We start from the raw sequence: 214871 nt of genomic DNA, 5'->3' as shown, positions 1-214871 counted from the left end.
TGTCCTTTGGAAAATTTCCCTATGCATCATGACAGGGAGAAAGGGGAAAAAAGTCTCAATTATGGGAAAGTGGTTTCATTAGTTCGGTTTCTCCAGAGAAACAGAAACAGTAGGAAACATATATAAAAAGAGATTTATTATAAGGAATTGGCCCACGTGATTAATGAGGCTGAGGGATCCCAATGTCACAGTTGGCGAGCAGGAGGGCCAGGAGAGCCGATGGCGTGAGATCCAGCGAGAGTCCAAGTCTGAAAGCAGAAGACCAATGTCCCAGCTTCAAGACGGACAGAGAGCAAATTCTCCCTTACTTCTCCTTTTTGTGCTACTTGATGGATTGAAAGAGGCCCGCCCACATTGGGGATAGCAATCCCATTTCCTCAGCCTACAGATTCAAGGTGAGTATCATCCAGAAACACCCTCAGGGATGCTCAGAATAATGTTTAACCAAGTATCTGGGCACCCGGTGTCCCTTCAGCTGACACATAAACTTACCCTTCTCAGTGATGTTTGCAAAGGCGTTAGAGGCTAGAATCCCTGGTGGCTGGACAGCGTTTAGGCCAGCTTCTTTCCTCTTTGTATTGGGCTTCGGTGATCCCCCTCTGACATGTTGGAGCCCCACTCAGTGACAGAACACACACAGGTGCACAAGCGCGTGCATGCACACACACACACAGCCCAGAAGTCATCAGGCAGAGCAAAAGGAGTAACTGGCTCGATCCTGAAAACCCACCCTGCTCCCCACCAGGAGCTGTTGGTTATTCCTCTGCCTGCTAGCAGAGCTGCGGGGACCGTTGCCAGTAGTCTAGGAAAACAAGGCAGACAGCTGGGAACTGCTAAGCAGGCCCACCACCAGCCTCTGCCCAAGGCTGCCAGGTCCCTGCAGTTGTACCTAAATGCCTCTTGGCGGGGGCAGAGCTGGGAGACAGCCACCCTCCATTGGTTGGCGGGGTGGCCTGGGATGCTGATGAATCCGCACAGTGTGTGAAGAGGAGGGGGCGGAGACCATTAAGAACCGCTTTTATTAACCACCTATTAATGAGGCAGACACTGAATCTTAATCCTCACAACTGCACTCCACTCCCATGGTAATTTATTTTTCAGAGCAGAAACTGAAACCCAGAGAAGTTACGGGACTCGCCCATTTCACAGATAAGGAAACTGAGAAAGGGTCTGGATGATGTAAGCCTGATCACAGAGCTGGCAAGTGAGGATACTTGGAAAGATGATGCCAGACTCTCAAAGACAAAGGGAAACAAAACCTCTGATCAGGGAGGACAGGAGCCCTTCATTCCACACTGTGCCTTTTCCTTTACTTTGTTTGTTTGTTTGTTTGTTTGTTTGTTTGTTTGTTTTTCGAAGCAATCAGATCTTGTCTAGCCTTCTTAGCGAGTCATGATTTTATGTCTTCCGCCAGGGTCAGGTATAGTTAACTCAGTTCCTTTGGGGACCAGGTTCTAGGCAGAAGATTCTTCTTTTATGTCTTTCTCTCTTACCTCATTTGCAACAACATGGATGGAGCTGGAGGGTGTTATGCTCAGTGAAACAAGCAAGGTGGAGAAAGACAAGTACCAAATGATTTCACTCATAGTATAGAGAACATACCATGGAAAGCAGAGACAGGTGTTAAGCTACTCCACTGGATTATAAAATTCTTGAATTACATTCTAAGCCGGTCCTGGGAGGCCAGCGCCATCCGGGCGCGCGTTGGGTGGCGGGGAGCGGGGAGTGGGGGGGAGCTTCGCAGCAGGCAGGGCCGGGCGGCGGGGGCGACGGGGGCAACTCTGTCCTAGGTGCGGAGCTGGGGCGGAAGGACGCCGAGGCGGCGACCGCGGCGGCGGGGGCTCGGGGCGCTGCGGGCCGGGAGCGTGGTAGATCCGCAGCTGCCGTGCGGCGCGCGCGCTCTGCCCATCGCCGCCTCCGCGGAAGCGGCTTGGGCCGCCGGGCGGGGGGCGGGGAGCAGGGAGCATCCTTTACTTTTTATCCCTATTCACCACCCCAAACCTTCTCTGAGATGCCTTCCCTGACTCCCTCCCCTCCTCCAACTCCATCCTGCAAACTGACAGCCTCAAATGAATGCCATTTTAATGTGAATTCATTATTAACATTTTAAAAGTTGGGAGACTTCACATTTTAAAAATCCAGAGTTCTAACATCTCTAAAACTCAGGCGTTTTGGTAATTCGGGCCAAACCCCTGCAGCAGTGGGAATGGGGGCAGGGGGGAGAGTGTGCACCATTAAATGAGGCCTGAGCCCCCACTGCCTGGGTCCCTTGCCCCACGACCTACTTGAACCTCTGCTCCCTTTTGAGTTCTGTTCCAGCCACACTATCCTCTTGGCTGCTCCTCAGACACGACCAGCTTCTTCCCTGCAAAGGACATTGGCCCTGTCCTATATTCAAACTGCTCTTCCTTGGGGCCAGCTCGGGATGGAGGCCTCCTTCCCTGGTGTTTGTCAGTTATCCCCCCACAGAGCACCCAACCCAAAGGCGCTGCATGCTTTCCCCTCATTGTGGATTGAATTGTGACCCCCTAGAAGAAGATCTGTACGTTGAAGCCCTAACCCCCAGTACCTGTGATGTGACCTTATTTGGAAACAGGGTCTTTGCAGATATAATGAAAGTAAGATGAGGGCATTAGGGTGGGCCCTAATCCAATAAGAGCATTTGGACAGCCACAGAGGAAGACGGCCTTGTGAAGGCAGAGGCAGACATGAAGTGATGCTTCTAGAAGCCAAGAAATTCCAGCAGTGGCCAGCAACTACTAGAAGCTAGTATAGGCAAGGACGGATTCTTCCCTTGAAGACTGGCACTTTCTAAGCCAAGTGCCCACCCTAATCCAATCATCCTTGGCAAGTAGGTGGAGTAAACCAGTACAGGCATGACTACCTAGGGCCACCACTTCAGAAAGCAGTAGCTTCTGGGAAAGGGGAAGTCCCCCAAAACAAAGAGGAATGCATGAGACGGTAATGGTGTGCCCTCAACCACCCATGGCTAAATCCCTGGACAATATCCAGCAGGCATTTATGAGCACCTACTCTGAGATGCTACCAGAGTGTAAACTCAGTGCCAGTGTTTAGCTATTCTCCTACGTTAACCCACAGAAAGACTATGAGTTAATAATACAAATCCCTTATGGGAATTGACAGCCTGATCATGTGTCCAAAACGGGTTCCATTGTCCCTGGAAGACAGAACCCGACACAGCACCAACAGACCCAAATCAAACTTTATCACCATGACAGAGTGAGACAGAGTAGGGTGAGGGCCTCCGAAAAAAGCAAGGCAAGATATTTACTGTCAAAGCAATGTAACAATGTAAAGTCCCTATTGAAACTCTGTGTTTAGCATTATGCATAGTTAAGGTCACACTAATTCTCTAAGGTAAAGATATCAGACTAGGAATATAGACATCTTCAGTGAGATCAGTTAAAGGTCAAAAGACCAGGAGCAACTTGGTCTGGAATGTTTGAGTGTTCTGCAAGGGTATCTCAGCATAACCCGTGACTTTACTGTAAAGAGCCCTAGCAAACAGACAACAACCCAGCCCACCTGAGGGCAGGGCAGTGGTACAAGTCCACACTCTAAGCCCTCAATTCCCAAAAATCTTCAACTGCCTATAAATCCCCTAGACAATGCACCATCCCGGGCTCTCTTGTCCCCTCCTGGCATAAGCCAGGAGATCTGTCTGTCTTCTCACTGTATCTCTTAATAAAAGCCTCTCTGGCTCTCCTACCTTGACTGTTTGCTAAGTTCATTCTTTGACTCCGCAAACAAGAACCCTGGCATCAAGAGACCTTGTTATACTGCTTCATTCTCAAACGTTCCATGGCAAATTTCCACAGGAACATCTGGATGCAATGGTAACATTAATAATAACTAATATTTACCAAGGGACCAGTCTACATTCCTGGTAGGCATGTTTACATTCATTTTCTCATTAAAAGAGAGGCATTACGATTACTTATTATTATGTCTCTTTGTAGATGAATCTGATAGACAGGGAGATTCAATTACTTGGCCAAGCTCACACAGCTGGTACACAGTGGGGCCGAATTTCTCTGAGTCTAGGACTTTAGACCGCTATTTTTATGCTGTCTTCCTACAACTGGACCATCCATTCATGGCAGGTGAAGCAACAGGATAACGTGAATGTCATGCAGACATAAGGAAAGTGACAGCTGGTGCATTGTGACAAAGCCATTTTTCACTTGAACATCATTTCCCAGATCTACACAGTCTTTAGTGTCACTGCTACATCTAACGCTTCAATGTTGAAAGACTGGGCAAGTGGAGACAAAAACTAAATGCATCTTCAGAAACAATCATTAAATAACAAGGGTGCAAATATTTACCCAGGAAATATCAGAAAATAGGCAAATTCTCATCCTCCATTATTATGTTTAATTAGAAACTGAATTATGGAAACACTAGATTTGTACACAAACAAAAGTTTCAAATAGATTCTGTTTGTCTGGTTTGCTGTTACTGTTTAGTAACAGTGTGAGGATCAGTACCCCCCAGCTGCACAATCTGACAAAGGTAATTTAAACCGCAGAGGAGCAGGACATAATTATAATTTATAAGGGAAAAAGGCTTAAAACGTGTTCCTGACCATTAGGCCAGTGCAATATATCCCTCCCTTACCATGTGGGCAGCAGTGCAGGCAGAACTCCTGCTCTATGGGGCATTAGGTCATGCAGATCGAAATGTTCCAAAAATATATATATTCTTCCATCCAGAATTTGACATCCAGAAATTTAGATTATGGAATTAAGGAAGCCTTTAAGGACTTGGTTATGAGAATGTCCATCAACAAGTTGTTTAAAATAATGACATAAGTCATACCATGATAATTTGGTTTAACCAAATGTAGAACATCCATGCAATGGAGTACTAATAACATAAACATCATAGGGACATAAGAAAAGGGGGAGGGCACTTAGAATTGGGACATAAATGGACATTTTCTCCAAAGAAGATACACAAATGACCAACAAGCACATGAAAAGATGTTCAACACTAGTAATCGTTAGGGAAATGCAAATCAAAACCACAATGAGATACCACTTCACACCTGCCGCTAGGATGGCTATTAGAAAAACAGCAGTAAGTGTTAATGAAGATGTGGAAATATTAAAATCCTTGTGCAGTATTGGTAGGAATGTAAAATGCTGCAGCCACTGTGGAAAAAAGTATGGTGATTCCTCAAAAACTTAAACTTTATGATTCAGCAATTTCACTTCTACATATGCAGGAAAAAAACTAAAAGGTGGGATATGAACAGATATGTGTATACCAATGTTCATGTCAACAGCCAAGTATTCATTAACAATAGCCAAAAGGTAAAAACAATGCAAATGGCCATTGGTGGATGAATAGATAAGAAAAATATGATACAATGGAATATTATTCAGCTTTAAAATGGAAAGACATTCTGACATATGCTACAACATGGATGAACCTTAAGGACATTATGCTAAGTGAAATAAGCTAGCCTCAAAGAGACAAATACTGTATTCTATTTACTTGAAGTACCTAGGGTACTAGGTACTTCAAAATCAAAGAAACGGGAAATAGAATGGTGGCTACCAGGTACAAGGCGGAACAGGAAAAAAAGGAGTTATTGTCTAATGAGTATAGAGCTTCAGTTCGGGGTAATTAAAAGGTTCCGGAGATGGATGGTGGTGCTTGCTGTACAACAATGTGAATGTACTTAATGCCACTGCACTGTATACTTAAAAATAGTTAAAATAGTAAATTTTATGTATATTTTCCTACAAGTTTTTAAAATACAAGACTTTTACTTCTAGTTTTTCTATAATGGACACATACCTGTACAACTTTTAACATTAAAAACTACAGATAAAACTATGAAATTAGCCAGATATAAGACAAAATCTCAAAAGATAGTTTGTAATTGTATTATTAATACAGACTTGAGGAATACCAAGTTCATTCCAAGTGATTAGGGAATATCATCTACCTAAGAATAAAGATACATAATTATTTATTCATCTCATATTTATGGAATGCCTACTGTGTTCTAGGTCAATTCAGACCTTGAGGATACAACATGAAATAATGGAAACAATGCCTACTCTTGGAGATTAGTGGGAGAAATATCCCAGGAAATGAAGAAGTGATCATTTCAGATGGAGAAAATGCCACAAGAAATATAAGAGAGTAATTAGATAGAGAGTATCTTAAGGGAGAAACAGCCCTCTTTAGATAGTGTTCAGAGAAGACGTCTCTGAAGAGGTGATATTTGAGCTGAGGTTCAAATGATAAAAAGCAGCAGAAGCTGCCAAGGCAAGAAGATTCTGGGCCTTGAGCAAGTGTGAAACCAGGTTCATTCAAACAGTGACTCTCAACTCTGACTACACCTCAGAATCATGTTTTAAAGATCAATTCCAGGTCCCACCTAGAGCAAGAGAATCAGAATCCTTGGAGGGTAGGCCTGGAGACCAAGACCTGTGTTTGTTTTTCAAAAGCCTTTTCTATATACTATCAATGAACTTGTGGACACCAAAATTTTAAGTACAACACCATTGTCAATAGCTTATTAAAAAAATGAAATACTTAGGAGCAAATTTAACAAAATATGTGTAGAACTTGCACTGAAAATTGAATAACACTGATAAATCAAAGCAAATGTAAAATAATGATGAGATATACCATGGTCATGGATTGGAAGGCTTAGCATAGTAAATATGCCAATTCTCTCAAATTGATAAACAAACAATGCAATTCCTGTCAAAATCCAAGTAACATTTTTTATAGGTATAGATAAGATCATTTTAAATTCCATATGGACCTAAAATAGTTACTATGATTTTTTAAAAGAATAAAGAGGGAGGAATCAGTCTACCCAATATGTAGACTTTGTACCTACAGGGATCAAGACTGTGTAGTATTGGTGAAAAGACAGAAAGTTCTAGTGAATTATACTGTTTTAGAAATAATGCATTTTCTTGTACATCCTGGGCACCTTACATAAGCCAAGTATGAACTGAAGAAACAGAATTTCCAATGCTCAAGGAAAGATGGACTAAGAGCTTAGATGTGGTATGTGGATCCTCGAAGCAATAGTTCTCAATAGAGAGTCAAAGCCAGTTTTGATTATACTCTGTTTTCTCCTCACTCACATCCTTGGCTGCACTTTAGAACCACATTATAGATCTAGAAGAGTGTTGTTCAGATTGAGAGCTGAAACCCTAGGATAGAGTTTCTCAAAGTGTAGGGGGTAGATCATTGGCAACAGAATGACTTAGGGTGCTTATTTGAAAAGCAGATTCTGGGCTTCACACCAGGTCTTCTGAGACAGAATATCTGGGATGGGAGTCCAGGTATCTGCATCATTCGTCATTCATTCCTTGAGCGATCCTCTTGTAGACTGACATTTGAGAACACTGCTTAGAAACTGGGAAGTTGAAGAAGTTGTAAGTTTCCACACAGCTGTAATTATGAAAACAGGTTATGTGAAACAATTTAAACAACCTATTATATGTCATGTCCCTGGCTCACTTCTCTTTATGCTCTTAATGGCTTCTAATAAGGGAGAGTGCATTTACATGCATGCTGCACCATCTGCCTGGAGTGTCCTGCCCTCCTTGTAGGCTCTGCAGTACTTCTAGTCAATCTTTAAAGCTCATCCTAGAAACCAGCACCTCTTCAAGGAAGCCTTCTCAGCTGCTCATATACTTATTCCCTCCTTTATGCTACTTTACCTTTTACTTTGTTAACTAAAATACCAATAATAATAGTTTTGAGTTATGGAGTACTTATGGTATCCCAGGTTTTGTGCCGAGTACTCTACCTGAATTAACTCATTTCAGCCTTGCAAATAACCCTGTGGCACAAGAACTATTGATTTCTCCATTTTACAGATGGGGAAATTGAGATGCACAGAAGCACAGTAACTTGCACAAGCAGAAAGAAACAGAGCCAGAACCAAACTTAGGCAGGTCTATAATATTGTATTTTATGGTCAATTTTTAAAATTTGTACTACTAGCATCTCTCCACCAAGACTATGAACACTTTGAGAACATGGATTGTCTCATTCATTTGTGGCTGCCTGGTGCCTACCACAGTGACTGGCATATTGTAAGTGATGGGTATTTTTGCTGAATAATTTAATTTCAGTGGAACACAAATAGAGACCCCTTGTATCTCCTTATCCCACCTTTTATTTGAAGGCCCATTCCTAAAATGCCTAAGGGTGAAGAGTACAGGAGAAAAAGAAAGAAGTCACCCCCTTCTTTCACCTCTCCCCAAAGCCACTCTAGTTAATCTCTCTCCTCAACTACCCAAGCTGCCTGGCAGTTCATCATTTTAAGTGTACAGTCCAGTAGTGTTAAATATGTTCACATTGTTGTGCAGCCGATTTCCAGAACTTTATCTTGTGAAACTGAAAGTCTGTGTGCATTAAAGAACACTAAAGGGCTTTTTAGTTACTAATTGTATACATTCCCTGCCACTGAAATCCATGCACAATCCTAACTTGTTCAGTCTCCCTTACTGCTCCTCTTGTTTTCCCAGGTGTTGGAATGTGGAAAAGAAAAAATCCTTACTTTGACAGAGGTGGAACGATTCAAAGCTCTAGCCACTCAGTTTGTTAAACTCCTTCAGTCCCAAAAAGATAACTGCCTTATGATGACAGATCTGCTTGAAGAGTACGCTAAAACTTTTGGTTACACATTTCATCTCCAAGACTATGACATCAGCTCAATTTCAGCTTTAACACAGAAACTCTACCATGTTGTAATGGTAAACAGGTTTTTCATCCGCGGGCTGAAACTTGCAGTGGCATCGTCTTTATGGGGATGTGCACTTGGCCTTAGCATTTCTGTGCTTGTTCCGTGCACTGCTCACTGCTTCACAGTTTGCTGTGTGCATTTTCAGTGCCTGACCAGGTAACGGTGGCAGTTTAGGTTAGGTGGCAGTTTAGTGTGTTTATTGGTGGCCGTTCCAGAGTAGTGTCTTTCTAACTGATGAGGTCACTGTTGTATCCCAGGGTGTTTCTTCTCAGGTGTATCAACCTCAGTGCTCCTGACCTGAAGTTGGATCCTTTTAAATGGATCTTTGTCACTGAAGATTTGGGGCAGCTGCAATCACAGATCTCCCTCCCAGATTGTGACCCACTTACGGAGTAGATTTAGGAGCATTGCCTTTGTTGCTAGTGACCCTGGGTGGGAAAGGGTAACTTCCTCTTCTTCCCTACCCTGGACTGAACTGGCCCTCCCAGTGCTCAGCAGAGCACATGGGCAGATTTCAGGCTGCCTCCACCACTGGGCCAGGAACGCTCACTACAAGAAGAGATGGAAAGAGTGTATGACGTGGGGACAGCCCCTGCTACAGGTCAGGAAGGAATGTGTGTGCGTGCTGTTTGCTTAGAGGAGGAAGATCTTTCACAGGAGACAGGAGCTGCTGCTGGAGAGGAGGAGCAACACTGGGAGTGTGGAACTTGAGAGCCAAGGAGGAGAAACGGTCAGCAGCATCAAAGCCTCTGAGGGGCAAGCGAGACGAGGGTGAGCATAACCTTTGACCTGGCCAAGTGGAGGTACTTGGTGTCACTGGCCAGAGTGGGGCTGACCTTAGAGTGATACAGGGACCAAACCACACCGAGAGGGCTGAGGCTTGAGGATATGGTGGCAAGAAAATGGCACCACGTAACCCAGACGACGTTTTGGTTTACCTGTGAAGGAGGAGCACGAGGGGGCGGCAGCTGGAGACCACAGGACTGAGTGAGCGTGGAGGGTTTTGGTGGGGTTTTTTCCCCCAGTTGGAGAGACTTGAGCATGTTTGAGAGTCACTGAAAAGGATCTACTACTTGAGAGAGAAGAGAAATATACAAACGGGGAAAGGATGGCGGGCGAGGGTCCCAAGCAGGCAGGAGATGTGGGAATTGGCATTCTGTGGAAGACGGATGGCTCTGACACTAAACTTCTGACAAAAAGAAAGGGGGATAGGGTAGATGCATGTCTAGGGACACTCGATGTTTGTCCCCAGGAGGAGAAGGGAGTTGCCTTCCAAGAGCTAGTTTTCTGTCAAAATGGGAGCAGCTGCTTAGGACAGACAGGATCCAAGAGGGAAGTGCATGGACGTGGTCTTCAGTTGTCATTGTGAGTGGGAGAGTGACCTGGTCAGGAGATGAGGTCGGCGTGCTGGGAGGGGGAGCATGCCCTGCACGGTGCCCAGAGAGGCTAGAGCTGGTCCATCAGGATGTGGCTGCTTGGTGCAGGCTCCAGAGAGTGGATGGTGGGTTCAGGGTGGGACTTCACCAGACGGGTGCAAAGAAGAGGCACAGGGACAGAGATGTTTTTAGAGGGTAGACAAGAATGTTAATGAATGAATGGCCCGTAAGTGCCAAGATGGATAAAAGAGGAAAGCAAAGAATGGAGAGGGCTGTGAGGTGGGTGGAAATAGGAGTCATGCTGCAATGCTGAGGAACAGTAGGAGTGGAGTGTGCCCGTCTCCTTCTGGTCGCCCTCCCCAGCGTCTGCTCCTGGCTTCCTTTGGCACGAACTGAGGTTTGAGTTATTTTGGAAGTGGGCAGTGACCAGATCCCAAGTGAGGCCTGGGAATGGGTGTCTGGAGTGGAATTAAATAGAAGCAGGTGCCACTGGAGGTGGGGAAGTGAGGAGCTGGAAGGCCACAGTGTGGGACAGGCCCCTGGATGCTCAGGCATCTGGGACCACAGTGGGGTGGGCTTCAGTGAATAGAAGACTCTAAGCAAAGACCAAAGACTTTGGTGACCACGGGCCAGTGAGTCGGGGGTTGGCATATGAGCAGTAGAGGTGGGGAAGATGGGAGAGGCTCCAGGGTGCTCCCCTCACTGCTACTGGCATCGCCCCAAGAGCTCCTGGGAAATGCCACAGTCTGGGCTTCACCGCTGTCTGGGAGACATAATCAGTCTTGAGTGTGGTCTGAATACTGGCATTTTTTTTCTTTTGGTATCATTAATCTACAATTACATGAGGAACATTATGTTTACTAGACTCCCCCCATTACCAAGTCCACCCCACAAACCCCATTACAGTCACTGTCCATCTGCATAGTAAGATGCTGTAGAATCACTACTTGTCTTCTCTGTGTTGCACAGCCCTCCCCGTGTCCCCCATGTACTATACATGCTAATCGTAATGCTCCCTTTCTTTTTCCCCTCCCTTATCTCTCCCTTCCCACCCATCCTCCCCAGTCCCTTTCCCTTTGGTAACTGTTAGTCCATGGGTTCTGTGAGTCTGCTGCTATTTTGTTCCTTCAGTTTTCCTTTGTTCTTATACTCCACATATGAGTGAAATCATTTGGTACTTGTCTTTCTCCACCTGGCTTATTTCACTGAGCATAATACCCTCTAGCTCCATCCATGTTGTTGCACATTGTAGGATTTCTTTTCTTCTTATGGCTAAATAATATTCCATTGTGTAAATGTACAACATCTTCTTTATCTATTCATCTACTGATGGACACTTAGGTTGCTTCCATATCATGGTTATTGTAAACAGTGCTGTTATAAACATAGAGGTGCATATACCTTCTTAAATCAGAGATCTTGTTTTCTTTGGATAAATTCCTAGTTGCTGGGTCAAATGGTATTTTTATTTTGAACTTTTTGAGGAACCTCCATACTGCTTTCCACAATGGTTGAACTAATTTACATTCCCACCAGCAGTGTAGGAGGGTTCCCCTTTCTCCACAACCTCACCAACACTTATTGTTGTTTGTCTTTAGGATGGTAGTGGTCCTTACTGGTGTGAGGTGATATCTCATTGTGGTTTTAATTTGCATTTCTTTGATGACAAGTGATGTGGAACATCTTTTCATGTGTCTGTTGGCCATCTGAATTTCTTCGTTAGGGAACTCTATTCAGCTCCTCTGCCCATTTTTTAATTGGATTATTTGCTTATTGTTTGTTGAGGTGTGTGAGCTGTTTATATATTTTGGACATCAACCCTTTATTGTATCTGTCATTTATGAGTATATTCTCCCATACTGTAGGATACCTTTTTGTTCTATTGATGGTGTCCTTTGCTGTACAGAAGCTTTTCAGCCTGATATAGTCCCACTTGTTCATTTTTGCTTTTGTTTCCCTTGCCCAGGGAGATATGTTCATGAAGAAGTCGCTCATGTTTATGTCCAAAAAGATTTTTGCCTATGTTTTTTCTAAGAGTTTTATGGTTTCATGACTTACATTTAGGTCTTTGATCCATTTTGAATTTACTTTCGTGTATGGTGTTAGACAATGATCCAGTTTCATTCTCTTACATGTAACTGTCCAGTTTTGTCAACACCAGTTGTTGGAGAGGCTGTCATTTCCCCATTGTATGTCCATGGCACCTTTATCATATATTAATTGACCATATATATTTTGGTTAATATCTGGAGTCTCTATTCTGTTCCACTGGTCTGTGGCTCTGTTCTTGTGCCAGTACCAAATTGTCTTGATTACTGTGGCTTTGTATAGAGCTTGAAGTTGGGGAGTGAGATCTCCCCCACTTTATTTTTCCTTCTCAGGATTGCTTTAGCTATTCAGGGTCTTTGGTGGTTCCATATGAATTTTAGAACTATTTGTTCCCATTCATTGAAGAATGCTGTTGGTATTTTCATAGGGATTACATTGAATTTGTAGATTGCTTTAAGCAGTATGGCCATTTTGACAATATTAATTCTTCCTAGCCAAGAGTATAGGATGAGTTTCCATTTGTTAGTGTCCTTTTCAATTTCTCTTAAGAGTGTCTTGTAGTTTTCAGGGTATAGGTCTTTCACTTCCTTGGTTAGGTTTATTCCTAGGTATTTTATTCTTTTTGATGCAATTGTGAATGGAATGGTTTTCCTGATTTCTCTTTCTGCTAGCTCATTGTTAGTGTATAGGAAAGCAACGGATTTCTGTGTGTTAATTTTGTATCCTGCAACTTTGCTGAATTTCGATATTAGTTCTAGTAGTTTTGGAGTGGAATCTTTAGGGTTTTTTATGTACAATATCATGTCATCTGCAAATAGTGATAATTTGACTTCTTCTTTACCAATCTGGATGCCTTGTATTTCTTTGTTTTGTCTGATTGCCATGGCTAGGACCTCCAGTACTATGTTGAATAAAAGTGGGGAGAGTGGCAATCCCTGTCTTGTTCCCAATCTTAGAGCAAAAGCTTTCACTTCTTGCTGTTCAGTATGATGTTGGCTGTGGATTTATCATATATGGCCTTTATTTTGTTGAGGTACTTGCCCTCCATACCCATTTTGTTGAGAGTTTTTATCATGAATGGATGTTGAATTTTGTTGAATGTTTTTTCATCATCTATGGAGATGATCATGTGGTTTTTGTCCTTCTTTTTCTTGATGTGGTCACTGATGTTGATGGATTTTCGAATGTTGTACCATCCTTGCATCCCTGGGATGAATCCCACTTGGTCATGGTGTATGATCCTTGATGTAGTTTCAGTGTGCTAATATTTTGTTGAGTATTTTTGCATCTATGTTCATCAGGGATATTGGTCTGTAGTTTTCTTTTTTGTGGTGTCTTTGCCTGGTTTTGGTATTAGAGTGATGCTGGCTTCATAGAATGAGTTTGGAAGTATTCCCTCCTCTTCTATTTTTTGGAAAACTTTAAGGAGAATGGGTATAATGTCTTCTCTGTAGGTCTGATAAAATTCTGTGGTAAATCCATCTGGACTGGGAGTTTTTCTCTTGGGTAGTTTTTTGATTACCAATTCAATTTCGTTACTGGTAATTGATCTGTTTAGATTTTCTGTTTCTTCCTTGGTCAGTCTTAGAAGGTTGTATTTTTCTAGGAAGTTGTCCATTTCTTCTAGGTTTTCTAGGTTGTTAGCATATAGATTCTCATAGTATTCTCTAATAATTATTTGTATTTCTGTGGGGTCTGTCATGATTTTTCTTTTCTCGTTTCTGATTCTGTTGATGTGTGCAGATTCTCTTTTTCTCTTAATAAGTCTGGCTAGGGGCTTATCTGTTTTGTTTATTTTCTCAAAGAACCAGCTCTTGGTTTCATTGATTTTTTTTTTCTATTGTTTTATTCTTCTCAATTTTATTTATTTCTTCTCCAATCATTATTATGTCCTTCCTTCTGCTGACTTTGGGCCTCATTTGTTCTTGTTTTTACAATTTCAATAATTGTGACGTTAGACTACTCATTTGGGATTGTTCTTCCTTCTTTAAATAGGCCTGGAGTGCTATATACCTTCCTCTAAGAACTGCCTTTGCTGCGTCCCACAGAAGTTGGGACTTTGTGCTGTTGTTATTTGTTTCCATATAGTGCTTGATCTCTATTTTAACTTGGTCATTGATCCATTGATTATTTAGGAGCATGTTGTTAAGCCTCCATGTGTTTGTGAGCCTTTTTGTTTTATTTGTACAATTTATTTCTAATTTTATACCTTTGTGGTCTGAGAAGTTGGTTGGTAGAATTTCAATCTTTTTGAATTTACTGAGGCTCTTTTTGTGGCCTAGTATGTGGTCTATTCTGGAAAATGTTCCATGTGTACTTGAGAAGAATGTGTATCCTGCTGCTTTTGGGTGTAGAGTTCTGTAGATGTCTATTAGGTCCATATGTTCTAGTGTGTTGTTCAGTGCATCTGTGTCCTTACTTATTTTCTGTCTGGTGAATCTGTCCTTTGGAGTGAGTGGTGTGTTGAAGTCTCCTAGAACGAATGCATTGCATTCTATTTCCTCCTTTAATTCTGTTAGTATTTGTTTCACTTACGTTGGTGCTTCTGTATTGGGTGCATATATATTTATAATGGTTATATCCTCTTGTTGGACTGAGCCCTTTATCATTATGTAATGTCCTTCTTTATCTCTTGTTACTTTCTTTGTTTTGAAGTCTATTTTGTTTGATACTAGTACTGCAACACCTGCTATTTTCTCTCTGTTGTTTGCATGAAATATCTTTTTCCATCCCTTGACTTTTAGGCTGTGCATGTCTTTGGGTTTGAGGTGAGTCTCTTGTAAGCAGCATATAGATGGGTCTTGCTTTTTTATCCATTCTATTACTCTGTGTCTTTTGATTGGTGCATTCAGTCCATTTACATTTAGGGTGATTATTGAAAGATGTGTACTTATTGCCATTGTAGGCTTTAGATTCGTGGTTACCAAAGGTTCAAGGGGTAGCTTCTCTACTATCTAACTGTCTAACTTAACTTGCTTATTAAGCTATTATAAACACAGTCCGATGATTCTTTATTTCTCTCCCTTCTTATTCCTCCTCCTCCATTCTTAATATGTTAGGTGTTTTATTCTGTACTCTTGTGTTTCCTTTGACTGCTTTTGTGAGTAGTTGATTTTATTTTTTGCCTTTAGTTAGTATTTGGTTGGCCTGCTTTCTTTCCTGTGATTTTATTTTCTCTGGTGACATATTTTAGCCTTAGGAGTGCTTCCATCTAGAGTAGTCCCTTTAAAATATCCTGTAGAGGTGGTTTGTGGGAGGCAAATTCCCTCAACTTTTGCTTGTCTGGGAATTGTTTAATCCCTCCTTCATATTTAAATGATAATCATGCTGGATACAGTATTCTTGGTTCAAAGCCCTTCTGTTTGATTGCATTAAATATATTATGCCCTTCTCTTCTGGCCTGTAAGGTTTCTGTTGAGAAGTGTGATGATAGCTTGATGGGTTTTCCTTTGTACGTGACCTTTTTTCTCTCTCTGGCTGCCTTTAATACTCTGTCCTTGTCCTTGATCTTTGCCATTTTAATTATTATGTGTCATGGTGTTGTCTTCCTTGGTCCCTTGTGTAGGGAGTTCTGTAGGTCTCCATGTTCTAAGAGACTATTTCCTACCCCAGTTCAGGGAAGTTTCAGCAATTATGTCTTCAAAGACACTTTCTATCCCTTTTTCTCTGTCTTCTTCTTCTTGTACCCCTATAATGTGAATATTGTTCCATTTGGATTGGTCACACCATTCGCTTAATATTCTTTCATTCCTGGAAATCCTTTTATGCATCTCTCTCAGCCTCAGCTTCTCTGTGTTCCTGTTCCCTGATTTCTATTCCATTAACGGCCTCCTGCACCTCATCCAGTCTGCTCTTAAGTCCTTCCAGAGATTGTTTTATTTCTGTATTCTCCCTCCTAACTTGATCCTTTAGCTCTTGCATATTTCCCTGCAAGTCCATCAGCATGGTTATGACCTTTATTTTGAATTCTTTTTCAGGAAGATTGGTTAAATCTATCTCCCCAGGCTCCCTCCCAGGGGTTGTCTGGGTAATCCTGGACTGGACCAAATTCTTCTGCCTTTTCATGGTGATAGAGGTAGTTGTAGGCAGTTAGCATGTATGTCAGCTGGGAGAACATCCCGCACACAGTGAGCAGCTTCTGATTTTATTTCCTGAGCTGCCATTTGTGGGGCAGCCGTCAGAGCCACAGGGAGAGGCAGGTGCACCTAGGGTGCTCTCCTGTGAGAATGGCAACCTTTCACACCCTGTCCCGGCTTCCTCTGTGCTGGGCTGCTGTGCACCAGTGGGGCCTCTGAGTCTGGCCTTGGCAGCTGCAGAGGAGGCTCTGGGTGGTTGCTGTGGGCATGGACTCTCCAGCAGCCACTCCCCTGCTATGGTGGGGCCATGCCAGAGGGGGAATGGATGGGAGGCTGATTATTGCCATGAGGGGCTTCAGAGCTGCACTGCCACCCACGGGGTTAGGGTGCCTGGAGTTCCCCGGGATTCCCATCTGCTGGGCTGAGTGTGCAGGATGCTTCCATCCAGCTGTGAGGCCCCTGTCCCTTTAAGACTTTCAAAAAGCACTCGCTTTTGTTTTGTCCCAGTGGCGCTGGCTGCAGAGACCTGTTCACAGCTTTTACTTTCTGTTTCCCTAATATCCAGCACACCACACAATGTGTGTCTGCGCTCCCAGTGCATATGACTAGGGCTGGTTATTTAGCAGTCCTGGGCTCCCATTCCCTCCCTGCTCTGACTCCTTTCCTCCCGCTGGGGATCTGGGGTGGGGGGCATGGTCGGGTCCTGCCAGGCTGCGGCTTGTATCTTACCCCCTTCATGAGGCACTGAGTTCTCGCAGATGTAGATGTAGCCTGGCTGTTATACTGTACCCACTGGTGTCACTTTTAGGAATAGTTGTATTTGTTGTATTTTCAAAAATATATATGGTTTTGGGAGGAGATTTCCACTGCCCTACTAATGCTGCCATCTTGGCTCCTCCCCCCACTGGCATTTTTTATAAGCTCCCTAGATGATTCTGTTGCATAGTAAGGGTTGAGAATCAAGAGATGTATCAAAGGAGCAGGTTTTTACTTGTTATCCTTAAAGGCTGGAGTAGAGTGATGGTCTGGGCATCTACGAAGTGACTCACATCCCCCTAGACTTGCATCCCTTGACTGATTAACTGCAGAGGAAAGCTAGTCTGAATCTCAACAAGTCCATCACCATCCTAAGGGCAGCAGGTCTACCCATCAAACTCCTGCCTTGGCTCTGGGTGAGCATCAAAACTAGGGAGAGACTGGTGTTGGGGTGGCTGCATGAGTACTACTACTTCTCCTTGCCTCTGAGGATCCAAAGCCCCAAAGGGTACAAGCTGAGGTTACCCAGCCCTTGCTGTGGGCACTGAATCCTGTGGACTATCTGGAAAGCCAGATAGAGTGAAAAACAGCTGTAATGTAAACATTGGTCTGCCTACCAGTAGCTGAGCAGCAGGCATGCTGAACTTTGCCTCTTTTAATGGGAGTAAAGGCTCAATCCACAGACTTGTCCCCATGCCTGAGGCCTGTGACTCTAGACACCAGAATGGTGGTTTCTTCACCTGCTGCCTGGTCCCCAGATGATAACCTGTGTCTTTCTCAAAAGGTTCTTCTCCCAGTGCACTTAATCACTCAAACCCTTCATCTCCCAGGGAACCTGAAAGAATTAAAGTAGACAGATAGTCAGAAATGAAAATACCAGCTCTTTGTCTAGTACAGTGGACAAGACTGCAGTTTGCTTTCCGTCACTTCCACTGTCTGTCTCCTGGGATACAGGTGGGAGAGTCGGATCTGTGGGACATCACCTGGAGGCTAGCCACCCCCCAACTCCTGAGCACAGAAGCCCCTAATTCATACTTTATTCATACGCTTGGGCCAGTGGATGTCAGCTGGCCAGTCTCACCTCCTTCCAGTAGCAGGGAGTGGGAAGAATGCCTTGAGTGGAGGGGGTGAGGATGGGGGGTGATACTGATGGAAATTTCTGGTTATGGACCAGCAGGGAGGCAGAGATCAGTTTCTGCTCCAGTGTCACATGAAGTGTTGGTCTGGTGTCCCAGAGAAGCTAAAAACAAACCCACTCACTTTACTTCAGTTTAAAAGACAGATTCTTCCTCTATTGGTGTCATTAGCCAAAATGAACTAGCCAAGCTGGGCATAACCCACATTGTCTCTGTTGAATTCAGAAAGGTTTGAATTCTTGTTTTCCCAGGTTGCTGATATAGAATCTGGCAAACAGATTCAGCTGATCAACCGCAAGTCTCTGTGCTCCCTCACTGCCCAGTTGCTGGTCTTGTTGATGTCTTGGGAAGGAACTGCCTGTCTTTCTGTTGATGAGCTCAAGAGACATTATGAAACTATGCACAGTACTCCACTCAACCCCTGTGAATCTGGATTCATGACCTTGACTGAACTTCTGAAGAGTCTGCCTTACTTAGTTGAGGTGCGAGTGCTAATAGTTATTTAGAACCATCATGACAACAGTGCTGAATTGGGTGTTTCTGGATTACCAAATGGTCTAGATCAGAGGGTGCAGAGCTGAAAGGGTGCATTGGTTATTTTATAGTTAGACTGAAGCAGAGGGAAGTACGGGCACTCTGACCAAAGCACCGACAAGCCCTGGCCTACAAATTCTTGAACTAAGGTGCTTTTGTCCTACATCAGGCTGGATTTTCCTCTTTCTGAATTAGATGGATTATGTAGTGGCTTCATGTGACTTACCAGTCAGATATCGGTCAGAAAGATTGACTTGTTGGTCACCAGATAGCCTTTCAAGAATTGTACTTAAAGATTAGAAGAATCATGAGAGAATACTCTGGAAATAGATAAGGTTGTAGAAAAAATTACCATAATTGACTCAAGAAGTTAAAAATTGGACTAGCTGACACAAAAGAACCTATAAAGATCAATGAAAATTTACCACTGAAAAAGGTACCAGATGGGTTAACAGTTGGATTTTAACTAACCCTTAAAGAACAAATAACTCCAACTTCTTAAAACCATTTTAAGGTCACTTAAAAAAAATACAAAGCTCAACACTTTGTTTATGAAGCCAAAATAAATTTAATACCAAAAGCTTAATATAGTCCCTCAAAAGCAAGTGATTCTAAATAAGATGTTAACCAATAAAATCCAGCATTGTACAAAAAGAATGATACACAGTGCTCATCATATAACCATATGATTGGTAATTAGACAATTAAGAGATAACTGACAAAAACTCTCTTCTTGTCGAGACTTTGGTCTTGCTTCTCTGAGCTGCCTTACACACTAGACCTGGACTTTGGATGTCAATAATGGATGTCTTAATAAATTTCCATCCACCAGCCTTTCCCCACAACATCCCTATAAATCCCCATTTTTCTGTGTTACATTGCAAACTGAGCCCAGTTCTATACTGAGGTTCTTTTTTCCCCCTATTGCAATACTTCCTGAATAAAAATAGTTTTATTCTGCTTTAACTACTGTCCAGCTCTGGTTTTCATTCACAATATCAAATCCAACATTTTCTAAATGCTTGTTAATTATCTATTACATGAACATTGGTTGTAGATATTGTAAATGGGTGTTCCAAGACAAAAGGCTTTCCACAGCCAGCTAAGGTGGAGAAACATTCCTTCTCTTGGATAGTCAGTACCCATTAAAGACTGAAAAAGTTTATGGAAAAGAAATTTACTTGAGTTTAATTTACTTGAGGACAGAAGAGCTTTGAGGTTTTTTTCTCTTGCTGGTGCTGTCGTGGTGGTTTTGTTTGTTTTAAAGAACACTAATGCCATCATCCTGCATCACAGTGTCCTTGGAAACCCCTTTTGAAGATAAGGGTCAGTGGCCTCTGTGCCTGCTGTTGAGCAGCCCTCTCCAGCTAGGGCTTTGCCAGGCTTCTCCTTTTCTGACACACTTTCTTCAGACCCCTGCCACCTTAGATTTGCAAATAGATAGAGTTCAAGTTTGCTCGAGGAGGCAGCTTTCTCTTGCAGGAGATCCTTGAATGAATCCCTCCTCCTCCCTGGTTTATTGCCCATTTCAAGTTGACTTGGCCCCATTTCACTCTCAGCTGGGTCACTCTGGAAGTTCCTAATGCTCCTTTTTGTCTTGGACCAGGTTTTTACTAATGATAAGACAGAAGAATGTGTGAAGCTCACAAGTTTGTATCTGTTTGCCAAGAATGTGCAGTCTTTACTTCACACTTACCACTACCAGCAGCTCTTCCTTCATGAGTTTTCCATGGCCTATACCAAGTACGTCAGAGAAACACTGCAGCCCAAGACTTATGGCTACAGCAGCGTGGAGGAGGTCTTGGGAGCAATCCCACAGGTGGGTGTTCTCGGAGCTTCCTGGAGAGCCACAGGCTCACGCTCCTGAATAGAATGACAGAATGCTACAGAATAACGAAACGGCAGCATTTTCAACAGATCTTTTCAAAACATACTGTTGTCATAAAATGAATTATTTTAACGTTTCTCCTTCATCCTGCAAACCCTTGTTAAATTCTTACATGCCAGGTGAATAAGTTGCAGACCCTGCCCTCAGAGAGAGTCCCAGAGAGTCGGCACCTGAGCCGGAGGTGAGTTGGTGAGCAGGACAGCCGCTGGGTGCCAGGAGGGCGAGGGCAGGGCCCGCTCTCCAGCAGGTGGTATTTCAGAGCCCAGTGATCAAGGATATGCACAAGTTAATGTGAGAAGGAGGGGAGAGGCAGCCTGGGCAGAGGGACTGCAGAAGCAGATGCAGAGCAGCGAGAAGTAGCATGGAATGCAGTGGGCATTAATGACCGTGCTGGAGCCTAACAGTGAAAGAAGAGCTCACTTACGAGGGCTCTGCTCCTCCGGGTTAGGAGGACCCAGAGGATGGGGAGAGGGGGCGGGGGGGGGTGTCTCAGGTTTGCCTGGGAAGTGCACTGCACTGCTGCTGTCCAGCGGAGCTGAGAAGAATGGAACCAGGCGCCTGCGAGGGCCCGGCCATGGCCAAGGTCCCGGTGACTGGTGTAAAGGGCTTGAGTCTGAGTGGCAGAGGAGGTAGCTAAGGACCACGGGAGCTGGTGACAGGTGCACGTGGGGGAGTGCGGGGAGCCAGGGGCCGCCTCTCCCCTTTACTTGGCTGAGCGCATGGAGATCAGCATTACTAAGTGGGGGACTGTGTTTTAGGATTAGGATAATGAGTTTAGTTTGAAGGGTCTGGGAGATTGCCATTAATTCTCTTAGGATGTGGTTAGTTTCTGGGAAAAATAGTCAGCTCTCATGTGAGAATTGTTTTCATTTATAGACCAGAAGTGGTGTTTGGCAGACCATCTTTCTAAGAACCATAAGGAATATATTTAAAGTTGAGACTGTTTTTAGACTATACAGCTTTTTATAAGGGGCATGTTTCTGCCAGTTTCTATTGCTTTAAAAGCTACAGAAAGTACAGAAAAATTTATCTTGACATTAATTCAGTTTCTGAATTCTAATATACTCAGGGTTGACACAATAAGTTACATTCTTCCTGAATTTTAGGGCTTATTTCCCCCGCTTGTCCCCTGCCCTACCAGAAATAGGTCTTGTGTACAGGTGGTCTGGATAAAAGGACACGGCCATAAGAGAATTGTAGTGTTAAAAAATGACATGAAAAGTAGGTAAGCAGCATTCCCCTCCCCCTTCAGCAGCCCCGCTTCTCTCACTGACCTGTCCCTGTAACAGGTGCTCTTTGTCATCCAGGTCACCTGAGCTCACTCGGTCTTTCCCCTGCCAATCATGAACACCGGCCCTCAGCTTCTGAGCATATCCTGGCGGTGCCTGAATTTCGCATAGCCCCGGATCTTGAACTTGGAGCAGATAGCGATGATGAGAGAAGAAAAACAAAGCTTGTGAAATTCTGGGAGAAAATGGCTTGGAGTGGGTGGGGCAAGGATGACAGTGGGTCATTTTCATTAAAGTTGAGCATTCATTTATTTTTCAAAGCAGTCTGGTGTTGGTTAATAAGAAACTGCCCTGCATTTGATACATTCTATGGTTGAATGGTTAAGTCTCTTAAAGGATGTTGACACACCGGTAATGGTAATATGTCAACCCCATTCAGATGTTAAAGGAGAAACTATTCTGACACTTGTTAAAACAGCATTTTAAGACTACTGCAATAGAGTCAACTCTACTGCACCGGGAGAAAGAGAATTGGAGCTCAACTCTGAATACAACAAGGGCAAGTGGGGATTTATAGTTAAGGAGCAGAGTGAGGGGCCAGTAGCTAGGAAATGACCAAGACGTCATGGGTAGGGGGATTCTTGCTGAGCTGAGTCTGGTGAAAGGCAGGCCAAGGACTTAGACTCCAGAGGTGGACGATGAGAAACCTGATGGGTTAGCTGGGGTGGGAGATTCCCACTAAACCGCCTTCCCTGAGACTGGACTCAGCAAGGACAGGACAGATGTGGAAGGCCGTGGTCAAGGCCCAGTGAAGTGGTCTCAGAGGAGCCTCAGTGGAACTGAGTGAAGGAGAGAGTCCTTGTCACAGGGCATCTTTGGGAAAGACTTGCTAGTGATACATTTACATCACTCAAAACAGCATTGAGCCTCTTAGGTTTTATGTGGAGCCTTCTCTAGATGGAAGTCAACTCCCTTGAATTCTATAGCAGTTTTAGCTGTTGTAAGACTTGAGTCTGTGGCTATAATGAGAATTTTGTCTTCATATGACTGCAAGGCGTTAATTAGAAGTGGTATTGTATTCTGCTCATAGGGTAACTCAGGCAGTGTTTTACATTTTATAAAGCACCTTAATGAGACCCATCTCCCCCAGCTGGCAGCACAGCATCAGCAGTTATTTCCATTCTGCAGATGAGGAACTGAAACTCCAGGAGGTAAATAACTTCCTCCAGGTCACTCAGCTAGGAAGGGACCAGACTGGGACCCGTGTTATCCAGTTCTCAGCTGTTGCTCCTTTAATTGCTTTGTACCCTTCTAAGGGCTTTACATCCCCTGTTTGGTAGCTGAGCGTGGAACCCTTTTTTCTCTCGACTGGGGACCCTTGGGGAACTAACTGTTCCTCAGAACACAATTCAAGACACCCTGGCTTGTCACATCTCACTTACCAAAGAGTGTCCCAGACCTGTCTTTTCCTTACCTTTTTTCTCTTAACCTTGTATTGGGCTCTTCCTGACCTTTTTCATCTTTAAGGCTTACAAAGAAAGCCTCAAGCACAGACTTGTGGTAGACTGCTGTCCTGAGCAGAGTTACGGCCTGCCTTCTCTGTCCAGGGCCCTGTCAACCAGAGCAAGAGCTTCACTGCCTGACCAATGACTCCCCTGTGGACCTCCTGTGTGCGCCTGTCCCTTCATGCCTGCCGTCCCCTCAGCTGAGACCAGATCCTGTCATCCTCCAGTCTGCCAATCTCATTCAGTTTGAGGAACACCCACAGGAGCCTCCAGGTAGGGCACACTGTGGTGTATTTGCGGGGTTTGCTCTGAGGCTTTAAAAAATAAAGCCATAATACCAACATATTAAGTGGTTGATGGAGGTGGGGAGAAACTATACCTTGTCAGGCACAAAAATACCTGGGCTGATTATTCAGAACCCTTTCCCTGACAGGGTTCCTGCAAAATTGGCTTCATGGTCTGAGATGGCTCGGGAGCACTGTGCAAAGGAATGATGGTGGGTCTTGAAGGGTGAGGCACTGGGCTGTGGAGGAGCCCACAGGGGAGCAGGGGGCTTCCCAGGCTTGCGTTCTCCACCTTTGTAAAGGTACCACATCACTCCTGGTCTAGGCCAGAGGTGGATGACGCCACAGGGCGCTGGGGCTTTCCCAGGCCGTGAGTAGGGGATGGCGGGCATCTGTGTCTGGAGCTCCGGACTTTGAGATGAGCTCTGAGGGGAGAGGAGGCCGACCACGTTGAGCACTGACTTTATGCCATCTCTCAATTGTGCCCAACACCCAGCTCATGGCTGGCAGACAGTCACTTTTAATTCTCACCACAACTCTGCAGGTAGGTGACTGAGGCACAGCACATGCCAGCTAAAGGCGACCGTGACCCCAGGCTGCTGGGAAGTGGCAGAGTCAGGATTTGAACCCAGGCCTCCTGTCTTTCTGCCTTGTCACCTGGCCTCCTGCAAGGACAGCCCCCCATCCCTGCTCTGCCAGGGGCCTTCCTTCTCCCTCTTCATCACCGTAGTTGCTTCTTCCCCGCTCTGCTTTCCAGGAGGTCACCAGGGACAGCCTGCTGACTACTGGCCTCAGTTTCACAGATCTTAGTCATCTTAGGCAGCCTCCGGAGACGTTGCCCAGTGAAAGAACTGAGGCTTTTTACCTGCAGAGTAGGAGATGGGGAAACAGGCTGCTTCTGATACTGGATAATCTGGTCTGAGGAAGGCAGGGGCTCTGCATCCCGCCCCTCCCGCCTTCGGTGCCTCCACATGGGCAGTGGGAGTGCAGTGTGGAACAGCACATCGCTCTCAAGCAACATGACTCTGTATGTGCAGCAGGCTAGTTCCCTGTAGCTCACAGAGAAAGAGCAGTCTCCGCACACTGTAGGAAAATGGCTCTGTCTCACTTCCTGGGTGTTTGAGGGTAATTCTGACCCTGTGCTATTCGCCCCTTCTCTCCACCTGCCTAGGTCTAGCGAGTGCTATCCTCTGTCAGTGGAGTGGCCAGGGCCTCCCTGCTACTGAGGCCCCTGCTAGTCTGCAAGTCCATAGGTCATGTGTGGCTTGTGGGTCCTTGTCTTCCTGACAGACAGAATGAAGGGCCAGACAATCCAAAGTGGAAAAAAAAGGTTTTAAATAATTGCCCATTGATTTGTAGGCAAAAATGAAGATCTCTAAAACTCTGTAATTCAAAGAGCTGAGATGGAGTTTTATAAACATTTGACTAAATAACAAACAATATTGGCCACACAGCTAACATGTAAATTATGGCATAGGTGTGATATTTAGTGGGTTAATTTTAAAATATTTTTTTAGATAATGTGAGAGAGAAACAAAACCAGCATATCTTGTAGGTCCTATGACAGATCTGTCTATTCTTCTATGTTTACAGGAATGATGACTTTAAACCAAGAAGGACAAATTGAACCTCCAGTGCCAGTAAAGAAGGAAGACCCGGCCTTGGGCTCCGGCTCGTCGTGCTCCTCAGCAGCTGTCCCAGCATCTCCCTGCCCCTTGGAAACACCAGAGTCACTGCTCAGCAAGGACCCCAGTGAAAGCCTAGCCAAAAAGCAACCCCAAAATAGAGTAAAATTGGCAGCCAACTTTTCCTTTGCACCTATAACCAAGCTTTGACTCTTGTTTTGAACATAGAATTAGGATGGGAAAGCACTGATTCTGCACACAAAAACGGGTTCAAAAAACACAGCCTTTTCTGTTTAACGAAAACCCTCCAGAAGCCACTTACTTCATCTTTACGTGTATCCATAATGTTTTGTTTGTTTTACATTGAACACAGCTTTGAGCTGAAGCTTTTCTTTCTTTTTCCCCCCCAATTATTGGAAGAGAAAAAAACAAAAACAGAAAAATTCCTGGCATAGGTTCAAGAATCCTTAATGCATTTTACCAGATTTTTCTTAATGTGAAATATAATTGTGTTCCATAAGAAGAAAGTAAGAACTCGGCTAGGAGGAAGTGGTTTTACTTCTATTAAACCACCTCAGTGGTAATATCTTACGTGTAGCATATTATTTGCTTACTGATGTTTTCAGACAGTATTAATCAAATGCATGATGTGTCTTTGAAGCACAGGCTATTCAGTGGCCCTGTGTGATCACTCTGGAGAAGGATGGATGAGGAGATGAGAAGGTATCTTCAGGTTGGATATGAAGGTTCCTGGCTTTCATGTGACTTGTAAGCGTGCCTTGTTTTTTATTTAACTATGTCTGTAGTTGACAAATGCAGCTTCATCACAAAGTTTTTTTAGATGTTTCCACTTTGGGATTCCATTTAGGAGCTTTCTAGAAAGTTGAGGATGTTTTAAGCTTCCCTTTTATGTTCAGTTCCAGTTTGAACATGGATTAGGTTAAGGAAAAGGAAATGGTCTTGGTGTCATGAATTTAAAGTCAGCATTTGAATTCCGACACACGTTGTTGTGTGTCTAGAGGCAGTGTTGGGAAGAGAGCCTGATTTTCTAAAATATGCATCAGATGCATAAATTACAAATCAGAGCTGAGGGGTGAGGTGCTTGAGCAGGAGTGGTATTGATACTCTTTCCACTCAGAAGAGACAGAAATTCTATCTATTATAGATGAGGGCCAAGGTTGATCAACTTAACCTTGTATTTGTAATTTTAAACCTGGTTTTGGGAAGCTTTACATGTGAGTATATGTCTGTGTTACCTCTGTGTCTTTTAATAGTGTCTGCTTTTACTCTGTCACTTCTTGCTGTTGGAAGCCCAATTGGGTTTTCTGTGGTGTCTGATGTTGGCATTTGGGAAAAGCCAGCCTTGGAGGCAGCAACTGCCCTGTGGAATGACCTTCGCCTCGAGGTGGCTGAGGCATCCGGTGACCGGTGGTCTCTTGCCCCTCCTGGAGAAACCTGACATTTACAATGGGTTGTATTTGTTGGGCAAAAAAGGCAGATTCATTCATAGAGCAGAAAGAACCTGTTGGCATAAGGTCTTCGGCTAGTTGGATGGTTTCTTTTGGGGAAATGTTTATATTTTGTAATTTCTAGAAAGCCAGAAAACGGGCTCTGATTTCATAGGCAGCCTTTTGCTAAAATGCCACAAAATAGGGGCTAATGAGAGATTTTTACAAATTAAATTTTTGTTCCCCAAATCTTTTAAATGAAGCCAGTGATACCCAGTTCTCAACACATGGCCCCAGTCAAGATAGAACAACATTGGGAAAGCCTTCTGGGCATTATGGCATTCTGCAAATCCTTCTGAAGGCATGTCCTCTACAGAAATATGACAGGAAGGAAAATGCAAATGTGCAATTGTTTTAAAAGAAGCTTTTAAACAGTGTAATGAAGTTTTGTGTTGAGACCATCAGCTGCCTTATCCTGAGATTTCATAAGGCTGAATTTGCACACTTGGACTTTAGTTTTGCTGAAACGTAAAGAATTGTGGACTTTAAAAACATAACAGGTACCTTTACAAGTCACTAGGAGCAGTATCAGAGCAGCTTCTTTGGGCAACAAAGAGACTGAAGTGTGCTGTCGTGTGTGTGTGTGTGTGTGTGTGTGTGTGGTGGAATTCTCCGAGTTGCCCATCAGCCTGGGATGCGTGTGTGACTCTTAACAGTTGCTGTTTGAAGAGAGGAGAATACAACGGAAGCATGTTGTGTTTGTATGTGTCCCACAATGGCCAGTCCAATGGCTATCTATTTTTTTATCCAGAGGCTTAATTAAATGTGACAAAATGATGTATGAGAATTAAGATAATGAAATTTCTTTATTGCCAGGTGGAAAGATGTGCTGGATTAGATTTATCTGTTTAAAAAAGATACAAAGTTATCACCAAGTCCCCCTTTCCCATGGCACTGTTTGTTTGGATTGGGCTTGGGGGAAGAGATGTTTTTTCTTAACTGTCTACTTTGTTTGAATACTTTTTTTGTGGTTTAAGTGCTGTTTTGTGTGTTGGGATCGAACAGTTATCAATAAACTTTACAAGCAAGCATCTAATTGGAGTTTACAGAGTGAGTGTTTTGTTTGTGTGAGGGGAGGGATTAGAAACCAGTCCAGTTCTGTCATCTTTTCATTTTGGGTTCCCCCCACCTCTCACCCCTGAAAATCTAACTGGGGGATGGAGGGCTGGTCTTGACATTTTGGAAGCCCTTTTAATTTGACATTCAGCCCTGGCAGGTGACAGCCACTGTTGGCCCTTCATGGTAGGACCTCGGAGGTTTGCCACCGAGTTCCAGCATATAATCACATGTGGGGAAAATACAAGGAACACAAAAGCCCTCTGGTCATAAAACTGAGGTAATTCTTAGGTCTGTCTGTGTGAACGACACCCATTTTGCAGGCTGCCTCGGTTCTGCTCACTGCCCGGCACGCTTTTTGAACAGGCCCTTTTGGAAGACTTCCTTCACAGATTCCATCGTGAAGCCCTCTGACCTCACCATTGCCCCCCACCCCGACCCCTTTGCAGGAATCTAAAAGGACCTAGGAGAGACTTGAATGGTTGGGTAAATTGCTTCTTGATGATGTGCAGTTTAAAAAAAAGTTCAACATGAATAAAAGCTCCTAACCTCTGGCAATCCTTTCCGAACATCTTCCACTGTAGCCAATTTATACAGAAAACCTTGACCTGCTACCAGTACCCTTAGAACACAACAGGGAGGTTTGGGAGGTCTAGATAGGGGTTTGAAATGGGGCATGGCATTTATGTCTGCGTTTCCCATCTGGTCTGGAGAGGGTACCTTAGACAGTGGCTGTTGGAGGAAAGCAGACCTGTCCGTGCTGGGGATGGATACGGGCCTGACGCCAGCTGTGCAGTTGGCCCTGAGTGTTCCCCCTACTGTGCGGAACATTGTGCTTTGGGATTTATGTCTCTGATTTCTAGCTGCTTCGTGACAGCAGAGACTGAGTCATGGCACAGAAGCATCCTGGCTGCCTCACACACCACTGTCCTGAGGTAGCCCCTGTTTGCCCTGCGGACTGGGACAGGGTGCATATAGGCTCTGGGGTAGGGGGAGGAGCAGCCACCCTGACTCCCTGCCTCACAGACTAGCGGTCTGCATGGTACCTGTCACTGCCCTACTGCCCTTGTGTTCTCCTGCACTGCTTTACTGTAGGACAGCTGGCCAATCTTCCTGGCTGCTAATATGATTACAGCATCAGCCTCATCTAATGCCACTCTTTGGGGAGAGATACAGAGACGACTGAGTCAATTTGCTTGTTTAAATTAATACTTTGAGGGGCCAGTGTCAAATCTCTTTCCCAGGAGAGCTCTGGTCTCCCTGCTGGGAGGTAGGTAGGCAGACTTGGGGAACAGCCAGGGTTGGAGTATGAGGAGACCTGGCTGCCTTTGGGACAAAGTCAACACATTGTGGAATTGGCAGGAAAGAGAAAATCCCTCACTTTTCAGGCCTGTGGAACAGGAGCTCAGAAGATCTCAAGTCAGACACTGAGGGTCAGAACTTCCCTCAACAAGACAGAAGCATTCACATTTTCTGGTAAGGAAGGATTTGGATATGGGGAACACTGGCATAGAGGAGGAGAAGGGGAAGAAAAACTGCAGGGTGAAGCTCAGCAACTGGCCGCCTCAGTGGACAACCAGCTGGAGTGCTGCAAGCACTGTGGCAGGGTTGCCCATGGCTGGCAGGACCAATCTTGGTGCCATTTCTCCCAACCACTGTAGGCAGCTCATTGTAGGGAAGCCCCCTTGCCCCACACTTTCCCTACTGTTCTATAAGGACAGCTGTCTGCTATTTCACCCTGGATTATGTCTGGCCTTGAGAAACCTTGAAAACACAGTGTGTTATACCCATGAGTAAGGAGCTAGATAAGGGCCTTGAAGGCCAGACACCTGGCCATCAAGACCACACACATGCGCATCTTCAATACTTATGTAACCATGAACTAGCACTATAGCAGTATAAAAAGAACAGCCTTATGCAGAATAAAGTGACTTCTTTTGAGCACCCTCATGACCACTCCCGCCTCCTCCTTTGCTCTTTGCATTGCCCAAAACCTCAGTAGAAACCCCTGGACCCTGACACTCATGTGAAGGCCTCTTCTTCCACCTCTGCCCCAAAGCCTTCCGAAATGCAGGGCCTGGCCTGGGGGACCCCGCCCCCTCCCACCTCGTATCCTTTCTCCCTCACAGACTTTCTGAAATCATGATGAATACAGACAGATCCATCCATGAGCCACAGGGTCCCTGTCCTCAGTGTTAGCAGCTACTGAATCTGCTGTGTTGGTGCCAGACATGGAATCGGGAAAGAAGTTTCAAGATAGAATAGAAATAGATCTAAAATAGAGCCACTCTTTCGCTTCTGTATGTGGGGAGGCCAATGAATGTTCTGCACATGGACTCTGGACCCTGAGCCCTGCTGACCCTCTCCCACCTCCCCCCCTTCTGCTGACTGAGGGCCCCAGGTTTTCTTGGCTGTCAGCTGGAAGCCACCTGCAAACTCCAGAGGCCACCCGCAGTTCTCTGCCACTCGGGCTTCCTCAAAGTGGCAGCTTAGTTCATCAAGCCAGCAAGGAGAATCTCCCCAGTGGCTAAGAGGGAGCCTTATATAGTAAAACCTAATCAAGGGGGTCACCTCCCATCACCTTTGCCAACTTCCATTAGGAACAAGTCACAGTTTCCACCTCCTAGATGAACCACAGTTTTGGTGAATGAATGAGTGATGTAGATGGCCTAGGACATCTGATCCAGCTGCCGGTGAGGGAGGAAAGGGGTCCCAGCTAAACTGAGGGTCAACAACCAAGTTTCATAGCTGCAAGAGCGCTTAAAAGCCAACAAGTCTGACCACCTCTATCCCCAAACTGGGGTTTACAGAGGGGAACGTGAGGCTGGCGAGTGTAGGCCATCACCCATGATGCTCCACGGCATGGCTGGGCTGGAAGTCCTGGTCTATGCAGCAGCCAAGTCCAGTCTTTACGGCGCTCCCACAGGGTGCCAGGCACTGAGTCATATGTGAGCATCCTGATGAGTGAGATGTGGGCCCAGTCAGACCTTCCTGCTCCCCAGTGGCAGCAGGACTTGGGGGCTCAGACAGGAAGAACCCTCCGGAGTGGTGGTTCTCAAGTCAGAGCATCACAGTCACCAGGGAAAACATGTTTAAAATGCAGGCAGTCTGCAAAAATCACCCACAGGGGTTCTCAAAACTATCAGGGTCATGAAAGACAGAAAAGACTGAAGGAGATTAAAGAGACAAGGCCACAAAAGCAACACGTGTTCCTAGACCAGACCCCTTCTTGGGGAGGAGAATTGCCACAGTGGAAAACATTGAGATGACTCATCGAATGTAAATGTATTATGCCACTGGCCTTTGAGAATTGTTCTGTAATATAAAAGGGAACCCGTCCTTTAACACAGGCTGAAGGATTTAAGGGTAAAGTGACAAAATGTCTTCAACTAAAATCATTCTGGGAAAAAAAATTGTACGTAGGAGAAAGAATGATAAGGTAGCCATGAGTGAATTGGTGTAAAAGGACATACAGGGATTCTTTGTACTATATTAGGGGCAATTTTTCTGTAAGTTCAAAATGATTTCAAAATCAAAAATCATTGTTTGAGCAGGCTTCTGGGCCTCTGGATGTTGAGACCTGCACGTGGGGCATTAAGATCCCAGCTGGCCAGGCCCCAGGCCACACTTGCACCAGCACCTCTCAGAGGCTGAGACCACAGAAATGCTTCCATTGGGATCACTTATGCTAAGCCTATATCACCACAGGGGGACTTAACCACAGTCTCAGCTCTCCCAGAGATGGAATCTTAAAACAGTTCATCAGGAAGGGCCTGATCATCCCTGGTTAGGCCGTCTGTCTGATAGACCCCTGCCGTCCCCTGAAGGAAAGTGACCCTGCCATAACCCATCTGATTTTCTGCCTAATAGAACTTCCTCATTCCTGCTCCCTCTGCCTATAAAAGCTTTCATTTTGTACAGCAACTCAGAGCTCCATTCTATCTGTTACATGGGATGCTGCCTGATTAGAATTTTTTTTTTTATTTGAGAGGGCATCTCTCATATTTATTGATCAAATAGTTGTTAACAACAATAAAATTCTGTATAGGGAACTCAATGCACAATCATTAATCAACCCCAAGCCTAATTCTTAACAGTCTCCAATCTTCTGAAGCATAACAAACAAGTTCTTACATGGTGAACAAGTTCTTACATAGTGAATAAGCTCTTACATGGTGAACAGTGCAAGGGCAGTCATCACAGAAACTTTTGGTTTTGATCACGCATCATGAACTATAAACAATCAAGTCAGATATGATTATTCATTTGATTTTTATACTTGATTTATATGTGAATCCCACATTTCTCCCTTATTTTTTTTTTTAATAAAATGCTGAAGTGGTAGGTAGATGCAAGATAAAGGTAGAAAACATATTTAGTGCTGTAAGAGGGCAAATGTAGATGATCAGGTCTGTGCCTATAGACTAAGTATTAATCCAAGCTAGACAAAGGCAACAAAACATCCACGGATGCAGAAGATTTCTCTCAAAACAGTAGAGGTGAAGTTCTAAGCCTCACCTCTGTTGATCCCCAATTTGATTAGAATTGATTTTTGCTCACAGAAAGTTTTACAATTTTTAATGTGTCTCAGTTTATCTTTTCACATGACCCAAACCAGACCTCATGGGGTTTTTGTTGAGCTCTTCGGCTTGTCGCTCTGGGAGGCCCGGGGAGGATGTAAGCCTGGAGCTACTGCTGTGGGCCATGTGAGGAGAATCTGCCTGATGATAAAGCCAGCGCGAGGGAGATGGGGCAGAAAGATGGAAAAACACGGAGCCCAGGCTGATGTCACTTGAATCCCTGGACCCAGCCCAGGAGGCAGGAGATGCCTTTCTAATTTTTTTGCCTGTTCGGCTTCGGTTTTGGTTACTTACAACCCGAGGATCCTAGTGCAGAGCTCCCACTGCAGAGAGCTGCAGGCCCCTGGCCCCATGCCACCCCCAGCCCTGCTTCTCCAGCTCCTCTCCCTGCTGAGTCTCACTGCAGAGATGTGCCCTCCCTCCAGAAAGCCCCTAAACCTGACTCCAGTAGCCATCCCCCCGACCTCCCCATAGCCCCACAGCCTCTGCTTACCACTTTCCAAGTGGGACTGTGGAAGCCCATGACTTCATCAAAACCCAAACCCCATGTAGCTGCTTTTCCTGTGGGAGAAGCAATGAGCTATGTATAATCTTATCCATAGAGAAATAGATCTTCATGCGGGGAGGTGAGCCTGGAGCTGGCTAGCAGCCCAGCTGAGGCCTCTCTGCAAATGGAAAGGGGCCTGGAGTTGAGATTAGCTTCAAAGGCTGGAGGGAGTCAAATAGTTCCAATAAAGCGGGAGGCAAAATACTGGTGAAGAGGCCTGGGGCCGTGGGTGAGCCGCGTGGCTGCTGATGGCAGAGCTGGTAGAAGTGGGGAATGGAATAATCTGTCTTCACCAGTGTGTGACTCTGAGATACACCCCCTCCAGCCTCCCGAAGCCTTCTGGAAGGTTGGCTCTGTGTCCCGACACCGTGGGCAGCTGTTCTGTGGTGAGTGGGGAAGAGTTCCACCTTGAACTTGGTGGGAATAGAGAGAGAGGAAGGTTCTGGGAAGGCGGGAGACAGGTGTGGAGGGCTGGCAAGGTGCAGTCAGGGTCCCGTGTGGCTGTGGGACTAGAAGCCCTGTGAGGGGGCAGACGTCTTGGGGAAGCACGTGCAGTGGGCTTCAGCTGACATCTGTGTTACAGCAGCTTTTGTCGCACCAAAGAGTGTTGATGTGTCTGCCCAATGTCAGCTCTCTGAGGGCAGGACCGGGGTGGGTTGTACCCTTTCCTCCCCTGCCCGAAGGCCCCCAGGAACCACAGTGAGGCTTGAGTGGCCTTTTGATTTCACAGCTTCTTACCTTCAGACATGGTCAGTCACAATGATGTCCACTCACAGCTTCTTACCTTCAGATATGGTCAGTCACAATGACGTCCACAATAAGGATGTCACTACATGCATTATTCACTACATGCATTGTTGTAAACCCTTCCCGCATGTCACCTTGTTTAATGCTCCTGCTACTCTCCCACTTGTACAGGTCTGGACACTGAGGTGCAGAGAGGCAAAGGGGTCGCCCATGCTCACACAGGGAGGGCTTCCGCTGGGGTTTTGACCCAGGCAGGCTGACTCCAAGCCGAAGCCCTTTGCCACTTTCTAGATTGCTTTCCCTTTGGCTAATCCTGCTGGTCCATGGGTTTTGTTCAGATGTACACCGGTGGGGAGGCCTGCTCTGCCCTCCTGTTTGATGTCCTTCTCCCTCACTAGACGGGAAGTTACACGAAGGCAGAACCCTCCCTGCCTGGTTCATCTCTGTGTTCTCTGCTACCTGCCTTGTGCCACATTCACTAGTAGAATTTAACAAACACATTAACGAATGGAAAAATGTCCTGACGTTTGTTCCTCCAGCCTGCTTTCCTGAGCATTTGGCACCAGCCTGTGAGGCCCACCCTGCTGTCCTGTTAGTGGCAGGCATCTGAGTCTTGGCTGGTGGCATTGGGCACCTTGAAATTGCTGCTTCTCAAGGAGAATTTGAGCTGAGCTGGTGAGCTCCCACAATTCAGAGCTGTCCAGAATGGAAATGGAGTGGAAAAAGCTTTATAAGAGGCTCAGCTGCTGCCAGCGTGGCCATGAGTCACCTCTAATCGAGCAGCTCAATAGGGATTGGGACAATGAAGGTGCTGGGACTAGAAATGAGAAATAAACACCCTGGGCCTGCTCTTGGACTCAAGTCCCAGCTCCCCCACTTCATGTTGTGTGACCTGGTGATCACTTCCCCTCTCTGAGCCTTGGTTTCCCACTTGCCAAAGGGTGATGACCCCTCCCTCCCTCTGATGGAACAGCGAGTGAGGGAGCACATCCCTGCCTGATGCCTCTGGCTTCCACCCTGGGGCCTTGCTGAAACAGTTCATGCCAGCTGCATCCTACTGCAAAGTCCTATGTGCCCTTTCCATAAAGTTCTTCAGGTCATAGGACCTCCAGGTCATGAGGGATGCTGGGGAACACGCTCTTCTTGACACTGCCTAGTGTTCCATCTGCTCCCAGCTGCTCCTATTCAGTTTGTGCCTTAAATGTTGGTGTAAGCAAGGGTGCGAAGCTGGAAGAGCACTGAGCAGGGAGGTGGAGATGGGGCACCTAAGGCTTTGAAAACCAGGCGCAAGTCCCAAGCCTTTGCTGTGAGGGTGGTGGGAAGGTACAGGAGAGTTTGAAACTGGGAAGCAATACACCTGGTAAGACTTGCACTTTCAGAAGATCATTTGGCTTCAGAGTGGTGCTCTGATGGACCAGAGAAAGGGTATCTGAGAATCTGACAGGGAATCTGAGAAGTTCTTGTTGCTGTGTGACGGTCAAGGAGAGGCGCCGACAGACAGCATGGCAAGAAGAGCCAAAGAATCCAGAGAAGGCTTCTGTGGCCCCAGCACAAAGAGGGATGCAGGCAAGCAGATGGGATCAGGGGAGGCTGGAGGGATGGGCCAGGTCTGAGAGGGCCTTTGGGACCACAGGAAAGACCTGGGGTTTCATCCTAAAGGCCACAGGAACTGTTTGAAAGAGGTGAATGACAGTTATGTTTGCATTATTCAGAAACTCACTTGGCCACTGTGTGGAGAGTGACTAGGGCTCAGGAGGCCAGTTAAGAAGCTTCTGTAGTTGACCAAGTGAAAGGTGATGGTGACTACACTGGGCATGTGGCAGTGTGGGCAGATTCTAGAGAAATTTGGGAGGTAGAAGCTAAAGACTTGGCAATTGTGTGGATGTGAGGAGTGAAGGGCACCCCCTCACGACAAAAGGAAATTCCATAACTAATTCAGCCTTAATTACTAAACTTCTAGAGGCTTCACAACTCCCACACCGACTAGGCATAGTCCACTGCAAATCACATCAAAAGGATGACTCCCCCATTGCAAGAGGTAACCACAAAGCCGACAGAGTAGCCCAGTCAGTTGCCCTATCAGAAGACACACCAGACAACAATCTGTCTGCCCTGGCGGTTTTAGCCTTATCACAAGACACCCTCTGTTCCCAGGACAAAGAGTCTCTCTTCCGCTTCTTACACGATCTGTTCCATCCCAGCCCCCAATCCTTGATCCATTTTTTACAATCCTTTTTTTCTCTTTCTCCTGAAGACAAAACCCTACTTAACCAAATCACCCCTTGAAACTCCGCATCTCCCGTTCACCCCCTTTACCATCCATACCCGAATCATGACTTTTTCCTCCTTTACTGCTCTCTCGCTTTTTTTCCTCATTCCTATTGTCTTCCCTGCCACCCCAGCCTACTTTGTATAGCAATTCAAAGTCAGACAGACTTACACACAGCATCAAACAAAAGTTACTGCCCTCATTGCCACATCAGACTGCCCTCTGAAAGGCTGCTCTGAGCCTTTATACCTCCACTTTCCTCCCTCCACCGAAGCATTCACTAGCAGCTACCTTTATTCTCCCTACCTCTGCTTTCTCTATGACCAAAAACAAGCCTATTGCAGGCGATAGCCAGACACCTATGGGGGATGTCCCTACTGGTCTTGTGCCATTCACTACATGAGTAACTCCTGGTACCCACAGTATTACTCCTCCAACCATTCCATAAAATATCCCAACAGCTCATTCTCCTTATCAATCCCAGATACCTGGGACTCTTGATGGGCCGCCGGAGTCACAGCCTCAGTTTACTATGGGGGGTCCTCGACCCCCCACGGTACCCTTCATATCTCTCAAAAGTATCTTCCCTCTCATTCCCAGATCTCTCAAGTTGCATCAGATAGCAGACATTCTGAAAAAGTCATTATCCAAACTCTTGACGGCACCTCTTCATCTTCTTATCCCCGCCCCTCTTCCAATTTCTCCTACTTTTGGTTACAGCTCATTCAAGACACCACCATCTTTCTCAACCACACCCTCAACACTGCCAATTGTTTCTTGTGCGCAGCACTACATCACCCACTGCTGACCGCCGTGCCCCTTAATATTTCCAACTACTCCTTCCATGCAGAAGGACAACCCCTCCGCCCCCTGGCAGACACACCCCTATGGGACCCAGAATACGCAGATAATCTCACCATCCACCACTGTGTAGGCCAGACTCCACCCCCCTCCAGCGCACTTCACTGCCTATCTACACTCCTACCTCCAGCTCTAAGACTTTTACGCAACTGGGACACTTCTTTTAGTATAATGGCAGTCTTTTCAACTCACTGCCTCCCAACTCCAGCACACCCTGCATTCTCGTCACTCTAATCCCACAGCTTACACTTTACAGCATGGCAGAATTTCTTGAGCTCCAACCTCCCTTGCCCTCACACACAAAAAGGGCTGCTTTCCTTCCCATCATGGTCAGTATCTCTTTGATCACCTCAGCCATTGGGGCAGGGTTTTCGGGAGGAGCCTTAAGTCACTCTCTATGAGCAATTAGAGATCTCAACGCCAAACTTGAGGGAGCCCTGACATCCACTGCCGATTCCCTAGCCTCTCTCCAAAGACAGGTCACTTCGCTAGCTAAGGTCACCCTTCAAAACCGGCGGGACTTAGATCTGCTTACAGCCAAAAAGGGCGGCACCTGCGTCTTCCTTTGAGAAGAGTGCTGCTATTACATCAACGAATCCCGCATTGTAGAAACTGACATTACCAAACTCACCGACCTTGCCTCCAGCCTCCGCTGTGCTTCCAATTCCAACCTATTCTCTTCAATACTAACAAACCCCCTCCTCACCTGGCTCTGGCCCATTGCAGGCCCCATAATAATCATTCTTCTCGCCTGTTTCTTCTTACCCTGTATAATAAAGTTCATCAAATCCCAAGTCGGAAAAATCTCTAATCAAACTTTCAACCAGCTTTTACTCAGGAACTACCAACTTTTAGCCACAGAAGATCCCTCACCCTCATGTAACCTCCTCACCACACGCTGAGATAGACCCCTCTCTCCGCTGGAAACTGTTCCTGGAAACAATGGCCGCAGACGCCTGGCTTCTGGCACCTGTATCCTCTTGGCACCATTGGAATCAACAAGTCCTCGACCTATAGTTACAGGAACCTTCATTGATTTCCAACCTGAGAAAGTCCACATCTACTCGTCCTTACTGTGGGGAGTCCTATCAACCCTTTCCTCCCAATCCTCAAGCCCTCACTCCCTTCTCCGCCCCCTGTTCAGCAGGAAGCAGTCAGAGAGAAAGCAATGTCCACAACCCCATAGAGGAGAAAGGGGGGAATGAAGGGCCCCCACCCATAAGATGGTGAACTCACCCCTCGCCCCCCCTAATCCCAGCACCTACCAATAGCCACCAGCCCCGTAGAAGTGACACCTCAATCAACTCATGCCCCTTCCTATATAACCCAGCACCTTTCCCTAATAAAGCAGAATTCTCCTGTGAATTGCTGTGTGTGTCGCTCCTTTCCTTTCAAGGAGGAACAGGAGTCCAGGACAAGTCCTAGGAAAACCTTGGACAAGTGGATGGTGTCCTTCCCCACAGGGGAAGCTGAGGCAGTTTAGGATGGGGCTTGACCAATTTTTCTTTAAGGGCCAGAAGGTAAATATTTTAGGATTTGCAGACCATATGGTCTCTGCCATAGTAATCAACTTTGCTGTTGTAGTGCAGAAGAAGCCTTAGAAAATGCATACACAAATGCACTTGGTTGCATTCCAATAAAACTTCATTTACAAAAACAGGTGACAGGTCGGTTTGCTGACCTGTGAGTGACTGCTCACCAACTGGTCAGAGGTCAGACCTTCTAGACCCATGTCTGGAGAGTGGTGGGCTCTTTACAACCTGAGATTTTATTGCAAGAGTGGGAAGCATCTGTGCAGTGTACCCCCCAAAAAATTCACATCTACCTGATATCTCAGAATGTGACCTTATTTGGAAACAGGGTTTCCCAGAAGTGAGGATCAAAATGAAATCACCCTGGATTTAGGGTGAACCCTAAATCCAATGACTGGTGCCCTTACATGAAGAGGAGAGGACCATGTGAAGATGGAGGTAGAGCTTGGAGAGATGACATCAAGGAGTGCCAAGGATGCCAGGAGCCCCCAAGAGCTGGCAGAGGCAAGGAGGGGTTCTTCCCTGGAGCATTCAGAGGGAACCCTACTGACACTTTGATTTCAGCCCTCCGGCCTCCAGAACTGTGAGGAGATAAATTTCTGTTGTTTAAAGCTACCCTGGTTAAGTTACTGTGTTACAGCAGCCGCAGGAAGCTCATACACTTTGGTTCCATGCTTGGTCTAAGCAGTGAAGGAGAACACAATGGCCCCTGAGGCCAGAGTGGTGGCACTGGAAGCGGCCTAAGGGAGCCTCTTCAGTTTCAGGGTGGCAGGAAGTAGAGCATCGGTAAAAGCTTGGACGGAAGCAGAAACAAGTCTGAGATGAGTGGGAGGGGCTGTCAAACCCAAGACTTGGGGGTCCTCAGAGATATTTGTGTCAACTCCAAAGCTGCTGTGACTTGAGAGGCACTCAGATTTACTTCTGACTTACAATATTTTGAAAAATTCAACCCAATAATGGCCCAGGAACGTTACTTCTAGGAGTTTATCATAAGGAAAAATCAGAAATTTAATCAAAGCTCTATCCCCCAGGATGTTAATCATGACATTATTTATAATCCTGAAAAACTAGAAACAGCCTAAATGTCCAATAATGAGGATATGGTTAGATAAATTAAGGTATATCCACAAGATGGGTTCCTAGGCAACCACTGTATATATTTACAAAGAGTGTTTAATGTTACAAAGAACTTTTAATGATGTGCGAGGATGATAGTGATATAATACTATGTGGGGAAAAAATTGGTTATAAAATGGTACAATCCAATGCCAATCATGAGGAGGAAATGTGTTTAAAAAAAAAAGACTGAAAGGAAATATGCCAAAATGTCAGGGTGGTATCTAGTTGGAGGAATTATGAAGTCAAAAAACAAAAAAACTTCCTTACACTCTTTATACTTTTAAAATGATTTACTATGTACGTGGATTACTTCCATCATCCAGAAAAAAGTGAAAACTTTAAAAATGTTGTGTACGTGGTTTTCATTTTTATTTTCTCTGATGGGTGACTGCACATAAGTGAATCTCTAGATATGCTAACTACTTAGGCTGGTCACAACACACATACATACAGAGAGGTCACATGGGCTGTGCCAAGCTGGCTATAGCAAATTTATGTCAAGTTACATACTTGGGATTGTTAGGCTGGTTCAAATACGCCACCGAATCATGGGGACACGGTTGGGTCAGGCTGCCTCTCCCACCATCCAGTGCTGTTAACCAGGTCTGTGTGTTAGGTGGGTGAGCGGCGGCCTGATGGCTCTCCCTCCAGCACCCCCTTTGGGTGGAGTGTACCCAGGTCAACATCTGCTCTGCACCCCCTTGTCGTCTGCCTTATCTCAGTGTTGGAGCCTCTGGCTTTGTGCTACCTCCTCCGAGCATGGGGTGTGCTCCAGTCGCAGCACCCGCCCCAACTCTGCTCCACGCACATGGTGCAAGGAAAGGAAGAGCCGAGAATGAATGGAATCACCCCTGATGTGAACCATGCCCAGACACAGGAAGGGAGAAAGCAGATGTGAGCATGACACCATATACAAGTTCAATCTTTACAGATGGGCCCTCTGTGTCTCCAAGACATGTGGGCTGTGTGGGGCCCTCCAGGGCACAGACCCTGCAAGAGGACAAATGGGGGACATGGCTATGCCCACGGGGGCAGGCCTAACAGCAGAGCTAGGAGAGTGGATGGGGGTGTGCCAACATGATGCTAGAGTGTTGCAAGTCACAAGTATACACACCTCGGTATCATGCCCCTCTCCCAATTCATTCACACCATGGATTAGATACAGATAGATAGAAGTGGAGTTATACTTTTCAAGGGAGCACCTTTCCTGGTAGTTGGATAAACAGTGAGACAGACTCCTGGGTTTGGCATGCTCTGGGGAGGGTCATGCGACAGTGAGGAACTCCCTATTGCTACACTCTGTATAAGGCAGCTGGGCCTGCCCGCTGCACCCATGGCCCCTGGCAGCAGTCACAGACTTGCCTTCAACCCCTTCTGCCTTGGAGAGCTCTTGGGCCCCTGTGAAAAGGGGCTATGAAGACAAGAGGGTGGGAGGGGGCTCCCTGTGGCCCCGGGGACACCACACATGGGGGCTACATGATATTGCACTGGGTGGCCCCACAGCAATCCTTGATGATTGCCAGCCCAGCCTTGGCCACTGTGGGCTTGCTAGGTGGGGGCTCTGCTTTCTTCTCTGCTCAGGAGCCTGCAGCAAAGTAGGAGCATAGAGGGAGTGAGGGGAAAAAAGGAGAGAGGGAAAGGTGAGGTGAGGAGAGCCCTGATCATCTGCAGACCCAGTCCCATCCCAGGGCTTGCTTCAATTCCACAGATCACGTGGAGAGCTGGCATGCATTTCTACAGTTCTAGTGACTGTGGGTTAATAACTTTCCATCCTCAGCTTCCAAACACAGCTTTTAGCCTTTTCCTATTCATTTCTGTTTCCTATTGTATATGCCAAGCCTAGCACAGGACCTGGCACTCAAGAAATATTTCGTGAATGGATATATGGGAAATTTTGTTCAAGTCACTTCAGTCTGAGGACTCATGTCTTTCTGTTCTGGAAAATGCTCATACATTACCTTTTCAGATACTACCACCTATAATTCTGTTTTCCTTCTGGAATGCCTATTAGAAGTAAGTTGGACCTTCTCCATGTTTCATAACTTCTCTCTTTTATTTTCCATCTCTTCATCTCTTTGTGCTGCCTTCTGGGTAATTTCCTCAGCTCTGTCTTCTAATTTATGAATCCTTCCTTCAGCTGTGTCTCTGTGTTTAATCCACTGAATTTTTATTTCAGTGACAATCATTCTTTTAGAAATCTAATTGTTTGCAAATCTACCTTTCCTTTTTTCATGGCATCCTGCTATTTCATTTTGGATTTTATTCCTGCTCTTATCTTTCCTCACTTTAAATATACTTATTGTCTCTTTTAAATAGTCTGTTATTTCTAGTTCTTGGGAGGAAATTCTCTTTGTTGTCTCTACTGACTGTGCTCTTGGTGGTTCAGTTCTTCATGGGTTTTAAATTTTTACTGAGAGCTCATCTCCATGGAGGTTGATTTATCTGTGGACTGCATATTGTGGAACGCTGATGTTTTACATTTGCTTTGCTGGGGTCCCAGAGATTTCATTGGTTTTAGATTAGTTTTAATTTTTCAATTTGGGATTCTAGATGAGTGGCTTAAATTTGGACCCCATACTTGGCCCTTGAATATGGTGCAGGGTTGATGTTTGGATTTCTTGTCAGAATTTTTTTGCTATCTGTAACCCAGAAGGAAAGTTTCCTTGCTCTTTCTCCATGCTGTTAGGTGGAGTTTTTCTAATCTGCCTTTCATGGAAGAGAAAGTCCAATGAGGTTTAGACAAAGACTATGTGCCTTGTGATTTAAGGGCCAGCAGAAGGGATTGTGGCCTTTCTCTTTTTTTATTCTCCCACATTCTACAATGATGTTTTCATGGAATATTCATGGACAGCCAGGGGAAACTGAATTTGCAGCTGTAGTAGGTAGTGGTATCTTTGGGGTTTGGTCTTTCTAGCAAGATTTCCTGTCCCTTCTCTAATAACAGTTCATGTCCCTGTTGCTACAGGAGTGGGCTTGTGACACAGATCTGGCCAATTACAGTGTCCCTGCCTCTTGATGACAATGATGAGCCTAGGAGGTGGGAACATGATCCCAGAAAAGACCAATCAGAATCTTCCCCTGAGATTTACATATTTAGATATCAGGAGAGAGAATCTGGTGTTGTCTTGCTGCTTCAAAGCTTGATGGTTCTCTGGCCCCATGAAGAAGGCCTTGTGCAATAGGAGAAAATGAAGCCAACATACAAAGAGGGGCAGAGATGAGAAATGAAAGGAAAGTAAGGGTGTTCTAACAGTGTCCAGTTCCTGAAGCTCTGGTTCTTGTTGCTCTTCATCCAACAAATCCCCCTTTTTGCTACAGCCAGTTTGAATTGGGTATCCATTTCTTATAACTGAAAGTAGCCTCACTGGGTCAACAAAGAGAAAACAGTTCCTTGACAGCAGATCCTGTTATCACTTTAATATGTGAACAGACCTTCCAAATAGAGTCCCTCCTAATAGAGGGACCCTCCTAAATAGAGGGTCAAATATACAGCATTTTCTAATGGAACCCTTATTTCACCTGGAACCCTTTTTGCTCTGAGTACCTTGTAAGGCTAATATTCTGAAAAGCGTAATTCTGGAGAATTAGAGTCCCCCAGAGACTCCAGCTCCACCAGAGGCCAGAGCTCCCTGACCCTTAGCCCCCACCTTCTTGCCTCAGGGGCCAACCAGCTACTTCTATGAAATACACCAAACCTGTGGTTAGAAAGTGACAGTTGCTGCCAGGATCAGCTACACAGTTTGCAGAATCCAGTGCAAAATGAAAATATGAGGCCCCTTTTTCCAAAATTAGTAAGAATTTCAAGATAGCAAAAGCAGAGCATCAAAGCAAACACAGTGCCCTTCTAGGCAGGGGGCCCCGGGGCAGTTGCACAAGTCATACACCCATAAGGCTGGCCTTGCCAGCTGCCATCGGTGCCCACGTTTAACCTCTAGAAAGCATTTCTTGTGCCCTCTCTTGCTCCCAAACCTCTTTTAAATTTCTTTTTCTCTTGAATTGGAGGAAGAGAAGGAATAATGTATACACTCACTGGCTGGAAATTTGGTTACTTTATCTAGAGGTTTTAACTTGATTCTCAGGAAATCAGCCATTTCCTTGTCTTCTTCTTGCTCCCTGTGAAGACAGATGTATAAAGATAAGAGGTAAGCAAGGAAAGCATCAAGGAACCTATGAAATCAGGCAAGCAGCTAAGTGCCTGGGACCATGCATCAGGCTTTGTGGATGGTGCATGTATGCTGTTGTGTGCTATGTGTGAGTAGCACACATGTGGGTTGTGTGTTAGGTATGGGTGGTGTGCATATATTGTTGCATAGTATGTGCGTCCATTGTGCTGTATGATCCCACTCTAAAGCAGAGACACATATCAATGATGGAGTAAATGTCTTCCTGGGGCTAGGGAGAGACCCCGGGGCAGAAAGCAAGCCATTACATGACTCAGTCTCTGCTGGTTCACTGAGCTGGGAAACATCTGATCCTGTATCTTTAAGTCACCCTAGATACCTGTGCTTCCACAAGGTACATGGCAGGTGTCAGAAAACAAGTCACCTGAGCTCTGCCTAGGGTCAACAGAGGCAAACTTGTGGGGACACACAGCCTACTCACCTTAACCATTCCACCTCTGCATCGTCCACCAGGAAGTCTCTCTTCTGCACCAGTCTGTGGATCTTCTGAATTAGCTCATCCTCTCTCTGCTTCTGTGGCTTCGTTTTTTCTTTTTCTGGGAAGGAAAAAACAACAACAAAGAAACAGTTGAGTGGAACTGTTGAAAGACCTCGAGTCTGAGGGGTCAGGGCTGGAATCCTAGCTCTACCATTTTACTCGCTTGGTGAACTTGGAGAAGCAACTTGACCTCTTCAAGCCTCAGATCCTTCTTCCATAAAATACACACAGTGAGGCTTAAAGGTCGTGATATTAGTAAATGGCTTAGCGTAGAGTTTGGCCTGTGGCGAGCGCTCAGCAAATGGTAATGATGCAGCCTGGGGGTCAGAATGCCAAAGGGAAAACAAGAGAGCCGGGGCTGGAAATAAGGATTGAGAAAATGAGGAGGGCCAAAACAAATGCACTTTGGGCAGACCCCTCTGCTCAGACCACTGATAAAGATAGCAAATGTGGGGCATATTGTACACAGGCACCACCCACCTGCCTCCAGGCTGTACGCACCTGTGTGTACATACCACCACTTGCTTCATGAGGTGACTCCTTTGCTTGCCAATATCACCCATCTACTTGTCAATGAGAGCTGCCAGTTTTCCAGCTTTACCCCTGCTTGCTCCCATCACACATCTGATTCCTAACATCTCCACGTGCTTGCCAGTGTAACCCTCCAACTTGTTTCTCATGTCCTCCAGGACACCTCCATAGCCCAGGCCATCTCTGCTATGGCCTTCTGATGGTCTTTCTGGCCAATGGCCCCCTGTCACACTGTGAGTCCTCACTGTAGAATCAGACAATCGTGCTTTGATGCCCCAGCCCCTCCTCTCCCTAGCAGTGTGGTTCTGGGCACATTCTTCAGCCTCTCTGAGCATGTGATCTCCCAGCACATAATGTGAGGCTGTTGCAAGTTTTCAGCCAAGTAAAATACTAGGCTCATTGCCCGGCACATAGTAATGGCTCATGAATAGTCAGCTGCTCTTATTATAATGACCTCCAAATTAAATATTCACAGAAACATGTACAAAAGAAAGAAATAGTAATGAAGGAAAAGCAAATTTCGTAGCATAAATGTGTAAACAGTAAGTGTTTCATAGATGGCCATTGTTATGGTTATATTTGTATTCCCATGAGCTTTGCATTTTCCTTTATTTGAGGTTTCTCAACCTTGGCACTATTGGTATTTGAGACTGGATGGTTCTTTGTGGTGGGGGCCATCCTGTGCACTGTGGGAGGGTTAGCAGCATCCCTGGCTTCTACCCACTAGATACTAGTAGCTCCCCACCCAAGCTGTGACAACCAAAAATGCCTTGACATTGCCCAATATCCCCTGGAGCGCAAAGTCAACCCTAGTTGAGAACCACTAGGTTAATCCTTTCCCACAACACTAGGAGGAAAGCACTATTTTTATATCCAAGGAGCAGGTACGACGACCTCTGCAGCCAGGTCTCAGCATCCCAGCTCTGAGGTAGGGGTGGTGGCAGTGGAGGTGGCATGTGACATCTAGGCTTGTCCTTGAGAAGCCCTTGGGACAGAGAAGGTCCCACACCTCCTCTCTGATCACACTGACCATCGGGGAGCCTGTGAGTTATTTTCTGACCCTGGCTGGAGAAACAAGATTCTCTTGATTTTCTTCAGTGTTGTCTTTCCTTAATATTTTTATTAATGTGTTGCTGGGAGCATCATTGTTTTACCCTAAACTCAGCTAAACCCATCTAGAAACCTGGTCCAGAGATTACACAAAAAGGCTTCCAACAAGGTGGGGAGAGGCAAGTAGGAACACAGAAGAAAGAAAATTTGAAATACCTGATTTTCGGTACCAAGGTGATTGGGGTGGAGTGGTTTCCAGGAATCAATGTGACTGATGTTAAGGACCCAGGCTTTGCTGCTAACTGGCCCTATGACCTTGTGTGAACCCAGTTTCTCAGCAGGACAGTCAATGGCATTTTGGGCAGGACACCTGCTTCCCTAGAACTGTCCCCGCACTGCAGTTTTAGCATCCCTTGCTTCTGCACATTAAGTATCAGTACTGATCTTGTCTTTATTTAAACTTCGGGTATTTTGTTCATTGCAGATTTTTTTTTGCATACATTTTGATATTTTAAATATTGTACTGAAATATTATTTATCCTGATGACTGGATTTTCTATGTTTCTGCCAAGTGCCTTGTTTTTCTCCTCAATGTCATCCCAGTCCTGGTCAGTCATGCAGCCCAGTGACTGTGCCAACCTAAGACCTCCACTCCCACCCATTTCCACCAGTGCTCTAGAGGCTGCTTAACAACCCAGTGCATATGACAGCCCCCACAACAGAATGATCGAGCCCCAAATGTTCCTGGTGTCCCTGTTCTAAAGCATACTGTGTTGTATTTGCAGCTCCGTAAGAGCTACCACTTACCAGAACCCACTTGTGCCAAGCCATCTCCTTCTACCACCTGTGAGCACCTTAGAATAGGGAATAAATTCCCTTCATCACTGGATGCCCAGCACCTAGCTCAGGCCTTGTAGTAGCACAGCTGCTTGAAACATACTTATTGAAAGGGTAGAATGGCAAAAATGTTCAAGTAAAGGCCAGTGGGGGTGCTTGTCTTGCCTGTGTCGTTCTTTGCTAAGGCCAAGGCAATATTCTTGAGATGGAGTTGTGTGTGTTCATTAATAAACCTTCCCTTAGCACCTACCAGGCCCTCATTCCTGCCCTCAGGGAGCATGGAGTCTACAGAGGAATCCGAATGAGTCAACATTATTTGGTAAGTAATTGATAAGAGTGAGCCCTGCAGAGGGTACCTAACCCAGCCTGAATGGGCAGGGAAGGCTTTCTTAGGAGAAAGCACCAATAAACGACCACCTGAAGAGTGGGTAGAAATTGGTTTGGTTAATGATAACAATAAGAGTACCAATAATCAATGAAGCAGTTCCTATAGGAGGGGAACAGTGCTAAGCACTTACATGTTTTCCCCATCAACCCCGCAACCACCTTGTGAGGCAGATACCACTACTGTCCCAGCTGACAGATGAAGAAATTGAGTTTTAATGAAGTAACTAGCCCAAGGTCATGTCATTAGTAAGCAACGGATCTAGGTTTGACTCCAAAGTCAGAGTCAAAACTCTGTAAGAACCATACTCTGTTTGTTCCCAAGCAGGGTAATAATAGTAATAATTGGTAATATTCACTGGACTCTCACTTTGGACCAGATATCAAGCTAAGTACATAGCTTGCACTGTTACCTTTATCACAATGAGATTTACGCCTAGTAGTACTATTTCTATGACTATTCCACTCTTAGAGGAGGGGAATCGAGACCCAGGGAAAGAAAGTGACTTGCCTGAGGTCAAGGAGGTGGCCAGAATAAGGACTTGAACCTGGGTCTGCCTGACTGGAGTTGTATTTGAACTACGTGATCAGAGAGTGCCATTGCAAGAATGAGGCCACATTAGAAGAGATGGACTCTGCCGTCCAGACCTAAAGGGTACATCCGGGCCAGCTGGAGGCTCTGAGCAGCTGCCTAACTGAGGTGGAGACCCAAATGGTTACCTGGGATGGCCACCAAGTTCTGCAGCTCCTGCTTCAGGTCCATAATGTCATTGCAAAGCTGGATGTCATCCATCCTGGGGAAACAGGACACTGCACAACAGCAGGTTACACTGATGGAACATTCTATACCCCGAATGCCACCCCACTTTAAAACCAAGAGTTTGTAGGACTGGCTGTCTTTGGTGAAGGTCACACATGCTCCTTATAGAAGTTTTCCTTTCAAGGAAGAAAAACCAAAACTCCCCAATTTCCCACGACGTAGAAATGATCCATCAGTATTAATCAGTCCTTGATAGAGTCCCTCCAGGCTTCACATCCTAGCTTCTGTTTGCTCATATGAGCGAGCTCATGTTTCAGGGTCCGTGTTTTATCAGCTATGTTAAAAAATGTTAGACATTACAGAAATTCACAGTGTAGAGAAAATCCCCCTCTATCCTTTAGAGAAAACCATTGTGAATGGTTTGGCATATAATCAGCCAGAATTTTTTTAATGTTTATGCTTATACTAGCATATATGACATCATTGTAATACAAAAACATTTTTGGAATTTGTGTTCTTTTTTTTTTAACTTGATATACTTGGGCATCTTTCCATATTGGTACCTGCAAATCTCATTTTGAATGGCTGCATAGTATTCTGTTATTATGATATACACTGTATATATTGATCACAGATTAACTATTCCTAGATTGTTAAACATCTGGGTTGTTTCCTAATACATTTCTGGGATAAATTCCTAGAAATAAATCCCTAGAAATGCAATCACAGGGTCAAGTGACATGAACACTTGCATTTTAATAGGAACTTCCAAATTGCCCTCTGGAAGGGTTGTGCATGATATTCCCACTAACCATGGGAAAGGCTGTTCCTCACTATAATTTCAGTAATTGGGGTGCATGTACAATTTTGCATTATGTACCATAGTTTCATGTGTATGTGCTTCAATACTAACTCATCTTACTGTGAACAATATTTGCAATTGCTGCCTGGAATTTCACCAAGTCAATTTATCAAGGCTGTTTTAATTATGCCCTTGATTACCTAAGTGGGTTTTTCAGACTGTTTTAGCCTCTACAGGATGAATATGGATTCATAATAAGGCTTTTTCTTTATGTATGATTATCTGGGATGAGGGGCTATAAATTCTCAGAAGTGTAACCACTGAGTGCACAGGGCTTGACGTGTCTACAGCCATTGAAACATAGTTTCAAACTGCTTCCCCATGGGGACAGTGTGTGTGTGTGTGTGTGTGTGTGTGTGTGTGTGTGTGTGTGTGTGTGTGTGTTGCGCGCGTGCGTGCACGCAAGGGCATTGCACGCCTTCATTTTGCATGTGTTTATTGAGCATTTATGTCCACCACTTTCTGCTCCTTGAGCTGAAATTTAGGTTAAGGGTGGGAACACCGGTGAACACAAATACAATAGCATGTCAAGAGGCTCTGAATGCAGGCTGGGGATGGAGCAGCCAGTTTGGACACATCACCCTGTCCCAGGAAGTGACACAGGGAAGCATTTATATTCTCAAAGGATCCTACTGAGTCCACAGAGCAAGTGGGAGCAAGACCAGGACTAGAAACTGACTTAGATCTGAGTCCACTGACCTTTCTGCCTCCTTCCGCAGCATCCTCATCAAAAACCTGATCTGATGCCACCATTCAGAAGTGCCACCCACAGACCAGCTTGGGCCTGCCTGCCATTTGCTGGCCAAGAGCTACCCACATTACCCATTTCAATGCCAGCATCCCAGCTCCAGGACAAGTGGCGTAACTCAAAGCATTTGTCAAGCCCTGCCCTGGAATGTCCTAGCAGGTGGCAGCTGCCTCCAGTGAGTTGGGGGCCTTGCCAGAAGGGCACAAATTGTTCCCATGGGTTCCTATCTGCAATCACTCAACTGGAGAGTCTCTGGAATCCTTTTCCACATCTAGCACAGAAATCAGGCTACACCAGTGGCTCTTAACAAGGGCAGTTTTGTTCCCCGGGTACCTTTGGCAACCCCATAGTTGGTTGTCACCACTGGGTGTTGAGGGGAGTGCTACTGGCATCAACCAGGTAGAGGCCAGGGACACTGCTGAACATCTTGAAATGCACAAGACAGCCCCCCTCCTTAGCGAATTATCTGGTCCACAATGTCAATCATGCTGAAGGGGAGAAATCTTGGGTTATAACCACAGAATTCATCCAAGTACCTGATTGATTAATGTCAATAATTTTTGAAATGTGAAAGAAGGAAAGAAAGCTAAAGGAATAAAAGAGAGGCAGGGAGTGGTTAGAAACAAGAATATTGGCATGGAACTGCTCTAATTCAAAGGGGCCACATGCCAGGGGTTTACTTCTCTGAGTCCCATTTTCCTCATCTTTAAAATGGGAATGATGATGGTACTACTTCCTAGGATTATTGTGGATCCAGTGCTGAGCACATGCCTGGGACATACACAGTAAAATGCTCAGCAAATGGTATTTCCTATGATCACTAGCTGTTAGGAAGAAGCAGGGAGAAAAAGAAAGAGAAAATGCCATTGGGCAAGCAGTTGATCTGACAAGTGGACCTAATGTGTTCAACCTTAAAAAAAACAAACACACAGACACCTTTATTGATTATATGCCTCTCCATAAAAGTGTTAAAATAACATGCTTATCGGATTATAGAACACATCCCAGATCACCGCAGACATTTTGGAAAATACAAACAAGTATGGAGAAGGAACTGAAAATTATGCACGCATGATCTTGCCCGGAGGGCTGTGGTACAGTTCACGCCAGTCCTTTTCATGTAATTCAGATGTGGTGGGCTTGCCCTGGGGGGCCTTGGCCATCACCCTCTGTCAATCTCAAAACTGTGCTCAGCATGATTTTGAGTCCTGGGACTGTCTGGTTTTAGCCCTGAAAGTCTCAGGTCCTAGAAAAACCCTCAGTCCCGGGCAAATAGAAGCCATTGGTCCAGCTAGATTCAAGGCATTATTAATCAGATGTTCTGTTACCTGCCACTGAAGACATCTTTGCAGATACATGTGCATGGGATGTGCATTTTTAATAAACGCAGGAGCAAACATATATACACCCTGCTCATGGCGAGCATTATGTGGTGATGAATCTCCAGTGCCACAAATAATATTGCTCAGAAAACATTTAAATAGTTCATGAAGCACACTTTTGAAGCTCAGCTGGAACTTCGAATAAGTCACATCCATCCAGTTCTCTGCATGTGTAGTGCTGAACCCTGGAAAGCAAACAACCGCTGCCAGCTGGTTCTGGAGAGAGAGAGGTGGCATCTCCAAGAACTGGATTAAATGCAGGAAGGGGAGGAAAGACAGCCTGCGTCATTCTGCATCTCAGCCTTTCACACTGGGACGATGGATAAAATCGGTCATTGTACTGGCTTGGGCGGGGAGAGGTGATCAGGCTGTGTCAGAATAATGGTGGTGCTGCTTTACAACTTTGAAAATGACATGGTCCTGGAGCCTAATGGAAACCCAGCAGAGACCGCAGTGTGGAGGCAGAAGTAGATTGACAGGGGTGACTTGTTAAAATAATATTTATTTGGTTCATTCTATAAGTCGTGGAAGAGGAATGCTGATCTGGGATGTGAAGCCTGGATCTGAATCCTCTGTGACTAAGAAAAACCGTTTTTCTATGTGCTGTACCTGCCATCACCAAATGTGTGGGTTTTTCAAGCAATTCTCCAATTCTTGGTGGACACCAACTGGGTGTCCTACTGAGACAGGGACCATGGGTTTAGACAGAGTAGGGTGAAGGCCTCCAGAAAAGGCAAGGCAAGATAATCACAGTCAGAGCAGGGTAACAATTTGCAAGGAAACTCCCTACCAAAACTCCGGGTTAAGCATTAAGCTCTAGAGTCATTCTTCAGTGATACCAGTTAATACTCCCCAGATAAATGAAAGTATCTCAGCATAGCCCATGTTTTTATTATGCTAATCATTTATAATAATGTGTAAGGTTCACTTTAGCATACTAAAAGGCCCAGGCCTATGTGCTGTTTTTCCTCCTTTAGACCTGATCATGTGATTTGCAACCTGGGCAATTAATAATGGCAAGCAAGCCCAGCCATAAACAACATAGTAAAAGCGAGAGAGAGTCCATCTCAGATTGCCTTTAAATTCTTTAGCAAAGACAGATAATAATTCAGCCCACCTTGAGGGCAGGGCAGGCAGTCTTGATTGATGATTGATATGCTCCCAGACCAAAAAGCTATTATTCCTGGAAAGAAATCTGCAATAAATTTCTTATGTTAATCTTGCAAAATTATTGGGAAGACTGATAAGAAAAAAGACTTAATGTCTCCTCAAGGATGAACATTTTAAGACCACTTAACAGGTCCACACCCCCAGCCCTTAATCACATTATAAAATCCCTAGACAGTACACAACCAAGGACTCTCTTGTCCCCTCCCGACTTAAGCCAGGAGCTCTTTCCTCTTTATCTCTAAATAAAAGCCTCTCACTTGCTCTCCTACTTTGAGTGTTTATGAAGTTCAGTCTTTGACTCTGTGAACAAGAACCCCAGCATCACTACTGTTTAACTCAGTTTGATACTTACTGCCTGGAGTTAGCACAGACATCACGGGTTAAAGTCTTGGTCCCATGCTTCAGACACCAATTGCAAGTTCAGACCACCTGTACTTCTAGCCAACTGTCTATAAATCAGAGATTCCCATGATCCCCTCTTCAGTTCAATAGTTTGCTAGAACTACTCATAAAACTCAGGAAAACATTTGCTGGCTTATCATAAAGGACACAGATGAGCAGCCAGATGAAAAGTTACATGGGGCAAGGTATGGGGAAGGGGTCTGGAGCTTCTGGGCCCTGTCCAGACCTGTCACCTTGCAGCGCCTCCATGCGTCCACCAACCTGGATGTTTCCCAAATATACTTTAGAGCTTTTTATGAGGCTTCATCAAGTAAGCACAATGGATTATTTAGTCAACCTCCAGCTTCTCTCCCCTCCCCATAGAATTGGGGCGGGGGTGGCTAACACTGAAAGTTGCAAGTTTCTAAGTCTTATCACGCTGGAAAGCCAGGTTATTAGAAGCTCTTGTGTCCAGAACCAGGGTCCAGGACCAAAGAGTAGGACAAAGAAGTTTCTAGCACACCTATCAGGAAATTACAAGAGTTTCAGCAGCTCTGTGCCATAAACTGGGAACAAAGACCAAATATATTTATTACACCACAGTGACTTTGGGCAAATAATTCCTTAACCCAGACCGGTTTCCTCAAGTATAAAATGAGGGGTTTCCATGATCCCTGGAGCCCTTTCTGCTAGCACATAGAGGAAACCACATGCTAGTCCAGCCAGATGTGGGTGTGGATCTCAGCTTCTCTCTTTCCTGGCTGTACGATGAGGGCAAGTCCCCCCTCTGAGACTGTTTTAGGTCTCAGTGCCTTCACTTTTGAGAAGAAGGAATAATTCCTTGGTCTTGAGGTGGGGTAGGGATCCCAGTGCTTGGCACATGCACAGCAGATGCGTGGGAAAGGCTACTTCCATCCCCCCTTCCACCTTGGGTAGGAGGTGAACAGCGAGCTGGCAGCTGGCAGAAACTCCTGAAAAATCTTAGCCAACATTCCTGCATCAAAGAATGAGCTTCACTTTTCACATGCTACTTCAAGTTCCTCAAGTTTAATGGCACCAAGAGTGTGTGCATTTGTTTAGCATTCTTGGATTAATGAGCTCAAGTGCTATCCCTGGGAGAGAATAAATATTGAGCCATTTCCAGTGAGCCCCTGAGCTCAGTCATCTCTCAGCATCATGCTGGGGACCAAGGGACCAGAGAAATTCTTGCCAGCAGTTCAGGTGACACATCTATGTGGGACAAGGGATGCCTTTGTGACACATCACTGAGGATCCCACTGCCTGTTCTCTCCCTGTGGTACCATTAATGGCCTGCATGTTACCTGGCTTCTCCCTTGGATAAAACCACACTCTCATTCCTGGATGTGATGCTCTGTGCCCTAAAAAATGTCACCTCCCTCAAGCACAGACTACTCTTCTCTCCCCCAGGGCTTTTCTAGAATATCTCTGTTTCGATTCAAAGATCACTAATACTGAAAAACTCATCAAGCTGAACGCTTGGGGTCTGTGTCCTTTCTGTGTGTATGTGACATGTCAATTAAAAATCTACCTGAAAAATTACTAACAATATTGTTTAGTTTTGTTTCAGACCTAAAGGGGTACCTTTGGTCTTCTTTAAAAAAAAAAAAGAAATATATATATATTTTGAATAAATACAGTCTCCTGGTAAAAAATGTCAAGCAATACAGAAGTATAATTGTAGCTGGCATTATTAATATGTTTGTAAGTATTGATGCCTGGCTCTAGGCTAAGAATTTTCCACAAATCATCTCAATTAACTCTTGCAGCAACTTTGTGAGCTGAGTATTATTATTATCATCTCTCAGAAGGTGTCAGGAACTTGCTCAAGGTCATAGAGTAAAAGATAGGCAGTCTGATCTCACAACTGGGAATATGAAAATCCCACCCCATATGGTGGATCAAGTTCAGAGAAGACAGCGCTCAGAGTAGTTTTGAGGAAAGCTTCCAGCTTGAGATGTCACAAGACAGACACAACTCGGATGGTCCAGGAGAGGGGTACCAGGCACTCAGGCAAAGGGGGCAGCTCAGTCAAATGTTGATGCTAGAAAGGGGTGTGGTGTCCCTGGGTATGTCTCTGTAAGTCTGATAGAATTCAGTAGTGAATCCATCTGGACCAGGAGTTTTGTTCTTGGGTATTTTTTTTATTACAGATTCCATTTCTCTGCTGGTAATTGGTCTGTTTAGATTTTCTGTTTCTTCCTTGGTCAGTCTTGGAAGGTTGTATTTTTCTAGGAAGTTGTCCATTTCTTCTATGTTTTCCAGCTTGTTAGCATATAGACTCTTATAGTATTCTCTAATAATTTTTTGTATTTCTATGGGATCCGTCATGATTTTTCCTTTCTCATTTCTGATTTTGTTTGATGTGTGTAGATTCTCTTTTTCTCTTAATAAGTTTGGCTAGGGGTTTATCTGTTTTGTTTATTTTCTCAAAGAATCAGCTCCTGGTTTCATTGATTTTTCTATTGTTTTATTCTTCTCAATTTTATTTATTTCTTCTCTGATCTTTACTATATCCCTCCTTCTGCTGACTTTAGGCCTCATTTGTTCTTCTTTTTCTAATTTCGATAATTGTATTTTTAGACTATTCATTTGGGATTGTTCTTTCTTCTTTAAATATGCTTGGATTGCTATATACTTTCCTCTTAAAACTGCTTTCGCTGTATCCCACAGAAGTTGGGGCTTTGTGTTGTTGTTGTCATTTGTTTCCGTATATTCCTTGATCTCTATTTTAATTTGGTCATTGATTCACTGATTATTTAGGAGCATGTTATTAAGCCTCCATGTGTTTGCAGGCCTTTTTGCTTTCTTTGTACAATTTAGTTCTACTTTTATACCTTTGTGGTCTAACCAGTTGGTTGGTAGAATTTCAATGTTTTGAATTTACTGAGGCTCTTTTTGTGGCCTAGTACATAGTCTATTTTGGAGAATGTTCCATGTGCACTTGAGAAGAATGTGTATCCTGTTGCTTTTAGGTGTAGAGTTCTATAGATGTCTATTAGGTCCATCTGTTCTAGTGTGTTGTTCAGTGCCTCCGTGTCCTTACTTATTTTCTGTCTGGTGGATCTGTCCTTTGGAGTGAGTGGTGTGTCTCCTAAAATAAATGCATTGCATAATACTTCCTCCTTTAATTCTATTAGTATTTGTTTCACATATGTTGGTGCTCCTGTATTGGGCGCATATATATTTTTAATGGTTATATCCTCTTGTTGGATTGACCCCTTGATCATTATACAATGTCCTTCTTTATCTCTTGTGACTTTCTTTGTTTTGAAGTCTATTTTGTCTGATACTAGTACTGCAACACCTGCTTTTTTCTCCTTGTTGTTTGCCTGAAGTATCTTTTTCCATCCCTTGACTTTTAGTCTGTGCATGTCTTTGGGTTTGAGGTGAGTCTCTTGTAAGCAGCATATAGATGGGTCTTGCTTTTTTATCCATTCTATTACTCTGTGTTTTGATTGGTGCATTCAGTCCATTTATATTTAGGGTTATTACTGAAATATATGTACTTATTGCCATTGCAGACTTTAGGTTTGTGGTTACCAAAGGTTCAAGGTTAGCTTCTTTACTATCTTACTGTCTAACTTAACTCACTTATTGAGCTATTATAAACATAGTCTGATGATTCTTTATTTCTCTCCCTTCTTATTCCTCCTCCTCCATTCTTTGTATGTTAGGTGTTTTGTTTTGTTTTTTTCTCATGCTCTTTTGTGTTTCCTTTGACTGCTTTTGTGGGTAGTTGATTTTGTTTTTGCTTTAGTTAGTATTTGATTGTTCTGCTTTCTTTGCTGTGATTTTATTTTCTCTGGTGACATCTGTTTATCCTTAGGAGTACTTCTATCAAGAGCAGTCCCTCTAAAATACCCTGTAGAGGTGGTTTGTGGGTGACAAATTCCCTCAACTTTTGCTTGTCTGAGAATTGATTAATCCTTCCTTCATATTTAAATGATAATCGTGCTGTATACAGTATCCTTGGTTCAAGGCCCTTCGTTTCATTGCATTAAATATATCATGCCATTCTCTTCTCGCCTGTAAGGTTTCTGTTGAGAAGTCTGATGATAGCCTGATGGGTTTTCCTTTGTAGGTGACGTTTTTCTCTCTCTGACTGCCTTTAATACTCTGTTCTTGTCTTTGATCTTTGCCATTTTAATTATTATGTGTCTTGGTGTTGTCCTCATTGGGTCCCTTGTGTTGGGAGTTCTGCGTGCTTCTGTTGTCTGAGAGGCTATTTCTTTCCCCAGTTTGGGGAAGTTTTCAGCAATTATTTCTTCAAATACACTTTCTATCCTTTTTCTCTCTCTTCTTCTTCTGGTACTCCTATAATGCGGATATTGTTCCATTTCAATTGGTCACACAGTTCTTTTAATATTCTTTCATTCCTGGAGATCCTTTTATCTCTCTCTGCATCAGCTTCTCTGTGTTCCTCTTCTCTGATTTCTATTCCATTAATGCCCTCTTACATCTCGTCCATTCTGCTTTTAAGTCCTTTCAGAGATTGTTTTCTTTCTGTATTCTCCCTCCTTAGCTCTTGCATATTTCTCAGCAAGTCCATCAGCATGGTTATGCCCTTTATTTTGAATTCTTTTTCTGGAAGATTGGTTAAATCTATCTCCCCAGATTCCCTTTCAGGGGAGGTTGTCTTGGTTAGTCTGGTCTGTATCAAATTCTTCTGCCTTTTCATGGTGATAGAGGTAGTCATAGGCAGTTGGTGTGTGTGTCAGCTGGGAGAATCAAGTCCTTTTCCACTTGCTCCTGGCCTTCCTTTCCTGGGAGAATGGCAACCCCTAACAGCTTGTGCTGGGCAGTTGCATGCAGACGCGATCTCTGAGTCTGGCCCAGCCACTGTGGAGTAAGCTCCACACAGTTGCTGTGGGCGTGGCGCTTTCAGACTGCTGCTCTGCTATTGTGGGGCTGTGCTGGAGGGGGAACAGGTAGGAGGCTGTTTATCACCATGAGGGGTCTCAGAGCTGCCCTGTCACCCCAGGGGTTAGTGCACCCGGAGTTCCCCGGGATTCCAAGCTGCTGGGCTGAGTGTGCCGGGACACTTCTGTCCAGCTGTGAGGTCCCTGTCCCTTTAAGACTTTCAAAAAGTACTCGCTTTTCTTTTGTCCCAGGGGCTCTGGCTGTGGGGACCTGCTCACAGGTTTTGCTGTTCCTTTTCCCTAGTATCCAGCCCACCATGCACTGTATGTCTGCACTCCCAGTGCGGATGACTAGGGCTGGGTATTCAGCAGTCCTGGGCTCCCTCTCCCTCCCCGCTCCGGCTCTTCTACCGCTGGGGAGCTGGGATAAGGGTGGTACTCAGGTCCTGCCAGGCCGCGGCTTGTATCTTACCCCGTTCGTGAGGCTCTGGGTTCTTGCGGGTGTAGATGTAGCCTGGCTGTTGCCCTGTATCTTCTGGTCTCCCTTTTAGGAATAGTTGTATTTGTTGTATTTTCAAAAATATATATGTTTCTGGGAGGAGATTTCCACTGTCCTATTCATACCGCCATCTTGGCTCCTCCTTAATAGTACTTTTAGTAGATTAATTTCCACAGATTTTCATTTGCACCTTATACATCTTATATTAAAAAGATATACACTGCTTTAATTTGTCTGATTTCTCTCAGACTGTTCAAGTACAGTTGGACAATATCCATCATATCATAGACAAATTTTCACAAATGCCTAGGGTGCCTAATTGGTTTTCTTGGGTTCACTGGAGATGGATGGTAATTATAGATTTGCTTTGTTTATGTCACCGTATTCCTATTATGTTAATATGTGTGTGCAAATTAGTTAGTAGTTTAAAACCTATACATACTTAAGGTACTCTACAAGAAGATATGTCAAAGAAATAATCAATCCTCCCATGTTTTCTTCCATATGCTACCTCTATAGCTTTTCTTCTTCCTTCCTAATTACAACCCTTAAATAGAATTCATGCCTCATATCGAATTTACCGAGTATCATAATTCCTCCAGGTGGTAAAGATACCTCAAGACAAGTGCTGGGCATAGAAGCCACAGGGCATAAATCTGCAAAGAAGTAAAAAGCTAACCTTTTCAAACAATATGGTTTCTCTCTCACTTACCAACTTTACATTTCCCTGTATGGCCCCGGAAGATGACTGGTTAGCCAGAGACGGGTAAGATTCCTCAAGGGAGGAACAACCTAAGACAGGCACAGTCGCAGGGGGGCCATCAGGTGAGAAATTGGGGATCAACAGAGGTGAGGCTCAGAACCTCACCCCCCCTGCTTTGAGAGAAATTTTCTGCATCCGTGGATGTTTTGCTGCCCTTGTCTAGCTTGGATTAATACTTAGTCCATAGGCACACACCTGATCATCTACATTTTCCCTCTTACAGCACTAAACTATGTTTTCTACCTTTATCTTTCATCTACCTACCACTTCAGCATTTTATTAAAAATAAAAATAATAATAACAATAAAGGGAGAAATGTGGGATTCACATATAAATCAAGTATAAAAATCAAATGAATATTCATATTTGACCTGATTGTTTATAGTTCATAATGCATGATCAAAACCAAAAGTTTCTGTGATGAATGCCCTTGTACTGTTTACCATGTAAGAATTTATTCACTATATAAGAATTCATTCACCATGTAAAAACTTGTTCGTTATGCTTCAGAAGATTGGAGACTGATGAGAATTAGGCTTGAGATGGATTAATGATTGTGCATTGAGCATTGACCCCCCTATACAGAATTTTATTGTTGTTAACAACCATTTGATCAATAAATATGAGAGATGCCCTCTCAAAAAAAAAAAAAAGATATACAGCATTTTGTAGTTGAAGCCTACTGTGAGCGTTGTTTAATTATTTAAATGTTACTTATCCTGATTTCATTACATGTAGGGTTTGCTTGAGGAGTTTTTTGAAATTGAAAATGTCTTTTTCCTGAGTGTTTTCTGGTGAGGCTTCCTTAGTCAAATATAGAATTTTGGATCAAATAAAACTGAATTTTAATTCTAAGTCCACTACTTACTGGCACTGCTTAAATATCTGAAGAATCCCAATAGAAAGATGATGTGAGCCACTTATGTAATTTGGAATTTTCTAGGGGCCATATTATAAAGTAAAAATACTCAATCATATATTATTTCAACCTATAATTAATATGTAGAGAAGGCAAAAACAGGAAAACTAATTGTGATATTTTGAGTTCAATTCTTAGAGAGAAGAGCTAGAAAACATCCTACCCAGACCCTGGGAACATCCACGGGGCTCAAGCCCTGCTAGCCAACAGATGGAAATTCTTTCACCTGCATCCTTCCCAGACCCTTGGGAACATCCACTTAGCTAAAGACTGATTACTATAAAACCCCAAAACCTTTTCCTTTCAGGGCTGTAGTCTCTCCAACCGAGCCCTTCACTACCTCTGTAATCTTTCTGTCATCAGTCTGGACTCCTGCATTTCCTTGGTTTTCATGACCTAACATAACTGACTTAAGGAGGTAGAATTAATATTGATTGGATGTGGGGGCATGAGGATGTGGTCTAGGATGGTTTTCCTGATTTCATGCTTGGGTACCTGGAGGGAAGGGTGTTGTCTGCCATTTAGTGGGCACTCATTAAATTTGTTCAGTATTTGTTGAATACATGTAGGGATAGGAAATAACTTGAAAATAAGGAAAAGGGTCAGATTGTAATGAATCATCAATTTAAGTTTTAAAAAGATGAGTTTGAGTCACTACTAAGATACCTCCTAAGACTCCAAGCTTTTCTTTCACAGCCCTCATGACAGTATGTAAGTATGTATTTATTTGTGAGAATATATATTTAGTGTCTATTTTCTCCACTAAGACTATAAGTTGCAAGATTTCAAGTCTCATGTCTACTTCCTGCATATCTATTATCTGTAGTATCTAGTAGAGAACCTTGCACATAATAGAGACTCTGTTTACAGAATGAGTGGATGACCCCAGATGGAAGATGACCAGCAGTCAGTTCAGTATGAAAAGCTAGCTCTCATGATAGATCTGGACCAAAGGTACAGATTTATGTGCATGTGGTTAGCAGTCAGATCGGAGTTGAAGTTGTTACTTCAAACAAGGAGGGTGTGTGCAGTGGGAAGAGAAGGGCCAAGAAAGAACTCTTAAGGATATTGACTTTAAAAATTGGGTAGAGGAAGAAAAGCCAGCAAAGGACTATGAAAACAAATAGGAATAGAGTAGGAGAGCTAGAGAGAATGGTCTCCAAAGGGCCAAGAGAAGAGAAAGTAAAGAAAGGGTTCTGAAGGATTCTGATACCAATTCTGTTATAGGTTGGGTTTGTTCTTCTCGATTCTTATCCCCACTGCAAAAAAAGAGTTGAAAAGCAGAGACACAGTTATGAAGCAGAATGAGAGTTTTATCTGAACACACTCCAAAGGATAAGCAGGCCAGAGTTAAGGTAGACAAAGGCAGGTTTATTTGATTACGGTCCAAGGGAAGAGCAGGCCAGAGTCAGGTACACAAAAGCAGGCTGCTTACCGTGAGGCTTCTTTTACGGGATTTTTGTCAGGGCAGAGAAGTCCTTGATTGACATTCTTTGTCCTTGGGAGCTTGATGTGATTGGAAGACTGAAGATATGAACTACACTCTGACATTTTTTTATCTGGGGAATTTTTGCCATCTGGGGAGTGCCTATACTCTGAGGTTTTTATCTGGGAAGTGTCTGTGCCCTTCAAGTCACTCTTGGTCCCTGTGGCTTCATTAATCCTCTAAGTTATCTCTGGCTCTCTAGTTTTATCTGATTAATTCCCTGAGTTCTTTGTGGACTCCATCCTCTTTTCATCCTGCTCATACCTGTCTTTCTGTCTAAAAATTCCAGTGTGTGAAGGGTGTTTCCCCATGTAACTCTGGGGGAAAATCCCAGGGCAAAATACCTTTGAAACTAAAATCAGTCAAACAGAGAAATAAAGTAGGAGAAACCCGTTTATTGCTTACAAGCCATTGCCCACTTCTGCTCTCCTGTGTCTCTCACCACCAGCAGCAGAAAAAGGGGCCCCACCCAACCTCTCTGTCCAAATATGCCCTGGCTTGCCCTTGTAATTACCTATTGATATGGAAATGGAACACTCCTCTCCACCTCTTGGGAACACCTACTGATATGGAGATGCACTAAGGCTAGGTGAGAGATTCTGGAAATATTGTAATTTTACCCACACCCCACAATCAAAACCAATCCTTTGGACACCAGCTGGGTGTCCTACAATTCAACTGAATTCTGACACTATTAACTTTGAGATAGCATCAGATTCCACAAATTAAGGTCAGTCGCACAGGATAGCCCCCTACTTCAGAGGCCAATCACAAGCCCAGGTTGTTATTTGTGCTTCTGACCCACTGGCTATAAATCAGAGGATCCCACAACCACTTTGGTTTCATTAATTTGTTAGAGTGTCTCACAGAACTCAGGAAGCCTGTTTACTCACTAGACTGCCAATTTGTTATAAGTGTTAGGCTGGAGAAAGGAAGAACAAGGACATGCAAACAGAACAGAGAGATGCCATAGGGGGAGAATAGACCAGACCCCAAAGTCCATGCCGTATATGGAAAGGGGACAGCTCTCCCTGAATTCCATCCTGATGTGCCAACTGGGACCCGGATGTCAGCCTCCTACCTCTTAGAAGGAAAAAAGTTTCTAGTTGTCTATTATGTCACCTTTAGCCAATCATACCTCTCAACACCCCTTAGGATAGCTTGCCCACTCCTCCCCCTCCTAATCCCTTATAAGCCCCCACCTCCCTAACTGGGCGTGACTTCTCCAGCTTGTAGTACCCAGGCCACGAGAACATCACCCGGGGGGTATTTAAATAAATTACCTGACCCTTTGTTGCCTCTCTTTGCCTGCTTATTCCAGCTAGAATTTATCTTACAATAAGGATATTAAAGGTTATGAATCAACAGCCAGATGAAGAGATACATGGGGCAGGTATGTGGGAAAGGGCATGGAGTTTCTATGTCTTCCAATAGTCTTCCTGAATCTCCACATGTTCGCCAACCTGGAAGCTCTCTCTGAACCTTCTCCTTTTGGATTTTTTATGGAGGTGTGGAGGAATAAACTTCCTCTACCCCTCCTGGTTCTGCTAGCTAATTTAAGAATCAAACTGACATGAGGCATATTAACAGGAGGAAAAACAAAGCTGAATCACGTACACAGAGGGATGCCATAGGCATGGGTTCCAAAGACGGTCAGGGAGAATGAGTCTGTATGTCATCCAGAACCTAGGAGAAGGGGGTTGAGGCCTGAGACTTCAACAGAAAAGGGAAGTAATTCACAGAAATATGAAAAGAGTAAATGTTTGGTAAACAAAATACTTGTGCCACACAGAAACAGTAGGGCACAGAGAGAAATTTCAACAGGCTCAGCCACATGCTCCCTACTGCCCCTAGCTGACTGTGGATAAAATTGTAATATTTCCAAAATACCTCACCTGGCTTTAGTACATCTGCATATCAATAGGCATTCAGAGGTAGAAAGAAATATGGCTTTACTGCATTTGCATCACTCCTCAGGGGTGGAGAGAAGTGCATCTCCATATCAATGGGTAATTACCTGGGCAACAGAGGGCTTATCTGTACCTGAGAGGTGAGGGGTGGTGGGGGAGCTGGTTTTGCTTCTGCCAGAGCAGGAAAGACAAACAGCCCCGGACTGCAATTCGTAAGTAATAAATAGATTTTAAACTTTACTTCTCCCTTTGACTGATTTCAGTTTTAGAGGTATCTTGTCCCAGGATTTCCTCTCCCCGGACTTACACTGACACTGTAATATAGCTCTCTCTAGGGTGATAGCTCTCCTCCTGTAACAGGTCCTCCATCTGAATTCTTTTTATGCAGTTGTGGGTAGTGGGGGAAGTCAAAGTATCTTCCTGAGTTTTTGAGCCTTGATGTTTTCAGTTCAAAATAATCTGCATGCAAAAGTGGCACATCTTGTGCCTGTTTGCCCTTGGACCCCTGTTTGCAATGGGAAAAATTACAGAATTTCTGGAATCTCCTGCCCCAGCCTTGTTTCATTTACATATCAATAGGTGTTTACTGCTACAGCCTTTGGGGGAAGGGGTAGAGAAACAGCCATTCTCTTCTCCCCTCTGTTCCTGGTACATAAATGGTCTGGCATCTGCCAGTCACCAAAGACCTGCCTAAATAGTTCCTCCTGGAAGAGGTGAGCATGGAAGTGAGTGGGCCCTGTGGCTACAGAGACACCGAGCACCAAGCAGGCTTTGCTAGTGGGGACCAGGGAGAGAGGAGAGAGTGCGTGGCAGCCAGAGGGGATGAATGGAGCCGGGCCTCATTGTGAGCAATAAAAAGGGTTTCTCCCATTCTGCTCTTCCCCTTGCCTTACTTTGGTTTCACCAGATTATTTGCTCTAGGAAGGGGACCCCTTTCCCCCACCCCCAGCTACAGTCCCTTCAGTATAGAGGCATAATTATATAACCAGGGGTGATTGAACTCAATATCCAGCCCCTCTCTCCTCCCTGGAAATTCGGGGATAGGAGTGAAAATTCCAACTCTATTTAAGATTTGTTCCCCTGGCAACCAGCCCCCATCCTTAGTTGATTTCCAAAAGTCATCTTATTAACATAAACCCAGTGTGGTAAAAAGGGACTTGTCATAAATAATAAGATACCCAGTTCAGATTTCAGGAACTGAGGACCGAGGGCCAAAAATAACAAAAGATGTTCCCATTGCTCTAATCACTCAGGAAATTCCAGGGGTTTGAGAAGCAGTGTGTTGGGAAGGTAGACAGATGAAGACCAAATATATATGAAAATATTATTTTGGTCATCTGAATGACCAAATACATATTTCTTATAAATCATAATATTACATACTGATATATGCTACATTATGGATGAAATTTGAAGACATGCCAAACAAAAGAAGCCAGTCACAAAGGGCCACATATTATGAGATTCCATTTATGTGACATATCTGTACTAGTGTAATTCTGGGGGGAAAATCCTGGGGCAAATACCTTTGAAACTGAAATCAGTCAAAATGGAGAAATAAAGTGGGAGAAACTCATTTATTTCTTACAAGCAGTCATCCACTTCTGCTCGCCCAAGTCTCTCACAACCTGGCTGCAGAAGAAGAGGCCCCCACTCAACCTCTCCAGTCCAGATATTCCCTGGCTTCCCCTATAATTACCTATGATACGGAGATGACTAAGGCTACATGAGAGATTCTGGAAATATTTCAATTTACCCACAAATAAACAAATCCACAGACTTGGAGAGATTAATAGGGAGTACTAAGGACTATAGGGTTTTTTTCTGGGGTGATAAAAGTGTTCTGAAAATAGATCTGACAAGGAAAATTACAATTTTCAAACATGGCTGATAGGGCTAAAGGGAGAATCTTAGCCCCCCCACACCACCTTGGGGCCCTTCTGGGTTCTTCTTCCACCCTGTTTGCCACGCACACCAAACTGCCACATATATGGAAGTAGAAAAGTATAAATTGCTTCCTTTGCCTGTGCTCAGGTATCAGACCTTTGGAGATCACTCTTCTCTGAGCCCGCTGGTGTGAAGTAAATCTCCCATCCCCCAAGGCCTCCAAGTGCCTCTTGGTTCTTCCATCAGGCGATCCAGACCAGGTTCGGTAACATTTGGTTCCCTGACTGGGGAACCTAACCTCACTGGCCCATTGTTGCCACCAGTTTGGGGCAATGGCAGGGCAGTGACAGAACGGGCAATTGTAATGGAGAAGTTGCACCATGCATAATCTTTTTGCAGCCTCCCACTAAGTCGCCTCAGATCAGCCCCACTCTGCTGTTCCTGCTGGACTCAAGAAGACTTGGCAGGTGAGGAACTGGTTCCGACGTTGTATTACGGAAAGGCCTGGGGCCCCTTACCTGGTCAGACACACCTGAGAGGGTGGAAGGGGAGCCTGATCACCTCCCAAAGGCCACTTAGAGGTCTCACAGGTAGGGATTCCCAGGGAAGGAATGTTTAGAATCTGGCCTGAGTGTGTGAGTGAGTGTGCAGGGCAACTGAAACCATTCAGTTTGTGCTGAATTTGTGATTCCACGGTCTGTGCTACAGAATCTGAGTGGGTCTTTCAATGTATTCGCTGTCAGCCACCACGACATAATGGTGACTCAGCTTCAGCTGACCTGGCCTGGGACTTATACCGGTGCACCTTAGTCAAGGCTGACCAAAGTCTCCACGAGGAGCGCAAACAGATGGGCATCTGACTGGTCTCCTCTCTAGAGGGGGCACCTCTTCCTTGTCTGTTGTTGCAGCACCGTCCACGGACACGTCATGGGGTCAGGACACAGCAAACCCACAGTTCTCAAAACCATGATCAAAAATTTCAGGAAGGGATTTCCAGGTAACTAAGGAGTAAAAATGACCCCTGGCAAGTTTAAAAACCCGAGCTGAATCCAAATAGCCCACCTTTGGTGTAGGATGGCTCCAGAAGGAACTCTAGATGCCCCAATGGCCCACCAAGTCTGGTGGATCATCACTGGAGATCCAGGTCAGTTCCCATATGTTGAATCCTGGTTGGGAGTTGCCCAGACCCTTCCCCCTTGGGGTGCGATTCACTTGCAACAGGCAGGGATAAGGTAGGGTTTTATTCTCCTCCACAAAGCAGCCAACAAAAGACCAACAGAAGCCTGAGCCTCTGCAAATTCTTGCTGGTGATCCAGATTAAGAACTAATATCATCCCTGGCTTATGTGTCCCCAAGGCCATCAACACCCAGCCCCCAGGTCCCAGACACTGTGCCACTGTCGGTATCCCCGCCACCTCCAGGCCTGGTGGACTGACTCTCCCCTGGACCAGCAGCCAGACTGCACCCTCAACCAGGTGCAGGCACCCTTCAGATGCTGGTATGAGAGATGGGAGCCCGAGAGGCGTGATGAAGACAGGACTATCCAGCCGGTCCATGTTTTACTATCAACCCTTCTCCACAACTGACTTCAGTTGAAAGCACAACACCCCATCATACTCAGAGAAGCCACAAGCCCTGGTTGATCTCATGGAATCCCTCTTCCAAACCCATCAGCCAACCTGGAAAGACTGCCAACAGCTTCTCTGCACCCTATTCAACCTGGAAGAAAGAAGGCGGATTATCAAAAGGGCCCTCCAATGCCTAGAAGAACACGTGCCAGCCAGGGTCCTTGATATGGGGTGCATGGGCTGAAATCACCATCCCCAAGGAGCACCCTGGGTGGAACTTCATCACCCCTGAGGGACAGCACCAGATCCACAGATATCAGGACGCCCTCCTCCAAAGGATCAAAGCTGGGTCCAAAAGGCCCATGAACATGACTAAAATATTTTCAGTCTCTCAACAACCAGGAAAGTCTCCTGGGGACTATTATGAGAGGCTGTGTGAAGCTTATCGTATCTGAGCCAACAAATGGTCAACACCTCGTTCGTGGATTACGCTGCCCCTGATATCAGATGGAAGCTCTAGAAATGTGAAGGCTTTGCCAGGTGAACATCACCCAGCTGACTGAAATTGCCAACAAAGTATGAATAGAGAAGTTCAGGCCAACAGGGAGGCTGAAAAATGAATGAAGAGAAAGGCCAGCCCTAAGAAAAGGGGTGACCAAAGGCAGAAAGAAATCTACCACCGAGAGGGGGGAAGCCTAGGACCCCCCTAGCCAGGGACCGGTGCACTTACTATAAAAAGAAGAGGCATTGGAAGAACAAATGCCTCAACCAAAGGAAAGCCCCAAAGCCTAGTCACTCCTGGGAAGAACCTCACAGGGAGAAGCTCATTGGCCTGGCAGGGACAGACTCAGATTGACAAGGACCTGGCCCTCTCTCACTCTCGGCCCCCATGAGCCCACGGTCAAAATGAAGGTGGGGGGGTGCCAAAACATGACTTTTATGGTTGACACAGGGATGGAACACTTGTGATCACTCTCCCTGTAGCCCCCTTCAGCAGAAGGACTGCAACTATTCTCTGGGACAAAAGCAGTTCAGCAGCACTCCTGCCAAGCCCGTCAATGTAAACTTGGGGGCCACAAGTTCTGACATGAATTTCTCTACCTACTTGAGTGCCCCATTCCCCTACTCAGCCAAGATATACTCTCAAAACTCAGAGCCCAAATAACTTTTGAACCAACTGGATGCACCAGCCTCAAACTAAACCCAAGCCAAGAAGAGCCAGGGTCCCTCATACTGACAATAACCACACCCAGGGAAGAGGAATGGAGGCTATTCTTTGCCCAGGCCCCCTCAGATAGCCCACCTGAATTCAGAGTTGCCTTCCCCTCAGTATGGGCTGAAGACAACCCACCTGGACTTGCCCATAACCGAGCCCCTGACATTGCAGATTGACTCCGGGGGCCCAGCCACAGAGACAGCAGCAATAACCCCTCTCACAAGAGGTGAGAGCAGGCATCCAGGAACACCTGACCAGACTCATAGAAGCAGGCATTCTAGTTGAGTGCCAGTCACCTTAGAACACCCATCTCCTACCAGTCAAAAAGCCAGGAGGAGGGTACTGACCATTTCAAAACCTGTGAGCCATCAACAAGGTGACTGTTTTTTTGCACCCAGTAGTCCCAAACCCATACTCCCTCTTCAGCCAGATCCCAGGGTCTGCCAAATGGTTCACTTGCCTGGACTTAAAGGATGCCTTTTTCTGCCTCCAGCTGACCCCCCAAAGCCAGCCCCTGTTTGCCTTCAAATGGACTGAACTGGATACTGGGCAGCAGATGCAGTTAACATGGACGCAGCTTCCACAAGGATTCAAGAACTCATTGGAAAGGCATTGGCTGCAGACCTTGCCAGTTTTCCGAGAGAAGCCACACACTGTGCCCTCCTCCAGTATGTAGATGACCTCCTCCTTGCCAGTGGCACCCAAGAGAACTGTGCAGAGGGCACAAAGGCCCTCCTGCAACTCCTGTCAGGCTAAGGATACTGAGTCTCATGGAAAAAGGCACAAATCTTTCACCAACAAGTCCAGTGCTTAGGCTTCTCCTCACCCAGGAGAAGAGGGCACTGGGGCTGGAGAAGAAAAGAGTCATTACCTCCTTACCCCAGCCCCAGAAAAACAAGAGCCTATGAGAATTCCTGGGGGCTGCAGGATTCTGCTGAATCTAGATTCCCAGATTCTCAGCAATGGCAAGACCCCTCTATAGCCTCCTAGGGGGACCAGATCGAGAGCCCTCTGTCTTTACAGAAGAGGCTAAAGTGACCTTCCTGGAAATAAAGCTGCTTTATGACAGGCACAAGCCCTAGGCCAGCCAGATATAGAAAAGCCCTTCAATCTTTTCGTACATGAAAGGAAAAGATGGCTCTCGGGGTTCTCACACAGACTGTTGGCCCCTGGCAGTGGCTGGTCGCATTCCTGTCAAAGAGACTGGACCTAGTTGCAGCAGGATGGCCACCCTGCCTCAAGGTGCTGGAAGCCACAGTTCCACTCATTAAGGAAGTAGACAAACTTACAGTGGGACAAGAACTAAATGTCAAGGTCCCCCATGAATACACAGGGTACTGCTTACTTTCCAGTTCTTGACTAGTGCAATACCAAAGGCTCCTCTGTGAAAACCCATGGGTCACCCTTGAAACAGTATGGACACTGAATCCAGCAACTTTCCTCCCCACTGAAGAGGAGAAACCAGATCGTAACTGTTCCGAGGTAACTGACAAAGTCTACATGAGTCATCCGGATCTGTGGGATCAAGCAATACAGAACCCAGAACTCGTGCTATTCAGTGATGGCAGCAGTTACTTATAAGAAGGTATCCGGAGAGCAGGTTATGCAGTGACCACTGCCACTGAGGTCTTAGAATCTAAAGCCCTACTGGCTGGATGGTCAGCACAACAGGTCAAATTACATGTCTTAATCCAAGCCCTCACCATCAGCAAGAGCAAGCAAGTCAATATCTACACTGACTCCCAAATATGCCTTTGCCACTGTACACATACATGGGACAATCTATAAGGAAAGAGGACTCCTCACTGCAGCAGGAAAAGCAATCAAGAACAAGGAAGAGATACTGAAACACTTCAAGTCTGTTTGGCTCCCAAAAAAAGTAGCAATTCTACATTGCAAAGGACACCAAAAGGGAAATGACCCTATAACACCTGGCAGATGAAGCAGCTAAAGCAGCAGCCAGTAAGGAGACAAGTAAAGCTCCTTCCCTCACCATGGCCCTAATGCCCCCAGTGGAGGCCCCTCCACCCAATTACACTGAAAAGAAAGAAGATTGGGCCATAGCTGAAGGAGCCACCCTAACCAAGAAAGGGTGGTGGATGCTGCCTGAGGGACGCATCTTTGTCCCAACTACAACCAGAAGGCATCTAGTCAGCAAGTACCATCAGCTCACCCACCTAGAAAAGACTGCACTAGAAGCCCTCCTCGAGAAGCAATACTACATCAGCCAGTTGCCAGCATTTTGCTGCGCAACAAGTGAGCAGTGCATGACTTGCACCAGGAATAATGCTTGATCTGCATGGTGAACCCTGCAGGAGTTGCCCCCTTTAAAGATCTAGAAATAGACTTCATAGATGTCCAGCCAAGCAGAGGATTCAGATACCTCCTAGTGATAGTGTGTACATACTCTGGGTGGGTCGAAGCCTTCCTGACCAGGACAGAATGAAGTTGAGAGGTAGCCAGAGTTCTCCTGAGGGAGATCATACCCTGGTTTGGCCTACCGTCTACAATCCACAGTGATAACAGACCTACATTTGTAGCAGACACAGTGCAGATTTTAACCAAATCTCTCAACATCACCTGGAAACTCCACACCACCTACAGGCCCCAGAGTTCAGGGAAAGTGGAGTGAATGAATTGGCCAAGTTCTGTCAGGAAACCAGCCTCCTGTGGCCAGATCTACTACCCCATTGCACACCTGGAGCACAAGGGTTTTCCCCTTTTGAACTAGTGCATGGATGGCCCCCCCATGTCTGGGGAACCTTCCAGGGAACCTACACCAAATAGGGGATAAGGGAGTAAGAGAACAGCTCCAAGCCTTAGGAGCCACATTAAGTGAGCTACAACAGCACATCATAGAAAGAGCCCCATCTCCTTGGGAACCCCAGTACATTCTTTCCAGGTAGAGGACTCAGTCTGGGTCAAAGATTGGAGAAAAGACCCCTCAAGCCTCAGTGTACTGGGCCCCACATTGTTGTTCTAACCACTCCTACTGCCCTCAAGCTTTCAGGCATCCCTCTGTGGGTCCATCACTCCAGACTGAAGAAGGCCCATCACCTGATGAAGAAACACATCAGTGGAGAGCTTAGCCAGACCACAAGAATCCCCCCACCTCCATGTCCGATAAGAACCCACTGACTGATACACATCTGCCCGCCATGGTTCCTGGCCCTCGTCAGTGTGGGATCCCTCATCCTGGGGACCGGACTCTCCACTGCTGCCCCTTCTGATTGGACTATCCCCCACAGAGTTGCCATTACCATTACTCATTGGGTGGCTGTAGGATGCATTGTTGTGTTTACTTGCTTACATACCTTCTTTCCCTTCCCTTCCTCCCCCTCACTCCCAGGGGACCTCAGTGTGCCTGCATAAAGTCAGACCAATGGGGAACCAGGTTCAGTCCTATATCTACATGCCCACCAAATGTTATAATAAGAACAGAGAATACCCTTTGCCTTTAAGATGGGAAAATGTACGGGACTGGAACAATAAGTAAACAGGACTCAGACTGTTCAATTAGGGGAAGAAAGGGATCCACTGTCTGCTGGACCTACCTCACCCACATTGGAATGTCTAATGAGGGGGGAGTCCAGGATCAGGTATGAAGGGACAAGGATGAAAAAATCGAGCAGTCCCTAAAGGCACTAACTAAAAGAGCCACCTTCCCACAATACTGACCTCTCAGGACTCCTACAAAATTTCAGACCCTGGCCCCTACCCACCAGGTCAAGCAGGTCATTACAGCAGCCTATGAGTTAATTCAAAACGTCAGCAATCAAATACAAGCCTGCTGGCTTTGCTTGTCCTTAACCCACAGGGCCTATATTGGAACCCCAGTGCCCCCATATGGGAGCTCAACTCAGGCAACTGAAAATAATACAGCCCAGAACCAGATGGAACTAACTGGTCTGGTAGCCTACAACATCCAGCTCCAACCCACCGCAGACAACATAACAGGCCTAACCAACTCAAAAGCAGGTAACACTAGCTATGGCTCTGTCCCAACCCAGTTGTGTTCCAAAAACTACATCACCAATCAGTCAGAAACTTATTGTGCCCCCCTGGTAATTTTTCCTATGTACAGAAGTACCGCCTTCTGATACCTCCAGATGAACTGGACAAGTTTATTCATGCCAGTCTTCCTCACCCCGACACGTCTATCTGATTTAACCAAGAGGCGGAGGAAGCTCTTGGCCCCTTTCTAAGGATACAAAAGCAGGCAGCTCTAAGCAGGTTATGTTGGGCATGGGAACACTTGCAGGAATTGGAGCAGGGGCAGCTTGCTTAGGCTCATCGCTCCACTTTATCACAAACTTTCTCAAGAATTAAATGAGGACATGGAAAAGGTCACAGACTCCCTCCTTTCCCTGCAAGGTCAGATTAATTCACTTACAGCAGTCATGCTCCAAAACTGACAAGCCCTAGACCTGCTCACAGCTGAAAAGGGAGGAGCCTGTGTAGCAGGGGAAGAGTGCTGTTATTATGTGAACCAATCATGAATAGTAGCCACAAAAATCAAACAACTATAAGAAAGAATATTAAAAAGAAGAAAGGAATTAGAGACAGGGGAGATGTGGGAACTTAGCCAGTGGTCCTCCTGGTTGCTCCCACTGGCTGTGTTAGGCAGAAAGACAGAAATGAGCAGGATGAAAAGGAGAAAAGGCCCTTCAAAGTTGACTCAGGGAGCTGATCAAATAGAATCAGAAAGCCAGAAATGACTCAGAGAGTTAATCAGATGAAGCCACAGCATCCAACAGTAATTCAGGAAATGTAAAAGGTCCCCCCAGATAAGAAACATCAGAAGCACAGGCATAGCACAGCCTCTGTCCCCATTTCACCAGTCAGAACAAGCCTAGAAAGCTGACAGCTGTCAATCAAGGACGTCTCTGCCCTGACAAAACCACATAAAATAAGCCTTAGAATGAGCATCCGGTCTGTCTTATCTTAGGCAAGCCCACTCTGTTATGCTATACAGGGTGTATTCAAACTTACTTTACTTCCTTGACTTTTGTCTCTGGTCTCACTATATCTGACTTCCCTGCGACACAGAGCTGAGTCCTTTCCTTCCTAACAGCTGGGCCCTTACCTCTATCCTCCTCCTCATTACTTTTGGCCCCTGTGTGCTAATCGCCCTCATAAAGCTCATAGAAAACACTGTTACAAATGGAACCACCACTCGTTTATTGGCTCTGCAAGGCTATCAGTCTATCATAGATCAGGATGATGCCCCCTAAAAACAAAATGTTTAAGATGAGCATCAGAGGGGGGAATGATAAGAAAAATTACATTTCTCAAACATGGCAGACAGGGTCAAGAGGAGAATCTCAGCTCCCTTCCCAATCTGGGGACCCTTTCAGGTTCTTCTTCTGCCCTGCTTGCTGCATGTGCCAAACTGCCACATATACAGAAGTAGAAAAGTATAAATTTCACCCCTTGCCTTTGCTTGGGGCTCAGACCTTTGGAGATCACTCTCCTCTGAGCCCTCTGGTGTGAAATAAACCTCCCACCCTCCAAAACCTCCCAGTGCCACTTGGTTCTTTTGCACCCAGTAGTTCCAAACCCATACAATTTCCATCAGGTGGTTCCAAATTCCATCAGGTGATCCAGACCAGGTTCCATAACAGATCTGTTACTGAGACAGGTTCTTGGTCTTATTGAGATAAAGCATTCAAGAACAGACATGAGCATTAAGAGTTTATTTGGAGAATAAAGTTCAGGTAAAGACAAGGGTACATGCCTGAGAGTTAGGGTGCAGGCAGACCCAGAGTGGGTTGCACAGAGAGCAATGGGGAGCTTTTTTTATATGAAGGGAAATGAAATTTCACTAGGCGATACCAGTTTTCAAAGGGAGCAAAGTCTTTCTGGAGTTGGGCTTGCTTCACCCTCATGTCGGGTTGTTAGGCAGAAAAATAGATATGAGCAGGGTGGAAAAATAATAAGGCCAGGAAAGCCCAGCGTTAATCAGTTAAAGCTCAAAAAGCTAGGAGCAACTTGGCCTGGAATGTTTGAATATTCCCCAGATAAAGAAGGGTACCTCAGCATAGCCCATGTCTTTATTGTATTAATCATGCAGGTCCAGCTTATTTTTTAACTTTACCTATATGCTGTTTTTTTTCTCCTCCAGCCACAATCAAGTAGTTTGCAACCAAGGCAAGTAATTTAGCATGCGGGCCCAACCATGAACAACATAGTAAAAGTCAGGAAGGATTCCATCTTAAAGATTGCATTTGAATACCCACGAAGATGAGAAGTAATATTTTTAACTTACTCTTTAGCAAACAGATAATAGCTCAGCCCACCTTGGGGGCTGGGCAGGCAGTCTTGTTTAATATGCTCCCAGACCAAGACACCGGTATCACAGGGAGAAATCAGAGCAGGAAGTTCCTTGTGTTAAGTTAATTCTAAATATTCAGAGACCACTTGACAAGTCTGCACCCCCAACTCTTAGTCACATTCCTAAATAATCCTTAAAAGGGGGAACCCCCAACCTTCTGGGACACTCCTCTCTCTGAGGTCACCCACACTTTTTAAGTGTGTAACCTTTTAACTTTAAACTCTCTTTTCAACTTTTTAGGGTGCTCCTCTCTCTCTGAGGTCACCTGCACTTTTTCTCTGAGTAACTTTAAATATAACTTTTATTCTGCTTCATTACTGTGTCTCTGCCCTTCAGTTCTTTGTTGTGGTGGGGTTAAGGACTGAAGAAAATACACAATGCTCCCCAAACAGGATGTGAGAGGTTTTTTACTATATTTGGTTCTCTTTGTAACTGCCTTGGTTGGAGAGACATGAATTTTACTATGTTAGTGAGACAGGGACCATGAGTGTAGTCAGAATAGGGTGAGGGCCTCTGGAAAAAAGCAAGGCAAGATAATTACAGTCAGAGCAGTATAACAACATACAAAGAAACCCCTACCAAAACTAAATTAAACATTAAGCTCTAGAGTCATTCTTTAGTGAGATCAGTTGATATTCCCCAGATAAAGGAAAGTAACCCATGTTTTTTATTATGCTAATCATTTGTAATCATGTGTAAGATTCACTTTAGCATGCTAAAAGACCCAGGCCTATGTGCTGTTTTTCCTCCTTCAGACCTGATGGAATGATATGCAATCTGGGCAATTAATAATGGTAAGCAAGCCCTGCCATAAACAACATAGTAAAAGACAGAAAAGATTCTACCTTAAAAATAAGATTGCACGTTAATACCCAGGAAGTTAAGAAGTAAAATTATCAACTTACTCTTTAGCAAACAGACAAATATCTCAGCCCACCTTGGGGGCTGAGCAGGCAGTTTTGTTTGATATGCTCCTTGACCAAGATGCTGGTATCTCAGAGAGAAATTGGAGCAATAAATTTCTGTGTTAAGTTAATTTTAAATATTCAGGGACCAGTTAACAAATTCACACCCCTAAGCCCTTTATCACATTTCATAAAATCCTCAGTTGTCCATAAAATCCCTAGACAATGCATAACTGAGGGCTCTCTTGTCCCCTCCTGGCATGAGCCAGGAGCTCTGTCCTCTCACTTTGTCTTTAAGTAAAAGCCTTTCCCTGGGTCTCCTACCTTGAGTGTTTGCTAAATTCATTCTTCAACTCTGCAAACAAGAACCCTGGCATCATTAGTGAATGTAGAATATACTTGGGGGTGAAGTTCAGGTCAGCTTCTCCTCCATGTTGGAACCAGCCAGTTTGGGCTGGTCTAGTATCTATAGCCTCCCTCCCCATCCCAATGAAACATTAAAATGTGAGTAGAAATGAAAGGTAGCAGCCTTACAGGCAGCTGAAAGCAGAAAAGTGCGGTGGGAAGGAGAAGGAGCTCGCTGACCTTCTCAGCATAGTGAAATCTCACTCCTCAGCTCCTAAAGCCAAGGTCACTTGGCATCTCACCTCTTCTTGGATCTGCATGGCATGGGGACTAGCCTCTACTACTTAAGGATCTGGGGGGTCATGGAGCATTGGATGGAGTGAGATTAAACTCTGAGAACTTCCCAAAGAAGTGAGATTTTTAAGTAGGCTACTGCAGCTGTGGTTCTCTCCTGGTCACTTAGGTGATGGGAACTCATAGGCTTAGATCAGAGCTCTCAGGAGACCCTCCCTTCTTATCAGGACTAAAACAGACACTAAGTAAAGACTTGTAAATAGAATGAAGTAGCTAAGAATTAAAGACACTTACTACTGGAAAAGCACAAAGAGACAAAATAAAATTAAGTTGAGCAGTGAGAAAGCTTTATTTAAGGGTATGCACTTAAAGAAAAAGTATGCAGGGGTGGAGCCAACATGGCGGTGTGAGTAGGACAGTGGGAATCTCCTCCCAAAAACATATGTTTTTGAAAATACAACAAATACAACTAATCCTAAAAGAGAGACCAGAAGACACAGGACAACAGCCAGACTACATCCACATGTGCGAGAGCCCAGCGCCTGGTGAAAGGGGTAAGATACAAGCCCCGGCCTGGCGGGACCCGAGCACACCTCCCCCCAGTTCCCGGCGTGAGGGAGAGGGAGCCCAGGACTTCTAAACACCCAGCCCCAGCCACACGCACCAGAGCACAGACACAGTGCATGCGTGGATGGCTGGAAACTAGGGAAATAGGGCAGCAAGATCTCTGAGCAGTTCCGAAGCTGATGCCCCTGTGACAAAGAAAAGCGAGTGCTTTTTGAAAGTCTTAAAGGAACAGGGACAGAACAGCTGGACAGAAACAACAACTGTGACATTACAGGGAAAACCAGGGGCACTAACCCCCTGGGCAACTGTGGAGTTTCCTCCATATCAGCCGGGCAAGACACAAAGACCCAGTCTACACGCAATTACCCAACACAAGTCACTAGAGATCTCAGTTTTCCCAGTAAAGAAAGGCCAGTAGCAAGTGAAAAGTTTGGCCCTCCCAGCTGACAGTCAATAGCACCTGTCAACATGAAAAGGCAAAAAAATATGATCCAGACAAGACTAACCCAGACAGCTTCAGCATCTGTTACATCTTCCCCTGAGAAGGAACCTGGGGAGATAGATTTAACCAGTCTTCCTGAAAAAGAATTCAAAACAAAAGCCATAAACATGCTGATGGACTTGCAGAGAAATATGCAAGAAAACTAAGGAAGGAGAATACAGAAATAAAACAAGCTCTGGAAGGACTTCAAAACAGAATGGATGAGATGCAAGAGACCATTAATGGACTAGAAAACAGAGAACAGGAATGCAGAGAAGCTGATGCAGAGAGAGATAAAAGGATCTCCAGGAATGAAAGAATTCTAAGAGAATTGAGTGACCAATCGAAAAGGAACAATATTTGCATTAGAGGGGTACCAGAAGAAGAAGAGAGAGAAAAAGGGATAGAAAGTGTCTTTGAAGAAATAATTGCAAAAAACTTCCCCAAACTAGGGGAAGAAATGGCCTCTCAGACCACAGAGGTACACAGAACTCCCATGACAAGGGATCCAAGGAGGGCAACACCAAGACACATAATAATTAAAATGGCAAAGATCAAAGACAAGGACAAAGTATTAAAGGCAGCCAGAGAGAAAACAAAAAGGTTACCTACAAAGGAAAACCCATCAGGCTATCATCAGACTTATCAACAGAAACCCTACAGGCCAGAAGAGAATGGCATGATATACTTAATGCAATGAAACAAAAGGGCCTTGAACCAAGACTACTGTATCCACCACAAATATCATTTAAATATGAGAGAGGGATTAAACAATTCCCAGACAAGTAAAAGTTGAGGGAATTTGCCTCCCACAAACCACCTCTACAAGGCATCCTACAGGGACTGCTCTAGATGGGAGCACTCCTAAAAAGAGCACAGAACAAAACACCCAACATATGAAGAAGGGAGGAGAAGGAATAAGAAGGCAGAGAAATAAAGAATCATCAGACCGTGTCTATAATAGCTCAACAAGTGAGTTAAGTTAGACAGTGAGATAGTAAAGAAGCTAACCCTGAACCTTTGGTAACCGCAAACTTAAAGCCTGCAATGGCAATAAGTTCATATCTCTCAATAATCACCCTAAATGTAAATGAACTGAATGCACCAATCAAAAGATACGGAGTAATAGAATGGATAAAAAAGCAAGATTCATCCATATGCTGCTTACAAGAGACTCACCTCAAACCCAAAGACATGCACAGACTTAAAGTCAAGGGATGGAAAAAGATATTTCATGCAAACAACAGAGAGAAGAAAGCAGGTGTTGCATTTCTGGTATCAGACAAAACAGACTTCAAAATAAAGAAAGTAACAAAAGAAAAAGAAGGACATTACATAATGATAAAGGGCTCAGTTCAACAAGAGGATATAACCATTCTAAATATATATGCACCCAATACAGACATACCTGAAACAAATACTAACAGAACTAAAGGAGGAAATAGAATGCAATGCATTCATGCTAGGAGACTTCAACACACCACTCACTCTAAAGGACAGATCCACCAGACAGAAAATAAGTAAGGACACAGAAGCACTGAACAACACACTAGAACATATGGACCTAATAGACATCTACAGAACTCTACATCCAAAAGCAACAGGATACACATTCTTCTCAAGTGCACATGGAACATTCTCCAGAATAGACAACATACTAGGCCACAAAAAGAGCCTCAGTAAATTCCAAAAGATTGAAATCCTACCAACCATCTTTTCAGACCACAAAGGCATAAAACTAGAAATAAACTGTACAAAGAAAGCAAAAAAGCTCACAAACACATGGAGGCTTAACAACATGCTCCTAAATAATCAATGGATCAATGACCAAATCAAAATGGAGATCCAGCAATATATGGAAACTAACGACAACAACACTAAGCCCAACTACTGTGGGACACAGCAAAAGCAGTCTTAAGAGGAAAGTATATAGCAATCCAGGCATATTTAAAACAGGAAGAACAATCCCAAATAAATGGTCTAATGTCACATTTATCAAAATTGGAAAAAGAAGAACAAATGAGGCCTAAGGTCAGCAGAAGGAGGGACATAATAAAGATCAGAGAAGAAATAAATAAAATTGAGAAGAATAAAACAATAGCAAAAATCAGTGAAACCAAGAGCTGGTTCTTTGAGAAAATAAACAAAATAGATAAGCCTCTAACCAGACTTATTAAGAGGAAAAGAGAGTCAACACAAGTCAACAGTATCCAAAATGAGAAAGGAAAAAATCACAATGGATCCCACAGAAATACAAAGAATTATTAGTGAGTACTATGAAAACCTATATGCTAACAAGCTGGGAAACCTAGGAGAAATGGAAAACTTCCTAGAAAAATACAACCTTCCAAGACTGACCCAGAAAGAAACAGAAAATCTAAACAGACCAATTACCAGCAACGAAATTGAAGCGGTAATCAAAAAACTACCAAAAAACAAAAACCCCGGGCCAGATGGATTCACCTCGGAATTTTATCAGACATACAGGGAATTCATAATACCCGTTCTCCTTAATGTTTTCCAAAAAATAGAAGAGGAGGGGATACTCCCAAACTCATTCTATGAAGCTAACATCACCCTAATAACAAAACCAGGCAAAGACCCCACCAAAAAAGAAAAATACAGATCAATATCCCTGATGAACGTAGATGCAAAAATACTCAACAAAATATTAGCAAACCGAATTCAAAAATACATCAAAAGGATCATACATAATGACCAAGTGGGATTAATCCCAGGGATGCAAGGATGGTACAACATTCGAAAGTCCATCAATATCATCCACCACATCAACAAAAAGAAAGACAAAAACCACATGATCATCTCCATAGATGCTGAAAAAGCATTTGACAAAGTTCAACTTCCATTCATGATAAAAACTCTCAGCAAAATGGGAATAGAGGGAAAGTACCTCAACATAATAAAGGCCATTTATGATAAACCCACAGCCAACATACTGAACAGCGAGAAGCTGAAAGCTTTTCCTCTGAGATCAGGAACTAGACAGGGATGCCCACTCTCCCCACTGTTGTTTAACATAGTACTGGAGGTCCTAGCCATGGCAATTAGACAAAGCAAAGAAATACAATGAATCCAGATTGGTAAAGAAGAAGTTAAACTGTCACTATGCAGATGACATGATACTACACATAAAAACCCTAATGACTCCATCCCAAAACTACTAGAACTAATATTGGAATATAGCAAAGTTTCAGGATACAAAACCAACCCACAGAAATCTGTGGCTTTCCTATACACTAACAATGAACCAACAGAAAGAGAAATCAGGAAAACAACTCCATTCACAATTGCATCAAAAAAAAATAAAATACCTAGGAATAAACCTAACCAAAGAAGTGAAAGACTTATACTCTGAAAACTACAAGTCACTCTTAAGAGAAATTAAAGGGGACACTAACAGATGGAAACTCATCCCATGCTCATGGCTAGGAAGAATTAATATCATCAAAATGGCCATCCTGCCCAAAGCAATATACAGATTTGATGCAATCCCTATGAAACTACCAGCAACATTCTTCAATGAACTGGAACAAATAATTCAAAAATTCACATGGAAACACCAAACACCCCGAATAGCCAAAGCAATCCTGAGAAAGAAGAATAAAGTAGAGGGGATCTCACTCCCCATCTTCAAGCTCTACTAAAAAGCCATAGTAATCAAGACAATTTGGTACTGGCACAAGAACAGAGCCACAGACCAGTGGAACGGATTAGAGACTCCAGACATTAACCCAAACATATATGGTCAATTAATATTTGATAAAGGAGCCATGGACATACAATGGCAAAATGACAGTCTCTTCAACAGATGGTGCTGGCAAAACTGGACAGCTACATGTAGGAGAATGAAACTGGACCATTGCCTAACCCCATATACAAAAGTAAACTCCAAATGAATCAAAGAGCTGAATGTAAGTCATGAAACCATTAAACTCTTGGAAAAAAACATAGGCAAAAACCTCTTAGACATAAACATGAGTGACCTCTTCTTGAACATATCTCCCTGGGCAAGGAAAACAACAGCAAAAATGAACAAGTGGGACTATATTAAGCTGAAAAGCTTCTGTACAGCAACAGACACCATCAATAGAACAAAAAGGAACCCTACAGTATGGGAGAATATATTTGAAAATGACAGATCCGATAAAGGCTTGACGTCCAGAATATATAAAGAGCTCACACTCCTCAACAAACAAAAAACAAATAACCCAAATAAAAAATGGGCAGAGGAACTGAACAGACAGTTCTCTAAAAAAGAAATACAGATGGCCAACAGACACATGAAAAGATGCTCCACATCGCTAATTATCAGAGAAATGCAAATTAAAACTGTAATGAGGTATCACCTCACACCAGTAAGGATGGCTGCCATCCAAAAGACAAACAACAACAAATGTTGGCAAGGCTGTGGAGAAAGGGGAACCCTCCTACACTGCTGGTGGGAATGTAAATTAGTTCAACCATTGTGGAAAGCAGTATGGAGGTACATCAAAATGCTCAAAACAGACTTACCATTTGACCCAGGAATTCCCCTCCTAGGAATTTACCCTAAGAATGCAGCATTCAAGTTTGAGAAAGACAGTGCACCCCTGTGTTTATCGCAGCACTATTTACAATAGCCAAGAATTGGAAGCAACCTAAATGTCCATTGCTAGATGAATGGATAAAGAAGATGTGGTACATATACACAATGGAATACTACTCAGCCATAAGAAAAGGGCAAATCCTACCATTTGCAGCAGCATGGATGGAGCTGGGGGGTATTATGCTCAGCGAAATAAGCCAAGCAGAGAAAGAGAAATACCAAATGATTTCACTCATCTGTGGAATATAAGAACAAAGGAAAAACTGAAGGAACAAAACAGCAGCAGAATCACAGAACTCAAGAATGGACTAACAGGTACCAAAGGGAAAGGGACTGGGGAGGATGGGTGGGTAGGGAGGGATAAGGAGGGGGGAGAAGAAGGGGGGTATTAAGATTAGCATGCATGGGGGGGTGGGAGAAAGGGGTGGGCTGTACAACACAGAGAAGACAAGTAGTGATTCTACAACATTTTGCTATGCTGATGGACAGTGACTGTAAAGGGGTTTATAGGGGCGACCTGGTATAGGGGAGAGCCTAGTAAACATAATATTCATCATGTAAGTGTAGATTAATGATAACAAAAAAAAAAAGCAGTTCCTGTGTAGTGATTGCCAATGCGTTCTACACAATGGTATGAAGGACATCTACAAGTGTAGGCAAAGGGTCTGTTTGTGTTTATACAGAGGATCAAAGCCTAATTTGGCTACCCTGTAAATGAACTAAGATACGATATGAAAAAGAACTTCCAACATCAGCACTCTCTGGAAGACTCATGCCAGAAGATGATCATCGAGAAACCCCAACAAAGATCCACGTGCTGCTACAGGTGTAGATGCACTCATCCCACCGGTTCCTGGACTTGCCATGGGAATGAAGAAGGAGATATCTAAGCTGGCCTGTGCATACAGTAAAACAACAAATTTGACTGGATCTATACTGTTGGAACTCAACCAAGAATTAGGAGAAGTACAAATTGTAGTGCTCCAAAATCTTACAACTACAGACTATTTACTGTTAAAAGAACATATGGGATGTGAACAGTCCCCAGGAATGAGTTGTTTTAATTTGTCTGATTTCTCTCAGACTGTTTAAGTTCATTTGGACAATATCCACCATATCATAGATAAGTTTTCACAAATGCCTAAGGTGCCTAGCTGGTTTTCTTGGTTTCACTGGAGATGGCTGGTAACTATAGGCCTGCTTTGGTTATGTAACTGTACTCCTATTATGTTAATGTGTGTGCACAATTTAATTAGTATTTAAAACCTATACATGCTGAAGTTACTCTACAAGAAGCTATGTCAAAGAAATAATCAATCTTCCCATGTTTTCTTCTGCCTGCTACTTCTATAGCTTTTCTTCTTCCTTCCTAATTACAACCCCTAAATAGAATTCGTGCCTCATATTGAATTTACCATGTATTACAATTCTTCCAAGTGGTAAAGATACCTCAAGACAAATGCTGGGCATAGAAGCCACAGGGCATAAATCTGCAAAGAAGTAAAAAACTAACCTTTTCAAACAACAAGGCTTCTCTCTCACTTACCAACTTTACACTTCCCTGTATGGCCCCGGAAGATGACTGGTTAGCCAGAGACGGGTAAGATTCCTTAAGGGAGGAACAACCTAAGACAGGCACAGTCGCAGGGGGGCCATCAGGTGAGAAATTGGGGATCAACAGAGGTGAGGCTTAGAACCTCTCCCTCCCTGTTCTGAGAGAAATCTGCTGCATCCGTGGATGTTTTATTGCCCTTGTCTAGCTTGGATTAACACAGTCTACAGGCACACACCTGATCATCTACATTTGCTCTCTTAAACACTAAACTGTTTTCTACCTTTATCTTGCATCTACCTACCACTTCAGCATTTTATTAAAAATAATAATAATAAAGAGAGAAATGTGGTATCCACATATAAATCAAGTATAAAAATCAAACGAATATTCATATTTGAACTGATTGTTTATAGTTCATAGTGCGTGATCAAAACTGAAAGTTTCTGTGATGACTGCCCTTGTACTGTTCACCATGTAACTTATTCACTATGTAAGAATTTGTTCTCAATGTAAGAACTTGTTCGTTATGCTTCAGAAGATTGGAGACTGATGAAAATTAGGCTTGGGGTGGATTAATGATTGTGCATTGAGCACTGACTCCCCTATACAGAATTTTATTGTTGTTAACAACCATTTGATCAATGAATAGGAGAGATGCCCTCAGGAAAAAAAAAAAAGTACACCCTTCCAATTGTAAAATAAATAAGTAACCGGGATGTAATGTGTAGCATAAGGAATATAGTCAAAATATTGTAACAACTTGCTATGGTGATAACTGGTACCTAGAATTATCATGTATATAAATGTTGAATCACGGTGTTGTACACCTGAAACTAATGTAATACTGTGTGTCAACTACCCTTCAATAAAAAATAATTATTTTTAAAAAAATCATAGCAATTAGGGAAATGATAATGATGTTGGAGGTATTTCAATCTTACATTGTATTCTATATGTCATTCAAAATATTAGAAATGTTTCACTAACACTTATAATAAATAAGTTAAATGACAAAAAAAAAGAAAAAACGAAAAAATATGGGCATCCTCGGAAAGGAGGCCCACTAAAAGGCTGGGTTTTCTGTCTTCTAAGCATCTTTCAGGAATGTGACAAAGGGCCAGGGGGTGTAGACTTGTCAAATGGTCTCAAGGTGCTTATCTCTGGAGAGAAACACTATGTCTCTTCTCTATTATCAGTCCTCCAGCTAATTCTGCAAAATAAACTTAGCACAAGGAATTTACTGATCTGGTTCCTCCCTGTGAGTAAAATTGTAATATTTCCAGAATATCTCTCTAGGCTTTAGTTCATTTGCATATCCTTAGGGGTGGAGAGAAGTTCATCTCCATATCAATGGGTAATTACCTGGGCAACTGAGGGCTTATCTGAACCTGAGAAGTTAGGGGGAGGTCCTTCCTTACTTGCTTCTGCTGGAGTTGGAAAGAGATGGCCCTAGACTGCAGTAAGCAATAAATGAGTTCTAAACTTTATTTCTCTCTTTGACTGATTTTGGTTTTAGAGATATTTTGCCCTGGGATTTCCTCTCACCAGACTTACACTCCCCAAGATAGTAACTTCTCTCTAAGAATATATATCAGTTAAAATTTTTGTCTTGTTTTAAAGTTAGTTAAGTTACTGTATGTTTACTAAAGAATACATTTAAAATCTTACCTCCTAACTTCATAGTTTTTTAAATAAAATCTTAACCTTAAAACAGAATCCCTCTTGTTCTTACTAAACTGTTTATATCTCAGCTTTTTAGAAAATTAATCATAATGCTTGTCTCTTGTCTCCGCTCTCACTCACTCCTTCCCTCTCTCCCTTCCTCTCTCTCTTTCCTTTCTGTTTTCTTTTTCTCTTTTTATTTTGCCTGTAACATCTGATTCTCCAGCTGAGTAGGGATGTGTAGGTAAAATTGTAATATTTCCAGATTTTAGTGTACTTGCATATCCTCAGGAGTGGAGAGAAGTTTATCTCTATATCAATGGGTAATTACCTGGCCAACCGAGGGCTTATCTGAACCTGAGAGGTTAGGGGGAGGTCCTTGCTTGCTTGCTTCTGCTGAAGCAGGAGAGAGAGTTGCCCTAGACTGCAGTTTGTAAGCAATAAATGGGTTTTAAACTTTATTTCTCCCTTTGACTGATTTTGGTTTTAGAGGTATCTTGCCCCGAGACTTCCCCACCCCGGATTTGCAGGATGTCACTGGTGAGAACTGCCAGCTTGGACAAGGCAGTAGAGCAGCCTGGACTCTATTGCTACAAGGGCAGGTGTTGAGAAAGCAGTGCAGGATGCAGGTAAGGGCAGTGTTGGAGGAGGGGTGCTGCCCACTGGGTATTCCTGGAGTCCTTTCAAGTTTCCAGAACTGGACTTGCCCTGAGCAAATGTGAATGCATGTGTTTTGGGTTGGAAAGAGGATAAGGTCTCTTTGGAGAAAGGTCTTGATTATGATTTTTATTTTCTTGAAAGATTATTCAACTTTGATTTCTGAAAGACATTTTGTCACCATTGTTTTCTCTGCTTTTTTTATCTTCACTTCTTTGGTATTTTGAAAAGTATTGTTTAAAAATTGGGAGTGTCTCTTGCATATCCTTTAGCAGAGACAAGTGCATTTGCATATCCTCAAGGGTGGAGAGGTCTTTTCCTTACCAAAAAGACCTCCTGGGCATGCTCGCTAGGTTGGGATTCTTGAATGTGGGGGGAAATCAGCTCTTTCATGGTTAATGCTGCTAGCTGTGGGGTCAGATTTTGAAACTCTCAGTAAGTAAAATGGGCTTTTTTAATTAAGCCAAGAGAATTGTGGTCCTGAAGCTCTGTAGTCTAAACTGGCTCCTGCCCTAATGCCACCCCCACTTCCCGCTGCCAGAAAGCACTTTGCAGTGGGAGTGATGAAATAGTTTTTCTTTTTTTTTTTTACCCACGTGGCCAGTGCACAAGGGTTTAATAGTCCCTTTATTCCTTCCTACTTGCTGCATTTCTGATCCTGTGGAGAACAGAGGAAGTAAAATTCCAAAGGCAGTTAAATAAGAAGTGTTGAAATCCACAAGAAATCCTCAGGTAACATTTTTTCTTTCTCTTGGTGGAATTTTATGTATTGATATGAAATGAAGTATGGTAATTTTTAAAAATGCCATTACAAGTCATCACATGCTGGAGTATTGCTAATTTTCTCCCATGTGGCAGAGGAATTGAGTCAGCTTTTGAAATGAGGCTGAGATTGGAGAATCTGTTAAGTTTTATTCTTGGACAAATGTAGCATCTTCAGAAAGAGTTTGAGGTAGCCTAAATAAAAGCACCTATACAGCAGGGTTATTAAAATGCAAAAAGAAGTTTAAAAAAAAAGAAAGACAAATCAAGTAATAAAAGACAAAAGAGAAGAAAAAATGCTATCTAAAAGGGCTAATAGGATTACCAAGAGTGTATTAAATTTGGCCCCCAACTTCTAAGATAATGTGAAGAACTAGATAATTTTTTAATAATAAATAGTATACTCTTTACTCAGAAAAGACAAATTGTCGCCCAGGTACTAAATGCAGGACAGGGCTTACCATGTGGTATCTTGCCCAGTGTACAAGTGCAGTGTTCTTAGTAATGATGCCGGGGTTCTTGTTTGTGGAGTCAAAGAATTAACTTAGTAAACACCCAAGATAGGAGAGCCAGAGAGAGGCTTTTATTGAGAGATACAGTAAGAGAACAGAACTTCTGGCTCACTCCAGGAGGGGACAAGAGAGCCTGCGATGGTGTGTTGTCTAGGGGATTTATAGTCCGTTGAGGATTTTCAGGAATGTGGCTAAGGGCTAAGGTTGCAGACTTGTACCACCTGCGCTGCCCCCAAGGTGGGCTGGGTTGTTGTGTGTGTTTGCTAGGGCTGTTTATAGTTGAGATACAGTGAAGCCATGGGTTATGCTGAGATACCCTTTTTTATTTATTTATGGAACACTCAAACATTCCAGGCCAAGTTGCTCCTGGCCTTTTGAGCTTTAACTGATCTCACTGAAGATGTCTATATTTCTAGACATCTTCAGTGAGATCTAGGTATATCTTTACCCTATATAGGGTCTAGGTATATCTTTACCCTAGAGAATTAGTGTGACCTTGACTTTGCATAATGCTTAACAGTTTCAATAGGGACTTCTTTGCACATTGTTACATTGTTCTGTCTATAATTATTTTGCTTTGCTTTATCCAGAGGCCCTCACCCTACTCTGACTACACCCACAATCCCTGTCTCAGTAAAAATTTTATTCCAAATGCAATTTTCCTCAGACTGTTTCTTTCCATTTTCTTCTCTTTCTTTTTTTTAATCAGATGAGTGTTTTTATTTTACTAATTTGAGTCAAAAACACAGATCATAAGTGGACAGTTCAATGAATTTTCACAAAATTAGCACATCTGTTAAAGCCACACAGATCCAGAAACAACATCACCAGCACTATGACAACCCCTAGAATCTCCTTCAGGCATTGACCCCTTCCCATTCCCAAAGGTAAACACTAATCCGACCTGTAGCAACAGAGATTAGTTTTGTAAAACCTTGTATAAATGTAATCATATAGTGTGTGTTCATTTGTTTCACAATATTATGTTTGTGAGATTCATTCCTCTAATTGCATACAGCTGTTAGGAAGGCAGGAACTCGGCTCGGTGTTGCAGGGAAGTCAGAGTGAGACAAGAAACCAAAGTCAAGAAAGCAAAGCAAATTTTAATGCACTGCATAGAGTAACAGAGCGGGCCTGCCTAAGATAAGACAGGCAGGCATGGATGCTCATTCTGAGGTTTCTTTTATGTGGTTTTGGCTGGGCAGAGAGGTCCTTGATTGACAGCTGTCAGCTCTCAAGGCTTGTTCTGGTTGGTGAAAATGGGGACAGGGCTGTGCTGTGCTGTGCTGTGCCTGTGCTTCTGATGTTTCTTATCTGGGAGGACCCTGAACATTTCCTGAATCACTCTTGGACCCTGTGGCTTCATCTGATTAACTCTCTGAGTCATTTCTGGCTTTCTGGTTCTATTTGATCAGCTCCCTGAGTCATCTTTGGGGGGCCCTTTCTCCTTTCCATCACAGTCATTTCTGTCTTTCTGCCTAACATTCCCCCATCAGGCAGTTGGGACCCAAATCATTGGGATGAGGGCAATGACCACTCTGGCTGCTTCCTGCTAGTGAGGGATGGTGTGGTCATTTGGGTCCCTCTACTTGCTGACTCTTGGGATGGTGGAGAGTAGGACAGTAAGGGTGCCCATCTAGGGATTCCAGGAAGACAGCTGATTCATCAGTTGGCAAGGGTTTGAACCCTCATGACAACAGGACTTTGACCTCGATGGACCTTAGTCTGGAAGAAACAAATTTAATTAAGAGATTTAGTAAGCATGGTCCAAACAGTAGGGCTAGGAGAAATATCAGTATGGGTCCTACCAAGGGAAGCAACAAGGATGTCCAGCTCCAAATCTGGGACCAGTTGCCCCAGGATTCTTATAGTTGTTGTTGGATTCTGGAAGCATGTTCAGAAAACTTTTGAACAGTGTCTCTAACTAGGCCAGACTGTTTAGCATAAAAGCAACATTGCTCATCTAGAAAGAGGCATAGGCCTCCCTTTTCAGCAGTCAAGAGGTTCACTCCTCTTTCATTTTGAAGAGTGACTGCTGCTAAGGAGTCTGTTTGATTTTGAACAGTTATAATACTTTGGGCAATTTCTTCTAGGCTGTCAGAAAAATCTTTGGACAGGCTTTGAGAATAGGACAGTGAGATAGTCCAGCTATGCCAGTGCTTCTTTAGTCCTATGGTGATTCTTAAGCCTATTAAGAGAGGAGTGACTGTGTAGCTCATTTAGCTCTTAGTGGTAAGACAGAGGAATGGTCAGTGATTGCTTATTGGAGACTATGTCAATGTTGGGGCCAGGTGGACTAGGGTACAAGTCCCAGTCCAATTAGCTGGGAGGCACAAGTAGGTATTTAATCTGCATAAGAAAAAGACTCCTTGGTTTTTGAGACAGAAATTAGTTTCAATGGAAAATAAGCAGGTGAGATTGTTGTTTTCATTTTCCCAGGCAGATAGGGTCCCTGCTAATACAGCTCCTGTTAAGGGTTGAAAGGGTCCTGAGATGTGTAGCGGATTGCTCCAGAAGTTTTGTTTTCCCATTGTATGAAATTCCTTTTGGTATCTATTAGAACCCACTCGGAAGAATTTTCATAAGTGGGGACTAGTAAGCATTCATGTTAAGTAGGCTAGGAACATATTTCCTGAGGGAAAATATTTATACAAGAGACAGGTCTGCTTTGGCAATATCCTGTTAGGCCTAGGAAAGCCCTGAGTTATTTGTGGGTAGTAGACTGGGGAAGGGAAATAACGGCCTAAACTCAGTCTAGAGAAAGGCCTCTTTTTCCAGGAGTAAGGATTATTCCCAGGTAAGTGACCTATTGTTTTACTAACTAAGCTTTGGCCCTTGAAACTGTATATCCCTGCTCAGCTAAGAAATTAAGGTTTTGAATGGTATAATTGCTGGAGTCTTGTTTTGTGGAGGAACAGATTAAGATCATCTACATACTGTACAAGTGTGCCCCCATTGTTCAGGTGCAGGTGGGCCAAGTCTTGGGACAAAGCTTGTCCAAATAGATGAGGATGGTCTCTAAACCCCTGGGGGAGGACAGTCCAGGTTAGCTGACCAGAGGTGTTTTCTGGAGTGGTCCATTCAAAAGCAAATTGTCACTGTGACTGTTTTTCTAAGAGGATGCAGAAGAAAGCATCTTTGAGATTTAGAGTTATAAACCACGGTGTCAGGTGGAATAGTTCCTAATAGAGTATATGGGTTAGGATCTGACTCACTGCTAATTCTTAGATCATGTACTAGGCAATAAGTCTGGTCTTTCTTTCTGATGGCCAGGCCTGGAGTATTATATGGTGAATTAGTTGGAACTAGCAGCCCATGTTTGAGGTATTTGGAAATCAGAGGCTGGAGGCCTTTACGAGCCCGGGCTTTATAGGATATTGTTTTTGGCTGGGAAACTTAGTTGGATCTTTGAGCTGGTTGACTACTGGGGTGGCATGCTTAACCCTTCCTGGGATTCCCTCATCCCAAATGTCAGGATTAACAGACTATTCCCAGTCCTGAAAAGCTGAACATGGGGTTTTGTTCGGGAACAACCAGAAGTTGGAGAGGAGTTTGACTAGCCGGGGGAAAGCTAAAAATCATCCTGGTGTGTAATTTTTCTAGTATGTCTCATCCCAAGAGGGAAATAGGGCATTCTGTTACAACTAAAAATGGATGTGAAAAATAAAGGCTATGGAGAAGACCCCTAAAGGGTCGAGTAGTAGGGGTCCCTGTCACTCCGAGTGCTATACAAGTTCAAGAGGATAGGGTTCCAAAATAGGAACCGAGGACAGAGTAGGAGGCCTCAGTGTCAATTAAAAAGAATATTGTTCTACCTGCCATGTCCATGGTTACCCTAGACTCTAGTCCAGTGATGTCGGTGTCATGGATTGGGGCTGACCGGCCAGGGCCTCTTCCTTCCTGTGAAAGGAGCTCAAGGACCATGGGCAGCTCCAATGGCCCAGGGACCCTGCAGCCCATGGGGCAAAGGGCAGCCCAGTGACCCATTTCCTTACATTTGTAGCAGGGAGATTGTGGAGGCTTATCTCTATTAGGACAGCTCTTAGTCCAATGCCCAGTCTCACGATAGATGCTACACTTATTATCTTTCTTAGAATTCTGGTCAGGACCTGGTGAGCCTCTGGACATGGACTGAGCCACATGGGTGGCTAATAGCTGAGTATGTTGGGTCTCCTTCCTCTTTTCCTTTTCCTGAGCCCTAGCCTCTTCTTCCTGATCATGGCCATAGAACAGTATTGGCCGTGGTCAGGAGTTCATCTACACTGCTATTAGGGTTTGTCTGGATCTGTTTTTGTAATTTTCTCGTGATGACTGTGAGAGGAATTTATCTCTCAGAATTACTTGTCCCTCATATGTGTCTAAATCTCGTTTCTGTGTTTCTGCCTAACACAGCTGCAGTTCATTCCTTTTTGTTCCCATATAGCATTCCATTGCATGAACATACTGACAAATCAGACTAAGAGATCTCTCAAATAAAAGGGTTAATTGAGCTGGTACCAATGCAACTAAGAAAACAGAGTGAGACATGGGACAAGAAGTTTCTGCTTCGTCAGTAGCAAGGCCAGTTAACAGAAACAACTTGTCTGCTAGACTCAATAAGACAAAGTACATGTATGAGGGGTTTAAAGGACATAAAGTTTGTTAAGTTCACCCTGGCTATAGATAAGGAAGACAGGCTAATGAGAAGTGGTAGTTAGTCCATAGAGAAGGTTCATGGGTTGGCTGTTAATGGTGGTCAGGCACTGTTCATATGCAAGGGGGATGTGGTGGTTCTGGGGACCTTCTGGATGCTTTTAAAATGACTTTCATTTCTTTTCCTGATTGCTATGGTTAGGACTACAAGTGCTATGTTGAATTGGAATAGTGACAGTGGGCATCCTTGTCATGTTCCTGATCTTGGAGGAAAAACTTAAAGTCTTTCTCCTTTGAGTATGATGTTAGCTGTGAGCTTGTCAGGCATTTGTGTTATGTTGAAGTATGCTCCTTCTATACCCACTTTGTTGAGAGTTTTCATAAAGGAATGTTGAATTTTGTCCAAGTCTTTTTCTGTGTCTGTTAAGATGATCATATGATTCTTATCTTTAATTCTGTTAAAATGCTGTATCATATTTATTGATTTGTGTATGTTAAACCATCCTTGCATGTCAGGGGTTTGAAACTAGGAATCATCCTAGAACTCTCCCACCCAATCACTAGGTCCCAGGGCATCTGCCTCCTGTACATTCAAGTGCTTTCCTTCCTCCTCATACCCACTGCATGGTAACTTTTTCATCTCCTGTGTTCCTTTGCTCAGATGCTCTCTCAGCAAGGTCACTCTGGCCACCACATTTAATGCTGAAAAGTCCTCACCCTCCTTGAAAAGTCCTCACCCTCCTTACTCCACAGTATGCATCCTCTTCTAACATATTCATGATGTCTTGTTTATTTTATTTGTTTAAATGCTCAATTGAGATATACTCACATATACAATTTACCCATTTAAAGTATATGTCAGTAGTTTTTAGTATATTCACAGTTATTAATAATACTATAATCAATATTAGAACATTTCCATTACCTCAAACAGAATTCCCTTACCCTTTAGCAGGCACTCCCCATTTTCCCCCAACTCCCCAAACCCAGCCCTAGGCAACCACTTCTCTACAACATAGAGACATTGGAGGAGAGGAGCCCTTAGTGGACCAGGAAGCCCCTGACATGATAGGAAGAATGTTGTGGGCATGAGTTAAGAGTCTCTGGGCCATTGTTTGGAAGTGAGGAGCATGGAGGTTGAGCTGATCTGGATTTTGGTAGGGAGGCAAGGCATGAGCTCATCTATAGAAGGAGAGCCAGCTGAACTTGAGGTTTGGAAATCAGAAGGTTGGAAAAGATTTGGAACAGGAACTGGGAAAACATAAGGGAGGAGACAAATAGAGGCAAACAAAGTTTGCATTGCACTGGTGAAATTCCAGCCAAGACACAGTAACATCAATTTGTTGTACAAATAACTGAGTTTGCTCTCTGGCCTTTCTCTAGCCTTACTTGGCAGCTGGCAGCTAGAGAATGGGGATGGTAAAGGTTTCGGGTACCAGTAAAACATCCCCCAAGTGGCTTGCTGCGAGACCCAGGTTGAACAGGGGGGTACATGAAGCCATGAAAGGACTGAATAAGAAATGGAGGAAATGGGGGGCACAGTGGGAGGAAAGATGGGGGCAGGTGGATGTAGGGAATGGGGCAGGGGAAGGACCAAAGATACTAGAGGGCTGTGGTCTGAGAGGCACTTTCAGCTTTCAAGCTCTGTATGGGAGAGCAGCTTCAAGAAGTGGGGAAGACCAAGGTAAGGGTTAGGCCTCAAGTAAACAGTAGAAGCCTTAACTTACACACTGCCATTTTCATGCAAGGTGTTTTTTAGGTTCCACTTCAAACCTCCTTAAAGAAAATTAACCAGGCAGCACCATGTGGATGAGAAGGAAAGAGACAGACCAACAGTGCAGTGTGAGAAAGTTAAATTCTCCTTACCAGAACAGGGAGTCAGCTGAGAATGCCTAGAACTGATAAATTAAGAAATAGCATGGAAGTATATAAATCCCCTGGGTCAAAGGCAGGAACATAAGTGATTTCACAGCTTTTGCAGATGCATGGTTATAGAAACAAGCACACACCACTTTGAGGCTTGATACTTAAAACAGTCCAGGCATCTTTAGGTATTTGATTCATGTTCAGGTTTGACCCATGTTTTGGAATTCCATCTGTCCTGGCATTATCTCTTCTGCAATCATGGTCCTCTCACTGCCAAGTATGGGATGGTTATATGGTAATATCCAGGGAGGCCGTGGGGCCCCAGCTTCTCCCTAATGGAAGAAATTGATTTCCACCTTTGATTGGCATCAGAAAATTAGCCTTTTAGTCAGTAAACAGGCAGGATGAAGCTGTCTGTTACTACAGTGCACCAGAGAATGTCAATAGGGCTGATTTAAGCAGCTGGCTAGAGAACACAGAGCTCTCAGATTGGAGAGAGGCACCAAGCTTGGGGTGGGAGGGGAGAACAGGGAGGGGGAAAGGGAGGGGGAGGGGAAAAGGGAGAAAAGGGGGAAGGGAGGGAGTAAAAGTCTCTATCGGTTATTTTTTCCCCCTTACTGGCTTCTCCATTTTTACTCCCCTACACACTTAACGGTTCTGGACCAATTACAATATGATGGTGGTGGTGGGTGCCTCCCTACCAACAAGCAATTCTCTGAGCTGGGTGCCCTGCAGGTCAACTCAGTTCAGAAACTGTCTGCCAGGACATAATGTCAGATTCCACAGGTTAAAGGCTCAGTCCTACCAAAACTACCCTTTTCCCCTCACTTCAGATGCCAGTTGCAAGCCAGATTATCACCTCTGCTTCCAACCAACTGGCTACAGATTGGAGGTTCCTGCAACCCCCTCCTCAAGCTTGATTAATTTGCTGGAGTGGCTCACAGAACTCACAGAAACATTTTACTTACCAAATTATTGGATTTATTATGAAAGGATATAACTCAAGAACAGCCAGACAGAAGAGATGCAGAGGGCAACATAGGGGGAAAGGTGCAGAAGTGCCATGCCTTCTCCCTAAATCTCTGACCTGGAACCCTCTGAGTCCCATCCTTTCAGGTTTTTATGGAGGCTTCATTGCATAGGCATGATCAATTTAAATCATTGACCACTGGCGATTGTACTCAATCTCCATCTCCTCTCTCCTCCCAGGGTCAGATGGATGGGACTGAGAGGTCTCTTGGCAACCAGTCCCCATCCTTAGGTGTGTTCTCAACATGACTTCATTACCACACCAAAAGACACCTTCATTACTTCCATCACTTAAGAAATTCCAAGTGTTTTAGGATCTCTGTGCTAGAAATAGACTAAGACCAAATATTTATTTCTTACTATAAATCACAATATGACGACCCTTTATTTCCCTCTAGCTCCTGCCTTCTCTCCTCTCCTTCCCAGACCAGGCTTTGGAAAGAAGAGTACCCACTTGGCTCCACTTCCTGCCCTCCAGTCCATCCGTCAGCCAACTGCAGATGTGTTTCTGTGCCCTTCGTTCCCGTGAAGCCTGCTGAATAAGACCACCAGGGATATGCTAGGACTCAGTGGACTTCCCTGCTGCATGGCTGACCCTCACTAAGCCCCTCTTCTCTTGGCTTCCTTCAGCAGTCTTGCTTCTACTTCTGTGGCCCATTTTCCCTTTTTCTCCCTTTGTTTTTCCCATATTTTTGTTTTGCATTAATTTATCTATCTAACAAAATAGTCCTTGTTATGCACTATTCACTGTACAGGTGCAGATAAATACCTAGCCTGGGCTCTCAATGGCTTTAGAGTCTACAAGTGGGGAGAAGCAGTGGACATTACGAAAAACTCAAGTGCAGGCTCCAGGGGGCACCCAGGAGGGAGTGGCCAATTCTCTTAGCTCCGGGGGTAGGTTAAGAGAGGGGAGGAAGTCACTCTTCCTCTTCTGCCCCATGCTGTACATATCCCTCAGTGTTCATCTGTAAAATAATGTGGCAGCCATGAGGTGTGTTGCTCAGATCTCCCTTCAAGAGAAGCTGCTTCGAGGAGCACCACTGACTCAACAGCGTCCAGGTGCTGCACCTGCAGATCTGCTGTGGTACTTATACTGAGGCTTGCTTCTCCTGGGCAGCCACAGCTTATGACTGAGCATAACCACAGCGCTAGAGCCCAGCCAGTTCTTCCCAGTGTGAGGCCCTGTTGGGCAGTCTTTGTTCAAGGCCTGGCTCAAACTTTCTTAGGGTTGTGCTGCAGTTAAAGGACCTTCCTCTCAAATCCTCCTTCCTTTTCTCTCTCCTTTCTGAAGGGTTTAACCAGCATTACCACCTCTTGCCTCACTCTTTTCCATTATCCCAGTGAATCTCTTACAGGTCCAATCCTATGTTGGCATATGAACTGACACACAGAAATATGATAGGGTCTGCCTTATAAGTGGGAATTGTAAGTTAATATGAAAATGCTTAGAAGAGGGCCTGGTGCACAGCAAGAGCTATGCAAGTGTTAACTATTATTATTATATTATCCTTTAGATTTCAACTTATATTTTAGTCTCTCTAGGAAACTTCTCAGGTCTCTCTAGAGTGCTCCAACAGCATCCTGTCCTTCTATTATATTGAATTGTTTTCTTGTAGGTCTTTGCACTTCAACTGTAAATTCAATGAATAATGGAACCTTGTTTTGCTCACTGCCGTGTAGCAGTGCCTAACATTGTGTCTGACTCATAGTAGATGTTGAATTGATGTTTGTTGAATGAAACTGATGATTCAGTTGAGTCTTAACAGATGAGTGTTATTTGCCAAGTGGATGAAGGCTGGGAAAGGAGGAACTATAGAGAGAATTGGGTGCTGAGGAATGGCAAGCAGAGAGCTGCTTGTTTTAACTAAAGAATAGAGTGCAAGAGAAAGGTGGTAAAGAGAAGGCTAAGGAGAAGCCAGGGGCCAGAGCACTGGGAAGGCCTTATGCCAAGCTGAGAGAGTTTGCACTGCACAGACTCGCCCCATGCAGGTATTGTGATACAGGCCTAATGATGTCCTAGAGGGCCCACACCCATCTCTGACCCTTACCTATATGTCTTTATGAGTCATACGTTAGTTCAACCAACATCTATAGATTGCCAGAGAATGGTGGGCACCTCTCCAGAACTACACAGAGAAGTATAAGCACCCGTGAGCACTCATCTCAGCAATGCATGATGTGTCTGTATTTTCAGGCTGCTTGGGCTACAGTTTCTCACCCAAACCCAGGGTCTTTTAACTGATGTCTTTGTCTTCATCACACCACTGCCAAGTCTGTCCTCCATTCCCATTGTGAGACAGATCTTTCTAAAGCTAATCTGAAGGTCTTACTCTTCAGTTGAACACATTCTAATAGCACACTGTAATACAGGGTAACATCCATGTTCCATAGTGTGGTCTGCCCACAAGACCCTTCATGGCCTGGCCCTTCACTGCCTCATCTCTCATCTCTTCCTCTGAGTTGCTCTGCTCTGTACGTGCTAAACTGCCTGTAGGTACGGGACATTTTGTGCATTCACCACTCCATTCATGTATGCCTGGAATGTCCTTTCATCCTTGTCCACTTTGTGAACTCTAACCTATCCTGTTTTGGAAGTAGTTCCAAAATCACTGCCTTTATGAAGCCATTCCTGACTCTGCAGGCATGGGTCATCCTCCTTTGCAGCCTCCTTTGACTGTGTGCATGCCTGTTACAGCACCCATCACACTGCATTGGGTTACCTCCTTGATATCCCTTTCTAATCTGTGACTCCTTGAGGGCAAGACCAAGTATCAGTTAATTCAGAGTACTGGCACCTAGTGCAATGCCTGGCACATAGTAAATACTCAGTGGATCACTGCTTAAACAAAAAGGAAGGAAGAAACTGAAAGTTATTTTCTTCTTTTGAAGAGCACGGAGGTCTCCTTCACCATGTGGCTGTACTTGGCGGTCCTCGTGGGCCTGTACTACCTCCTGCGCTGGTACCGGGAGAGGCAGGTAGTGAGCCACCTCCAAGACAAGTATGTCTTCATCACGGGCTGTGACTCGGGCTTCGGGAACCTGCTGGCCAGGCAGCTGGACACTAGAGGCTTGAGGGTGCTGGCTGCGTGTCTGACAGAGGAGGGGGCTGAGCAGCTGAGACAGCAGACGTCAGACAGGCTGGAGACAGTGATCCTGGATGTCACCAAGACAGACAACATCGCTGCGGCCACCCAGTGGGTGAAGAAGCGTGTGGGGCACAGAGGTGTGGAGAAGTATTTCCTTTCATTTACTTAGGCATGAAGATGTTAAAGTCCTATATACATCTATCAGATCTCAAGGGCAGGGCCTGAAATGCTGGCTTGTCACTTGAACAGCTGGCTCTTTTGTGGCGATTCCTTAACAATGTTTACATTGAAAAATGAACCTGAGAAATATCAAGGTGTCCTTAAGAAACTGGTTCTTCTTCCTTGGCTGCTGTTTAAAAATATAGGCTTTCCTTGAAATCAGCATTTGATCTTTTTAAAACGTTTTTCATTGCTTTTTATTTTTTTCTAGTTGACTATTTCTTAGAGCAGTTGTAAGTTTACAGAAAAGTTGAACAGAAAGTCAACATTTCCATGTACAATCCCCTTTACACCTTCCCCTCGCAACACATTGCATTGGTGTGGTGAGGTGGATTCATTACACTTCGTGAGCCAGTTATGGATGACACATTATCATGAACTGTCTTTCACATTGTGGTCCACTTTGTGCTGTCTAGTTCTATGGATTTTGCAAAATGTAAAATGTCACGTGTCTACCACTGCATGTGATATAGAATAGTTTCAGTGCCCTAAAAATCCTCTGCTCCTCCTGCTCATCTTCTCCTACTCCCGCTACCCCAAACCCTGGCAACTGCTCATCTTTTTACTGTGTCCATAGTTTTGCCTTTTCCCAAGTGTCGTATCGTTGGAATCATATTGTTTATTGCCTTTTAGTCTGACCTGTGTCATTTAGCAATGTGCATTTAAGTTTCCTCCATGTCTTTCTGTGGCTTGACAGCTTATTTCTTTATATCACTGAATAATACTCCATTCTATGTACCACGGTTTGTTTATTCATTCACCTACTGAAGAGCATCTGGGGTGTTTTAGGAGTTGCAAACTAGCAATAAAATTGTTTTGTTGGGTTGCAGAATGTTTAATTTTTTTTTTTTTAGTTTACTTTAAATTTCAAAATTGACTGTAAAATTTACTTTAAAATATTACTTCCTATCTGAGGATGTACTCCAGGCAGGGTCAGGAGTTATAGGTCACTATAGCCCCTGTGCTGTGTGTGGCTGTCTATTCCTGTTGTGTTACTGCTTTTGTTATGTTCTCCCATTTGTGAGCTGCGAGCTCCTTGGGCCTCTCTTACCCATTTTTGTATCACCATTTTCTGACATATTGCCTGGTACATGTTAAGGGTTCAACAAAGGCTGAATGGATCCCGTCTACTCATAGTTTTATTTATTACCTTTATGCCCTTGATTTCTGAATTATCTCCTGCTCCTTCCTTACACCTGAATTTCCAACTCCTTGCTGGATTTCTTATCAGAAAATTCTGCTGATGTCTCAAACTCACCAAATTTAAAGGAGTCTACCTTGTTATCTCCTCTCACCAGGCTGTTTTTCTTTTTTGGACCTTCTCTCATGTAGCACGTCACTATCCCATCAGTTACAAGGACCTGTTACCTCAGGGCCTTTTTCCATCCCTAGGCTTTCAACTTTTCTATTTCCCCATATTTTGTCTGAATCTCTTGTAACTAGTACATGACTGGATATAAAAAAGGATCAATTTCTGTTTTTTAACTAGAATATTTCCTTTACTTACATTTACATAACTATTGATATGATTGGATGTAGCTCCACCATCTTTATTTTGTACTTTTTATTTGTCCCACTTTTTTCCTGTTTCTTTCCCTCTTTTGAAAAGATTGAATATTTATTCTGCCTTTTCTGTTACTAAATTGAAATATATTCAATTTGTTTCTTTAGTGGTTCCTCTACAAATTTCACTGCATATTTAATCTATCAATTAAATGTGTAAAATTAGTATCTTGACCTTCTTTTTGTTCATCTAAGGCCCTCAGAATGCTTGAATTCCAATCAGCCCCCTGTCCTCTCTTAGTTTTTGGCCTGATCTTCTGTACTTTCATGTTAACTGGTAGACATATTTCAGATTAAAAAATACACTTTGTCTAGCATTTTTAGTTGTTTTCAACAGAAAGATCAATCAAGGAAAACTGTCATTTTTGTCTGAAACTGAACTCTTTCTTTGGTTTTTACTGTTTTAGGACTCTGGGGTCTGGTTAACAACGCAGGTACCTTCCACACAGTTTGCCCTACTGAGTGGCTGGCATTGGAGGCCTATGTGAATACCATCAAAGTGAACCTCCTTGGTTTGATTGAGGTGACCTTGAACATGCTTCCCTTGGTGAGGAAAGCACAGGGGAGGATTGTCAATATCTCCAGCATTCTGGGAAGAGTTGCTTTCCTTGGAGGAGTTTACTGTTGCTCCAAGTATGGAGTAGAAGCCTTCTCAGATGTCCTGAGGTAACCCTCTTAAGTTAAAACAAAAGCAACTATTAAACACTCAAATGTGTCTTAGGCTTTGTGCTAGTTGGTTTCATCTACATTATGTTATTTTACTCTCCCAAAATCTTGATATGTGAGCATTATTACAAGTGTTTCATATAAGAAACCGAGGCTCAGATTTAAATATCTTTCTGAAAGTTCATCTGCCACAACCAGGATATGACAGATTTGTGTTTTAACCCAGATCTTTGTCTGCTGCCACATCACCCTTTAAGTCTCAAGATTTATCCTGGAATCCTGGACAAAAGTTTGTTCCTGAAGATAGCTATCTTCTTTCCTCTTTTAAGGGACCTTGTCCATGTCTCTGCATGGTAACTCTCTCCAGTTGCTCATCTGCTTTACTCTGTTTATCATCTTTTATCTAGTAGCTTCTTTTTTTCCTGATAACTTCAGTTCACCATGACCCCTAATGGTCCTGCCTCTCCTGGCTCTCTTTCATACATTGTTTCAGCTTCATGTCCCTCTAACCGCTGCTTCTTTCTTTTTATATTTCCCTTTACTTTTTAATTCCTGAAAGAGGACTCTACCAGCTGAGTTCATTTTTTTGTGTACCAGCTGATACCACATCGTGTGATATATCTGTGCACTTATTATGTGTCAGGCACTATTTTGAGTACTTTACATCCAATAAATCACTTACTTTTCATAGGAATCCAATGAGGAAGTATTTTTATCCTTACTGTGCATCTGAGGAAACTGAGGCAGAGAGGTTTAGTAGTTTTCCTTGGTCAAATACAGGCAGAGCCGCTCTCCAGTCTTAAAAAGGGCTCTCCTTTCATCCAGTATGCTCCCTGGTCCTGTCAGCTGTGGACATGAGGGTGCAGTCACGTGACATAAAATATTGCTGCACAAACTCCCCTTTAGCAGGGGCTGACCTTAGGGTGGTCTTAATTGGAAATGAGCTGTGAATATTTTAGGAACCATGTATTAGCTTCCTGTGATAGCTGTAATAAATTGCCACAGATAATTTATGGTGTACGTGTTTGCTGTCTCACAGATCTGGAGGCCAGAAGTCAGCATCACTGGCTGAGATCAGGGTGCTAACAGGGCCACACTCCTGAAGGCTCCAGGCAAGAACCACCCCTTGCCTCTATCAGCTTTTGGGGGGCACCAGCATTCCTTGGCTTGTGCCCACATTGCTCCAAGCTCTGCCTCCATGGTCACCTTGCCTACTCTTCCTCTCTTGGTCTTCACATCTGCCTCTGCCTCTCTTATAAAGATAGTTGTGATTTTGTTTAGGGCATACCTGGGTAATCTAGCACATCTCCCACCTCAAGGTCCTCAACTTAATCACACCTGCAAAATCTGGGCCATATAAGGGAACATTTACAGGTTCCCAGGGTTAGGACTTGATATCTTTGGGGGCCATCATTTGGCCTATCACACACTCTGACTGGTATACACCTGTTACAAGTGCATATTCTCTGCTCAGGAGGGGAATAGGGAAGTAATTGAGGAAATTACATGCATTACTACCACGTGACAGGCTCCACTCCTGGCCTCCTGTCTGCCTGAGGCCCCATCCAGCTCTACCAGGCTGCTGCCTCCTGGCTGGTTTACCACCACTCATGACTGATCTCTTAGACTCCTTTACTCATTCTCAGGCCAAGAGCAGAGATAGGTTTTTCCAACATTCAAATCACTGCTTAATTCCCTTAGAAAATTCCAGTTTGCCTTAACTAGATAAGGATAAACAGGGAAAGGAAGTTTTGTCCCACAGTTGAGTTAAAGTTTTAAAGGCAATGGAGATGTGGTGTGGTGAGAATCAGTGAGAAAGCCACAAGGAAAATGAACTTTATAGGGCAGAGGCATAAACTCTACACCTTTGCTGGCACATACAGGCACCTGGAGATTCTTTTTCTGGTGCTCTTCCTTGGAAGGTGTTAGGTTTTGGTTTGATAGGGGGTGCTTTTCTTTAGAACAGTGGTTCTTATCCCACATAATCTTCATGCCTCTAGTGTCTAGCACATGGTAGGTACTTAACTCTGTTAAGAGAATGGATGTAGAAGTGAATGGTTATGGTAGTTTGTATAATCATGCCCCATTTGTTGGACTAGGGATATTTCAGTTTTATTTATCTTCCTTTGCATTTCTTTATCCTTTAAAATAATCAGTAAAGGTGGCTTTATAACCTTTTTAATTTTGTTTTGTTTCTTCCTCCCTGAGAACATTGAAATTGTGGTATCTTTCAATCAAAGGAGTTAACTTGGGAAATTTTTTTTTCAGGCGTGAGCTTCAACATTTTGGGGTGAAAGTCAGCATAATTGAACCTGGCTACTTTAGAACTGGAATGACAGACCAGAAGAGGATCCCAGAGAAAGTAAAGCAGGCCTGGGAGGAAGTTCCTGCTCATATTAAGGAAACATATGGACAGAAGTATTTTGATGCCTGTGAGCTTTTCTTTTGATAAGATAAACTTGTATGAGAGGGGAAAAGAGGGCTGGTGGAGGGTGATTAGAAGATCCTCTGAGAAAAAAGCTCCTTCAACAAAGCCTTCCCAGGACAGGAGGAGTTTGGGAAAGTCCAGTGCCCCCATGGTTTGCTTGATGATGGCTGTCCTGGCTGAGGTAGAGGCCATATAGGCACCTAGGGCCAGGGCCTGCCCTCCTGGGTCACCCATGGGCCTGACCACCTGAGCACTATGGAGGCATATGGTTAGAGACCTGGAGCCTCTGGGGCTTGAGAGTGGGCCCCCTGTGTAGTTTTGCAGGGTGGGTGTGGAAGGCCTGCACAACAAAAGTCCAGCCTTCAACATTGTCTGCCCTTTGGTAACAAAGGGCCTAGTCATAAACTCTGTGTCTTATTGCGAGAGAAAAGAGAGAATAGGTGGGAAGAGGTTAAGGACCAGTTTGCAGGGCCCTGTTAGCCATTCCCAGGCCTCATGTGCAGGCCATGGGAGCCTTGTGGAATTGAGATGGCTCAATTTCATGTAAGAATGTACTCTGATTCCCTGGAGGAGGAGGCAGTTGGGGGTGGAGGCAAAGCAGTACTCTTGGTAGAAGTAAGCCATGTACACTGGTATGAGGCTCCACCTTCCTAGGGGAAGGGATGCATTTTCTTCACACAAAGAAGTCAGCAGCTTGACAAGGCTGAAGGGAGCAGCTCTTTTCCATCAAAAAAAAGGCCCTATGCTAGATAGGAGCAGCCCCTTTCCCTGGCTTTAAGTAATACTGTAGTCCAGAGAATATGCAGAGACTTCTGACCTACATCCTTATCTTCTGGGTGCATCAGGCCTAAAAGGGTGACTATCAATGGAGTGGAGAGAAATTGGATCAAGGAAAGGCTGATAAGACACAGTGACCAAGCCTCTCAGAACTCATAGGTAGGGAACTGCAGTTTCCAACATGCCAGAGGGCCAGCCACTGTTCTAAGTTCTTCTCCACAAAGCTTTAACTGTCTATTAGGGCATATTTAACCCCCTTATAGGTACATATAGTTTGAAAATAGAAATCAGTAGGAAAATAGAATTTACTAAGAAGTAACTATATACCTATCAAAAATGTAAATCAACTGAATGCACCAATCAAAAGACAAAGGGTGGCAGACTAGATGAAGAAACAAGACCCATCTATGTGCTGCCTACAGGAGACTCATTTCAGACCTGAAGATATACATAAACTGAAAGTGAAGGGATGGAAAAAGATATTTCATGCAAATAATAGGGAGAAAAAAGCAAGAGTAGCAGGACTTCTATCAGACAAAATAGATCTCACAACAAAGAAGCAAGAGATAAAGGATATTATATAATGATAAAGGGATCAGTCCAACAGGAGGATATAACCATTTTAAATATCTATGCACCCAACATAGGAGCACCTACATATGTAAAACAAATATCAACATATCTAAAGGGAGAAATGGAAGTACAATCATATTAGAGAATATTAACACACCCCCACTTACATCAATGGACAGATCATCCAGACAGAAAATAAATACAGAAACAGAGGCACTGCACAACACACTAGATCAGATGGACTTAACAGATACATACACAATATTCCATCCAAAAGCGGCAGGATGCACATTTTTCTCAAATGTACGTGGAATGTTCTCCAGAATAAATCACATATTAGCACACAAAAAAAGCCTCAATAAATCCAAAAAGATTGAAATTGTATCAAGCAAAACAGTATGGTATGGGCACAAGAACAGACCCATTGATAAGTGTAAAAGAATAGAGAGCCCAAATAAAAACCCATGCATATATGGTCAATTAATGTATGATAAAGGAGCTATGAATAGATAATGGGCAAAAGATAATCTCATCAACAACTGGTGTTGGGAAAAACTGCACAGCTATATGCAACAGAATGAAACTGGATCAACTCCATATAACATAAACTTGAAATGGATCAAAGACTTGAATGTAAGTCATGAAACTATAAAATTCTTATAAGAAAATGTAGGTAAACATCTCTTAAACATAAGCATGAGCAGTTTTTTTCTGGACACATCACCTCAGGCAAGGGAAACAAAAGCAAAAATGAACAAATGGGATTACATCAAACTAAAAAGCTTCTGTGCAGCAAAAGACACCAGCAACAAAAAAAAGACATCCTACAGTATAGGAGAATAGATCCATTAACAATTTATCTGATAAGAGGTTAATATCCAGAATAAAGAACTCATACACCTCAACACCAAAACAACATATAACCAATTAAAAAATGGGCAGAGGACCTGAACTGACATTTTCCCAAAGGAGAAATACAGATGGCCAACAGACACAGGAAAAGATGTTCCACATCATTAACCAAGGAAATACAAATCAAAACCACTGTGAGATACCACCTCACACCAATCAGAATGGCCATTATCTAAAAGACAAGATAAAACATGTTGGCAAGGATGTGGAGAAAGGGGAACACGCTTACACTGTGGAAATGTAAACTGGTATAGACACACAGACACACTGGAAAGCAGTATGGAATTTTCTCAGAAAACTAAAATTAGATATACCATAATATGCAGTAACTGCACTTCTAGGAATTTACCTAAGGAAAACAAGACCCCCAATTCAAAAAGATATATGTGGCCCTGTGTTTACTGCTGCACTATTTGCAATAGCCAAGATATGAAAACAACTTAACTGTCCATCAGTAGATGACTGGATAAAGAATATGTGGTACATAGACACAATGGAATATTATTCAGCTATAAAAATGAAAGAAATCCTGCCATTTGTGACAACATGGATGAACATAAAGGGTATTATGCTCAGTGAATAAGCCAGGTGGAAAAAGACAAAAACCATATGATTTCACTTATTTGTGGAATCTAAAAACCACTGGGGAGGGGTTAGGGTGAGTGGGCGAGAAGGGTGAGGGGATAAAGGGGCACAAAAATTCTCAATATAAGTTGGTCACAGGGATGGTAGTACATCAAGAATTTAGCCAGCGATTCGGCTCCTCTGTTGACAAACAGTGATTGCACTAGTTGGGGGGGAGGATTTAATAATACAGATAACTGTTGAACCACTGTTCTCTGTACTTGAAATTAATGTAATATTGTGTATCAACTATACTTAAATAAAAAACCACTTAAGTGACTATATCTTAAAGGAAAAAGATATGTATTGCATGATTTAAAAGGAATTTAAATTATTCATATATTTGTCCATGGATCAGAATAATCTAGGTCTGTATTGTCCAATAGGAATATAATGAGATACACATGTATAATCATACATTCTCTAGTTGCCACTTTAAAGGAAAAGAAATGGGTGAAATTAATTCTAATAACACATTGTATTTAATCCAGTATATCTAAAATACTATCATTTTAACACTTTTTATCAATAGAAGTTATTTAAAAAGTATATATTTTTTTAGTTTGTATTTGAAATTTGATGTGTATTTTATACTTACAGCAGATCTCAATTTGGATGTTAAGTTTTCCTAGAAAATACCTCATCTATAGATTAACAAAGTTTATAGTTATCAGCAACATTTTTCATAACAGCCCAAAAATAGAAACCACTCAAATGTCCATCAGCTGATGAATGGGTAAACAAACTGGTATTGCCATACAATGAAATATTTTCTGGCAGTAAAAAATAATGAAGTACTGATACATGTCACATAGGGATGAATCTTGAAAACATTTTACTTAGTGAAAGAAGCCAGCCACAAAAGACCGCAATGTATGAAATGTCCACAAAAGGCAATCCACAGAAATGGAAAGTAGATTAGTGGTTGCCTACTGCTGGGTGGTTTGGCAGGAAATGGGAGTGGCTGCTAATGGGTATAGATTTTCTTTTGGGGAATTGTGACAATGTTTACACAACTCTGAATATACTAAAACATTGATTTGTACACTTTAAATGGTTTCATTTTATGATACACAATTATATCTCAAGATGTTAAGAAATTTCCCACTGAATTTTCAATTGAATGGATTCACATTCCTGTTATTCCAAACATACTTACAAGTTTTCCAAAAATGGAATTGAGTTTTAAATAGATTAATCAAAATTGAAAAATTCAGTTTCATTCATCCTAGCTTTAAGTGTCCAGCAGCTACATTTGGCTAGTGGCTGTCATATTGGAAAGCATAAGACTGATCAGCCTAATCTGTGTAGAAATTTTATGTGTTTAGACTTCTGTGACTGTGTGCAACAGGATCTTAAGGTGAAAATACAAGGAATTAGGTTGCTGACTACCATTTCTCTTTTTGTATACAGTTTACGATGACATCAAACAAGGGCTGTTGAACTGTAGCACAAACCTGAACCTGGTCACTGACTGCATGGAACATGCTCTGACATCTGTGCATCCCCGCACTCGATATTCAGCTGGCTGGGATGCTCAATTTTTTTTTATCCCTCTATCTTATTTACCTACATCACTGGCAGACTACATATTGACTAGATCTTGGCCCAAACCAGCCCAGGCTGTCTAACAAAAACTACTTTGGTGGTTCTTGAAGTGAAGGAGACAGTCTGAAATTGATCATCAATGTCTCTGTAACCCTTATTTAGAACCTAGACCTTTTGTACCAATGAGCTTTCTTGCCTAAACTCATTCATCTTCATTTATCATCAGAACCATCATGGCAACTCAAGCTTAGTCCTTCAGGTGCTCAATCTTTACTGTCTTCATCATTTTTTGATGAGAATATTTCCAAAAATGTATCATTCTTCCTTACCCTGTTAGAGTAGACTGAAAACAAATTGATATTATTGATTTCTGTAAATAAATAGCTGTTCTGCACTGTAATAAACTATTGCTTGGGGACTATTGAGAAATATGTGGGTCTGTTTATCCTAGTTCAAATGGGTCTGCACTCCATTATGCTTAATAAATACTCATTTTGTTTTCTCCTATTTGCCAGCTATTTTTTAAACATGTTTCTTTCTTACCTAAAAAAGTGACCTTTAACTTTTTTAATAAAAAAAATATACACATATATAGTTAAATATTCAGTTCCTACTCAAAAGCTTAAAAATGAAAAATAATACTTCTTACCCTTCATTGTTGCTCCTCAGAGGCAAATGCTTTAAACTTTTAGCTATTTCTCCTGGTATTTACCTCTGTATTTCTAAGTGATTTAATTATACTATTATTTCTTGATTTATTAATTTTAAACATGTTTGATTGACTTCTTGTAAGGGTAAATGAGAGTCTGGTTTTTTTATACCATTTTTCTGTCCATTTGCTTTATCCCCATATTTCTAATATAATTTTATCATATTTTCATTCAAGTTAATAGTATGTTGAATTGCTAAATATGTGAATGTTTCTTACTATTTACTCAAGTATTTTTCCAGTACAGTACACATTTTCTTGTTTTTCTTATTACGTTACTTTTATACTTGCATTGTTCTTTATTTACTTCTAATTTTTCAGTTGTTCTTTCAGATTCCAGAATACTCTCAGTAGTACTTTTAGCTAGTTAACTAGTTATAGAATTATCCATTCCATTTCCACTGATCCAACCCAGGATCATGCTTTGATTTATTTGTCATGTCCATGCACTCTCATTTAATCTATTATAGTGTCTTAACTTTTTAAAAATCTTCTATGATTCTGACATTTTTGAAGAGTATAGATCTGTTATTCTGTAAAGGGTAGCCCAATTAGGATTGTACCCTCTGTCCCATGATCAGCTCCAGGTTGTTTATTTTGGTAGAAATGCCACAGACGTGATTTTTATGTCCCTCAGTGCATCACATTAGTAGGCATAGATGTCAGTTTATCTCATTATTGGTGATGTTAAGTTTGAACCCTTGGTTCAAGTACAGTGCCCACTTTCTCCATTATAAAATTTTTCTCATTGTAATTAATAAGTAATTTGTGAGGATGTTTTGAGATTATATAAATGTCCTATTCCTCATCAAACTTTTATCCACTGGTTTTAGAATTTTTATTAACTCCTTTTAAAATTAGTTATTACCGTGATGGTTACAAAGGGTGAGTTTTAACTCCATTCCATCTACATTTAAAAGTTGAAATTCCCCTCTCCTTTATTTTTTATTTGTTATAGAAAGGGACTCATGAATTCTTATTCAATTACTTATAAACCATTTCTGTCATTATGTGTTTCATATTTTAGGATTTCTATCCCCATACAACTATTAAAAAAATCTATCGGTTGGAGTTCAATATTTACTTGTGGTTCTTTTTCTTTTTAAACTGAAAATACATAGGCAAGGAACTGTTCCAAAGATTCTTTCTTTTCCCACTCAGAGTATTTTAATTATCATTTGAAACAAAGTTTGGTGTATTTTCTCTTTTTGGTAGATTATTTTGCCCTGTTAGTATTTAATTTGGCTTTTCCCCTGCATGCTTGTTCATCTAATTTTTTTTATTAATGTATCATTCATATGCAATCTTACGATGATTTCAAATACATAACACAGTGGTTCAACATTCACCCATACATTTAATTTCATTTTTTGAAGACATAAAACATTAAAATGGTTCTAAAGTCACACTTGGATGATTTTGAAGTAAATCTCTGACATTATGTAGGAACTGTAATTTTTTAAATATTATTTGCAATAGCACAACAAAAATACAAGCTACCTGGGAATAAATCTAACAAGATGTGCAATACCTTCACATAGAAAATTATAAAATCTGTTGCAATGCATTAAAGAAACCTAAGTAAATGTAAAAACATAAGTCTTTATGAATAGGGAATTTCAATATCAGAAAAAAGATAAATCAATTTTTTCCAAAATAATTTATAAATTTGATGTGATTCCAATCCAATCAAAATCCCATGAATCTTTTATTCAAATTGAGAAGTTGGTTTACAAATTCAATTAGATGATCAAAAGGGCATGCAGATTGAGGAGAATTTTGAAGGACAAGGTGAGGAAAACTTGCCTCCCTGAATATTGCTTTACTATAAAGCTATAATAATATAAACAATTGCAAAGCAAAGGTAGACAAATATATGTGAAGAATAGAGTGGAGAGCTGAGACTTGTGGCAACTTGATATGACAGAGGTGTAACAAAGTAGTGGGGAAACAATCCAATAATGGTGATAGGACAACAGTTTTTTCCTTGTGGAAAAAATATTACAAACCTATCCCATCTCACACAAAAAATAAATTCCATAGAAACATAACCTAAGTGTGAAAAGCAAAACTTTAAAACTGTCGAAACATTGAGAACATAATGTCTTTGGAGTAGGAAAGACTTTTTAAACAAGATACACAAAAACAATCATAAAGGAAGAGTATTATATCTGACTACAATAAAATTAAGAACGTCCCTACACTAAATACACCTTACATAGGTCAAAAGACAAGCCACCAAGTGGAAGACATATTTGCATCATATATGATCACAAAGATTTTTTTAATTAAAATTTAAATCTAAAAAGTTTTATTTCCAATTCTATTGAGAAACAGTTGACATACATTACTGTGTAAGCTTAAGGTATACAGCATGATGGTTTGTTTGATTTAAATTTATTGTGAAATGATTACTACAGTAGAGTGAGCAAACATTCATTGTCTCATAGAGATACAATAAAAAGAAAAGAAAAATAATTATCCTTGTGATGCGAACTGTTAGGATCTACTCTGTTAACTTTCTGTATATCATACAGCAATGTTAACTAGAGTCATCATGTTCTACGTTACATCTTGAGTATTTATCTTATAGCCAGAAGTTTGTACCTACTGACCATCTTCTTCCAATTCCCCCTCCCCAACACAAATCCAATCTCTTTCTATGAATTTCACATTGTTTATTTAGATTCCACATAAGTGAAATCATAGAGTGTTTGTCTATCTCTATTTTATTGCACTTAGCATAATACTCTCCCAGTCCATCACAAATGGACCACCCAGTATCTTCACATTGTTGTCATGAGACCCACTATGAAGTCCATTACAACATCCTCACAGTGTTGTCGCAAATGCTTGGATTTACTCAATTTTTATGTCTTAATAATACTCCATTTTATATATATACCACCAACTCTTTATCCATTCATCTATCCATGAACACTGAGGTTGTTTCCAAGTCTTGGTTATTGTAAATAATGCTGCTGTGAGCATGGGGTTATAGATATCAAGTTAATGTTTTTATTTCCCTTGGATATATTCTCAGATGTGGAATTGTTTGATCATATGGTAGTCATACTTTTAATTTCTTGAGAAACCTCCATGCTGTTTTCCATAGTGGCTGAACCATTTTATAATCACACCAACAGTGCACAAAGTTTCCTTTTTCTCCACATACACTGCCAGTATTTGTTATCTCCTGTCTTTTTGATAATGGCCATTCTATCAGATGTGATACTTCATTTGGTTAATTTGCATTTCCAAATGACTAGTAATGTTGAACATCTTTTTCATGAACTTGTTGGCCATTTGAATATCTTCTTTGGAAAAATGTCTACTCAGCTCCTCTATCCATTTTAAAAATTGGACTATTATTATTATTATTATGCGATTGAGTTGTATGAGTTCTTTATCTATTTTGGATAATACCTCCTTATCAGATATATGATTTGCAAATACTTTTCCCATTCTGTAGGTTCTCTTTTAATTTTGTGGATGGTTTCCTTTGCTGTATGGAAGCTATTTAGTTTCATGCAGTTCCACTTGTTTATTTCAATTTTGCTACTTGTGCTTTAGATGTGATTTCCAAAAAATATTGTCAAGACCCATGTCAAGGAGTTTTTTCCTGTTTTCTCCTAGGTGTTTCATATTTTCAGGTCTTATATTTAAGTCTTTAATCCATTCCAAGTTAATTTTTGTGGGTGGTGCAAGATAGGGATCAAATTTTACTCTTTTACAAGTGACTATCCAGTTTTCCCAGCACATTTTGTTGAAGAGACTGTCTTTTCTCCACTGAGTTTTTTTGGATCCCTTGTCAAATATAAAATAACTGTATATGTTTCAGTTTATTTCTGGGCTTTTGATTCTGTCCCATTGGTCTATTTGTCTGTTTTTAGTCTGGTACCATACTGTTTTAATTACTATAGCTTTATGTTATAGCTTGAAATCTGAGTGTGATTTCTTTCTCAGGATTTCTGTGGCTATTTGGGGTGTTTGTGGTTCCATATAAATCACAAAGTTTTATTGTTAAAAAATAGAAAGAACTGGAAATTTATAAGCAAAGAAAACACCTTTAGACAATGGACAGAGGAAAAGAAAACCTTCATGGACAATAAATGTATGAAATATGTTCATTTTCCCTAGTAATCAGAGAAATGCAAAGTAAAACTACACTGAAATACAATTTCACATCCATAATGCTGCCAAAATTTAAAAGTCAGTCAAATACAAAGAGTGAAGCTGTAGCTCAATGGGATATCCTACACTTCTGGTGCGAGGATAAACTTGTATAACCATTTGAGGATAAACAAATTTGGGAAGGTATGATAAGTTGAAATGCATTTGCCCTATTATCCAACAATTCCCCTCCTAGCTATAAATCATAAATATTGTACATGTTAACTAAGACCTGTACAAAAATTTTATTGCTATATTGTTTGAATCATTATGCACTGGGAACACATATCTATTTACAAGTTGTTTATAAGAAACAAAGACCTATTTATCCTGGCTTGGGAAAAAAAGATGGCAGAGTAGGAACAGAAGGCAGAAACCTCCTCCCAAAAATGCATAAAACAAGAAAATACAACAAATACAACTAAATCTGAAGAAGACCTCACAGAAAAGGGTAAAGTGGCAAAGCCTTCCCCCCACCCCAGCCCACAGGCAGGAGGAAGAGGAATGGATCAGGGAGGAGTTAGGAGCTCAGGATCACTGAACACCTGGCCCTGGAGATATACTTCAGGAGCCCAAGCCCACAATACATGGTGCTCTGGTGATTAGTGGGGCTGGACAAAAAAAAGTAGGCAGAGCACTCAGGGAGGTTGAGATTCCATCCACTTGTGGAGAACAGGCACGCTCTACTGGCCCCACTGAGACAAAAGTAAAATGGGCAGTTTGAAAGACTTCCCAACAGTGGGAGGAACCCCAGAAGGGCAAGGGTTATGCAAAGCTCTCTGCTCAGAAGAAAGGGCAGGTGGATGATACCTAATCAGCCTACCCTTGGCCCAACAGGTTAAGAACTCTTGGGAACCCCAGATGCTCCATCCCTCACTGACGACACAGCCCTGAAGCACCTCCCTGCACACCCAACCTGCAGATGGCCCACTTGGCCCAGCAGTGGTGTCACTCTTTGCTGCTGGGTAGGCAGAGGGACACCCTCCAGCTTTCCTGGCTCTGTTTTGCCCCAACCAGTAAAGTGTATGTGGGAGCCAGCACCAGAAGCTCCTTCCTTTTGGCAGATGCCAGATCCTGCCCACCTGTGGCCCCCACCATTGCTGCAGGCCAGGTGGAGGGCAGTCTCACCCACAGCAACTCCATCAGCACAGCCCTGAGCCTTCTCCCTCCATGCATGACCAGCTGATGGCCCGCTTGGGCCTGCAGTGGTGTCAGTCTGCTGCTGGATAGGCAGAAGGAAACCCTCCCAGCTTTCTCACCTACATTTTAGTGCCTGCAGGAGCCAGCCCTGGGAGCTTGTTCCTTTCCAGGGTCACCAGACCCACGCAGCAGGTCTGAGCAGACACACACACCAGCCCAGCCACCCTATTAATTGTGCAGCCCCTGCCACTGCTAGCCAGGCAGAGAGCATCCCTGCCTACAGTAACCCCAGCAGAAATTTCTGCACTGATCACAAAGGTACGGCTGAAGCAAACTGCCTGCCTGGAATCAGACCACTACAAGCCAGACAGAAAGGCAGCCCTGCCCACTGCATGCCAACAGCTGGGGCTCCCACACTGAAAAGTAAAGTGTCTTGAGCTTCTGGGCACTAGAAGACACCTCCTTCATAAAGCTATTACTCTATAGGAAGAAACACAGAACCTGGCAAAATGAGGAGGCAGAGGAATATGTTCCAAACAAAACTAAAAGACAAAACACCAGAAGAGGGCTAAATGAAAATGAAATGACCAATCTTCCTGATAAAGACTTCAAAGTAAAAGTCATAAACATGCTCACAGATCTACAGAAAAAAGTATTCAAGACCTCAGGGAGGACCTTGACAAAAAGAAGACCTGCAAAAGAGCCACTCAGAGCTGAAAATTACAGTATCTGAAATGAAACACACAATGGAGGGATTTAATAGCAGATTATTACATGTTGAAGAAACTGTAAATGATATAGAAATTAGGGAACAAGAAAATAATGAAGCCAAAAACCAGAAAAAGGATCTCTAGGACTGAAAGAATAATAAGACAGCTGTGTGACTAATCCAAACAGAACAATATTCATATAATAGGGGTACCAGAAGGAGAAGAGGGAGACAAAGGGACAGAAATTCTCTTTGAGAACCTTCCTCTATCTAGGGAAGGAAATAGACACTCAGGTCATGGAAGCTCAGAGAGACCCTGACAAAAAGAACCCAGGAAGACAACACCAAGACATATAATAAGTTAAATGGCAAGGATTGAAGACAAGGAGAGAATACTGAAAGCAGCCAGAGAGAGAAAAAAGGATTACTTATAAAGGAAACCCCATCAGGCTATCAGCAGACTTCTCAGCAGAAACTTTACAGGCCAGAAGGGAGTGGCATGATATATTTAATGTAATGAAACAAGGACCTCCAACCAAGAATTCTCTACCTGGCAAGATTAATATTTAAATTTGAAGCAGGGATTAAACAATTTTCAGAAAAACAAAAGTTTAAGTAACTCATCACAACTAAGCCAGCTCTACAGAATATGTTACAAGAACTGCTGTAGATGGAAATGTTCTTAAGGCTAAATAGCTTTCACCAGTAAAAATAAACCCACAGTAAATGTAGTAGACCAATTAACGACCAAGCAAATACAAAATTAAATCAACTATTCCAAACATCAGTCAAGGGATATGCTAAAAGTGCAGAATATGACACTAATACATAAAGTGTGGAGGAAGAAGAAGGAAAAATATGTACATCTAGATTGTGTGTGAAATAGAGAAATCAGCAACACAAGATAGAGTGTTATAATATAAATCAAGTATAAAAATCAAACGAATAATCATAATTGACCTGATTGTTTATAGTTCATGATGCGTGATCAAAACCAAAAGTTTCTGTGATATGACTGCCCTTGCACTGTTCACCATGTAAGAACTTGTTCACCATGTAAAGACTTGTTCTTTATGCTTCAGAAGATTGGAGACTGTTGAGAATTAGGCTTGGGTTGATTAATGATTGTGCATTGAGTCCCCTGTACAGAATTTTATTGTTGTTAACAACCATTTGATCAATAAATATGAGAGATGCCCTCTCAAAAAAAAAAAGAGAGATAGAATGTTATATAATAAGGAAGCTATCCTTGAAACTTTGGTAAATACAAAACTAAAGCCTGCAGTAGATACACCAAAAGAAAGAAAGACTGGAAGAAAGGAAGAAAGGATGGAAGGAAGGAAGGAAAGAAAAAAGGAAGGAAGGAAGGAAGGAAGGAAGGAAGGAAGGAAGGAAGGAAGGAAGAAAGAAAGAGAAAGAAAGAAAGAAAGAAAGAAAGAAAGAAAGAAAGAAAGAAAGAAAGAAAGAAAGAAAGAAAGAAAGAAAGAAAGAAAGAAAGAAAGAAAGAAAGGAGGGAGGGAGGGAGGGAGGGAGGGAGGGAGGGAGGGAGGGAGGGAGGGAGAAAATCTAATCACAACACTAAAGAAATCCATCAAATAACAAGAAAAGAGTAAAAGAGAAGAAAAAAGGAATAGAGAGGACATAAAAACAATCAGAAAACAATTAATAAAATGGCAGGAAGTATGTATCTACCAATGATCACCTTAAATATAAATGGACTAAATGAACCAATCAAAAGACATACAGTGTCAGAGTGAATAAAAAAACAAGACCCATCTATATGCTGCCTACAAGAGACTCATTTCAGACCCAAAGACATACACAGACTAAAAGTAAAGGGATGGAAATAGATAGTTCATACAAATAATAGGGAGAAAATAGCAGAGTACCAATTGTCATATCAGACAAAACAGATTCCAAACAAAGACAGTAACAAGAGACAAAGAGGACATTTCATAATGATAATGGGGTCTGTCCAACAAGAGGATATAATCATTATAAATATCAACATACCCAATATAGGTACACATAAATACATAAAACAAATACAGAATTAAAGGGGGAAATAGACTGCAACACATTCATTTTAGGAGACTTTAAAACATCACTCACATCACTAGACAGATCAACTACACAGACAGTAAGTAAGGAAACAGAGGCACTGAACAATGCAATAGATCAGATGAACTTAACAGACATCTACAGAACATTCCACCCAAACATCAGGATACACAATCTTCTCAAGTGTACATGGAATATTGTCCAGAATAGATAAAATATTAGGCCAAAAACAAAGCCTCCATAAATTCAAAAAGCCTGAAATTGTATCAAGCAGCTTCTCAGACCACAATGGTATGAAACTAAAAATAAAGACACAAAGAAAACAAAAAAGCCTATAAACACATGAAGGCTAAACAACATGCTTCTAAATAATCAGTGGATCAATTACCAAATTAAAACAAATCAAGCAATACGTGGAGACAAATGAAAACAAAAACTCAACAGACCAAAACCTATGGGATGCAACAAAGGCAGTTCTAAGAGTTAAGTACATAGCAATACAGGCTTACCTCAAAAAACAAGAACAATCCCAGTCTAAACTTCAAATTAAAGAAACTAGAAAAGGAAGAACAAATGAAGCACAAAGTTAGTAGAAGGAGCGATATAATATAAAACAGAGCAGAAATAAATAAATAGAGAACAATTAAACAATAGAAAAATCAATGAAACCAGAAGCTGGTTCTTTAAAAAAATAAACAAAATAGATAAACCCATAGCCACACTTATCAAGAAGAAAAGAGAGTGTATCCACACAACAATTTAAATAAGAAGAAGGAATGATTACAACAGACACCACAGAAATACAAAGAATTATTAGAGGATACTATGAAATATTATATGCCAATAAATTTTACAACCTAGAAGAAATGGACAACTTTCTAGAAAAGTACAACCTTCCAAGACTGACCCAGGAAGAAACTGAAAACGAACAGACCAATTAACCAGCAATGAAGTCAAATTGGTAATCAAAACTCTACCTAAAAAAAAAATACCAGGTCCAAATGGCTTCACAGCTGAATTCTGCCAAACATTTAAAGAAGAGGTAATACCCATCCTCCTTAAAGTATTCCAAAAAGTAGAAGAGGAGGGTATACTTCCAAGCTCATTCTATGAGGCCAGCATCACTCTAATACCAAAACCAGACAGAGACACCACAAAGAAAGAAAATTATAGACCAATATCCTTGATGAACATGGATGCAAAAATTCTCAACAAAATACTAGCAAACTGAATTCAAAAATACATCAAAAAGATCATCCATTATGACCAAGTGGGATTTATTCTGGGGATGCAAGGATGGTACAATATTTATAAATCAATCAATATCATATATCACCTCAACAAAAAGGACAAAATCACATGATCATCTCAATAGATGCTCAAAAAGCATTTCACAAAATTCAATAGCCATCCATGATAAAAACACTTAACAAAATGAGTATAGAAGGTACATACCTCAACATAATAAAGGCCATATATGACAACCCACAGTCAGCATCATACGTAATAGCAAAAATCTGAAAGCTTTCCCTCTAAGGTAGGAAACAAAACAGAGATGCCCACTCTCACTACTTTTATTCAACGTAGTACTGGAGGTCCTAGCCATAGCAATCAGGCAACACAAAGAGATAAAAGTCATCCAGATTGGTAAGGAAGAAATTGAACTGTCACTGTTTGCAGACAACATGATATTAAACATAGAAAACTCAAAAGATGCCACCAAAAAACTATTAGAACTAATAACTGAGTTCAGCAAAGTTACAGATACAAAATTAATACACAGAAATCAGTTGTATTCCTATATACTAAAAACAAACTGGCAGAAAGACAAATCAGGAAAACAACTCCACTTATAATTGTACTAATAAGTATAAAATATCTAGGAATAAACCTAACCTAACCAAGGAGGTGAAAGACCTACACTCTTAAAACTGAAAGCCAATCATGAGAGGAATTAAAGAAGATACCAATAAATGGAAATCTATCCCATGCTCATGGATAAGAAGAATTAATATTGTCAAAATGGCCATCCTGCCCAAAGCAATTTACAGATTCAGTGTAATCCCTATCAAAATACCAACAACATTCTTCAATGAACTAGAAAAAATAGTTTTAAAATTCATATGGAACCACAAAAGATCCTGAATAGCCAAAGCAATCCTGAGAAAGACAGTAAAAGCTGGGGGGATTATGCTCCCTAACTTCAAGCTCTACTACAAAGCTACAGTAATCCGAACAAATTGGTACTGGCACAAGAACAGAACCATAGGTCAGTGGAACAGAATAGAGAGCCCAGATATAAACCTATGCATATATGGTCAATTAACATATGATAAAGAAGCCATGAATATACAATAGGGAAAAGACAGCTTCTTCAACAACTGATGTTGGCAAAACTGGACAGCTACATGTAAGAGAATGAAACTGGATTATTGTCTAATTCCATACACAAAAGTAAACTTGAAATGGATCATCCTGAATGTAAGTAATGAAACCATAAAACTCATAGAAGAAAACATAGGCAAAAATTTCCTGAATATAAACATGAAAATAAACAATTTTTTCCTGGACACATCTCCTTGGGCAAGGGAAACAAAATAAAAAATGAACAAATGAGACTATATCAAACTAAAAAGCCTCTGTACAGCAAAGGACACCATCAGCAAAACTAAAAGGCATCCTACAGTATGGAAGAATATATTCATAAATGATTCATCTGATAAAGTGTTAACATCCAAAATATATAAAGAACTTATACACCTCAACATTCAAAAAACAAATAACCTGATTAAAAATGGGAAGAGGACCTGAACAGACACTTCTCCAAAGAAATACAAATGACCAACAGACACATGAAAAAATGTTCCACATTGCTAATCATCAGGGAAATGCAAATTAAAACCACAAGTAAGATATTACTTCACACCATTTAGGATGGACACTATCCAAAAGACAAGAAATAACAAATGCTGGTGAAGATGCAGAGAAATGGGAACCCTGTTACACTGTTGGTGGGAATGTAAATTGGGGCAGCCACTGTGGAAAGTGATATGAAGGTTCCTCAAAGAACTAAAAATACAAATACCATTTGGCTCAGCAATTCCACTCCTAGGAATTTACCCAAAGAAAACAAAATCCCTGATTCAAAAAGACATATGCACCCTTGTGTTTATCACTGCACTATTTGCAATAGCCAAGATAGGGAAGCAACCTAAGTGTCCTTCAATAGATGAATGGATAAACAAGATGTGGTATATATACATAATTGAATATTATTGAGCCATAGAAAGAAAAGAAATACTCCCATTTGCAACACCATGGATGGAGCTAGAGGGTATTATGCTCAGTGAAATAAGCCAGGTGGAGAAGAACAAATGCCATATGATTTCACTTATTTGTGGAGTACAAAAACAAAGCAAAACAGCAGGAACAAAACAGAAGTAGACTCCTAGACACTAAGAAGGGACTGGAGGTTACCAAGGGGGAAGGGATTAGGGAGGGTAGGGGGGATGGTGAGGGGGATAAAAGGGCACAATTATTCACAATCACAATATTGGCTGGTCACAGGGACTGTAGCACAGCATGGAGAATAGTTAATAGCTGTAATATCTTATGTAAGATAATACACTAGAGGGGGTGAGGATTTAATAAAATGGGTAACTGTTGAACCACTGTGCTGTATATTTGAAACCAACATAAGATTGTATACCAATGACACTTTTAAAAAAAGAGAGAGATACTTGTCTTTTTCCACCTGGTTTCACTCATATGTGGAGTATAAGAACAAAGAAAAAAACCGAAGAAACAAAACAGCAGCAGACTCACAGAACCCAAGAATGGACTAACAGTTACCAAAGGGAAAGGGATTGGGGAGGGTGGGTGGAAAAGAGGGGACAAGGGGGGAAAAGGGGCATTACAATTAGCAGATATAATGTAGTAGGGGGCACAGGGAAGGCTGTACAACACAGAGAAGACAAATAGTGATTCTACAGCATCTTACTATGCTGATGGACAGTGAATGTAGTGGGGTATGTGGTGGGGACTTGATGATGGGGGTAGTCTGCTATCCATATGTTGCTCCTGTAATTGTAGATTAATGATACTAAAATAAAATAATAATAATAATAAAAAAGAGAGACCTATTTATCCTGTCAACTGATGATGTCCATTCATAGGACAATGAGTAAATTGTACTGTGTTCATCCATTGGTTTGTGGTCATCTATCCATCCATCCATCTTATGGTTAATATGAATAAGATTAAGATACATGTATCAACATGGGTAAATTTTAACAACATAGTGAATGAAAAAAATAAGTTGCAGAAGATATGAATAGTAGAACAGTTTTTGTTTAAAGTGTTAAAACTTGAAGCAAATGCTTTATATTGTTTATGGATATATATGTATATAGTAAAAGTAATAAAGTGTTTATGAGAAAGAAACACCAAATTTCTGATGATAGTTACCTTTTGGGATGGAAGAAGGAGATACTGCAAACATCCATTGAAGTAATGTTGCATTTCTTAGGCTGGGTGTTAGATACATAGGTGTAAGTATTAATATTCTGTATACTATTTTGTAGGACTCAAATATTTAATAACAAAAATAAAAAAATTTAATGTCAGTCTATGTAATCTCAAACTGTAAGAGCTACCTATTTAAACACCTGTTACTACACATGTATAAGCAAACAGTCAAGAAGCATTTGCTGAATATAAAATACAAACCACGTTTTTTTCAGTAGGGAGGAGCAAATTGGATCTACTTTCTTATGTTCTCATTTTAGTGGATTTTTGCTGGAAATTTTACTGTGGCCAAACACTGTTTTAAATAATTTGTTCAGCAGAGGAGATAGAACAGATTGGAAATAAAACACTGACGATTTGTTTGTCTGTGAGATCCAAACACTGATAAAAGGAAAAATGTAAAAACAAGAGCTTAGACAGCCTGAGGGTTCTCCGGAAAGGACTGAGGCTTCCAGAAGCCAGCACCCTCCTGGCTGTCCCATGCACCCTGTCAGCTTCCTTGACAGAGACAGACAGCATTCCAGTCATCGAAGTGGGTTACAGTCATGATAAATGACAGAATTGCAGCTGTGTTTCCCTTAATCCCAAATTTGACACGTCTTGTTATCCAGTCTAGTTCTCTGTTAGGATCAGGGTGGTCTAACACTCAATCAAGCAAACAGAGAAAATAATCATTCTGTGTTTGCCCTGAATCATTCAAAAGGAAGAATCACCAAACCATTCTCTCCATTCTATCTACTAAATTCCCGTGAGACTCAATGTGGAATGGCAAATCTAGCCCCAGTCTTTCTCGTATTTCTGTCTGCTGTGCTATGAGCCAAATGAAATACTCGGGGAGAGAGTAACCCTTACTGCATCTGTGGCCAGGTTCTCTCTGGAAGGTGTCACCTTATCAGCAGTAGAGCCCACGTGGTGTGTGCCTTAACTGACTCCCCCAAGCCACACAGCGTCTCATGGAGAGACCACGTCTGACTCTGCACTCTCAGCTCTGCACTTCTGACCATCACTCTGGGTTGTCCCAGAAAAAAGTGAGTTCAGCCTTGCCATCCGAGAAGAAGGAATGGGCTTTCTGTGTAAGATGAGATATGAAACAAATCAACCCACAACATGCAACTTGGACTCTGCTGTAGAAAGTGGTGGGCTTTAGAGCTTGAAAAATTTTTTTTCCGAGTAGATCATTAGCAAAAAGACCTACTCGTCCTGTCAACTGATGTAAGTAAATTGGGAAATACTTAGAGGGCACCACCATTACAAAATAGCTTATCTTTGGGAAGGAAATCGATCAATAAATGAGTCAGTAAAATTTTTATCTCCATGACCTTGTGCCTAGTAGTCATTAAATATTCGCTGAAGGAAGCAAATACAGGAAATTAAAAATTATGGAAGTGTAAAGGCTTTTTTCTGATGCTTTGGGAAGGGGGTTTCTTGAGAAGTGAGCAATTACAGAAACAAGAATTAGAATTTAAATTGCAGGCAGGAACTCAAAAGGGTGAGAGCTATCTGCATATTTAGGAAGCTTTCCTAACAGATGATGCTATTTTGTAATGCTGTAACTCTCTAAACATTCATTTAGCTCTGCTGGACAGGATAAATAAAACATTGATCTTCTGTTAATGATACACATCAGTAAAATCTCTAACTCATCAATATCTTATCTATATGGAAAGCTGCATCTGAGATACATTATTAAGTAAAGAATAAAGAGTAGTGTATATATAGTATGAAACCTCTGTATAAATAAATTTGTATATGTCCATATACCTACAGGTGTGCATGTGGTATGTGTGTGGATGTGAGGGCGTGAAATAATCCCAGTTGTTGGTGTTTGTCTCAGAAGTGGGATGAGGGTTGGACCTACACTTTCTGCATTGTACATTTTTATAGGGTTTGAGTTTTCCATAACATATTATTGTGTTTATGATGGGGGGTATTTATATTTTTATTTCTGACATCCAGAAAACCAGTCTGCTAACCAGTGTGGTGGGGTTCTTGTTCTTAGAGAGTCAGGGGGAGGTACCGCCCAAAGCCTCTGCAATAATTTAAGGGCTAAGTTGACACTCTTACTGCCTCTTTGCAAGAGGAGCCGGTAAGCAGCTTTTGACGTTGTCACACTTTGACTTCCAATTGAAGGAAGTCAAGCCCTGGAATGGTTTTTGGGATTTTTCTTGACCAGCATCTTTGCCTCAGCGCCAGCAGCATCTACATCCTATAATGGGTGCAGCAAGTAAGGAAGACTGAGGTGCTGCCTCAGTGGCTTTCCCCCACTGCCTTTGGAAGTGTAAATTGATTCAACCCTGTTGAGGATCAGTTTTATTACATATCGTTACAATTTGTACTGCTATGAAAAAAATGTGTAAACATAGTTGTAGAATTTAATAATGTGAATATCCTTGTAATTATCACTTTGGTCAATATAAGGAATGTTGCCACTCCCATGCACTCCTTTCTCATTTGAAGGTCTAAAGGTAGCCACTATCCAGGTTTTTGTTAAAATAATTTCCTTGGTTTTCTTTTCAGTTTACCTACAATTTTTTTTCCTTTTTAAAATTTGAGATATGATTGACAAACAACACTTGTCTTAGCTTCAGGTGTACAGTACAGTGATTTGATATGTATATGTATGTATCGGGAAACAGGACAAGTCAACATCCATCACCCTACATATTTTTTCTTGTGATAAGGACTTTTAACATAGCTCCCTTAGCCACTTTCAAAAATACAATACAGTATTGTTAACTATAGTCACCATGCTGTACATTCCATCCCCATGACTTACTTATTTTGTAACTGGAACTTTATACCTCTTGACCCCCTTCACCCATTTGCCAACCCCCACCTCTAGCAACCACTAATCTGTTCCTCTGTATCTATGAACCTGGTTTTGTTTTGTTTTGTTTTTAAAAGATTCCACATGTAAATGAGATCATGCGGAACTACCTATGGCTGTATTTCTAAAAAATGTCTTGTTTTGCCTATTTTGATTCTTATATATCTTGCTCTGTTGATCAGCCCTATGCTTACAAATTTGCCTGTGGTGTTATACATGGAAGTAGTTTGTTCATTTTCATTACTGTGTATTCAAACACATAAGGTTACTGACAAGTAACAAACACAGTTAGTTTACTGATTTACCGAATAATTATCTTTTGATCAGAGAACATTATCAGCAGAGGACTCTGATATTTGTTGAGACTTGTTTTATGACCTAGTACATGATTAAGTTTTATACAAAGCATTTATTTTTTAACATCAGTTTCACCACAACTTTATAGTTGTTACTCTGTATATAAATTTAAAAATTTGTCACTTTTGACAGACAGGACCTCTAATTTGATCAGTAGAAGGTCACAGCTTGTTGGTAATAATGAATGATGTGTGCACCAGAGCCAAGGCCGTGGACATTTTTTCTTCCACAGAATTTTATTTTTTTTAATTTTTAAATTTTAAAAGAATTTTTAATTGAGGTCCAGTTGATAGACACCACCGATTTTTAACTTAGTGAGAATACTGTTCTCATCATGATGCTGGGCTCTACCAACTTTTGTATTTGTAATTATTATTGGCAAATCTAAGTATTTTTAACTTTGTGTTGAACTTTAAAGCTGAATTGATATTTACAGGGTGTCATGTTTTTCATCTTTGGCAGCATTAACCTCAAAAACTTTGTTTTTGTTTTAGTAACTGGATAAAGAGACCAAAGCATTATTGGAATTAACTCATTTTCTACCTGAATCACATGATAATACTGACATAAAAGACATCACTTAGCTCTCTGTGAAGTTCTGTTAATGGAGTCAACACATTAGTGGCTTTGGCTTCATTCATTATGTGTACACAAGAGAACTTGGAGTCACAACTGTTCAAAGTGAAGAGTGATTCTTTACAGAGTGATATGTAAATGCTTCATCTGCGACTGCATGTGCTAAGTCTTTGTCTTTGGGTATAGTCTTCTTAAAATTATGACTAACTTTTGAAGTAGATGTAGATGTTTCTTCAGCCTTCCTGGAGTTGGCCAGTGGTACCAGAATGGCCCTCAGGTGTCAACAAATATTTGCAAGTTATATTAACCTTCTAAAGAAATGGAAGTTCATTAGTTAATTTTTAATTAAATATGCACTTTTTAAGTTCATTGTTGCTAAAGCTTTACTGCAAAATAAAAAAGCCTAAAATAAATAAATAGTTGTAGATTTGCTCCATACAAAATCACTGGGAGCAAGAGCATTCAGACTCCAGCAGTACCGCTTTGTGTTTCCTGTACATATTTCATGTCTGTGTGACCTGTAATTTCTCACCCCCTTACAGACTGTGAGCTCAGGACTTTGTGCATCTCACAGGTCATAGCAGGGGTCATGGAACAACTGACTGGCTCATTCCCCAAGACCCCGGAGCATGGAACACTCTTTCCCTGGCCATATAAGACCAGAAAGAGTTAGCTATCCTTATCTGTGTCCAAGCACACTTTTTGCATTTTGTTTTATCATTGAATACCTCATAAAGGGCTAGGAAAAGAGAGAGGCATTAATGCTGTTTTTCTTGTAGACTTAACCACCTGGTTAAGTGAGAATCCTCTTCCATGCTACTAGGCAACCACGGCAGGAGGTTTAAGTAAAAGTGAAATCTTCCAAACCCTTCCTGGCTTATTTTAATATATTTTTTTAAGCAGAACACACATTCTTCTAAAGTGCTCATGGAACATTCTCCACAATAGGCCGTATGTTCAGCTATAAAACAAATCTCAATAAATCTAAAAAGCTTGAAAACACACAGGTATGTTCTCTGATCAGAGAAGAATGGAAACAGAAATCAGTAACAGCAACAAAAAAAAGCCATAAATCTTCTTGACTATGGATTAGCCAATGGCTTCTAGCTATGATACTGAATGAGCAATACAAGAAAGAATAGATGATTTGGACTTAATCAAAATAAATAACTTCATGCTTTAATGAACACCATCAAGAGAGTGCAAAGACAACCTACGGAATGGGAGAAAATATTTGCAAATCTTGTTATTTGATAAGGGACTTGTACCTAGAATACATAAAGAACTCTTACAACTCAACAATAAAAGACAATCCAACTGCTAAAATGGGCAAAAGATTTGACATTTCTCCAAATTACATGTGCAAATTGCCAATAAGCACATGCTTTAACATCATTCGCCATCAGTGAGATACCACCTCACACTCACTAAGAAGGTTACAATCAAAAAGACAATAACATTTGTTTGTAGGATGTGGGACAATTGGAATCATCATATACTTCACTGCGAGGCCAGCAAAAGGTGCAGCTTCTTTGGGACACAATCTGGCAGTTCATGCACAATAAGGCACTTCCACCTTCAAGACGGGCAAGAGGCTCCATCCCAGACTAGGCGCCATGCCCCAAGCACTCAACTTTCCCTCCAGCAGTGGTCCGATAAGCTGTACCAGCCCTCAGCTGGGAGGTCTACTTTAATAATTACTAGTAAAACTCCACCAAGAAAGGAAAGATCCAGGAATAATGTTAAACCAGATGCAGCAATGGGACAACAGGCATAAGCTAGGACTGCGACCAGGCAAACCAGAATGTATAGTCATCATACAAATGTATTAGTTAAGGTTCTCCAGATGTGAGCAACAAAAATGAGCCGAAATGAGAAGATATGTGCCCTGTCCACTAGCTCTGTGCAACAAAGTTTTCCTAAACTTTAAGAGCCTTACTTTAAAACTCTGTTTCTGGATGAATTGTATCATGATGACAACCAAGTAATGAAAGTTTGAAAGGCACCAGGAAAGCTGGAACACAGAAAGTACAGGATGTAATGATTTTGAAAGCAGGAGTTGCAGAGGTAAAGTTGAATGCATCCTCATCTGTCATTATTTAGAGTCTAGGTGTACCTTTATAAAAGCACTTTGTTTATACCTTGCAGTGGGTCTCAAGGGGAATTGTGGGGGATGTCGAAAGAGATCGTTCCCTGAACATAATAGTTGCTTAATAAATATTCATTGAATGAGAAAACAGATAGGCACATCAGAGCTTTGCAGACATGAAGAGTCATTCACTGGGATGCATTGCAGGTGTTGGGCGTGGGTGGAAGTGGTAATAAGATGGTGGTTTTACGTGGAACATGCAGGCACAGAGGCAGTTAGATGGAAAATAGGGCAATAAAAAATTTCTGATGTGATTATGCAATAAAGTTATCTAGAGCTGAGGCCTCTTTGGTCTAGAGCCAAGGAAATTTTATGTCTCCTAAACTTTTATTATATTCCTTTTGCTTTTTTTTTTAATTGGTGTCCATTTTGTGAACATATTTTTGACTTTTTTCAGAAATCAAGATGGAGTTGCATTTGTCAGAAAATCAAAACAGAGCTGGGTGGACATTGTGGAGACAGGGCCAGGCACATCCCCACCCCAATGGAAACTTGAACGTCACCTGCTCAAAACCACAATGTCTCAACAACCAGTGTGATGGCATTTTGCTGATAACGACCTTTTAGTTTTTCAAAATACCAGTTGCAAACTATAACCTTGTAGTTCTAAGATTTTCTTCTGTCAATCCTAATTTTTTTTTCAATTGAAGCATCATTGATAGACAATTTAATATTGGTTTCAAGTATACAACACAGTGGTTCAACAGTTACCCATATTATTAAATCCTCAACCACTCTAGTGCAGTTACTATCTGTCAACATAGTAAGATGTACAGAATCGACTATATTCTCTGTGCTGTACTACCATCCCTGTGACCAACTTATATTGTGATTGAGAATGTTTGTCCCTCTCCCTCTCCCCCACTACCTACCCAATACCCTCTCCCATTATAACCACTAGTCCCTTCTCAGTGCCTGTAAGTCCACTGCTATTTTATTCCTTCTATTTTGCTTTGTTTTTATATTCCACAAATAAGTGAAATTGTATAGTATTTGTCTTTCTCAGCCTGACTTATTTTACTTAGCATAACATCCTCTAGATCCATCTATGTTATTGCAAATGGCAGGATTTCTTTTCTTTTTATGCCTGAATAATATTCCATTGTGTCAGTCCTTATTTAATAAGCATTCTTGCCTCTTGCCAACACCAATCATAATTTTTGACAAACAACTTATGTGGTTCTCCTTAACCTGTGGCTCTGGCCTTTAGAAACTACCTCCATTTTGTGGTCTGGTGGAACACAATTCAAGTGCACCTTGAATCTGTGTCTCCCAGGCTGTGATCCTGGCAAGCCCTGAGTAAAACTTTGTTGAACCTGACAGGATCTTTTCTTCATTTCCTGGTCCACAGGTTAACACAACTGAGCGCCTTTGGACCAGGCACTAGGGCCACAGAAGAAAGGAGGTAGGATCCCGGCTTTGGAGATCCTGCTGTATAGACTACAGCAGGCAGCTACCACCCTGTGTGGTGTGAAGGGCTGTACTGGGACACTGGGGCTCAGAGAAAGGAGTTGTTGCTTGGAGGGGTGAGAGGAAAGGAAAGAATTTGGGGGAAGTTTTCTCAGAGAATGCAGCAGAGGAGCTAGGCCACGAGGTGAAGCAGAAATCCACTACCAAGGAAACTGTGTGTGTGTGTGAGTTTAAAGAGAAAAGCCTTATAAGCAGTGACGGGCTGGGCAGAAAATGAGCAGTGAAACAAATGTGAAGCTGTCGAAGATCATTTTCAAGAACTTGCAGTCAGGTACAAGTTATATTGAGTCACTCCCCCAGGGACCCGAGGTTCTTCAAGCTGGTCTATTGTTGGCAGGTCAGAAGAAAATAAGTGAGCACAGAGTCTCCCCTTGGAAAAGGGAGTAGGGAAGAGAAATTTCTACTGCTGTGTGAAAGAATAGAAAATGATAGATGACAGTGAGGAAGGGAGACATCATCTCTCAAGTTAGCCAGTGCCTGCTGAGTCCCCTTGACCTGTGTCCACCCCCTTCCAAGGCAGGGGGACTTCCTCTGCCAGACCACAGGTCCCACCCTTTCCTAAATTCTTGTGGTACTTATTCCCGGCCACATGCCCACGGCACTGTGCACGGGCATTTGCTGGCTGCCCTGGAGGACCGACCTGCATTTCTCAGTGTCTCTCTGGGAGTTCCTGTAGGCAATGACGGGGCAGCCTGGGACAGATGACTTACACTGGCCTCTGAAGAAGCCTCCACCTCTAGCTTCCTCCATCTCATGTTTCCTTTCAGACTACTTTTTTGTGACAATTGTCACTTCTCTTGCTCAAACTCTTCAGGCATCCATCAGCTATGACAGAATCAAAAACAGCCATTAAATAGGTTATAGAAGGATGATGCTTAATGAATGGGGAAATGATCATGACATATGGTTGAGTAAGACGAAGATTATGTTTAGCATGATCTGCATTGTATAGAAACATAGGCCAAAAGGACTGCAAACAAAGGAATCACGATGCTAGCAGTGGTGAGATTTTCAGTGCTCTTTCTTCCTGTATTTTCGAGTTATCTACAATAAAGGTATCTTATCTTTGTACTTAAAAAGTCTCACAATATTTTTTTTTAAATATCATTGATATACAATCTTATGTTGATTTCAGATATACAACACAGTGGTTCAACAGTTACCCATTTTATTCAATCCTCACCCCCTCTAGTGATGTTACTATATATCAATGTAGTAAGATGTACAGAATCATTACCTGTATTCTCCATGCTGTACTACCATCCCCATGACCAACTTATATTGTGATTGCAAATAATTGTGCCCTCTTTATCGTCCCCCACCCACCCACCCAACCCCCTCACTTGATAACCACTAGTTCCTTCTCAGTGTCTATGAGTCTACTGCTATTTTTTTTCCTTCTGTTTTGCTTTGTTTTTATACACCACAAATAAGTGAAATCATATGGTATTTGCCTTTCTTTGCCTGGCTTATTTCACTGAGCATAATACATGCAAATTCATTCATGTTGTTGCAGATGGGAGTATTTCTTTTCTTTCTATGGCGGAATGATATTCCATTGTGTATATGTACCACATCTTCTTTATCCTTTTGTCTACTGATGGACACTTAGGTTGTTTCCTTTTCTTGGTTATTGTAAATAGTGCTGTGATAAACATAGGGGTGCATATGTCTTTTTGAATCAGGGATTTTGTTTTCTTTGGGTAAATTCCTAGAAGTGGAATTACTGGGCCAAATAATATTTCTATTTTTAGTTTTTTGAAGAACCTCCATGTTGCTTTCCACAATGGTTACCCCAATTTACATTCCCACCAACAGTGTAGGAGGGTTCCATTTCTCCACATCTTCACCAGCATTTGTTATTTCTTGGCTTTTGGATAGTGGCTATCCTAACATGTGAGGTGATATTTCACTGTGGTTTTGATTTGCATTTCCCTGATGATTAGCGATGTGGAGCATCTTTTCATGTGCCTGTTGGCCATCTGAATTTTTTCTTTGGAGAAGTGTCTGTTCAGGTCCACCTCCCATTTTTTAATTGGGTTATTTGTTTTGGGTGTTGAGGCATATGAGTTCTTTATATATTTTGACTGTTAACCCTTTATCAAATAAGTCATTTATGAATATATTCTCCCAAACTGTAGGATGCCTTTTTGTTCTGTTGATGGTGTCCTTTGCTGTACAGAAGCTTTTTAGTTTGATGTAGTCCCACTTGTTCATTTTTTATTTTGTTTCCCTTGCCTGAGGAGACGTGTCCAAGAAACATCAATGATTTTTTACAAACATGGTGCATTGACAAATGTATTGAATTAGGTGGTTTTGACAGTGTTAGTCATGGTTCACAATGCTGTGGGCAGAAATATCACAAGGCATTATTTGAATTAAAGAGATTTCTTTAATATCAAGATGTTCACCTCAGGTGGGCAGGTTAATGATCAGAATTATGTTTTCACAAAATGTCAGATTAATGTATTTAAGGGACAAAAAAAGAAATGGATTTGAGGAATAAATATTCCAAAGCATCAAATGATTAAGAATAACAACCACAGGCTGTATATTAAATTTATCCACTAATTTTTCTAACCGCACCTTGACCAAGATGGAGTGTGTTTAGGAGCCTCTCAGTCTTGGGCCCTTTCTGTCTATCTCTCCCCTCTTGGTGGGGCCCAAGTCCTGTCTTGGATGTTCAGCTGTTTCTGCCTGGGGTTTCTCAAGTGAAATTCTTTCTGTCTCTAATCTATGTGGTTTTGAATCCATGTGGTGGCTGACCTATTTTGTTTGGCTAAATCTCATATTACATTTGAGGCTTTGAGACCTAAACTGAAAGGGTCAGAGGAAGAAATTTTCCCCTGGGAAAGTGATTGTACTTTTGTCCAGAAAATTTTGCATATAATCTATTAACTTGCCTGCTCCAAGAAACAGGCTGTTCTGGTAGTAAGCCTTGCTCAACTTCCATAAGCCTTCTTGCTGGAGCTCAACCAGTTCTGCCACCGATGACCTTCAGAAGAGCCTGGTCCCAGCTCATAACAGTTTCCAGAAACTGAACAACATGAATTGTCATTAACTGCAGGTAAAGCTAAGTCAAAGAAGCTTGACTGGTTAAACCCTAAGATAGATGACTGGGCAGTCGATAAATTCAAGATCAGAGAACGACTACTTGGGATGGACTTTTAAGAGAACTGTTATTTGACAAAATCAAAACTTGATGGAAACTCAGGGAACATTTTGTCTAGCCTAGATAATAAGAGCAAAGTCTTAATGTTTTTCATGTTTACATGAGATGGGGAAGGCTGGGGAGGATGAGAGTGAACTGGGAGAACATGGAGATCTGGAAATGTACTTGGCAATTAGAAACAATATTGATTATCACGATTTTAACAACATCTTGTATATACTACTTCTTAGGGAAATAGAGTTGTCTGAACTATGGAATCATCTCTGGAAAAGTAAGTAATTTCCTTACATGAAGGCCTCAGATCACCAGCTTCCACTCGGGCTTTTGATCAGTGCTATTTGTCTAATATATTGTAGGAGGGGTGCATTACCTCCTAATAAATTCCCTATTTTATGCCATCTCTCTGCCTTTAAAAGCCTTTCTTTTTCTGCAGCTTGGCAGAGCTCACCTCCACCTCCTGGGCGGAATGCTGCCTTGATTAATGAATCACTTAATGAAGTCAATTAGATCTTCAAATCTACAGGTCATGACATTTTTACTTAAGCCCAGTGATATTCACAGGTTACAACTTCAGGTTCACAATTTCTAAACTGGTCATTTTCTTTGTTCCTTTTCTGATATTCCAGTCTTAGGAAGATCGTTTGCTTGGTGTTCGCATTGAAAGCTTTTGGGAGAAGAGAATATGCCAAGGAGATTTTTGTGATCACTGTAAGCAGGAGAATTCCAATTGTTTGAAGTGCACTTTGGAGCCATGGTCTCCAAGACCCAACAATCAAAATCAAAGAAGTCAAAGGAAACCCTGCTGAAGGAGTTACCACTTTAAGCTAAGTGGAATGCTCAGTGATTTTATATAACTGGATTTCAATTTACCCAGAAGTGTAATCCAGGTACAGCAGGTGGTGTTGGCTACACCACAGTTATCTTCCTGCTCAGCTGAAAGATAACCAGGGCATATCCTCTTGCCAAGAACAACTTTGGCTAGAGAGTCTAAGTATCTTTGAGGGCAGTTATTGTCTTAGCAATGGAATCTGCAATATCTTCAGGAATTAAGGAAAGGTTCCTGATCATATTCTCATTTACATTTACGCCTACCCAGGGAAGTAGGGCCTTGCCAAAGGAAGTAAATCCTGAGTCATAAATGCCTTCTGGCAGATTTTTTCTAACTTAATGGTGTTAATCCAGAGGACTCAACCAAGAAGATGTCTCATTTCACTTGCGGAAAGTTAAGGGCAAAGTTAGATAACCTAAGAGGTAATCCAGTCAAAGACTTGGTAAGATAGCCTTGGTGATATAGCCAATATTTCCAATTGTGTCCTGTTACACGGAGAGCAGATTCTCATTGAACTTAGGTAAATAACTACTTATTTTGCCATGAAAAGAATAGTTAAGAGTTTTTCAATTCTGGAAGGATCGGGTATGGAGAAAAAGTAAATGTTTCATCTTTGTTCACCAACGTATATCTTACCAAATTGTTGATAGCTTAAGAGAACAGAGAAAAAGGTTACCTAAAATCTGGAAAAGAAAAACACAAGAGGATCAGTGATGTTTTAAACAAGAAGTCATAAAAATTATAATCATCCTCTCATTTAGTCCTATGTTATTGATTCTTGTTCTGCTTGAATCTAGTTTTTCCAATAGTTCCAGAAATTTTTATCCAGTTTACTTGTATGATTTAAAATCTATTAAAAATCTATGTTCTTGAGTACTTGTCAGATTCCTTTCTATGAATTGCTCTGAAGATGAAACACATTTGCAGAAAGCTTTTGTAAAAGCATGTCAGAAAAATAATAACTTAGTAACAAAAGACTCAGAAATGGCATGGTTTAAAGTCTCATAGTTCATGACAATGTAATCGACAATAAAATTTTGTTATTTCTTTGACACACATTTTAAGATAATAACAGAATTATGACTGATAACATTATACCAAGACATTCAGAATTTTAGGAATTTTATACAATTCCTAGAACACATATTAATGACATATATACACAAAAATACAATCTAAGAAGATTTAGCATCACCTATTTGACAATGCATCCCATGTAATTTAACATACCAAGTAAGTTTAATCACTAACCTCTCCCTTTTTAGAAGGAAAGAGAACAAATCCTTTGAAACATTCCAGGGACTTTCTGAAACGTTTCAAAGTTAATTTGTAGTCAAAAGACTTCATTTTGTAATTCTATTTTGAAATGTGTGTCAAAAAGTTTGGACACTTGGTCAAATATGATCATAGGCCACTGTGAAACAACACTTAGTTATCAATTTAACCAAAATAACAATTAGTAACTTGCAGGCAAATACAGAAAGTTAAACACTTTTACAAAAAAAACTTCAGCTCTTTTAATATTGATAAGATTTGATTTCTAACTAATCAAAGACTGATAAAAACAAAAAAAGTAGAAATTTTGTTTTTCCAGGAAGATTACATTAAAGGAAAAGAAAAACCTTTCTTTACAATTTCTTATTAAATGCAAACCAATAATCTAAGGAGATTTTGCCTTTTTAACAGAGAGAAAAACCAAATTTTAATTTTGCACAAGCTTACTTTTGATATTAAAACTAATTTAAAAATGAATTTATTTTTGACCTCCAATGAGTTCTACACAATGGTATAAAGGGCATATCACAGTGTGGGCAAAGGGTCTGTTTGTGTTTATACAGAGGATCAAAGCCTAATTTGGCTACCCAGAAAATGAACTAAGATACAATATGAAAAAGAACTTCCAACATCAGCACTCTCTGGAAGAGTCAAACCAGAAGATGACCATCAAAAAAAACCTCAACAAAGATCCAGGTGATGCTACAGTTATAGCTGCATTCATCCCACCAGTTCCTGGACTTGCCATTGGAATGAAAAAGGAGATATCTAAGCTGGCCTGTGCATACAGTAAAACAACAAATTTGACTGGATCTATACTGTTGGAACTCAACCAAGAACTAGTAGAAGTGCAAGTTGTAGCGCTCCATAATCTTATGACTACAGACTATCTACTGTTAAAAGAACATATGGGATGTGAACAGTCCCCAGGAATGGGTTGTTTTAATTTGTCTGATTTCTCTCAGACTGTTCAAGTTCAGTTGGACAATATCCACCATATCATAGATAAGTTTCCACAAATGCCTAGGGTGCCTAACTGGTTTTCTTGGTTTCACTGGAGATGGCTGGTAATTATAGGCCTGCTTTGGTTATGTAACTGTATTCCTATTATGTTAATGTGTGTGCGCAATTTACTTAGGAGTTCAAAACCTATACATGCTTAAGGTACTCTACAAGAAGATATGTCAAAGAAATAATCAATCTTCCCATGCTACTCCTATAGCTTTTCTTCTTCCTTCCTAATTACAACCCTTAAATAGAATTCATGCCTCATATCGAATTTACCGAGTATCATAATTCATCCAAGTGGTAAAGATACCTCAAGACAAATACCGGGCATGAAAGCCACAGGGCGGAATGGGAGCCAAGATGACAGCGTGAGTAGAGCACCAGAAATCTTCTCCCAAAACCACATATATCTATGAAAATATAACAAAGACAACTCTTCCTAAATAGAGACCAGAGGACACAGGACAAGATCCAGACCACATCCACACCTGCGAGAACCCAGCACCTCATGAAGGGGGTAAGATACAAGCCCCAGCCCAGTGGGACCCGAGCACCCCTCCCCCCAGCTCCCTGCAGGTGGAGAAGAGTCAGCAGGGAGGGAGAGGGAGCCTAGGACTGCTGAACACCCAGCCCCAGCCATCCGGACCAGAGCGCAGACACAGTGCATGCATGGGGTCCTGGATACTAAGGAAACAGGGAAGCAGGACCGGTGAGCGGGTGCCTGAGACGGGCACCTGAGGACAAAGAAAATCGTGTGTTTTTCTTTTTTTTTTATTTATTTATTTAATTTTTTTTTCTTTTGTTGTTGTTGTTGTTGTTTTGGCTTGGAGAGTGCTTTTTGGAAGTCTTAAAGGGGCAGGGCAGGACAGTTAGTCCAGAGGCAGGGTATCTGGGGATCTCTGGTCACTCTAACCCCCTGGGCAGCAGGGAGCACAGAGGCCCCTTACGGAGATAAATAGCCTCCCGGCCACTTCCCCTCCAACGGGGCTCCACCATTTTGGAGCAGCAGCCCGAGCCAGGCCATGCCCACAGCCACAGCAGAAATAAACTCCCTAACAGCCAGGCAGGAATCAGAAGCCCTGTCTGTGTGCAGCTGCCCAGCACAAGCCACTAGAGGTCGCTATTCTCCCAGGAGACGAAGGCCACAAACCAACAAGAAGGAAAGCTCTTCCAGCTGTCACTCGTACCAGCTCTGCAAACTATCTCTATCACCATGAAAAGGCAAAACTACAGGCAGACAAAGATCACAGAGACAACACCTGAGAAGGAGACAGACCTAACCAGTCTTCCTGAGAAAGAATTCAAAATAAAAATCATGAACATGTTGGCGGAGATGCAGAGAAATATACAAGAGCTAAGGGATGAAGTCTGGAGGAAGATCACAGATGTCAGGAAGGAGATCACAGAAGTGAAACAAACCCTGGAAGGATTTATAAGCAGAATGGATAAGATGCAAGAGGCCATTGAAGGAATAGAAGCCAGAGAACAGGAACATATAGAAGCTGACATAGAGAGACATAGAGAGAGATAAAAGGATCTCCAGGAATGAAACAATACTAAGAGAACCAATTGACCAATCCAAAAGGAACAATATCTGTATTATAGGGGTACCAGAAGAAGAAGAGAGAGGAAAAGGGATAGAAAGTCTCTTTGAAGAAATAATTGTTGAAAACTTCCCCAAACTGGGGGAGGATATAATCAAACAGACCACGGAAATACACAGAACCCCCAACAGAAAGGATCCAAGGAGGACAACACCAAGACACCTAATAATTAAAATGGCAAGGATCAAGCAGAAGGAAAGAATTTTAAAGGCAGCTAGAGAGAAAAAGGTCACCTATAAAGAAAACCCATCAGGTTAACATCAGACTTCTCGACAGAAACCCTACAGGCCAGAAGAGAATGGCATGATATATTTAATGCAATGAAACAGAAGGGCCTTGAACCAAGGATACTGTATCCAGCACGACTATCATTTAAATATGATGGTGGGATTAAACAATTCCCAGATAAGCAAAAGCTGAGGGAATTTGCTTCCCACAAACCACCTCTACAGGGCATCCTACAGGGACTGCTCTAGATGGGAGCACCCCTAAAAAGAGCACAGAACAAAACACACAACATATGAAGAATGGAGGAGGAGGAATAAGAAGGGAAAGAAGAAAAGAATCTCCAGACAGTGTATATAACAGCTCAATAAGCAAGCTAAGTTAGGCAGTAAGATACTAAAGAGGCTAACCTTGAACCTTTGGTAACCACAAATCTAAAGCCTGCAATGGCAATAAGTACATATCTCTCAATAGTCACCCTAATGTAAATGGACTTAATGCACCAATCAAAAGACACAGACTAATAGAATGGATAAAAAAGCAAGACCCATCTATATGCTGCTTACAAGAAACTCACCTCAAACCCAAAGACAAGCACAGACTAAAAGTCAAGGGATGGAAAAACATATTTCAGGCAAACAACAGTGAGAAGAAAGCAGGGGTTGCAGTACTAATATCAGACAAAATAGACTTCAAAGCTAAGAAAGTAACAAGAGATAAAGAAGGACACTATATAATGGTAAACGGCTCAGTCCAACAATAGGATATAACCATTCTAAATATATATGCACCCAACACAGGAGCACCAGCATATGTGAAACAAATACTAACAGAACTAAAGAGGGAAATAGACTGCAATGCATTCATTGTAGGAGACTTCAACACACCACTCACCCCAAAGGATAGATCCACCAGGCAGAAAATAAGTAAGGACACACAGGCACTGAACAACACACTAGAACAGATGGACCTAATAGACATCTATAGAACTCTACATCCAAAAGCAACAGGATATACATTCTTCTCAAGTGCACATGGAACATTCTCCAGAATAGACCACATACTAGCTCACAAAAAGAGCCTCAGTAAATTCCAAAATATTGAAATTCTACCAACCAATTTTTCAGAACATAAAGGTATAAAACTAGAAATAAATTCTACAAAGAAAACAAAAAGGCTCACAAACACATGGAGGCTTAACAACATGCTTCTAAATAATCAATGGATCAATGAACAAGTCAAAATAGAGATCAAGGAATATACAGAAACAAATGACAACAACAACGCAAAGCCCCAACTTCTGTGGGACGCAGCAAAAGCAGTCTTAAGAGGAAAGTATATAGCGATTCAGGCACACTTGAAGAAGGAAGAACAATCCCAAATAAATAGTCTAACATTACAATTATCAAAACTGGAAAAAGAAGAACAAATGAGGTCTAAAGTCAGCAGAAGGAGGGACATAATAAAGATCCGAGAAGAAATAAACAAAATGGAGAAGAATAAAACAATAGCAAAAATCAATGAAACCAAGAGCTGGTTCTTTGAGAAAATAAACAAAACAGATAAGCCTGTAGCCAAGCTTATTAAGAGAAAAAGAAAATCAACACAAATGGACAGAATCAGAAATGAGAATGGAAAAATCACGACAGACTCCAGAGAAATACAAAGAATTATTAAAGACTACTATGAAAACCTATACGCCAACAAGCTGGAAAACCTAGAAGAAATGGACAACTTCCTAGAAAAATACAACCTCCCAAGACTGACCAAGGAAGAAACAGAAAAGTTAAACAAACCAATTACGAGCAAAGAAATTGAAACAGTAATCAAAAAACTACCCAAGAACAAAACCCCGGGGCCAGATGGATTTACCTCAGAATTTTATCAGACACACAGAGAAGACATAATACCCATTCTCCTTAAAGTTTTCCAAAAAATAGAAAAGGAGGGAATACTCCCAAACTCACTCTATGAAGCCAACATCACTCTAATACCAAAACCAGGCAAAGACCCCACCAAAAAAGAAAACTACAGACCAATATCCCTGATGAAAGTAGATACAAAAATACTCAATAAAATATTAGCAAACAGAATTCAACAGCATATCAAAAGGATCATACACCATGACCAAGTGGGATTCATCCCAGGGATGCAAGGATGGTACAACATTCAAAAGTCCATCAATATCATCCACCACATCAACAAAAAGAAAGACAAAAACCACATGATCATCTGCATAGATGCTGAAAAAGCATTTGACAAAGTTCAACTTTTATTCATGATAAAAACTCTCAGCAAAATGGGAATAGAGGGAAAGTACCTCAACATAATAAAGGCCATCTATGATAAACCCACAGCCAACATTATATTGAACAGCGAGAAGCTGAAAGCTTTTCCTCTGAGATCGGGAACTAGACAGGGATGCCCACTCTCCCCACTGTTCTTTAACATAGTACTGGAGGTCCTAGCCATGGCAATTAGACAAAACAAAGAAATACAAGGAATCCAGATTGGTAAAGAAGAAGTTAAACTGTCACTATGCAGATGACATGATACTATACATAAAAAACCCTAAAGACTCCACCCCAAAACTACTAGAACTGATATCGGAATACAGCAAAGTTGCAGGATACAAAATCAACCCACAGAAATCTGTGGCTTTCCTATACACTAACAATGAACCAACAGAAAGAGAAATCAGGAAAACAACTCCATTCACAATTGCATCAAAAAAAATAAAATACCTAGGAATAAACCTAACCAAAGAAGTGAAAGACTTATACTCTGAAAACTACAAGTCACTCTTAAGAGAAATTAAAGGGGACACTAACAGATGGAAACTCATCCCATGCTCATGGCTAGGAAGAATTAATATCGTCAAAATGGCCATCCTGCCCAAAGCAATATACAGATTTGATGCAATCCCTATGAAACTACCAGCAACATTCTTCAATGAACTGGAACAAATAATTCAAAAATTCACATGGAAACACCAAAGACCCCGAATAGCCAAAGCAATCCTGAGAAAGAAGAATAAAGTAGAGGGGATCTCACTCCCCATCTTCAAGATCTACTAAAAAGCCATAGTAATCAAGACAATTTGGTACTGGCACAAGAACAGAGCCACAGACCAGTGGAACGGATTAGAGACTCCAGACATTAACCCAAACATATATGGTCAATTAATATTTGATAAAGGAGCCATGGACATACAATGGCAAAATGACAGTCTCTTCAACAGATGGTGCTGGCAAAACTGGACAGCTACATGTAGGAGAATGAAACTGGACCATTGTCTAACCCCATACACAAAAGTAAATTCAAAATGGATCAAAGACCTGAATGTAAGTCATGAAATCATAAAACTCTTAGAAAAAAACATAGGCAAAAACCTTTTAGACATAAACATGAGTGACCTCTTCTTGAACATATCTCCCTGGGCAAGGAAAACAACAGCAAAAATGAACAAGTGGGACTATATTAAGCTCAAAATCTTCTGTACAGCAAAAGACACCATCAATAGAACAAAAAGGAACCCTACAGTATGGAAGAATATATTTGTAAATGACAGATCCGATAAAGGCTTGAGGTCCAAAATATATAAAGAGCTCACACTCCTTAACAAACAGAAAAAAAATAATCCAATCAAAAAATGGGCAGAGGAACTGAACAGACAGTTCTCCAAAAAAGAAATACAGATGGCCAACAGACACATGAAAAGATGCTCCATATCGCTAATTATCAGAGAAATGCAAATTAAAACTACAATGAGATATCACCTCACACCAGTAAGGATGGCTGCCATCCAAAAGACAAACAACAACAAATGTCGACAAGGCTGTGGAGAAAGGGGAACCCTCCTACACTGCTGGTGGGAATGTAAATTAGTTCAACCATTGTGGAAAGCAGTATGGAGATTCATCAAAATGCTCAAAACAGACCTACTCTTTGACCCAGGAATTCCACTCCTAGGAATTTACCCTAAGAATGCAGCAATCAAGTTTAAGAAAGACAGTGCACCCCTATGTTTATTGCAGCACTATTTACAATAGCCAAGAATTGGAAATAACCTAAATGTCCATCGGTAGATGAATGGATAAAGAAGATGTGGTACATATACACAATGGAATACTACTCAGCCATAAGAAGAGGGCAAATCCTACCATTTGCTGCAACATGGATGGAGCTGGAGGGTATTATGCTCAGTGAAATAAGCCAAGCAGAGAAAGAGAAATACCAAATGATTTCACTCATCTGTGGAGTATAAGAACAAAGGAAAAACTGAAGGAACAAAACAGCAGCAGAATTATAGAACCCAAAAATGGACTAACAGGTACCAAAGGGAAAGGGACTGGAGAGGATGGGTGGGTAGGAAGGGATAAGGGGGGGGGAGAAGAAAGGGGGTATTAAGATTAGCATGCATAGGGGGGGAGGGAGAAAGGGGAGGGCTGTACAACACAGAGAAGACAAGTAGTGATTCTACAACATTTTGCTATGCTGATGGACAGTGACTGTAAAGTGGTTCATAGGGGGGACCTGGTATAGGGGAGAGCCTAGTAAAGATAATATTCTTCATATAAGTGTAGATTAAAGATTAAAAAAAGAAGAAAGAAAGAAAAGGGGGATTACTCCTTGATAGGATAAAACTAATGGTAAATCAACGATTAACGCATGCTTTAAATATCCTTAATTTTGATCACTTAAAGGGTGTCAGATGATCAGCTATGGAGGTACACTTTTCTGATAATATTCCTTTCTCTTAAAAAAAAAAAAGCAGTTCCTGTGTGGTGACCTCCAATGAGTTCTACACAATGGTATAAAGGGCATATCACAGTGTGGGCAAAGGGTCTGTTTGTGTCTATACAGAGGATCAAAGCCTAATTCGGCTACCCAGAAAATGAACTAAGATATGATATGAAGAAGGACTTCCAACATCAGCACTCTCTGGAAGAGTCAAACCAGAAAATGATCATCAAAAACCTCAACAAAGATCCAGGTGATGCTGCAGTTGTAGCTGTATCCATCCCACCTGTTCCTGGACTTGCCATTGGAATGAAGAAGGAGATATCTAAGCTGGCCTGTGCATACAGTAAAACAACAAATTTGACTGGGTCTATACTGTTGGAACTCAACCAAGAATTAGGAGAAGTGCAAGTTGTAGTGCTCCAAAATCTTACGACTACAGACTACCTACAGTTAAAAGAACATATGGGATGTGAACAGTCCCCAGGAATGGGTTGTTTTAATTTGTCTGATTTCTCTCAGACTGTTCAAGTACAGTTGGACAATATCCATCATATCATAGACAAATTTTCACAAATGCCTAGGGTGCCTAACTGCTTTTCTTGGCTTCACTGGAGATGACTGGTAATTATAGATCTGCTTTGGTTATGTAACTATATTCCTATTATGTTAATGTGTGTGTGCAATTTAGTTCGTAGTTTTAAACCTATACATGCTTAAGTTACTCTACAAGAAGATATGTCAAAGAAATAATCAATCTTCCCATGTTTTCTTCCATCTGCTACCTCTATAGCTTTTCTTCTTCCTTCCTAATTACAAACCTTAAATAGAATTCGTGCCTCATATCGAATTTACCGAGTATCGTAATTCCTCCAAGTGGTAAAGATACCTCAAGACAAATGCTGGGCATAGAAGCCACAGGGCATAAATCTGCAAAGAAGTAAAAAGCTAAGCTTTTCAAACAATATGGCTTCTCTCTCACTTACCAACTTTACATCTCCCTGTATGGCCCCGGAAGATGACTGGTTAACCAGAGACGGATTCCTCAAGGGAGGAACAACCTAAGACAGGCACAGTCACAGGGGGGCCATCAGGTGAAAAATTGGGGATCAACAGTGGTGAGGCTTAGAACCTCACCCCCACTGTTTTGAGAGAAATCTTCTGCATCCGTGGATGTTTTAATGCCCTTGTCTAGCTTGGATTAACACATAGTCTACAGGCACACACCTGATCATCTACAATTGCTCTCTTACAACACTAAACAATGCTTTCTACCTTTATCTTGCATCTACCTACCACTTCAGCATTTTATTTAAAATAAAAATAATAATAATAATAAAGGGAGAAATGTGGGATCCACATATAAATCAAGTATAAAAATCAAACGAATATTCATATTTGACCTGATTATTTATAGTTCATAATGTGTGATCAAAACCGAAAGTTTCTGTGATGACTGCCCTTGTACTGTTCACCATGTAACTTATTCACTGTCAGAATTTGTTCACCATGTAAGAACTTTTCGTTATGCTTCAGAAGATTGGAGACTGACAAGAATTAGGCTTGAAATGGATTAATGACTATGCATTGAGCATTGACTCCCCTATACAGAATTTTATTGTTGTTAACAACCATTTGATCAATAAATATGAGAGATGCCCTCTCAAAAAAAAAAAAAACCAGAAATAGGTATGCTTCCTAAAAATGTATAACCTCAGTCCAATCAGAAAAACTGATGGTTGCTATAGGGGAGGGGAGTAGGGGGATGAGTAAAAATAAGTGGAGATAAAGACTTATTTTCTAACTACTTAAAAAATTAGTCACTGGGATGAAAAGTAAAGCATAGGGGATATAGTCAATAATTTTTAAGTATCTTTGTATGTTGACAGATGGTAACTGTACTTAATATGGGCATTTTGTAATGTATATAATTGTCAAATAACTATATTGTATACCTGAAACTAATATATTTATAATATTGTATATCAACATTATAAAAAATAAATAGAAAACAAATATCTGGAAAAAAAAGCCACAGGGCATAAATCTGCAAAGTAAAAAGCTAACCTTTTCAAACAATATTGCCTCTCTCTCACTTACCAACTTTACATCTCCCTGTATGGCCCTGGAAGATGACTGGTTAGCCAGAGACGGGTAAGATTCCTCAAGGGAGGAACAACCTAAGACAGGCACAGTCGCAGGGGGGCCATCAGGTGAGAAATTGGGGATCAACAGTGGTGAGGCTTAGAACCTCACCCCACTGTTTTGAGAGAAATCTTCTGCATCCGTGGATGTTTTAATGGCCTTGTCTAGCTTGGATTAACACATAGTCTACAGGCACACACCTGATCATCTAAATTTGCTCTGTTACAGCACTAAACTATGTTTTCTACCTTTATCTTGCATCTACCTACCACTTCAGCATCTTATTAAGAATAATAATAATAATAATAAGGGAGAAATGTGGGTTTCACATATAAATCAAGTATAAAAATCAAACGAATATTCATATTTGACCTGATTGTTTATAGTTCATAATGTGTGATCAAAACTGAAAGTTTCTGTGATGACTGCCCTTGTACTTATTCACCATGTAAGAACTTGTTTGTTATGCTTCAGAAGATTGGAGACTGACGAGAATTAGGCTTGGGGTGGATTAATGATTGTACATTGAGCATTGAGTCCTCTATACAGAATTTTATTGTTGTTAACAACCATTTGATCAATAAATATGAGAGATGCCCTCTCAAAAAAAAAAAGAATTTATTTTAATCTTAGTTTGACTCACACAGTAAAACTCCTTTTAAGATTCCTTTCCCACAAACCTTCTTTAACTTTTCTTTTTTACATTTACACTGTGTCCTATCTTTTCCCTTTTGAAGTAATCAGCTTCACTGTCAGATAAAATCACTTTCTTTTCCCTCAACAAAAATGCACTTCCATTCCTCATACCTTTTTTTAGTGAAAGTGTATATATATCCTACTTTTCCTACACATGGAGATGTTTCCCTTATAATTTCTAGTAGCTTTATCCATGTGTGTTAATAAAATTCTTAACCCTTAAGAACCTTAACTAAGAAGTAAACAGTTAACTTTTACATTAGTATTTTGTCAATTGGCAGACTTAAAAATACTTTCTGTAATTTCTAGATATATGTGCTTTTTTTTACATAAAACGTCCTTACTGATAAACCCAAACATCTTTAGTTTCTCCATAATAAGATGACAAAAGTAACTTGTTTAGCAATTAATGTTTCAATATTTTATCTTATTTGGAAATTAGATAATTAATGAATTTAACCTAACTCATTACTTAACTTAGTAAAACTCTAAAGTTTCAGGTTACTAAGAAATTTTTGGAAACTATTTTTAAAAAACATAATTTTTGCTAAAACTTCATCTAAAAACTCTTATCTAAATTATTTGCTACCAATAATTATCCAGGAATACTTCATGAGACATTAGACAGCTATTTTTCTTGTGGATAAATTTTGTAACAGAGATAACATGAACTTACTTGATTAGTAAACCTAGGTGGAATGAAAGTATACTTAATATTGATGACTCTAGAGACATGTCTGTTTTTATTAAACCAAGAAATTTAAACTGGCTTTAGTACTAAATGCCTGGGAAGATCACATGAACCTGAAAAGCATTTGGGTTAGTTTCTATTATATTTCTGAGATTTAGAAATAGTTTATGAGTTCTTTATTTTAAGCCAATTAAATAGAGCTGTTTATAAATTAATTTTAGCAATAACATGGAAGTAGAAAATATCACACATCTATACTAGATATACATAAACATACGAACAGAGACCTTGTAGTTACTGTTTTAAAATTCTTAGCCATGAGATGGGTATGATAGTGCAAAATTCACAAGTTTATAAAAGAATAGCTGGATCCAAATATTTTCTGGCAGTTGGAATAAGTTGAGGTAACCCATTCAGACGGCTGAAGTTTTTTTACTGACATGGAGAAGACATGATTTTTTATTTTAAAAATTTTAAATTACCTTTTCCTCTCTTGTTCTACTACTGATAATAACTTCTCTGTAATTATTTTCACCTCAAAGGTACAGAGGAAGAATAGAAAATCCTCTGAGGATTTTAATTTCCTAAGGCCAATACTTTATAAGCCTTTTGAGATAAATAGAGAAGGTTTTAGAATTGGTAAAAGGAGTAGGTGAACTTGAACTGTCAGTAGAGCTGCATTTCTAGTTCTGTTAATGATTTGTAAGATAAGGATAGTTGCTTTCCATTCCTCAAATATTGGGTTGTAGCTTGGATATTAAAGGCCTGACATACCCAACCACCTGTGCTGGAATGCGTTTTGTTTTTTTTTTTCAATTTTTAGTTTTCCCTTGGCTACATTAAGGGAAAATCCCCTCAGAGTCTATTCAACTCTTCGGTTTCAAAGTCAGACTCGGTCCTACTCCTGTGTTGAGTACCAACAGTTCCAAATGTGCATTTGACAGACTGAGGAAAGGATTCGGATTTTCGACTCAAAACAGGGAACTGTGGAAAGCCAATTCGATGTGGAGCTCACTGCAAAGTGGGTGGAGCTCAGAACTCAGAGGAACTTATCCACAGCCCTCAGAAACTGTGAGGTAGACAGTGAGCTCAAAGGGTTTGCTAGCACATCTGTGTTTCTCATTGTCCCCGAATGGAGGTTCATTTCAGGTCCTGTAGCTGCCACCAAATTTACTATACAACAAAAATCAATTTAGTAATTTAAAAGATCAAATTGACTTTATTGAACGATTCATGAATTGGGCATCATCTCATCTAGCAAATAGTCCTGTTGAGCTGCAGAAAAGGAAAGGTTTTTTAAGGGTAAAGAGGGAATGGGGGGAAAAAGAAACTATTAACGAAGAATCCATTACTTTAGGCCTAGGGGAAACCGAGGAAGTGTGTCAGTAAATTTCCCAGTCCTGACCAGGAAATTCCATGTTGACTGTTAAAGGTTACATTCCTAGGGGCGCTGAAACTGCAGTTAGGTTAATTAGTAATTCCTGGTTTGCTGACATGGGGCTCTTAACTGTAAGTAACTCCATTTGAACCTGTTTTTAACAGAAGCTACTTTTAAGCCAAAATTTCATCATACCAAGTTACTGTTAACAAATTTTTTAAGAGATAGTGTGAGTTATCTATATTCTTAGTAAACCTAGGTAGAATGATAATTGTATATTTAATGCTGATACTTCTAAGACATTTCTATTTTAATTAAAATGACAAAATGACAAATATTTTTTCCAAGCCATGTAAAGTTTTGGGTTAATTTTTTGTTATATTCTGAGAATTTAGAATGCCCAATCCTTATAAGCCCCTACCTTTAACTAGTTGTATTTTTCCCCTCTTTTTTTTGTTATTGATATTACAGTCTTATTTTAGTTTCAAGTATACAACACAGTGGTTGTACAAATGGTTCAACAATTACCCATATTATTAAATCCTCACCCCGCCACTAGCACAGCTACTATCTGTCAACATAGGAAGATGGATGTTACAGAATCATTTGCTATGCTCTACATGTTGTACTACTATCCCTGTGACCTGCCTACATTACGATTAAGAATTTTTGTGCCCCTTTATACCTCTCACCCTCCTTACCCACCCACCCCAACCACTATCCCATGGTAACCACCAGTCCCTTCTCAGTGTCTATGAATCTACCGCTGTTATGTTCATTCTGCTTTGCTTTGTTTTTATATTCCACAAATAAGTGAAATTGTAGTATTTGTCTTTCTTTGCCTGACTTATTTCACTGAGCATAATACCCTCTAGAACTATCCATGTTGCTGCAAATGGCAGGATTTCTTTTTCTTTTTATGGCTGGATAATATTCCATTCTGTATATGTACCACACCTTCTTTATCCATTCATCTACTGATGGACAAGTTAGGTTGCTTCCATATCTTGGCTATTGTAAATAATGCAGCAATAAACATAGGGGTACATATATCTTTTCTCATCAGAGATTTTGGTTTTTTTGGGATAAATTCCTAGAAGTGGAATTGCTAGGTCAAATGGTATTTCTATTTTTAGTTTTCTGAGGAACCTCCATACTGCTTTTCATGGTGGCTGCAACAACTGACATTCCCACCAACAGTATAGGAGGGTCCTCTTTCTCTGCACCTTCACCAACGCTTGTTATTTCTTGTCTTTTGTATATTGGACATTCTGACAGGTATGAGGTGATATCTCATTGTAGTTTTAATATGCATTTCCCTGATGATTAGTGATGTGGAGCATCTTATCATATGCCTGTTGGCCAGCGGTATTTCTTCTTTGGAGAAATGTCTGTTCTAGTCCTCCACCCATTTTTCAATAGGGTTATTTGGTTTTTTGGTGTTGAGATATATAAGCTCTTTATAAATTTTGGATGTTAAACCCATATTGAATAAATCATTTACACATATATTCTTCCTACTGTAGGTTGCCTTTTTGTTCTGCTGATGGTGTCCTTTGCTGTACAGAAGCTTTTTAGTTTGGTGCAGTACAACTTGTTCATTTTTTATTTTGTTTTCCTTGTGCAAGGAGATATGTCCAGGAAGAAATTGCTCATATTTATGTTCAAGAGATTTTTGCCTGTTTTATTCTATGAATTTTATGGTTTCATTTCTTAAATTCAGATCTTTGATCCATTTTGAATTTACTTTTGTGTGTGGAATTAGGCAGTAATCTAGTTTCATTCTCTTGCATATAGCTGTCCAGTTTTGCCAACACCAGTTGTTGAAGAGGCTATCTTTTCCCCCATTGTATATTCATGGTCCCTTTATCATTTATTAGTTGACCATATATATGTATGAGTTTATATCTGGGCTCTCTATTCTGTTCCATTGACCTATGAGTCTTTTCTTGTGCCAGTACCATACTGTTTTGATTACTGTAGCTTTGTAGTATAGCTTGAAGATGGGGAACATAATCCTCCCAGCTTTGTTCTTCTTTCTCAGGATTGCTTTGGCTATTGGGGTCTCTTGTGGTTCCATATGAGTTTTAGAACTATTTTTTTTAGTTCATTGAAAAATGCTGTTGGTATTTTGATAGGGATTGCATAGTATCTGTAAATTGCTTTGGGCAGGATGGCCATTTTGACAATATTAATTCTTATCCATGAGCATGGGATAGATTTCCACTTATTTGTGTCTTCTTTAATTTCTTTCATGAGTACTTTATAGTTTTCAGAGGTTTTTCACTTACTTGATTAAGTTTACTCCTAGGTATTTTATTCTTTTTGATGAAATATTATAAATGGAATTGTTTTCCTGATTTCTCTTTCTGCTATTTCATTGTTAGTATATAGGGATGCAACAGATTTCTATGTATTAATTTTGTATCCTGCAACTTTGCTGAATTCATTTATTAGTCCTAATAGTTTTTTGGTGGAGTCTTTAGGGTTTTCTATGTATAATATCATGTTATTTGAAAATTGTGACAGTTTAACTTCTTCCTTATGAATTGGGTGCTTTTTATCTCTTTGTGTTATCTGATTGCCATGGCTTGGACCTCCCATACTGTGTTGAACAAAAGTGGTGAGAGTGGGCATCCTTTTCTTGTTCCTGATCTTAGAGGAAAAGCTTTCAGTCTTCACCATTAGGTATGATATTAGCTGTGGGCTTGTCAAATATGGCCTTTATTATGTTGAGGTATGTACCCTCTATGCCCATTTTGTTGAGTTTTTATCATGAATGGATGTTGAATTTTATCAAATGCTTTTTCAGCATCTATTGAGATGATCATGTGTTTTTATCCTTCTCTTTGTTAATGTGGTGTATAATATTGATTGATTTACAAAAATTATACCATCCTTGCATCCCTGGAATAAATCCTACTTGGTCATGATGGATGACCCTTTTCATGTATTTTTTAATTCTGTTTGCTAATATTTTATTGAGGATTTTTGCACCTATGTTCATCAGGGATATTGGTCTATAATTTCCTTTTTTTTGTGGTGTCTTTGTCTGGTTTAAGTATTAGAGTGATTCTGGCCTCATAGAATAAGTTTGGAAGTATTCCCTGCTCCTCTACTTTTTGGAATACTTTAGGAAGGTTGCATATTGACTCTTCTTTAAATGTTTGGTAGAATTCACCTGTGAAGTCATCTGGTTATGGACATTTGTTTGTTTGGGGTTTTTGCTAACCAATTCAATTTCATTGATGATAATTGGTCTGTTCAGATTTCCTGTTTCTTCCTGGGTCAGTCTTGGAAAGTTGTATTTTTCTAGGAAGTTTTCCAATGTGTTGGCATATAATTTTTCATAGTATTCTCTAATAATTCTTTGTATTTCTGTGATATCCATTATGATTATTCCCTCTTCATTTCTGTTTTCATTTATGTGTGAACTCTCTCCTTTTTTTTTGATAAGTCTGGTTAGGGAGTTATCTATTTTATTTATTTTCTCAAAACACCAGCTCTTAACGTCATTAGTTTTTTCTATTGTTTTAGTCTTCATTACATTATTTATTTCTGCCCTTTATTATGTCTCTCCTTCTATTAACTTTGGTTTTCATTTGATCTTCTTTCTCTAGTTTCTTTTTAATTGTGAGTTACACTGTGTATTTGGAATTGTTCATTTCCTGAGGTAAGCCTGTATTGCTATGTACTTTTGTTTTACAATGGCCTTTGTGGCATCCCACAAATATTAAACTGTTGTGTTTTTATTTTCATTTGTCTCCATGTATTGCTTGATTTCTGTTTCAGGATTGTTTAATAGAATAGCAGTTTTTCATGAAATCTTTCAGAATCTCATCAACTCCAAGAGCAGCCCACATGGGGCCTCTCCTTTGAAGGTAGATGGGGAATATCTGTAAGGTCATTAATTTAGCAGTCTTTGTTTTCAGGTTTTTTCTTTTAGGTAGCTCTTAGATTTTTAAATTCCATTACCATTTTGCAAAGAAACATTTAATGTAGCTATTCTGGAATTTTGAATAGTCTACTTTTATTTATTTATTATTTATTTTATTATGTTTTTTAATTAAGGTACATACAACAAAATGCACAAATCCTAGTGTACAACTCTGTTAATTTTGACATTTGCATATGCTCATATAACCATTGCCCAGATTAAGCTATCAAACATTTTCACTAATTTTTTCCCCTCACCCATCCCCTTAACCCCTCCTCTATGGCAACCACCAGTCTGTTCTTTATATTTATGAGTCTATTTCTGTTTTGTTTGTTTTGATTTTTAGATTCCACATTTAAGTGAAATCATATGATCTATGTCTTTCTCTGACTTATTTCACTTAGCATAATACTCTTTAGGTCCATCCATGTTGTTGCAAATGGCAGATTTCATTCTTTTTTATGACTGTGTAATATTTCCTTGTGTTTATGTACCACATCTTCTTTATCCATTTACCTATAGATGGACACTTTGGTTGCCTCCATGTGTTGGCTATTGTAAATAATGCAGCAATAAACATAGAGTTGCATATATCTTTTTGGATTAGTGTTTTTATTTCAGGTGAATACCCAGAAGTGCAATTACTGGATCATATGGTAGTTCTATTTTTATTTTGAAGAATCTCCATACTGTTTTCCATAGTAGCTGCACCAATTTACGTTCCCACAACAGTACATGAGAAAACGGTTCCATTTTCTCCACATCCTCACCAACACTTGTTATTTCTTTTTGAAGACTTTACTTTTAAGTGCACTTCTTAAATTATTTTATCTGGTGAAGGGTCTTCATAATGACGATAGTTATTCTTGGTTGTAATTCCCCTGAGGGCTGGCAGCAGTTTGGTAGAATCCTAGTCACAGAGTTTAAACCATATGTCCAGCCATACGGTCCCCAACCTGATGATTACTAAGACAAGTTATCAGGACAAAAAATGAGTTAATGAGATTTTATAATTTTTTGATGGGTAGTTAACAGCTTTCTGGAACCATAGTTTTTTAAGCAACTGTGCCAGAAGGTGGAGCTCTTAACATATTAGAAATTAAAGAGCTCATTCAAAATCCTTTTTTTTTTTGTAAGTCTAATATGCAAAAAGACAAGATTCAGAAGTTCAAAGGCACTTCAAAACAGCCACTGTTGTTTTTAATTATCTGTAGAGATTTTGGTCCATTGAGATACAAAGTCACAGGAAGAAGGCGTGTAATTTCTGAACATAAAACCAGATGTAGTTCCCAAGGGAAGATTCTTGGGAATTTTTAGAAACTATAAGTCCATTGTTAAGAAAAAGTGTAACAGGTGGGGGAACCTCTACCAAGAAGAGACCCTCCAGAGTGATCTGGTTACCCTCCAAATAGGGAAACGCTTCCAGACAGCAATGGCCACGAACCAAGAGATAGTTGTCTCCTGGCTGATCACCCCCAGACTGACCTATTTCCCCATAATCCCCCCAAAAGGCAATGACCTATACCAAAAGGAGGGAGGTCAGAAGCCTGAGTGAATTCACAATCAGGGGAGTTGTGGTCTGTGGAAGTGATTAAGCACTGGGTTTTGTTGTATGCAGCATACTGGTTTCTAGGGAATGTTGGTCCTTAAAGGAAAAATCACTCAGGCCCAACTTCCAACACCAGATATTTTAACCTGAAAATAAGAGCTGCAATGAGAGGCAAACAAGCATTTATTTGGGGTTAAAGAATTGCAGTTCCAGGAGCACAGATTTAGGTAGAAACCCAAATAGTTTTCTACTTGTAGGATGAAAGCAAGGAGCTTTTATAAGGAAAAGGAAAGGAGATAATTATAGGCACACCTTGTTTTATTATGCTTTGCTTTATTGCACTTCACAGATATTGATATTTTTACAAATTGAAGGTTTGTGGCAACCCTGCATTGAGCAAATCTATCAGTGCTATTTTTCCAAAGGCATTTTACTCACTTCATGTCTCTGTGTCACATTTTGGTAATTCTTGCAATATTTCATGCTTTTTCATTATTGTTATATTTGTTATAGTGTCTGTGATCATGACCTTTATGTTACTATTATAATTGTTTTGGAGCCCCATGAACCACACCCATATAAGACGGAAAACGTAATGCATATGTGTGTGCTCTGACTGCTCTACCAATCAGCTATTCCCCATCTCTCACCCTCTCTTCAGGCCTCCCTATTCCCTGAGACACAACAATATTGAATTAGGAAAATTAATAACCCTACAAAGGCCTCTAAATGTTCAAGTGAAAGGAAGAGTTACACATCTCTTGCTTTAAATTAAAAGCTAGAAATAATTAGGCTTGGTGAGAAAGGCTATCTCATATGGGTGTGGCTCGTGGCATCCCAAAACAATTACAATAGTCACATTAAAAATCATTGATCACAGACACCATATAATAATAATGAAAATTTTTGAAATATTGTGAGAATTACTACAATGTGACACAGAGACATGAAGTCTCCATTTAAGCAGATTAAGTGTTGAAAGCTGAGATAGGCTAAAAGCTTGGCCTCTTGTGAGTGGAATGGAAGAGGTTTTGAAGGAAATTAAAAGTGCTCCTCCAGTGAACACACAAGATGAGAAAACAAAAAACGGCCTTATTGCTGATGTGGAGAAAGTTTGAGTGGTCAAACTAGCCACAATAGGCCCCAAAGCCAAAGCCTAATCCAGAGCAGGGCCCTGACTCTCTTCAGTTCTGTGAAGGCTAAGAGAGGTGAGGAGGCTGCAGAGGAAAAGGTTGAAGCTGGCAGAGGTTGGTTCATGAGGTTTAAGGAAAGGAGCCCCATCTCCATACATGAAAATACAAGGTGAAGCAGCCAGTGCTGATGGAGAAGCTGCCACAAGTTCTCCACACAGTCTGGTTCAGTTCATTAGTGAAGGTGGCTCCACTAGTCCATAGACTTTCAGTGTAGATGAAACAGCCTTATACTGAGAGAAGATGCCCCCTAGGACTTTCATAGCTAGAGAGGAGATTTGTCTGGCTTCAAATCTTCAAGGGACTGGCTGACTCTCTTGTTAGGGCTAATGCATCTGGTGACTTCCAAGTTAAAGCCAGTTTACCAATAATTGCTCAAATTACCAATATGAGCAATAAATTAATGCTCATTGACCATTCTGTAAATCCTAGGGCCCTTCAGATGTTAAATCTTTTCTGCCTGTGCTCCATGAATGGAACAACAAAGCCTGGATGACAGTACATCTGTTTACATGTTTTACTGAATATTTTAAGCCCACTGGTGAGAACTACTGCTCAGAGATAAAAGATCCCTTTCTAATATTACCTCCCATTGACAATACACCTGGTCATTGAAGAGCTCTGATGGAGATGTATGATGATATTCATGTTGTTTTCATGCCTGCTCACATAGCACCCATTCTGCAATCCATGGATCAAGGAGTAATTTTGACTTTCAAATCTTACTATTTAAGAAATACATGGTGTGACACTATAGCTGCCAGAGGTAGTGACTCCTCTGATGGACCTGGGCAAGTGAATTGAAAACATTCTGGGAAGGATTCACCACCCTACACCATTAAGAACACTCATGATTCATGGGAAGAGGTAAATATATCAACATGAACAGGAGTTTGGAAGAAGCTGTTTCCAACACTCATGGATGACTTTGAGGGGTTCAAGACGCCAGTGGAGGAAGTAACTACATATGTGGTGGAAACACCAAGAGAACTAGAATTTGAAGTGGAGCCTGAAAATGGGACTGAATGGCTGCAATCTCATGATAAAATTTGAATGGATGAGGAGTAGCTTCATATGGATGAGCAAAGAAAGTGGTTTCTTGACATGGTAACTATTCCTGATGAAGATGCTGTGAAGGTTGTTGAAATGACAGCAGAGAATTTAGAACACTACAAAAACTTGACTCCTAAAGTAGCAGCAGAGTTTGAGAGGGCTGACTTTAGTTTTAAAAGAAGTTCTCCTGCAGGTAAAATGCTATCAAACAGCATCACATGCTACAGAAAAACCATTTGTGAAAGGAAGAGTTGATCAACGTCGCAAACTTTGCTGTTGTCTCATTTTAAGAAATGGCCACAACCAACCTGACCTTCAGTGACCACCACCCTGAGCAGTCAGCAGCCATCAGTGCTGAGGCAAGACCCTTCGCCAGAAAAAGGATTATGATTTGCTGAAAGCTCAGATGATGGTTAGCATTTTTGAGCAATAAAATATTTTTAAAATAAGGTATATTCATTGTTTTTTAGACATAATGCTATTGCACACCTAAGAGACTACAGTCTAGTATAAACATAACTTTTATACATCCTGGGGAACCAGAAGTTCACTTGACTTACTTTATTGTGATATTCTCTCTATTGCAGTGGCCTGGAAATGATCCTGCAATATACCCAAAGATGTGCTGGTATTTTCCTAAAATTTGGTAAGAATTGATTCCTCTGTAGATTATAGTAGAGTAAGAGAAGGAAGAGGCCCACCCATACAGGAGATAGAAGATAGAATGAATTTCCCAGGGAAGGGAGCTTGAGTTCAGCCATGGCATAGTAAGCCTCCTAAGAAAAAGGAGGTTATGCCTCAGGCAACTCTGAATGTTATCCTAGACTAGAATTCCAGGCTCACATCACAGTTCTTAGGTGGTGGAAGAGGAGAGAGAAAAGGAAGTGAATGCAATAGCTCTTACTATTTGCCCTAGAAAATCCTTCCATTTTTCTCTGTGTCTTCCTTTTTTCATCTCTACCTTTTCATCACAGCACAGAAACCAGCACAACTTTCTATTTATTCTACCTTCAACCCAGATATTATTTGGGTCATCCTTTACCTTCTGGAGCACTCAGCTTGGACCCTACTAAATCCACAGCCTTGAAAGTCTGAAAGTCTTCCAGGAATATTTGCTAATGCTCAGATATTCATACTCTCAGAGTCTCCTCTACCTTCCGTTGGAGCTTCCCTGAATGATGCCTTACATTAACCCAGTCACAGAAGCCAGCCAAACAGATCCATTTTCACAAAAAAAGAGTTAGTGAGCAATGTAGCCTTTAATAAGGATACTGTCAGTCTTTGCAGGTCCCACGGTCTCTCAAATCTGTATTAATCTTCTCTTTCTAGGAGGACCGACTTCCTTATTTCCATACATATGGGGGGAAATGTTCGACTTATCCCTACCTGGTTTCTTAGTCCAAGAACTCATTATATTAACTAGAGCTTCTGAGTCCCAATTCCAAGTCCTGGGAGATGATCTGATAGATCTAATCATAGTCAAGTTTACCCCTGTACCTTTGGACATCTCCAGCTACCATGGGTTTATACTTTCATCTCTCCTGACTTAAGGCTGCCTTATCTTGTTACCTTTAGAGTATGAGAGGGGATTATGGCGAGACACACATGGTTCTCTTAATACTTTCCTGGGCTGTGTTTCAGAAGGGACTGGTCCTTTTAGGGTTCATGTTAATATCAGAAAAAGGAAACTTCAGAACTTCCATCCTTTGCCTGACCATATGCAGGATATGCTCAAGAGGTCTACAGTCAAGTGTTCCTGGTGGTGAAGGAGAGCTTTGGAGACATAATTTGAGGGATGTGTTTCCTCAGTACCATTGGGACAGGGAGGCAAATTCATTACCTTAACAAACCTTCCTGAGCACGAACCTATACCCTCGGTTCACCTACTGCTCCTCTTGCTCCAGGCCTTCTTTCCTCTTTATTCTGATTAGCTCTGTGCCAAGCACTCAGTTCCTTTGCAAAATAACCCTATAAGAGAGGGACAGTTATTATGACCTTTTTATGGATAAGATACTGCAGTGAGAGAGACTGAGTTAACTGTTCAATTACCCAGATAGTGGCAAAAGCAGGATTACAAAGCAGGTTGTCCCACACAATAGTCTCTGTGTTCTGCAAGATGCCTCCTTTCACACGCTCTCCGGTGGCCTTAGCCCAGCAATCAGGCCTGGCACATAAGGGGAAATTCTTGGACTTCCCGGTTTTCAGAGAAAAATACTACTTTGTTTCATGGAGAAAACACCATGTGCTTACTTGGTGTAAGTAAGTGTGCTTACTTCCACACTCATGTGCTGATACATTTTGCCTAATGTTTTCTCCTTCTAACAAATTGGCAAGGTATAAGCATGCTTACAATGCAAGGGAAGAGGAATTTGATCCATGCCATCAATGGCATGGAGCACACTTCTATGCGTGCTGATCTGCTTACCGGGATGCCAAACTCTGCTCTGTCTTCTTTCTTATGTACAAATATCCTAGCAGATTTTATGCTTAGCAGGTTCATGAGTAAAATCAGACCTGCTGGTGCTGTACAGTATGCAAAGCCCACCTACCCCCTGAATTCTGAATGAGGGTTTATTTAACAAGGTTTTAACTGAGTTCTTTTGGGGGAAAGTGAATTTGGTTGTTTATGTTAATAAGATTGGAGAGATGCTGCCATCTTTTATTCTACCAATCCTAAGAATCATTTAGTTAATTTATGTAATGAGGTCATAACTGCCAATCTGAAAAACATTAGTGTTGTGTTCCATTTCCTAAAATGGGAGTTTTCTAAATAAAGATTTTCTTTGGTAATTTATTTCATATCATACATTTAGAAAAGATAGTGCTCTCCTTCACATTCCTGTTCCTCTAAACTCTTGAGCTATCTAGACTTAATGACCTCTGCCCAGATATGGTTGTGGTATCATTTGCATGTTGCTTTTTATAGGTCGTGTATTCATCAAAAACTTATTCTAATCCCTGAACATTTATTCAGCCCTTGACCAAGCTCCACCCCTGCCTAAATTCACCCTTCTCCTTCAGCATCTTCCCTTCAGTTCTGCTTCCCTCCTTCCCTGTCTCCCTCCCTCCCTCAGCTTTAGGGAAAAGAAGGTCAAGTAAAGGGGGCCTAGTCTTGGGGTGAAACAGACCTGGATCCAAACAGGTGGCAGCTCTGCCACTTACCTGGTGCATCTCCCTGAGCAAATTTACTGGTCTAAGTCTCATTTTCTTCATGTCTCAAATGGGAATATTAGTAACTCAGAGTTGTTAACATAAATTTAAAGAAGTAATATATATATAGCATTGTCAGATTTAGAAAATAAAAATACAGGATGCCCAGTTAAATTTGAATTTCAGATAAACAAATGTGGGTCCTGTATTTTATCTAGAAATGCTATGATGCAGAATGTATAGCATGCTGCCAGGCTGAAGATCAGAGCTCACAAAATTTTCCTCCCTTCTCCATCTGAAGCTGAGCTCCACTTGTCTCAAGTTAACATAATATCCTTATTTCTCTCTCAGATCCAAGTCTATGGTGAGGCTAACCAAGGGCTTAGGGCACAACATTTAAGGAGGCATGTGTACCCTAAAAGTGAGGAATGCCTTAAATTTTGTGCCCTAGGATACTCACCTCTAGAACACTACTTATAGCCCTATAGTTGCCCTCACAAATTTCTGATTGCATATTGTTCTGTACTTGTTCTACGTCATCTTTACTCACTCAAATCAATGAAATACATGAATATAAATATCCAAGAAGTTCAACAAACTCCAGATTAGATTAAATCAAGGAGACCCACCCTGAGACATGTTACAATAAAGCTTTTGAAAGCCAATGACAACAAAAAGAAGCAACTTGTTACATTGAAGTTATCCTCAACAAATATTTCTCATCAGAAGCTCCAGAGGCTAGAAGAGAGTGAGCCCTTATATCCAAAGTGATAAGGGGCAAAGAAAAAAACCTGTCAATCAAGAATCCTATCCAGCAAAACTGTCCTTTAAAAGTGAAGAAGTGAAGACATTCTCAGATAAGTAAATGCTGGGGGAGTTTGTTACTACTAGACCTGCTCTGCAAGAAATGCTCCAGGGGGCCCTGCAACAGGAAATGAAAGGACCCTAGATGGTATTTGAAGCCATATGGACAAATAAAGATCTCAGTGAACTTAAACATTTAGATATTATAGAGCTAGTATTATTTTAACAATAGTTTGTAACTATACTTTGTGTTTTTTACATGGTTTAAGAAACTAATACATTTTTTTGAATTATTAGTCTAAAAACTAAGATTCTAACCTTGGTTTGCAGCTCCATATTTTGTTTCCTACATAATTTAATAGACAAGTGCATTGAAAGAACTATTAGTTTATGTTTTGAGGCACAAAATGTATAAAGATGTAATTTTGTGAAAACAGCCGGAAGTTTTGGGGATGGAGATGTAAAGCAGCAGTTTTTGTATGTTATCAAAGTTAAGATTATAACTCAAATTAGTGTTATAACTTTAGGATATTAAATGTAATACCTAATGGTAACCACAAATGAATAGCTATACAATGCACACAAATGAGAAAAGAATGGAAACATTTCACTACAAAAAAATCAACTACAGACAAAAGAAGACAGGAAATGAGGGTTAAAAACTAAAAGCAAAGTGACAGAACTATCCCCTTCCTTATCAGCAACTGATTTAAATGTAAATGTATTAAACTCTCCAATCAAGGACAGACTTGAATTCAGTTTTGAAGAATAAAGATGGATCTATGTATTTCCAAATGATACCAAACTGGCTCACTATCCCCTTTCTTTACCTAATACATCTACATTTTTGCCAAACACTGTTTTTTAAAGAAACAAACCAGACCAGGGAGTTCCACATTCATGGCTAACCCCGCTAGAGTCATCTTGCAATCCTTACAAACATTATACCTCACAGACCTCTGGCCTCTTAACCAACCTCCAGAATTACATTGAAAATTAATCTTTATAGGAATCTTGATAACAAAATTGAGATTAAGGGTCAGGCAGGAAACAGTCCAGAAGTAGGCAAACATAACATGGGTCTGTGTGACATGGAAGAATTTTCTTCTTTCTAGAAGGGAAGGACAGATACCTGCCATGTGGCTGTGCCTGGCAGTCCTCGTGGGCCTGTACTACCTCCTGCGCTGGTACCGGGAGAGGCAGGTGGTGAGCGACCTCCGAGACAGGTATGTCTTCATCACAGGCTGTGACTCGGGCTTCGGGAACCTGCTGGCCAGGCAGCTGGACATGAGAGGCTTGAGGGTGCTGGCTGCGTGTCTGACAGAGGACGGGGCTGAGCAGCTGAGGCGGCAGACGTCAGACAGGTTGGAGACAGTGATCCTGGATGTCACCAAGACAGACAACATCGCTGCGGCCACCCAGTGGGTGAAGGAGCGTGTGGGGCACAGAGGTATGGCCAGGGGAGTCTGTCCACTGGACAGGGGCTCTGCCCTCAGTGTTTTAGAATTACCAGATAGCCTGCTGGGTGAAAAGTTTCTGGATCAGATTGGAGGTATATTTGGGGATGTGTTTCATTGTATAAGAACTCACAAATACATTATTATTTATGGAGTAAGTGGGACTTACTTATGTTTATTTACTTGGGACTGACATGAAAAAATCCAGTTGTATGGAACACACATGTCTCTGAGTGGAAGGTAGAAAGAAGTTTACTGACAGTGATGGAATAGACTTAACAGGTAACTGGTAAGAAAGTAGGATGAAGGATAGAAAGGCAATCAGGGAAAAGAAGGGTGGCCTGGTATAGAAGCTCCAGTTTGCAGGGTTGGTGGCCACTGAAGATCCAGCCAGAACATAAACTTGCTGTTATGCGGCCTGTCAGTCTGTCTTTTTCTGAGGACAGTATAAACTCATCTTTCTCAGACTCCCCAGATGCATTCAGGGAGGTTCTGGGACATCTTCATTGTTCATCCAGTGCCACAGGTGCACTTACAATGAGGCAGTTTTAAGGAAATAGGTGAAATCGAGTTATACCAAAACTCTGGTCACCAACACCTGAGCAGTGTCTTTCTGTGCTGCGCCCCCTCTTATAGGGCCTGGAGAGGGTTTATGAGGAAGCCCAGCCATGTAGCAAGAAGGCTTCCTGTGAGGCTAGGCAGGTTTCTGACTCCTGGCAAGGGAGCAGCCAGTCTTCTAGAAGCAAGTCCAGGGTAGGCCATTTGGATGGATAACGGGAGCCTCTACCTGGGACAACGGCCACAAACATGCTGTGGAATAGCAGCTGTAGGTGCTGACGTCCCTGTCCCAAAAGTTCCTTAGGTCCCAGGAGGTGTGTCTTCTGAGAGGTTTCACTTCTCCTTTGTCTTCTGGGGTAATGAGAGAAAAACAAGAAAGGGCTCCCTGGGCTCTTCCAGAGGCCAATCGGCACATGCTAATGGAAGACTGAAGCCTCAGGACTTCAGTGTTTCAGACGTAAGCCTCTTGCACTTCAGAAGCTAAATCTGCTGTGCTTGGGGACTGCTGATGCCCATGTTTCCCTCACCATCACCTTTTTCCTCTTCCTGCATCGCTGAATTGGAGCCTGTCCTTTAAAGGCCACCTCTCTCCCCAGAAAAGCTTCTCTGTAAATCTAAGTACACAAACTTATCTAACAATTTTGGTATTTAATCTTGGTGGTAATAATTACCAATTTATTCCCTTTTCCCAAAATAACTTTTATCCCAAGCAATTTTATCCCTTGAGAGAAAGATTGATGTCTTAAAAGATGTTTACACATGTACTTTTACATTTCCATGCTCATCTGAGACTGGACGGCATTGGCAGCTAAGAATCGTGAACATCCCTTGTGCGGTATCTGCTGGTGTAGCCATCGTACTGGTCCCTTGCCCTCTTCCTTCTGAGAGTAAGGCTGTCCTGAGCGGGGCACAGCTTCTGTGAGCATCTATTGAGCTAAGGACTTCAGTTGTAGTGGATATCACCCTCTTGTCCTGTCCACACGCACACACACAAGTTCTAAAAAATGACAGTAGGGGAAAGAGTTATTGTACAAGAACAGGTAATACCCAATATTGGAGAGTGGTTACTTGAGGGTTATCCTCACAAAGCAAGAATGAAATTCAGTAGTTCTGTGTGCTGAGGGTGGTAGGAAGACTGGTCATCATGAGATGATGAATACTGAGAAACTTAAGACCCTTCCCCTTTGCTTATTTATAAAGTTACAATCTGTTTTCCCAGAGACCTTTACTCCAAGTCATGGTCCAGTGCCAGGCCTAGTCACCTAGGCCAGTTTATTCTGCACATTGCCCTACATCAGCAATTCACAATCAGGGGTGTGTAAAAGCATCAAGATATGTCCATAATCATGGGGAGAGTGCAGCAATTTATTAGTTGATAATTAATATTTGAGCTACAAATGTTGTCCAGGGTTTCCCTTGAAAATATCAGAAAGGAGTTTAGATTATCTATGGGTCACTCACACTCCACTACAGGTTTTAAATGGAAAGGAAAGAAGGGCGTCATAGTTAACATCACCAGGAGTGAACATTCACATCACTATCATCTGTCAGGTATGGGAAAGTGTGGAAGTTAATGTCTGAAGCATGATAACACACTGCCTCAGAATACTGCACCCAAAACATAATGATTTTAAAGATAAATAATTTTTGATCCCATTGTTCAATGAGCTCTGCAAGTTTTTCAAAGTAAAAATGGGGCCATGGGACTGAGGTCTGCCAGTCTCTTTTTTTTTTCTATTTTAGTATCATTAATCTACAATTACATGACGAACATTATGTTCACTAGACTCCCCCCATCACCAAGTCCCCCTCACAAACCCCATTACAGTCACTGTCCATCAGCGTAGTAAGATGGTAAGATGCTGTAGAATCACCACTTGTCTTCTCTGTGTTGCACAGCCCTCCCTTTGCCCCCCCCCACATTAAACATGCTAATCATTATGCCCCTTTTCTTTTCCCCCTGCTTATCCCTCCCTTCCCAGGCATCCTCCCTAGTCCCTTTCCTTTTGGTAACTGTTAGTCCATTCTTAGGTTCTGTGATTCTGCTGCTGTTTTGTTCCTTCCGTTTTTTCTTTGTTCTTATACGCCACATATGAGTGAAATCATTTGGTACTTGTCTTTCTCCGCCTGGCTTATTTCACTGAGCATAATACCCTCTAGCTCCATCCATGTTGTTGGAAATGGTAGAATTTGTTTTCTTATGGCTGAATAATATTCCATTGCGTATATGTACCACATCTTCTTTATCCATTCATCTACTGATGGACACTTAGGTTGCTTCCATTTCTTGGCTATTGTAAATAGTGCTGCAATAAACATAGGGGTGCATATGTCTTTTTCAAACTGGGCTGCTGTATTCTTAGGGTAAATTCCTAGAAGTGGAATTCCTGGGTCAAATGGTATTTTTATTTTGAACTTTTTGAGGAACCTCCATACTGCTTTCCACAATGGTTGAACTAATTTACATTCCCACCAGCAGTGTAGGAGGGTTCCCCTTTCTCCACAACCTCACCAACATTTGTTGTTGTTTGTTACCAGTCTCTTTTATTTCCTAGAAGCCTGAGGCATCTCAGATACATGCATCCCATTCTTGCAACCAACACTTCTACTCTTTCCAGCTCACTCCATCTCTCCCCGAGAGTGCAGATATTCTTGATCACACTAGGATCCCCAATCCATTGATCCAACCACCTTTCCACTAACCCTCATTCCTTGATATTCTCTCTTCCTTCATTACCCACCTACATTCCATGATCTGTTACTATGATCACCACACTGCATATGCCTGAGAATCTCTTGCTCCCCTCTGCCTTGGTGGTACTCAAAACCACAAGCCTGTGTAATACCATGTCTCCCTGCCACACACCTGCCCTTGTGGAGTTCAGTGTGGTTGGGGAAAATGGAACTTGTGGATGGTTGGACTTTTATGCTGTTGCACATAGCCATATATTCTTATTCTCCCAATTTCCAGACAATTTCAAACATTTCCTCTCCTCATACATTCAACATGTTCTCTCCTATCCTCACTCAGAGCTGAGGACCAGCTTGACTGAGACAAAGGGAAGGAATTGGAAGAGAAATTGCCCAGATTCCACCACCTCCTCCACCCACCTACTATCTGCACCAGCACAGCCTGCCCTGCCCACCCACTGTGTCCAGTCCAATCACGTCTGAAATAGAGCACAGTCCCTTTGGCCTAGTCAGCACATCCCTCCAACAATTCTACCCTCTTTCTCCTCTACTAAGTCATTAATTTTTTGCTCTCCAGCACTTTTTTCTCCCATCTTGCCATCCCTCACCTCCTCCAAATCTTTTTCTTATTGCCACAAAATTTGTGTAAGAATTTGTCTATACTTACTGGCTCCAGTCTCTCTTCTCATTTTCTATTAAAGCACTTCCAACCATCAACACATATCCACCATTCTTCCCAAACTACTTTTTTCAAGGTGTCCAGTGACCCCCACCATCTACATCCAAGGGTTGATACTCAGTCCTCACCCTACTGCACACAGACGCAACTGAACACTGTCTCTCTGTCTGTTTCCATGTACTCCACTCCCCTGGCTTCCAGGATGCCACTCTCTTAGAATTATTTCCTCTTATCTCAATGTTTTCTCTCAGTTTCTTCTGCTGATTCCTCCACTTATCCCAGATCCTTAATGTAGAATGTCCTCAGGGCTCATTTCTTGGACATCCTATGTATCTACACTTATATCTCCAACCCATATCCCTCTCCTGACTTGAATTTAAAGTAGCCACCTGAAAATTTCCTCTTGAGTATCTGGGAGACATCTCAAATTCAACCTAGTGAACTGCATTCCTGATGGTTGTCCATCTCCAAAGCTTTCACATCTCAGCTAGTGGGGACTCCATCCTGTTGTTCATTCCAGCAAAGTTATTCTTGATGACACTTCTCTGATCCACCACCATACTTAAAAACACAGATGATCCATTAGGGATTGTGCCTTTAGTATTTTTTCAGCGTTTGAGTTCTTTTCACTATTGCTGTTCCTACCAATCTGGCTCTAGTCAGACTATGTGTCTGGATCATCACAATCTCCTCCTACCAGTAGCCGCACCTAACCTTGACCATCCTCAGTCAATTCTCAATAGAGCACACACAGAGTGCCTGTTTAAAAATAAGTCATATTTTTTCACAACTGTACTCAAAACCCTGCCATGATTTTCTATTTCACCTAAAGTAAAAGCTAAACTCTTCAAAACAACCTACAAGGTATTGCATGGTCTGGCGTCCCATTATTTCCTGAACTAGGTCTCTATTGTTCCCTAAGTCTTGCCTTCTGCTACAGACACACTGGTTTTCTTGCTGTTCTTCCAACATGCCAGGCATCCTCCTGCCTTGCAGTATGTATTGCAGCTCTTTTCCACCTAGAACTCCCCATCCAGATGTCTTCTAACTGGCCTCTTCTCTCCCTGTAAGTTGTGCTCAATTCTCCACTTCTCAAGCAAGCATGTCCTGCCGACCAACTCAATATGCTGGTGAGCTCCGGTCACCTGCTCTTTTTTCCCATTGCCCTGTATTACCTCCTAACATACTCTATTATTTACCAGTTTATTGGGTTTGCGGTTTATCTACCTCAAAAGAATGCAGTTTGAGCACTGAAACTGAGGCAGGTGTTAGTGGGACGCAAGTAGATAGAGCTCAAGGCCCCAGTAAGGTAGTCATGGTCAAGGCTTCATAGTAAACAAGAAGCCTCATCCTGGACATCTGGAAAATCAGCCTGAGAAAGAGGGGAGTTTTTCTTTCCTTTGATCCTAGCTCAGCCATAGTAACAGGCCTAGCAACAGCTCCCAGCCACCAGTGTGATTTACTCCATTTTCATTCTTATAAACCCTCAATAGTACAGCTGCGATGTCATCCTCCCTTGGAGTCCCTCCTGATTAGTGGGATTTTTTTTCTTTCTTTTCACTCCTCATTAAAAACTTTGCTGGTTACTCCATCCTCTCGTCTGCTGGCTTCATTCTCCTTTCATCGTTGCCTCCAAGACACCATCCTGGGCAAAACAGCATCTCAGCCAGAAACAAAACAACGCTCAAATAAGTTTCCCATTTCTGACTTATGCCTTTTGTTTCTACCAGGCCTCTGGGGTCTGGTGAACAATGCTGGCACCGCTATACCCATCGCCCCAAATGAGTGGCTGACAAAAGATGACTTCTTAAAGATCTTGAACGTGAACTTGGTTGGCCTCATCGAAGTGACCCTGAGCCTTCTTCCCCTGATCAGAAAGTCCAGGGGAAGAGTAGTCAATGTTTCCAGCCCTGCTGGTAGAATACCTGTGTTTGGTGGTGGCTACTGCATTTCCAAGTATGGTGTAGAAGCTTTTTCCGACAGCCTAAGGTAAGACCCAACCTGCTAAGTAAGACTTGACTGTTACGGGGAATGCCTTCCTGAATGATGGGCCTGGGTTCCAGTTATGCTATTGTTGACTGAAATGAGGGGCTTTGGAAATGGAATTCAATATCTTGCAGTAATATGAGATAATCCATTAGGGAATGTGAATAATATACTAGGACTTAATTTGTCTTTGTTGCCATTTCTACAAAATGTCTACATGTCCCAGACAAACCATACATTTCTGTAAGACACATATATTTACAAATATATCTAAGTATTATATGTACATGAAATACATATACTTCAAGTGGAAATGATAAGTCTATTGTTAAAGAATTGTTAGCCTTATTAATTCAGCACCTTAAGCCACTAAACCTGACTGGCAGTTCTCACAAAGAAGTAGTGAACACTGGGACTAATTTAAAGGCAAATCTCTATGCCAAGTACTATACTTACACCTCAAGGAAGCCCTGTGAGTTAGATGTGATTCTCCACCCTCAAGCATAAGATAAAGCCAAAACGTGAGTCTAGTTCTGTGGGTGAAACACTTCTGTGGTGGGTGTCCGTAGATGTAGTAAATGTGCCAATTCTGCAGAGGCCCATGAGTGGAATGCTTTGCCTGCCCTCAGGGTGGAGATCAAGTCTTCACCAAGGAGCAGAGCTCTCACCTGAGCAGGACAGCCAGAAGAGCAGCATTGACACCTGCCTCTTGCAGATTTCCAGGTCCTAAGAGGGAGTCTGTGGGTCTTGTCCCTCGAACGTTACTCAGACATCTCCCCCAGATGCCTGGGTGTGCTCTTTCATATGCTTCCTTGACCTAAATGCCTTTATTGAAACATTTGGGCATTCTTTGTTTAAAAAGGGGTGGGATTGATTAGGTCACAGATGGAAGTTGAACATCTCTAACCTTGTATTTCAGAAGGGAACTTTGTCCTTTTGGTGTTCGTGTGGCTGTCATAGTACCAGGGAACTTTAAAACATCCATTTGCCCTCATGATATGCAGAATATCCTCAATGGGATTTGGAGTCAAGCATCCCCTGAGGTGAAGGAGAGCTACGGAGACAAGTACTTTGAAAGCTGTAAGTTCTTCCTCCATCCCCACAGAGAAAGCATGGCAACCTCATTACCTGGAAATAAAGTCCTGAGTATCGGCTTGCATGCCAGCTACAAGGCCAGGTGGACCGGCTGCTACCCTTTTTGCCTTGCTCAGGCCATTGGTTCCCCTTGAGCCCCAACACGCCCTTCATACACATGAGCTCAGGGGCCGGGCTCTGTGGAAGGATTAACTCAGTCAGTGCGCACACCCACAGAATGAAAGTGCTGTTGCCAGTCCTCATTTACAGATAAGGAAATTGAGGCAAGTCAGAGGCCACACCATGAACTAAACCCTGGACAGCTGTAGCCCAATAGAAATATAATGCAAGCCACACTGGTAATTTTATTTTTCCATTCTCCACATTAAAAACAACATACAGGTGAATTTATTCTAGGATAGACTAGCTTCAGAATACTATCATTTCAACAATAAGAAATTGCAATTGAGGTATTTTACATTGTTTCTTCATATTAAGTCTTTGAAATCCACTGCGAATTTCACATCTATTGCACTTCTCAGTCTGGACTGGCCACATTTCTTGTGCTCAGTGGCCTCACGTGGCTGCAGTACTGGACAGCACAGCCACAGAGCCTATGCTGTGAGGCCTGCCCCCTGCCTCCTCTGGCCCAGCCCTCCAGCAACCACCACCCAGACATCAGACCTGGAACACAAGACAGTTCTCTTCCTCTCATGCACACTCCCACCACTCCAATACTGTTGGTACTTGTATTTTCTCCTGCTTCTTTTCATATTAATGTGTTACTACAATTCTTATCATTTTTCTCTGTAACAGATTGCCAGTATCTTAGTAACCTTGCATCTCAAGGACAAAAGGATTTCAGCCCAGTCACTGACTGCATGGAGCACGCCCTGACCGGTGTCCACCCTCATACCTGCTACTTTGCTGGCTGGGACTCCAAATTCTTCACTCTCCCTCTGTCTTATTTACCAACATCTGTGGCCGACTTTATTCTCAGCCTTGCTGCAAATGTGGAAAAGCCTACTGATGCTGTGTAGTCTATGAGTTCAACCTAAACACTGATTGTAGACAGGGCATTGGGGCAGGGGGCACTAACCAGTCAGGTGTTCCTCTGGCAAAGAGAAAAAATCAGGGGAGCATGCAGCTCTCTACTTCAATAGGTTCTCAGAGGCCCTGCCGTATGTTCGTTCCCAAATTCCCAAATTCATTGTCTCAAAAAATACTTACTGAGTTCCTCCCACATCCCAGGTGCAGTTCTGGGTGCTTAAGATTCATCCACACACAAACAACGACCCCTGCCTCCAGGTTCTCACATCCTAGCTTCTCATCAGTGCAGGGTGACTCTGCCAAGAGAATTATGAAAATTCAGAGGTTTATGCTATGAGGGCTCCAAATAACCTGGTATAAAAGATGGGTGCGATGTCATGGCTACTAACTTGAAAATCATGCATTATTAGTGGTGTTCTATTATAGACATAAATTCTTTTCTTTCTAGAAGTTTTTTATAACTTAGTTCTCTAAAAATTACATAAGCTAATCATTAATTTATCAAGTAAATTAATAAATTCAATAATTTAGTCCTTTACCTCTAAACTCTTGAAACACCCAGACTTAATTACCTCTGCCCAGATTATCTGGCAGTGACCATCTCATGACTTGTCCTATGACAGCCTCGCCTAATCCTTACCTTGCTTTCTGCCTCCTCCTCTGCCACTGACCACACTCTGTGCCCTGCCCACTCCCTCTCAGCTCTGCCCCCTCTGGCTATATAACCCTGGGCAAAGCCACTGGCCTGAGGCTATTTTCTCATCTCTTAAATGAGAATAATATTCCCCATAGGTTTGTTTCAAGAGTTCAAAGAAAAAATAAACTGAGGTGCTCAGGAATGGATCCTTCCTCCTCCCTCTGGAGGATGTTCAGGGAACGTAGGCTTCAATTATTCTAAAACTAACCATTTGTCCTTGTGTCTCTTGTGGCAATTTCTAATTGTATGATGCTTTCTACTTGCCACACTATGTCCTCTTCTTAAAATGCCTAGCTCATATGGTAATGCTGTTATCATTATCAGCATTATCACTATCAGAGGTAGGAATTGCCTTATCATTCCCACTCACTGATATGAGAGCTAAAACTCAATTTTTCAAAATTCTGTGAACCTCCAGCTACAGGTGCGGCAGGGACCAGATCAGGTCTCCTGACCCCAAATCCCATGGTTTGTCGAAATGGACAAACAGAGATCTGGTGCTAGACCAACCTTTCTGCTACTGCAGTGACAAAACTATGCTTTTCTCACATTGAAAGCATTTTCATTTGATGCCTCATCCAGGCATGTTCTTAGGTATCTCAAAGAGAAAATAATATTTGTACTGGAATTATTGCTGTTTTTGAAGACGTAGGAATTTGCTGTCTCAGTGCATTCATCCTAACAGAATTATTCCAATTTACAAATTAGAGTATCATGATTTCCTGCTATCATTGATTGCACTGGCCTGGACCTAATTAAATAAACAGTTACAGATGAAATTTGTGTCACCACTGTTATGCCTTTATTTTCAATACGAATGGTTCTAAAATGAGATCTCCAACAATCAAGCCATCATAAACAGATGATCATATGTCAGGGTCCTCCTAAATTGGAGATTTCCTATCCACATGAATATCATTACTATACACAGTTTGTGAAAAGAGTCACATAATTGAGATATATGATAAGTACAGTGATTTCACAGCCCTGAGGAGCGTGGCATTTTTCCTGAGAGTTCTAATGGCAGAATAAACTCTACCCCTTTTCTTCCAATGATTTGGCAGATCTGAAAAACCCTTTGAATAAATAATTTCACTCCTGGGAATTGAGCTTAAAAAACACAATGACAGCAACACGTTATTGAGTAACTATTATGTCCTATCCACTGTGCCAGATGTTGAAGGTGCAAATAACATAAAATAGAGCTCTTGGTTTCAAGATGGCAGCAGACAGAGCATACCGTTTTCTTAACCTCTATACAAAATCCTAGAAAAGGAGGGAGGAAAGAAGGAAGAAAGACCATATAAGATATATATTATGCTTTCTTTAGGAATATATGTATGAATGTAAGCTTACTTCATATATAGAAAGATATACATTAAACTAATGGTAGAAATTACCATTGCAGAAAAAGAAAACAGACCGAAATTTAGGCTGATTGTCAAAGGAAACTTCAGTTTTTTCTGTAATGTTCTAATTTTAAAAGAAAGTTGCAAATACATATTATGATTTAAGATGTAGTAATAAAATAACATTTAAAAATCAAGGTGCATTCTGTCTTCCTCTTCTCATTTCATTCTTGAAATTCAGTTGTAAAGTTATTATGTTAGGTCAAATAAGAGAGGCATTGGCTTTGAGTGGGGGTGTCATGGAGAGTAAGAGTATGAGCTAGGGAAGGAGAGCGTAGGTGCAGGAGGACTGTCTACTGCAGTTGTCCAAGCCCTCATGGGAATGAGTATTGTGGCCATGTAAGAGGGTTGCCTAGCATGGCTTGTTGGAGCCCAGTGGAAGTAAGGAGGGTGTTTGCACATGGAAGGGAGTTGCAGCAATGATGGGAAATTGGTTACTCATAGGAGGACAGATTGAATAAGTAAATATATTAAGGAAAATAGGAACAAAATTTCTCACTTTTAAAGAAGGGAGTTGCAAATTTGAAAAGGTGGAAACCAATTAACTCTGTTATTTTGGATTGGAATTGAGGTATGGTATAAACTCATAGTTTTCAATATAAATAGGTAGATAAACAAATATGGATTTAAATATGTATGCATGCATATGTGCACACACATGTGCATACTCATACATATACAAATATATACATAAATATATTCCTTGCCCTTTTCACTGAAAGGGGAGAGAGATGTAATAGCAGTAACAATCAGAACAGCCAGCACCCAGATCTCACTTCTAAATGCCACTCTCCACTGAAAGGAAACAGGGCTACTTGGAGAAATGGTTGATTCCATGACATGCTGGGAAAGTACATTATGAGCCTGGAATATCTTGTTGAAATGGAAAGAATAAAAGAATTTGTCAAAATGACACAGAAGCTAAATTGCGGGGGGTTCTGAGTGAACAAACCTGTAACAATTTGAGTATTAAAAAATAAATGTTGAAAACAACAGATATCTAGCCAATGGAAACCATGAGCCATATTGGCATGAATGATTTGACCCATTCATTCCCTTGGCCATAGTCTTTGGTTTAAGGATTAGCACATAACCCATAATGGTCAATCAGATCATTACTGAGGATTATTAAGTAGCTATAGTGAAAACTCTGTTTTCCTCTCAGGTTCTTCAACTAGGGGGTATACGGATAGGCTACTGGTGGCCATGTTGCTTACCACATGGAAAGGGCCAATTCTTTCTCAAGAATAAAGTCAAGGAGTGATAAGCAGAGCTAAGATTTGGAAATGAAATCTTTAAGACTTCATTTGCTCCTCTGGATACAGTTGGGCCAGAAGCTAGTTACCTCCCTGGGTTTCCCTGCCCTGGTTATGTGGGGGATATGTTCTTTTTTCTTAAGCTAGTTTGGGTTGGATCTCTATCACTTGTATCCAAAAGAGTCCTATTCATGGAGCCATACACCTAAAAAGATAATTTCAGCAAAACATGAAAGTCGATAAAAGAGAAGCAAGACATGGAACAGAGAAGGGTTACTCAGCCCAACCTCGAACTTCAGAAGAAGTTTTCTGAGGAGCTCTGCTGGGGGCAGGCTTGCCCACTTGAAGCTTTCAAGCAGGGGGAGCTTCATTGTCTATCAGGGATCTAGAAAACTCTAACAGAACCTCATCAAGGAGATGTATCTCCAACTCCTACCCTCTAGAAGCCGTAGAGACAAGGCGGCTTTCAGTTGTGAAGCCAGAGAGGGGCCTTCAGGCAGCTGCCCTTGCTCAGGAAGTGGCCTCACACACAGAGCATGGACTCTCTATGCTGTCCTCCCTTGAACATACTCACGATCCCAGGAGACTGAGTATCAACTGACACTACTAGACACCAGAGCCTGGAGGTAGAGCGCCGGGAAGGGCAGAAGGGTTCCTAACCTTGGGAAAGATAGATGACTAAACCACACATTACCACACTGTGTGAAAAGTAGGACAGGAAGTGTGACCCAGAAAATCAGGGACCAGTCCTGGCACAGGAAGGAGAAAAAGGGGGGATGGCAGCAAGTGCTTTTTAAGGTTTTTAAATGGAAAGTTCCCTTCAGGTGATTTCCAGCTCCTCTGTGAAGTGGCAGCCCTGCACATGTGCTGTGAGGGTTGGGGCAGTACATTGAAAAGAGGGGTGAAGGTTTGAAACAGCTTTCAGTATGATGGGAAAAGAGGTTAGCTGAGTGAGAGAGCTGCAGTTTTAAGCCAGTGAGGCAGGGGGTGTTGTCTGTTTGGTTCATTGATGAATCCCAAGCACTTAAAAGGGTGTGTGGCAAGTAGTAGTCACTTAAGAAATATATGTGGGATACATGAATACATTAGTTCCAGGTGCTGCTGGAGCTGACCATTCGTTGTAGACCATGAGGCTATGGTGGCACCAGTATACTCAAGACATACATCAGTGGCTATAGAGGGAAAAGCGGAATGTAGAAGGGGTCAGGGTTGGGCCTTTTTCAACTGAAACAATTTTGTGGATTCAAGAAGTTTGAGAGGTCAACCCCTCCCAAACATCTGCCACACCCACTCCACATAATTTGGGTTTCTAGCACCTTATCATGTGCCTGGATCAAGAGGAAAAATCTCCCAATATGTATTCAAGCCAAGTGCCCACCCTATGAGGAGGCTACATTTCTGGCTTGGAAATGGCTATGGGTCCACCCAGGGACAACAATGAAGAGCTGGCAGCAACACATCTCCAGGGATCCTACCTTGATTGATCTGCCTCAACTTCTTGCCCAGGTGTACTGTTACGGTGTTTTCCACTTGCTTCTGCTCTAGGTCTCCTTTGAGACCCTGATAAGTCACTCTCTAAGTCATTCCCTCACATACTCACCAAATCCACTTTGACTTCTTCTCAGAGGCAGCCCCTAAACTCCTCACGGGATAGGTTTCTGAGCCACTGATAGGTAATCTTTTGAACCTCCCTCCAGACTTGCTCTAGAACCTTCCCCAGGTCATTTCCTTGTTGGAAATTTCCTGGGTTGCTCACATGAAAATTTCCTTAGTGTCTCAATGCTATTTCCCTTGGAATTGTTGCTTCTTTTGTCCATTTTTGCCCTTGAGCTGAGATAGCTCTGGAAATTTGCTCTGATACTGCATCTGCCAGAGACTCTTGGATCCTGTGGACCAGTTCCCACCAGGCAGTTGCTTCTGGAAGTCATTGCTGGGAGGAAATTCCAGGAAAGATGAAAGCTGTTCTATACAGACTCCTGGTTATAATTAGAAGGGTTAGAAGGTGTAGGACTAAAGACTTCCTGAGATCTTTGGATCACAGAGCATGAGTCCATTCAGTTGCTACTGCAGCAGTGCTGTTCCAAGTGTTGAGTTTTAATTTGGGTTGAGAAACTATATCTCATTCTGGTTGATGGGGAAGGACATAACTGGTCCTATAGGGAGAGAAGAAGGAGCAGGAGTTGGAGAGAAGATTCAAAGTGGGCCTGGGATGGACCTGAGCCAGAGCTCTGGGCTTGGTTTGGGGCATAATTTATTGTAAGGGCAGAACAAGTTTTTCATTTGCTGAGTAAGGCTACCACATTGTATAATTTTAGGTGGTAAATTGAAGGGTTGGGTTCACACCTCTGTCCAGGAGCATTCCCGTGCAGAAAGAATGGAGAAACCATGGATAAAACTCCAAAGATTCAACATCTTGGCACATAGTATTCTGTTCAAAGAGTAAACATTTAAGGAAGAAAATGCTCAGGTAGATTCAGGACCTTAACCTGTGTCATTAGGATACAGTCCCTCTCTATCTCGTCTCTACTCTTTCTATGTTGTCATTCTAAGTCAAGCCCTCCCTTCAGAATGGTCAGGATGACCAGCAGTTAGGCCTACATTCTACTAGCACTGCAAGCTTCCTAATAGTTCCAACACAAGTCCCAAGATTGACTCTCAGTGGCATGGCTTGGGACATAAGCCCATCCCTGAACTGATCATTGTGGACAAGGGGTAGAAATTAATATCCATTTGCTCTTTTTTTCATACTGAAAAGATCTTTTTCAGTATTAGGCAAATCACTGCTCAGCTAAAATAAACCATTTGCCAGACTTCTGTCAATCTACATGTGGCCTTTTGATTAAGTTCTGGGTAATGGTCTCTTAGCAGAAGTAAACTGGGCAACTGACAATTCACAACCCTAAAGGAAAGGGGCATGTATATCCTCCTTTTCCCAATTTTCTTCTTTCTGTGAGTTGGGGCTTGATGAGTCCTATGGGGCCATGTGAACATCTTAAAGAGGATAAAGCAACAAGGTCTAAAGAGTCGAGATTCCTGACATCTGGGGGCTGCCACACCAGCCCTGAACTGTTCATGCGCAAACTACTGTAGACAGAGAAATAATTCTCTTAATTAAACTACAAACTGACATTTTAGATACCTGTTTTGTAACCCAATCTGCTTTTGCACTATGTAACTGCTGAATATTGGTTAGGGTAGGTAATTGGCCTTCTCTATCTGATCACCAAAGTTATTTATGCAGTTTACAGTTGAAAATGCTTCCAACTGCCACTTTCACTTGCAATCTTAGACTCTCTCTTATATTATACCCATAAATTTTTCAATTCTTTATTCATTATTTTTTTGTTTTTATTTCTAAATACCTATATGGTAAAACTAACTTTTTTGTTTACTTTTTTACTGAGATTTAACTCATTAAATTTCACCCTTTTAAAGTGTGCTGTTCAGTGGTTTTTGGATGTGCAACCTTTACCACTATCTAATTTCAGAACATTCCATTGCTCCAAATGAACCCCTGCACTCCTCATCAGTTACCCCACATTCATCACTTCCCTCAGCCCCAGCAACCAACAACCTATTTGTGTCTCTGTGGATTTGCCTGTTCTGAATATTTTAATATATTTCCTGGGCATTTGCATATTCTGCTCTGTTGTTTCCTTTAAGACATTGTACAAATGACATGCCCTGCCTTTACATTTTTTGGAGTGTATCTTTGTGTCCCCATACATTTGTGGCATTCAGTGGTATTTCTTCATCCTATATGTCAGTTATTTATTGTAATATATAACTTATGGGCATAAAACAATAAATAAAACCTATAGGGTATAATAGAGTCTTCATTAAAATTTTTGTTTATTTAATATTGTGTTTTAAACTTTATTTCTACCTATCCTTGCTTTCTTCTCATTCCTGTCCTCTTTATAAATTGCATTTTGTAAAAACTGAGGGAACAAAATAGCAGCAGACCCGGAGAATAAACTAGCAGTTACCAAAGGGGAGGGGTGTGGGAGGGCAGGTGGGGAGGGAGGGAGAAGAGGATTGAGGGCTATTATGTTTAGTACACATGGTGTCGGGGTCACAGGGAGAACAGTGTAGCACGGAGAAAGCATATAGTGGATCTATGGCATCTTGTTGCACTGCTGGACAGTGACTCCACTGGGCTATGGGTGGAGACTTGATAATATGGATGAATGTAATAACCACATTGTTTTTTCATGTGAAATCTTCATAAGAGTGTATATCAATCATACCTTAATAAAAAATTTTAAATAAATACATAAATAAATTGCATTTTGTATCTAGTTGTTCAGGATCGTTAACATTTTGTTAAGTATTTTTATCATTATTGCATGATACTGTTTTTCTCTTCAATGATTTTGCTCTGAAATTTGACATGATACACTTGACTCCCCTAAATTATACTGACATGACAGATCTCAGATCACCTGTTGCTTGTTAATGTCTTTTTAAGTGTAAGTTTTTTTGTCAGCAAATTATTGGACCTCTAAAAAATCTCCCTGGCAACTCTCCTTTTTATGTGAGAATAAATCAATTTGCATTTAATGCTCTACTTGTGACACATTTTTACTGCCCTCCATTTTTATGGTCTTTTGTTCTCTCCATTCAGTTATGTAATTTCTTTAGCTGACTTTAAACTCATATTTGTTTTACTATGATTATAAAATAGTCTTGTCTAAACAAGATATTTTTCCATGTCAACATCAAGCATTTAAAAATAATCATCATAATATTTTTTTCTGCAACTGATTATTACCTAACCAACCTTTGAGCTTATTTCTGGAGGGGATAAAGAACAGAGAAATCTTTGGAGTTAGTCTCCCAGCCCATCTGGAACTTTGCCCTCCCCTGTCAATTGCAGCCTGGGAGATGGCATGTCTGGGCTGCTCAGGGAAGCTCAGCTCTGAGTGCAGCCTCTCTGCCAGGTGCTTGGGCAGTGAACATTAATCCCTCCCCTGCAGGTATGGTAGATGCAGGTGCTGTGAGCTACTGTTGAGGGGAAGATGGTCAAGACTTCCTTGTTCAGCTCCAACTAAAGAGCCTGACTTTACCCAGAAACTGTTTGCCCTGAAACCAGGAATAACCTTAAGCACTGAAGTTGCTCTTTAAATTCAGTGAAATTTTACATTTTTAATTTCTCAGAGTCTAAAATTGTTCATGCTTTTTTATTCACATATTTTTGTCTACTTAATTTTTATATTTCTCATTGTATTGTATATTTTATGTCTAATCAGCCGGAATTTCATTACTGCTAATGATTTCTTCATTTTAACTGCATTTTTCTCCTATTTAAAATTTTTTCTCTGAATTTAATAAACATATTTATCTTTTTATTTTATTATAATTGCAAATCAGCATGCTAAACTTTGACTTTTATATAATCTTTTATATTTTACTTTCCAAGTTAAAAAATAATTTAAAATTTTTAATTATCTTTTAATTTCACGTTCTTTATCTTAGATAAGTATATGCTATTTTAATTTTGGACTCCTTAATTTACTTAACAAATTTTATAATTTCTTAATCTTTCAGCTGTTGGTGTTGAGCAATCACTTTAATTTTTAATTAATTGTATTGTTATTATTAAGTGATGGTTGTGGAGTTTTTTTATTTTTCTGACTATTGAGATATAATTGACATAAACATTGTGTGTGTTTAAGGTGTACAACATGATGATTTGTATATGTATATAATGTGAAATTATTTCCACAGTAAGGTTAGTTAACCTCTCCATCACCTCACATAATTATCATTTTATGTGTGTGCTAAGACTATTTAAGACCTACTCTCTTAGCAACTTCTAAGTATACAATACAGTATTTTGAACTACAGTCACCATGCTGTACATCAGATCCCCCAAATTTATTTACTTAAAACTGGAAGTTTGTGCCCTTTGACCAACATATCCCATTTCTCCCATCCCCCAGGCCCTGGCAACCACCATTCTACCCTCTGTTTCTGTGCGTTTGGCTTTATTAGATTCCACATATGCGTGAGGTCATACAGTGCTTGTCTTCCTCTGTCTGGCTTATTTTACTTAGCATAATGCCCTCAAGGTCCATCCATGTTGTCACAAATGGCAGGAATTCCTTCTTTTTTTAATAGCTAAATAATATTGTATTGTGTGTGTGTATATATATATATATATATATGTAAAATTCATCTATTTCTTTATCCATTCATCCATTGATGGACACTTAGGTTGTTTCCATGTCTTGGCCACTGTGAATAATGCTGCAGTGGACATGGGAGCCCAAAGATAGTAATTTCATTTCCATTTCCTTTGGCTATAAACCTAGAAATGGGATTCCTGGATCATATGGTAGTTCTATTTTTAATTTGTTGAGGAACCTCCACACTGTTTTCCACAGTGGCTGCACCAATCTACTTTCCCACCAACTGTGCACATGAGGGTTCGCTTGTCTCCACATACTCACCAACACTTACTATTTCCTGTCTTTTGATAATAGCCATTCTAAAGGGTGTGAGGTGACATCTCATTGTGGTTTTCATTTGCATTTCCCTGATGATTAGTGATGTTGAGCCTCTTTCATGTACCTATTAGCCATCTGTATGTCTTCTTTGGAAAAATGTCTATTCAGGTCTTCTGCCCATTTTAAAATCAGATTTTGTTTTTGCTATCAAGTTGTATGAGTTCCTTATATTTTATAGACATTAACCCTCATCAGAGATGGTTTGCATATATTTTGTCCCATCCCATAGTTGCCCTTTCATTGTGCTGATGGTTTCTTTTGCTGTGCAGCTTTTTTGTTTGAAGCTTTAGTTTATTTCTGCTTTTTTGCTTTTGCTTTTGTTTCTTTGCTGTCATATCCAAAATCATTGCCAAGACTAACCTCAAGGAGCCTTCTCCCTACATTCTCATCTAAGAGCTTTAAGGTTTCAGTTCTTACATTTAGGTCTTTAATCCATTTCAAGTTAATTTTGTAAATGGTGTAAGATCATGGGTTCAATTTCACTCATTTGCATGTGAACATTTAGTTTCCATTTATTGAAGGGACTATCCTTTCCCCATTTGTTACGGAAAATACTGCAAAGCCTGGACTGGATCGCTGACAGAAGAACCAAGCGGCACTCGGAGGTCTTGGAGTGCTGAGATTTTATTTCACACCAGCGGGGCCCAGAGGGGAGTAATCTCCCAAGGTCTGAGCCCTGAGCACAAGCAAGGAGAGCAATTTATATTATTTTGATATGTGGCATTTAGGCATGCGCAGGGCAAAAGAGGGGCCTGGAGCAGGGGAGGAGGGAGGTGGGAGTGCTTTGCCATCTGGAGGGAAAAAGCAGTTCACTGACCTTGACGGCTGTGTTGAATATTTTCCTTATGAATTGTACCAGGACAACAGGCCTGAATCAATACTGTTCCAGGCAAACTGGGACATATGACCATCCCAATTGCAGCAGTAGTTTTCAAGTGGGTGATGCCAGGGTTCTTGTTTGCAGAGTCGAAGAATGAGCTTTGCAAACACTCAAGGTAGGAGAGCAAGTGAAAGGTTTTTATTTAGAGAGAAAGCGAGAGAACAGAGCTCCTGGCTCACGCCAGAAAGGGACAAGGGAACCCGGAGGGGGTGGGGTTGTCTAGGGGTTTTAATAGGCAGTTGAGAGACAAAGGGCTAGGGATGTACACCTGCTTAGTGTCCCAAATGTTTACCTTTGAAGAAACACTAAGTTTCTTATTAGTCTTCCTGATTATTTACAAGAAATTTACTGCTCTGATTTCCTCCTAGGATAGCAGCTTCCTGGTCTGGGAGCATATCACTAAAGGCTGCCTGCTTTGCTCCCAAGGTGGGCTGAGTTATATTGTCTGTCAAGAAACTTACTTTTTAACTAATTGGGTTTTAAGATGCAATCTTATTTTCAAGATAGAATCCTTCCTGTTTTTACTAAGTTGTTTTGGGCTTGCTTGCCACATTGCCCAGTTGCAAATCATTTGTTTAGGGCTGGAGGAAGAAAAGCAGCACCTGGGTAAAGTTAGAAAAATAAGCTGGGCCTCCCAGCAAGCCACAGCAAATCTCACAATGGATTGTTTTGCTTTGTTTTTTCTGGAGGCCCTCACCTACTCTGTCTAAACCGAGGGTCCCTGTCTCATGGGTAAACGGCTTAATCTCCTAAGAGAGTGTGTGAGTACTTGGAATAGCCAGGGTGTAAGCATCAGTATTCTAAGTAGAAAAACAGAAACTACACTGTTTAGGCAGAAAATCAGACATGAGTCGGGTGGAGAGAGAATAAAGCCAGTAAAGCCCACTAAAAGAAACTCAGAGAGTTAACCAGATAAAACAAGAGAGCCAGAAAGGGCTCACAGAGATAATTAGTTAACTAGCTCAAGTTGCAAAGGCCAGGAGTGACTTGGAATGTCCGGATGTTCCCCAAATAAAGAAAAACATCAGAGCACGGCCCATGCCTTCCTTGTACCAACTGGATCACGCCTCCAAGGCCAAAGATTGTCAGTCAAGGACTTCTCTGGTTACTACAGGGAAATGGAACAAGGGTCATGCCATTGTAAAATCTACTTAGCCTGCAGAAAAGGCCCAGCTTATTCTTTAACTTAATCTATATGCTGTTTTTCCACTTCTTCAAGCCCCTTAATCAATTAAGTAACTTTGTAACCAGGACAGGAGATAGACCTGAAGGGTAAATGAACCTATGTGTGCAAAGAATGCCGGGATCCAGACCAACACAGTCACCTAAATAAGCCTGTTGTTAAGACAAAATTTCAAAGGAATTATGAATCACCTGTATACATCATGCCTTATGCTAACCCCTACCCAAAAAGCCCTATAAAATACCAGACCTTAAACCCTTAAGTGTGACTACTCTTAGAGGTTGCCCACACTCCTGAGTGTGTACTCATATCAAACTTTCTTGTTGCATAAACTGTTCTCCACAATAAAAAAAAGAACTCTCCAACCTCCACCTCTGGTAGTATGTGTCTTTGTCACTTTGCTATCTCCTTCTATTTTCCTGACTTAAGCACAAAGCTTCACTCTGTCTCTGTTCTACTCTGGATAAGCAGGGAGGGGCTACTTAGAGATCTGATTTGGGCTTGCAAGTTCCTGTCACCTGGGTGACCCGGACGGGACTGCAGCTGTACAATCATGCTCTTTAGTAGCCTGCCTGTCTAACCTTAGGCAGGCCCATTCTTGACTTAGTTTTTACTCTGACTTCCCTGCATCTCCAAAATGAATTCCTTCCCAACAACACCACTTATTTTGAGAGAGACAGTTTAACATAAAGAATTACTAACCACTGACAGAAGGGCTGAAAAGACAAAATGGAAGCATTGATGTTTTCCAAACTGCCATTCCCAGGTCTGGGAGAGGACAGGTGTTGCAGTTACCTGAATCTTCATGCTCAAAGGAGAGAACCCCCCTGCCACCAAGGAGCTGGAATGCCGAATCCTGTGGATGAGTCACTGGCTGGATGATGCTGATGCAAAGGAAGTTTCTGCAGAGCTGGGACTTGGAGCTGTGGGAGAAGGTGGTGGCATCTCTGAGGGGAATCATGAGGCCAGTGTGGGGAATGTTGAATGGTAACCTGCAGTCAGGTACTGCTGCTGAAACCAGGGCTGATGCCAGAGTGAAGAAGAGTTGCTAGGGTGACACTACCAGCAACAGGAGAGAGCAGATCCCTCCCCCCTCTTGCCTTCTAGTCTCCCCATTGAGCCCCTGTTAGAAGATCCTATCAGGGGGAGCTGGAAGAAGGGAAATATGCTTTGCAGAGTCCCAGGCAGCTGCATAAAACAAGGCAAAGAAGAGCAGAAGCTTACAGAAAACAACGGCATAGCCAGCTTGCTCCATCCCTTCAGCTCCTCAGCATCCACTCAATCCCCCTACGCACAGTGAAGGTCCATGAAAGAACAAATCAACTTCATGTCTTTGATGACAAGATACAACTTTCCTTTTCACAAAGACATTCTCATTCTTTCCCATAAGGGGAAGGCGCAAAGTCCTAACCCTCACTGTGTCCATCCCTGGGTGATGAGCACAGCACCCACCTCTGGAAGAAAGCACTGCCTGACTCCCATCCTATACCTCATTCATTACAGTGAGACCTCAAGTCATTTTCCATTTCCAGAAGAGAAAAGGGATTCCATTTTAAACAGGTTTGTAGCTCTGAAAAATAGCTTCATTAAGCTTCAGGTGCTAGTTCACTGTGAATGCTTTGCTTACCAACTTCAGTTTCTTCTAGTTGGATACCCTAAGAAAGCATTCCCTCCTGCAGCTAACTTGTGTGGACCCAAGAGGCTCTGTGAAGCAGCCACTGCAGAGTATACAGGAATCAAAGGAAAGCTCTCCTGGTCTCCTCAAGCTGCTCCTCACACCTGATCCAGCACTGTTGACTTCCTTAAGCACTGCCTTCTTCTGCTCACCTGTCTCATCTACCAGGTTGCACCCTTGCATCACATTTTTGACTGAGCACTTGGTACTAGTACCAGTCTTAGCACCCTCCTACAGACGATGTTTCTTTTTCTGTCTATGTAACCTCTTCCCTCTTAGGTAAAAGCTCATCTTGTTGAGCTCGGCCCAGGACTCACCGAACTCATCTGCCAGGACTGGGCACAGACAAGACCCCATGTAGTGGTACAGCAACACTGCTGCTCACAAACTCTCCCTGTTTGTATTTTCCAGGCTGACTACACAAATCCTCAACTCTCTCTACTACAGCCATGGTTTGCGGTAATTCACCTGAGCCAGTTGACCCTCTTATGAATTCTGCCCCTATGGCATTAACTAGTCTGCAGACCTGACAAACTCCCTTGTATCAGACAGTTGGCTAATCTTAGTACCCTTTGGCCCACTGAGAACTGGCTTGTTCACTTACTTCAGTGCGCTCAATTTGTAGCTATAATCCCTTGATCCTGAAGGGCACAAAGCTACTGCATCCTTCCAGACCTAGATTTCCTGGAGCATACATCTCCCTACCCCTTGAGCATACATCCCACCACCCCTTGCACTGAATGATCAAATTCCAGTCTGTGAGTGTTTCTTCTGAGGTTTAGTATCTTGGATCTGGAAGGGACCTGGATTTCTGGATTTGAGGGAATTGATGACCCTATTTTCATGAGAGCATGCTTCTTTTTAATTCTTCCAAGTCAGAAGTGTTGGCAAAGATGAGAGTGAATCGACTGTTCTGATCTTTATCACTATCACTTACTTACCAGGCTCTTATTTATGTATTTTTCAGGGTTTTATAATAAATACCAATTCTTTCTTTTTAACACTTGGTTCCCAATAAGATGAATAAGACATAAGTCACTTATACTCTTTCCACTAAACTACATCTGTACTTAGCATTCTTTTGCATCACTTCAGACAGTCTTTATCCTGATTAATTGGCATAATTATGTTCAGAGCTTGAAGTCCCAGGACCTGTTCTGGAACTTCACTCTACTTATTGAGCCTTATTTTCCTTAGACTGTGTCCCTAAGGATGGTTGTGTGAATTTAAATGGAAGGATCCTAGCCAATTGATTTTCAAATGTAATTTAACACTGTTGAATGGAGCACTAAAGGCTGGATGTTGTTAAGGAGGAGTATTTCTCAAGTTTTCATTTGGCTATGAACAAGCTGGGGATCTTGTTAAAATGTGGATTCTGATTCAGTATGGTGTGGGGCCTGAGATTCTGCATTTTAAAATAAATTCCCAAGTAATGCAGGTGATGCTAGTGTACAGAACATTTGTTAAATAGCAAGGTTCTGGACTGTGAGACAAGTGGCCTCTCCCTGCTTTCCAGCACACTCAGGGTGGGTGTCATGAACACTTTCAAAAAAGCAGGTTCCCAAGGCCTGTTTGTGCACACACTGTGACTTTTGAGATTGGGTGTAAGAAAAGCAACAGATAATGGAAGATTTAGCACATTAATTTTTGTCTGTCTCTACTGAATGTCCACTAAACAGAGTAATTGCCTTTTGAAATTAGACAATATATACACAGGAAGAAGAGAAGGCTCACAGCAATGAAATTTTAGCAAATAGAAAGCAAGTGGACAAGTGGTAAATGATTTAACAGAACTGAAAATATTGAATAACAAGCCAGCAATGGGGAACCTAAGAAGCAACTCGGTTGAACTCCTCAAAGGCTCAAGAACTGGGGCTCTAGACATCTCTGGAAATGGGGGCAAAGGAATGACTGAGAAAAGCAGGAGTGTTAGACAGCCCATTTAGGAAATAAGCCATTAGACATTTTCCCAATACATAAAGCAACTTTCTCTCCCCGGCCTGGGAAGAGGGCATAAAAACAATGACTATCTAGATCACAGTGGGGGACACTTGGCAGAGGTAAGGACTTGGCTATTTATTGGACTAGGACAGAGCAAAGACACACACAACTGTTAGGCATAAAATAAATATGAGTGGGTGGAGGGAAACTAAAAGGAACTAAACCCACTAAAAGAAACTCAAAGAATTAACTAAACTAGAGAGCCAGAAAAAAACTCACAGAGTTAATGAGTTAATTAGTTAACTTATTCAGGAGTAATTTAGAATGCCCAGATATCCCCCAGGTAAAGAAAAGTATCCCAGCACAGCCTATGTCTTCATTGTCTGAATTATATCATGCCATTGCAAGATTTACTTTAGCCTGCACAAAGGCCCAGTTTTTTCCTTAACTTAACCTATATGCCATTTTCTCCTCTTCCTCCAGCCCCTAATCAAGTAATTTTGTAACCAAGGCAGGAGACAGACCCTCAGAAGTATAAATAAACCTATGTGGACAAAGAATGCTGAAGTCCCGAACCTACAAAGTCACCTAAATAACCCTGTTCTTAAGACAAAACTCCAAAGGAATGATGGATCACCTGTATACATCATGCCTTATGCTGACCCTTACCCAAAAAAGCCCTCTAAAACTCCTGACCCCAAACTCTTAAGCACGCCTCTCTGAGGTTGTCCACACTCCCCTTTCTTCGAGTGTGTCACTCTCTCTGTCCTATTTCAGTTAAGAAGGGAGGGGCTGCTGAGAGCTCTGATCTGGAGCTTGCAAGTTCCCATCACCTGGGTGACCTGGACAGGACTGCAGCTATATGACCATGCTCCTTAGTAGCCTGCCTGAAAATCTCTTTTATTTGCCTTTGGGATGTTCTCAGAACATAATCTCACTCCATCCAGTGCTCTGTAGCTCCCCTAAAGTCTGGGGTGGTAAGGACTTAGTTCCCATGCCATGCAGGTCCAAGTAGATGCTGGATGCCAGGTGACACTGGCTTTAGGAGTTGGTAATGGATTATGTATGCCCAATGCTGAGCAGCAGTTCAGTGAGCTTCCCTTTCCTCCCTCTCTGTTTTATTCAAGTAAACCAGCTTTTGCCTATCTTCACTCTAGCCCACTCCTCCCTTGGAGTGTAGTCAAATAAACCCACCTTTACCTACCTTACTCTGGCCTGCTCTTCTCTTTGGAATGCATTCAAATACAACTTTTACTCTGCTTCACTACTGTTTCTCTGCCCTTCAATTCTTTGTTGCAGCAGGAATAAGAACCAAGGAAAATGAACTCAATCCCTGCTAGCACAATGAGTACTGAAGCCCTGAGCCCAGACTTCCTCCTGGATTTGGCAACCACAACAGTGGCAGCCAGACACACTCCCTCCAGGCGAGAGACCAGAAAAAGTCTGAGGTATCTGACAAACCCAAGAGAAAGAAAGGTCTAGGACACTGCTATCAGGGGTCCACTGAAACAATCCAGTCACAAAAAATAATGAAGATCATAATCAGCAACACGACCTGTTTTCAGTTCTTTAGTTTAAAAGTGAAAAAATAGCTAAGGATCGACAGACATTAGAAGAAAACATCAAGCATGAAAGATAGAGATCAAAATGAGCTGAGAGAATAAAACCACCTGCAGGAAGCAGAAAAACAAGGGGGAAACATACACAAAACACTCTTGATATCTTCACAGAGATAAGTGAAAATATTGCACACATGAAACAAGAAGAGGATGCTATTAAAAAGGACATTCAGAGAACTAAAAGGAACTCTTGAAAATTGAAAAACACAAGAGAAAACTTAATGGAAGGACTAGAACATCAAGTGAGAGCAAATCTCTCTTTAAAACAAAAGGCAAAGACATGGAATGCAGAAAAGAAAAATATAAAAAGCACCACCTCCCAATAATAGGAATTCAGAAAGAAGGCATAAAAATAATGACAGGGATAAAATTATCAAAGAAAAAATTTCTGGAAATGAAAGACGTGAATTTTCAAATTGATAGGGTCCATGGAGCACTCAGTGCAGTGGGTAAAAGCAAACCCTTACTATGGCAGCGGGGCATGTGAGAGTGAAAGTCAGGAACAGTGGAGACAAAGGGAAGACTTACAGACTTACAGAGAGGAAAACATGATTCTTATAAAGGGTTTGTAAGAATCACATCACATTTCTCAATAGCAATGATGGAAGAGAAGGGAGCTATCCCTTAAATATGCAAAAGGAAAGGAATTTCCATTTTGGGGTTCCACACTCAGCCAATATCAATTAAATGTGAACATAAAATAAATGAAAACATTTTCAGACACGTAAATTCTCAAAAATATTATCTCCCAAGCACCCTTTGTTAGGAGACTACTCCAAAATGGGAGAATTAACAAAAAAAAGAAAAAAAGAGGAAGACTTGAAAATCCAGGCAGCAGTGGAGCCAACATAAGAAACAGGCAAGAGGGAAGAGGGACCCCCCGACTAGGACACAGGGGAAGGGCACCCCAGACAGCTGTGCAGAGGCAAGAGTAATCAGTCCAGACTGAGCAAGTCCAAGGCCCCAAGAAATTGTTCTGTAAGATGAAATGTTATACAATACCTAAAGTGTTTGATCACACTGTGTCTTGCCAATGGGTTTCAGCCCTGGGCAAGTTCACTATAGATTCAGTGTGACCAAAGAAATCAACAGCAAAACGTTCTTGAGGTGAAAGGGTTATACCCAACTTTATTTCCAGATGGCAGGTCAGTCACTAGAATCCCGTCCACTTAGAGCGAGTTTGCATGCAGCAAGCCGGTCTCTGCCTCTGGGCCCCTCTGTCCTCACAGCTGTCCTGTGGGCCCCTCTGTGTGCACAGCTGTCCCACACATCCATCCTCCAGGCTTCTCTGCACAGTCGCCCCACACAGCCATCCTCTGGGTATCTGAGGTATCTGTCCTCGGCACTGCCAGCACTCCAGCCTTTGCTCTGCTCTCCTGCAGCCTTGCAGCCCTGCCACCATCATGCCCAGAGCACTGGGCAGGGCTCTTTATATAGAGTCAAATTGCCCACAGGTGTGCAGTGAGCTAGTCAACCAGGGCCAGGTGAGAATCCTGGCCACAGGAACTCTCATTTTATCCACATACTGAGAGCTGATTTACAAAACTAGGGGGAGAAGAAGGGGAAGGTCAGTCTAGTGGTAAAGACATACAAAACCTGGGCAAATGAAAAAAGATAATAACTCTAGAGAAAATCAAATGTTGTTCAGGTAATCAAAAGTAATTATTTATATAGTCAGTATGTGCCAATACTAAGTACTGATCGGGCCAAACTTCTACACAACTAAGCTGGAGAGATGGGGGTAGGGGGTGGGGACAGGGTGTGTGTGTGATTGGAATGTACCTTGGGGGTGAGGTGGAAGCAGCGGTGAAACCAATTAAGTTTCATCCTCCATAGTGAGAATGAATAGAAAATACCCAGATCAAAATCAAGTAACACAAGCATGTTATTTACACATATGGAGGTAAATACTAAAATAATTTACTGAAAGAGTCCTGAGTAGTATCCTCAGTGGATTGGGAAAGGGAAGGAGATGAGGGAAGGGGTGTTGTTGGTTTTCACAGCAACTATCTGATTATGTGCCCATATAATTTTGTAACAATTAAAAAAACAATTTAAAAAGGGATGAGATAGAAGGGCTCTCTTCTTTCCATAAGCAGACATCTGTTGCAAAGACTAAAACTGTGATTTGGGGGAAATATCAAAAGTATAAAGAAGAAAATAAAAAGCACAGAAATCTCACCACCCAAAGATAATTGCTGTTAAGATTTCAGCTGTTGGGATTCAGCGTGTTTCCTCCCAGCTGAGCCCTGAACCTCGCCCATTCTCCATTGCATCCCAAGATCTAATTTAATGGAGCAAACATGAGCTGAGCACCTACTATGTGGTGGGTATATGTGCTAAGAACATAGACACAGTCCCTGTCCTTTAATTATGTTGTAAGTGAGACTAACTCTTATGGACGGAAAAGCAGTGTGGAGTTTTAATTACCATGAGAAGTCCCCCTCCTTGGTTTCTTACTGAAAACAAATACTGCACTTATTAAACTTAATCTTTGCAGCTCCAGAAGTTCTAGAAAAAGAAGACACTTAGCCAAGACCAGTAACACCTTCAAAATGAAATATACTACAGGTTAATCAGGAATTTACCAAATTTATTTCTTATTATATACTTGATACAAGCAAAAAAAAAATGTCCTAAGAGCAAATGCTTACAGATCTTACTTTATCCTCAGTGTGGTTTCAGTATAAAGCTGGGGCAAGGCAGTGGCCTGGTGATCCCAGGTGATTTATTTCTCCCAGCTTTGTAATCCTAGTAAGAAAATAAAGTTCTGCACACTTTAAACCCAATTTGGGTTCAGAAAGCCATAATTTCTTTTTGTAATTAATTAAACAAAGCAAACAGTGAGAAAATGTTTTGCACCAGAGCTGTTGCTGTTGGGCTCCAGCCTGTTTAAGTCCACTTACTCTTCAGCTGCAACCCTGCCTGAAGAGGGGAGACAGACAGCATTGCACAGCAGGTCAGCACATGCCTCTGGAGCCTGCCCAATGGGGTTAGGAGCCTAGCACACCTCTTATTCAGTTCCTCACCTGTAGAATGGGCACATTAGTAACAGCAAAAGGTTGTTCAGGAAGATTATATGAGGTAGGATTTGTAACACACATAGACCAATGTCTGCCACCTAATAGGTACTATGCAAGCATTTCCTGATGATAGAAATAAATCCTGTCTGAATGGGATTCAAAGAAAAGTCTATGCCCTTTACTAATCAAAGATTGCGGACTTAAGAGTTGGCTAACCATTTCTGCCATTCTTTATGCTAGCTTCTTAACAAGCTGCTGGTTGGTTTACTCATCCATCTAATTTCATGAGAAGTAAGCTATTCCACTATTATTATTAGATGATAATATATCTTACCATTAGTCAGACACAGTTTTAATCATTCTGTGTGCATCACCTCATTTAATCTTCACAGCAGCCCATTTTACACTCAAGGAAACCAAGGCACAGAGAAGTTAAATTACCTCCACAAGGTGTCATAATTGGTAAGTGGTGGATCCAGAATTCCATCCCAGACAAGCTGGTTCCAGGGACCATGCCCTTCACCACGACCATGCACCGCCCCTCAGAGAGCATGCTCTGTCAGGAGTAACATGCAACTTTAAATGCTCCTGATCTTTTTGTCTCTGTTATAAACAGAAACCAGGTATTCTCCAAGTCTCAACAAGACTCACCAGTTCCCTATATGATGATGTCACTGCTGGCCATGCAACCACCATCTTCTTCCCTACCTGAACTTTTTTCCACTTTCATCAAAATTAAATTAGTTTTATTCCACAGAAAGATCAGAACCTACTGATTCTGAATTCTCTAACTGCCAGATTCATAGTCAAAGTACAGCTAAGGAAAAGTCCGCAGGGGAGTCAGTTGACCACTTACACCAGGCTGAACCCCATTAGAAGGCTCTGATGGCAAAGGATCCCTCAGCCGATCCCATATTTCAGCTTTGCTGGTCCTTACGTCCAATTCCAGCCATTACCCAGGAAGATCTAACTGCGGGAGGAGGCTGATTTACAAACCGTGAACCCAATGTCCAGAAAAAGCTACTTTGAGGTGTAAAACCCACCTAGGGCATTTTCTCAGGACACTAACTTATTCTGGGTGAGACCGAGAACACCTGGAGTCCCACCACAAACCAGAAGGTTGTCTTGTGAGGGCAGGATTAGAGCCAGAGGAATGAGTGGTTTTAAAGACACCTGGATTTCCATCAAGTTACTGCCCTGAGAGAAATGCCCTCCCCCACCTCAGGCTGCAGAGGGGCAGAAGGGCAAACAGCCACTCCCCTGGGCGGGGCAGCAGCCAGTCTGGGAGGCTCTCCTCCTTGGCTCCCTCCTCCTCAGCAGCATCACCTGTCAGGACCCTGTCATACTCACACTTATTGCAGTGCGTCAAGCGCATGCATGTAATGTGCACATATCACATTCCAGGCCAGCTTTCTTGGGGACTGGTTTGCCCCAGTGAAACTCAGGAGTTTCTCGTGACACTTCAGCATGACACTGACAAGCCACCACCTGGGTAGGGTTACTTCTAAGATGACTCACCTCACAGTCAGAGAGTCACATTATTTCTAAGCTTATTCCCAAATTCTGAGATCATCTTGCCACTTAGAACCAACAGCTGCTCTATGCATCAGGTAGGGATTCAACATTTATAAGTGAAATGATAAGATAGGGTCCTGGAGATTTGCTGAAGGGGGAAAGAAGGAAGTGAGAACTCTGTGGTCCAGTTAAGCCTGGTTAATTGCCAGTGGTTATTTATTCAAGGAACTTTAGAACTTTGATCTCATTTTGTTTTATTTGCCTTGGTCAAATATAAATATATAATCTGTTGTTACAAGAATGACCTTAGAATTGTGACCCTTAAATCAAGCAAAGATTTGACAGAATCTAAACAGATATCATCTGAGGATCTGTAAGACTTATAGCACCACAGATAGGAGAAGTATGAAAATAAATCAGCTTGGAATAACTGGAAATGATCTGTTGGGTCCAATCAGTTGGTGAAGCAATGTGGATGGGGTTTGCAGGCTTAAATTAGACATGAAAATTAGGGGCCACACGCTCAAAAGTAGGGTCATGGCATTGTTTGAGTTCCCTGCATCTGACATTGAGACATTAAAAGAAACTTCTAGTAACGCTTGTCCATCACTGTGGGAAAGCTCATCCTAGACATTGTTGAAATAAGCTTCTAGGCCGAGATGGAGTCACTCCTGCCCAGGGTGCCATGTCAGCAAACTGAACTTTTGTTCCTGTAAATGCTGTACTTGACCAGAAAGACAGTGTATCCAGTAAGTCAATCCCAAAATGCCGGGCCAAGTCTGGACTCTATACCTCTTTGTTCCTGGATTTTTCTAAATAAGGTCAGATATGCAACCCCAGCCCTCCACGGCTTTTTTGGCACAGGCACTTCCCCAAAACTCACCATTGCCCCGTATCCCTGGGAAGCAGGGCTCCACTGCTCTAGAGGCACTCTGTTCCCCCAGTCCGTGGATTGTTTTCTCTTGAACAAAGGACATCAAACTCCTTACTACATTTTTTTAGTTTTGTCATTTCACAATGTCTCCAGCTATAAATATTCTTATCCTGATCAAATCTCAGATCTAAATGCAACCTCAGCTATCCAAAAGGGCAATGTCAAATTACTTGGGAGGAAATAACTTCCTCCTTCTACACGTCTGGGAAGATTTAGAATTAAGTACAGAGAAGCTCAAGTAAACCAAACCCTGAATTATTACTATTTTGAATTAAATTTGAGAATACCCAATAGCTATATATACAGTATTTTAAATACTTAAAACATGCAAGAGAAGTTGGCATATTAAAGAACAATTTAGTATCTTAGACTAACAGATCTGCCTTATAATTCCAATTTTTAAATATATAATGCGTATTTATTAGATTTGTGATTTTAAGATAAAAGGAAATTATGCTAAATTCATAAACCATATTAGAAAGTTTAAAATAACTTGACTTTGCCATATATGGATGGTATTTGATTTATAAGACTTATTTAAAGTTTATTAGTCACCCAATCAGTGTACTTAAAAAGAAAATTACATACTTTAAATTTATAAATGCAGTTTAAATTTCTCAAGGGAGTTTAATTAGCAAAACCAAAGAGTAAGCAAACTCCCCCTTACAACTGATAAAACTTGCTAATTGTATGGATAAAACAAGATCTATGAAGTGAACAAACTATTAAAGAAAAAATGTTTTAATTACAGCTTCAGTAAATCAAACATTAATTTTAATAATAATAGCAGCCCCAAAAAGTCTTCTCTAAGACTTCATAAAAGTCTTGCTCAGGGTTACGCACACATGCCCACATGCACACATGCAAAAATTCGTTTAACACCTATCAATATAAAATGGGCTCTGAATGCAAGGGATCCTGGGGACTGATCTAACTCCGAAGTGAATAAAGGCATTCAAATTACTCAGTAGTAAAATAAGCAAGAGATAGGAATACTATTTTACAAAAAGGAAAAGTACCAATAAACACATGGAAAGAAATTGAGCCTCCTCAGTTGTTAAAGAAGGGCCAAGTAAAACCAGAATGCTTTTGCAGTGACTGACAGTCTTGTTTGCTTTGCTTCGTTTTTAATGCCAGGGTCCAGGTTAGCAAGAATTCAGGGACCTGTGTACTCATACACACGTAGTGTGGGCCAAGGGCAATTTGGTAGCTCACAAAAAATTTTTAAAGTCACATAAATTATGCATGCCCATTGGAAAACTATTTTTATTCTCAAAACTTTATGCTAACGTAATCATAAAATAACAGTTTAAGCATTGGAGCACCTTGCAGTGCTGTGGATAACAGCTAAAAGTTAGAAAGAATGCAACTGGCCAAGAATAGATAAAATATGGCCTATTAATACAATGAAAACTGTGATTTAAATATGACATAAAAGAAATTTAGCACTTAAATCTACATTAAAAGAAAAAAGTATCGTTTGAACACTATGACCCATTTTTAATGTATATACATGCATAAAGAAAAGTCTGCATGAATGGTCAGAAAAAAGTAATAGTAATTATTTCTGAGTGGTACAATTATGCCATTATTTCCTTTTCTTTGTTATTCATATGTTTTAATATCTCACAAGGAACATATATTATTTAGTTATGTAATAAGGAAAAACACACACATGTTTGTGCATACTTGTATTTTGCTCATTTGTTCATTGATTTTTAAAGTATGAACAAACCGTAGGGAAAATGGGAAAAACAGATGAGCCCTCAGAATGTATAGCACAGGTTAGGTTTACTAAATATATAATTGACATCTGCTCAGGAGCAACATAAACAAAATTGCTCTAAGGGGAAATCTGCCTGACAAACGCACCTTTTCTTCAAGAAGTAAATAACTATGTGACATTCATCCCACAAACATTATTGAACACTTCCTATGACCAGGGCATGGTGCTGTGAGAGGGGTAGAGAAATGAAAACAATGTCCCTGCCCTCCAGGAACACAGACTCTGTAAGGAAGATCATCGGGCACAATAATAATAAAGGATGATAAGCATACAGGCTGTGGAAGTTGAGAGGACAGCCATCTCATGTGGGAGGGATTCAGGGAAGGCTTCTTGGAGGAGGTGATGCTTAAAGGACCCTTGAATGGCTGGTGGGAATTGCTTGGGTAGAGATGGGGAGGACACTCCAGGACACGCTCTCCACTTCTAGAAATGCTGTGTGGAATAGGTTTCAATCTCTAGAATAGAGACTAAAAGGCAAGGTTGATTCTAACCTGAGTTGCAAATCCCTCCTAGGAAAAGAGGACTCTCTGGACTCCCCAGGTCCCCATCTGCAACCTTCCTAAAAACAAATGAACAACATAAGGGCAGTGGAGATCATATCGTGTTTGTGGATTTGCAAATCATTTTGGCTTGACTAGAATGAGAGCAGTGCAAAGGTTAGAAAATGTGCCTATGGAATGACCGAGCAGATAAAATCACTTGGCTTTTTAAAAGCCTACTCCACAGTCCAATTTTGAAAAAATGGGGAATTGGCTTAGAGAAAAAAAGTAGAGATAGAACTGTAAGTAATGGAGGACACAAGGAATCAGTAATAATACTGATCATGTTTAAAACTGCTATTTATTCCAAGTTTATCATAATGCCTGCTCTGAGGAAAACTTACCACTCACATTCTCTCTCTTACTCCTCAAAATGACTCTGCCGTAAGGGCAAGACATAACTGTCCTAATTTTAGCAGTACACACTGGCCTTGGGAAAGACCATCTGAAGAGAGGAGGTGGCACGCGCCCTTGTGAAATGGCCCAGGTGGCTGCTTCGTTGCGGCCTGAGCAGCAGGAAGGGGACCAGCTCTCCTAGCCTGAGAGGACAGGACAGCGAGCCCCTCACATGTGCTCATGATCAAAGTGCAGAGTGCCACCCAGACACAAAGGCTCAGTGACTGGCTCGAGGCAAATTTGGCTCAGATCAGGGTCCTTGGCTGTGTGACCCTGAGCAGACTCTCTGGGTCTGTTTCCTCTTGCAAAGCAGGAGAAATAACATTTCATGAACACAAAGGTGATAATGGACATAAACATGTGTATGTAGATACTTAGTCCAGGGCTTGACACATAGGAAGGGCTCAATAAATGTTGGCTGCTAGTATTAGTTTGTTTTTACTCCTCTATTGTTAAAGGCTTTCACACCTAGGACACTGGGAAACTCCTACTTTGAAAAAGCTAGTGACCTGACATTTACTCTAGGGTGTCCTTTTCTCCCACTGGGGAGTCAAAAAGAGACCACTGTTGGCAGGTTACAACAGGTCTGTGGCAAGCATTGCCCTTGTACCTTTGTCACTTATGAATAGTTGAGTCATTCACATTTAATTGTCCTCAAGTGAGATGAAAAACACACTATTTCCTCTCCCAGCAGGAGTGTTAAAAGGAAAGTCATTTATTCTAAAACTGGACAGTCTGGGTTTACTCTTCACACTCAAGAGCTTTATATTCAGCGAAGTGTTCTGAGTCATGTTTGTAAAGGGATTTGTCAGGACTTGGCATTACATTCGAGTTAGTGGCCACCAGTATATTTGGCTTAAACATCCAGGTAGCATCTGGACCCTGGTAATGGGTCCAAGAGTGGGTCCACCTCACTGACTACAGGTTTTTATGTAGCTCCATTTAGAAGCAGGGGTTCTTCCAAGAAAGCTAATTAGTAGGTAAGAGGTGATGCATCATAACTTGACAGAGCGGTAAGAGCACAGCTGTGAAAAAGTCAGTGTGTGCCTCTTGCTGTCTGTCCCTCGAGACAAGAGATTTGCTTCTGTCAGTAGCATTTATTATTGATACAACCTATGGCAACACAATGGAAGGCTCCTTCAAGCACAGGTAGGAAAGAGCCCTATGAGAGAAACGCAGCGTGAGCCTGAGAGAGCTGCCCGGTGGTTGCAAGCCCTCTATCTCTATTCGTAAGCTCCACCTGGCAGTGTGGGTAGAGTCATTCTCATTTAGTAGGGACCTCTGCTGACTTTCTGTGACACTGCCCATTCTAGATCATTCTTATTTAGTTTTGCAGAATAACTTGATTCACTTCATATCAGAGGTGGGAGGCAACCAGAGACTGACTTACCCCAGTGATTCAACCAAGGGAGCCTAAAGATGTTAGGAAACTTGCCTAGCATCACCCAGTTACTCAATGGTAGGCCAGGACTAGAATTTCAGGGTTATCTAGTCCAACCCTTTCTTCTAGAGGCACCCCATCAACTCATTTTACACACATTCACAAGCTGCTGGGAAATTTGAGATTTTGTTTCTCACTCATCAGATTAAGGATTCTTTATTGCTGTATACTTATCTTTTATATCTATCTGGCTCAAATAAATATTAAAATAAGCTGGGCTTCCCTTGTCTAGCTTGGATTAATACTTAGTCTATAGGCACACACCTGATCATCTACATTTGCCCTCTTACAGCACTAAACTATGTTTTCTACCTTTATCTTGCATCTACCTACCACTTCAGCATTTTATTAAAAATAATAATAATAATAATAATAATGGAGAAATGTGGGATTCACATATAAATCAAGTATAAAAATCAAACAAATATTCATATTTGACCTGATTGTTTATAGTTCATATTGCGTGATCAAGACCGAAAGTTTCTGTGATGAATGCCCTTGCACTGTTCACCATGTAAGAACTTATTCACTATGTAAGACCTTGTTCACCATGTAAGAACTTGTTCGTTATGCTTCAGAAGATTGGAGACTGTTGAGAATTAGGCTTGGGGTTGATTAATGATTGTGAATTGAGTCCCCTATACAGAATTTTATTGTTGTTAACAACCATTTGATCAATAAATATGAGAGATGCCCTCTCAAAAATAAATAAATAAATAAATAAATAAATAAATAAATAAATAAATAAATAAATAAATAAATAAATAAATAAATAAATAAATAAATAAATAAATAAATAAGCTGGGCTTCCTGGAAGATCACAAACCAAATTACACAGGTTAGAGTGAGGCAAGGATGCAAAGCAGAGGATGATTTGAGGTAAGATGAGTAGGTGCGAAGTTGAGCAAAACTTGCCTTGGCTGAAACATTTGTGAACAACACACAACATTAAACCAGCTGCCTGCCTAACTGACTCATTCCCCAGTCTGAGTTCAGAGATTACTTTTTCCAAGAGGCCTTCTCTGAAGGCCCAAGCCTAGACTAAATGTTGCTGCTTTTTTAAGTTCCTGTCAATAGCCTGTACCTCTCCTGCCGTTGTGCTCATCACACTTTAAGTACTTACTCATTTATGTCTGTCTGTTGGACCTACAAGTTCCTCTAGGGTGGGAACATTAGCATGTTCACCACCATATCCCCAGACCCTAGCACAGTGCTGGGCTCCACAGTAGCTGCTTCAACACAAAACAATTAAATGAATGAGTAAGGTATGGCCCGGGGTTTTGGCATTTGGAGGAGAATGTCTTCAGCAGCCCTATCCACAGGGCCTGCATTGGGGCACCTCAGATATACACTACCAGTCTCACTGTAGCCAGAGCTAGAGTGCCCTATAAAACAAACTGCTAGTCTATGGGCACACACAGGCTTGTGTGCATGTGCATGTGCACACACATGCAGTGGGGAAGATGGGAGAATGGGGAGACAAACATACTAGGGAGAGCAGCTATCTGAGTGCAAGACCTAAGGAAGCTAGCTCTCTGGGGATTAAACCAGCCAGCTTTGAGGGGCTTGTCCCCCAGAGGTCAGAATCCTGTTTGGGGCTCAGAATCAGTTGTTCTAAACCAAAGATCAGAAATACTTGCTTGACTATTGGTAGATGAGGGCTTACATTTCTCAAAGAGATTGTACCTTTAATTTTCTTGGCTTTCCAGGGAAACATGACCCCAAATTTCCTTAAGGATGCTGTTTACCCTTTTGGGAATGAACATGGCTGTCTTAAAGTTGCCAGGTTTTATGATGGCAAACTTTTACGCCAAAGTCGTGCAGGAACTTCCAATTGTGGAATGAAGATGTAGGCAAATCCTCTCCTCCAAAAACAAGTATAAAACTGTCAAAAACAGTGGTTTAAGTTCTGTGGAAATCCATGAAAGGTAACCAACAAGTTGAGAATCATTTCTTCATGAGAAACTGCCAACTCTTCAGGTAAGATCTGCAGGAATCTGTGATCCCCTTGGCTGGGGCTGCTCTCCTGCCCCGCCTCAGCGGCCCCGAAAACCAGCAGCTTTGCTGTCTGAAAGGGCAGGCTGTTTCAGGCAGGAGGTCAAGTCACACCACATCATCAGCAGAAGGAGTCAGCTTGGAAGACACGAACAGGGAAAACAACAGCTCTTCTAGCCGGAGCTTGTGGCCCTGGGCTTGGGGCAAGTCAGAGATTTAGCAGTGAGATCCTGGAATGAAAGAGCCATCAAACCACACCACTCACACGCATGGAGATGCTTGGGAGAGACAGGCTGACAGCCAAAGTCCAGGCTGATTTGAGAACTGGCTGAGCTCCGAATGCCCTCCAGACTGTGACAACCAAAATTGTCTGCAGACATTTGCAAATGTCCTCAGTGGGAGTGGGGAGCAATATTGTCCCCAGTTGAGAACCATTGCTCTAGAGCAACTATAAAGGAAATAAAATTTTTTTAAGTTTTTAAAACTCAGGAGAGGAATTAAAAATGGTATGCTGAAAATTTTTTAACACAAAAGTTGGTAGTAAATGAGGATCAGAACAAAAAATGATAGAAGGTCTAAAGAAATAAATAGCAAAATGACAGATAGAAATTCAATGGCTTCAATAATTTGTTACTGTAAATGGACTAGACTTTGCAAAGGTAGAAACTGTGGATGGATATGAAAGCCAGACTCAGCTACATAAAATCTATAGGAGACATACTTCAGATCCAAAGACACAAACAGCTTGAAAGTAAAACAATTAAGAAAGATACACCATGTAAACAGTAATTATAAGAGAACTTGAACAGCTGTATTAATGAATTTAAAGAATAGAAATCTTGCTGGAGATAAATAGGGATATTATATAGTATCCTTAAATTTGGAAGGTATAAAATTTATAATGTATATGCCCATAACAAGAGAACCTCCAAAATAACAGGAAGCAAACTTAACAAAATTGAAAGGAAAAATAAACAACTCTGCAATTATAGTTGAGGTTGCAATGTTCCTCTTTTCTGTATTGATGAAACAATTAGAAAATCACTAAGACAGGAAACTCGAACAACATTATCAAACACATTGATCTAACTGATGGCTATACAACACTCTACTCACATGGCAGAATACACTTTTTGTGCAAGCACATAAGAAACATTCTCTAGGATAAATGATATGCTAAGCCATACAACAAATCTCAGTAAAATTAAAAGATTGAAATTATGCAAGATTATTCTACAACCACAGAGGAATTAAAGTAGAATTCAACAAGATGAAATTTCAAAGCCTCTGCAGACACTGGAAATTAAACAAAAATATCTGAATAATCTTGGGCCAAAGAAAAAAAATCACATGGCAATTAGGAAATATCCTGGAAAACTATCCTTATTTTTATTACTCAGGAAACACACTGTAAGTGGTTAATTTTATGTTATATAGCCTTCCAATTTTAGAAAGATTTATATTATAAATTAATATAATAGAAATATATAAATATATTTTATAAACATATACTATAAAATAGATTCATTCATGCTGTTACATAGAAATGTTTCATTTTTAAATTCTTAAACAAAATTTAAATCTTATCATAGATGGCTTTATAAACTGCCTTACTTTGCAGATGTAAGGGACATTTATCTTGCTGGCCTAAAACGGTATATCCACGTACTTATCCAACTCCCTTTCTGGGAAATGCTATTATTAAGTGGTTTAAATGGAAGATGCCATCATCTTACAGATCCCAGCCACTCCCCATTCTCCATTGATTAATCAAGGGATGAGCCTGTGACCCAAGCTAAGCAGAAAATAAAACCCTGGACCTCTGGCTACAGTTAGTTGATTCAGGGATCATCATCTGACCCAAGTATTTTTTCACTTGGCTCCAGAGCGAGCAAATCTTAGCTTTGGTACCATGGCAAAGCCATGAGAAGCAAGGTTAGGAACTGTTAAAGGCCAGTGAAGAGGGAACCAGTCTAGAAAGAGGCTAAGATGAGGACGGGGCCAGCACCTCAGTGGTACACTCTTGCCAACCCCAAGGTTCCAGCCCCTCTTTCCCACCCAAAGATACCAACCCAGAAATTTCCCCACCCCTCCTTCCTTTCACCCTCTATTGGATCATCACCATCAACACACAAACGTAATGTTATTTCTTCCATCTTCAAAACAAATGGAGTCGCTTGAGTCCACTTTCCTTCCAGAAACTGCCCATCTCCTGTTCATGTTAGAGCGAATCCGTCAGAGGACCTGCCAATGTTTCTCTTGCCCTTCGCAGAGATAACGTTCTGAGACAGGGAACCAAGAAGGGACAGGCCGTGGAATGGAGATGATCTGATGAGGAGAAGAGCCAAAATAGGGGACCTAGTTGGGCAGGACTGACCCTAGGAAGGATGGAGGTGTCCCATGGGGCCCAGAGACTGCCAAGGCAGAGGGGACAGACAGAAAGAAGGCAGAAAAAGCAGCAAAAGTGGGCATGCACCGGACAAACCTCAAAATCAGTGATGGTGCCAGTGGGTTACTTGGGGAGAATTGATCCTCCTATAATCCCCATCAGTGCCCTCTAGGCCACCTCATATCAATACATAATAACAAAAATAAAAATGGCATTAAAAGATGTGGTATTTACTGTGGGCTATGCACTATTCTGTGTGCTTTACACATAATAACTCATTTAGTCTTTACAACAGCCCTATGAAATAGATTAATTATATCCCCATTTTTCATATGAGGAAAATTAGTTTAAGTAAAGAGGTCAAGTAATTTGCCAAGGTCACACAGCCAGTAAGTGGCAGAGCAGATTTGAACCCAGGAAGTCTGATTCCAGATCTGTTTTTTTAACCATTATCTGAAAGATAAAAATTCCTTGCCATGCAAAAGCAACACCATAGCAAATGCCGAGGCATCCTGATCCACCCTAATCGCCTCTCAGGGATCCCTCACATGAACAGTCTGAAACCCCAGCACTGGGGTCTCAATGACCATGCAACCATCATGGAAAAACTGTCCCCCTGGAATCTTAGGAGATTCTTATAAGCTGACATCAAGTTCTTTCTTTCTTTTTTAATTGTTTACCACCTTAGGTCCTCCTCTGTCTTTTATAAATTTACTCCCTGCCCTTGCTTTCCCAGGTGTTACTCCTATAGCTACTTGTCAGTGGATTCTTTCCTCTTCTGGTTTTCAATCAGAATCAGAGGGACATAGTCAGTAGGCAGAAAGAAGTCCAAAGTCCAAGAAATGGACAAAAGAAATTTGGGAGAGATCAGGAAAAGAACCACCACTCTCCATAAACTGCCATGGCTCCCCATTGCACAGAAGGCAGAGTACTAATTCTCTAGCTTGGCCTGTGATTCTCTAACTCCATTATCTGCCTCCATCTCTCCTTTACAAAGCTATTCATATGCATTATTTTATGCATATGCTTTCAGACGCTTCACCACAGCCTCCTGGGGGAGGCATTATTATTCCCACTTTGCTGGGAATGACATTGAATCACTGGAAGCTAGATGACTTATCTAAGGTCCACAGAGTGGAGCCAGAATTTTATTGCAGGTATCTGGACCTCAACTCCCAAGTTCCATTGCACTACCATGTGCAGGAGCTTTGAGCAAAGGCCTCAAATGTGGATGAGCAATACCCATTCAGAAATGTTCAAATGATCTGGGGTGAAGTCAAAGTTCTTTAAACAGGACATGAGGTGACAAATCCAAGTTCTTTAAACAGGACATCTTTCTATACAAAAGAAGTTTGTAAAATTGTGAAGTGCTATATTTATTTTTTCTTATGACATATTATTAACTGGTCTGTATTTAAATGAAGCATGTTTACATACCTATGGCTACATGCCATAGAATATCACTAAGTCGAGTTCTACTGTCTTGGATCCAGATGATCTCCATCAAAGCAGATAAGATAAGAGCAAATTTTATAACTTAATAGTGTCATTCTCTTATTCAGCAGGCTGGAGTTATCTTCTCCTGGGGCCAGTATTTGGAATAAGAGGACATCTAGATTAAGAGAAATATATCTGTCATAGCTCTATATGATCCATCCCCCATTGGGAGGCCACAGCAATGATCTCTGTCTTGGTGACATCCAAGATCACGGTCTCCAGCCAGTCTGATCTCTGGCCCCTCAGCTGCTCGGCCCACTTCTCCATCAAACACATAGCCAGCACCCTTAAGCCTTGCAGGTCCAGCTGCCTGAAGCCCAGGTCACATGTCACAATTAAGTCATAGTTGTCTTGGAGGTGGCTAACCCACCATCCACCTCTTCCAAGATCAGCGCAGAAGGCAATAGAGCCACAGGGGAGGGAGAAGGAGAAACTCAGATCTCTCCTCCCTGGCAAACTTAGAGGATTTGGCATTTCTCTCCTTGCTTACAAAGCCCTCTGAAATATCTGCTGGGTGGAGTCTCAGTTCTGCATTTGAAATTGTTTACTTGCATTTCATTTTAATCTCCTGGTTGAGACTTGTGCCTATGAAACAAGCATGCACGGTCTTTAAAATCCTCCCACCTCCTGCTACTCTGTTCCGAAATTCCAAAAGCAACAGTTTATTCATTGTTCCAAGTTTGGCATTAAAATTCTCTGTATCTGTTTGTTCCAGTCCAGATGCAGTATTTACATTGTTCAAGAATGTCTCACAGGGTGACCAGCTGGCCCCATGATACTCTGGACTGTGATTTCTCTGCTCACCTTTCTCCTCTACTCCCCCTTCCCTTTTGGGTTGAGGTTCACTGGAGATCAGAGAACTTGCTGAGACTCCGGGAAAGGCAGGGACATCCCACAGAAGAAGAAAAGGCCCATGGAAGGCAGAGCCTCCTCTGTCTTCACAGGGAAAAAGCTGGGAGACGTGCCCAAGCAAGGCTGTTCAGAAGAAGGTTCAGAAGATCCCTGGAGACAGAAGCACATCCCATCCCAGCCACTGGCCAGAAACCCTGCTGCAAGGGTGTGTGTACAGAGACGTCTCCTAGGATGAGATGAAGCGAAAAGAACCCCAAGAATAGGATTTTAGAGCTGGAGGACCTGCTCTGCCCACAGCTTATAAAGTATCTGTTACCCTCTCTGGGACTCAGCTTCTTCCTCATTAAAACTAGAGCAATTACACCTACTGTTCAAGGTTGCTGTGAAGATTAAAGTCCTTAGAATAGTGCCTGGCATGTAGTAAGCACTATGTGTTTGCTGTAGTAGTGTGTGGTGAAAGGCAAGAGCTGACTCTTTCATTTATTAGCTATATAATCATGTGCAAATTACTTAAAGCCTCTGACCTTTGCTTTCCTCCTCCATAAAACAGAGGTAACCACAGGATTTACTGAAGAGATTAAATAAAATTAAATGGGTAATGCATGGAAAGCACTAAGCACAGTGTTTGGGACTGAGTAAATGTCCAATAAATGCTAGTTCTTATTATTTCTCTTATATTATTGGTGTATTTCCCTCATCATGTCTAGTCTTGCTCCTCTCAATATCCCTCAAATACAGCTCCTTCCAACTCACGCTCCAGTAACAGCAAAAGAGACCTTCTTTAAAAGTAAGTAGACTCAAAATCTGTAGTGATGTCAGTGGTTACCTGGAACCAGGGCAGAAAGAAAGGAGGATTAACCGCAAAGGGACACCAGGACTTTCTGTGATGAGACAAATGTTCTGTATCTTCACTGGTAATGGATTTCACAGGTATATTCAAATGTCAAAACTTTCAAACATTACAGTTAAAGAGATACATTTTGTCTAACAAAAACTTTGCCTCGATAACATTTGTTTTAAAAAAGGCACAAAAACTCCCTGGCCGTCTATTGCAGTGCTACATTTTCTCTTCTCCATGGCATTTATGTACATATAAAGTTATTTCATTCATTTCTTTATATGTCTATTGTCCAACTCCTCCCCACCATCAGAATAGACACTGCCTAAGGATTCTGTCTTCTTCACCACTATAACTCCAGCCTGTAGAACATAGCACATAGAACTAGCCTGGCACATAGTTGGTACACAAAACACTGACAGATTGACTGATTATAATCCCTCAATGCTTCTACCTCCAAATTATATACTGATTTCATCCATTTTTATCACCCCTATTACCACCAGTTTAACCAGGCATCATTTCTTGCCTGGGTTATGCCATGATTTCCTTGCAGGTCTCCTTGCTTCCACCATTGCTCCTTCATTTCAGTCTCCACAGAGCCCCTATAGTGATCTTTTCAAAATGTAAATCAAATCACATTACTGACCTGCTTTCAAACATTTTTTTAAAGGTGGAGATAATTTGATTATGTGCCTGAAAAAGTGAATAAGAAACTGAAAGGCAATTTAAAACTACAGGAAAATACAAAAGCTATGAAAGAAATGTTATGATCCTAATGATATAAACTAAAATATAATATTAACAGCAGATATGAATCTCAGTCCACAAATTCAAAAAATACCTCAACTATTAATGATGGGGCAGCGAGTAGCTCTCAGAACAAAAAAATCAAGTCTTATATCTGCATAGGTTACCCTTTAAATGCCTGCTGTCACAGTCTACATGCCCTTTATGTCTGGCAAATCTCTACTGCCTTCCTGCCATGGTAAGACAGATGAATCTTCTGTGAGTTCACCCAAGGTCTCATCTGCCTAAACACACAATGCAGACATGACTCTCTTGAGTTTTACTAACTCCCCAAAATACTTCCAGAAAATGAATCCTAGTCCCTCTTCTCTGGAAGCTCCAAACACCACTTTCTTCTCTATCAGCCAGAATGAATCTCCTTGCCTTAGGGGAAAAGCCCTGCTTCTCTGAGACATTGTGTACACCCACAGGTCACATTCTCTTTTGCTTCTTTCCCCAAATCCTATAATTTCTCTAAAGATATTCAGGGGAAACTAAAGCAGAAATTGCAGAAAATGTATTTTTTTATGCTGTCAAATATTTCACCCTAGGTAAAGAAGTACCAAATTGGCTTCCTACTTGGGTGAGGAAAGGGAAACAGGAAAACAAGGAGCAGTGAAAGTGTGTTCATTAATATATCAAAAATATCACTTAACCATGATCTCTGCCTGTAGTGAATTTTTGTGTCTTCAACAAAGAAAATGTATTTTTGACCTAGATTCAACTCCCTCAATAACAGTGTCAGTTTTGAATTTTCCAGGTCAGTAGGTATTGTGACTGACTCCTCAACATTCCCATTCTATTCCACAATTAATGTAAACAATTCATGGCAACTTACCCCCTTGTCAGTGATTGATTCAGGGATGGTGAAACTTAAATCAATTTGGGTCATTGAAATTCAAGGACAGTCTTGGTGAAAACTCTGGGAAGGAACTTCCTCAATCTTTAATGCCATGGAAAGACAGGCTCTTTCTTTTCCTATAAGTTGTGACTGAGGAAGCACAGAGTTCCCCTTGCCACTGGCAGCCATACCACAACAATATGTAAAGATAATTGGATTTAAGATAAGCTAAAACTGTGGATGGCAGAGCAAAGAAATAGAAAGAACCTGCATATTTGATGACTTCAACCACTGAGTCTGGCCCTAACTCTTTTTTTATTGTTTAAGCCGATGTGAGTTGGATTTTCTGTTACTTACTGCTCAGTGCATCTTACCTGATACAGAATTTGGTGCCAGGAATAGAAGTGCTGCAAATAATAGACTTGGTGGTTTATATGATAGTCCCCCAAAAGATATGGCCACATCTGAATCCCTAGAATCTTAAGTGTTACTTATTTGGAAAAAGGGTCTTTGCAGGCATAATTATGTTTTATTTTGTTATTTTCAAGTTCAGTTTGGATGTTGAAGAGACACAAAGTAAAGACATTTTAATTAAAAAATTCACATTTGACCTTTATTATATGACCATTCCTCAAGATCAAAAAAGTCTTTCAAGAGAACTTCATATGGCTCAGAAGTTGAAGGCTTTTTATTTATTTATTTAGTTCCATGACTTATTTGATAGTGTTGCTAATTCCAGAAATTTATTCTCCTATAACTAGGGAATCTGAACACCTAGGTTCTATCTTGGCTACCATGCTGGGAGGCCTTGGGTAGGTTACTTCCTCCTCTGAGCTTTAGTTACTTCTGTAGAACTATCAGTGGTTCCCAACCTATTATCTAGGGTCTTGTTACAAATACAGATTTCTAGGCCACACCCCAAGCCTACTGAATCATATTTTCTAACATGGAGGCCCAGGGATCTGTATTTTTTATTAACCAGGTGATTATGATGTACAGCCAAGTTTGGGAACTACTGGACTAGATGAGCTCTAGGGTTCCTCATAGCTCTAAATATTTGATTATCTCACTTCTGTTTTTCTATTCCTGTTTGTGCTCTCTCTGCTACTAGGTATTGTGCTAAGCAACAAAATAACAAAATAAACAATTAAAAAAACCAAGACCATGATTTAATCATCTTTATATCCTTCCAGCACCTACACAGTGCCTGGTATGTCATAGCTGATCAATAAATATTTGAAAAAACAGTCAATGAAGATTAAACAAATGATGTTATTCCATGTGGCTCCCAATCACCTCTAAATAGAGAAATCTAAAGACAGGGAACACATATAAACTTTTGTCTGATATGATCTTGCACTCCCTGTTTCCTTACTACATACTTCAAATAATGGATTATCTGAATGAGGTTAATGGATATTTAGAGACCCAATAGGAGAGTGGTTGAGATGCTTCTGTGGGCTAGATTATCCCACAGTATTTCCCAGTGGTGGTAATAACAGAGGCTCATGATTCAGCAGGGGCTGGTTTTCTTCTCCTGACTTTTCCAGGTCCAGAAAAAGCCATACCCTGGATAGGTTCAGGTGTTCATGGGGCCCTGCTGCAAAGTAAAGGCCACCTCAGGTTTCTGTGGGGCCTCCGTGACTGGGAAGAGGCACTTGTCTTCTGTTAGAAGTTACCCATAAATTCACCAGGCTTGGGTGTCAGCCAAGTAAAGTACCCCCCAGAATGTCTGACACCACCTCTGTGACCCCTCAGTCCCTTCTCCCATGCCCCTCTACTATACTCCACTGACCACCCCTTGGACTTCTGCAGCTCAGATACTGTCTGCTGGCCTTGGAAGGAACCGGCTCAGGATGAAATCTGTCACACGAGTGGGCAACTTAGCCAATGGAATGTAGAGGAGTTTAGCATCCAGGCCAGGGTTGTAGCGGATTCGGGGGCTGCGGGAAACAATGGCATGCTCCATGCTGTTGGTGACATCACGGATCCTCGGCTCTGCCAACTGCATGGTGTTTTTTAAGTTGTAAGTATCTGGGGGAAAAAAATAAACAAAAGCTCTATTATTCTTCATAAAAGCTGGCTTCTTCTGAATTCCATCCAAACTCTCTTTCCTTCAGATACCTGACCTAGAATTTCAGGCAGATCTACCATGGCCTCCAGGGGTCCCTTACACAAACACCCTATACATAATCTTATTTCTCTTCCTGAATTCAACAACTGTGTATTGAATTAATACGATTGCATTAGACTATCACTGAGGAGAACTATACCCAGTCTTGCTATGTACTAGGTATGTGACCTTGAGCATAAACTCATCCTCTGTGAAATGGGGATAATAACGCCTTCCCTAGGAAATAATACAGATTAATAATGGCAGAGTAGACAGTAGGGGAAGACAGGATAGAAAACAAGTGTATCTAAGTGCACAGAAAAATTGGAAGAAAATCAGTAAAAATACTGTCTGGCTGGTGGGATTCCTAGCCACTTTTCCTCCCTAGAGTTCCCAAATATTCTACAAAAGCTGCAGGATGAAACATTATTGAAAAATAATGACACTGTTCTGGCCTTGGTCCTAAGGCCACTGTGGGGCTCAGATGATCTGAGGCACAGACAGGCAGCTAGTAAGGGTCTAACGAATGTGAGGGGCTTTTCTGTTAGCATCTGCACCTGGGAATGGAGATGGATAGCAGCTATCCAAGTGGCCCAAGTCTGCAGGAGCTCACAACACAAAGATACACCATGCAATGCACTTACTTAGGGGGCCCTGGTCTGAACCCTAGTCCCCCAACTCTGGGACAGACTTTGGGACTCATACTTCAACAAAAGCTCCAAGAACTCCAGAGGAAATGGTGCCTGAGAATCAGACTTCCATAGGGAATTAAAACTTGAAAACAAAGAGGGAGCAGAAGCTGGCCAGACTTTGGGGACAGTCCAAGAAGGCAAGGAATTCACCCCCTCTGTGCAGGATGCTAGCAGGCCATTGATGAGGGCAGGACAATGTTCAAGCACCTTCACTCCCAACTCTGAGGAACTCCCTTTCTGTTCCCTGGAGAGAAAACCACTACAGTGAAAAAGGCAATCTATATTTTGGGGTTCCCAGAAGAGCTATGCTAACTAAAGCTAGACCACTCATACAGTGATGATGTCTTAGGAAGGCAACACCCTGTCCTCCACCCTGGGCCTGACACAGAGTCCTCCACGGCAGGCCCCAGGCAGGGAGGCCAGTGTCAGAGGAATCGTTCAAGATGCTCAGGGCTACATGCATTCCCCTGCAGCCAGGAAACGTGGGTGCGCTGATGAGGGCAAGGCAGGCTGATGTGGCAGATGGATTTGGAACTAGGCTCTCAAGGATGGGGAGGACCCACGTAGGCAGTAGGATGGCCGAAGGACATGGGAGGCAGTATAAACGCTTTTTCATTGTCCTCTCAAATCTTTAATGAACTCCTGTTTTGTGCTGGGCAACCTGCTAGACACAAAGTGGGAAGGGAGACAGAGGTTTCCGTTAAACCCATCACTCTCTAAGACAGTAAGAACATGGGTTTGGATTCAGACAACTAGGAAATGTTTTTGTTAATGGGAGATAATTAAGCAAGATAAAGTCTGGAAGGTACCAGGGGCCAGACTTCAGCACTTCAGTTGTTTCTGTCCCCTTCTCCTCTGCCAGGTCCTGGCTTCTGATCCGGTCCTCCCCACCAAGAAGGGGCACTACAAAGGGAATTCTGGATGGCCTCCCCAGCAAGGCTGAGCTGAAGAAAGGAACTTGGCAGGTGGTGGTGTTGCTCCCAAGCAGCGCTGACCCAGTTAGGCTATGGCTCTCAGCTCCAGGCCTGTCAGGACAAGGCCCCTGTGCTCTGTTCACAGGCCTGTCCCAGTGATTTGCATGCCACTTCTCAGGGAATGTGCCCATTTAGGCTGCTGTTAACCAGCCATTTCCAGTATGGTTCTTTTTTGGGTATAGATAAAAATCATTCTAAGACACCCAGCCTGGTTCCAGGGTTCACAGGCCAGGGACCTGCTTGGCTGGCCACAGTAACTTGCTGGCATTTGTGCCCAGGGGTACTATGACTGCTCCTGAACAGTTCTTTAGTCCATCTCCGCAGTGCCTCACAGACACACTGCCCCACCAGGACCCTAACTTCATGCCTTTGTTATTCCTTCACTGGGCTTTTGCAGAAGCCTCCCAGCAGTCTCTGGTCTACACCCTCCCCTCTCCCACAGTGACACAAATCTGAGCAGGTGGTTTCAGGGCCATTTGAAAGGCTCTCCAGTGCCTTCAGGATAACAGCTACATTCCTTATTGGAGCCACTGACACTTATTAGGAGCTGACTCCTAACCTCTCCCAGCCTCATTGCCCCCACGGACTCCTTCATGTGTCACTTAGGCCAGACTAGTAATAACAAGGATTGCTAAGGTTTGCCAAGCTTTTATTATGTCATTGAGCCAAGTACTTACATTCTTGTTTAATTTTCCTAACAATCATAAGAGAGAAATTATTATGCTTTATAATGAAGAAACTGAAGTTTAGAGAGCTGTGTAACATGGCTAGAGGGCCAGCTGTAAGCTAAACCCTGAATCCACACTGGCTCCAAAAGTGCTTTCAGGTCTCCACAATGGTGCTCATGCTCTTCCTTCTGTGGGGAACATCTGCCATCTTTTTCCCTTTGGTGAACTCCTATTCATTCTTCAAAACTCACTAGGGCCTCAGTCGTTGCCTCTGTGGAATTAAGTCTCTGTGCCACTGCCCTTTCATACATGTGTCTGTTACTCAGTTCCCCATGTAGTGTGGCGTTTGCTTCCAGGTCTCCCCACCTAGATTCGTGGCGACTTTGTCTCATCTCTGTATCCTAATAAACACGAGTTAAACTGAAGTGAAAATCAGAGCATAGTCACTTGGAAAATATGTTTATCTGACAGTACTCAAATGTGGGCCTGAAATTTTTCCTCTGAAGTCATGGGGTGCACCCCAGGTGAATTCGCCTGTGTTATTTCATGAACCCAGTCCCCACTATTCTCCCAAAGTATGATGTCAGCTTTTCTGACAAGTGGTGTGCACAGGAAGTTTGCCTCCCTACATATTCTGCTGTGGCTCGTACTGAAGACGACAACTCCTGCCTGCACGGAGCTCCCAGGGAAGAGGCCGCGGCAAGGCTGGAGGGAGAGCCAAGATTCGCACACAGGCACCCTAGCCTGAGTCTGAACCACGGCAGTAAACTGCCTCTGAGAGATGTTCCCGGAAGCAAAGTAAAAGAAAATAACCAGAACTGCACATTTTGGGGGCAGTGTAATGAACAGCCTGACGCCCGTCCTCCACCCTCCCAAATGCCTGCAGCTCACAGCAGACCCTTAGCTCAGGGAGATAAAGCCTAGAGCCCCTCTTACATACTGGTGTGCTGCCCCTTTTCCCCGTTATTTACATGACAAGCACTTAGTGTGTACTCAACACTCACAGGTATTAATCCTCATAGAAACCCTGTGAGGTAGGCACTATCATTAGCTCCATTTTATGAGAAAATGGAGGCGCAGGACAGCTAGGTAAAAGGCCCAGAGTCTCTTGGCTGGTAAGTGGCAGGGTCAGGATTCAAACTCAGGCAGTCTGGCTCAAGCTGTGCTCTTAATAACCTCTCTGTACTCGTGCTAGTGCATTTTCAACGGACTCCCCTGCATAGTAATGTGCTGGGGGTGGGTGCCAGGCATTGGTAGCATCTCCCCCGGTGCCCCCATCTGCCCAGCAGCTATGGTTCCGCCACTCCTAGCAGTTACCCACTTGGTCTCTATTCTCAAGTCCCAACTCTTCCGCTAGCTGTGTGGCCTGGGGCCCTCAGCCCCTCTGAGCACCCAGCCCGGCACTCACAGATGTGGAAGTACTCCTCCCCGTAGCTATCCCGGGTCTCCTGCGGCAGCCGCTCCCACAGCTTCCGCATGCGCGTCTCCATACCCTCCTTGCCCAGAATGGATGTCCGGTAGTTCCCTGGCTCAATGATGCTGACTTTCACCCCAAAATAGTGGAGCTCACGCCTGGAAAAGAAGAGCTGGACTCAGTCTGGGGCCCCAAGGTGACAAGAGCCATCAGCAGAGTCACCTTAGACACCATTAAAGGGCTTATCTCCCCAGGACCCTGGAGGTGCTCCCCAAGCCTTGCACAGGCTGGGCTTGCCTTGGTGCAAACAAGCCCCGTGTTAGCATCTCCCCTAGCCCGACTCTGGGCGATTTGCATTAGGCTCTGCCTCTCACCAGGTGGCCCCCACTCAGCCCCACAGCCCACACCCACAAGGCAAAGGGAGTGAGGGGGTCTGTGCAAGACCTGCAAGGGCCTCCCACAGGCACGCCTGCGCAGGCCTCTCTGGGGGACTCTCCCTCCTACTCCCACAGGCCTGAATGGGGCTTTGCCTAACCTGGGACAGCTCAAGGGGAGGCAGGAAGACAGCTCCTGTCACTGCCCCACCGCTTCCCACCCTCCTCCTCCTGCCTGGGGAAGGCCTCCTCAGGACTAGCCTCCCTCCTGCTCCTTCATTGCCTTCCTCACTCCAGAACTCCCCGCCTACATGCCGTCCCAGGACTCCCACTCAGAGGGGCCTGCCACACCCAGTCACCTAAGGCTGTCGGAGAAGGCCTCTACACCAAACTTGGAGACACAGTAGCCACCACCGACGACAGCCACACGGCCGCCAGAGCTGGACATGTTGACAATCCTGCCCCGGGCTTTCTTAACCATGGGCAGCATGTGGAGGGTCACTTCGATCAGTCCCACCAGGTTCACATTGATCACCTTCACAAAGTCCTCCTTGGTCAGCCATTCATTGGGACCACTGGGCAGGCCCACACCAGCGTTGTTCACCAGGGCCCAGAGGCCTGGGGGCATGAGGAGGGAGAGAGAACCACACAGAAATCGTCACCATCTCTGGAAAAGCAATAGGGACTACGACCCACCAGTTCAGGGTGGCCAAGAATGGTTAAGCAGGTGCACAAGGCACAAGGTAGACAGGCTGGGGGTATGGGGGGTGGGGAGCTATGACAGCTGGAAGGAAGATGTGCCTTTTACTAATGAGTTTTCTCTAAAGGAGCACTTTTTCTGATTCACACAGTCTGCCATCTGGCTGGGACCCTGTGCTAGCTATGGTCCAGGCTTTATCTAACAGCACTTTAACTATTATCTCTGAGAAGAGAGAGATCATTTTCAGACTAATGATTTAATGTTTGAACTCCTTCCCCCATCCTGTTCCCCCTCCCTACTCACACATCACCAAATCGCCATGCAGGAAGATGCTACAGACATAAAATGAACAGGACAGAATCTTACCACTCAAAGAGCTCACAAACCAGAAAGAAAGTAAATAAATATATAATATTTATTCAAAAATCAATACATAACCATTTAAATAAGATAATTTTGGGAAAACATGAGCAGGGCTGTCTCTGACATATTTCATTTGAGTTGGTGTAAATGGAAAGAAACAATAATTGGTATTGTCATTCAGCGCTGCAGGGGCCCAGGCTTAAAGAACCTCAGGTTCTAGACCTGCTTCTGTCCACAGCTTGGACAAGTCACTTCCTCTCTCTGGGCTCCCGGTTCTTCATCAGGTAGACTAGAACAGTGGCTTCCAGCCTGTGCTTTGCAATCCTGAGAGCTTTCCAGGCTGACCCCCAGAACCTGCTAAGGGAGGAAGATTCAGAGAAGCCCAACTTTCATTTGTTTTACATTCTGAGCCTCCAAGTAAATCTCCACTTAGAGGAGAATGTTGGATCAAACACCGTGTTGGAAAAGGCTATAAACGACCCTAAGTCGGCCTTCCAGCGCCTCACTCAGGGATCCCTGAGCCCCACTTCCCTGGCTCCTTCCCTCTCCCCAAGCCCAGACCCAACCATGACCCCAACAGCCTCAAGGTACTCCTCCGGGCACGCTTTCCACGCACTCCTGAGGGCGGGTCTGGATGTGAATACCACGCCTGGTCCACCCCCGCCCCAGGCCTGGGGTCCACACACAAGCCACGCCCACCTATCCTCCTGCCTTCCTCCAATTAACGAGACCCAGGAGACCAGTTGGCTGGCAAAACCAAGAACCTTCCCAGCTATAGAGGACTCTAGTCTTACAGAGGAAGAAATGAGGTTCCCAAGACCCAGAGGCTATAAAACCCACATGATCTCTGCCTGTGGAGAAGGGACACACACTCACCACTACTCTGGTCATCCCTGGCAAACAGTTCTACCTGCTGAGGAACCAGGACTGCCTTATTTTTTTCTCTGTAAAGAGCACCTGGAGAACTATCAGAGCAGTGTGAATAGCTCCAGGGCTGTGCCAACCCATCATGTCCAGAGATTCAGGGGCAACAGGCATGCAAGAACCCCTCTCCCCCATTTTTTAGTGGTTTTAGACCAAGGATGTTGCCCAACAGGGTAGGCAGAATAATGATCTCCCAAAGATGTCCACATGCTAATCCCTGGAAACTGTGAATATGGTGGATTATATGGGAAAGAAGAATTAAGATAGCAGATGGAATTGAAATTGCTAATCAACAGACCTCAGTTGGGGAGATTACCCTGGATTATCCTGATGATACCAATGTAATCACAAGGGTCCTTCCAAGCAGAAGGAGGCAGAAGACAGAGAACCAGAGTGACAGCAGTGTGGAAAGGACTCTGCTGCCCTTGAAGATGCTGGCAGAGGGTAATGCACCAAGGAGAGCAGGTGGCATCTAGAAGCTGGAAAAGGCAATGGGATGCCTCCTCCCCTGGTGCCGCCAGAAGGAACACAGCTCTGTCGACACTTTGATTTTAGCCCGTTGAGATCTATTTTGGACTTCTGGCCTCTAGAACTGTAAGATAATAAATTTGTGTGGTTTTAAGCCATGAAGTTTGTCTTAATTTAGTAAAGCAGCAACAAGAAATTAATATACACAGTGACTCACTAACATGAGTGGCTCAGGGCTGAATGTAGGGCGCTGGGCGAGGCAGCCTGTTGAAAAAAGGGACTCACTCTTGATGAATTATTCATGAATTAGTTCATTCAACAAATATTTATTGAGCACCTAACTAGATGCCAGTCACTGCTCTGGGTACTAAGGGTATGTAGTAAAGAAGAGGGACCAGAAGGCCTGCTTTATTCTGGCAGGAGAAACAGACAAAAATAAGTAAAATAGGTAAAACGTATTGTATATTGGATAGTGGTAAATGGTTAGGAGAAAATAAAGCAGGGACTTACTGTCTGGCCCCTCCTGGGTTCCAGGGCTGTCCTGCACCCCCCTTGTGTGCAGGGCCCCAGGCTAGTTCCTGGAGGAGTCAGGACCTCCCCCAGGCTGCTGCTTCTACAGCACAGCCACCTGCTCCTCCCGTTCTGTGCCCGTGTCCTGCGTACAGGAAGCTTCCCGGGCAGGTTCAGCCCAGCGCACAAACTCCTTTCCAATAAAGGCAGCCCCTCTGACATCAACACTTACCCTGAAATCAACCCAATATCCACCGTGATGTGAGTAAGAGAGCAAATCTCTCTCTCTGCCTCTGAGCCTGATAGTCAAGGACAGCAAATGCCCCCAGTCAGGGAGGCCAACCTCCCATTCCCTTTCCACTCCCCACCTCCCAGCCTGAGAGGCAACTCCATCTTTAGAGGTTTGGACCTACAGAACTCGGGTTCCCTCTCCCACCACCTATGGCAACTTCCCCCATCCCTCTGAGCCTCTGAGAGAGAAAACTTCCTTGGGAGATTAGCCCTTCATGCTGAGATAGAGCAGAGAAATGGGGCAAAGGTCACTCTAGATCAACACAGTCACCTGAATAACCCTATTCTTATGACAAAACTTCAAAGGAATTATTAATCAACTGTATACATCACGCCTCATGCTGACCCCTACCCAAACCCTAAACCTTAAGTGTGCCTCCTCTCTGAGGTCACCTGCACTCCCATCTGAGAGTGTACTGTCCTATTAGATAAGCTTTGTTGCATAAGCCAATTGCACTTGTCTCTGAACTCTTTTTCGTGATAACCACAGGAACTCACTGTCCTCCACCTCCAGTAATAAATGTCTTTGTCACTTTGCTATTTCACTCAGCTTTCTAGACTTAACACAATCCTTTTCTCTCTCCCTGTTTTATTTCAGACCAGTAGGGAGTGGAAGTTCCCAAATCATAATCTCACTCCACTGAGTGCTCCACAGCTCTCCCAGATTCTGGGGTGGTAGGGATATAATTCCCACACTGTGCAGTCAAGCACTGTCAGTGACACTGGATACCAGGTGACCCTGGCTTTAGGAGTTAGCAGCCGAGCAGGAGTTCCCTGGACTTCCCTCTCCTCCTCAGGTCTTCCTTGCTCTCTATGGCCTGCATGGCTGCTGCCATCCACTAATACTCTCGCTGTAGTGAATTCCTTTCTTGCTGGCACTTGTTTGACCTGATAGAGAATTCTTTCCCGTCCAGGTTGAGGTTTCTTTGAGTGCACAAGGAGAGACCTCCCCAGACACTGCCAACTGGCAACAATATGAACAGGCCAAACCAGGCAACAGTTTCCAATCCCACCAGCCAGAGCACCAGCCCCCTTCTCCATACCACCTCTCCCACCCCATCTGAACAACAGGGTCCCTGAGCTATGGGAGAAAGGAAGAAGGTGAACTGGGAAAGCCAAAGAATGCGAGTCACCCCACCTTGCTCGCCCACTTGGTCCCTCACCCACTGGGCCACCGCCTGGATGCTCTCAGTCTTGGTGACATCCAGTAGTGTGGTCTGCAGTCGGTAGGATGTATCCTGCTGAAGCTTCTGGGCCCCCTCCTCCGTGAAGCAAGTAGCCAGCACCCGCATGCCCCGATCCACCAGCTGCCTGGCCAGCAGGTTCCCGAAGCCTGAGTCGCAGCCCGTGATGAAGACGTACTTGTCTGGGAGGTTGGAGACCAGATTGCGGTTCTTGAACCAGCGATACATAAAAGAGAGGTCCATGAGAGCCGCCATAGAGCAGGGAGAGGCAAGAAGGCTCAGGCTCAGGGGACAGTGGGAGAGGCTGCACCCTGCTGAGAAGAGCTCTCCTCTCTTCCACCCCTGGCAACAGACACAGGGCCCTTGGGTGAGCCACACTATAACTTCTGAAGGCGGATGCATCACCACACCAATTAGCCTAGATGCAAGAAATTCAAGTCCAACCTGAAGCCTTGTCACCTCACACAGCCCTGGCGGCTGCCACTCTCTCCCCCAGCCCTGATGCGTGAAGGCACCAAAAAAGGAACTAGCTCAATCTGTATCAGGGTGATGGTGGAGGGGCTGGGGTGCGGGCGCCCCTCAGGAGACTGAAGAAAGGCCTAGAGACTGCACCCCAGAATCGCTGACCCTGAAGGAGCTCAGGGTGAGGTGGAGGATACCACTTCATAAAAGGCGCTGGACTGGGGAAGGCACAAAAAAAGCCAGTGTCTCTGCTCTGGACGCCTTCCTCATTGTTCCCTTTGGTTGTAGGTGGGACTGCTGAGAGCTGGCTGCAGCCATGAAAGGGTCCATCCCTCCAGGTGGGAGGCAGAGCAGCACAGCATGGCTGGTCCTGCAGAAAGCAGCCGGGTCCTGGTGCTGCGGAGCCGGCCAGGACCCTCCTACGAGGCTTCCCAAAGGTCGGGGAGGAAAAAGGCTGGCGGAAGGAAGGAGCCCTGGAAACTCAAAGGGGACGGGGCGACATGCAGTGCTGCCCAGTCACCGGACACTGTTCGGCATAAGGTTCTGGTTCCTTTGCTTGATAGGAACTGCAAATGTGACCACACATTTCCTCGACCATAAGTTCCCAAGGGGCCGTGCAGCACAGCCATCTCCCAGTCCGCACGCCTGCTGCTTCACGCTTGTGAGTAGGGAAGTAACGTGCCCGCTTGCCAAGGGTGCCAGGAGCTGAGGAGTCCACCGCAGGCTGGAACGATCGCAGGAAATTCGGAAGAGAGCCGTACGGGGGAGAAGAAGCCCGGGGTGACCCTCACTCATCTCGGAACGGCCGGGGCCACAGCGTGAAATCCTGCAGCTGTGCCGGGGGTTGGACGCTGGCGGGAGCGATTCTGCGCTGAGACCCGGCACCGGGCGTCCAGCCGCGGCGATCGCCACCCCACCGCACAGCCTGCCGAAGAGATGCTGGGCCGCTCAGGGACTGCACTGCGGGCCACGCGCGACCCCTGGTGGTGTTCTGCAGAAAGCCCGCAGGGATCACTGTCAGGAGGCGGGGCGAAGCCCTCACCCACCCACCCCCACCCATTCCCCTGCTCCACTCAGGGTCGGTTTTCCAGAGAAAGGGAGACAAGGTGAGGGAAAGGACCGGGAGAGGGTTACTTGTGCAAGCTCCTTTCCAGCCCTACAGGCATGCAGCACCCACACACACACCTGCAGGTGGGACCCCAAAATGTGCAGACACATCAGTGCCTTCAGGGCTGGCGATCTGATGCTTGGAGGAGATGAGTTGTGGGTCAGGAGTCACTGACCCTGTGCTCCTCAGAAAGAGCAAGGACATCAAAGATGGGCAGTGAGGGCAGCTTCTTTGTAGCACCTCTTGGACTCTTCGTGGCACCCCCGTGGCCAGGGTTCTAACCCATCAGACTGAATCTGGCTCCCTCCCCAAGGAAGAAGCCTGCAAGGAGCCCCACTTGGGTCCACTGAGGGTCTAGAGTGAGGACCTGGGCTGTTTGCACTGGACTTCTTTTTCACCACCACTGTGGCTCTGCCTTTGAAAGTTGGCACCCTCAAGTCTCAGGCCACAGCCTGGGCCATGGCACCCATCTGGCTGCAGCCCTGCCCCCTCTGTAGACCCCAGCATGGAGGGACAGGGGTTTGTCCCTCACAGTTCTCTGACACTCTGGAGGGCACTCCTGGGGCTGAGTCCAGCCCTCCTGAACACATGGCCCCCAGGCTGCAAAGTGGCTCCACCATCCGCCTTTTATCTCTGTTTGTTCAGGACCTTTAGCTGCGTGTGCAGGTCGGTGTGAATGCTAATAAAGGGAAACCTCGATGACATGGAGCAGGAGGGGAGCAGGAGGTCAGGGGGTTGGCCTTCTACACACCCCTCTGCCAGCGTTTCAGACCCCACCAGCAGAGACTGAGGCCAAGCTGCTGCACTCGCCTTCCGCCCCAGCAGGGAGGTTCCGCCTGTGCCTCCCAGTAAAGTCCAGCCGCTGAGACTGTCACAGCACAGCCAGGATGAGGAACTGCCAGTTTGCTCCGCTGGGCTTTATCCCCGCATCTGCTCTCCCAACTCAGCTCCTTCTTCTGTAAGAGCTTTCCGCTCTTTTCCTCTGGGCTTACCTGTGGTTTTGCCATAGCTTGCACATCCAAGATTGGAATTCTCTGCTATCCCAAGTAA

At 42.2% G+C, this 214871-nt stretch overlaps 4 protein-coding genes and 1 long non-coding RNA gene across 8 annotated transcripts; 3 read left to right on the top strand and 2 right to left on the bottom strand.

Annotated features, from left to right (window-relative positions):
• Window positions 1–42844: 42844 nt before the first annotated feature.
• LOC108384624 (bMERB domain-containing protein 1-like) lies at window positions 42845–188486 on the bottom strand. Of its 3 annotated transcripts, XM_073213407.1 has the most exons (5): window positions 188163–188484; window positions 165750–165865; window positions 47614–47703; window positions 44035–44149; window positions 42845–43545 (listed from the first exon to the last, which is right to left on the bottom strand). In XM_073213407.1, the coding sequence occupies exons 2-5, from the start codon at window positions 165763–165765 to the stop codon at window positions 43407–43409; spliced, it is 360 nt and encodes a 119-aa protein (XP_073069508.1). In that variant the 5' UTR covers window positions 165766–165865; window positions 188163–188484; the 3' UTR covers window positions 42845–43406. The 3 variants fall into 3 exon arrangements, 2 of the variants coding, with proteins under 2 accessions (XP_073069508.1, XP_073069511.1); XM_073213410.1 differs by lacking the exons at window positions 47614–47703; window positions 165750–165865 and having other exon boundaries at window positions 188163–188486; XR_012121438.1 differs by lacking the exons at window positions 42845–43545; window positions 44035–44149; window positions 47614–47703; window positions 188163–188484 and adding an exon at window positions 157514–159086 and having other exon boundaries at window positions 165750–165863.
• On the top strand, window positions 85304–106434 carry LOC108402619 (17-beta-hydroxysteroid dehydrogenase type 6-like). Its single transcript, XM_036992420.2, has 5 exons — window positions 85304–85462; window positions 96421–96754; window positions 98807–99065; window positions 101334–101497; window positions 105793–106434. The coding sequence occupies exons 2-5, from the start codon at window positions 96442–96444 to the stop codon at window positions 106008–106010; spliced, it is 954 nt and encodes a 317-aa protein (XP_036848315.1). The 5' UTR covers window positions 85304–85462; window positions 96421–96441; the 3' UTR covers window positions 106011–106434.
• Window positions 157147–165768, top strand: LOC108402618 (retinol dehydrogenase 7-like). The gene is made up of 4 exons (XM_036991954.2): window positions 157147–157524; window positions 163190–163448; window positions 164365–164525; window positions 165336–165768. The coding sequence occupies exons 1-4, from the start codon at window positions 157212–157214 to the stop codon at window positions 165557–165559; spliced, it is 957 nt and encodes a 318-aa protein (XP_036847849.1). The 5' UTR covers window positions 157147–157211; the 3' UTR covers window positions 165560–165768.
• On the top strand, window positions 186614–202104 carry LOC140843585 (uncharacterized). Its single transcript, XR_012121439.1, has 3 exons — window positions 186614–187374; window positions 194085–194355; window positions 198972–202104. It is a non-coding gene; the product is annotated as an uncharacterized lncRNA (long non-coding RNA).
• A 635-nt stretch (window positions 202105–202739) lies between these two features.
• On the bottom strand, window positions 202740–213617 carry SDR9C7 (short chain dehydrogenase/reductase family 9C member 7). 2 transcript variants are annotated; one of them, XM_017669274.3, is made up of 4 exons: window positions 212206–213610; window positions 208171–208429; window positions 207432–207595; window positions 202740–203610 (listed from the first exon to the last, which is right to left on the bottom strand). In XM_017669274.3, exons 1-4 carry the CDS (start codon window positions 212651–212653, stop codon window positions 203393–203395), a joined length of 1089 nt encoding a protein of 362 aa, XP_017524763.1. In that variant the 5' UTR covers window positions 212654–213610; the 3' UTR covers window positions 202740–203392. The 2 variants fall into 2 exon arrangements, with proteins under 2 accessions (XP_017524763.1, XP_073069507.1); XM_073213406.1 differs by lacking the exon at window positions 202740–203610 and adding an exon at window positions 205988–206424 and having other exon boundaries at window positions 212206–213617.
• Between the last annotated feature and the right edge of the window lie 1254 nt (window positions 213618–214871).

Source organism: Manis javanica, chromosome 10 (assembly GCF_040802235.1).
Source record: "Manis javanica isolate MJ-LG chromosome 10, MJ_LKY, whole genome shotgun sequence".
Taxonomy (NCBI): Eukaryota; Metazoa; Chordata; class Mammalia; order Pholidota; family Manidae; genus Manis; species Manis javanica.
The sequence above is the reverse complement of the archived record's forward strand: the minus strand, read 5'-3'. Positions and strand labels throughout refer to the sequence as shown.

Bases quoted from the DNA above. Each gene is read 5' to 3' on its own strand.
- LOC108402619 (XM_036992420.2), top strand. From the start codon at position 96,442: ATGTGGCTGTACTTGGCGGTCCTCGTGGGCCTGTACTACCTCCTGCGC. The intron at 96,755-98,806 runs GTGTGGAGAAGT...TTACTGTTTTAG, and splicing joins GAAGCGTGTGGGGCACAGAG to GACTCTGGGGTCTGGTTAAC. The intron at 99,066-101,333 runs GTAACCCTCTTA...TTTTTTTTTCAG, and splicing joins GCCTTCTCAGATGTCCTGAG to GCGTGAGCTTCAACATTTTG.
- LOC108402618 (XM_036991954.2), top strand. From the start codon at position 157,212: ATGTGGCTGTGCCTGGCAGTCCTCGTGGGCCTGTACTACCTCCTGCGC. The intron at 157,525-163,189 runs GTATGGCCAGGG...TGTTTCTACCAG, and splicing joins GGAGCGTGTGGGGCACAGAG to GCCTCTGGGGTCTGGTGAAC. The intron at 163,449-164,364 runs GTAAGACCCAAC...CTTGTATTTCAG, and splicing joins GCTTTTTCCGACAGCCTAAG to AAGGGAACTTTGTCCTTTTG.
- LOC108384624 (XM_073213407.1), bottom strand. The intron at 44,150-47,613 runs GTAACCATTTGG...TTTCCTTCCCAG, and splicing joins GAACTTGGTGGCCATCCCAG to AAAAAGAAAAAACGAAGCCA. The intron at 43,546-44,034 runs GTGAGTAGGCTG...CTGTCTTCACAG, and splicing joins GCAGAGGTGGAATGGTTAAG to GGAGCAAGAAGAAGACAAGG.
- SDR9C7 (XM_017669274.3), bottom strand. From the start codon at position 212,653: ATGCATCCGCCTTCAGAAGTTATAGTGTGGCTCACCCAAGGGCCCTGT. The intron at 207,596-208,170 runs GTGACTGGGTGT...CTTCTTTTCCAG, and splicing joins GCCTTCTCCGACAGCCTTAG to GCGTGAGCTCCACTATTTTG. The intron at 203,611-207,431 runs GTGAGTGCCGGG...TTTTTCCCCCAG, and splicing joins GGAGGAGTACTTCCACATCT to ATACTTACAACTTAAAAAAC.